Here is a 244,434-nt window from a genome sequence, read left to right as displayed (position 1 = left end):
AGTGCTCGTGAGACACGCTATTGTGCTGCACAAAGCTTTTTCAGTTACATTGCTTCAATTACAAATGCATGTTATTACAAGATGACAACATTCTGTTTTTTCTTTGTAAATGTATTAAAACAGTACTGCACCTGTTGTTGTTTTTACTATTTCACTTCAGCAGGACAAGCCTCAAGCCATTAAGTGCAAATCATTTATTGACAAAAACTTTTAGAAAGTGCATTAGCAAGCAACAGTTCTGAAGGGAAGTCAATTTCTTAGTCAGTTAAACAAACTTTTAAAGTTGAGTATACTCTTAATTCACCAGCAGTTCTCATTTCAAAAGAACAATTTCACCAAAGTCGGTAACTGAGTGGTGTATGGGTTTGGATGTAAGGCATCCTCCATCTGCATTTGACCATTTGTTCCTTGCCACAGTGGGCATCGATAATGAGAAATCTGATGGTTTACAAAGATCCTTCCCAGAGACTGCCTTAGCCACATAGTGTCGGTCCAGCTACCTTCATCTGGTGGTGATGCCAGAGGTGCCGGTATAGGCTACTGTGCCACAAGAGGTACTTTTCAGCTGGGAAACCATTGGAAAGCACAGATCTCCTCTGTGAACTTGGATCAGTAACTTAATTTCTCTAATGTATCAGCTGTGAAAGGAAAACAATACTGACCTTGCAGGTATTTTGTGAGGTCAAATACACTGAAGGCTATAAAATACTCAGTTACTCCAATGGAGACTGTGTAAGAAGCTAAAGGAGTATAAGGGACTGCAGAGAAAGGAGTTGCTGAAGCCAACTGGAAGACATACGTTCGAGTCTTACCTCAGCAGACAGGGTCCAACAAGAGGAGCTGGAGGGCAGGAGAAATGCAGCTTACAAAAGCAGAGGCGTATTTGGGAAAAGGGCATTTTAGGCTGTGAGTTCCCTCACCTCACTGTCCAGGTGTGTCTCCCAAGTGTCCATAGCAGTGGAATCCATGTGCATTGCTTATTTGGATCCTGGGTGGCCATTCCTGTTCTTGAAGGGCAGCTCCTACTTCTAATGGACATATTGCAAATTACATCCTTCCCTTAGAAATCAAAATGTACATACAATTCTGAGGTGTGTTTTTCAAATACCAGCTTTGCCTTACCCCAACAGAAACGACAGAAGTTACCTTTTCTGTTTCTCTAAAACTCCTCCACACAGCCCGAGAGGTCTGCTGACCACTCGCCCCAAGCATGTACTCCTCTGCAGACTTCAGAAAGTTTTAGATCTGAGCCGATTTAGATTTTACTTTTACCTCTCTGTGATACTAACAGCTTTGTAGCTCCTAATCTCACAGCAGACAACAGCTATGTCATGGGCCAAACACCTGATCGCTGGGACTATGTTAAATGGAGGTGGAAGCTACCTCTGAAAGAACAACAAATAAGCATTATGTTAGAGAAAGCCTGGTCAATGAGCATGACAAGGTAAACCTGAAGACAAATTTACAAATAACTGGCCTAGGCAGGCAAAACACAAGTTGTTTTTTTTTAAATAGAAAAATGTTTAGTTCTGTTTAAAGACTCTTCCTTCTGAGATCCAGGATCCATGCTGTGAGAAGTAATACCTGAGTTTTTGTCATCTGGATTGAGCAGACGAAGAAGGAGAAAATACTGGCTGTATACTGTTTACAAACTCTGTTCAGGTAGCAAGGCTGCGGTATGCCACTGCCACTTCCAAGAGAGTCTCTTTCTTTCCTTCACAGAAGCCAATCAAAGAAGGAAAAAGAAATCGGTACAAACTTTTTTTCTGAAGCAACAGAATAGAAATAAATCTAGGGAATAGCACAGCATGCTAATTTTTCAGAGCCAGTATCCTCTGGAACGCAAGTAGTGTGATGGTACAGCCATTCTGTTGCTTGCTAAAAGAGTATGTGACAAAGAAACAGAGATCTTGCTATAGTGCAATGATAGTAACAGACCATGTGGGAAGAAAATCCCTACTGCACTGAGAAACTCTATGTTGGTGAGGCAGGTTGGTTAAAATTCAAATTTTCCTGGCTGTTATGGGTTAAAGCTGGATCTTTAACAATGTTTAAATGAACAGGCATTCACGGTATAAATTCATTTCTGTATGTTTTTAATAAACATGGGAAGCCTGTCATTGTGGGTAACAAGTTGTGGCTAAATGATAAAGAGGAAAGGCTGCAGAAAACAGTCTGTCTTCCTGCTCTATTGAAAACCATGCTATTTACAATACCCAGCGGGGGGAAAATAGCAGAGAGTCAGACACAAGCTTTGCAGTCTTTCCTTAAAGACCATTTACAGGTTATAGACTCTGCTGCCTTGAAGCAACACGTCTGCTCCACTGAGCAGCCTTGCCTTAACAGCTGGCAAGCCCACCCGGTGAGCATCTCCAAACCACCACCCTCTTCATGTGGTTGAGCCTTCAATAGTAATAATGCTGGTTATAACCATGGTAATAGTCAAACGGTGGCCTTCCTGACCGATTCAAAAGCGATTGCCCTACTCTTCCTCAGGACTTCTTCTATTTTCATAGTTTGCAAGAGCAGCAATAACCCGCAGTACCTTACCAGCCATGTGAGGATGAGGAGGTAAGAGGAGGAGCCCTCTGTGGGGTCTCCAGTTGTTAACTCCTGCAGGAATACATGACGGGGGTCGCGAGCACCGAGGCAGGTGTCGAAATGTCTGACGTACCAGCAGTAATGGCAGTTCACCGGGCCGTGGCACCTTCCCACCGGGCCCACCAGCGTCTGGAGGTGGGAATGTGCCTTCCCTGGGCCCATCTGCTGGGCTGTCAAGTTGGTGACAACACGAGCGAGAAAGACTTCAAGAAAGAGAAAGAAAAAAAAAAAACCCCAACCAGTTTAAATCTGGCCCAGATTATAAATATTTCAGCGGCGACGCGCGGGCCCAAACCCACCAGCGGCCGCGGCACAGGCTCTTGGCGGCCCCGCCACCGTGGCGGCGGACGCCCGGCCTCGGGACGGCCTCGGCGGTGCCGGGGCAGGATCCGCGGGGCGGTGGGAGAGGGGGCAGCGGGGCGGTAAGGAACGGGCCGCGGCCCCCGCAGCCCCCCGTCCTCTCCCCGCTGGGGGGACGCGTTTGCTCGGCGGCGCCTCCGCGAACGCGCCGCGGCACCCTCCCCTCAGCGCGGCGGGCTCCTTCCCGCCTCCCCGCAGCCCCGGCGCGGCCCTCGCCAGCGGAGGCGATCCCGCCTCAGCCCCGGGCGTTGGGGCGGGACCGGCCCGCCCCAGCCCGGTAGGGCAGCGGAGAGGCCGGGAGGGGCCGGCCCGAGCCGGCGCTGCCTCTCCGTCCCCGGGCGAGCCTCGTCTCGACCGCTGCCCTCCTCGCTGGCGGCGCCATGGAGCGGCGGGGGGCGGCAGGCGGCGATGTCCGCATGTGCCAGGCCGTGCTGCCGGCCCACGCCAGCCACCGCGGGGAGCTGAGCGCCGGGCAGCTCCTCAAGTGGATGGACGCCGCCGCCTGCCTGGCAGGTAGAGGGGCGGCAGCGGCGGGGCAGGGAGGGCGGGCGGGCGGGCGAGGGTCGCCTCAGGGCGGGCGTCGCCTCAGGGCGGCGGGGAGAGGCGGCCCCGCCGCCGTTCGACCCGGGGGCCGCCCCTGGGCAACCTCCCTCACCTCAGAAACGCGCCTTAAACTCGCAGGCTGTGCGGGGACAGGGTCTCCTTGGCTGAAAACTGGTAGCCCCCTCCCGGTGTTTGGCGATGACAGGCGAGGAGGAGGAGGAGGAGGAGGAGAAACTTTGCCCCTGGGGAGCTGGCGGGGGAGTGGGGGGCTTGAGGGAAGGTTTCAGCCGGGGGGAGTGTGTGAGACTTGGGGGTTCAGATTAGGAACAGGCGTCAAGGGAGTGAGGAAGCTTGTGGGGCTGGAGAGGAGCGTCAGATCTCAGGGGAGAGTGAAGACGGGGCAGTTGGGGTGAGGAGAATTGAAAAAGAGCCGCGGAAGGGAAAAAGAGAAACACGAGAAGGAGGAAAAGTGCTAATTTAAGAATACTGGCGCATGGGTGGAAAAGAATAAAACAACCGCAAATCCAACCAGCGTGCAGAGGACTCTGTGTCTGGCGTAACTCAGCTTCGAAAACTTTTAAAATCTCCTCAGCTAACTTCAGGAAGTGAAAGACACATCTAAAGCACCAAGAAAACCCAAGGCTCTGCCATCTCTGCTGACAGTGAACTCCGTTTCCAAGCACGGCTGCATACATTAGCAGTCCATAATGAGCCTTGCGGAGAATAGCGGGTATATTTGGGGAGCTCATGTCTGGATGGCGTCTCCACGCGACGCAGTGACCGTGGTGCGCTCGCAGTGTAGGTGTGTGCCATGCTCGGTGCAGCTTTACATAACCCACTCTTCTTATATAGAAAGAGTTGGGATCCTGGAGAACTTGTCCCACACAATAACCCAGAAACTACCTAGCATGTAGCAACTTCCCAATACGATCACACCTTTTTTTTTGAGACTTATTCTAGCACGAAGGAGTCATTTGATTTCAGCCCTTCAGTGATTCACCCCTTAACAGTGCTCTTTGTGGAGGGACTCTGAACTGATCTCAGCAACCCCTGAACTCAAGTCCCTGCTCTGAGGTGGTAGAGCCCCAGCTGTTAAAACCGGTTGTCCTTTCTCCCTGGACTTTAGTTAAACTGTGATGATCTTCATCAGCTGCAAATCTGCTCCTTTTCATAATTGCTTTTACTTGGTTAGGCTTAGGGCAGCAGCAGTAATTCACACCACAGGGCTAATCCTACCACCCACAAAGAATTTTTAACATCTTTCCTCGCTTTATTTTTTGTGACCAGCAGGTCAAGGGACCAGCAGGTCAAGGGAGGTGATTCTGCCCCTCAACTCCACTCTCATGAGACCCCACCTGCAGTACTGTGTTCAGCTCTGGGACCCCGAACATAAGAAGGACATGGACCTGTTGGAGCAGATCCAGAGGAGGGCCACAAGAATGGTCAGAGGGCTGGAGCACCTCTCCTGTGAGGAAAGGCTGAGAGAGTTGGGGTTGTTCAGCCTGGAGAAGAGAAGGCTTCGGGGACACCTTATAGCAGCCTTCCAGTACTTGAAGGGGGTCTGCAAGGAAGCTGGAGAAGGACTTTTTACAAGGGCATGTAGTGATAGAACAAGGAGTAATGGCTTTAAACTGAAAGAATGTAGATTTAGATGAGATGTAAGGAAGAAGTTCTTCACTGTGAGGGTGGTGAGGCACTGGACCTGGTTGCCAAGAGAGATTGTGGATGCCCCATCCCTGGAAATGTTCGAGGCCAGGTTGGATGGAGCCTTGAGCAACCTGGTCCAGTGGAAGGTGTCCCTGCCGATGGCAGGGGTGAAACTAGACAATCTTTAAGGTCCCTTCCAACCAAAACCGTTCTATGATCCTATGATAAACTCAACATTCCAGGCAGGGATTTGTTTGGCTTTACCATCTTTCCCCTGCATTAGTGCCAGCTGGTGCAGTTGCAAGTGCCTGGGCTTTGCACCTTCCTCATTTCATATCCTGCTGCTTTAGATGTGATCCACCTGGCTGTCTGCTTCCTCACTTTTGAGACTATTTATGACTATCACCCTCTTACTCATCACCTTGCATTACCTATCACTGTGGTGACTCCAGGCTCTTAGGTGTCAATGACCTCTTCCCTTTCATCACAGTTTGCTGTGTTTCTGATAAGTGTCTTCATGTGTGTTACCCTCATATTTTCAAAAGGAACTCCTCAGATACTCACAATTCCTGCACCATCCTCTAATTTCTCCAAGCTTTTTCTTGCGATGCTCACTGAAAACATTGGGCTGCTTGGGAGTAAGAACTTCTGCCTGTTGTGCAGCATGATTTTCTAGGTTTCCTGTTAGTCCTCTCTTTTGCTTCTGACATTCAGGAAACTTTTTGGAGTAGGGGTTCCCTGTGTTTATACAGCTCTTGATGTGGTGGAGATTTAGCCTCTGACTTGGAACTCTAAGTGCTATGGTCAAATAAATAGTAAATCACAATAACTTGCTGTGAAAAGATAACTATTGGGCTATTAAATATTAACAGTAAAGAAGAGGTTTACCTTTTCCAGATTAACTTGCATAATTAATACAAATAGGGTGCATTATTTTTCATAGCCAAATGCATCTTGGGGAGATGAAGAACACAGTTCTAATTTTGGTAAAAATATTGTACAATAAGTAAATACTTGGTTTTGATTTTTTAAAATCTTGTTTGTTTTTTTTTTTTTTAATTCCTGCATTTTTAGTCCAGCACTGAGGACATGTACTTAACTGCTTTCCACTGCTGTGACCACACTAATAAGCCAGCAGCTCTTTCTCCTGTGTCTGAGAATCCTCAAATGACGTAAAACTTCCACACTGGTCTAACATAGCCAATATTCATGACATCCTCTTTTGAAGGAGATTGCTGAGATTTCCATAGGCTTTTTAATGCTTTGTGACTCTTTTTGTCCTGCAACATGCTTGTTAGTGCTCTCTTCCTAGAATGTTCATTTTTAGAGAAAGGCCTTAAATAGAGCTTTTCAAACTGAGTAGGATCATTATCATGATATACTCTCGTCTCCTGATGTTAACCTTATTTCATAGTAAATATTAACTTTAATCTTATTTAGCTTCTTTTTTTCTAAGGTGTCCACTGCAGATTTGCATTAGGGTGATCACAAAAAACTGGCATCTACTGTGTTTCATCTCTTTCTCTCATGCACAAGTATATAGGTGAATAGCTTGCTGCAAATGCAATGTAGTAACTGTGTGTCCATATGTCTCTTTTGAAGCTGAGAAACATGCTGGTGTGTCTTGCGTGACAGCATCTATGGATGACATACAGTTTGAAGAGGCTGCCAGGTACAAAACCAGCTAACAACAGTCAAATGTTTTCATTCTAGAGATTCTTATTTGGCAGAGTTAAACTGAGGCATTACAAAATCTGAGATAGCAGGCCAATGAACTCCGCAGAGTCACAGGGTTAAGTCTCAAAATTGTTCTTTTCTATCTGTGATAGCCTGACCCACCTATTAAAAAGATCAATTTCACAGGTGCAAAATAAACTGTAGTTACTTTGACTTGGCAACCTAGATGCCAGGTGAGAAACTGGTGGCCCAGTGATCTTTGGCTCTAGTTAAAGTGAGTGCTGCAGGCCATTACTTATCTCTGTTAAATAAGAAATACATACCTATAACAGTTATTGTATGAATTTTTTATTGTTGCAAGTGCTCTTTCAGTTTATTTCTTGCCACCTCTTTCTTTCAGCTCTTTTAAAAAAATGCGTTCATGTAACAAAACAGAAATGTTTTGCATTTGTGATCACCAAATATTGAATGAGTCTACAAGATTATACAGGACTTAATTTTTGTTTTACCAATTTTTCATGATTTTCCAAGGGATAAAAGACACTGTAAGAGGAAATAGCGCATTTATTCCTAAACCATATCTTTACAGAAATGTAACGACATGACTTTTTAGTTTTTGTGTGTTTTTACACCTTGCAATCTGGAAATTAATGAGTGTTTAGATGGGATGGACCTGGTTACACAGACCAATGCATGTGCAGTTGTCCTGACTATGAACCAAGCGACATTGCCTGTCAGATGTACAGATGATGTCAGTTTAAAACTGTTTGCAGTACATAAGTGTAAAATAAGCATCCACTCACACTTCTGAACAGCAATTTTTTAGAGTGGTGGCCACAGGGATGAGAACTAGAACCAGTAACAAAGAAGTGAACATGGTCATACTGAATCTAGAACTCAAGAAAATTTCTTTGTCTGTTTTACAAAATTAGTTTTAAAGTGTTTGTCCTGCCTGTAATTGTTTTGTTTTTAATTTTGTCCTTAGGAAAAAAAACAGTCTGTGAAAACTCTAAACAAAGAGTCCTATAAATTAAGTCAGGGTAATGTTTTCCTTTCAGGCATAGTATTTCGGACTTAAGTAGCTTCAGAACAATTTTCTCTCTTGTTTCTGAGAGCAGAACAGAGCTGCTAAAATATAATGAAAATACTTTTCCTTCCAAATTTGTTTCTGTTTCTAGTTCTCCTTCCACTTGTGGTGCCAATGTTTCATTTTTAAAAAGAATATAGAGTACAAGCATAGTAACTGTGAAGTGGTTTCAGTAATTATTTTTCAGCCTCAGGTCATCCCTAACATCCTGTTTGTAGCTTACTGTGTAATTTCCTAAATTTTGCCAGAACTTGTTGATTATACAAATATCTTGCATAAATAAGAGAGCTCTTGTATCTCACTCTAGTAAATTAAAAAGGTGTTTTGTAAGTTACCTGCTGTAAGGTTTCATTTACCTAACTCAGGTTCCCAAATGTTCTGTAAGGATTAAGTCTTCTGTGCATATTTCTTTTCAGTTGACATGGAAACAGAGATTTAAAAAAATCTATATATTGCAAAACTCAGTTTTGTGCTATGATAACAAATAAATCCTCCTTCTTTGTCTTTTAATATGCAGCAGTTCAGTGGTAGTAAGAACATCCGATTTTAAATTACATTTATTTCAATTTTGTTAGTGCTCCATATGTGAATCATATTCAGTTCATTCTGATATATTTCAAAAGCTTTCTGCCAGTTACAAGTGAAAGTGTGGTGTTCTGTGACTTCTGCTCTTACCTATCTATCTAAATGCCCAAGCTGATCAGCTCTCTTGGCTTAAATAAATCAGTTTGACCAAAGTCAGAATACGTGATACAATGTAAAACATTTCATTTTGAAACTGGAAGTATATGAAAAGACTTTTCCCTATCATACCGTCTGACCGTCTCAGTCTGACATCTTTGTTTTCTGATATGGCTGTGGACCCCAGGGGACTAGGCTTTTCTGCAATGAAATGTGAGTCCAGCTGCATAGACTGCTTGGAGGACCAGTGGAGATGTCAGTTAGGGAATCTAATGTCTGTGAAGTCCAAACCTGCCTTACTGCAGGACTGGCTTCTCAGGCTGAGTGAGATCATGTCCAGCTGTGTTGTGTTGTTCCCATCCTGCAGTTTCCTCAAAGGCAGACAGACCCAGACTTACCTCTCTCAATCTCTCTTATGCAATGTTTTCATGCAGAGGAAGAGAGGTGACCGGGGAGGTGTCACTGACAAAGGTGAAATAAACTATCTTTGTACAGAAGAATAGCACCCTGCCAGTAAGCCTGAGATTGAGACCTCTGCAGTCTCTGCTGGGACCTCATGGACAATCCAGCATCATGATGTTCTTGGCAGGGACCATGATGTCCTCTACAAGCATCTGTAGAGACTCTGAACTCTCCCTCTTTTAAGGAAAGCCTCACACTCACTGTCAGCATGTGTCATGTTCAACCATAGAGTTTATCTAATGAATGTATTCTGTCTTTTTTCACCTTGTACTTGTCATTACCTCTACTGCTGTGTTATTGTAATCCTCTTGGGAGTGTTATGACAGAGTCATAGATACAGAAATACAAAGTCTTCAGAAGTGTTTCAAGGTACTTGACTGAGTTCTGTCTCTAAGCTTTCTAAAGCCTTTTCACAAGACTGTAATGTTAACTTCTTTTCCAAGCTTAAACATAAATATTGTGTTATTGTTCTGAACACATTCTCATTTTTGTAAATGAGCTGGTGGTTCCCTTTTAGCTGTGCAGTTTAGAGCTATTGCATTAATGATTGTGCTTTTTCTTTGCAATGAATGATGGAAAAACTGCTTCTGAATATGTTCTTCAAAGGCTAATGAGCACTGTGTATCTGCAGATGGTCTTAATTCTTTCCTCTAACCATTTCTCCCCCATCTGCTCAATGGCTTCCACTTGTGTTCTTGAATGTGAACAAGAAAGAGAAGGTTTCTGTGTAGTTGGTTGTTCCTTTCTGATACTGTAAAGGAGGAGGTTTCCTGTTCCCAATTCTAGTGTTTGGTAACAATTCATTTGAAGTTCTGGCATTGAGAAAAGCAATTAAAGAAAAGCCTTACCTTTAAATGTCAAAACCCTATTCATTAAATAATGAAGAAATGATAAAGGAATTTTTTTTTGTAAACTGGGGTCATAACTGTGCCAAATCCTTAGATCTAAATGCCTATTTCATAGGTACTCAAGTGGTCTGAGTTATATTTTGCAGTCTCAGATGTAGCTAGCTGCACTTTGCCTGCTTTGAGACTGATCTTTAGCAGTTGTAGGTTAGTCTAAATTCCCTGAAGGCAGTGGCCTGATGCCCAGTTATTTTGGCTGTGGTTCTGACTTACCATGCACATCATGTCCTTTTACTGCTCTGCTCAGTAAGACGATTTTAGGTAAAACTGCCTTCTTTCCACCCTTTCAGCATTGCCTTGTGTTAGGGTATTAGGGGTCTGAAAAGAAGGGTTACTCTTGTTATCAACATGTAACAGGTACTTTAGAAATTCCAGAAGGAAAGAAATTATTTTCTTATTTAAATTTTATTCTATGTAGGTAAAAATGTATAATCCTGTTTAGGTATTCTATGCAGGTAAATGGGGAAGAGCAGTTGTTCAGAGATATGCTGTTAGGACAGAAGCAGCATGCTGCAGCCCTGTTCTTGGCCAAAACTTGGAAAGTGAACTCTTTCCCCATCCTTCAAGGATGTCAAAGAGCACTTTTTGTCCTGGGATTATTTCCTCACATGCATGTTTCTGTATGCTAGAGAAATCACATGGAGTATATCTTGTGTGGTTTTGCAGCTAGGTGTACTCAGTGATTTGGTGTAACTCATAGCAAGATGTGCCTTTGAACAAAAGCAGAACCTAGGCCAAAATTTCTTGGGGGACCTGGGGCCTGGAGCACACCTGACGTCATACAGACATCAGCAAGGAGAAGGAATGCTAGTATTAAGCTTATGCAGTTTTCTGAGTGACTAAAATAGTTATTGCACATGAATGAAGTCTGACTGATGCATAACAGTGATAAACCTTTTTCAGTGCGTTTTCAGTAAAGCATGGAAGATACAGACTGATTAATGAGATTTACTTCACTACTGTTAAGAATACCTAGAGAGGCAGGTTCAAGCCCTTATTAAGCTGCATGATTACATACCATAAGATGTTATTCTTCTTAACAGGGTTGGACAAATTATTAGCATCAAAGCAAAGGTGAACAGAGCATTCAAAACCAGTATGGAGGTAAGAGATCATCAGTCTTATTCCTAATGCTATTTAAAGAGGAGAGGTGGGAGGAGTAGAGGAATGCAACATGGGTCCAGTCTTACTTGTTTCAGAAGGAGCTTTGTGCAGATATCTAAACAGTAACACTGCCTAATGGAATTGTGGTTTCCTAATGACTATTATATTTGCATGTTTCCTGTAAAATAATCCATGTCAAAGTAGAAACTGGACCCTGAAGCCTTAAAATCTTTGACAGGTGTAATGGACAGGATGGGATAGGTGGTGTTGGTCCAGTCCAAAGCTATTGACCTCTAAGCAGTCTTTGGATCAGAGCTAGGATCCACTGAATAGGTAGAGTTCTAAGTATTTTTGAAACTTCTGTATTTTGAAATACAAAAATATTTATCTCAGGTGTATGCATGTTCTTACTCTTCATATTGTAACAAGTATGCAATGGATTGCCCAATCACTTACTTGAAATAAGAATTGAACCTTAAGGGTACTTTTCTCTGCATTGTGGCCAAGTCCAATTCTCATTAATATTAATGAAAGTGATGCATCTCATGGACAATGTATTCCAAAAGGTCCTAAAAATGAGAAAGAAATCAGAAACTTTGATGTATGTCAGGCCTGTCTTACAGGATCAAATACAGTGTTTCACCTTCAAGTGTTTCATTGTGGTTTATACATTCATACAGACTTTTTTGCTCATACAGATCTTCAGAAAGATTCAGATGGGGACTCCACATGGCACAAAAGTAAATGCAAAGAGATAGCCATAAAACTAAATCTAAGTGTCTTTCCTATTTTTTATTTTACCCTCCAAATGATGCTAAACATACATACACAGTTGTTGTACTAGAAAGATTTTCAGAGCTCAGCAAATATTGTGATGTTCTTATGTGTTCAGAGATGTATCAGTGATAGCAAGAGCAGTTTTTTTACCTTTTTTCTTTTAGGTTTAAGAGACTGGGCGTGATTAATTTGATAAACACTGCACCATTTTGTCTCAACTCAACTGACAATGATGTAAATACCTTTTTTGTCTCCTTCCTCCACTACCTCCTTCCTTGTAGGTTGGCATCAAGGTTACAGTACAGGATGTTTTGACTAATGTTGAAAAAATTGTGAGTGTGGCATATGCAACATATGTAGCCAAACCAGTTGTTGGTGGAAAGGTATTCTTTCTTTTTTCTTTTATGCTTGAAGTTACTGGGACTGAGTTTCTGTGAAATAACCCGACTTTTCTGGTTGTGAAACACAGGAAAATGCTCATACCTCTTTATTCTGATCAATAATAGGAAAACAGCATGAAGTCCAGATGTTAGGAAGATACTTCTTTTTTCCACACCTCTGCTCTGAAATTGTTAGGCTGTTTTATTGTTTCCACTTCCTCTTGCACATTTGCTAGGAATAGAACTTGTGTCTTTGTAAGGGCTGCAATTTTGACAGAGGCAAGCACTGGAAGAGAGATCCCTGTGAGTCTGCATCTTCTTTCTCCTTTTCAGAAACTGACCCATATACATCTTGAAATCTGCAAGGGTGTCGGGCGTGGGGTTTCTTTATCCTTCACTCCCCCCTTTTGAGGAGATTGTTCAGACATCACTGTTCAGATAGAAGACTTTATTTTTAAGCTAGCTTCCAATCTAAATTAATTCTTTGCTGTTCATGTTAATAAGTTTTCATGCCAATGTTTCTTCTCCCCAGTGTTTGGCTCCCCAGAGGTATTAGAAATCAGTCACATTACTGTTTGGCCTTCACATTTTTAAAGTTTTAAAGTTTTCATATGAGAAAGGCCAAATATTCCTCAGATCCTCTTAATAAATTCTCTTTATATGTAGTATTTGACTTTCTTGAACATAAGTGACTAGAATCATATATCTGACTTACCTGTCTCATTGAATGTGTTATAACAGTGCATCTGCCTTTTTAACATCCACCGCAGCTTGGCAGAGAGCAGTCATCCCATGAGCAATTAATGTATCCAATCATTTCTGGTTTCCCTTTTGCAATGATATATTACAGTTTGCAGAAGAAACGGATTGGAACAGTTTTACCAAAACTAAAGCCCAGCTGAAAGCCCTATCTCTGAAAGGTTATTGGCTGAATTGATTACCCTGAAAGCACTAAAGAATTGGAGAAATTAAAGAACATTTTTTCAAATCCACTCTTCTGAACAACTGTTGCTAAAGTTGTGCAGAGAACAACAGTATGCACTTACTGTCTTAATCTTTCAGCTGGGCCATCTCCAAAAAGCTAGGAAGCTCTTGAGGAGGGCCAGAAAAGAGGCAAGGAAACTGCAAGAGGATTTGAGTGAAGACTCAAAGACTGAGAAATACTAGCAGCACCACTGCAGGACACAAAATGTTGAATTTGTCTGTGTTGCAGTGCTTGTGCATTATTTTAAGGTTTCTGAGGGTAGACCTGGTAGACAAATCACACAAGTGACTGTTCAGTGGCACCTCTGCAGTATTTATCTAAATGTAATAATTTTCTTACGCCACTACAGGTTTGGATTCAGTTTATCATTGAACTGACATACATAGGAATTTGCACTTGAGGGGGAAGAATGTCTGATCTTGGCAAGAGAAGCATGTGTGTCTGGGCACAAGTAGCATTTTGGGCATAAATGTATAGGGTCTGAAGCTGCACCAAGTGCTGAGTGTTCACGTGTTTCTCCAGCTCAGAAGACCAGGGCTTCTTAGCAAATGGGTCCTCAGATAGATGGAATAGGATATGTGAGTATGGAGTGAATTGTGAAAGAGGGAGCGAGCTATTTGTGTAGTTAGTGGGAGTGGGCTCTGGGGTACACTTTCCCATAGACTACACCACTGATCAGTGTGGCTGGATTATTTTTCTGATACAAAAATTCAATACTCAAACCTTCATATTAAGATCTTATTTCTTCTTTTTTTTTCTTTTTTCTATTTTTCTTTCTTCTTTTTTCTTTTTTAAATGAGAACTCTTAAACTGAGCGTGATCTCACGGACGTTTGTATTTAAAAGCTAAAAGCACTTTGTCATTGAGTTTTAACAAATGATTCTGAAAGGATAATGAAGAATCTCTTGAACTTTAATGCTGCACTTGTTTGTATTAATAGAACTTGTCATCTTGGACAGTTGATAGCAAAAGGTTGTAGAAAATGCTGATGCCGTTTTAAGTTCAAAGTGCACTTTGTTATGGTTGTGGCATTCAGAACATTTTTTTTTTTTCTTCATTTGCATAGATTGAACTAGAACCTGTAAACCTTCTGTCTACAGAAGAGCACCTGGAGCACACCCTGGCTATTGAGAGAAGGAGAATTCGACTTGGCTATGAACAGGTCTTTCAGAACCTAATGCAGGAGAGTAATAAGGAAGGTGATTATTGTGGTCAGCGTAGAAGACAAAACAAACGACTTACGGGCAGCTGGAAGGGAGGAAAATAGCAGACAAAATATCTGAGTAGAGCTCCTTGAGGTGGTGGTATGATGGAGAAAAGCATGTGCCAGATTTGTGAGGGTGTGTAAGACAGTTATTCTAATAGAGTGGTATTTCTTTGTCTTCCAGAAATTCCAGATTTAAAAATGCAGGATTGAAGGCGAAGCATGCATTAAATAGATGTGAAATGCAGATCTTCATGTAGGTTATATGTAAGGTTTAAGTGTTCACACAGGACTTTACAATATGGTAATAAAGTCCTGTGACACTAGCTGTAGTGTAGATAGAAGGATAAAATTCAATCAGGCTTATGACTGTGTCTTTGCAAGAAAGCACTAAGAACTATTTATGTCATAAGATCATTCTCAACGAGCAGGAAAACTTCATTACATGGAGGTCAAAACAGGTAAAAAAAAAATTTAAACTCCTCATGACCAAATTGGAAAAATTGAGCCAAGAAACAGGTTCGTCTTTATTTCTGATAGTAATGTCTATTCTCAAAGACAGTTGTGCTCAAAAGTTGCTTTGTTGCCCTGCAAAAGAAATTATTCACAACAGTTAAGAAATATGCTGATATTTGGAAAATCTGAGCTGTAACTCTGTATAAACAACAAACATTATGTGGTTTTACTGAGGAAAGATGAAACCTGTTGTAAATATAAATTCTAGTCTTAATAATTTAATAAGACTGTGTAGAACTGAAGGGACTCGTTTGCTACAAGCAAACAAGTTATATGTCTTCATGGTAACTGTCTCATGGGAGACAGCTTAATATCATGAAAGACAAATCAGAGGTTGATGATTTTGGTTTCCACTTCCTTGCCTGGAAATTTCCTCGAAGGATCTTATCATTGTTAGCACCAATTCATGTCCTTAAGGAGACAGAACAAGCAAAACAGGGGAAGAGAGAAGAACATACTGCATGTAAAGGTAGCAAAATAGGTATAAGTCATATCCAGAAAGTGAAGTTTGTCTTCTGAGTGGTTCTTATGCAACAACTTAAGTAGGTCCGAAGTGCAAGTTAGTCAAATGTGTCCACACATTTATATTATCATAAAGTTAGTTAATTATGGCAAAAGTCAAAAGTACAATTCAGGTCAAGTAGCTTCTAGCACAGATAAGTACTTTTAAAATTACTGACATCATCTCAAGCCTGAATCTGTTCTTGCAAAATATAACTGAAAAAACCAAAGATTAGAGTGAGGATGTGTGGCTAAACATTTGAAACTGGAATTGGAAATGCTCAGATAATGGAGGTTGGTTACTGATTCAGATCCATATTTCTGATTTTTGTGTTCTATATTGTCTCTGGTAATCACAAGATTTGTAACAGGTTATGAAATAATCATGTCATACTCTAACCTTAATTAGACACATTTGCACAGGTGCCCATCATACATGGTACTCAAAGTCTATGAAAGGCATTTGAATAAGTGATAGACTGCTCTGACAACATCCGTTAGAGGTCATGCATAGCAACCATGAATAATTGCAAGCACATGCTGAGGCTGTTGGCGGCCTGCATTCACAGCTAGCCAAGTTTCACAGTAACTGCTTCTGACACAGCTTCTTTAAGGGATATAGCGAGGGCTGAGAAGAATCACTGTGCTGTGATAGACTATAGGGTGCACCATCCCCCACCTCTTATGTCTCTTGGAAGAACAGAGCAAATCTTCAGACTCTTGCTTCCCTTGCAAATAACAGAGGTCTTCTGTGTCTTTCTTATTTTTTCTTCTTTTCATTTTGTCTGAAGCAAATTGCATGCTTCAGTAACTGGGGGTATTTTCTTCTTGGCTGTCAGTTACTAGCTGAAATAATTCATTAATACATTGCTGCCATATTTTAGATACTTTTGAAGAGGAAGATGCAGTTTCAACTGACCTTACTCATGTACAGAGTATTGAGCTTGTCCAGCCTCCTCACGCAAACCATCATGGAAACACTTTTGGTGGCCAGATCATGGCTTGGATGGAGACAGTGGCAAGTATTTCAGCAAGGTACTTCTCTGCCTCATAGTCTTTGCATATGGTTCTAAATGGCTGTGATTTTAATATTAAGGGTTTCACAGGGATTTATTTTATGAAAAATACAGACCTAACCCTTTGTGACTTTTCTTCTGCCTCAGATTGAAGGAGGCCTTTGAACTATTTATGTGGTATAGTTCCCACAGCATGCCACACCACTGTGGGAGTCAAATATTATTCTTCTGTTACACATACAGACCCTAAGGCAAAAGAGGCTATGTTATCTTCCTGAGAATCTCTGCAGAAAGTCATCATTGGACATAGAAATAGAAACTTGGTCTCCTTGTGGTTGGTGCAGCGTTTTAAAAGAAGAGTTACTTGTGAAGTTGGGATAAAACCAGTACTGACCCTGTATCAACTGATATCCAAAAATGAACAGCCTTCTAAATGTTAGTCTGCAGATCCTTATGCCAGAAGAAAGACTAAGTCAGAGAAGAAGAATCAAAAGAAACAGGTTCTGTTTTGTTGGTGAGCACACAGAACAGATGCATAACCTTCAGCAAGTCACTTAACCTTTCAGTCTCTCTGAGTCCTACGTCCTATAGGTTGTAATATTTTTAGCAGTATAAAGGGCTCTGACATCTTCAGGTAGTGAGTGCAAAGTATTTTTGTGACACTGCTTAGTGTTGCTTGTTGGTATGGCCTAGACATATAATCATTTAATTTCTCTTCCCCTGAAATCAAACCGTTGTTTTTCTCCCTCCTTGTTCTTGGACACTGCACAAAGCTTCTTTGTAAGCAGCTCTTGAGTTTCAGTTTGAATTCTCCTTGCATACCAAGTGACCTAATTCACTGCAGGGATATTAGATATGTTTTTGCTTTTTAACTTTAATAATTAAATGACTTCCCCATTCATTATTCATATAGTTTTGATTTGTAGCCAGTAGTTGTACTGATAACAACAGATTTTCTGTAGTGGTTGTAGAAACAGCTTGTTTTAGTAACATTAGAACGCACTGACCTTACCCCAGTGTGTAATTTCATTGGCTCTAAAGGGACTGTTTCAGATTTTGCTATAATATTTACGTGTTTTCATTTGATATATTTTACCTAGTGAGAGTCACATTTAGCTTTAAAAAAAAAGAGAAGGAAGACATCAGCCAACCAAGTACTGAAAAAATTTTCTTTGCACTAATGAATGTCAAACGTGATTTGTCATGTTGAAATTTTCAGGAATAATAGCTGGTGACAGAGGCTTGTTGAAAACAGAGATTTTGTAGTTTATGCTTGAGAAATAGCAAGTCTCGCTACAAACCTTTCATGAGGCCACTCACAATTAGTCCTGACCTTTGAAGGTGCCAGTTAAGAGTTGCTATGGCCACAAACTCTGATGGAGGAACAGATGAGGAGGGCTAAACCTTGACAAATAAATTTCTAAGGGCATTTTAAAGGTTATTCACGCCGCTTCTCCCCTCTCCCGTCTCCCCCACTTTTTTGGCTGGACAGTAAATGAAAATCTTGCAGATAGCAATATAGCCATTTGAACATTAGTAATATTAGTTTGAACTGGATCTGAACATTCTTATTTCTTACACTTGCAGTAAAAGAATTCAGGGCTTAGTTTTCCAGGAAAAATTGAATATTTAGGCCAAATTTCTGGTTTGTTCCATCTCTTATTTTCAATAATATTGTGTTTGCATCTTTATAGTGAACATTGTAAATAAGATCACCATTTAGCATTTTAAATCAGAAGAGCAAATTATTCTTAATGAAATTACAAAGTCATTTGAATGTATTAGTCTATTAAAAAGATGTCCTAGTCAATTAATTACCTACAGATAATTGTGTGCGTTTAACAATACTGATAACATTAGTTTGCAGAGTGCAGTCGAGTCAGCTAGGAATGCTACAAAATTGTATTTTCAAGTTTAAAAACTGCGCAATGAAAAATCTATTCTCAGATGTGCATATGGGATTCTTATTGAGGAGTTTTGCATACATGCATGAGGATAGAGCATGTTTTTTCAAAGTCTAAAAATAAATGGCATTATTATATATTGTTCCCTATTCATGTGGTGCACAGAGATCCCAGTAAAGAGTGGGGCTTTCACTACATTTAGAACTGCTGAAGAAACCTAATTTTTGCCCACTCTGGAAGGCTTGCAAACTAGATCCCAATTCCGCAAAGCCTTAAGCTGTATCTGTACAGCAGATTTTTTTCTGGAACATCTGTGAGGGTCAGAGAAGTGACTAGAATTCCCTAGTGTAGATAACACATTATTGCAAAACTTTTACTTTAGCAGTGTAGCTGGGTTTGATCAGGTGCATATCTGTTTGTCCACTGTACTGGTCCAAAGAGCAGCTTCGCTAGTCTGCTCATGGAAAGCATACTTGGCTGGCACAGACCATATTCTGTACTAGACCAGCAAAGTTTTACCAGGGTGGCTACAGGCTATTTCACAAGCAGTTCAAAGAGATCCAGTAGGACAACCCAGCTGAACCTAACTACGTGTAATTGAGCACAGTACAGGATCAGATCTGAGATAAGAAAAGACAGGTAAGTGGATGCACTATGCAATTGGAAGGACAAAGGGAACAGAGTTCCTAAGCTTTGTGTGTTTGTAACATACTTTTGGGCCCTCCATTCTTGAAATTTAGCCAACAGTTCTGTGTTTCTGAATTGATGAGTGATCAGTTCAACATCTTTCTATCCCTTTGTATGTGCAAAGATGAGTTTCCCAGCTCAGCACCAGTAACGAACTGCACCTAATATAGTAAACAATACCAAATTAAAAAAAAACACAAAACCAACTATGCATTTGACAGTTATATGAGTAGTTTTTTATTCTTATTTCATATAATACTAGCAGAAAACATCTGACAAACAAGCAAAAAAAGTACCAATACTAAAAAGAATAGATAGATGACATTGCTCTGCTTGAACGCTGTTTCTGGTCCTCAACTTTTCTGCTCAGGTTTCTTTTAATTGTTTAAAGGCTTTATGATCTGGCATTTTTACGTGCTGAGCAATATCCTACTCCCCATGCAGTCATATAGAAATTAATGAAACTCTGTGAAGTAAGTGTTTACTCTGTAGGTAAGGGATTCGTGGTCTGGCTCCAAAAGAAGGTAATATCAAGCAGTGAGAATTAATTAGTCCATGTTTGTAAAGTGTGTTGAAAATGAAACAGCATGACATAAGTGGTATTATTATGTTTGAAGCTCAAATTATATGCTCCTGTAGCTGAACATGTTAACTGTATTTCAGTGGGTTATGGAATAAATTAGTGTAATATAGTTATCTTCTAGGTTGTGCAAGCCTTGTTGCTCTAATCACTACCCACTTCAAACCTAACAAAGGAGGTTCTTTAACTCAACTGTATGTTTCGCTCTGTGTCTCTTGCTTTCTTTTTCAGCCGCCTTTGTCATTCATATCCCGTCTTGAAGTCAGTCAATATGTTTAAATTCTGGGGACCATCCGTCGTGGGTGACCGCCTTGTCTTCAATGCAATTGTGAACAATACATTTCAGACTAGGTAAAGCTCCTCATCTGCTTGTCTTCCTTGACTTCTCCAGCAACAGCCTAGCTGCATGTTTCAGGTTTCAGCTATCAGTAGGATTTGCATTATTGAATGAATTATTTTTCAGCTGGAGCTTTGAGGGATATACCTGTATCTGTAACTATCTGTCTATATATGCTTTTTTTTTTTCTTTTTCTCAGTGAAAGTTTTTGAAAATTTATTCTCTGACTTTCACTCTCAATTTAAAGATAGTTTGTAACCAAATCCCAATCCTGCAAACTCAGACCATAAATATCACTTGGAAATTCAGGGATTTTCAAGGGATGAGTTGGTCCCACAGCTTTGATTCTTCAGAATAATCCAGCTTGCTGCCAGGATCTTCCTGTCTTGGCATCCATTGACAGATCTGGGTTCTATTTATTCCTGGTTAATGGCAAAATTCATATTTTGTTTTGTTTATTTCTTCCCAGTGTTGGTTTCGGTGTATGCAGAGGTGAAGCTTTGCCAGTTGCAGTTTGGAATAAATGGCTACAGCCCAGGCTGAAATTTTATCTTTAGTTGAGTATATGGTCACCGTAAGCATGAAACATAGATTTTGGCACACTGAATGCCTGGTCCTGGAATTTAGTGGTGTGGCTGTTGTCCAATCTTACACAGATCCTGCTTGCTAATGGTTACTCTCTCTTTCTCTCTGCTATGCATGCGCTATCTCCTCTGCAGTTTTAGGGCTACTATTGTGTTTGCCTCAGAGAGAACAACTCTCCTGTGACCTTTAGCAAAGGGATAGCACCTCTCTGCTAGACTGTTTTGCCATCTACAGGAATAGCTCTTTGGGCCAACAGATGCTCTGGTTATGCCAGGGATGTGACACAATTTATGTGGAGCCCTGCTCCAACAGGAGAACGTGTCCAGAAGTTTCAAGAGGTGTAGCAAGACAAGCCACGAGAAAGCAGAAGCTAAAGTAATTCCTCCTCCAAATTCTGTACATGTGACAGATGTTATCCTGGCATTGCTGTTCTATGGCTGTTTTCTCTGTAGGTATATTTGATCCCTGCAGAATGCTAGCAGGGCATGAATTACCTTCATACTATGCTTCTGCTGAATGTCAAAACAGTATCATCTTGTTCACTTTTGCTGTCTGTTCTCACAGTATGCTTACTGGTGTTCATATTTCGCTATTTAGCTCAATTTCAGCTCTTTTTATTAATGTTATTTAGCTAGTGCCACCCTCTATTTTATTTCTGAAATGTGTCTGTTCAGACTGAGTAATTTATTTTGTATGCTACAGAAGGTATTTCAGTCAGGCTTCCTGCACACAGGAAGGTGTACAGCTGCCCTTTTTAGAATGTCTCAGGGCTGCTCCTGCATCACTTGTAGTAGTTCAATAATTAATTTAAACTTCTATTTCAGTGTGGAGGTTGGTGTCCGTGTTGAGGCTTATAACTGTGAAGAATGGATCAAGGACCAAGCACGGCATATTAACAGCGCGTTTCTCATTTTTAACACTGTAAATGACAAAGGAGAGCTGCTCACCTTCCCCAGAATCAAACCTACTACAAAGGTCAGCTCTCATCCTCAGGAGTAGGATGAATGCATACATGAGATTATGTGGTCCAACCCAGCACACTGCGTGTCACACAGCCAGCCACTATAACCTTGCTGGGAAAGCAAGGACTGAACAGGGCACTGAAATGCATCTTCTTGCAGAAGAGAAAATCTCTGAATGAGATGTTTGCCTTTGAGTGAGAGATTTGCCATTGTTAACTTCAGTCACCCAAAACTGAGAGGTGTAGTAGAGGTAGTCATCATTAGAAATTCTGTAATTAGTTGATGGACAGGGAAGAAGAATCTGCTTTTTGCAGATTTTTGCACCTGTCTATATCTGTCTTGTGCAATCTCCACTATAGATGAAATTCCTAAGTGTTCAGTAAATAAAGTTATTTTTATGAACCCTTAATGAAGATGAGAAATAGAGTTAATAGAGAAGTCTGTAGGAATCAAATCCCATGAAACAGGTGGGCTTTCCTTTCCCTTTCCTTTTCCTTTGACATGGAGATCTCAGCATGTGTTTCCCTGAAAGCAGTTCATGAAGCACTTGGAGCAGTTTGAATACTGTTGAATTATTTGCTGTGATGTCACTTGTCATTAACCTTACTGCTCCAATTATGAGATTCTTAGAGAGCCAGCGCAGTCAGAAGTGAAATGATTATTTAACATCAGTGAACTTATATTTTGTAGGATGGCAACTGGACAAATAAATCAAGGTGTCCTATGTACTGGCTGAGGCAGTAAGGTTCACTACTGCCCATTACAGGCTGTTCCAAGAGGAAAAACTGACTCTTCCTCTAAAAAAAAAAAAAAAAAAAAAAAAAAGCCACAGCAGGTTAGCTTGTGTCAGAAAAACAGTACTTCCCTTAAAGACCTGCTTAGAGGGGCATCCACAAGTTGTGTCACGATAAGAACCTGTACACCCATTCCTTCAGAGTTAAGGAAACTGGGAAAATTAGTATATGTTCAAAGTACTTTAAACTTTCAGTGGTCATTTGACTGAAAGTGACAGCTGGTATGGTAGTGCTCTATAAAACAGACAAGAGATGTCTTCAAAAAATTTTATGTAGAACTTGGTTTAAAGAAGGCTGAGATGCACTAATCTGGAGATTCTTCTTGTTCCAGAAGCTACATGTCAGTTCTTAAAAGCTGAGGAAAAGAAGCTTTTCCAAAGTGGCATATCCTTCAAGATAACAAGTCCTCTTGACCTTTAATGCAGTTTGGTGTGGTGTATGCTATTCGGTCACTTTGTGCTTCAAAAAAAATCCACTCTGGCAAAGTAATAATAAGGGAAGCGAAAGACTTGCCACCTTGGAGGGCAGATTGCATCTTTTTGCACAGTGCTTGCTCTGTGTCCCAGATCTGTGTGCACTAAAATATGAATTCTTACATGCTTCCTTTGTGCTTTGAACATCAGATGATGATGAATTGGATTAATAGTTTATTTGGTGGGTGGCATATTTAGAAAGAGTAGAATGTGTGTGATGCACTGCCCAGCTGCCATGGGTTTAGGACCAAAAAGTGCTAGAAGTATGCTACTGTGATACAACTTTTTATTGGATTGCTTTTGCAAATTTAAGGGAACATTGTTAACTCAAAAGTAAGCCACTGGCTCAGGTTAATCTTGGGAAAGGCCGATGTACAGAGTACAATTCTTTATTTATTAATAGTACATCTCTGGCATTTGTCCATCTGTAAGAAATAATTTTTAGTTGTCTTTTTTTAGACTGTGTCCTAAAATAATCAGATGTGTTACTGTCTGGTTTACTTTTTATAAAGGATGGTATGAGGCGATACCATGGAGCTATTGCCCGAAGGAGAATTCGACTAGCCAGGTATAGTTGGGTTACAAGGAGAACTTGATTTTGAAAACTTAATTTTTTAATTTATCCTGTAAAAAAGTAATCATTTGTTAAGTAGTCAAAGTCTCCTCAAATGTAACTGTTACGTTGTTTAACTTTCTGAATAATTTTGCCTGAGTTGTATTGAAATTATTAGAGGCTACTTGTCTCAAAAATACTTTGCTCTACAGGTTATTTTGTTTCCCCATCTTTCTTGGGAAGTAAAAGGCCTGTCTTGCAACCGGAAATTTATAAAATGCCTGTAAAGTGTTTAAAAGACACTTAAGCCTATGAAATTTATTGTTTCTAGTATATATAGAAGAAAGTGTAAAGAACCAATTCATGCTATTTTTTTCTTTTGAATTTTGTTTTAGAAAATGCATACTGTCTGCTAATGAAGACAAACCTTCTGATCCCTGGGAGACAAGCAACCAGGTAATCTGTAGATCGTGCCCTATTGTCTACTTGCTTAAAATGTGTGTATTTATACACTTTTTGGGTGTGTAAAACAGTTGTACAGGCTGTATCTGTTTCCAAAGTGGACCTTCTGTATTAAGCATTATGATAGTCATTGAAGAATGGATAAATGTTTAATAAGATGAACCTTTTTTTTGTTCTGAAAAAAAGAGAGTAGCTGCTTCACTATGGATTTAAGAGTAAGTTTCGTACAAAACATAAAAAATGTCTTTAAGATAGACACCTTTAAGAAGTGGTTCCTTAAGCAGCGAAGCAGTAACGTCTTCTGCAGATTTACATCCCAGTGTCTCCAGGTTTTAAAAAGCTGAATTCTCCTGTAGGAGAATTAGTTTGGGTTTTGGGTTGGGTTTTTTTTTCCTTTATCCAGCCACTGACTTTCTCAAAAATTGCTGTGAGGAGACCATTTATTAAATGCTAATAGGCATTGCAATACCAACAGACAGATGAACGGTGAAATAGCGTAAACTTTGTTCCTACAGGAAAGAGAGGTGAAAACATATGTCCATTCCTAGATACTCTGCATCAAGGGGTACGTGTTTCTGGCTTGGACATGCTAGGCCATAGAATGTAATGTGCCTGTGTCATGAAATGAATAGTGATGAACTTGAGTTTAGGTGGACTTATAGACACCCTAAATATTGTGTCAGTGTCAAATTTTTGTAGTTAAATTTTCATTGCATTTAAGATCCCAGTGGCTCCCAGAAATTTTACCGAGTCTTCTTCCATTACATGAAAAAATAAATAATTGAGAATTATAATGCAGGAAGTTATTTGCTGTTAACAGTGGCATCTCACTGTTTGAAGCAGGATTTCTTTTCTGCAAAACAATAAATATGCACACAGTGATAAAAATGGCGTACTTACTTAAGATTTATTTAATATTAAATTAAAACCTGTCAGTAAGACTCTCAGGCTGTATTCTCTTTATACAATGGTTAAATGAGAACTCCATCCACTGTAGTCAAGCATAAATAATGGATATATTTTTACTTTCTCTGCTCTGAGCCTGCTGTGTAAAGCAATTGCCAAGACAGACTGCAGCCTGATAGAAATGAAGAGGTTAATTTCCTTATAGGTTTTAATTACTTAGGAGGAAGATGGACAAAACCATTAATTTAGTGGTCTGAGAGGTTACCCCTATTATCTCTCTGGTGGTCACAGTTTTTCTGCACTGCTTTATAATTGGAGAAGCCGAAAGTAGTATTTTGTTGTTGTTTAATTAGGGTTGTTTTGCCAACAGCCATGTGAGTACATAATCTAGCTATTGAAAGCATTTAATTCAGAAACTATTGGACTGTTTTCTGGAAGGAAAACACTTATGGGAAAAACAATGGCATTTGTTTGCAATTGAGGGGTAATGATAGAAAAAGACCATCTCATTTCTGCAATGTTCAGTGAAATGTACCTTTACCCCTTCATTTTCAGAAATGTATCTTGCATTTCAGGCATATGTGAGTTACAGCAATATAGCTGCACTGACACACCTAGCAGCGAAACCAGGATGGGAAATAACCAGTACACTGGATGATGTAAGTGCATAATTGTGGCATAGCTGCATGGCCACTTTAGTTATGTTTCTCCCTAAGAGTTGGACGGAGAAAAGCAATGTTTTACATTTGTAAATAAATATACTGGCTTGGCAGTGTTTGCTTTTACTGTGGCTAAGGCCGAAAACCAAAACTCCCAGAGTTTCCGTGAAGTGTTGCAAAGCAACCTCTGATTGTCCAGAGTGCTGTGCAACCTGGAAGTGCCATGGAGTTCTTCCTAAGATGGTCTGAATGGCTGGCGAACATGGGACTTGGGATCCCAGAAGGGCGGGCTTGCCACCAGTTGATCAGTTGGGCTTGTTGAGCAGCACACAGGAGATTGTAGAAACACAGACAAATCCATATCTCATTTCTGTGAGGTGTTTTCTTTGCCACAACTGACTTGCTTCTGTGGTTTTGCCATATTGTTTGATTGCAGCAAAACACCAAACTTGGACTTCTTTGTTTAGGCAGTGCTGTTGACAATCTGTGGGGCTTTTCATGTCACTGTGATAAGCAAAATGTGTGCCACAGTCTGTAATATATTGCCTTTACCAGCTTTGCAGCATGGAAGATGTTTCTAAGTAGCAGGCGTTATCTTGTGATAGTTCCAAGTGGACACTGCCAATTGGCAGGTCGCAGCAATTTGTATACCATATTTTTCAGTCTCTGTCTTCTCAGAAGACCACTTGACTCTTTTTCTATGCACGTTTTTCCTTTCAGATGTTTTTCTTTCTGCCCTTTTTCTATTAGAAAATTACAAAAGCCTGAAAGCAAAGCACCTCTCTGTTTATCAGTCAGTGTTATAAGCTCAAAATCAATAAGGAATCTTGTGTAAGCCAGTTTCAAGATAGGAAGATGCTATTAAGAAAACCAGTAGCAAGATAATTTAGCTGGGAAAACTGAGTTTTAACCTAGTTGCAGAGCATGTTTTCCAAACTGTTGAGAGAGATCTGTTAAGGTTTGGTTTCTGAAATATGGTTAGTGACTGGCAGATTACTTTAAGATCATGTAGATTCAGAGATATTTTGGGACAAGAAAAGATTGTTACAATCTTTTAGTCTGATCTCCTGCATGTCACAGGCTATGAAACTTCACTTACTGATTCTTGCATCTAGTGAATAAGCTACTTGAGTAAGACGATATATCAATTATAAGGAATTCCAGTGATGGCATATCTTCCAGTTCCATGTGTAGGTTGTTCCAGTGGTTAATAAATTACAGTAAACATTGCTGTGCCAAATACATGACAGACAGCACTTATGCTGGAAAAAGCAAGCTTGAACAATCAGACTGAAACGTCAAGTGTTATTTTCAAGCCTCTGCTAAAACTGTATTATTATCCATGTGAAACTTCCTTTCTGCATCTACTGGGACTGCCACAATCTCAGTTTCTTTCTTAACCCTAAATCATAGAATCATAGAATCATAGAATCATTTAGGTTGGAAAAGACCTTCAAGATCATCGAGTCCAACCATTAACCATGCCCACTAAACCATGTCCTGAAGTACCCTGTCCACTCGCTTTTTGAATACTTCCAGGGATGGTGACTCAACCACTTCCCTGGGCAGCACATTCCAATGTTTGACAACCCTCTCAGTAACAAAATTTTTCCTAATATCTAACCTAAATCTCCCTTACCTCAACTTTAGGCCATTTCCTCTTGTCCTATCTCCAGCCACCTGACAGAAGAGACCAACACCCACCTCACTACAACCCCCCTTCAGGTAGTTGTAGAGAGTGATCAGGTCTCCCCTCAGCCTCCTCCAGACTAAACAACCCCAGTTCCCTCAGCCGCTCCTCATAGGACTTGTGCTCCAGGCCCCTCACCAACTTGGTTGCCCTCCTCTGAACACACTCCAGCACCTCCATGTCTTCCCTGTAGTGAGGGGCCCAAAACTGAACACAGGACTCAAGGTGCGGCCTCAGCAGTGCCGAGTACAGGGGAACAATCACCTCCCTGCTTGAAACCTGTAATAGAACCAGCACCAAATGTTGTGAAGAAATTACTTCATAAAAAGAAACAAAACCCATGCACTTTCTGGACGCCATTTTAAACCAGCATGATGTTATTTCTCTCCCTCAGCAAGCCACCAGGTACCTTCCAGTATTACTGGAGTCTGGAACTTTTTCCCCTTTTTGGATATCTTGAAATAGTCTTGATAGTAAGATCTGCCTCTAAGCCATTGAGGCCTTATCTGGTAGATAATATTGAGTAGCTTTTTCTAGCTGTTCTTTCACCTAATTGAAGCAGGTATCTGAAATCCAGCAAAATCTCAGGCAGGATGTAGGATGCAAATCACACTGATGCTGTCAATGGGTGGAGAGTAGCCATTGTTCTGGACATTTGTGCATTATCTGGCATTGTTAATCATTAGATATTCCTTAAAGAAGTGGCAGGGATCCAGGGTAGCGCACTACCTTCTTTTTTCTGGAAGGATGTATGCAGTGAACAGTGATAGCAAACCATACTTACGATTGTAGGCTGCTTCAGTTGTTGTGTCCCACTTATTCCATTAGGAAGTCTTCTTGCTTATATAGTATTTACTTGCAGGCACAAAGTAGACTGCTGACAAAGTGTGGATGTCAGCAGTAGGCAGAGGGTACATTTGTCGCCATGTGTGACTGTATGCTTACCTCTAAATTAATGCACTAGGTGGATCAGATTTGCTCTTTGGTAAAGAAAGTGAGAATGAAACCTATCTTGGACTTTACCCATACAGGTCCTCCTGTCAAATTTAGATGTGTGCTCAAGTCCCTAAATGCTGGTATAGATGCAGCTCCAAGGAACTCTTTCTGCCAGCTCCAGTTCCTGAAACTTAGTGTCTTGGCAAATGTTAGTTTGGTTCACTTGTCACTGTTACATGCTCACTTTTGTCAGTTTTACAAATGTGAGCAAAAGGGAGTATCCCTTAAGAAACTGTATCTAGCTCAGAACATGACATCATCTTTCTCTAAGCACTGCAGGCCAGCACATGCACATCATACTGGTCTTAATGTTTTCTGCACTCATGCACAAGGTCTTGATCCTTGTACTTAGGGTATACAGTGGCATAGACACAGAACAACTACTTAGCCTTCTCTGATAGACAATGATAGCAGCATCTCCAGTCAAACAGATCTCTTCAGTGTCCACGAAATGGTTTCTTGGGGAGAGGCTGAAAGAACAAATAGGAATCACGTAGTAGTGCTGATCGGTGCTCTGCCTGAAAGCAGTCATACTATAGGAAAGGAGACTGTCAAAAACATTAGACTGAACTGTATTTTGGGATGAAATATTCTAGTAAGTAGGTTTTGCAAAGCAGCATGTGCTTCTCTGTATGCACAGGATTTGTTCCCTTTTCCCTGGAACTAGAATGACCCCAAGCTGATTGACAGTTTTTGAAGGTAGAAAGTGGCACTGTGAGCTCTTTGACATAGAGCCACAAGACTTGTAGGCTTATAGTAACAATCTAGCCTTGCCAATGTTCACTTAGCAGAGACATGTTTTAACAGCTGCACCTCCTACCTTGTTTTGTGATTTTTCAAGTCTCGAAGACTCCTAAGACAACATGATTTCTTTTCTATGCCTTAGAACAATATTGATCCATGCATCCTGTAGCTGGTTTCTAAAGCTCTTAGGCCTTTTGTTTTATGCCAAACTTTACTTCAGCAAGATGCCTGCTGGATTATGTTGGGGTTTTTTTCCTATTTCAAAACATGAAAATACAAAAACGTACAAAATCTGTGTTGTTGTACAAATGCTTCGTTAACTAAAATATTGTTAATTATTGATATAGAAGAAAAAACCAACAGAGATGATGAAGCTTATGAATTTTGTATCACTTAGAAATGAAAATCTGTTAAACCTTTCTAGGATTTGAGAAGCAATTTAGCACATCAGATTAAAATTTGGGAATAAAGTCCACTAATTCTAAGCACTCTCTTCTACCCATCTTCTTCCATTATACAAGGTTTATGGAACATGCAAGCCCTTCTTTTGCAAGCATTGTATATACATTGTTATGTGCAGGTTATTAGTTTTGAATTCTCTATGTTAGAATTTAGGCCTATGACTAGAAATAGACCCAAAATAATCAAGACAATATACTGCAAATGTGGGACAAGAGAGTCAAAACTATGTTTTGAAATAGTTTTTCAATATATCATTAACTCCAGGTGCTCTGCTTCACAGTAAAGAATAGAGGAGGAAAAAAAAGGTATTTTGGAAAAAGAAATGTTGAGTCATTTTAGGGGAAGGGGGTATGGGCCAATGTGTGACTGATTTGCATGGAGGAAGGGAGCTGAAGTAGTTGAACTCTACTAATAAAAGACAAGCTACTGGACTGCATGGATTGGAGAGGTGTATCAAGGATCCCTCTTAAAGCTTGGAAAGTGCTTTTGTAAAAATCTGGTCTCCTTTGGATGTCTCCAGATAAGCTCCCCAAAGCTGCAATTTGCAGGATTGCTGGATATATTCCAAAATCCAGATGGCAGGGAGGGCAGTTGCTTGGTTTGTCTTATTTCGATGAAGTCTCACACATACTGCAGGGATGCTTGTCTCATCTAGTGTGGCCTCACTCCAGCTTACTTCTGCTCACCAGTGCCACATCCAATGGATTCTACTCTGTAGTTTCAAATTTCTGGAAATATTTAGGTAACCATGACCTTTAGATACTTTACCTAAACCTACCTTAATAAAGTTTCTTCCTTTCCTTCCTAATAAATTGTATGTTACCTTTCCTTGCTCTCCCATATTTATGCTGTATTTCTGTAACTTGACCTGGCTCAAGGGCCAGGTAATGAAAATGGCAGAATTCTGGACTGGTACCAACATGCCCAGGTCTAAAAAGTCCAGTCTCCTGTCAACAATCACTATGCCAAATTCACAAAAAGAATTGCTTGAGGTCCTCACGTTGCCCCATTAGCTTTTGGAGTTAGTGAACTGAGCCCTGTAGGAGAAGACTTTCAATAGAAAGGCTGAGAAGAGGCTTTTACCTTCATTCCTAAGTGGATCTGCTGTTGTTTATGAAAGTGATGACATCTACATGGTCCTGACAGAAGAAAATACAGTAAAATAACTCAGTTTTTTTCCAAGGCACCTGTAGAGTGAAGGCTATTTAGAGACTATGTACGCATAGTGTGAGAAAGAGGTCATAGTGGCCTGTAGCTCATTCAGTTCCACTTGCAAGCTAATTCAGCTATCCCCAACCAGATGTAATTAAAACTGTGTGATGTCACTGTGCTATCAGTGTACTTTATTTTACATTGTGCTGCATTTTAATGTAAAACTAATCTTGAATACTTATCTGCCTTTCATCTGTCAGATATAGTTTCATAGGTACTCCTGAGAAAATCTGCTTAAGTCCTAAACATGTAACATTTATAAGTGTTAAAATATTTATAGTAATCATTCTTTGTTTTTAATATGTTGTTCACTTTTTGCAGATAAAAATATGGACTCATGAGGAGGGTGATGTGTTGTCACTCAAAGTTGAAATGCAAGTGCAGATACCATCACATCTAGCTTTCTCCCTTTTGTCTGACTTCACATTCCGCCAACAATGGGACAAACATTTCTTGTAAGAACTTACCTTTCGTTAAGACTGTTTGAATCCACTGACAACTAACCTTTTCTGATACAAATATTTTTTGAGATGTTGACACTTTTCTACCTAATTAAGAAGAAATTGCTGTAAGAAGTTGACATTAAAGATTCATTAGTCAAAGTATGGATTGAGTTTTTTACCTTAAAAAGAAAATTTAATTTCTCCTTAGTCTGATTTTAAAATACAGTTGCCCTTGACTGTCAGAAGAGAGACCTGGGACAGAGGTTACCCTTTTCTAAAATGAACACAATTCCATGCCTAGACGTGTGTATGTTAAAAGGTTTAACTTCAGTAAGTGGCATATAAGCTGAGGTGGGTATATTGTGCATGCTCTCTGTAAGAAGTAAGGCAAAGCTGTGGACTCCTTCATGTCTCTGTTTTTTAGGACACTGGTGCTCAGCTTCATCATACAGTCAAAGTGAGAAATCAGGAAATGGCATTCTTCAAAATGCATATTTTAAGAAAAATAACTCTTACAGAGTGTATCTGAATTGGAATGGGTTTCAGAATTGCTGTAAAAGGTGTTTGAGGGTTTTTTTATTTACCTTGTGTAGAATAATGATTAGAGACAATTGAGTTGATATGATACTAATTTGATTTGGTGAATATTCTCTTAAAGGAGAAGCTTTTTTCAATTAGTCATTCTATCCTGAAAGATTTTTATCAGAGGGTGAAAGGGAAAGCTTAGGGATATTTGAAAATTTACACTCTCTGCTGAATTTATGGCTTGTAAGAAATGAAATCTGAAGAAATACTATGTTGATTTTCTATTTCTACAGCCCAAAATCTCAGCTTTCTTATGACTACCATGAAGCCTGATGGACTGGTCAAAATGGAATACCGGCTTAGCAGTGCTTATTGCTAAGGCAGTAGAAACTGAAATTAAATAAATCAGTTACTGCTAGTGTATAGGAAAATTCTGACTTTTTTTTGTAGTGAAAACTCAGATATAGTGATCGGTACTTCCAAGACAGTTAAAGAGTGTGTCCTATCCAGGTGGTCCCATCTGAACAGAGTAGAACACAACTTGAATAAAATTTTACAAATGTTTCCTGAGTGTCTTTCCTGTGATGTGTCAGATGGACAATGTTTGGTCATTCAGCAAGTATTACAGCTTGCAAGCTAATGTCATTCCAAACAGGAATTGACAGTACGCAAAAGATATGCTTTTAAGACATTGCTCCAGCACCTTGCAGGACTTTTTAAAAATTTTGTGGGACAAAGAGGTAGTGTCAGATGAGGTGTTGCAGAAAACCTTGATTTTTCACTCTGTGTTCCTCTCTCTTCCTTGCTGCCTGAACCTGAAAATTGTAGGCTTAATGTTAGGATGGAATATATGTTTGTACTGTGTTTTTCATAAAAGTTGCTGTTGCATACATCAGGGTCTGCATATGTGTGTTAAATGTATTTGCAGAACTTGTGAGGTCCTACAGGCTGTGAATGAAGATGATAAAATATATTATGTTACATCTCCACCCATGACTGACCATAAACCCAGAGACTTTGTGATTCTTGTGTCTCAAAGGCAACCCTGTAAGCCAAGGTGAGTATGCAATTTCAAGTTTAACTGTGACCACTTTGGAGCTGCAGTTTTGATTACTGTTGACTTTTATCTGGGCCTGTCATTGGGTGACAGAGATGATATTCTATTTTTTAAGAAATTAGATTAGTACCCGATTTAAAATACAGGTGTTGATGCCTGAGTTTGCACAACCAGATTTGTTTTGCAATGTGAAGGTGCAATTAAGTAAATTCAGAGCATGAAGAATTTGTAGCGTAGTCCAGTATTGCTTCTTTGATAGTGACTCTTCAGGAGTGGTCTGTCGTGAGGGAATATAGGCCAGAGTTCCAAACAGGCAATTTGGAAAAAAATATGTCCCAGAGGGCCTGTCAATATGCTGAAGCATATAACTGGGAGTTGTCTGTTTGTTGGTTTTAAGTGACTTTTTGTAATCCCATTTAATGTAAATCTGGACATAGTCTTATTGAAGGGAGTGCTTGGCCTTTCTTGAAACCTCAGTGTGACAGATTTATTCTATCTGTAAATTTTGCTGCTGAATTTGGTTTAAAAAGTCCCTTGATCAGTTTAACATACATTGATTTTTTTTTCATTAGATTTCCTTTTGTTCTTGCATAATGAAACATGGATAAATGGGACCATTTGGCATATCTAATCATTCTTTATTCTCAGTTTCTTTTCTTATATTTGGTAATTCTTCATGTTAACAGAACATTGCTTCTAAAAGGCAGCATTCTGTACTGTGCTCGCTTTTTTCTCCCCACATCTGGGAACTGAATCATGTCTACCTTTGCTGGGGCACACTGTAAAACCTCTTAGTAAGGGTTGCTCCTGGGCCCTATTTCTGTAAACATGGGTCATGGAGAGCAGGATAAATAAAAAGGGAGGCGGTGTATGTGGGTGATTGTTCTGTGGCTTTCCACAGAAGTCTTCTTGAGTGGAGTCTGTGACAAAGCCTTAATGAGACTCAATAGAGCTAAATCTTTTAACATGTATCTTTAAACATACAGGAGCTTGTTTGCCTTCATATGAAAATGACATCTTTGGTATTGCTGTGTATACTCTGTAGTCATTTACATGTATCTTTTTTAACATCTTGTTGAAGAAATGTTTGATTCTTCCCCTTGCCCTGCAGTGAACCCTACATAGTAGCTGTAAAGTCAGTTACCCTCATGTCTATGCCACCTTCTTCAGAATACTGCAGAAGTGAAATCCTTTGTGCCGGATTCCAGATCTATGGTGACAGCAACAGCTCCTGTACAGTGAGTAGTTCTGCAGACCTCAGCTGTGTCTCCTTTCCTGTAGTATTACATGTGCCTGTAATCTCATTTGAGCTGACACTCTAGAACAGTAACAGCAATACAACAAAAAAAGTCAGTTTCCCCAGAGTTCAGTGTGGTTATTAGGACATTCTTTACTCCACAAAGTGGAATCTGTCTTGCCCAAGTTTGGCCAATCTGAATGTTAGGAATGAAATCTAAACTAAGCACTGGAGATGGCCAGGCACCTCCAGACAGTCATTCATTCAATTCTGAAATACACTTCTAGAAGGTGTACATTAAACTGGTCTCTGGTGGTGTCCATCTCCCTTCACTGACTACAGAGGAAGTCCAAGGAATTAGTTCAGATTAAAAGCTTAACTTTAACTTTCATATGTCAGAAATTATGCAATCTGAATCACATCTCTGGACCAATGACAATGTTCCTCTTTTGTTCTTTTCCATGGGAAGGATATAATTAAGAAAATACATTTCTGAAAACATTCAGCAAGTCTTGGTGGCTGGGATTCTTTTTTCAGGCAACAGCTTTGTTCATAAAGCACATATATTTAACAGGTTACACGTGATGTTTCTTGCTGCACTGCTGTGTACATTTACGTACAGCTGCTTGATGACCTGGCAGTAGTGAGGACACTGAGATCACTAAAGTACTGTAAAAAAGGCATGCTCTTTTTGCTAATTATTGCCTTCAGTTTCAGAAACACTATGTGTTTCCATTTGCATCCATGAAAACTTTGATACTCATCTAGGCTCTGCAAAAAATAGCTAACTATTGCAATCTGTAAGCTTTTTTGTTTCATTTGTTTTTGTTTAAACAGGTGTGTTACTTCAATCAAGTGACATCAGGTGTTATGCCTTACTTAGCTGCAAATCTTACTGGCTCATCAAAATCCATTGAAGACACTGCTTTGGAATGTATAAAGTTCTTGGAGCTGGAAGGCAGCAAGTACTGAAGTTAAAAATGGATTTCTGAAGAGACCTCTAAAGGTTATCAAGCAGTACTGGTTTAAATTCCTGCATGTGTTGTTGATCATTTTTCTACAGGTTAGTTACTTTGGATCATGTAGCCAATATTGGGCTTGAGCTTGAGAATATATAGTACAAGCATTTTCTATCAAATTTAGATTAGGCCTCAGGCTCTAAATTCAATTTTTAATTTTAAAAAGATGAAGGGACAGATTCTGCTCTTGATTGCATTACTGAATTTTGTATAAATGGGGGCAGAACTTGGCCCAGTAAAACTGTAGCTCATGAGACTATTTCACTATTTTAATGTTACATTGAATGTAATGGCATCCAGTCAGTTTTAAATCACTAAATACCACCCTGTGTAATTTGCAGAGAAGTGGTGCTACTAAGTAGTTTATCCAGTGCTCTGACCTGGTTGTGCAGGTATGCACACCCATTATAAATTGATTACACCCCATGTAAGTTAGTGTTTGTTAATGTTTGTATTTTACCTGTTAATACTTGTAGTTTATCTGTGACTTCCTATAAATTATTGTTTCTGAGGTTACAAATCCATTGTAAATTTTATTACGGTATCCCTGGAATGGCTTCAGATGTTGTTCCAGAAAGACTGCTTTGTAGTGGTGGGGGGGGCTGTTGGCCTCTTACAGAAGCGCCATGAACTCCTGCTGGTGAGTTCTATGCAAGACTGTTCTGCTAGCATTGAATAAATGCAGAACAGTAAGACTCTTGGATCCACTCCCTCACAGATGAAAAGGGAGAATGGTTTCAGAGGTTTTATTGTGGTGTGTCTACTTTGTTTTCTGCTCTTATGTTTGCTCAAAAGAGCCTTGTTCAGAAAAACGAGTATGATCATCAGCAGTTAGATTGTAACATGAATGCAGGGGTGTTAAGAGGATCAAAGCATCTGAACTGTAGCAGTGCCATTTTATCTTACTGCAGTCTCATAATTGGTAGAGCGAGAGCTCTAGGGGTCTGGTCCAGTTCTCACTTAAACACATCTTCATTTTAACCTATAACCAGATCAAAGCTTTCATCAGTGATTTATAGGTTACAGCATGCCTGCACATTTTGCATATGGCATCTCTACCAAGCACAGCAGAAGAGACACCAGCTGGAGCCCTGCTCTCTGGGTATACTAGCACTGCAAATCACCTGCCCTCTCAACAAGACTAGTTTGGCTTGGGTACAACCTCAAACCAAAGCATTAGTGACATCAGCTGCTGTCTTCTATGTCTAGCAAAGGCTGGCCACTGTATGCCATACAACACAGGCATACCTTTGCCCTAGTAATGAAAAAAGTAAAGCAGGTCCTGGTCTGTGGCTGTGGAGGAGAGACTAGATCCAGATCGTGATTTTGGATCATCATTTTTATCATGTGAAGGCGCAATACCTCAGTCTAGGGAGTGAGGATGGCAGTTTCAGGGCAGCCCCCTCCAGTGTGTGAAAACTGCTGAGGCCCTGCTTGTCTCCTCCTGGCTCAGCAGGCAACGGAAGGGTCTGGGCCCCCTCCACGGGCCAGGAGCTCAGCTCTCTGACTCCTGCCCACACTTGCTGTGTGCAGATGATGGCAGACAAGCTCTTGAGTGGGCAGGTATGTCTCTGTGGTCCCAATTTTTAGTGAACAGAGACACCTAATGTTCAGCTCTGAATACATGCGTGACACATCAAGGAGAAAGAGACCAAATGCTGCCCGCACCAAGCATTTTTTACCAGCTATTCGGGAGGCTTCCGGTAGAGCATCGTTTATAACCTGACTTTAGAGCCACAGATACACTGAGCTCAGCTGTGGGGCTACTGCAAGGGCTATCTGGAGAGCATGCTTTGGCATTTTTGAAATATTAGCATTCTGCCAAGCTCATGCCTACACGAGAGGTTGTGCCTTCTGCCCCCAACACTAAGACCTTGGCCTTTGTAGCGCAAAGCACTGCAAAGCCAGGCCACATTCTGGATGCAGCCACCACACACTGTTGGGGGTATAGAGGGAGAGAGTCTTTTTGACATAGACAGAGGACTGCATTTTACCACCCTCTGTGCAACTTCTAAGACAAGGAGATTCAGGTTTCTGGCACACAAACTTTGCTTAAAGTCTAATTATTTGCCTAACTTTAAAATTTATTTGTGGGCATGATGCATCTTTACATGAAGTACCTTTTACAGCTGCTTTTCAAATCACCTTCTTCAACTACACATACCTTTGTGAAATCATCTAAGAGATTAGTGGGTGCATTTAACAAGTAGTTTTGTCCAACAGTTACTGAAGATGCTAACCTGTGCAGCTGTTTTAGAATGTAGTGCAAGTATTTCAGTGCCTCATTTTCCTCAGCAGTCACTGAAGCAGAGGACAAGAGGGAGAGGTACATGCTTCTAGCTCATGTACGATTACCTGAAAACAGCTGCTGCCTTTATACTGAAATTCTCACAGAGACCATACCCTGCAATTTTCTAAGTCTGAAGAAGTCCATTATTTCTTCTCAGAGGACAAGAGCAGTAGTCAGGTGTAGGAACCCAAGAAGTATTCTTATAGTGCAACATGGATCAAAGCAACAGGTATGAAACTCAAGTGATCCAGGGATGGTTGTTAGGCGCACTGACCTCCAGAGGAACACTACAAGGAGGACTGCATCACTGTGCTGAAGAGAAGGCTGGGCTCAGAAGGTGGGCAAGCTGGATACTAGCATACCCTGCTTTGTGCTCCATCATTCTGAGAACAAAGGTTAGTCCACCACTTCTTGTGGGATTTCTTTTGCCACAACTGCCTTCTCAGTCATCCTTGTTTTAGCAGTCCCTTGTGCCAAGCAGAAGTGACATGATCAGCTGTGGGAAGGGAACAGTGAATTTTCTCTTCCTCCAACTTACATGTCGTACACTATTTAACTAAGCAGTCTGTCAAAGGGATGCTTCTGCCTCAAGATTGCAGTAGCACAGCTGAGTGACCACGTCTTACTCAGAGCCTGAGATCCACAGCAGCCATTTCCTCAGGAGGAGAGGCTGCACTCTGAAACCACAACTGACGCACACACACACACACTGTCTACACCAACCCTATGTTCCTATGGGTAAAAGAACATGTTACAATCTTTAAAGACAGGAAACGATCTAAAAAGATGCTTTCTAAACAATATACTTATTCACGTAACAGAAAGGGGAACACGTTCTAAGCTAGGATAAATGTCTGTTGCAAAATGTCCACATTAAAGTGATACTGCTTTGAGCTTTAATCCAATCGTTAATTAAAACTCTGTAGTTAATCCTTGATTTCATCCACATCCATTCCTCTTCCCCATTTAAATGTGTGCTCACATTATTTTAAATGGAATATACATGCCCTATCGTAGTCAACCTAATGTGCCTTTCTATCCAGAGTAGAACAAGGAAACCTAAAATAAGAGCTCTAACTACTCTGTTCTTTAGCAGTGTTTTATTAAAGAGAATTAACATATACAAATATAAAATATATCCACACAGTTAAATTCCTGTATTTGTTTTTTTGCTGTAAGAAAAGTACATTCCAAGGCTATGGTTTCTGTGGCTGGTCCTAAGCACCTCAAAACCCGGTTCTGAGCTCAAGTTTGCTCTCTGGTGTTCCTTCTGTGTTCTCACCAAGGTGACATATGGACCATTAGGACACTTTTACTGGAAGGGTAAACTAATTCTTCAGAAGCAGTAGCTTTACCACTGTGTAGCTTTACCACTGTGTAGCTTTCCCTTAAGGACTGCTGCTTATTACTGTATAACGCATGCTAAGTTTTTAGAAGGCACATTTAAGACTTCTGGGACACTGAAGTACCATATTTGTCTGATGGCAACCACAGCTGCAGTAGAGGACTGAGAAGCCCGATGGTGCAGGGACACAGGCTCACATCTACACAGCACAGCGGAGCGCTGCGCAGACACCCTGCACAGCACCTGCCCACATGGCCCAGAACCGTGTCAAGACGACGGTTCAGAACGAAGCACTGTGTGTGAGATGAGCTCAAGGTGCACTCCTCCAGTAACATCGCGCTTCCTTGTTCATCTTAGGTGAGATGATCAGATGCAAGTGAAAGCCTACCACCGTTGGCTGCATAAACTGAATTACTACAGTATTGGGAGAGCTGTTGCAGGAGCTCCATTTTGAGTAGGTTTTCTAACTTTTTTTAATACATATCAGTTTTTCTATGGCTGCAGTTTTCAGGCTGCAGTCTACATTAAAAATAAATAAACCTGCCATTAAGCAGGCATGTGTAATACAAAGCACAGTTTATTCCCAACTCACCAAGGGATACAAACACTGAAGATTTTTGAGCACTTTCCTTGAAAAAAGTAAAGAAACTCACTTGCTCACTTGCTCTGCAACTCTTTTCAGGAGTATTCTGTTAGTGAACAAATATTCAATCCAACATGCATAAACAATCATGTTAATGCATGTACATATTTTACCTGACCTACCATGAGCTGTGGGAATTGCACCCCCCAGCTCTACAGGCTGCAGAGTTTACCTGATTACTCGGCCACAGGACTGCTCAACCTGGCACATACAGAGCAAGAAAACAATTATTTCTAAAAGGAGAAGGCAAAAACAAACCAGAACCCAAAAAGACTCTTTAGAAAATACCCATAATCCCTTTCATAGAAATAGAGAAATACTCTTAGTAATATCAGCATGATCATGTTCATCTCTGATAAGTACAAGCAGCACTTTTAAGGTAACAATACTGACCACTGAAATTCAGTGGTCATAAACCTCCATGATAAAACGCACATACCCTGTTTGGTTACTGGAACCAGATCCCTGTTACGAGAAGAAGCCAGTTTCCCTCTTCAGAGGAGGGAGTGCTGTATTTTGGCAGAGATACATAAAAATTAGAGATACACGTGCTGTGTTTCTGGTGTTCCCAACTTTTCAGTAAGCTCAGTAAGTTTGGGAGGCAAACTGGAAAAATGAGGGGGAATGAAAAAAAAAAATTATTTAGCAGCAGCAGTCTCCTTGATTTTCTGGAACCAGCAATCCACTCTGTAGTCACTACTACAGAGTGAAGCAGTGCAGGCTAACTGTGGTTTAGAGCCAAGAGGCCTTCAAAAAGTAACAACTTTGGGTACTTTCACTTCTGTTTTTTGCAGCTTCGGTGTTTCTGTAATTTCTTCATAATCTGCGCTCATTCCAATGGCCCATCGCCCAACGGTAACCTGATCTGCAGAGCAAGAGTCAAGAGATTATGGAAAGGCTAAGCATTACCATTATATCAAACTTTTGCATTTGAGGAAGATTTGGCCCGCAAGGGCCTGTCATTAATTCACCAAAGACCTGTCTGTTTAGTTCTAGCTCTGAAGCCCCCTCTCCTTACACAACTTTAATTCTTTATTTTTTTTTCAAATTGTGTTTTGTAAACCCCTTTTCTTCCCCCATGCAGATTGTCAGGATTCAGAAGTCATTAGCACATGTTTTTTCCTATTTGACTGTCCAAAGAAATATTCAAGGAGTATGCAGATGATATATTAGCTCTCACTTAAGTCCAAATAACTCTTACGATGAAGATTACAGAGTATGTCAGGCATCTCTGGATATAAAGGAAAGACCTTCTCTATTATACAGATGAAAAAACTAAGCCTGAGGAGGCACAACAGAGCAAAATTTACATTTCTCAACTCGCATCCCTGCATATAATCAACATCATCCCTTTGCTGTTTAAATGCTATTTAGGCCAATTCACACCCCCTTCCTAGAGAAAACACTGTGAACCAACTGTATTTCTTTTCTGAATGACAATCTAATTTTGAGAGCAACAAATCAAATCATACCAAGACTATCACATGGATAAATCAATGTTTATTTGGATTAACTTCTGCACAGTAAAGCAGGCCAAATAACTCCCCCTGATGAAATTATAAGCTGTAGTGCCTAAACTTCTTTGCCAGCTATAGCTACCTTCCTGTGGTTTCATAGTACTTTGCATGATGCAGACTGATTTCAAAGAATACTACAATTCTTACCAATGGTGTCACAGTTCCAATTAATTCAACTATTTTTAACCAGCAATACTAGTTTTGAAACATCAGTGTAAAGACTAAGATGTCCCTTGGGAAATTAAACAGCAGTTGTCAGTCTTCATTATGGACACAGAACTTCTCAAAAAAAGGTAGAAAAAAATTCCAGTTTTGCTTCACATGTAATTTAGAGCCCTACTGCCAGTGAGCAAAAAGACTTGCATTGGACTGCACTAACAACTGAAGACTGCCATTTCCTGATAACAGCTGGCCCAGTTTGAGCAATGCCGTTCCCTACAAATGTTTCTTGTCTCCTACTGCATCTGTACAGGTTTTTGATTTACAAAAAGTGTTAACCACACAAAGGCAGTTTACCATAGATACGGTGTGCAGAAATCCAACACGGGCTGCGTTAACGTTACAGGATTTCAATGACGACTCGGCAGTCATCTGAGTGAGCACTGCCCAAAAATTTGCTATGGCTGATGAGTTTGGGGAAATTTTGCAGTCTTTTAGTATCGGAAACTTCTGTCATACCAGTTAAGACTCAATCTCACTTGGTCTAAACTAGCAAAGCAGCATACATCTAGAATGTTACATATGGTCTCGGATGCAACAATATCGTATATGTAAGATCAGATACAGAAAAAGGCTAAAGTTTAGGCCTGTACTGCCTGCATTAATATTTCTTACATAAGTTCCACAAAAGTGGCATATTACCAACCCAAAAGTTCTGTAACCCATACAAACGAAGCAGAATAATGCACAAATGCATCACCACTTCAGCATCAGAATAATTCTTCGTATCTTGTTTGATGCTTTTGCCTTCCTTAGCACAGCTTTTTTTGTATATCATGTAATTTTTCCACCCACACAGATAACTGAAGAACATGTAAGCAAGCAGCTTATTAGCTGGTGAATCCAGCTGGACAGATCTCCTGTCTCCTCTTCCTCTCCTGTCTTGAATAACTTGAACACTTGCCTGCACATGCAGCTTTTACAAGCTGCCAGTACCACAACCCTGCAACTGACACTATATTCAGTTCCACCACTTCACACAGAAATCAAAAAGAAGAAACCAGTTTTGTTCACAGCTGCTAAGTTGTGAACAGCAGCATAAATAGTGGCTAACAAATACACATTAGCTCATGTAATCTTCAGAAACCCAAAAGCCAGCTTTTTTTTTTAATGGAAAGTTCAAGTTTTGCATTGCAACTTAATGCCTCCTCCACATACCCCTCAATATAAGCACTCGTTCCCAAAGGAAGATCACCTTTGCTGTTTGCATGTTCTCTTCTCAAACCCTTTTTTCCTGACCAAAGTCAGGCGAAGCAGTAAATAAAGACTACTCAACTGTGCACTCAAACTCCACTCCGTACACTCCCCTGCATCTCACCTGCATTCTGTTTTTCTGGACAGTCTTTTTTGAAGTGCTCCACAGAGCCACAAAGCCTGCAGCCGCCACCTGTTAAGAAAGCAAGCTGTTACTCATCTGGGGAAAAATAAAACAAACCAAAACCCCAAACACAAACAACCCTCCTACACTGTTTTGCTCTTATATGTGTATTAAAAAAATCTCGTTCTACTTATCTGTAGTGAGAACCTGTAAATAAGATAAGGAAATGTCCCTATGGACAGGTCTGCACTCCTTGGCACAGTCCTGTAACATTGTGGAGCAGATAAGCAGCCAGCTTTGGAAGCCTGCAAAGACATCTTCCTCTGTCTCTGATGGACAGACAGAGCTGTTGGTAATCACATTGCTCTGTAAAGCATCACATACCACAAATTCCCGTCACCACATGCTGAATATTTCTGATTTGTTGGAAGCTCTCTTTTTGAGAAACAAGCTGAATTCTGCTGAAATTCATACACAAAGGAACTTCTGAAATTAATAGGCACTCTTGAGAGGCAGGCAATCCAACTGCAGGTACTGAGATGTGAACTATAAATTCTACTCATCATCCAAACATTGAAAGGAAAGTGATTTTTCTTCCACTTTAACTGTGCTGTAAGATCATCCTTTTGAGTTGGCCAGACCTCAGGTTTGTACTGGGAGACAGAATGCTACTTGTTAGTGCCAACAGAGGTATCAGGCAGAGCAGAATCTGAGTGAAATCTTCAAACTTAGATCACATTTCTCGCTGAAGTCACTTAAACTGAAAATGTCCTCTTTCCAGTGAAAGCCCTTGTTTTGTGGGAACACCTCCCAAAGTCTTAAGTTACAGCATGAGAGTATGTTTTTACCAAATACTTTGGTACATGTATATTTAAACGCACACTGACTACATACATGCAGCCTATTATGATTTTGTATCATTTTGTATGCCTCTTGATGCTGCAAGCACAAGCAAGTTCTCATACTTCGCATCTCATCTCGTTGTTTAACACTGAGTTTACAATTAAAACAGAAATCCCTAGGTAATCAATATTAACACTGAATTCCCCAGAATTAGTCTGCTTTTACCAAGAGTAAAAGATGTTCAGACATTCCTTTCAGCCAGATGTTTATTTGCTTGCAATGTTACTCTGTTCTCTATCAGGTAAGTATGAAAAATGTGTTTTGGTTTTAGTACACTCACCTTCAGCATACAATCCCTTGGGATTATCGGGACATGACCTTGACAGATGCCCCATCTCACCACAGATGAAACATTTTGCATATGGAAATGCCCCTGCAAAATCCCACACAGTTTATGATTCACATTAAAAACTTCGTAAAGTCACAGACAACTGTGAATACACTATAATGACAATATTTTACTATACTATTATACTATAATCACTATACTGTCTCTTACACTGTTAGGTTCTTTATTAAAATATTATATTCCTTTAAATTTATCAACCTTACCTCCTCAGAACAGTTAAATTACTAAAACACAAATCTTGTATTTCAGTAGTCAGAAAACTCATAGACCAAAGCATCTCGAAAAATACAAATTTCTGAGACATACCAACTGCTGGATCTATTTTTGATTTGCATTTGCTGATGTCATGTTCTGTGGATCCGCACCGGTAGCAGATTCCTGTACCCATATCTTGACTTTCCAGTACGGCAGGACAATCAGCAACACCGTGGCCAGGTTCTCTACAGTGGAAACACACCTTTGAAAATAAAAATTAAGTTATATGCATTTTCAAAGACAGTTCACATGGAAAAAACAGCACTTACAGGTGATGTTACTAAAGAGTTCACTTACTCCTACTATCTGATTATCACCTATAGCCAGTAGACTTTTACTAGACCACTATTTCTCTTGGCTGAAACCTGGAGGGTACTATCAGATACGTATCTCTAGTGTTGAGATTTGAGGTTACTCTAACATAAAAAGACAAGCATCTGTGAATGGCACTCGAAGACCTGAAAATCACAGTCTAATAAGGCCTTCTGGCTTTTTAGAAGGCAAACATATCAAGGGATTTTCTCCTCGGGGCAAAAGAGCTTGACAGAAGAGACATTGTAGCCTCTCACAAAATAACTGTCAGTGCTCTATGCCATTCAACCATATTATTATCGGTACTTTTCTCCTTTTACCAACAACGGACCGCACAGGGTATTTGGTCATTGACAACTCAGTGCCCTGGATGAATGGTGATACTTGATTTTGATTACAGCACAGTTCCCCAAGCTCTTTAAGTACTACTGCAGTAAGTGGTTAGGTAAATACAGGCAACGTTACTCTAATCCTGTAATTTACTCATGAAGAATCTCTCTCAGATTAATCAGCAGTAACTCTCTTTGCTATGTTCCCAGATTACATTCAGCGTAAATTCACGGTGAGTGCCTAAGTTTGTGCTGAGATAACTGCTTTTAGACAGTCTTGGAGTCTGCTGGAGATCACACTCCAATTCTCAAGCAGAAGACGCTGCAGAAAGAGGCAAAAAACAGCAGGAACATTGTACTGATGAATTACACCTAGAAATGCACTGAAATAGTTTCAGCAGGAGACAAGAGGGGCTGGGAATTCATCAAAGGGTAGCAAGACCAGTGCTGAACCGGAAGAGCCATGCTAAAGGCTAAGATTTTAGCTGAAATTCATCGTTTGTGTCAAAGTTGAGGTACTCAAGTCCACTTTATGAACTCGAAGCGTCACTTCGCACATGCTACGCTTCTAGTGGTTCAGGCGCTCGGCCTCCTCACCGAACCACCTCGGCAGCACCGGCAGAGAACGAGGAACCGGCGTTTTCCGCACAGAGCTCTTCCCAAGTTTCTAACAAGCTGCCACGGAGAGCCCAACACCCGCGACTCAAGGCGAAACTCACCATGGCATTCTTCTTCATTTCTTGCCTCTTCAGCCTCCTCCCCTCCCGCCGCTTGTCCTTCTTCAAGGCCACCGCTACCTGCTTCTGCAGCTCGGCGCCGGCCGCCTCGGCCGCCTCGCCACCCCGCGAGCTCCGCTTCAGGTACGCAGCAAACCCGTTCACGTCTTCGTTCGGATACTCCTTTTTCCTCCTGTTCTTCTTCTTCTTCCCCTTCCCCGGCTCCGTCCTCGGGGAGAGCGGGCCCGGGCGGCCCTCCCGCCCCTCGGGGCCGCTCACCATCTCCTCCCAGGGGGTCGCATCCAGCGCCTTTTCGCCGGGAGGGCCGGTTCGGCGAGCCCACCGGGTCATGGCAGGGCGGCCAGCGCCCGGGGCACCTCCCGAGCACGGGCGCGCAACGCAGACCCCGCTCCCTCAGCGAGCCGCGACCCGCCCCGACGCCGTTCGCACCTCTGAGGCGCCCCCGGCCCTCACCGCCCGCCTGCCCGGGGCTGGCCCAGCCGAACCCCCGCGGCCCGTCCCGGGAGTGCGGCCGGGATGGGGGGGTACCGGCGGGGATGGGGGGGGGTACCGGCGTCGGCGGCGGAGGGGCCCGGCCTGAGGCGGGCCCGAGTCCGCCGCGGCAGAAGAGACTCTCTGACAGAGCGGCCCTCCCCGCCCGACGGCTCTCCTGCCCCGCGCCGGAAGTGGAGCGGAGTCCCCCTGGCCGCCGGTGGGGCGGGCGTCCGGCGGCGACCCGAGTGACGCCACTTCCGCCCGCGCCCTGCCGCCATCTTGAGGAAGGGCAGGGGCGGCCGGTCCTGCGGCTAGGGCTGAGGGCGGCGCGGCGGAGTACCCCACCACCACCTCCTCCTCCTCCTCCTCCCTCTCTGAGGAGCGAGGTGGAGGTGCCGCCGCCGGCGGGCGGGGCCGGTCCGACCGCGATCGCGGGGGAGAGGCCACAAGGGCCTCCCGTAGGGGGGCAGCCCGCCGGCACCGCGCCGTCCGAGTCACGACGTTCCCCTCCTTTGTGACTGCGCCGCCGAAGTGCGGTGCTGCCGTGGTGTTCTCGCCTGCTCGTTGGTGATAGGACGAGAGGAAATGGCCTCAAGTTGCGGCAGGGGAGGTGTAGATTGGAGATTAGGGAAGACTTCTCCACCGAAAGGGTTGTCAGGCATTGGAACAGGCTGCCCAGGGAAGTGGTGCAGTCACCATCCCTGGAGGTATCCAAAAAGCGTGTAGGCAAGGCACCTCAGGACGTGGTTTAGTGGGCATGCTTGACGGTTGGACTAGATGATCTTAAAGGTCTTTTCCAGCCTAAACGGTTCTATGATTCTCACAGAGAAACGTGTGTTATGGTTGTTTTCTGTATGGTCTCATTGGAACCGATGTGTCTTTAGAGTGAGCATCCATCTGCAGTTTGTGAAGGCACTTCAGAAAGACTAACCCTCTTCTATTGCAGGGGTAAAAGGATTGCGGGGCATAGCCCTTTGCAGGCACTTGTGCCTCCCGCGGAGCAGCCGGAGTGGCAGGGAGGATCACAAGGGGTGCCAGGAGCCGCTGTCGGTATGCAAAGGACCTTTCTCCTTGCACAGCCTTGCTGCCAACAGCCCATCGGCTCCTGGAAGTGGAATGGGTGAGTTGGCACTGCAGTGAATGCCAGTGGTGTCATGGTGATGCCCTGTATCCTGGTGTGTAGGGGAGTGCTGTGCCGTACCCCAGTAGCAGTGCAGGGTTGCCTGCCACAGAGCTACCAAGGAAAGGGGGATTGCAGAGGCTGGGGCACGGCCACTGATGGGCCTGCATGGCTGCTTGCCAAGTGTGTGTGGGACAGTCCTAACCTTGGGGCTGTGGCCTGTGCCGACTCCTCTCTGGATGCAGCTGCACTCTCACGGTTTTGACGCTAGCATACTTCACGGTTTTATACACTCTCCTTGCAGAGGAGGAGCCCTGCTGGTGCAGTTGCACCAGTTTAAATGCTCATATTGTTCAGTCAAGTCAGTCTTGTTTAGATGGGGTTTATCTTTCACCAAGAGCAATGCTGGGGCACTGAAATAGTCCCTGCTTCTATTGTGCAGCAGTGAAGCTGATTCAAACCTTCAGCTGAAAAATTTACAGTGGGCTTTCTCAAGGAGGGTAGCTTTTTGAAACATATTTTATGACACATGTTACTCTCTCCAAACCACTCCCTTAAGGTTCACAAAATAAATCTCTAGGACTATGTTGTTAGAGGCCTCTGCTTAGCAATGAAATAAATGTTCAGAAATCCAGTAAGATTTTTTTTCTCAAGTTAGTTTCCTGTCTCTTGTATTCTTAGCATTTCACTAGATCACCATTGCCTTTCCTGGTAATCTTGAGCTAATGTTATAAGGACAGCTGGGCACCATTCCTTCTTTATTAGTTATCCTTAATATTTGTCTTCCTGGAGAAATTGCCTTGCTGTACTTTGCTGATTTTCTGGGGCTCTGCGTCCACTGGAGGGAGGTGTGCACAAAGCATGCATTGATCTTGCTGTTAAACTGGCATTGCTGCTGGTAAGAACGAGGACAGATTTAAGAATAATTAGAGTGCCTTTACTACAGGTAAAAATAATTGATGAACGCCATTTAAGAGCCATTGTTAATAAGCTAGGAAATGAAATCAGAAAGAATCAGGTTTTCATTTCAAAATTAACTAATTTGCTGATGTAGTTACAGCTCAACCACAGCATGAGGTCCCAGTTGTTCTAGCAATGTGCTGCCAGCAAGCCTGTAGCTTAGAAGTTATGGCCAAAGCTGATTCATACAGCCAGGAAGGGCTACTAGAAACAGACGACACTAGCCCAAGGGTAGGGAAGATAAAAGCAATCAAGGATCCCATAGGCATCACACATCACACCCATTTCGGGCATACGTATGTTACGTATTTATTAGACTGTGCTTTATGAATAGTTGTATATTGATGTGTTAGGTTTTTAAATGGTTGTTAGGCATTTTTTTGAAGTGCTGAGGTGAAGTACCTTCTAATCTGTACGTAGCATACATGGCGAGATTAATTTTATGTATTACAGTGGGTGAGGATTGATTTACTTGTCAAGTGAAAAGAAAATACATGCACACATACATTTAGTTACATCCATCTATGTATGTCCATCTGTCTTATCAGCTTATTTTCATGAAGTGGACGCAGCAGTGTGCCTCCTGGTGCATGCAGGCTGCTCACTGGTTTCGCTTCAGTGCACGTTTCTGTTTGGCTGCAGCTTCCTCTTTCCTCCTTACTGAGCTCACAACAGACAGGTTGCCTTGCTGTACTGGACAGAGAAATAGACGTAGAGAAAAGCTGAATAACAGCATAAGCAAGACCAATGAAAAGGGACTTGCTTTACTTTCCTTTCTTCTGAAGTGTTAAATGTGTTGCCTTTCAGTCTAAAGTTTTATGTATGTGTGTCTGGGCAGGATCAGTGGACCTTAGGATCCACGACCAGGTTTGCAGGCAGTGGAAGAGGCTGTTTAATACCTTTCTACTACATAGGTCAGACAGTATTTCTCCCACAAATATTGCTTCTTTGATAGTGATCACACCTGTTTAAATTTGCGCTGGTTTAGGTTTGTTCCAGTTTGACATTAGTCGACCGGCAGCTCTGCTGTAAACAGGCAGCAGGTGAAAAATGAGCAAGACAGCAGTCATGCAAATCATTGTAAAATTTTGTTGCCTTTTTTTTCATATTTTACTAAGACACAGCAAACTGCCCATCTACAGAACAGTGTTTGTAGCAGCACGGTCTAATGCCTGTCTTGGGAGACTTTCTTCATAGTTCATCACAAACATAAAATGCTTCGGAGATTTGAGACAACAGAATTTAAAATCTGGACCAGTGGATCTTGTAGCATTTTTGGCAACTTGGGATGGAATCTACTGGAATATTGTGGTTTGAATCATTTGATCTTAGTAACCAGAGAAAGGAGCATGTGTGAATCCTCTCTCCTTTAAAGAAGCTTTTCTTTTTTCTTTTGGTTCACCCCTTATTGTATCAAATAGCATAATTCAGGGCCTGATTCAGTGTTCCTCAGCCCATGTCCGTGGGACTTATCCTCTTAGATCGTGACAGTACATCTGAAAGAAGCACATCTTGGAAGATGGCAATCTAGGACGGCCAGCACAAAAAAATGGCAGTGGTTAAATGCCAGACAAGGCCTGTGATGTAGGTTCAGGAGAGTAAAAAATGCGAAAGGGCAAGAAGGATGCGGTAGTAGGAAATCATGAAGGAATACCAAGGCAAAAATGTTCTGCCTGAGAACCCTGGGATTCACAGCTATGCTGCAGCTCCTTTACAAAACAGAGATGATGCAGGTGCATTTTGGGGGCCCAAAGAAAGACTATAGTAAGTTGGAAAAGGAATGTAAAGATGTCCCCTGTAGTCTGGTATTTGATACAGGTGCAACTGTGAAGCTGAATGCATCACAGCATCAAGGTCTTTATGAAGCTTAACAAGTGACTTTGGTTTTGTTCTGGCTGATAATGTTCATAATCCTCAAACCCCAATCCTCAAACCCCAAAAAGAGAAGTTTTGTCTGCTGAAGACATGCCAGGGGCATTAGTTTTATGTATGTATGACTGATGGTATCTTTGTTCACTCTTTTTTTGCTCGTGTTGTTTAGATAGTTACTACTACTTGCCAGAGTGTCAGGGTGACATTTTCCTGGTTGTTATAATTTTGATTTAAACCTGGGGAGAGAAAAGAAAAAGTAAGGCCTGTTTCTGCTTAAATTCTTTTATATCTGCAGTATTCTGTGTGCTCCTGTACAGGCGTTTGCTTTGGTTTGTTCACTATAAGATGAACGGATTTCTGATCCATCCTTTTGGCTTTCCTGTCTGTGTTAAATGATCACATATACTGTATTTAATCTTAAATATTTATGGATTTTAATTGCTACAACCAGGGCTGCATCACTTTCACTAAGCCTGCTCAGCTGACCATTGCTCTGTATTACTTCCATCAGGCTATGTTGCATGTGGCTCTAATTCTTTCAGGATATTTATTAAGTGCTTAAATGTGTTGCTCAGTCAACTCACATACGTTGCTGGATCAACTTGCATATTTAAAGGTTTATATTTAGGCATGTGCTTAAGTGTCTGGTTGAACTGAAGCCTTTAAAGGTTAGCCTGTGGTCAGCTATTTTGTTTAGTTACTTTACACTGCAAAGAAACACTGCTCTTTACTATTTCTATATCAGAATGATAATATGGAAGGCATGACTCAAGTGAAGTAGGATTGTTAGACACACACTGTCATGATAGAACAAGAATTTTCTCTGTTGTTAGTTTTGATGGCTGCCTGTTAAGGAAACATTATTTTCTTACAGGAGAACATAATTTTCGCTTTTTCAGAAACACACAGGGAGGAACTATATGACTTTAAACTTACATTGCACAGCACTACACTTTCGCTAGTATGCTAATATCACAGAGTAAGTTTTAATTTCTAGGGTTGAAGATGGAAAAGCACTGGCATACATTTGGATGCAGTGGCCTCTTCCTTCTACAATATTGGCTTTATTTTGCATAAAGCTGCCGTGTTTCACAGAATAAAGGAAAAACAACGGTCTAGAACTGCAAGCAGAAGAAACATAGAGGTACAGATTGCTTAGGCATGCTAAACAGCGAGGGAGGGTGCTCCATGCTGCTTCTAATCTTTTCAGTCTTACTGATTTCTGGTATTCCTGTCCATCAAAAAAAATACAAATCCCTCGTTTCTACAGAAGAAGGTCCATGTACCAGTAGTCTCCACAGTTACTTGCCAAGTGCCAGCCAAATGATCAATGGCTTTTAAGCCTGAAGGCATTTGCATAACTAGCTCTTTAAGTTCTGTTGGAGCTAGGCACCTAGACACATTTTCAAGATTTGCCACTAACTTTTCTTATGAGTAATTTATCTTTGCTTTCTTGAATGGTTTGTGTTTGAGAATGTGTTCTGGCTTGAAGGAGGGAAGTGCGCCTCCAAATGTGTGTGTGTGTGTGTGTGTACATATATATGTAAGTATCTTCATATTTGGTGATACAGATTTAGCTAGCTAGGTAGTGTCATCAGCATGTGGGCCTTTTTAGACTTTAAAAATACATATATTAATTATTTTTAGTGTGGTTGTCATTGGTGTTCATGAGATGCATACATTTTCCTCGTAATTCTTGTCTTGCCCCTGTTGCCAAATGACTGTCAATGTAAGTGAGAAGAAACCCTGCTTCAGAAAGCAGAGCTACAAAACTGGAATGAGAGCTAAGACAGGTACTTTGGTAAAGGCATAGACAGAAAACTTACAGAAAACATTTTCATTTCAGACAAGAAGACACGTGCACAAACTGAACTCATGTTAACTGACATCATTAATCAACTTTTTTTCCCTTTGTGTGGGAAATTCTTGGATCCGAGTTCCCAGAAAAATGGGTAGATGAACAAGATATATTCATTACCCTTCTATACTGATAAACTTAGTATTGTAATATAGCTGGTATTTTCTCATTAGGAGCCCAGCCTTCTATAATGATTTATGCTGAGTGAATTAAAAATGTGATATCAATCTGCAACAACATGCTGTGCAGTAGATGACTGTATGTTTGTGCCTTCTTGGATGACTTGACTTGGTAGGACTTCTGTACTATACGTAGTGCACTTCAGTGTATGCCATGTCTCCAGGCATCTTTGCAGGCAAAAGAACTGGCTGTTTAAAGTCTTCAATCTTTTAATTAAACCTTAAGCTGAAAGTAAAGTGTAAAAGGCATTACAGTAGAAAGATGAACATTAATTATTTCAGCAGGTCTTAAATTACATTCCAACAAATCTTATTAGTAAAGTAATTCTGCATATAAATATTAGCTGTAATTCATTCCCCATGTTATCTCCTGCCTTTTTTGATATTTCCAGAGAAAAATTACATCAGGTGTGTTCAGGTGTGCATTAGTCTTGTAAGAGTGACAGTTTAATGGACTTCTGAAGTCTTGTCTAGTCAGTTTTTGTTAGGATAGCGAATGATTTTAGGGGTAAGATGTCATGACTGAAATAAATTACAGCTGTCATAGCTACAGGCTTGGGTCTTAAGCTTTCAAATCAGGCTTCAGAAAATAAATCAGTTCCGTACATGTAGTCCCACCTACCAAAGTCTTCAGTACAGGGAACCCTCCTACTGAGGTATGAATTTGTTTGCTCTTTCCATGAGTTGTGTGAACACCAGTGCATGGAATAAAGCCAAAATTGGAAGATAACCACAGTAGCTGAGTCTTCAACCACCCTGATGCTGCTATTATGCATGTTGTGTTATATTTCTTGGGAAAAATGTGTTACACTAAATTCTCCACTGTCTTGCTGGTTTTCTGTACTAACAGCTCATATTCAGCCCTCTAGTGATGGATAGACCTTCTGACTTACCAGAAAACTGAAGAGCTCCAGGCAGTATGTGTTTGTTCAATACCTTACTCAGTCATATGAGACCTGTCTGTTAATATATGGAAATCTGTCTTTTGCATATGTCGTAGGAGCCCATTTACCAAGTACAGGAAAGGTTTAGTCCTCTTTGTGAAGCTATATGTGTGTGATTCTCTTTCTTTGGATCTGCTGTCCTGAACCATCCCCTTGCCTCCTCCTGAGGCAGCCCCACAAGTGCTACTTTGTGCCCTGGGCTCATGTTTCCTGCCTCCCTCACCTTGGTGCAGTCTCCAACCCTGCTCCTGGCTTGACTTTTACATCTGAGCCACCCCTTGACTTTCCAGTTTACTGACAATGTTGCTTATCCAGACCATGGGTTTGTTGCAAGAGCTGGCTTTTCTCAGGGTCAGTCACTGTGTGCACTAACTTCAACACAGCTCCAAACCCAGTTCAGGCTTGGCACAAATAATTTGGCTTATGTGTCCATGCTTGAACCTTCCAATATATGTAATTATGCTCCTGTCAGGCTGAGAATTACCTAACTTCTGTTTTCCTTGGTTCTTCCCTTCTTCTGTGCTTTCAGCCTGTGCTTCTCTCATCCACTGTTTTGTCTCTTCCTTTACCCTGTACATGCCTTGAAAAAGTAGGTCCTTACACTAACTTTTTGGTAGTGCACAGGTCAAAGGATCTGTGGCTTCCTGAGGGCCTTTGGTCCCCCTCTGGTACAAGTGCAAATCAACAGTTTATTCCCATCACCCCAGCCATTTAGACAAGGTATGTATTGTTAAAGAAATATTTGTATGGCAGTTTCAACACAGAAGAATGTGTTCACTGTTGTACAGAGGCATCTCTTGCAAAGTCATTGTCCATTTCCTGGTAGAGCTGAGAGTACAGTGCCTACTTTTCCCTTGTCCTCTAATGGCAAATTCCTCTCCAGTTCTCACCCTGCATGAGCTGCCTGATGGACCACAGGTGAGCTTTGATGGGGCATGACCTGAGAGTTTACTTTTGCTGATCCCTGGTCACTCATTTGTTCATCAAGAAGATTATAAAAGAATTTGAGGCATGGCATATAGCTCTTCTTGGACTATTCAATCAAATAAATTTCAAAGATTTATAGAGAATCAGTGTCTGAATTTATCAGGAAAGAGTTTTATTGGCAGAAAAGGATCTTGGCAGTGCAAAATTGCTGGCATGGGAAAACTAAATATGAGAAGGCAAGAAGTAACACCATATGTCTGGGGTTAGTGCACCAACCCAGCTTTTTAACCTTTAATATTTTCTTATTGAATCATAATCTGTATGATTCTGTTTCTTTGTTTGATAACCTTTCAGGTTGTTTATTTCCTGCTGCAGCCATTCATTGGAGCATGTCCTCTGGAAACAGTGCCCGTGCAGTGTTTCTGCCTTTAAACTGTCATTGAAGGCTTACAGGAACAGAGCCCCCCACCTTCCCACACACTCCAGCTCCAGGATGTACGCAACTTGGAGATAAATGTGGTCCAAGCAGACTGCAAACTGGTCTGAGGACTGTAATGATGGACTAGGACTGAGTAAAGATGTCCAGCATAATGTTAATAGATATGTGACTGTCCAAGTTTCATTTAAATTACTAAATTAAATTAAATTATCTAAAATGAAGAATGAAAATACATCATTCATATTAACCAGCTGAGTTACTCTTGCTGACAGTGTAAAGGTCATGGAGGGTGAGAAAGATCACAGAAGCGGAAAATGTAGATGACAAATAACAAGCCTTTACAAAATAATCCATACGAGAAAGAGTATTTTGATTGTGAAGGACACACTTGGAAGCCAACAATACAGAGAAAGCCAGTTTGTTCGTAGCAGAGGGTAAATTGTATCAGGGTATCCATATTTTGTGCAGACTTACAGTTCCACGTGTGGTCAGAGCACAGGATGGCCAGGGCATTTCTCTGGCTTATTTACTCATCTGCAGGCATTTTGCAATATTTAATTCAGTCACAGGATCACAGAATTATGTAGGCTGGAGGTCTGGAGGTGATCTGGTCCAGCACACGCCACCCCAACCCCAAAGCAGGGCCAACTTAGATCAGATTGCTTGTGACCTTGTTCCTTGAGTTTTGAGTATCCCCAAGGCTGTTCCCATGTTTGACCACTCTTGTGGTGCAAAAGGTCTTCCTAATACCTAACTGGAATTTCCAGTGTCCCAGCTTGTGTCTGTTGCCTCTTGTCCTATCACTGTGCACCTCCAAGAAGTCTTCAGCTTGTCATCTCTGCATCTTCTGTTGCAGATAGCAGTTGTGCATATCAGTAAGATCTGCCCTTAGCCTTCTTTTCTCCAGACTGAACAAACCCAGCTCCCTCAGCTTCACATCATACAGCATACTCCAGCCTCCCCCCCACCCCACCCCCCCCCGACCCTCTTTTGGCCCTGTCCTGGACTTGCTGCAGTTTGTCACTGTCTTTTCTGTACTGGGGAAGCCCAAAACTGGACATGGTATTCCAGATGTAGTCACACAAGTACGAAACAGAGGGAAAATAATCATGTCGCTCAAGCTGTTGGCTGCAGTCATGTACAGTCATGTAATACAGCCCAGTATGGGCATACCGCTGACTCATGTTCAACTTGCTGTCCGCTGGGACCCTAAGTCATTGCAAAGGTGCTTTCCACCCAGTTGTCCCCCAACTTGTGCTGTTGCATGGGAGTTGCTCCATCCCAGGTGCAGGGCTTTGCCTCTGCCTCTGTTGAACTTCATGAGATTTCTGTCAGCCCGTTTCTACAGTCAAATGCCCTCCAAGAGCAGCCCTGCTCTCCATTGTACCAGCTGCTGCCTTTCATTTAGCACCAGCAGTGGACTGGCTGACTGTGTAATGCATCTCATCATCCAGGTCATTATTAAAGGTATTAAAACAGTATCGTCAGCTCCCATACCAACCCCTCAGGAATGCTGCTAGTAAATGGCTGCCAGCTGGACTTAGTACCACTGCCTGTCGGCAGTTTGCGAGTCAGCCAGAAAAAAGCAAGTGGAGGCTATAATCTGAGCACATTTGGTCTACAGTCAAATTTTGTGTTGATCTGAGTGTTTTGGAGAGCTAACAGTAAAGTCTTTGCAGTTTTACTTATTTGCCTTCTATGTAAAATCAGCAGAAGTCTCTTTCCCTCCCCCAGAATTACTATTATTAAGCACCATTTAGAAAGCCGGTAGCAGAATGTTAGGGAACGTACCCAGCATGGATGAGGAAGAAACAGCAATCATATGGAAGCTCCAACCTACTTTATACACAACAGCTCTTCTTGTGAGCAAGAACGAAGGGCAAACCATGCTGCTGATTTCCAAGAGCTGCTAATTCACCATCTAGCTCCCAATTAGCTTCCAGTTGTGATTTTTAAAGTCTGTGACTGGTAATGACCTAGCTATCCAGTCACAGCTCTTCAGATATGACTCACTGAAAAAGCTTCCCAAGGGGCTTTGCACCAGTCTGGCATTGTACAGTAGATGTCAGCTGAGGGGTTTCTGATGAAGGATGCTTTGTTAGGGGAGTTGCGACCACGTGAGAATTAAACTAGGACTAACACATGTTTTCTCAATGTTTTCTCAGGGCTTACACTGCATGAGTTTTATAAACTAAACTAGCATTGCTCAAGGTGCTGCAATGGTCTCCAAAGCACCAGTTTGGACTGCACATCCTGGATGTACCCATACCTACAGTAGCAATGGGCAGCTCAGCAGTGTCATTTTGCTGTCTACACAGACCTGAAACATTTTCTGCTGATACTACTAGCCACTCAACAGCAACAGAGGCAGCGCATTCACCAGAGCATGTTTTGACTTTTTTTTTTCCTGAGAACTGTTGTTTTGAATGTGGTTACTGTGGAACACTGAGTATGTTTCAATGTGCAAAAAAAAGGCAATCAATGGGACTGTTAGTGTCTGCTATTTTTTCTTTCCACCAAGCTGCTCACCACATGGAATAGCAGCGAGCACAGAAATCTTGCTCAGAGTGGCAGTACATCCTAAGGCACTTTGATGAGTGATGGCTAGCTGAGCCTGGTCCCCATTACCTGGAATCTGAAAGCTGCAGGAGAAGACCAGGACAAGCCATGCTAGACAGGTTTGTGTTGGATGCAGAATATCAGCAAATTGATTTGCCTGCAGATTTTGGGGCCAGCTTGCTGCAGCCGGAGGCCACAGGCCAGAAATAATGCCTGAGGGAAACAGCTTAGCAGTGACCTGATAAGTTCTCCAACGAGTGAAAAAGTCTGAGAGTTCGGGGTACCATGGTAAAAGAATTTTGTGTGTAGTCCCGGACAGAGAAGAGACAGCTCCCGTGCAGAGACACCATTGAGTTCCTGATGACAGGTCAAGTGGTGGACTTCAGAGACTGAAGGCACGTGCAGCTGCCTACCCCAGTTAACTGCTGAACCCACCATGGCGTACAATGGTTGCTGAAAAAGCAATGACCACTTCACAGCACCTGCCCCTCAGGCTGACAGATTTCGGCTGCCTGAACAGTCACTGGAGAGAAGTGTGTCTGTGAATGGAAATAGGGTGCTCGTAGGAGACGTTGTAAGTATGGCCATAAGTGCAAATGCAGGATAGAATTAGAGATTTGTGCTTTTTGCATTACTGAGGTAGTACTTTTCTTATTGTCAACCAAGAAACAAAGGGAAGCACACAAGAGTGTACCAAGGTGGTTGTATTGGGTGCGCCCTAGTAAAGCTGCACAAAGACTAGTTTCTGCCAGTGCAGCCAGGCATCTAAGGAGACGTCAGGTATCAGGTAGTGTTTTATTACACCAGGTATTTATACACAGATATACAGAGGTGCCTTTCTGTCAGAATGGCAGCCATATTTACCATCAGTTGCCACTATCGGCAGCAAGATCACTTCCTGCCAAACTGAGGCAATGGCGGTGGCACTTTGATGTCTTGACCTTTTTCCAGTTTCTTCTCACAGTCAACTAGATAATTGACCCCATCAATGACAATCTGGACTAGCTCCACCTACAACAAGAAGAAGAAAATAGTAGTAATAGAAGCTTTAGCTAATGCTGTTAATTGAGGAGGGGACAATAAGCTTGTACTGCAATGACAGCTGGTAAAGCTATAAGTAAGGAGGATCATGGCATAGAGATCACACACCCTGTGTGTGGATGATGCTGGTCCAGTGGAAACCCATAGTAATTCCCTTCTCCTGTTTGCTGTGAGTTTGGACTGCCAGCAACAGAAATTTTCAAATAGGTCCCTGAAGTTACTTCCACCAAATTCTGCTCCTACTCATATTTCTATAGGAGCAAAGCAAACAAACAAAAGTCCTTATATGAAATGTTTAGGCATGAGTTGAGAGACCTATTTCAAATGTGACCACTGTGAGGGTGCAGGATCCTCCCCAGATGCTTGCTGGGAAGTAATGCCTGGCACAGCCAGGGGTGCCTGTCCATTGTGTTCCCCACACTCGACGTATGAGGATGAAGAAACCAAAACAGCAGTGCTGTGAGTGCTTAGCATTACCAGGCAGTTCTCGCTGAAGCAGCAAATGCCCTTGCTGTGTCTTCCCAGCTCCCAAGCCCTCACTGCTCCTGTGCTTTCAGAAACATTTATGTGAGCATGGAGTCAGACGGTAACTAACTGGGATGGTGGTGCAAGGAGAGGAAGACAGAGGCTCATTGCCCTGATTCACCCTGGCCCTGAATACTGCTGGAGGTACAGCGCAGGAGTCCTTCACATGGCTGGGACTGGGAGGATAGCAGGGCTACCTGTTCGGCCGCAGCCATTGAGACTGCCTGAGAAGGCTCGTCAAACCAGCCTTGCACTTCTTCACAGGCACAGCTTGGGACTGTAAGTTCCGCTGCAGATGACCACGAACGCTGCTGCAATGATTCATCAGCTGTGGGCAAAGATGGCTTACTCATTCTGCCAGGTGTGCTGGCTTTCCTGAGGTGGTTTTGCCAAGCCCAGGGCCCACATCTCTGAAGCAGAGGCACTCATCCTAAAATCATGCTGGCTCCACATCATCCATCACTCCTTTGTTTTCAGCTCTTGATTTACACTGGCAGTGGTGGGATTAGCTCCAGGCCCAGAGCAGCACCAAAACTTGCAATTCTATATGGCAGGGGGTAGCGGTGTCTTTGTAAGATTTTTCAGAATTGCTGAAGAATACAAGGTACCTGGTCCCCACCAGACTTTCTCCACTGGCAGTGACTTGTGAGGACCACAGGCCCTGTGGTACTATTAGCCAGCAAGCTATAGCTCTGATTTTTCTTAATCTTCATGAAATGGTTCATTAGCAACCTTTAATGACTGGCTTGTTAAAACCAAATGTGAAGACTAAATCCCGTTGTCTCTCTGTTGTGACAGTTGCTGATTTTCAAGGGATTTGTTTTTACTATAAAGCATTTCAGTGGCTTAGCAATTTATTTTATTGTCTTTTACAGACCAGCTGTGTTGGGAAATCAGAGGTCTGAATTTGCAGCCTCCAGGAGAAAAGGAATTTCATATTAAGTTTGCATTGACCAGTAACTGAAACAAAGCAAAAATACAAACAATTTTGTCTTGCACCTTCGGGAACGTAATTCAGTTCTGCAAACACATTTACCACATAATGGAATTTACTTTATTATGTACTGAAAAAAAAAAGTCTTATAATAAAACATTTCTATCCCCTTGAGTTTGTCTTGTTTTACTTAGATTTCAAAATCTTCAAGGTAGGGATTCTGTCTTATCTATTGGCTTAATCCTTTGAATCCTTGCTGTATGAGGCATCACTGACTTCAGTGGAAGTCTTCATATAAGCAAAAATTTTTAGGCTTAGGCCATCTGTCAGTAGAACTCATTAATTAATCATGCCATGTAATCCTTTTCTATCTTTACTGTTATTTTAGAACCACACATGATGATATTTCCAGTATTAATAAATGTCTTTGTCACATACTGGTTTTGCAAATAATACAGCTTAATAATTTTTCAGTCTTATTTTTTTTGGTCTAGATCCAAAGGAACATAGCTGCCTACATCAAACTCCAAAATTTAAAATTTCCAAACCCGTGTCCGAATGTCCCTTGGCTGTGAAGACATTCAGGGGCACATCTCAATAAGAAAGCACAGAAGACCTGACTTGGCTCTGTCCCAGTGGCAGAAAACCTGAGGTGAGCAAGGAAGGGAAGCCAGCTAGCTGGCTGGGGACCAGTTTGAATCCAGTTGTAACCCATGTGCGGGTTATATTCGTGTTACAGAGACCTACCAAGAATCAGGCTGAACTCAGGTGTTGGGCTGCAACACCAAGACCAAACCGCATCCGTATCTAAGCTGCCAAAGCCTCTCGAGTGCTGTGCTGTTCTGGCTAAACACACCTTGACAGCATGCTTTTCTTTGCAATCAAGTTTTAACTTGCAGCAAAGCTCCCTAGGTAATTAAAATTTTGCTGCTGAGCAAGCAGGCAGCCCTTCAAATCCTGACATGTACAAGCAGATTGGCATCTGAGCCCAAATCGTGTATTGCATTGCTAGTGGAGAAGAAGGGTCCTCAGGAGACATCAGTCCCACCGGGGCCTGCCCTGTTGACCATAGCTGAGAGGTTACAGCACACACCTGGGGGTGAAAGACATACTTGACAGAAGGTTTGAACTTCTGCTTCCGATCTACGAGCAGAGTGCTCAAGTCACTGGACTTACAGGGTCTTGCATGGTAAATTTTTGTCTCGGTTGTTCCTAACCTGGCCAGGGGTGAACACAGCCCTGGTCTCAGTGAGGAAAGGGAAGCTGTGGCGGTGGCACAGGACTTACAGCCCAGGACCTGGAGTAAGGGTTTGGCTCAGGCAGAGCTAGTGGGAGGAGGCTGCAACTCTTTGGCATGGCTGTTTCTCCCCCAGCCTCCAGTAGATCTGCTCTTGGGAGCTGTTCTTCGTTATAAAATACTTAAATATGAAACTGGAAGGAGTCCTGGGACCCAAGTCTCTCGGGAGAGCAGCAGCACCACCAGGCTGTAGGGTCATTTCCACTCTCTGGCACAAAAAGTACTCATTCAGACTGAAATAGCTTCAAAACAGACGTCTGAGATGAACCTGTCTCATCGTAGCCTACAGCCAAATGGGGAGGGCTCAGAGCTCACAATTAAGTTTTTACCCTGATTTAAACCTAGCTCTCCTGCGTCCTCTCCTCAGTGCCACACAGGACACATGAAGATGGCACCAACTCCTCCTCAGTTATTCTGGAGTGAAAGGACTGGCCTTGTCCTGCTGTCTAACTGTGGAGAAAGCGCATGACGGAATGCTAAAAGGAGCACACCACCTTAAACCAGTCTTGCTTTCAGTGCCTGATTACCTGAGTGGATTAGGACTCGATCCCTGCTTCTTTCCCCAACATTTTGCAGCGCATACAGGAGCTACTGCCCCGTGTGTGGGAGCTAGCTCAGTGCCCACTGTACAACTTACAAACATGTCTTGTGTCCAGCACTGCAGAGACTGCCAGACACCGATCTCATAGCTGGGCACTCCAGCAGGCAGGCAGGTCTAAGAGTTTGTGCTGTGATGCTGAGAAACATCATCCTGGGGGATGTCTGTTAACAAAGCCAAACCTTTCCAGCACCTATGTGCTCTCAACGGAGATACTTAGCACATGGTGCAAGCAAGTCACATTTGTGCAACTTGCTCAGGGTTGGGTTTTTTCATTGCCATAACAGGAATATTTGTCAAGCACTTCATGCACGTTAATAATTTTTCTTTGAGTAAGCCTTTCCATTGGACCAGATTCATCAGGAGTAAAAACCACCATGGCTCCACTGAGGTCAGTGGAGTGAACCTAACCAGAGGGAAACTGACTCATATCAGTACAGATCTGAGCTAAAAAGCAAGTAAAAAAGAAAAAAAAAAAGAACAGGTTACCTCTGAGCGACCCATGCGGTCCAGGTTGGAGATATCATACACATCTGCTACAGCTGCTGTGTCCACTCCACCAGTGCCACGCTTTTGCAGACGCAGGTTCTCCAGGATTTTTGGAAACCTGGGATCCTATCAGAAGAAACAGGTTTGAGCTTTTACCCTGCATATTGTGCTGAATTGTTGCAATGCTATTATCCATGTCTTAATAGCATTTCCAGAAAGACAGGCAGAGGTGGATAGTTTTCTCAGTCCTTGGATTACAGCCTGTCTTCTCAGCTGTCTACTGATTAGATTAATTTCCATAACAAATACAACAATTTGCAGAATAAAAGTGTGCTCCATTAATCGTACGTTATCCCTGGGACCTTGTTACACATCATGTTAACGTGCAGTCACTGTAAGCTGTCATTTTTCATTTGTTCCTTTATAAATCAGAAGAGCTGACTTGTGTCACTGGCCTTTTTACATGACTTATGTACCTTGCTAAGCTTGGGCAGCTTAACATGGACTCCAGCACGTAAGCCAGTTCCCAAGTTGGAAGGACAGGTCAGAACATATCCGAGACGCTCGTTCCACATGAACTCCCAGCCCCGTTCTTTAATTAATCTTTCCACCTAAGATGGCAAAAAAAAAAAAAAAAAAAAAGAAAGCAAAAGGAAAAGAGCAGCATACAAATGTCTTATTTTAAGATGTCTGCTTATAGCTGAGATTCTTTTAACCATGTATCTGTGTTGATGACGAAATTCACTAACACCAGTGGAGTTGCATAAATTTACACCCAAGTACAGCCTGGTTTGGATCTGATGCAAATGTTCGCACTCATCAGGTACCAAGATCCCCTGTGCATATTACAGGGATTTGTTCATCATTTTCTCATGACCACTAGCTTGCAGACTCTTTGTCACTTTATCACAGAGCTCCCTGTCATGGTGGTTTGGTATAACATTAGGCCATGAAAGCCATATCTTCACATAAGAATTATGGCTTTTGCCATGCATTTCTAGCCTTTGTATTTTTGGAGCCAGATTGCAACAGAAAAGCCCAAAGGACTCAAACGCTATGAAGCAAACAAAAGGAGCTGAAGCTGAGTTTTGTGTAATTTTCAAGGTGATGCCATGACTCTCAGGGGAGGACACTTGACTTCAAAATAACTAGTATTAACAGCCACATTTCCATTATAAGGAGACAACATAGCTTGTATGTAATGCTTTTCATTAGTAGAACTCTGACCGGATAATAAAGGAAAGTGAATCAATTATCCGTGGAAAAATCACAAGGGTCTCTTGACCTTCCAATAGGCTGGTGTTCTGTTCGCTCATCTGCATTTCCTGGACTTACTTCTGCCATCCAAATACAATTTCAGTTCAGTTCTCTTCTCCTTCAGAGGAGAATCAGATACATAAACCAGCTCATGCTCACAAGATCTCTGCAAATATAGGTGGATATTTCCATTCTACAGAAGGATATAGAATAGAGGACTCTCCTAACATCATTCCTATATAGTGTGAGGACACCAGAATTGATGGTGGGAAACTAGACCTGATTTCCTGCCTCAGACACCTGCTCTGATTGCAGTTCCAAAACTGTCTGAGTATTTCCCATGGCCACGTCCATAGGTCCACCTCTGTTGAACATGAGCTAAGCGCGGTAGCAGAGGCAAAGCTGGGAACAGCATCCGCAAGCCGTGTCACCTGGGCCACCACCCTGTACACTGGTCAGTCTCAAGGGTTTACCTTGGAAACCTAAAAGGTCCCCATTAACCACCCCAATGCCAAAGAAGCATCCATTAGGTGCTTTTGTTTCTATGTGTTCCCAAACACACTACATACTCAAACTTCCCTATGGATGCTCTGAACTTACCTTCCCCTGCTTCTCAGAGACCACTTCCACAATCGGAGGTTGTAGTTCCCTGCTGCCCCTACTTGGCCTTGCTTTTTTTTGGCTGGGGGCTCTGAAGTGATATGGAAGGGGTGCACAGCTGTATTAGCTCTACAGTTGCTGGGGGAGTTCTGAGACAGGGGTGTCTCTAGAAAGTCAGAGAAGCTGTTTTGCCAAGGTGAGAGGAATGAAACACACCACCCAAGGCTGGCCCAGTATGCATTTCCATACCCAGGAAGAAAAGCAGTGTGATGGAGACAGATGGTTCTCCACAGTTCAGATGAAGTAAGCGTGCCAAGGACCCCAATGAGGAGAAATACTTGTTTTATGCAGCCTGAATATTCTTACAGTCTTGAAGACAATTTCAAGCCCATTTCAACCTTCCATAGCTTAACCTCTAGGCTTTCCAGTACTATGGCAATCCATCCAGGAATGATGTGGACAAGAGTAGTGGAGAACAGTGTTTGGCCACGTCACCTGTTCCACTGCACCTTGTTATATCGCCTGTGGGGTGCAGCAAGGTCCTCTTTCTCTCTTAAAGCAACTTTTTCTGTGCCAGAGCAGTACACAGGGCTGCACTGGGCCCAGAGCCAACTTGAGCCATACCTGGATTGTCTAGACAAAACTGTTTTAACACACATGCCATCTCATGAAGGCTTTCTCCTTTCTGAATAGCTAGACCAGAATAAAATCGTGGAGCCCTGGCTATCAGTTCTTTGTATTTTAATCACAATCCCCCATATCTCCCCCAAAGTGGCAGTGAGCCAAAGCGTCCTAAGCCCTGAGTCCTGTGCATAACTTCAGCAGCATCCACTCCGCTCCCAGCATCAGGGATGAGAACGAGGAGGCTGGGCCAAATAAATTCTTCATTCAAGCAAATCAAGCAATCCAAATAAAGTGCTTGATTATGAATTCCTACAGCCTGCAGGCACGAAATGGCAAAAAAACATTATTTCTTTAGCCAGCCTATGCTTAAGATTTTAATGGAAAAGCTACAAAGATGTTTTATTTATTTTTCCCTATAACTCAGCTAGCAACTTGCCCATGTTTCCTTCTTTAAGTGCATTAGTGTGGGTTGCTATGTGGACTGGTGTTACTTCATTGTGTTGCTCCCAGAGATGTCAGTTCAGTATGAACCACAGTGAGCAGTGCTGACAACAGACCAGCAATAAACGAACGGGAATAACAAACTCATTGAGATACTACCTCTTTTAAGCCACGGCAAAACCTTTCAAACACCCGTTTCATGTTGCCACCCTTCTCCATGGAGATCACCCTAGTGTGGTCCTCTTCATTAATCCAGATGAGAAATGTCTTGTCATTGTTATGCCTGGTTAAGAAGGGAAAACCAGAGTATCTTTAAGAAGACAGACCCTGAAAAATAATTCTCAGTATCCTTAGTTTTATCACAGTCTTTCAGGGCTGTGGAGAGGTTAAGCACGGCATAATAACATTGTTCTGCAGAGTTAGGGATTTGAGCTGCTTTCACAGTTGGATCCCCCATGCCAATGGTGTTATGCAGGTTTCTCGGGCACAGCAAGAAGAGCAGTTTTTCTGATCACATCATGCTGCCACGGTACTGAGCAAGAAAAACGTGTTGTTCTCTAGCATGAGTGCAGCTGGGAGGTGCAGCAAAGGGAGAAGCCAAGCTCTGCATCCTGTGTCAGCAGGGATGGGTTTTATAGTTCTTAGAAAACCGTGCATCTAAGGAAAAACCCTAACATTTACATGCTGCTGGGGGCCAAGCGATATGTCCTTACTTAATTGCATTCTCCCCTAAATCAAATCCCCAGTGTCCTCTGTATCACTTGGTAGTACTGGATTGCCACATCAGTCAAGTTACGTGTCCGAGGAGAGCAGCTGCACTTTGCTTCCGGACAGCGCATTAGTGATGCTGGCTTGTCAGTCAAGATAAAAATGCCTGAAGATACCCACTCTTGCTTCAAACAGATCAGTTGTGGCTAGGTTTATGAAGTGCTGGGTCAAACCTGAGGTCACTTTTTCTGGCTTTTTCTCCACTTTCTCTGGCTTTTACTACAGCCTTTCTACAGCATGTAGAAGGTGTTTCATGGGATCAGACCCATTCGTACAAACAGTGGAATATTACCAGATTTGAAACACATGATATTTGAAATTTCAAGTTCACAAAGAGCCTGCCTTTATGCTGGTCTTTTACTGCACCTCCTTTTTTTTTTTTTTTTGCACTTGGAGATTGCCAATGCAACACTAAGCAGGTGTAAATATCCTGTGCCATAACTTTATGGTCACCCGAGCTCTGGTTACTTCATCTTCAGTCACATACAAATGTTCAGGGGTAGGGTTCCAAATAGTCTGAGGTTGGCCTGACTCAGCTCCCCCTTTAATTGAGTCTCCCCATTACTTTAAGGAATGCAGAGGGAAGCCATGCTGAGTGCATTTAAACTGTGCCATCGCCACCAGTGAGGTCGGTTATAAGCAAAATAATTTCCAGAACATGTACTCTTTTTGACAACAATTTCTTGCAAAAGAAAGGCAGGTTTTCCAAATGTGGCTTACTGAAATACGTTCCAATCATACTTTTTTTTTTTTTCCCCAGTCTGCCTGATATTTCACATGTAAACCAAGCCAAAACCTAGGTCTGTTTTATTCAGGAGATCCCTGGATAGTAATTATATTATTGGTACTTCTCCTGTTTGTTTGTGGAAGCAATGAATGGGATGCCTCAGCTTTATCCTTTTCCTCTTCCTCAGATTTAGATGGGGACTGGGGAACTAATCTGAAGCTTGTTGAAATAAAAAAAAATCCTCACAGATTTCCAGCAGGTCATCAGGTTTCATGGGTGATCAAGTTTCACAGTGCCTGCTCCCTGACAGAAATCAGGTTTAGCTCATCGCAGTAATACTGGCTGTGCTTCTGAACAGGACCCAGTATTGTCAGACACTGCTTGGACAACAGTTGAGGGTTTTTTCCACATAAAGTCCCATCCTTTCTGAAAGTCCTGAACCAGCCTAGGGCAAGGAGATAGGCTAGGTGATTCCTCAGAATCCTTTTTAGCCTAATTTTTCAGAATTAAAGCATCTGGTAATAGAATTATGCCATGATGGATGCAGATGCTATGCACTGCACAGCTGCCCCCATCCTCTGCTAGCAGGTGTGTGCACTGATCGTGGAGCTATTATCCCTTTCTCTCCACGGAAAATATTGTATTTGGGCACAAAATATGTCAAGTGTGCTGTGAAAGTAGAAACAGACCTAGAACAAAATAGGAAATTCAAATTCTGTATCTGCTTTTTGTCCAGTTCATTTGGAAAGAAAGGGTTACTTTCAGCTGTGGGAATTAAAATAACTCTCTGTGTCTTGACAGTGAGGAGGGTGACAGGACTTTGCAATGTGGTGTCCTGCAGCTGTACGGCCAGTGGTTTCTAGCTGACAGCATGGCTACAATCTGGTGTTAGAGCTGCTTTTCTAACCTCAGCTCTGCTGACTGCATGGTGACTCACGGGCTCTTTCCCAAATCAAATTTTTATCTAGAAGTAGAAAAAATGGAGATAAAAACACAAGGAAGGAGCCATGCCTATGCTGCTGTGTTGTGTGGATGATATTAGTGATGGCCTCTTGAATATAAAGGTTTTACATAAAGGTTTTACCTATTCTGTGGTTCATTACCGGATTTTGTTTGGGCTATTTTTTTTAAATTAAGCAAGAAAACATTTTCTTTAAAAGCAAACTGAACATGCTGTGAGTATGGGGACAGAGTGGCTGCAAGGTTAGGACAAGCAAGGAGATTTGTAACACAACCTTTAAAACATGACACAAGCTTCTGCACGTCACACAACATACCAGATTCCTCTGGCATCTGGCCAGTCACGTGCCATCCCAGCACATGTTAGCAAAGGGGACACTGGCTTATCAAAGAGAAAATGATCCTGGACACCAAAATGGGGCCAAAGGGAGAGAGAAAGAGAGAGAGAAAACAAAACAAAACTCAAGTTTGTTCAAGGAAGCAGTATAACGCTGTCTAATACATTTTATGTGAAGGCAATCAATGCTCAAGTGGATCACATAGTACAGCTTGTGAATCTGGTTCCTTCTTCTGAAAACTAAAAGCACTTTACCCAGGTGATTTTCTTGAATCTTTCAGATTCTCGCTAACATTGGTATTGTGACCATGCTATGCCAAATACGTTTTTCAAATGTAGGAAGGAATGGGAGGTGGGGACCTAATACCACATACACACACCAAAGGGTACTCTGGAGGGACCTGACTGCTAGCACCAGTGATGTTTTCTGCATACGGACATATTTCAGGGTAGGAGAAGGCAATGAGTTCTTAAAGATTGAAAAGAAAAGAAAAAAAAAAAAAAAAAAGCTAGTTCTGAAAAGATATTTCTCCAGCACAGAGATTTAGCAATTTATTCTGAGCATGAAGTCAAGGTAGGAATTAAATCAGTGCTAAGCTTGACCTTTTGGTACTTGCTGTACCTCTGACTTGTCACATTCCAGATCATTTAGATTTTTTTTTTTAACTCAGCTGTTATTTTTCTAAAGCAAATGAGTATTTGATTTTCATGTGTGTGCTGAAAAACTATTAGTTCTTAATTCCTCAAACACTGCCATATCAAATGTTGTGTGGGGGTTGGGGGAGGTGGATTGGTGGTTGCTTTTTTTTTTTTTTTTTTAAATCTAAGGTTTAATTAAGAATGGTGAGGCAAGCTATCCAGATTAAATATGACATGGTAGACAAGTTGATATGCTTTACTTCTTTTTGCCCTTAGTGGAGAATTTCAGGATTTCATCTTTGAGTACCCTGTGATGGACATGATGCAGCCAGAACCCCAACCATGCAGAAGGGAAAGGTGTAAAGTTCTCTTTGCTCATCACAGTGACACAACATTTCCTTCCTCAGCTTGCTCCACTCAACACTCTTGCTTGAAAGAAAATTTCCCCTTTTTGCAAGAAAACAGCTGAGCACTGTTAGTTTTCTTTATGTCCATATGGCCCAAATCTGCAAAGTACCAAATGTTTTCTGTGCTGAATGCCATTCAGCTAGCACTGATTTGATCTTACCGAGATCAAATGGTGCTTATTAAAGGCTGGCAGAAAGCCTGATACCTTAGAGGTTCAAGGTCCTAAAGTACTGGAGAAGGTAAGCAATGGTATGAGTTAAAGATGGAATCTAAGGTTACAACATTCAGTGCCTTGATTTCTATAAATCTGCATTACCATAAAAACAAACAAAACAAGGTAAGATGCTGAATCAGTGAAGCCTATTACACTTCCCAAAGGATGTAGCCTTAAACCATGAAGGAATTATATTCTCCACACTCCTGTTTCAGCCTCTGCTTTCTGAGGAGCTCTCTACTGCTGAAAAAGGCAGTGAAATAAAACCTACAATAGGTCATCAACATCTTGTCAATAAACAAATTACCAAGGACATTCAATTTAAAAAGTTACTGACCTTACATAAATTCTTAACTCCTGGTTAATCCAGTTTGTGACACCTAGTTCCAGGGTTATAAATAGTTATGTTACTTCATCAGCTCCCTTTTGGTTGATGTTATGGATTAATGTGCCATGAATATAGCTAACAGGGTACAGCCATTCCTTTGGATAATTAAAATGCACATTCAAGGTTTGTTTGACATGTCACATGCTGTGACAAAATCCATGATGAAAATCCTTGTGTTTCCATCTGTGTGACAATGAAAACTCTTGTTATGGGCCTGATCCTTCAAGTCCCTAAACACAGTTACAGGACTGGGAAAAGGTCACCTGGGTGCAGTTGGCTACATTTTGGGGAAATCAGAATTAGTGTAGTTTTGACATAAAGAAATTACAGCCAAACCCCCCCACCCCGACAGTCTAGAATACAGGTAATATGTAACGCTTATCTTAATGTAATATTTTTAGTTAGAACAGTTGTTAAGATAGAGTATACCAATTTTTTCTCAAGGAAATGACCAAAAAAAGGTCCTTAACTTACTTCGTTATTTGTCCAAAGAGGTGGCAGCAACCATGTATACTTGATTTGACACAGACCTTGCTGTCTGGAATATAACTCCATGTTTCAGACCTGCACAGTTATGTACTTAGCCAAAATGTAAACCCTGGATGGTTTGCCATTGCATTAAAAATATTGACAGTCCATTAACTACTGGGTTAGTGCTGTGATTATCCTCCTTAGCTACACAGGAAAGCAGGTACCCCAAAGAAAGACGAAGATTAAGATAAATGAGCAAATGCAGGTGCCGCCAGCACTGGAGCTATACTTACATCAATAAGCTGCTGCTGATCCCTCTCGGTCATACTGGTCAAGCTGTAGTACTTTCCAGAGAGGTCTCCTTTCAGCCCGGAGAGCGCGGTGACCACGACGTTCTCCACCTCTCTCCGCTCTGCCCTGCTGCAGGCAGGGGGAAGGCTGAGGCCCCGGATGCTGCGGCCCGTCCGCACCCGTGATGAGAGGACGTAGCGCTCATCAAATTGACCATGGGTGATCTGAAGGAAGAAGTGGTTTATTGGTTCACACACATCCCGCCATCTCGTAGTCCACCATTAAAAAAAATAAACAAATCCCATCGTACAAAAAGAGGGGCATCTTTCTGCCGGGGCATGACGACCTCTCCATGAGATCACAAATACTCAAGATACCAGGAGCCCCTCAGAGTTTGAGACACCAGGAGGTTTTTTTAGGAACAGCGTGTTTCTTTGACTGAATGAATGTGGCAGAGTAACCAGCTCGTCCTTCATGATCCCAAAATATGAAGGGATCTGCGTGGCTTTTGGAAACGCGGGTATGGGCAGAGGCAGGGGACCAGGTAAGGAAGATTCTTCGAAAGAGGAAAGCCCAAAAAGATGCTAAACCACAGTGTATTCGAACTATGAAGGAAATATTAAGCAGCGGGTAAGGTTTGTTCACGTGTGTGGGGGTGTATTGGAGTCAACTCCTGCTTTCATTCCAGCCCTTAGACACATGTTTATCTGTAAGCTCATGAACAGACCCACAGTGCCAAGTGAGACTGTGGCCCCAATGTTTAGTACAGTTGGGACTGATCCCCCTGCTAGGAACAAAGCAGGGGTACAGCTGTCTTGCTGATATGACCATGAGTGGCATCTCACCTTCCTTAACCCTAAAATTAGTGTCTTTGGAGTTGGACCAGCAGAAAAAAGTACTATTGCATGCAATATCATCCTAGTAAGAATCAGCCCTAAGCCTTTATTGTCTCATTATTTTATTTTGATCCTACCTTGGATGCATCCAGGTCCGTGTGATGCTTCATTGTTCGTGGATCATAGCCATTATGTCTCACTTTAATGACAGGGTCAAAAATGTCAGCAAACACCTATAGAGTCAAGAGAATCTAGAAAGAGTCTGCAGCGTCAGAGAAACGCTTCAATGCACCAGCTTCAGCCACAGGAGAAGTGCCCTGGCACAGGCTCCTGGCTGACAGATGTAAAGGGGGCTTTGCAAATGCAGACAGGGGTAAATACAAAAGGAGAGGGTGCTTTTGACCTAGGCAATGCTCTGTGGTAGTTGCTTGTCTTCACAACAGAAAGAAGGTGCAATTGCCGCTTACTTCAGTTATGAGCTTACTCCAGTTACCACAGACACGTACTGGATGTGTTGGCAACCAGATTAGGTTTCAGGATGTATTACCAACCAGAGCACACATTCTGAGTCCCCCAGCAGCTTGTGTCTTGGTTTTAGGTCATGCAGGAATACCCTACATCTTCACTGCCACGGGATACTAGTCCTGGTTAGAGCCGCTTGGCTCCGGTGTGTCAACACCGATCACAACCGCAGCCTCATGCAGATGAGGAGCAGTGGCAGTGGCACATCTAAATGAGTAAACCGAACCACAGAAGTTGATAGTCCAGAATGCCAGATGTCCCACTCCATCCTCAGCAGCCCAGTGTTTGGGATACTCTTAGGAGACTGTATAATAACAGGTACCATTGTAAGTAGACTGAAGGAAGCAGACCACAGAGATCAATAAAAATAAGGATTTTCTTCTCTTTTCCTCTTCTTATTCCAGAGTTAAATAAACCTGTCCACCCTAATGCTGTCTGTCTTCTGTTTTCATCATGATCCAACAGCTGTGGCTTAATGATGTCTGGCACTTCCCAGAAGACATTTTTGTTTCACTTCTGCCTCTGCTGTTCCACGATGTAATTTCCACATTACCTTTATTTTGTGTGTCTCAGGGTTGCATTGGTTTGCCATAAACTAGGTTTAGTCTTAGGAAGGAGGGCAGCTGCTGGAGGCAGCTGTTCCCAAGCAGGTACATTTTATTTACTTCAATTGCAGCGGAGAGGGCACGTGTGGTAAGGCCTCATGTTCATGTATTTCCTAATGTGGAGGAGCAGGGAAAACACCGTCTTTATGCACATGGCCTTCCCTTAGTGTACTCTCTGGGATACAGTTTATCTTAGGAGCACATACCCTACTGGGAATCTGTCTTCATCTAGCGAGCTCTTGTGAGCTATACCGTGAAAATGGAACGAAATATGACAGGACTGTGGAAACGTCTTACCTCATAGGATTCTTCATCACCTGCGACCATGCCCACAGTTTTAATGAAAGGGTGGCCAGGATTGTCAACCCCGGTTTGGATGCACTGATCCAGAGTGTAGCCATTGGGAGTCATCTTGTCCCGTAGACGAGCGTAAATGGCCGGCGTAAGGCACTCAGCCATGCAGTTGTTATGTTTGCGGAGATCAGGATAGTCTGCGCTGAAGAGAAGAAGAACCCCAAGAAATTAATGTGGCACCTCTGAAGAATAATCCTTGTTAGTTTATGAAGCTATTAAAGCGATCATGAGAAACAGAGTACACAGCGTGGTTTAAAAGTATAATTAGTTCTTGGTTTATAAGTTGCATTGAATTTTAGGAACGGACGAGGATTCAGGTCACTGAAGGTACTCCACGTTGCACACCGGTGGACCACCACACCGGCAGGCAGTTCCATCTTTCTGCTACTCAGGGCTATCAGGAAAATGAATCCTAGTGAGCTCTGAAAGTGTACTAAGCCCCATTAAATCCCTGCTGAGACACTCAGAAATAAAAGTGCTCTAACGTTGTTTTGTTCAAGTAGGAAGGAAATTAAGTTTAGCTGAAGAAGTTCTCTGTAATTCAGGGCCTGGGTGCCCTCACAGCTTTGTGGACCATCAGTGGGACTGTCTGATCTATGTCAGCTGGGAAGCTCATTCTTCTATAATACCTGGGTTTGCTTTAATGGTATTATTATTTACAGAAAGCTGCATGTTGCACTAAGCCAGGGAAAATAAAGATGTAACCCTTAACAAGGCATTTTTTGCAACTGAGTCAGACCACACCTACCTTGTACTGGTAATGATTTGCCTTATGCACAACTCCATTATTTCTGTAAAAATATGTTTTAACTAGGATAGTATTCACTATTACAAAAAAAAAAAAAAGAAAAAGAAAAAAAAAGGTCTGTCAGAGCCTGATCCATATTGTTTTTCACAAGTATGGCCAGCAAAGTCAACCTACAGGGAAGAAGGTCTGTAATTAGTTTCTAATCATCAGCCAGCCAGTTTGTAACAGAATTAGGAATTATTTCAAAGTACAGCAGTTATATGGGAGATTTCTTTGCTACTTGCATAATGAAAATTTTTTCACATTTCCTGACAGTAGAGTCTGTACAAGCCAGTCCAATAGGTTGAGCTGCAAAGTGCTTAATAGCTGATGAGATAAAATAAGGACTAATAGAATGCTCCGCCTAAAATTTGAAACATTTCTTAGGCTTGTCATTATTCGGCAATAGGGTTTGTTTGAGCGCTGGTACTACCGCACATCCCTGCTTTCTGGTCTTGAAGGCCACTATTGGTGCTCCCTAAAACTGGGGTTATTAATAAAGGGTGCTGTTTTTCAGGTCACACAGCCCACGGACAGACACACCGATGGCGTGGCCACAATGAGGACTCTGCAGCTTTAGGGATCTTCTTCCTCCGAAGAGCTGGACGTCGCTCGTAGCCCAGCTAACCAGGCGCTGTGCTCAGCTGGCTGCCTGACCCACGTCCTCACCTCGGAGGGAAGAGTTTCCGTTTTTCCTGAACAGCAGCCTTCACGTTTTGCTGGTTGAGGAGGTACCCTGTGGTTAGCACCCCGGTGCCTGCGGCCGCAAAGAGTGCAGTGGTTGCACGGCCAGCCAGGAGACGACAGAAAGTGCTAGCCATTCCTCTCCAAGGATACGGTGTCTGGAAGAGAAGACAGCCCAACGTCAACCCGTAAGTCCTCATGCAGTGCAAATGACAAGTAAACCCTCACTTTAAGTGGTAGCCCCGTAAGAGAAGAAATGTATTTTTATTATTGATTTGCATTTGCGTAGTATGTTCGGAAAAATGGTTAGTATTTACATGTATTATTTCTATACATGTATTTTTTTCTATTTAATTCTACTGGGATTATGTCTGGAGTACAGGGGACCTCTAAGTCTAGCAGAGAAAATGGCAAGTTCTGTGAAAGTCTGAAGAAGACAGTGCACATTTTTCTGCCAAGAATCAGAATTTGACTGGTATTGCCGGTGACTGTGAGTACCTCAGGAAGATATAACTCCTAATTAAATAAAGGACACAATTCTGTCATTGACAGAAGCTTGTTCTTAAAACTGGACTCTGGTAAATCTTCTTTGGGAAATGGGCACAGAAGATTTACAAGAAAACATGGCCTTTCCCCCAGGATATACTGTTCAATTGTTTTTTCAAAGTTTAAAAAATGTAATTGTTTATGTAACATTTTCACCATTCTTTCGGAGGTTAAACTAAACCCCTCAAAGCATTTGGTTTTATTTTCAGTGAACAAAGTGTACTAATTTCCAATAATTTTCATGTAGATCTGGGTTAGTTAGCCCCAAACCTTGTACTTCTTTGCCTTTTCCCCTCCTGTCTAAAGACACATGCAATATTGCATCTATATATTCTCACTTCATGAAAGATCTTCTCATCTGCTTGCATGGTTTTCTGCTGAAAAGCAGTATCTTCTTTGTACTTTAGTCACATATGTGAGATGAGAAACTGTCATGGTTTAACCCGGCAGGCAGCTGACCACCACACATCTGCTTGTTCAGTCCCCCCACCCAGGGGGATGGGGGAGAGAATTGGAAGAAAAAAGTAAAATTCGTAGGTTGAGATAAAGACAGTTTAATAAGACAGAAAAGGAAGGGGTAGTAATAATAATAATAAAGGTAAAAGAATTAGAATATACAAAACAAGTGATGCACAATGCAATTGCTCACCACCTGCTGACTGATACCCAGCCAGTTCCCAGGCAGTGGCCCCCAGCCAGCTGTCCCTCAGTTCATATACTGGGCATGACATCCCACGGTATGGAATACCCCTTTGGCCATTTTGGGTCAGTTCCTGGCTGTGTCCTCTCCCAACTCCTTGTGCCCCTCCAGCCTTCTTGCTGCTGGTGCAGTGTGAGAAGCTGAAAAGTCTTTGACTTGGAGTGAGCACTGCTCAGCAACAACTAAAACATCAGTGTGTTGGCAACATTATTCTCATCCTAAATCTGAAACACAGCACTATACCAGCTACTAGGAAGAAAATTAACTCTATCCCAGCCAAAACCAGGATAGAAACACAAAAGTGTTTCAAGTTTGAGTAATTTCTTTCATGTCATGTATCTTATCAAAACAATTTTATACCTGAATTTTGTTATTCTGTCTCCTCCATGCCTTTCAGATGCAATATATATTTATCTAACTTTCCTTCCAGAGAGAGGTACTGACTAACTGACAGAAATTTCAGTATTTTTTCACTGAAAGAATTTCTGTAAAACAGAAATGGGGAGAGACCACACAGGGAGGGCATTTTTTTTTTTTACCCATTAAGAATACATTGTGATTTCCTCAGCTATTCTGAGTCCTCAAGAATTAGTTGCACAGCACTAGAGTATAATGAAATACATGCTGACACCAGGCTGGGACAGGAGGCAGATCATCGACTGTAGCCTTATCTTATCTCTGGGAGTGGCTCCCCTCCATCTATGAATTCATTTAGGTGAGAGGTACAGGACAGGCTGTCTTGACTGCAACAGGATTTCTGCCTCTCAAAATGCAGTAGGAGAATGTTTGACTGTAAATCAAAATCAAATATGAGGTTTGTTATGGAGGTCTTTGTGTTGCTTTCTTTTCTGTGCATTTAGCAGATGGTTCTTATGCCTTTTCACAGAATAGCATCCCCATCCTACACTCTGGAAATATTGGCTTATGACTAATCTGCACAGAACTATTATTGTTGTACCTAAGTGTCTGAGGAACAATACATGTATTGTCACAGCAACTATATGTATTTATAGTTCTGTTTCACAGATGCCATCTTTACTGCAAGGAATTGGCTGGCAGTCAAAATCCCGTCCTGAAAACTAGAAGCCTTATCAAAATCCCCTTGCAGACAATGACATTATGACTTCAGTGACCCCAGGCACTTATCAGCATCTCCACCAGCCTGGATTCTTTGGGAACTTCTAAATCCTGTGTCATTTTAAGGGACAAATCTGGTCGATACATCTGATTAAATTAGAGGAATCATGTGCAGTATGTATTTAGAAAGAAGCATGAGGCACAACAGTATAATTAAGCTTCAGCAATAACCAGAGCAGTGCACCTATTGACTGCAGCGTGTACCACAGCCTAACAGGTAAAGCTAACAGGCTCAGACAGGTCATTACATTTAGTCATGTCCCATATCTGCTGGCAAGGCTGCACTGTGGTGTTTGCTGTTTTCACATAACCTCCATTCCTGGTACTAGTGCAAGTGATGAGAAAGTCCCATCCTTCGTAACAGCAGCTATCGATTGAGTGGCTGCATATTTTTTTTACCTTCAAGCCTTTTCTAATGATCAAGGATGCACAACGGATAGAAGCAATGTCCCAACCAGAAAGATACTCTCTGGATCAGCACAATGTTGTGGTCTGGGACTGGAAGTTAAGCACGGTGTGCTCTTCGCTAGGCATTTGACATTAATTTGCTCTGGAGGAGCTGAGAAGTACATGGGAGCTCTGCGAGGTTGAAGGATGACAGAAGCTGGTCTCTGATTTCTTTGGGAGACAAACCATGCTCGCTGAAGCTGTTAAAAGCTAAAGGTTGTTTAGCTGCTGATTCAGTGCTTCTTGCATCCTTTGCTTTGCCCTTGCAACAGCTATTGGATAAGAGAGTGCCCGATCCTGAGAGCAGCTGAGCAGAGCAAACCTTCTGCAGAATGTGGTGTGCGGACAATACCCTGGGTGGCTGCAGGTAGCTTGACATCCTTGACTTTCAGGCTGAACTACACTGTGTGCCTGAGGCATAGGGTTGTAACAGAAATCAAAGCCTCTGAATAGAAAGAGAAATAAACTACCTGGAAAAAGAAATGGATGAACCTTGGGGGAAACAAACCAGTTTGAAAAGGCAGAGACTTCCTCGGTAACTCAAACGGTGAAGGCTTTGTGCGACGGCTGATCTGGGAAATACAGGGACGTTATTCTGCTGAATCAGTATGAGTAACTCCTCCTCACTCTTATTTATGCCTGTCTTTGGATGTGCAATGCCAAGCTTTAATCCCTAAAGCAGACCCTCTCTCCCAGCATGGGCAGTTTCATTGTCCCCTCTTCCCTTGTTCAGGCAGCGTCAGCAGTTTTCTCACCATTTCAGGATCTGATACATTGAACAGGTCTGTACCTTTGGGACAGCAGGACTGACTTTTGGACACCTGATCAAAGGCAGATTTTATGCTCATAAAATTGTTTTCCTTTTGGAGTTTTAATAAAGTCCCATAACGCAAGTATTTTTCTTGTTGGCAATGTTATCTTCCATTGTGGCTGCATGCCTTGTCCCCCAGGACACTCTTGCATTGTTGGATTATAGAAAAGGTTTCCCTTACCCTGAGGCAGGCTCTACTTTACCTGACAGATGCTTCTGTAACAGCTCTTAAAAGCCTCCAACACTGGTGATGCCACAGCCTGTGCAGGTTAACTACCAAAAAAAAAAAAAAAAAAGAAAAAAAAAAGATCAGATTAAGGCAGGCTTTGTTTTCTTTTTTTTAAAAACTAATGTTTAACAACACATCTCTTCTTACAATTGAAGCCCAGCACTCCTCATTCTAAGATTTTCTTCACCAAACTTTGCAGTTCTGTGAGCAGAAGTTCAGTTTCTGTCTTTACCGGTAAGTGCCTCAGCTTTTTAAACCCAGTCACTCCTGCAGAAAAGGTGACTTTGCTGAGAAGGTGACCTGACAAGCATCAATCATAGCATCATGCGGCTGCTGCCTGCAGGAACCGGGAGATGACAGCTGGCCTGATCTTCTGCTCCTTAGGCTGGACCTTCTGACTGCGGCGTGGCATTGCCATCGCGGGGACCGTCATTTGTGACTGTCAAATGCAAAGGGTCTAGGGGAACACGAAAGTTAGAATTTCTTATGAGAAGAAAAACATCATCTGGACTGCTATGGAAAGGGGACTGTAATTTTTTTGTCAAAATGGTGTAACTCCTAACTTAATAAACACCTCTTGCCACAAGGGTGGGCTATAGTTCTGAATATAAATGCATATAATACTGCAGCACAAACTGAAACCATGTTATGCCTTGCACAGGTAGTCCACTTACAATCAAAATAGCACACAGAGTTGCACAAAAACCTGATGTACAAGTTCAGCAAACAAAGTTTTTACATAATGAGGGTGCATAATGAAAAAGACAACTTTTCTGACAGGGAACAAGACTGTTTTGCTTTATTTTTCTTTCCTCCCTCCCTTCCCCCGCCCCCCCCAAATAGGAAGATTTCTGAGTAATGCATTGCTTCAAAACAAATATCTCAAAAAGATCTATTTTAAAAGAGTCTGAACAGAATGGTTTCAACCTAAACAAAAATTCTCATCAAAGCTATTTGTCAAATCTGACCTCAGATCATTAGCAGATTCAGCTGGTTTTTTCCCCACAGAAAATGTCAACCTGCCCTAGCAATAAGTTTGCACCATTACCACCTCTGTGGATTCAGAGAAACATAATTATTACAGCCAAAGGTGTCATTAAAGGTGTAAGGTTCTTCTAAGAACACTTTACCAGAAATACCATGCTGTGATTCAGGTTTCACTGCAGACTATCATTAGGCCTCCACTGTAAGGATTTCACTTTCATCAGGGAAATTTAACCACTGCACAGGCTAAAAAATAAAAGTGTGCATTTTTCTTCTGTAGATGTTCTAAAGGTCTTCCCTTGTGCTCATGATGATAGAAAATCCATTTTCTTGTAGATGCCTATAGTGCTACCATAGTGCAGCTGGGAAGAGGAAAGATTAATTTCTCAACATCAGAAGAACTTTAGTGATTATCAGTTTTAACCTTTGAAAAGGAATCAAGCACTTGTCTGTGCTGATAGGGTGTGCTGGAAGGAAAACACCTGCATTAGGAAAGCATCCATCTTCCATTTAAAACTGTCTAGAGAGAGTATGGTCTGGATGAAGATAAAGGAGTTCCAAGGGTTAATCAACCTGAGTTAGAAAATTAAATAAAACTCTTATCTTATTTTTGGCCTGCATTTGTTTGTCTTCAGTTTGAATCACTGGCCTTTGTTATTAGTCCTGTTGTAGAAATTTCTACTCACTATTTGTTCCACATGTAGCTACTTAATGACTAGCACTTTTTAAGTCTCCCCATCAGTTTTTTATCATATTTTTGAATTTGTTAATCACTCCTTAGCTCTTCCCTGAACACTTTCCATTTTGTTTCATCCCCAACATCCTCCTCATACCGGAATGGTCCTGTCAGTCCAGTAATGATTGTACCAGGTCTCCAAATGGAAGCAGCAGAGCTTCTCTGTGTTGACTAAACAGCTTTTGCGTATGGAAATCGTATTAGCCCCTTGGGACCGCAGCAGTTCGCTAGGAGTGCACGCCACGGTCACTGCCTGCCAAGTGCTGGCCCCTTTTGGGAGTCACACGATTCCCTGAACCATGGGTAAGGCGTGATGGCTGCAGTGCTCAGCATGGCCTGGGGAGCATCCTGATCAGAGCAGTCGGGGAACTCTTTCTGCTATGGACATAGATACACTTCCAAGTAAGATTATGTGATGGGGTTGTCTGCAATAGCAGGAACCTGGTTACCTTCAGTCTCTATCAGTTCCATCAGCTTTTTTGCTATTATTATCACTTCCCCTTTAAACTGGAATGCTTCCTAATAAGCAGAGAAGTTTTCTCGTCTGTTGTGGGATTCTGAATGTACTGACAAAATATTCTTAAATGGTTCCCAATTATCATGTATGGTTTTCTAATTAAAAATTGTTTCTCTGCTAAAAGTTTTATAACTGCACCAATCTTGCAGGAGCTTCAAGTTCTTTCAATGCACCACAAGCTACATGCGAATGTGGACTTCATTTTGGTAACACGTAGAACAGAATTAGCTGCATCTATACCTGCACTGACTTTTAGTTCTGTGAACGTCTCTTCTTCAGTTGTCCAAATGAGGTCTAATTTCTATGGTATTGGACAAAACACTCTTTTTGACATATAAAGCTTAGTAATTTTACTTTATAGATTTTGACGAGGTTCTTAGGATTCATGACATGACACCTCAACCATGTGCCACTCAGATAATACTCTGATAGTAAAAAGACTGTCTTTCCAAAATGTAACGGATAGGCACATTAAGACACAGCTTCTTCCTCACTAATTTGATGATGTAGGGATTTCAGCACATTGTGTACAAAATATTCAGAGTTGCATTCTAAACTGAACTATTCAGTGTAAGGCTTTGACAAAGCTGGAGCACCATATATATTCTGTATGCAGAGCAGCAGAAGCTGCCACATCAGGAGACAGCAGTTCAAAGTGAATTAATGAGAACTAGTATTTTGCAGTGGGGAAGTATACACTGGAGTGCTAGCTCGAGTCCACAGGTTAGGACAGCACTGACCTTGTTGCAGGCTGATGGAAAGAAGAGCAGGCAGGAAATACCAGGGAGATACCCTGAGCTTCTCAAATCCCTTAGCAGACGGCAGAAATACAAAAAATGAGCCTCATGAGCAGTGCGGTGCCAGCCTGTGCTGTAACTGGGAGGGTGCACCTGCTTCTGCTGCATGTGGCATCACTTGGGTTTGGCTCACCAGCTCTCTGATGTAAGTGTCCAGGTTGCTGGCTCTCATGCAATGGTCCTATTCAAGTCACTTATCTCCTGCTTTTCCTTGCCACATTCAGGGCTGATACGCTCTACTGTCACCCAGCTCTTACAACACATCTGTCTTCTTCCTTTCCTTTGCAGATAGCACGGTCGTCAGCAGTGCCCACAACTGGACATCCTTTAACTGCTGGAGGTGGAAGGTAAGATATACATCTCAGACAGCATCCAGCATCAAGTGGATTTTCTATAGGTAAAGTGGCAGGGAAGGGTTTTTTGCTTTTTCTTCTTAGTCAAGTGTGCAGCAAAACACTTTGATGGCTCCTGGTATTTGAATCCGACAGCTTTACAAAATGCTTGGACATCTTGCCTTGCACATTTTCCCCTTATTATGTCATTCTGCTCATACTTTGGATACTGGCTTTGCTTCATGATAACTAGTTAAGATGTCTTTTGTACCCCTCCAGGATGCGTGCCTTTGTCCCAAGGGCAGGGCATGGAGCACAGCTCAGGGGCTCTGAGAGTGGAATTTGTCACTGGCAACAAGTCCTTTAAATTTTTATTTCCAAGGTCACTTGTGTTTGTGTTATTGCTTGGAGAAAGCAAAAATGCTGTTGTACAAGAGAGAAGAAACACAGAACCATTGGCTCAAAAACAGTTGCTGTGTATCTTCCATGCATGAGGAACAGTTTTGATTAATTCCTTGCAAGTCATCTTGTGGAGCAATGTCTGCAGTGGTTAATTGTGAGGGAAGTAAATGCAACACTGACTTAAAGTAACAGCCACTAAGCTGTACAGCATGTAGTGTTAAGTATCTGCAAGAACAAGGTTTCTTCATAGCAGAGCAAAATCATTCCTTTTCTTTCACCACATCGGCACCATAAAGGGTAAACAAATTCAGAGTCAAATTGGCATTGCCTTTTCCAAAGCAATATTCCCATACACCGTGATGACTTAGAGCCAGTGAATCAGCAAAACCTGTCTGAAAGGTCATGATTCTAGAGGTCATAGCCTTTACCTCTCTGGTATCCCCCAAGACACACTCAGCTACCTGTAACCAGCCTTCAGGGCATTAACGGCCTGTCAGGAGTGTGTTTTGATTTTAAAACCGTATTTTAATGTATGTATCACCTAGCATGCACAGAAGGCGGAGAGAAAAGCAAGCAGCAAGATTTAGCAGAAGTGACTACTGCACATCTGGTGCTGGCTGAGAAACAGCCCAAAGGATTGCAAGTATCATTTAAGGTGGAAGGGCTGTTTGTAACCACAGTTTGAACCCCAGGATGAAAAAAATTGGAGAATGCTTATTTCAGGACCTTAGACCAGTTTTCCCTCTTATTCACGATACACCTAGATTAAAGCCTCTGTTAAAGGTGAAGGTGCTCTCCAGAAGAAACATGGCTTTTGTACAGCAAGTTCCTCACCAACACTAAAGAAGTCCTTTTAAATCAACCACTTAAGAAAACTCTGACAGAGCAAAACTCCCCTTGCTGCACTGGCCAGAGGCTGCAGAGGATCTCCAGGGCATTTGATTCACAGCTACCACCGTGCTCGGACTGTCTCAGCCGAGTGCCATTGCACATGGATGTCCTGTGATCTGCACCTAGGTGAAGCTGTTGCATCCCAATCTGGGAACTTCAGAGGCAAATGAATCATCAGAAATGCACAAACCACCTCTTTATCCTTTAAGGAACTTGCAAACTGTACTGATAGTTTTAATATTTTAAAAATCATGCTTTTGCTGTTACTTCTTTACTTTCTTGAACTTCTTCTAAAGAAGAAGATGTCAGCTCTGTTTTTCTCTTAATGTATTTGAACAGAGGTATTGGTTATCCTATATTTCACACTAGGCAGCACATGTGCTTTTTAGCCAAGGAGGGAAGGAAGGTACAAGGGTTACAATGACATTTCTAGAAATAGAACTAGATTAAATATTTGAACCATGTCATGGGTGGTATTAATTGCCACACCATGTGATCCTGAGTGACATTTTAGAGGAATGGCAGAGTCATAGCTAAAGTTCACACAGGCTCATGATCACAGATGATGTATATGCATGGCTTAAACTGTTAACGCATTTAGCTAACGGTATCACTGCAGTGATGGAGGAAGAAGGAGGCTGGTCTTTTATATTTGAGAAGTAATTCCTTTGAGTCATCCTTAGCTTGACCTAAAGCCTACAGATGCCAGTGGAAAGTTTTCTCTGCCCATCTATGGAAGTTGCTGGCACCTTAGAAACATCTGCAATAAATGTCACAAGTGACTACATGCATGAGAGATCATTTTTAGATGCCCAGAAAACAGTTTACATTGCTCTTGGTTTGGCGTATCACTCTAGAGGTTCAGAGGATAAGATATAAATTAAAACATTAAATCTCATAAAGCAATATTGGTGGGTTTTTTCAGTTTCTCATAGCTCACCTTGAGCAAGATTCGAACCTTTTTGACTAGTCTGGGTTTAAGATAGTCTCTGGAGTGCAGAAACAATGCCAGTGCAGACACTGTTCTAACTGTGCCTTAATCACAGCGTGGAATATCTCTATGAAAAATCAACCAAATTTCAGTTTCCTTCTCCTTGTAATGCCAGAGGTCAGTGAATGGTTATAAAAATCTAATAATCTGGGAAAAAAAATAATCCAAACTATGAATGTATGAATAGATCAAAAAAAAAATCCATACTATGAACCTATGTATAGATTCATATGAATAGAGAAGATGTGGAAAAGTCTATGACTCTTCATAGACCAGGCAACAACCTCTTAGTAACTACCCTCGGTAACAACACGATTTTTGATTCCTGGCAGCTGAAGGTCTGGCTGGTCAGACCTGACCTGGTAAGACTCAGAAGCCCAAATTCTCCTACCAAAGCCCGACCAAGGTGCAGGGACTGCTTGCCCTTCTGAATCAATCCAACACTATTTTACAGTATAAAACCCTCAACTCTGCACCGCAGGGAGCTACAATCAAAATCACAAAAAACTTATTGAATTAGAGATGTTTCCTCTGAACTTGTTACACATCTGCAAAGGGACTTATTTTTCCCTTACTTAAACTGTTACTTAAGGGTCAGCATTTGAAGCAGCTGCACAGTGGCCTGACACATTTTTTCCTGCACCAAGCAGTTATGCAAATCAATAAATTATAAACAAATTACACCACATCCTGTGGCGCTTTGAATTCATTTTTAATAACGCTTGTATGTGAAATGCTACCATTTGAGGCTAGGAAAGCAATACAGGTAGTTAAACTGACCTTGAAGCTGAAGGTAGAGACGTCCTGCTGTCCGCAGAGAGCCCAGAGTGTAAAGGGAATTACAAGCTGGTGCGCTGACAGGAGTCCACGTAATATGAGAGCGGGAAAAGGAGGTGACGGCAACGAAAATAATTGCTTCAGTGGCCAATCCTCTTTCACTGGGTTACACGAATGACATTTGCTCGCACAAGGGTGCCCTTGAGGATGTAAGAGGAATGTGGCAGGAGGGGGCCGTGTAGCGTTGGGTGATAGCAACATCATCTTTCAAACACTTCTCAAGGAGAAAGAGTTCACATCAGCAAATGGTTGGCCAGATGCTTAACTGCAATGAGATGCACCTCCGCCGATGCACCCCCAAGGGCCCATTTAGTAACAGCCAAAAGAGAAAGGTCAAGAGGAGCTTCTGTGCTGGATTGCCTTGCCTGCCTGAACAACTCCTGAGAGACACAAGAGCAGGATAAATCCACCTGCACGCATCCCAGATGGAAATGGGTCAGACGAGGGAACGGGATCCAGAATGAGCTGAGATCACAGTGGGCATTCCCCCCATCCCCTTTACTTTTAAATTCATGACATCAGTTCTTGACTCTTTGTAAGACAGAGGGTCCAGAAACCTGAAATGTAAAACAAGGATATCTGAAGCCTCCCATTTAGAATTACTATAGCTACATAGTGGTAAAGTACTGAAAGAAATAACACTCAGTGGTTCCGAAAGCAAAAAAGAATAATGAATTTCTTTCACCCAGCTCTGCTCCCACTGAAGCAGAACATTTATCGAGACTGACAGAGGAACACAGAGGCCAGTACTGTGCAGGTTTTAAAAATCCAAGACTTTAAAATGTTTTTCCCTTTGTAAATTTAATAATCCTTGAATTTTACATAGTAATTTCCTAAACCCCAATCTCAGATTTTTGAAACTTTACAAAACATAGACATCTCTCCCCCAAAATGTTGTGACTTGTTTGGATTAATGAGAGCCATGCATGCCCACCATAATTAAAACCAAAACAGCCACTCCAGATCAATGCATCTGGACTACCAAGTATTTGAAACACCCCGTTTTTACCACACCTGCTTTATATCAACCCAACATTATGTTTCTGGTATTGATAGAAAAAAAAAAATCCAACTGAGGATCCCTTGAGGTAACATGAGTACAGAAACATGAGCACAACAAATCTGCCCCTGTGCAGGAACTAGCAAAGAAAACAGAAACCAGCTTTTCCTTTCGTACTCGGTGAGAGCTCCTTTGTGGCTGTGTCACATCTTTTGCTCCTGCTGTAAGCCCCCCAGCCTGTCTTTAATGCAGAGCTTTGCACGTCTGTGGCAGCCGCTCTCATCTCTTTGTCAGCAATGCAGCTCTCACACTCCAGTTCAGCAGCTCACGGCTGAGGCGTGTACTTCGTTTTAAATCTTTGACTAAAGGCAGCCTTTTTCATAAAGCCCTTGAATAGACAAAGACCTTCACCTTGAAGTAGGTGATACCATGAACTGAAGTGCCTTGCTAGCTCATGCAGATGTTTAAGCTATTTGCCACCTCAGAGCCTGGAAAAATAGAAGATGCAAACAAAACTCAGCCTGCTAGCTAACATCACAAACACCTGGCAAACAGTGTTACCAAGTTCCCTTAGGATTTCTGAAGAATATATTGTTAATACTTAAAAAATAGCTTGCTCTTACTACTGTTCTTTGATCTATTTTGTGAGGAACGCAGTTACAGAAACAGTTGGGATGTTAACAACCGTCCATAAATAATGCCCTATTTTCATCTCTATCTAACCTAAATATTTATGTGAAATCTCCCAATTAAAATGCTGGCTTGGTTTCATTGCTTGTGCTGGGGAGGTAGCAGTAGCTGAGTGTTAATTCAATTGCTATTCATATTAATGCCATCTGTCCCTGCACAGGGAGTTCAGCTGGAATTCAGCAACCATTTGTGCCCCATCGGAGTTTGTTGTGGAAGCTGCTGAACAGAGAAATAACCTATACGGAGCAGACGAAGGTAATTTTCTTTAATGGGAAGGCCTTTCTGATTAGCACATTTCTTTCAAAGAAAATGTCTATAAAGTCAGATTTCCATATATGGGAAATAATTTATTAGTAATCAAATGAATCAGGACAGAAGTTATAAGCCTAGTTATTCTTACTTAGTATATGTATCAAATTAGGAATTAGAGGATGCCGTCTTTGTTCTGAAGAGCTTGCAAGGACACTAATCACTAGCTCTCCTGCTGTTGGAGTCAGAGCTCTGCTATTGTACAGCTGCAAAGAGCCACTATGCACAATATCCTTATAAGCTAGCAGTTGGCTTGCCCCCAGTGCAATGGCAATCACTGGTTTTCAAGTTCGATGGGTCTTTAATTCCTGAGATTCCTAAAGACAGACTTAGAAGAATGCAGTGAAGCATACCGTCTTGGAAGTAAATATAATGGTTTACGAAATAGTTACCAAACATTTTACTGAGATTTCCCTGTGACTGTGGATGTTCAATATCCACTTACATAGAGTATATGCAGTCATTGAGATCTCAAACTGGAAAAACATTCGGTTTTGAGGTGGTATTCAACCACCTACATCCCACTGAATTTGATGGAATTTAAGCACTTTGTGCTACTTGGTGCTAAGCATGGGCACAAATTCACCATGACCAAGTGCGTAAGCAGACACAGAACAGTCCTCCTACAGTTAGGATTACTCCAAAGAAAGACACTTTAAGGTGCTAATACATGTCTACTAAATAAAGAGCTCAACTAGATCCAACCAAGCTGTTAAAAATAACCCCAGTTATTTTAAGTTATTGAAGTTGCTTTTCCCAGGACATCCACCACATGCCATAGGAAAGGTTCTCTATAATTGGCAGTGCGTTTTCTGGCCAAAGGGACGAGAAAAGGTTTTCCTAAAAATGGACCTGACCCTTTGGAAAAGCAGGAATATCCAAAATCCTTAAAACAGAACCATATGGTTTTCAGCACCACACCAGTTTTGCCAGCTATGTTTGCACAGTATCACAATACATATGTTTTTAATTAGAGTGGCATGACTGAAGGTAGGAATTGTCTAGTGTAGATCATGCATGTGAAAAAGGCAACAATTCTGTTTCAGACAATTTCAGCCCTTTGAAAAGTCGCTCTAGTGTCACATTTCGGCAAAGCTTTTGTCTCATTTAAAAAATGAAAAAAGTGTATTTGTATGTCACTGAAATACTGTTTTCTCTCAAGGGTATACATTGAGAACATGATTACAAACAAACATCGCTGCTTTACAAGAGGAGACTTTGACGTCCTCTGCTCTCCGACCCAGTGGAAGATACCAATTCTGTTCTGCTGTTGTGTACTGGCTTTGTGTGGCAAGGTTTTGGGGCGGGGGGGGGGTGGGGTGTTACAGGGGTGGCTTCTGTAAGAAGCTGCTGGAAGCTTCCCCTGTGTCCGACAGAGCCAACGCCAGCCGGCTCTAAGACGGACCCGCCACCGGCCAAGGCTGAGCGTAACACCTCTGTGATAACATATTTAAGAAGGGGAAAAAAGTTGCTGGGACAGACAGAAATGGCAGCTGGAGAGAGGAGTGAGAACATGTGAGAGCACCAGCCCTGCAGCCCCCCAGGTCAGTGCAGAAGGAGGGGAGGAGATGCTCCAGGCGCCTGAGCAAAGATTCCCCTGCAGCCCGTGGTGAAGACCCTGGTGAGGCAGGCTGTGTCCCTGCAGCCCAGGGAGGTCCACGGGGGAGCAGATCTCCACCTGCAGCCCAGGGAGGACCCCACGCCGGAGCAGGTGGGTGCCCAAAGGAGGCTGTGACCCTGTGGGAACCCCGCGTTGGAGCAGGCTCCTGGCAGGACCTGCAGACCCCTGGAGAGAGGAACCCACGCTGGAGCAGGTTTTCTGGCAGGACTTGTGACCCTGCAGGAGACCCATGCTGGAGCAGTCTGTGCCTGAAGGACTGCAGCCCGTGGGAAGGACCCATGCTGGAGCAGTTTGTGAAGAACTGCAGCCCATGGGAAGGACCCACGTTGGAGAAGTTCGTGGAGGACTGTCTCCCGCGGGAGGGACCCCACGCTGGAGCAGGGGAAGAGTGTGATGAGTCCTGCCCCTGAGGAGGATGAAGCGGCAGAAAATAATGTGTGACGAACTGACCGTAAACCCCATTCCCCGTCCCCCTGCGCCACTGGGGTGGGTGGGGGTGGTAGAGAATCCAGGAATGAAGCTGTGCCCGGGATGAAGGGAGGGGTGGAGGAAAAGTGTTTTTAAGATTTGGTTTTATTTCTCATTACCCTACTCTGGTTGATTTGTAATAAATTGAGTTAATTTTCCCCAAGCTGAGTCTGTTTTGCCCGTGACGGTAATTGGTGAGTGATCTCTCCTGTCCTTATCTTGACCCACGAGCCCTTTGTTATATTTTCTCTCCCCTGTCCAGCTGAGGAGGGGGAGTGATAGAACGGCTTTGGTGGGCACCTGGCATCCAGCCAGGGTCAACCCACCACATGCTGCTGGCGCAGGGCCAGCCACTGAAGCTGATGGAGGCTCACAGTCCAGCAGGCCATTGCTTTCTTCTCAAAACATGCCCCAACTACAGATCTGGATCTCTTAACACGAGCCTTTCCACAGGTGGATTCTTATGCCCCTCATAAAACAGTACTGAAAATGCAGCAGTTAATTTAAAATTACCAAAATGGTGAAATGAATCAGTTCTGAGATTGTGACTGTCAGGGAATTCAAAAGAGTAATGGCTAGAGGAACACAGCCAACAAACATATTTGCATATGTTGAACTCTGGACACCTTTCCTCTTTCCACCATGCTGATCCAGCCTTTGTTGTCGTGCAAGCTCCAGCAGGCATGGTTAGAGAAGGAAAAAGGTGCTCTTTTTCAGATGGCTCTCCCATTGGAGATGAAATTTTAACAGTAAACAAAATGAAATATATATAAAATAATTAGATTTAGAGCAGAAAAGAAAGCATGGATAGGCCTTTGTGTCTTCTCTGGCTGGAAGAGTTACTACTTTTGATTTATGTGAAACATATGTAGGATCTTGACATGATTTATATGTATTGTCCCCAATCTGTACAAATGAAGAACTTCCAGGAAGAGTAGCAGGAGAGAACTCTAGTCTTTAATAATAATTATTGCTCTGTTTCTGATACATCCATCTAGGCATGTGTACACCATGAGCATTAGTACAGTAGGGTGGTGTCTGATTCAAAGAAGCTTACACAGTGGAGTTGCTACCTCTAGGAAAACAAATTTGAAATGGCTTCTGCTACTGCACTTACCAAACCACGTACAGGTTTGGCTCCGGCAGTCGGGGAATTGGAACAACCACCGGGGATTGTTTCAGTCCACTTTGAAACTGGACATTTCAGGCAAAAATCTGCTCTTCTCAAATTTTACTTCTTCTAGGCTATACACAGATAGGGCCAGAACATTAGAATATAACTTTCAAGGCATAGTTCAGTCTTCACAATTCTGATTCATTATCTTTGCACAATCAGTCAAGACCAACTTCATTTTTTTCTTCACAGAGCTAGGATTTTGAGCAGGCTGTACCAGCTAGCTTCCCCCTCTTTCTTCATGGTCAAGATTAAAAAGGGTTGTGTCCTGTCAGATTTCCTTGGAGGTTTGACCATTTCAGTAAGTCTATCATTTTACAGAGTATTTAGTTTTTTTCTTGCAACATACTAAAAACTAGAAAACAGCCACCCCCTGCTAAATACTTCTTAAACAACAATCCATGATCTTACTGTGCCTGGTAAGATCATGTAGAAGATCCTCCTGGAAGACATGTCAAAACACACAGAACACAGGATGCTGAGGAGAGACAACACACATGGCAAATCATGGCTGACTAATCTAGTAGTCTTCTACAATGGAGTGACTGCATCTGTGGACAAGGGAAGAGGTACAGATGTCATCTATCTGGATTTTGTAAGGCCTTTGACACAGTCTTCCACATGGATTCTATGGACAGACTGTTAGATGGATAAAGAACTGGCTGGATGGTGGCACCTGAAGAGTTACATTCAATGGCTCAATGTCCAAGTGGAAACCCATAACCACTGGTGTCCCTCAAGGGTCCATACTGGGACCAATCCTATTTAACACCTTCATCAATGACACAGACAGTGGGATTGAGTGCACCCTCAGCAAGTTTGCAGCTGACACCAAGCCAAGCAGTGCAGTTGATTCACTAGAGGGAAGGGATGCCATCCAGAGCGACCTTGAAGTTCAGCAAGGCCAAGTGCAAGGTCCTGCACCTGGGTTGGGGCAATCTCTGATATCAATACAGACTGGGGGATGAATGGATTGAGAGCAGCCCTGCAGAGAAAGGCTTTGGGATACTGGTGGACACAAAATTGGACATGAGCCAGCAATGTGCGCTTGCAGCCCAGAAAGCCAGCCGTATCCTGGGCTGCATCACAAGGAGTGTGACCAACAGGTCAAGGGAAGTGATTCTGCCCCTCAGCTCTGCTCTGGTGAGACCCCACATGCAGTACTGCCTTCAGCTCCGGGGTCCTCAGCACAAGAAAGACACGGACCTGTTAGAGCAGGTCCAGAGGAGGGCCACAAAAATGGTAAGAGGAATGGAACCCCTCTCCTATGAAGAAAGGCTGAGTGAGTTGGGGTTGCTCACCCTGGAGAAGAGAAGGCTCTGGGGAGACCTTATTGCAGCCTTTCAATATATAAAGGAGGCTTATAAGACAAAGAGAGACTTTTTACCTGGGCCTGTAGTGACAGGATAAGGGGCAATGGTTTTCAAGTGAAAGCAGGTAGATTTAGACCAGACATAAGGAAGAAATTTTGATGACGGTGGTGAGGCACTGGAACAGGTTGCCCAGAAAAGTTGTGGATGGTCCATCACTGGCAGTGTTCAAGGTCAGGTTTGGTGGGACTTTGAGCAACCTGGTCTAGTGAAAGGTGTCCCTGCCCATGGCAGGAGGTTGGACTAGAGGATTTTAAAGGTCCCTTCCAACCCAAACCATTCTGTGTTTCTATGATCCTGTGATGACAGCCTTAGGAGAAAGATGTAAAACCAGCCAACTTTTTGGCATAAGGTTAATGAAATGGTTTAAAGTGTGGGCAAAATAACTTGAAATTAAAATTATCCTACAGTACTTTTAAACAGAGCTGCTTGGCAAGTAGTTTGATTTTTTTCTTGCACTGAAAATATCTGACAACTTCAAGAGTAAGTTGCTCTCTCAGTCAATTTCAGTTTTTATATGAAACACCAAAAATGTAAAAAGATTGCAGAAACTGTGACTGCAAGGTCACAGAGTACTGAATAGATGCTGATTTTAATACATCACTTGCTTTATCTCTATCTTACACAAAGCTGATGTGCCTTTACTGTTTTACTTAAAATATGTTAATTCTGGGAACAAATTTAATCAGCATCTTTCTATCTTAAAGAAATTACCTAGTTCAACAAAGGAAAGCAGTAAACACTGATGTGTAAGGAAAGCCTCTCCCGTTCCACACTTCTATTCCCTTTTTAGGAAGTTAAAAGTGACTAGAGTTTAAATATAATTTCAGAAGGTGTTTAAGGACTTCCTGTTTCAACAGAATATTTCTTCTTACATGTGACAGCATGCAAGAGAAGCTGGAGACCTGTTTTTGTAGTCTTAAACTCTATTAACTACTTTGCTTCAATTTGCAAGTCATTTTATCTCTGTGTGACTTGATTTCCTATTGCAAGAGGAGGGACATATCACAACTTGCAAACCTAAAATGTTTTCTGTGCTTATGAGGGTATAAAATGTGGATATACTATTTCTTTAAATCCAGGGCAGGACACCAAGCCAAGAGAATGGGTGTTCAGACAAAACTCCAAACCCAAACCAACACGATAAAGAAGTCAGGGACAATGTCATTTACCCTCTATTTATAGAATTCATTGCCTATTGCCTAAAGAAATATTCTGTTGAAACAGGAAGTCCTTAAACACCTTCTGAAATTATATTTAAACTCTACTTACTTTTAACTTCCTAAAAAGGGAATAGAAGTGTGGAATGGGAGAGGCTTTCCTCAGCTGAAAAAGAATGAGCCGTGCAGCTTAATTTCAGCTCAATCTGTAACATGTCTTATTTAGCTATTTGTGCTGTACACTTCACAGTGGATCAACATTTCTAGTTGTCTATGAATTAGGCTTCATTCTCTGTTCCACGTTAAAATCAGCATTATTCCCAGTGATGCCCCCACAGCAGCTGCAATGCAGCACGAGTGAAAAAAGAATAAAATACAGTAAATCAAACCACTCTTCCCCAGTAGAGACACTGAATTTTCTCTGATTGTTGCCCTTCTTATTAATGGCTTGTCCCTTCCCCTCCCATATTTCTCTAAAAGACTCAGTAATTCAGAAGGAGTAGATTTAATTATTCACCACTGGGGTGGGGGGGAATATAAACAGATACCAGTAAGGACTCTTGAAACTCAGGACAAAAAAGAATGTTTAATTAGCATATAGGCACAACACCCTGCCTGATATGCCTTACTAACAATACAAAGCAATAACTTCGGGTCCAAAGATAAGTTACAACACATGCAAAAACATCTGGATTGTGCACTAAGTAACATGTTAGATATAGGTACATCTGTCAAATAAACATACATCTATTCTCCTAAAGAACAAAACTTCAGAGACTATTTCAAAAGTAAAGGTACAACAAAACAACCACAGTTGAGCAGCGTATTGGACACAAAGCATCCTACACAGAGACATTTGACCTTTGGAGGCAAAAACTGTAACAGGCAAATAGCTGAGAGCCAGATCCCCAAATACTTACTTATGAAAAGCTCTCAGTGAAGCCTAAGGTATTATCAGAATGAGGTCTGAAGGATTTTGCCCTTAATGAATAACAATTATGAGTGGGTAAAAATGTCTCTAATGGTGAGAATTTTAAATCATATATCTAAGTTTAATGTTGCTGATAAAGAGTGAAAGGAGGAAAGACTGAATATTGATACAAATAAAACTGTTTTTGTAAAACCCTTAAAATAAATAATGGTTATGAAGGGAAATTTGGGGTAATGAACATGACCTGAAATCAAAATCAACATGGTTAAAGTTAATAAATACTTTAAATAGTTAAGTTCCTTTTTATCCTACCGAACAATAATCAGTGTTAAGAACCTGGAAAGCAGAAAGAGGATGGAGACCTCTTCCTTACTTTTAAATGAGGGTGATCAGTCCCAGTATCATCTTCTGCTATTAAGCTATGCGTTTGTGTGTTACAGGACTAGCCGAAAAAACGGGACAGAATACACACTTGCTGCCACTGTTAAATTCAATGGATCTATGTTTTCTTCCACGTGACAACTAATCGCAGGCTTAGTCCACTAACAATACTGGTGAATTTAGTGGGGGGAGGAGAGGGACGGGGAGGGGGGTGAAGGCTGGGGTGAAGGCAACTCTAACCCCATATCAGCGTGTGACAAGTACCCTCTGTCACATGGAAGGGGACGTGTCTGTGCTGCTGCCCAGGTTCCCAGATAACTACGGGCTGAATCCGGGCTGCTACTTATGCAATAAAAAATACTGCAAAACTCCCCTCGGACTTTGCTGGCAAATGTTCCCACTGCTGAACCAGTGGGTGAAATATGCTATCCCCATTGCAGCTAGCCAGCCCGTACACCCTGAGGCGTTTTTGTCCGGAGAGTGCCGAAGGGAGCAGCCCCTCCAAAGTGAGAACTGCTGTTGCATCTGACCGGCGCAGCAGGGCTGAGGAGCTAAGAAAGGCAAGTAGATAGGCGCTTCAGCCCTCCTCTTTCTTATGAATCCTGAATCAGCTGGGCTTTTTCAGCTCCAATTGCAGAAAAGCTAGTCTGCTCTGCTTCCACAACGTAAAAGCTATAATGGACAAGATCCTGAAAGACAGCAAGATCCACATGACAAAGTCCTCACTTGGAGACATCCTCCCTAAAACACCGGAGGCAAACAGTGGGTGTTTTATGACTGGGATTTCTATCTCTGTATATTATATGGCTGTGGTGGAGTGGCACAGAGAAGCTGGTAGCAAGGAACTCCACAATCCCTGTGTGCTGTACAGGGAGATCACTGCACTAGCTGGTTATATAGATGTACTAGGCAAAGCCTTACATAAAGCAGGTTGCTGCTGCCTACTAACTATTGCCATAGCTCAAAACACCGCAGCAGTACTGTAGCAGAGGCACTCGGGCCACTTACATGTGAAGTACACAACCCGACCATGGGGCACAGACACCGCTCTACACTTGCTGTGTAGGATTTCTGCAGAACAGCTGTTTCCAGCTTTGGTTAGGTTTGCAACACTGGCGAGGGTTGTGGATAACAAGACGCATACTGACTCCTTTGAGCAGTCACCTCCTGTATTTTAATAAATGCATTGTATCCCCAACCAAAAAGATTAATATTAGTCATCAGCAAATCAAACATTACTGTGACCATAACCTTGTTTGTTTGTTTGTTGTTTTATTTTTGGTTTACTGTTGCTCTGAACACAAATCAGGTATCTAGTTACTCTAGTGATTCTCATCTATATTGTGCCACTGACCCAGGAGGTAACTTTTGGCATATAAATAGTATACGCTCTTCCAGAGGGGCTGAGCTACCACATTGTCTAGTGATTTTAAAATACGGATGCTCAGTACCTTTGAAAAAACCCATGTCTAATCCTTTATCTTCCTCTCTGTCTATTTGTAATACTGTAGCATGAGCACGAGCACAGAAGGAGTGGCCCTGCATATTGCAAGCATTAAAATTCACTGAATGTTCTGAAACTCTGAAGAACCAATACACACACATAAAGTACACAACAACAAACTGTGAAAAGAGTAAGATGAAGAATTGTACCCTGTAACCATAAGAACATCAAGGAAGTTTGGTAAAATGGGGTACAGGCAGATAAAGCAGCAGTTAATAGCATACAACAGAGATGCCAATTGACATTGACAGTTGTTACATATTTTCTTTGTTAACAGAGAAACAATAAAACCAAGTTAAGAAATCACTTTTTGGACCACTTTTTCCCTGTTTCTTCATTACTTCAAGGTGTTTTATGAAACCACCATATGGTAACTGCTTTTGTACAGGAAATACACAGTAAGTTGGTTTTGTGGTCCAAATAAACCATGCTTTCTTTTTGTTTTCATATCATGCATTGGATGTAATCAGCTTCTTGTCAGTCATCAGTGAAAAGAACAAGCACACTTTTGACAATAAAAAGCTTCTATAAGTACTATTTTCGATGTTCATTTCTACAGCAATCATTAGCCAGAACTGTTTAAATTGTTTCTGGAATTTCCTTTTCTGCTGCTCTCTACTTTTCAAATTGAGGAATTTTCCAGTATTTGTGATGTTTCCTCATGCAGTTATTTACAAAGAGATGGTCCTTGTGGTGAAGAACCTTAATGAAATTTACAGTTGCTAAGGTACATTTATAAATGCTAGCAGTTACACGCAGACAGAACAAATGGAATTTATTGTGCAGCTCTGGGCTGGGCCAGCGATATAATTAAAGTGCAAATAAAGACAAAAAACACAAGCCAGTCAGATCTGTTTTTCATTGCCAGCATTAAGAACCATCATGACTGTGGTAAGAAATGTCAGATCAAATAGGCCTAGGTCACAATCTATTTTAAACATCTATCTCCCTGAGAGGATTTAAGGGAGGTATACAGTGATATAGCCCTATTTCTTCAACTGGCTGAATATCATTGGAAAAGTAAGGACACTTTTCCAGCCAATTTTCTTCAGCAGTGCTAATACTTTCGCATTATACTATGATGCACTTTGCAGCATGCATTTGAGCTCACTTTCCATGCAGCTACAGGCCACTCTTGACCAGGAAAATTTAGGAAGTACCAACTAGCTGTAGAAATGACATCTATCTACCTGGTACGTCACAAAAGCATAGGCTTTGAAAACATTTACAAATAGCACATTTTCTTAAACATATGCCCATATGCAGTCGATAATTACTAGCTCAGATAAAAATATATAGATTGTGTTTTCAAAGTTTACCACTCATGAACAAATTTAGACCTAAGTCAGTGCCAAATGGCTGAACAAAAAATAGACATTTTTCAAACCACCGAACTGTCACTCCAACTCCTAATGTTCATTTGCTGATCACTACCCATTGCCAGACCAGACATGTATTTCTCTCCACAGTGTGTCCAGAAAGTGCTCTGTAGCCTGACTTGTCAGAGAAGCTGCAGGAGTTGCAGAAAAATAAAGTGCCTTTTTCAGGGCTGTGTGCAACATGACTAACCATCCCATTCATTGCATGTCCAGATTTCTCGAGTCTCAGGTGTAGCTCCTAACCTTGTATTTCCCAGATGAAGCTTGCAAGGCTGGCAACTATTTACAGCTATTCAATTAGTTCATTTGCTTTCCATGCTGTAAATACGCTCATTGTGTATTAATGAAAAAATATTTACAATTAATATATAGGTAAAATCAGTCACCTTAGAAAAGGCTAACAAGACATTTAAACACGGTAACATTATATATTGGGTAGCATTAATGTATAGCAAGCATTTTGAACAACTGCAGATCTGAAGATACTAGATGCTACCTTAATGTCACTCCAAGATAGTAGACGACCATTAAGATCCTGTTTTTAAAATGAAGTTAACACGATATGAGGGCACCACTACCAGTACTGCCTCAGTGAACACATAGTTAACCATCAACCCAGAACACATCACAGCCATCTCATTTTGCTCATTTATCTTAATATACCTGAGTATATTACCACCATTTACATCTGTCCCCTTAATTTGACACATAAGATGGCTACAATGAGTACCCATTCACAGGAAAGTCTCCTATTTTCCATGAAATGTATGGTGCCTACTGCAAAACATTATCTTTGCAAAGCAGCAATCACTTAATCCAAGTGGGAAGCACCTTTGTCTTCCACTTCCAATGCTCATTTTCTTTGCCTGAGAGGGAAATGCTGTGAGGCTCTGTATCTCTTATTGGAAAAGAGAGCTTGCATTCTTCTCAATATTTCCCTTGCTGTCTTTAGGACTTGGCATGCATGATTTTGTTCATTGTACTAAAGCTTTCTGTAGACTCTGAGGCAAAGCTGGCTCTTCAGGCGGGGAGTCTGGGCTCAATCTTTAGGGAAAGCTCATACAAGGTGTCTTCATCTATAATGAGTGTCTTGTCAAGTAAATAGTGAGTGACCTGGAATGGAGAAAACACAGATGAACAGACTGTATGTTACTTCCACAAAAATTTCTCTGCTTTCCTTTTCCACTTCAGCCCATTTTGGATCCTCACACTGTCTTCTGGAGAAACACAACAGCTCGTTTGAATGGTGTAAAACTGCACCAGCAGTGCTCAAGCAACAAAGTATGGCCTCTTAGTAACGGGCAAATCCTTAGCCAGGTTACCTAAGTCCACGTTGCACTTCTGGGGTCTGAGATGAAATCTTCTCTGAAGGCACATACTGGCTTTGGGCAAATTTTCATCACTCCCGTGAGGGACAAGGGGAAAAGAACTGCAGGATGCACACAACATCAGCAGATGCTTGGACCATCTCCTGTCCCCTAATCCTGGAATTCTGGGATTCCCTGGGGAATTATGCTTCTAATTGGGCAGGGAGAATGTATTTCCCTTTGAACCCGTTCCCTCGTACCCCAGACCCATGAAGGCTGCAATCCCAAGAGAGCTTCCAGAGAAGGAGGGAAAAACTTGCTTCTATATAGTGTCAAATAAAGAGTTTCTTCCAGGGCAAGGGTGTTACAGAGTACCTGTCCATATTTCTGTCTGTCCTCTCCTCTCTTGTGTGGGAGCAGAATACATTGATTTTAGCTTTCAACAACAGCTGTATTTTAAAACTAATTGCTACCACAGCTTTGATTTCATTATTAGATAACAGTGCCTAAGAAGAGCCTTACCTTCTGCTGATGTTCTATGCGGTAGGAGGTCTGCTGGAACTGGCGTATTTCCCTGATAATATGTGAGATCTTTCAAAAAGAATATATGTGTATGAGTAAGTACAACTGCATTTTGATTTCATCTAAGCCACAAAAGGCAAGAATTTTGCATCAAATTATGCAATTTATTCTTGAAGGAGGGAGGGGAAGGGCACAGATCATCTCCTAATGGCTTCCAAGGATTTCACTTTCCTAAATTAACCATTTATTAGTTCATTCACCCTCAAGTGAACCACCTTCTCTCTCCTCTCCCCATACTGGTAACCTCTCTTCTCTGCCTCGAGTGACTGCTGCAATGTGTAGCCATAAGAAGGGCATTAAACTCAGATTAGAAGAGAAACTTTCATGCTTCTCTCTGAAGAGTTGCTACAAAACAACATTACATGGTAGTTGGAGTGAAATCCACTTAAAAATGCTTTTTTACATAGAGCCTAGCACACCTGAAAAGAAGATTGTGATTACTGCTTTTTGGTGAATCACTACATTCCTTTAATGTTGGTTATTTTGGAAATCCTTTTGTTGCTCCGTCATCAGCTTTGGACAGCTGCCTTTTCTGTCTGTCATTTCGCAGAGAACAAATTGGAGGCAAATTCTCTGTGTAAAAATACTCAATTTACCAGAAGGTGGTGACAGAAGACTGCATCAAGTAATTGCTTTCAAATAGCTACCTATCTTGCATGATGCCAATATACTTGTACATCTTACAAGTTAAATTCAAAGGAATTATAATTAAATCAATAATTAACTCACATAATTAAACACCTGGTGGGAAAGCATATAAGGAAATTAAGATTACCATTCTCATTTTGGAAAAATTCACAAGGCCTTCCTCAGTGAAGTTTGGTGTTCCTTCTTCAATAAATGCCAGGTCTGTCAGGTACATTCCAAGGTAGGGAACGGCAGGTGGGTTACAACTGTGAAACAAGAAGTCAGCCTGTAGCTAAATTTGCAAACTGATTTTTTTTATAACTCACACAAACTCTTTATTACTTAACATACTTCTAATCAATGGGTACATTCATACATTCATAAACAGCTTCTCTGACTTAACTTGAGTTGTATTTGCTCTGCCTGTGACAAATTGAATGTATTCTGTCCTATACCTAATATTAATGGCAAACAACCCTTAGTAAAAGGTAGAACGGTAACGTGATAAGAGTGAGAGGAAGGACAGGTAAACTCTGGAATCAGAGAACACATTCAAGCGTATTTCAATCCTGGTTGACAGACAAACTTGGAAAGCTCAAAATGCACATGGACATGCTTCTGAGTGGTTGATGTTCTGCAGTTGTATAAGCATCCTAGTATAGCAAGGGTACATGTGTGCGTGCCCGTGTGTGTGTGTGTGAGCACATGTGTGCATGTGTGGAGATATATATACACACATATGTATATACATGCATATATATATACACATACATGCATACACATATGTATGCATATATATACATATGTATCTGTATACATATGCATGTATATACCATTCTGTCAAAGTCAAAGTCTATTCAGGACTTCTCAACGGTGAACACAAAGAAGAAAGAGAGAGATAGAGAGGTAGCAAAGATGATCTGGAAAACTGGGAATAGAGACCCTAGAGAACAAGGATTTTCTCTTATTGGAGGTACAGGAGGAATGAGATAATGATTGTTGCTTCTCTAATGCAATAATCACTGCTCCACACTCACTGATTCTCGCCTCAGCAGAAATAGTAGCAAACTTGGTTTTCTGAGGCTCTGGCATAAGAAGAATGCAGGGTGACAGCTGTACTGTTAACTTAGGCAGACTGCTGACATTGCTTAGCAGTGCACTTCATTCAGGGTATTTTTTATAAGGATGATTGTTGTACACAGGCAAGCAATATATTAACTGAAAGTTGTATTAAAGTACCTTTTCATATATTTTAAGTCAAAACATTTTTTAAAAAATTACTAGATCCCCAACAATACTTTTTAAGTAAACTTTTACTAACTTGGACTATATGTATTTTTAAACATTCCAGTAACTATTCCAGTAGTTTATTCTTTCTCCTCTCAAGATCATTCAACGTAGTTGTACCACTCAATCCTGGAAAGCCTACTTCTAATTACACAACTTGCAAAAATACAGGTTTTGTATGCATGCAGGTGGAGTTCATAAATAAATTGTGGAACACTTGCCACAGGATATTTTGGATACCAGAATTACATAAGGTCAAATAAAACCTGGCAAATCAATTAAAGAAAAAAATATTCAAGGATTACTGTACAAAAAAAGCAGGCTGTTTTCCAGGGTGCCAGTCTACAGGGAGCTGGGAGGCTATAGGAGAGGAAATATCACTGTGCATTTGTCCTGTTCCTATGTTCCCCCCATCAGCTACTGGTCACTGTCAGAAACAAGATAAAGGAGTGAATGGATCTTTGATCTGACTCAGGCTTAGTCCTAAGTCCTAAACTTCTTAGCTGGAACAAGGACTCCTTGGAATCCTGTTTTTGAATAAGAACTTTTATTTATAAATCTGGCTTTACACTTATTGAAAAAGTTTATCAGTGTAAGTAAAACCCCAACAGGGAATATTCACACAGAATAATAGTTTAATTTCTTTCAGTGATTCTCTGGAGATACTATATTTATCTACAAGGGGTACTAAATCACAGGATATTCAGCAAAACAATAATGCCAAATAGAATAAAACTAGAATTTTTAAAAAATATTATTAGGTAAAAATATTATCCAATATCATATTAATTATTAAAGCTTAATTAAAGCCAATTAATCTTTAATATGTACTATCCACTGCTTATTACAAAACACAATTGTATATTGTAGGGAAGCATACTTTTTGAGCGTTTCTCTAAGATTTTTAAATCTTCCTTCAGATGATACAGTCTTCTGAAGCTTGTCCATAAGAGCTTTTGTCTAGAAAAAAAATTCATTACAAATGTCATTGCTGTTGCACATAAATGACCGGGATTAGATTTTAGAAAAGGTGTAATTCACTTAGCATCATCACGCCATTTTCAAAAGTAATAACATAAGCATTAGGAATTTAGCTTTATTGTTCCTAGTCTATTTCTGAAAATGGAGATTAGGCAGCATTAAAGATCTTCCTTTGACTGATACACAGAACCTGTATCTATGCTAATATTATTAGCCTGCAAATTCAGGAAAAACACAAATTCATTAAATTAATGGTCAGCAATTCAGTTTACTGTGTATACAAGAATATTAGGGACTTGATCTTGTATGTTGCCAAGGATCTTCAGCTGCATTTAATGAAATTAGTGCCAGTAAAGGATGTTAACTGTCTTGCAGTTTGCACTACATTGGTTTTGCGTCCAAGTTTCTGATAAAAGCTGAATATGTATTTGAAAACATATTACTGTCTTACACAAATTACTTTCAGTGGGCTTCATTAGAGCCTGGTTACTTCATAAGTTAAATAAATTTGGTTTTCAGTGTATTTATGCTATAGACTTGAGACAGTATAGAGAATCCTGAGAAATTTGTCCTTTTTGAAACTGAATTTCCATTAAAAGAAAGCTGTAGGCAGAAACAGACACTTTTGTTTTCTTCTAAATAGCAGGTTGATGAAACACTCAGATTATGTTTCCAGTAACTACTGGTGAACTGTGCAACAGCATTAATCTGTTGTGTGGGGTTTTTAAATTGAGAAGTTTAAAAATCAAACAAATTCTAAACATAAAAATTTTTGGAGGTAAACTCTTACATAACAATTTGTATTGGAAGGATTTTTAACATGTTTTTAAATAAAAGAATGTAGCACCAGCTACAAAGCAGCTGAGAAAAAGCTTACTGGAGAAGGCAGTACAGTCAGAATGTATTTTAAGGGGGTTTCATTGGTTGGGCTGTTTTAGTGCTTTGCAAAACCTACAGAAACATATGGAGGAAGAAACGCAATGATAGAAGCCCACCTTTTGCATGCCAATTAGCCAGATCTAAAATGGCCAACTTGAAATCTTCCCATTAGCTGGAGTAAACTCTATATCCAAATACTGCCTAACTTACAAGTGATTGGCTCTGTCCTACTGACCTCCTTGCTCTGTTATTCCACCATACTAAAATATTCACTTTTTTTGAAATAGCAGAAAGCTGAGATTTAAATCATTCAACCAGTTTCTCCAAACCATTTAAAACAGAGAACATAAAAGACCGGATACTATTCATCCTGGCTAGCCTTTTTTCTTGTGTCTTATTTTTGTTACGGGCAGTCATTCTCACAGCCTTAGCCATGCTGCTGACAGTCTCAGCAGCAAGGTAAGGGTTAAAGAGAGGCATTCACTGCATCTAAACTGCCCCTAAATGAGAAAGAAGACTGGTTGTCTACAGTCTCTTACTGCATAGCAAAAACCTCATCACCTTGAGAAGAAGTGCTGACCTTTTTACAGACTTTCTGCACAGACAGAGAAATATGGGTCCTACTTTAGGCACCTGAGATAGTAACCACCTAGATGTGGGTATCTGAAAATATCTAAATTTAGATTTCTCACACATTTCAGTACTTTAGGCTCAAGTCATAGTCTTAGGCACCTGCTAATTCTGTAGAAATCAGTTTGTCCCACAGATATTTAATTAATGATATCCAAAAAAAAGGATAAATTAAATACAAAAGACCTTGACATTAAATACTAGTACCAACTGGCGCTTCCAGCAAATAGTCAAAAGTATTGTAGAAGTAGAACTATTTATGGGAGGAATCCTATCTCAACATGTTGTTCTCTGAACAATAGACTGACCAATGAAATCTAGAAACCCTACTTGTAATCGTATCTTTCTTACCTGTTTGGATACTTTACCCCAAGTTTTCTTAAGTCTGTAGATTGCACTTCTGTTCAAGGCTGACGTGATTTCTAACACACCATTGTAATTGTGCATACATCGACAAATATCAGCCACTGCTACCCACTTTTCAATTGAGTTAGCCCGGGAGCTGACATCAGCATAATTCATGATTTGGGAGGCAACAAGGTTACTCATCTGATCAAACAAAGAAGAAGAAATTTAGGACATTTAAATATAAATCCCTTTCAACATATAATTACTTAATGAACAAGACAGAAAAAACTAATGCACAACAACTTATGGCTCTTAATAAAAACAAAGAAAGTGTTATTGACAACAGTGTTGTAGGGAAGCGGGGGGGATGACGATATTAAAGAAGGGTAAGAGATGCAATGGGGAGTATCTCCAAGCCAACAGCAATAAAACTGATTGGGAAGTCTCTCAGTAAAATTCAAGGAAAATGGTAAAGAGCAAAGGTATGGCTGGGGATACAAAGGGCATTCATTAAATAGAATCAGTGTTGTATTTTCACTCTGGAGAAAATTTAGTTTCTTCTGGAAGCCACAAGGCATTGTAGTACCATTTAAAATGTTCTACTCTATTAATTGAAATGCTGAACACCAATTCTTGAAAATTAGAATCTTCATGTGCTTTGATTTAAAAGGTTAATCACAAAACCACTGTAACATTCAGTCACTACTAGATAAGAAGTTACATCACACTGTGAAAAAAAAAATTTTGTTCCAGAGGTCACAGACCACATCAACAGAGTTCCTAGAAAGCAATCTATACTTAAGAGTACTTACATCATTAAAATGTTGACTTGTTTTCATAATATAGGGTGTTCTCTCATTTTTATCCACTTTCATCCAGCCCTGCCCAAGAAACTCTCTAGACATTGAGGGGAGAGAAAAAAACAAACAAAAATGGCTTTAATAAGGACAGTACAGAGTCTCTGTCTGTAACCATAGCCTAAGTGGACTTCAAGTATACCTCATTTTTTTAGAAGCTAATAACACAGCTTTACACTAATTCCAGCATTTCACTATATACCATTTTTAATGCCGTCTGAAGCAGTAGATATTATAAAGATTTATTTGTCTTTTAATCCCCTCCCCCAATCCTCCCATCCTCATTTTCAGCATTGTGATGCTATTTGAGATTGGTCTTGTCAGCTTACATGGTTATATCCATGTTAAACTGTTGTGTGAATGAAGCTGATTTGACACTCCCTCCCTAGAGACTCAGTACTTCCATACTATATTCACCCTTCACTAGCCCAGAGCCTTAGACCACAGATTTTTTTCTTAGCAAAGAACTCAGTCTTTCAAAACATGATCAAACTATAGGGGAGTCAGACGCAATGATAGAAACAGCTGAAGGACATTATTCTGTTATGTACGCAACCCTTTTTGTCAGTACAATGAACTAGTGTAGTGCCTAACACTACCAGTCAGTAACTCATCCACCGTACTCACTTCAGTCATTCATAGGACAACACTTACTCATAGGGTATGCTTCGGAAAACTACGTGGTCTAAAAGAGTTATTTGCTCTGCAAGCTCCATGGCTGACAAAGTCTCAAAGCACTCCGGTTTTGGACAATCTGACTGCAAAAATAAGGAGAATGCTTAATGATCTCTTTTTGCATCTAAGGTCATTTCAAAGCACAGGGTATGTTTCATTCATATGAACTTTCAGCACAGAGTTGTAATTAATTCTTTGCTACAAAGAAATATGAATTAAGAAAAATTGCTAACAACATAAGGGCAAATGTCAGGCTGGAAACTCACAGGAACAGGCACATACCAAGTCATGAGTAAGCATACAGGTTAATTGAAGTCTGTGCATTCTGTGTTACTTTCCACATAATCACCCTGCACCTAGTTCACTGCCCACACTCTTCTTTGGATTAATGCAATGAACTTATGAGATGGTGGTGACTACAGTTTGGAGGATGGGCATTGTCAGTCAAGGTCAGCTACGGTTCTGATGGCAGCTGAGATGGCAGACACTTATCATTTCTTATATATTAATAACTTCCCCCTTTTTTTCCATCATGTGATTTAAATCCAAATCTTAAAGTTTTGACCTGTTCATCTTTGATAGGGGCTCCAAATTCTTACTTTCTCTAAACTGAAATGTACATTCCTGATACAAAAGAACAGTATTTCTGTCCAGAGTTGTAAAGCTGCAGTTGCACTACATTTTATTCACTTAAAACCATGACATTTTATATAGTAGTATTTATGTTTAAATTTCAAGATGAACTTACCATCTGAATGATATCCTCTATTTTTAAATGGCTATCATCTTGATCATCCTGAGAAAGAGCCCTGAAAAATTAAGTAGTAGAGCATCCTATATAAATAAAATTGTCTATGGCTATGAGAAAACCTTATCACAGATAGGCAGTCATGTTTATCTAAAATGAATCTTAAGACTGCAATTGAAGAGGTAAGTTAAAAAAAACCCTGGTACCTAAAATCTCATATCTTGTTTTATGTAAAAGTGTACAAGATGGTATGACATCATAGTCACGTAAGGTAAAATGATGGTCATGGAGGCTTAAAAATCTCTAAGAACAGCATACATTGTAGAATGGTCAATGACAATAACTACTGCACTTATCTGCTGATTATAGTTATAAGGTTTCTGCATCTATCCCACTTTAACTTTAGTGCAAAGAAATTTGGTGAATGAAGAAAAATTCCCTTTTCAAGAACTGGACTGGCAATGCAAAACCACAATACAGTAACAACAATATTTCATCAGAAGCCCTCTATCCTGAATAATCCTAGGAAACATAAAAGTAGAAAATTACATCTCAAGCCTCTTCTCTCTTTTTTAAAAATCAGACTACTGTGCTAAATGATATTTTCGGGAAATGTCTGAAAAATCAACATTTGAGAAGTGAATCAAAGACAGCAAAATATGCATGCATAAAAGAGTGATTCACTGAGAAGTGTTCTTGTTTATTGGCCCTACACTGTCCTATTCAGTGTCCCACACAAAGAGGTGTGAGTGTGGAGACAGACAAGAAACTGCTATCAGATTTTACTTGTAGCAAGTATATGATTTGCTTTCAGTAATACAAGTGTTAACCCATGCTTCCAATTCTGCTATAGAAAACCTGTGATTATTAGGGTTATTTCAGAGTAATGGGTCAAAAATGAGTACAGCAGAAGTAATAGGTATTCATCAAACCCCATCTACCCTGATGTAGTATCTTGGCACATGATTCTAAGATGCCACCCCTTAATTTGGAAAACATAGACTCAGAGAAACCTTGAATAGACCGGATTTATATAATAGGAAAGAAAAGACTTAGGGAGAAAGAACAGTATGTCAGCATGTACAATACTGCCTATAAAGACATCAACGACATGGCAAGAAGTCACCGGACTGATTTGCATCAGGGGAGATTTAGTTTCAGCATTAAGTTCCATTTTCCAACTGCAAGTATAGGTGAGCACTGAAACAGGCTTTCTGCAGAAGCTGTAGAGTACTCATCAGCTGAATTTTCAAGGAAAGTTTAGATGACCATTTTCAAACAAGATCCAGTTCTACTGATCATTCCAGAAAGCACAGCAACTGGACCAGATATTTTCTCGTGGTCCCTCCAATTCTTTATTTTTGCACTCTGTAGTAGCAGACTTTCCATGCATCAGCTGGGGAAAGGGTTAAAAGAAAAGCATTCTATTGCCTGGAGACTTTAGCTATGAGTGTAAGATATGGAATTTGTACTATGTGGGTGGGGAGGAAGTGTTAATACTTAGTACACTAGGTTCTTCTGTTGTGGGTTGCCGTTGTTTCCTTTTGGTTTGCCAAATTGGAGGACAATGTTAAAATCAAATGCAAATACACAGAGAAAGGATCTAAGAAACTTTGCCTTCATTGTCAGCCTATAAAATCCACAGAAAATGCCCCATTCTTCATATGAGTTGGAAACACCTTGTGTCTGATGGGCAAGATGTGCAAGGTCTTGAATGTCTACTTCTTTGGGAGAACCCTAAGCTTCTTCACCAGATAATAACAGTGTGCAGCCTCAGTAACTGTAATTATACAGGCACGCTGTCTTTCCTGAGCAGCTTATTTTGTGATCATGACTGATTGCCTGCAGAAAGGTATTGTTCATTGTATGACACTTCCTGGTAATAAAAAAAAAAGAGAGGGCTTGCCCTGCTGCCCCAAGTATTCTCAGTAATCTTGTAAACTCATCATTTGAGTTCCTTACATATAACTTTATATTGGCTGGAGTTCTCATATTTGATACAGAAATGATTGTATGTGCTTAAAATAGTTAACATGAGATTCTTAGAAGCTTGAAAATACTTAACTTTTCCCCATCTTTGTTTCCTGATACCCTCTAACATGATGTCTCACACTTTATGTAGACTTCCAATCCCTCATTCTAAAGAGATGACTGGTGCTTTTTCTCTAACAGTGGTCTCACAAAAAAAATTCTCCTTTTATCCATAAATGCTCTACGTTTAAATCTGCAGAGAACAACACATCTCTAGACTGGATAAAGCTTCTTTTTGATAGCATCAATAGTAGTTTCCACTTCAGTCTGCACTGTTGTCAGCTTTGGGATACCTAGTTTCAACAGAGGTCTAGGAGGATGTGTTGAGCTGATCCGTTCTGCTTGGGCAGTTCCCATTGCACTCCTTGGAGAGCCTCCTAGAAGCTGGGTAGGAAGCACAGGTCCATGTGAAAAGAGTTATCAGAGAAAGCAAAGCTAAGGACAGATTCTGCCAGACTGTTTAACAGTATCCCTCTCAGTGAGGACTGAGTGGGGTGATACCTCCATTGTTATACTTACAAATGAAGGAAGTAAATATATAAGAAATAACTTTCTAATTCTTAAGAGTCAGTAGCTAAGATTAGACCTGTCTCTCACTTAAACCATTCTTCATGCCTGACCAGTCCAAATATGAAAATAATTTTCTAGAGGAAAATATTAACATCTGTCTCCTCATTCCTTTATGGTACATAAAATATTTTAAAAATATTTTAAAAGCTGGTGTAAGTTACAGAGCCTGAAATGTATTGTCTGGTGAGATCATACAGGGCAGGAATTGGTCATTCATCAAATTTTGACCTCTACATATCCCTGGATTTCATTTACATTTATACTGAGGAAGAAGAAAGAGGAACTGTTTCTTGAACCACCTTTTTTTTTCTCCAGTTAGGACTATTTATCAAAGTTATTTACTGTTGTTCAGTCTGAAATTTGTACCTTCCTCCTTCACCATCAACTAAATTTTACCTAGATTTCAGGGGTTAGTAAATAAGGCTGATAAAATGTCAAGCAAAACATACTTCAGTAGGTTTGCCTAGCTTTCAGAACAGATATTGAATAAAAAGAAGATTTTTTACCCTGCAGAGAAACCCTGTCAGTCCATTCAACAAAAATCTCTTCATGCAAGAAATACCAGCTGTTCTGTCTGATGACTCAAGAAGGCATGAAGCAGCTCAGTATCTCTCATAAACACTTTCCTTGCCATTCATATACTGTACAGAGTCTTTCCCAGAGCTGACCATAATATCTTCGGAATACCAACCAACCTTTCCTCCTCCTCTAATCTTTGCTAACAAAGGGACTGATTTTCCAAGAAATTTATACGCACATATGCACGCATACACTCAAAGGCTGGGTCTGTTTGTAAAAAGAGACATTTGTACCCAATATCCTTCAAGGAGACCATCCATGGAATATATCCATACGTAGGCTCAGAAAGCATGAACTTTCTTTCACAAGTGTTTGAACATTGAATTTATGATAAGAGATGCTTTTCCTAACCTCACCCTGAAGTCCTCTGCTTTTCAGAGTTGAGAGTAGACTACGAAAACTGAAATGTGGGTAAGCCAAGACCTACAGTGAGAGCTGACTGGCAAACCAGAACTCTGACAGACTACACATTTTGATATGCCAAGGCCTTTTAGCTATAAACGCCTACAGCAAGCACCTCTTCAGAACAACTAAAAAGCCTATTTTATAACACTCACCTAGAAATTGGGTGAATAACTATTTTCATGAGGGGCATGTCAACTGACTCACCCCTGCTTCCCATTTTCATCCTGTCCTACAGAAACCTTTTGAATCAAAGTTTCATCAAAACTTCCAGTTATGACAAATCTATGCTTTCACATAAAAAATATGCTGTCAAAAATCTTCAAACAAATTCATTTCTAATAACAGTAAAAAAGCCCTTCAGTTCTAGGGGGGTAATTTATATTCCTCCTCTAAGTAGTATTAGATGAAAGCCCTCCATCTAGAAGAAAACCAGAAAGATAACATCTTTCCAAGGAGGTGGGTATGTGGTGGTGATTGACTGAGGAGCATTTCTCCAAACCAGACATTGGTACGTGAACCAAAAGAGGAACACAATACCTGGGAGCACCACTACACATTTCTACAACAAGAAAGACTCTAGATACCTTTAGGACATCCAGGGTGGGATTCACATCCTCTGCAAGTCACTGCCTCTGTTCTGTAATTGTCTGAGAAAGGAAGGTGTCTTCTATGATCTCTGGAAGAACAGTCAGGGTGCCTAACTTTAGCCAGTTTTGGTGGACAGAATCTCCTTTGTGATAGGCAGTTACCTTGGAAGGAGTGCTTCATTAGCTGTCTACAGTTTGTTTCATGGTTACGTGCTTTAGTTAGACACAGTGGGTCCCACCAAAGAATTTTTTGTAAGTCACTGCAGAGAACAAATCCCTTTCCCCTCACCCTGTCATTATAACCTATGGATGGTTCAAGGAACTCAAGAAATAATTTTATTCCATTACAGGCCTTCTCCTAACATTCAGAACATTGACTGTAATCTGCCATGTTGGCAAATGATAGAAAATATGTAATCTGATGCAGAAAAAAAGAAAACAATGATACGAAAGATACACTGGTGTAGAACCTGGTGCCTCTTCACAACGTCTTGGTGCAGTATGGAAGCATTGCTTAAAGATTAGCAGTTCTTGGTCAAGAGGAAGATAGTTGTGGTTGTCTCTACTACAATAAATAGTAATCTTCAGAGACAAGTAATAGAAGTCTCTCAGCTTAGGGAAGAGCATGTTCAATGTTTGCTTTGACCTACTTCCACAACCAGACACGGCACCATGGGAGGCATCAGGCAAGAATGTCAGCGAAAGAACCATTTCTGTGTCACCATGTCCTCTTTTTGCACCAGAAGCAGTATATTTGGTTTTGGTGCGAATATAAAAAAAACTTTGTTCTTCTGGCACTAGAAACCTGGTTGCCAACTGGGATCATACAATTGTATTGTCAGACAGGATGTAGGCACATGGATATTGTCTCTTCTGCTTCTCTCTCTTCTCCTTCCAGAATTGAGCAAGGACCTTCTCAACCTGCCAGAAAAGCTAAACCCTCCTGATAGAAACTATTGCTTGGTTTTATATTTTTGATTATTAAAAAGTTAAGTTTTCAAAAAGCAGTCTGGAGTTGGTTCCACCTCTCAATCCACTAACAATCTGAGAAGCTGGAGGGCCAGAGGGACTCCTGCTTGATGCCCCAGTAGCTGAGACGGTTCCTGAGGCAGCCAGAAGTGTGTGTTCACAATCTCCACGGGACAGCAGGTCACTGCTCAGGACTAGCAAGTTGATGAGGTTTTTTTAAAGCTTATAAATATTCCTATTCTAATAATGTGCAATAAAAATGAAGGCTTGTGAAAGAGTAAAGGAACATGCACCCCTGTGTCACTACCACAAGTATACAGTTACACACAAACAACTACATTCAACTGCAAATTAGTCCTTAAATCCTGTAGTTTCCTCTTCTCAGTTAACTATATAGCCTTGCTGAGAGTGTGTATGTCCAGGAGTAACTACAGTGCTTTTTTTAAAGCTTGGAACCCACTCTTAATTACCAGACAACCCATCTTCCTAAGGTGATTTAGGAACATAAGGTCCTCCTTTCAGTGAAAGGGTGAGATGTACAACACCTTTGTGTATTTCACCCCAGCTGAATGATTTTTTGTCCAAAATCAGAATTGCTCCAATACACTCTTTCTCACAAGGTTACTAAAGCAGTTCCCATTCCTGGGAAATTAATTTCTCCTTACTAGCTGACTGTTAACAAATTTGACATGCCTGGCAAATAACTGCCTCCTGTGTGGCTGGAGAATGAGCCCAAGCACTTCAGATTACAGTTTTGCTCAGCAGTTTCACTCAGCATAAGACTTTGGGACAGTTTGTTTTATGCGACAACGTTTTTAACTTGGAGACAATGTCCTGATATCCTGCTGACTGCAGCTTAACAACAGTTTAAATTATGAAAGTTGTATTTATGCAACAGCTTCTATCTGAAAGTTTATGGGCAGTTTGTGTATGTAATAAACAAACGGATAAGACATAGGAGTAATTCAGCTGCTACTGAAATATGATTGCTACTGAAAATGGAACGTAGTAGTTTTTTAAACCCTTGGGACAGCAATACTGTGTCACTGATGCTTACTGGACTCAGTGTTGAAATAGTTTTGAAACTGTATTGAAATTTAATTGAAACTGAAATAGTATTGAAATAGTCCACATACAAATTGTCCAGCATGCATATATGCTAACAGCATGGCCAGTCTTGAAAAGCAGTAAGAAATTTCTGATAACCAATGTTAGCCAAGGCTTAAAGTTCATGCCTCATTTTGAAGAAAAGTAGGACATCCATGCACCATTCAGTCAAAAGGCTAGTTCTGCACACCGAGCCACCAACGGCTCTTTTTCCAGTGCTTGTTTGTGGGATGTAACCAAGTACTTATGACTCTCTATGACCAAATCTACAATCAGACTATGTTGTTTGAAAAATCTGGCAGGATTAGGGCATACAGCTGCAAACCCTGATGAAAGATGGCTTGGCTGAGGACCATATCTCAGGAAATCCTCATTCTCTACCTGTTTCCAACAGAAACTCCCACTGAGAACTTGGACAGGTCATTTTATTCGTGCTTTACTTGCCTGCTTGTAAAGTAAAGTGCCATAATCCTTTCCAGAAATACTGTCAGGATAATGACTATGAAAGACAGGTTTTTAAAAATGCAATCTGTTTCTACAAAATATTTCAAATGAGTTAATTTTGATTAACTTTTAGTTCAACTTCTGTGCATTTGTATTTACATTTTTACTAAAATTTATTTTCAAGTATTGTTTTATTTCACTACTCCTTCCTTTTGCTTTTTCTTTTCCCCATTTGTCAGTTGTTAAAAATTTAACTTCTGCAGAATTTTCACTTCTTACAGAATTTAACTTTTTTCCCTTTTTTTTTCCAAACAAAATACAGTGTGAAAATTCACAGAATGGTCAAAAATTCAGTCTGAATTTTTTAAAAATTCTGGAAAATGTTTAGTGAAAATATCTGATTAACCGTATTCACTAGTATATACAGTGTGCTCAAATACTACGGTAATAAGTGATAGAAGGGAAAAGAGGGCAAACAATTACCTACCATTTCATAGAACAGCAGTAAAAGGATGCAAATGGGGGGCAACTCAGTTTACACATAATTACCAAGGTCCCATTTTTGGATGCAACAGCTAATGGAAATTGGCTAATTGGAAACTGTATACAGGAAATTGCTAACAAACTTGTATGTTAAATTCCTATAAATCTATTCCATTACTCTTCCATGAAACGGCAATCCAGGTTTATTTTCTCATATTTTCTTAAGAAGCTGAAGGTCTTAAGGTAATTTTTCCCAGTGTGAGCATCTGACAGAACCATTGCTGTCACACATATTAATAAAAACAATTATCCTAATCCTTTTTGCTCTCCTTGCTTGCTGTTTCTTCCAAGGAAATACATGAAACAAACTTATTATTTTTACTTGAAGTAATAGCACGTGCAGTATTATTAGGAAGGAGGTTTATTTTTATTTATGTAAAAATTAAGTAGGATCCCATTGACATGAAGTGCTTTTATTAAGAACTTACCTTTGTTTCTTATCCTTTGTTTGACTTTTTTCCCCCCAAGTGAACAACTTTCCCCTCGTTGTTTTTCACGTAAGTATCTGATGGGGAAACCTGTCAAGTGGTCTTAGAAAATTCAGACACACTGCCTTTATTGCACCCTTACTGGCTTTCCTGCAGAATACTTACAAAAATACTAACAAAGCACATCATAGATTTATCTGTGTTTTTTCATCTTATCTTATTTTAACCACTGCCTATTGAAATATTTACTGCTCCTTAGTAATGTAGAACAATTTACATGAAAATCAGTGGTTATAAAATATTCACACTTAGTAGATGGAATTATTTTCACTGATAAATGCTTATGAAGATTTGTCTTTTGGCATGTCTAGACACTCAACTCTGTAATACCAACCCTAAGTAACAAAATAAGGTGTTATAAGCCTAATTTAAATAGTTCTGGTTATGCAGAAGCTTAAATGTCTTCTATTTCTTGGCATTAATTAAGAAAGAATTCCTCTCTGTAAGCTACCAAAAGAACTTTGGACACAGTGTCAACACAAAGGAAGGTACAAGCATGCTCTTTTTAGGATGTCATAACATGTTAGGCTATCATCAGCCTCTTACAAGCGTAGCAGAGTGGATGGCTCATTACCGAGACAGAAGTTCCTCAAGCTATCAAACCGAGTGGTCTTGTTGCTTTACCGGTCAGCATTTTTCCCTGCTCCATAAAGACTGAACCCATGGCTGCCAGCTGTTCTGCTGCAAAATTTTCTAATACAGGTATTTTTATGAATGAAACTTAGAAACACACTCTGTTTTATAACTAATAAAACACTACATAATCCTTCAAAATTAAATACTCTGGAGAAAACCCAAACCCTGTGAATTCTATGATACATGATTCCCTTACTATTTCACATGCTATATTTAACATACTAAATTATTAGAAGTGTATTTACCTCAGTATATTTGCAGTAGCTTTCCTTTCTTGTGGCAGAAGGTCAGGGTCTCTCAAAACTTCTTCCAGCAAATTTAACACGTTCATTTTCAGCTCATTGTTCAGCTCAAAATCCTACAAAGGAAAACACTTCCTTTTGTCTTAACAATGTTGATCAAATAACTGAAAGGATATATTTTTGTGAGTTTTGCCTTTTTTTTTTTTGCCATTAGGTTTGCAAATATTTAGAGAAACTTGAAAAGCTGTTGTGAACAGGCCATAAAAGTAGGAGCCCCAAAAGGCTGTAATTTATCTCCTTTTCTGACCTTTATCTCCTGTGTGGAAATGGGCAAATCACTTACTTAACGTCTCTCTTCTGAAGTAAGAACCGCATCTCGGCAATACCCACAAAATGCCTGACTCCCTCTTCTCCTGTGATGACCACAAAAGCAGAAAAAAAGTTTAATCACAATACTGAGACCACTGCCTAGCAAGGCCGGACACTGGTTTTTTTTTCACTTTTTTTCTTGAGTTTCTCTGTTTATCTGCCTCCCACTCTGGTATTTCTTATCTCATACTCACTCTTTCAGAAAGGTCTGCTTTTTGTTCCACGTAGTGGAGTACTCAACCTAATAAGCTCAATAAATCAGACTAGTGCTCTCTGGCACTGCACTTAAGAGCTTCAGCATTTTAATTACTTCTGAAGCAGACTGATATCTGACACAGGACTGCAATTCAAGAACAGGAACACACAACAACCAGTTCTGTTTATCTCTGATATTGGAGAAAACCAAAGAATAGAAAAATGTATGAGCTTTAAGGTCAGAGCTTACAGGCAAGTCTTGGAGTAGACTCCAAAAATGCTTGTATTTAGCTTAAAGCTAGCATTTTGATAAGAAAACTAAATCTGAAACCTTCAGTGCATCGTAGATCTTCCTTGATAACCTAGAGTTACTTGCAAGCAGGACCATGTTTGTGGCAAGCCCCTGCTTGTTTCCATGGGAACAGAAGCCACAAAGTTACTGAAAATGGGAAATATTTGGCACCTCTGTGCAAGAGCCGTGCATTTCATTTTCCCAAACAACCAGCTACAACCCCTTCTGTTGCGAAAAGCTCCTAAGTTGACAGGATTTCTGGAGATGGGTGCCTCTGGGGAGAACCACTCGTGGTGAAAACACACATCTTCACACCATGGGTTTCACTTGAGGGGATGCAAGAGCATCAGAGCACACCCAAAGTCAGAAAGGAAAGTGATGCTTAATTCAGAAAGGGGATGAAATACTTAAGATGAGGAGGAAAATGAATGTTCATTAAAGAAGGTGGTGTCACAGCCATGCTTATAGCACTTTTTGAGAAAGCTTATTGTTCAAAATGTCAGTGCTCAGAAACACACTGCTGTTGCCTGCCAGCAATGCCCTGGGCATTTCCCTCCTGCTCCAAGCATTCCCTTTTCATTCTTCAAAAGTCTTCTCACCTTGGCCACAGCTAATTCGTATTTTGAAACCTATTAGTATCTGTCTCTTAGGTTTTTGTGACATTTGTCCATATTAGAGGATGTTGGAGAACAGGAAGCCATGCAGTATTAGGCTTTGGATGGGGTATCAGACATATACCTCAAAGCCAAACAAAGAATAGTTCTGGGTACTGCATTGTGTTTGTTTTATAAAATACATTTTCTACCGCCATTGTCCAAAATGCCTCCTTTAGGAACTGTTTTAGCCTGTTTGCAAAAGAAGACAAGAGATTTTGATTTATTTATTTAGGGTATGGAAATGGGACTAATTAGTGAAAGCACAAGGAATGTAACTAAACTACATGAGAGCACTGTTTGCTCCAGTGATTTAAAAACACCCAACAATTGGAATAGGAAACTATCAAAATTTAGCTAAAGGAGAAACCTTGAGTCTGCACAAGCTTAAGCAACCAGTGTGATTAATATTAGTACTGCCTGTTCTATAGTTTGATGGTGGACACTGTATAAAAGAAGCTGGGCATCTTTGCTAGTTGTGCTACAAAAATATAAATTAACAGAAAAGGTATCCAAGAGCTGACAAATCTAACATCCCCATTTAGCATTTTGGGTACAATTCTCCACCTGCCACTGTAAATGGGCAGATCACAACAACATGATCAGGATTTTATCTCCTACTATGTTTTTTAAACCATAATTGGTTAATTATTTAATTACGCTGTATTTTTTCTCAAGAAGTCTTGCAACTATATGTATGACCAAGAAAGTCCATATTTTCAAAAGTTATTTCATTTGTGAATAGGATGGGGAAGCCTTACCTGTGAATATCAGACTCAGCAAAAACAAAGCATTTTCAGTTTTTGCAGGCTTACAAGCTAATTCTTATAAGTAATGAGACTTAATACATTGTACATTAACAGCAAAACACATTTGCTAAGTAATCTCCACAAGACAGTAGTCCTGGAATTGCTGGGCAAAGTCATATTGTTGGCAAGCTATCTAAGTACTAAGTTCCTAGGGTTAGGGCTATCTTCTACTTCAATTACAGTGGCTTTGGAAGAAACTTCACAGCAGAAAAATCCAGTTCTCTAATCTCAGAAAAACAAGAAGTCTTTATCAGCATAGCCAGCCCAAACTACTGTGGATGACAGGGACTGATTAGGGATTATAGACAGAGGATGCATTGGTTTGTGTGACTCCTTCAGTCCCGTCTGCTGTCACACCTCCACGCCAGCCTGACCACTGCAAGGATGCTTCTCAGTACAGCCTTCCCACAGGCAGACCTGGCCCTATGTCCATGCAATTTCTGCAGCTGTTGTCTTACTGCCGCAAATCTCTTTCTTGTGCCTGGAGGCGGTCTTTTTTTTTTTTTACAGCAATGTGCCAGCTGCTTCTTATAATGTGGGGAGAAAAAAAAATGAAAAAAGTTGGGATTGAGAAGAAAACTGGAGTGCTAATCTGTTTTTCTGTTGAAGTTCATGATCTAGGGGGTACTGAGATTATAGTGTGATGAGCAATATACAAAAAAACCTAGGGAAATCATTGCACTTAAACATGTACATACACTTAACTCTAGAAAGGTTAACATGAGAATTATACAAACACCAAAATATTTAGCAACCAATTCCAAATATAATTTATAGATAAATAACTACAAATACATGCAGATTATATATATATATGTATTATGGGTGTTATATACGATTATATATTAATATATTATGTATGTATATTATATCTATTTATAGTACAGGCACACATGGATCTATATGTAGCTATATATAGTTCTAGATATATTATATACATGTATATCACATCTCTAGATATAATTTTATACCACTTTTGTAACATTTTTGTCTGTTGTATCACCTGTTAATATGTTTCACTATTTCTTCCAGCCATTGGAAGGACTGGCAACGAGACCCTGCCACCATCCTCAGCAGTGAAGGCTGGCAAGCTTGAGTAAACCCACTATACTGGGTTACATTTAAATTGCTGCGTGTGTTAGACTACCCCAATGTTCAAAGAGACTTTTAGTTGAAATTTACGTGTCACAGGAGGAATACAGTTGGTCAGACAAGAACCGCTCAATTTTCCAGCAGGCACATTTCAATGTGACAGTGGGCACATACCTCTAATATATTGTAGAGTCCATAGTAGCCTGAAGATTTGTGGGTCATATTCAGATTTTTATTTGACTTAAGCAGAGAAATTAAGTAAGATTTCCAAGCAAAATTTAAAATTTTAAGTCCATTACTGTCACTAATGGGAAAAGATATTTCTTCCCCATTTATTCAATATTTATACTGCAAAGCCACTTATGAAATGTGCAGATACAGAAAAAATGACATCTGATGAGTTAAGTAGGAGGTCTGCCCTGGAGTCACCTCGGGTAAGAACAGGATGTATGAAGTTCCCAACCCATCAAAAGCACTGTGCACCATGTTCAGCACCCCTTAATGAAGTTTCTAGCAGTAGAAGACTGCAGCAACAGAGAGAAGTGTATTAATTTTGCTGTCACTCACCTGCACTATGAAAGCAAAAGCCTCCTTTATAACTACAGAGCACCAACATCAGCATGATTACATTTTAAGTAGACTCATAATCAGCCTGTTGATCTCTGCCATGCACAGAATTAGACAGCAACATTCTCTCTATAAAGTGCAAGCACATTCCCTTGCCAGGAGGAGCTAGGAAAACTGTGCTGCAGTATAAGTGCTTCAGAAGCAACCTATTCCAGCTGATTTAAAAAAAAAAGGGGGGGGGGGATGGGGGGGAGGAGATGATGGATTTGGAATCACGGGCCAGAAGAAAGGAAACTGCAGCAGAGGCAGTGGAAAGCAAGAAAAAGAAAATTTAGCTGTGCTGGTGAGGTACAACTAGAAATATGTAGATTTACTATCAGTGGTTTATACAGTGAAGATAACTTTCAAGTTTTGACATGGGCTCAGTGAAACCCCAAAATCTTTTCCTCCCCTCTTTCTATAAATCTTCCTAAGTGAGAGGAAACATTCTTCATTTAAACAATGTGAAGAAACATTGAATAACCCAGACAAATAAAAGGGAGCTAAAACCTGAGAACCTAATTTATATTTGAGTACATCAGTGATAAGGACTAGAGAAAACACGGAAGGAAGGAAGGAAGGAAGGAAGGAAGGAAGGAAGGAAGGAAGGAAGGAAGGAAGGAAGGAAGGAAGGAAGGAAGGAAGGAAGGAAGGGAGGGAGGGGAGAGAGATCTATTAAAAGATTGTTTACAAGGAATTTTGAAATATGTTTCAATAGATGGGTCTGCTCTCATGCCAAAGTGTAAACAGATAATTATTTCAGTGTCATCAGTGGACTGACTCTTAATCTTGTACACAGCAGATCACACTCTATCAGAGTTAACTGAACTTACTCCAGTGTTGCAGTCCTCTACAACAATATTTAATTTTCCAGTATAAAAGCACGCTTCAACTATCATATACAATTGTGTGTGAATAAATTCACCTGCAACAAAACATTTATGCATGTGGAAGGCAGAAATAAAAGATATTATAACTGGCTATCAGGAAAATTCATCCCTGAACTTGAAGTGAATTCTGGCTTACTTCAAGAAGCAAGCAAAGGACAACAGCTTTATCTTCTACTTAGTTTCAAGTGCAAAGAGACAGTCATCGTTTGTGGGAAGACTGCCAGTCCCGATTCTACAGTATCAGCATTAGCCTGTCACTCCTGATGGAATACAATCAGGTTAAAAGTACAAGCTATGTTAATAGCATGACTGAGTAATTCTCAGCACATACAATACAAACCTCTCCTTATCTAAGCACTGTGTAACCCCCGTAGTACAAAGAAACCTTGGAAGAAGAATCTAGCCATTATGTATTGTCAGATTAAAGCGGTCAGGACAGATAAGAAATGTGACATCCCTGCCTCCAAGTCCTGGGATGTAGTACATTCAAGAGCTTTGCAGAAAGACCTCAGTGAAGAAGGACCTGTCATGCTCCAACAGAAGTGGGTGCAGAGTACCACTAATTAGTTTGACTGACTGCAAGCTTGGCTGCTGTTCTGGGGGTGACTCACATTCCCTGAAGGGTCATGGTACAGCAAGCATTTAGGCTTCTGCGATGGTTGGACAGAGCATAGCACCAATTAAGTGCATTACTATTCAAGGCATAACTGTATTCTGCAAAGGGCCAAAGTTTATGCAAACTGGATTTCTTCACTAAGTGACCAACAGCATGCTGGAAGGCTCACTCAGGGTTCCCTTGCTCTGCCTCTCTCTCAGGCAGCCTCTCTGTTTCTTCAGTTCACAATTTGTTATCATGACGTTTGTTTATTTCAGAAAGAACCCCAGAAATTTCTTTGCTGTTTGAAGGCAGAGGCCACAGATCCTAGGGGTTTATTTGAAGTGTAGTTAAAATACAGCACATCTTGATATCATACAGTAAGTGTGGAGTAAGTGTAATTTGTTCATATTTCTACAATAAACTTGCCATAACTTTGCCAGGCATCATATTCCTTATTTATGCCTTTAAACACGAGCCAAGCGGGGCTCATATAAAGGAATTTTTATCTTATTTTTTATTCCAATGTAAAAAAATGGAATTGGCCAATTCATGTGCACTAAAACTATTTTTAACTAACTGAAATCATCTTTGCTTGGACAATTCTCTATATACAGGTGTCCTCCATAATCCCTAAGTGCTATCAGTGACTACATATGCAAAACCTTCTGTTGAAAACACAACACAGCTTTGTCAGTATGAGTGAGAAAATTACTTGCAGTAGATTATTTCACAGCTGGAGCAAGACTGACATCAGGCACGTAATCATGACCTATACTCTCAAAATTCAAGCCATGGTCTGCTCCCCAGGTCTTGTGGTAACTTCATAACTCACTGACACTGTCTGGCAGCCACCTAATTTGTAAGAGAGTTAAGATTTGCCAATTCATTGCAGCTGAGATCTTCAAAGAAGCCAACAGGAACAAGCACCCAGCTGTCATTCAGAACTGGGAAGTCTGGAGAAGCCAGCCTCTCTTTCTTCATCAACAGATGCAAAGCTTTCTCCTTGGACAAGTTCCATTTCAATCTGCTTGCCACAGAAGCAGAATAGGCTTGATTTTGTAACATGAAGTGTTTAGATAAAAGACAGAGAAGTATTGTTAAAGAAAATGAGGCAAGACCTCACTAGGATAAAGAAAATCATACCAAGAGTTTCTCCTCTTGGCCTCCTTTTCCCTTCCTATTTTTCCACCTCTGCAGGATTCAGTGGGAGTTTTATCCTCGTGAGCCCTCTCTGTTCCCATCAACACTCTTGTCTTCGCAATGACTGTCTGCCTTGTCATTTGTGTTTTCATTGTTTACAACGGGACAATCCTACGCTGTTCCTCTCAATTACAGTTTAAAAATGAAATGTAAACATGAACATTCCGGTGTTATTTTGGGCAAAAAGAAAGCTTTGTTGGCTTGTAGGTGGCTGAATGAAAAAGAGACAGAAGAGTAGGGGAAAAAAGATGAGGGATAGGGAATGAAAAGAACAAAAATGTAAATAAAGAAACCTGGATAAAGCTAAATGAGCCACCTTTCACGGTGTGCTAGTTTTGGCTGATGAGCAATACAGGTATGATTCCTCTTGCTCAGTGTGGTAAAAACAAAAAATATGTGTCACATTATGTGAGGATGTTTTTTTCCAAATTTTTATCTGTGCCTTGGGAGCTCCTGGAGACATTGATTAGTTCATTCTGCCCTCCTGAAAGGGCTGCAGATCTGGCATTATGGCTATATATTTACTTGGAATTTAAGTAAGGCTCCTACAGTGTATGACCCAAGTTTTAAAAATAATGAATCCTTTTTCTAAGCATTGTTTAGTATGATTTCAAGATAACAAAACTGCTTTATGAAAGCACATCCTCACTGAATAGGCTGAATTGTTAATTTTAATGATTCTGTTTTCTCACCACAGATAAGTTTACATATTAAATACTGTCTACACTCAGATAAATTTAAAAAACCACATGCTTTAAGAAACAACCCTAAACCATCCACAACTGTGATTTTGACACAGTTGCAAGATACTGTAGGAAGCTAATTCATTCCATAGCCCAGCAGAGGAAAGACCCTGGCCAAGGATTTGCTAGAGAAAAGTGAGGAAACACAAGGCTCTGAACCATTTGTTTGGATAATTCGTCCGTCCCTTGGTTCATGCACTAACCATGACCCATGCTGCTATACACTTGAGAGCAGCACACTGAAGCAACCCAAAGGGATCCAGAGGGAGGCATGGAGTATAGGGAATAACTAAGTGGGATGATATATGTAAGAGCATTTTTAACAGATGGTTGTACATTAGTCTCTTTATGTTGCACACATTTCTGAACACAGCACACTCTCATAGGGCTGTGCAGTACCTCATGTGCTCTGGGCACTAGAGTGAAATAAATCAGCACAATAATTTAGGCAGACAAATAACTTGCAGAGAATTGACTGTCACTGGTGGATCAGAGAGCACCAAGACAGAGTTATTATGCTGCAAAGTTATTCACATGCTGCAACACTAAGCATGTCTGTAGTAGCATCTTGCACCCTAAAAAGGGAACTAAAGAAAGCCCCACAGTTTACCCATCTAATGTCTTTACTTCTCTTTGCATCTAGTAATAAGGAAATGGCATTCTGGCAGAAAAAATGTGCATGGTAGGTCACCTTTTATAGTGGTGCAGGCTAGCAATGACCACAAGGATCTCAGGCACATCACAAGGAGAACACCAGTAGACACCAGACAGTGGGAGAAGCTTCTCCCACAGAGGACGGAAATTGCCTATTTGGTGCTGGGAGTTTTTGCAGCAAAAGAAAATTCAAAGCCAAATGGAGAGAAAACAGTACAAGCAAAGTATACTGAATTTCACATTTATCTTTGCAAATATCAACTTATTTTGTTAACTTTTTTTTTTTTTAAGAGAACAAAACCTGCCCTTGGCTGATGATGAAGGTGAAGGATGTCTCAAATGTACTAAGTGGCCAGAGAATGATGCAAATACCTTACAATGTAATAAAGTTTTTGGCAGGTCTGATGATCCCGTAGAATTTTAATGCTTATATTGTTTTATCATTTTGGAAATCTAATAAGCATTTCTTCACCAGACACTGGTGGCTAAGGGTTCTCTGGCTTGCAGTTTGTGTTGTTATTGTAAAACGAGGCTCTGAGCTACTGCTCTCCCAGGAGACATACATCTTTACTGCCAACATTTCATACTATTTGGCCAGATAGTAATTCTTCACTTGTCTTCCTCAAATCCTGTCCCATTTTTTTTTTGGCAGAAACTAGTCAGTCATTTCTGGTTAGCTTAGGTCTTCTGTCCTTTCTGTCTCCCTAGTATCACAAGTAAACAACACAAAAAGCTGATTACATGCTCTATTGCAGTAGCGTTCGTTACTTTCTGTGCCAAAGCCCCTGCATTTTAAAATATTTGCTATATTGGAACACTGGATTAAGAGAGCTAGAGAATTAAAATCTGCCACCCTTGCCATGGAAAAAAATAAAAGGCAGTGGAGTCCAGGTAATAGCTTCCACTTCAAAAATGCACCATGTTGAACTATTACTCATTATCTTTGTCCTCTTAATATTTTTCAAAGAATACTAACTGTAAACATTGTGCAAAAGTAGGTGCAAAAGTATTCAGGACAATATTACATTTTTGCATATCATGGGTACTTCTGAAATGGAAACAGAACACTTGTATTTTTAAGGAGAGAAGTATATTTTTCGTAAATTGCTACAATGACAGAGTATGCTTGTGCTCTTCACGGTTACTTTGTGTTTATGATAGAGAATCATCACAACTCAGGATCAGTTCTGAAACATAAACTTCAGTCTAACTAGTTATAGAAGTTTGCTTAATGTAGACAAAAGTCTGATGACTCCTAACATTTTCACAATCACATTAATTAACCATCTTTTAATTAGTATAGAAGGTCAACTCAACTCATAGCAGTTAGTTAATATGGACTGTGGCAGGGACACAGTAAGCAAGTACACTACTGTAACAGAGAACAATAGTAACAGACTTCTGCTGTTCCCGTTACAGCTCAAGATTTTGCCATGCAATGATTTTCATTTAACAAGTAGTCAAAGAAAAATTGGTGTACATAGGTTGTTTCCAATAACTCAAAATGTTTCATCATTCCCATGATACCAAGAGAGGTTTTATTAATCTTCTCTGGGCTGTTCAGCTTTTCAAACACAACCGATTTTCCCACTTACAGATTTCTTACTGACTTCATTCTCTAGCAAACTTAACCTCTATGAAAATTAAACCCACTACATGGAAAAAAAGGGAATTGAGTTTGACATAGGACAGTTTGACATTGCTGCAGTTACCTGTGCAAGAAACCCTTTTTAGATCAAGTGTTCTTGATTATTAGCACATAGTGACAAAGCAGTCTATAACTGCCATGAAGTACCATCTATCCAAGGTGTATAAAACCCTTTCATTTGCTTCCAAAGTGCTCTCACTCCTTCTCTTTCCCTCCTTTCTTCTTTCTTTCCTTCCTTCCCTCTTTCTCTCCATCCCTCTTTCTGTCCTTCCCTCCTTTGTTTCTTTTAAAAATTTTCCTGGTAGTCTTCTATATGCATGCCAAAACCTTCCAACATTTGTCTCACCTGGCAACTTAAAGCATATTTCTATCTTGGAAATTCTACTAGCTACTCAGATTTCTTTTTTTCCCTCCTCTGCCAGCACAGTTTTATGATTACATATCAGACCCACAATCCTGTCATGGTGGTAGAGGGACCAAGATGAAGGAATGGTGACTCTTTCCTTATGTGATTTACAACAAATAAATAAATATCTCTATGCAAACACAAGTATTTTAACACAGTCAAAGTAACTGAACCAAGCTGCCTGTAGCATGAACGGTGACAATGTGAAAGATTAATCCAAACTTCTCATTGTGTATTTCAACACACATTACAACAATAAAGCACTCACACACAATCTTACCAGGAGCAATGTTGTAACTGGATATTTTGAGGACAGCTTTGCAAGGCTAGATGAAGGATTCTTCACATGCTTAACAGTGTGGTTTTACAAGCTAATTTTCCATGTTATCTTTACAGCACTGACTTTACAGGCTGTTTGACCTCTGCAACACTATACAGCAGCACTGCTGAAATAGGGAGAATGTAGACATATTACAGATGGAGAGACCAGTGCAACAGGAGAATACCTGAGAATGCTTGGAGACCCAGTGGCGCAAAACATTTAGGACACGATTCGTGGCCGCTCTGCGTATTATGAACTCTTTGTCGCACATGCGTTCAGAATTGGTAAATCCTGTGTGGAAAAAACACATGTTAAAGTTAATGGAGGTAGTAAAAATTCAAATAGGGTATGAATAACTTTGGTAAACCGAAAGCTTATGGAACAGTTATGTGTAATAAAAGGAAAGCTGCCTATATAGCCTTTCAAATACCACTATTTAGACTGGTGAAATTCTTCAAGATCACTAGTACACAGCCTTGCCCATCATAACTAATACAGACACCTTCTTGGGTCAGCACTCAGTTTTAGAAAGATAAAGAATATTTGCCTCCATCATTAACATCAAGGTCTCCCTTCAGTATGGAAGAAAATAACATTAAAGAACAGGACCAGACCAAAAATGTACAGGGCCTGTAATCAAGCAGATTACAGGAGGGATGTGAGTATCATTTAGAAAGGGGAAAGAGGTAAATTTCAGAAGTGGTAAAGAAATAGGGAAGGATAATAGTTTAAACACAGAGAAGAAGAAGGTCAACACAAGAAATGTTCCTTTGTAAGAGCAGTATTGTACAGGCTCTACTAGTCAACAGAGACTATTCAAATAAGCTATTTGTTTTTTTACCACTGGGGTGACAAGAAAGTGGGAAAGTATACAGAAAACACATAACACATAATTACATTATTTTAATAATAATAATACAATTATATTAAAACTCCAATTTTTTAAAAACAATTGATAACTCTGAAGATACACTTGACAAGTTTATATTTTTCTAGTTTGTTAGATTTGATCTTACACTCTGCTGCTTTCCATTTCACTTGGTGCAGAGTCCAGGGAAATCTGGAAACACCCTTCCATATGACCAGTACTTCAATATTTTTTTGCATAAGAGCTGTTCTAAAGCCCATGCATTATTATAAATAGCAAAGGCAGATGAAATGTCTATTTATTCTGTGAGAAACCTTTTGGAGGTATTCTGAGAGTTTGTATTAATTTTGCTCTATTTTTATTAAAGACAATCCAAAAACTCCAAATTGCAGCTCTATATACCCCAAATATATTTTCTGTGGTTATGTTTCATGGAATTTTTTTTTTAAATTGTGTCATATTACACTGTAGTTGACATCTAAGATTCACTATCAAAGGAATTTTCATATTAAAACATCTTCAGGAGCTTCATTGCCTGTAAACATCAAAGCAAACAAAATCTCTGAGGCTTTACTCAGTAAAAGGTAACACAGGCAACATTTTGTGTGTTAATTTTCTATGCCTTTCACAGTTAACCTCTTGCAGAAGCAATTAGGCATACACATAATAAACTGTTCAATTAGCCACTTAATTGCAGCAATGAAAGTCACAATGAAAATTATATATTAAAGCAGTGGAGTCTTTATCAAAGTAACTTTAAGGAAAAGAAGTTTCAGTAAGCTGGAAGGAAAACAGAAAGAAGCCTACAGAGATAGTTCTCAGCTGCAAAAAGAATTAAAAAAGCAAGAAAGGAAAAAGGAAAACCTCTAGAGATCACTTCAGCAAACTTCTATGATCCTCATATTTTCACCAATTTTTAAGCAGTAATTAGCTTGTTGCAGCGGTTAAGCAGCATGTTCACTCAGATCCACACTGTCAGTATTTAACATTGATCTCTTGAAGCTATAAATGGAGATCTCCTGTTTTGTAAGAAAATAACTTAGCTGAGCATAGATGCACATGTGAATTTAACTCCAAGTGGCTGATTCATTGTACATCTTCAGGTACAAGACTTCGAAGACATAACTAAATCAAAGAAATTCTTTTTTTCTTTTCAAAATATAACTAGAAATCTATTAACTCCATTCTGACCTTGTTTTTAAATACCAAACAACTCAGAAAGCCAGGATGTGTTTCCTTCTTTCTTCACAAAACATCTATAATTTATTGTTCTTTATAGAAACAAAAAAGAATCTGAAAGTCCTCAAGCAACTCTCACTGTCCAAGACTTAAATCTGCAGACTGATTTTGAAGAAAATCATGTTTACGACATTTTCTTGTGGAAATCGAATGGAGTGGAATACCCACTATTCTCTGTACACTGGCTTAGCGTCCTTCCATTTGGATGTCTGGCTTTACCTCAAGGTTTTCCCTCAGGACTTAGTTTTGAGTGACAGTAGACCTCAGGTAGGCTCCAGATTCAGCAGCTGTCAGAACAGCTCAGCAGAGTTAGGCCCTAAGCCAGAGCCAGTTATGCTGGAGAATAATACATGGAGTCCTTGGACCTTCCTGAGGCAATTGAGCTGGATCAGGTCAAAGCTACTGGGACTTGCAGTGTTCAGAAAAAGAAGCCTCTGACTCTGTTCCTCTTCTACAATCTACCATGCTATTTCCAAGCAAATGCTTCTGCATAGACATGGAAGGAACACAGAGCAGTTTTAAGGACAAAGGGATTGATTATACTCCCGCTTCAAAAACTGGTGGCAATGTTCTGAGCAATGCTGGAGACTTGCACTACAACAGAGATGAAGATGAAGAACTGCCCCTCATGAAGACGGAGATGTGCAAGTCATCATTGACCCATGTGGAGAGATCTGCAGAAGCAAAGCATATGATCTTCTCGAGGTCTAGCACCAGAAGAAGTTGCAAAGTGTAAACCTGTTGAATGGTGGTGTTTAGCATACTGGTGGCTCCTAGTGTTTCAATCCTGAACTGACTTGTAACTGAAGTGGGAGCCAGGACTGTCAGCATGCGGTAGAGATGGTTACCATCCACATCATTAAAATGCCCATTGGGCACAGATCAATTAGCTTAGTCTCAAATCAGAAGTTATTTAATAACTGCTGCTATTCACTAGGTAAGCTTAAGTGGATTTATATACCTGATTTTTTCATTAAAATTATAGACAGTAGCCACCATTTTTTGATCTATTCACCTATATATCAGAAGACTATATAAGTGTAAATTTATACATAGATAGGTACCAGCAAATCTATTCAAAACTAAAGTGTCAGCTCCCTTCCAGTCAGTATAGAAACAGCTAAAAAACCCATTATTTAAAGCACTGGATTGTACCATTCCTGATACTAAGGAAATTATGTCATATTGTTAACCTAAAGAAAAGCTGGGGAATATTGAAGATGAAAGCAAAAGAAATCTCAGTAGTTCTTAAAGTGACTGAACAGATCTTTTCGTTAACCAAAAGGTGGAAACACGTAAGAGAAAAGGTACTCAGGAACATTCAAATTGCAGACAAGAGTGGTGTAAATTTCAGGATCTTACAAAACTCAGGAAAAACAGAAAAAATGTCAGCTGCAAACAAGTAAGATCAGTCACCATTGTTACTTTTTGGTCTTCTAACTTTTACAGAAAAGGTCTAAAAAACCCACTAAAAAAAAACAATAAAAACTTATTGCCACAGCTGCATTAATATGGAAGTAGAAATATGCAAAACAAGTCTTTGGCTAGCATTGGTTTTGCTCCTTGTAACACTCAAAGCCACGTGGACTTTAAGACAGAAACTGCAAAGGGGAGATGACCATAGACTAAGGTCTGATCAAGCCGCTACAGAAGCTATCCAAGCAGACATCAGTGAACTTTGATGGCGCCATCAGTGTTTCCTGCACTTTTCACAGTGCAAATTCCTTCTACTACATCAGCTTTACTGCTGCTCCTTACTTCCTCCTCTTTCTGCCCACCTAATCCTCTCCTAATATAACTCCAAACAAAACTGAGCCACCATGACGACTATTCCATATGCACAGCCTACTTTTTTAATGCATGTTTCAAGAGCCCAGTATACAACTTTATCTGGTTCTGCACATTCATGTCACCACTTATGGATAACCCATATGTCTGCTGCTGTCTATGCTGCAAAACGTAACCCAAATCCTCCAATCCTGCCTACTTTTGCAACAGGTGACAGTGGTGCTAATCTAGCAGAACTCCAAGCTATCTTGCCTACTGCAAAAAAACAGGAGACAGCCAGAACCTTGCTGGGCCACACATCACCTGCTCCACATGTCCATATGTAAGTGTGAAACTGGACCTGCACTAAGTTACTATGCAAAGTATGCAATATGAAATTTTGCTGTCGTTTCATGTTGCCAAAAGAAAGGGTGCTGACCCACAGACTAGAATTGGGAGGCAAGGCTTCAGGTCAGATGTTGATCTGCAGGAAACACGGGTTTCATCACACCTCTGGGGGATATTTCAGAAAGCATCCTACCAAACAATTTCCAGTTAACCTTTCAGCATTGCTGCATCCACTCTATTTTGGGGCTAGGAACAGTTTTTAACTCTGATTATGCAGTCCCTAGCATAATATCATTCCTGTCCACGACTTGTACTTGGAGGCACCCTTAGCCATGTAGGCTATAAATCTAGGTCGGTTGAAAGATTAACAAAATAGAATCATAGAATCATTTAGGTTGTAAAAAACCTTTAAGATCATTGAGTCCAACCATTAACCTAGCACTGCCAAGTCCACCACTAAATCATGTCCCTCAGTGTCACATCTACACAGCATTTAAATACCTTCAGGGATGGTGATTCAACCACTTCCCTGAGCAGCCTGTTCAAATGCCTGACAACCCCTTCGGTGAAGAAGTTTTTCCTAATATCCAATCTAAACTTCCCCTGGTGCAACTTGAGGCCATTTCCTCTCGTCCTATCACTAGTTACTTGATAGAAGAGACCAGTACCCACCTCACTACAACCCCCCTTCAGGTAGTTGTAGAGAGTGATCAGGTCTCCCCTCAGCCTCCTCTTCTCGAGACTAAACAGCCCCAGTTCCCTCAGCCGCTCCTCGTAAGACTTGTGCTCCAGGCCCCTCACCAGCTTGGTTGCCCTTCTCTGGACATGCTCCAGCACCTCCATGTCTTTCCTGCAGTGAGGGGCCCAAAACTGAACACAGGACTCGAGGTGCAGCCTCACCAGTGCCGAATACAGGAGAACAATCACCTCCCTGTTCCTGCTGGCCACGCTATTTCTGATACAGGCCAGGATACCGTTGGCCTTCTTGGCCACCTGGGCACACTGCTGGCTCATATTCAGCCGGCTGTCAACCAGCACCCCCAGGTCTTTTTCTGCCGGGCAGCTTTCCAGCCACTCTTCCCCAGGCTTAGATGGAATTTCATCTAGTCTGGTATCCGGAAACAAATGCTTGCAGAAAGAATCTTTAAAAAAAGGCAATTCTAAAGCCATCCTTCCCATAATGTGTTACCCTTGGCATTGAGCAGTTTGGGGGCTAACTACACACATTACACATAAATCAGTGGGAAAGTAGGCATGATTTCTTCCAAGTTCATCTTCACTGTGGTTCCAGGAGAGGAGGGAGGTGAAGGGTCCAATGTAGCAGGATGCCAAACTTTGCAACATTTTAATCAGGATTCTGGATGCAACTGCCCAAATCCAGACCCTGTGGTGAAATAACCAGGAACACTCCATGGTGAATATCTGTGTCTCTCCTGAAGGAAGCAGTCTTTCCACATTAGAAATATACAGCACTATTTCTAATCATTAATCATCTTAGTGGGCAGCTGCTTCAGTGAGTGCTATTTTCAAGGAATGTTTTTCCCCAGTATCTGTTGAGATTAATATATACTGCTTCCACAAATAGTTTCTTCAAATAATAGTGATGCAGAACTTTTACCACAGGCTGTCAAACACAATGTTAACCTGCCAGCATTGCTAGTTTCAGTGAATTACTTCTTTCAATATAATTTAATCACTCTGTTCATGTACTCATCTTCAGATTATGTTATGCAAAATCCAGTTTCACCTTCAGATGTTTTTCATGTGTGCACTATAATCAAAACTAGCTTCCACTATCACCAAAGATTAAAAAAAAAGGTGCTGAATAGACATAAATCTCAACACCCGCAGACAAAAATATATTACATTATGACAACACCTTGTACATAGATAGCTCTCCTTATGTGAAAGTCTAAAGCACTTTTCAGTGGTAGATGTCATTATCTCTCCCATTCAAAAAGCAAAAAACCCACAGCCAATCAATGCCTGCAGGTAGCATGTGTCAGTGTTTCCACCTTTGGAATTACTGCACTCAGGACCAGATCCAAAGATCTCATCACATGTCAGTGTGAGACAGAGAACAGACCCCCTCCTCAAAAGCTACTAAGAAGTCCCTATAGCAAAATCCTGTCTCACTTTTTCCTGTTCTACTGAACAAACCTGACTCTATCAGCAATCTACATTATTTCCTCTTTAAAATCCACCTCAACCAAAAGGAACATTTGTATTGTTAAATTCTGCAATGTATATGTTAAATAAATTAAATTATACACATTTGCTTTTCTATTTCACTTAAGATGTCAAAAACTCTCAGTCTAGTTACAGTAACTGTATTCTCTGCATTTTGTTTTTCTGCATTAATACAGCAGCACATGATTCTTGACCACAGTAATTAATTTGTCAAAAGTTTTGATGATATATCTATTTTTAAGGGTTTATCTATACAAAAAATAATTTCTGTTCACAAGATTTAGGGGTAAGTTGTTTGAAGTTATGAAGAGTGACTTCAAGTTTCTAGTGTCTTTTTTAGCAAAAAACTTCATTTCAGAAAAAGACTTTATGTGTCAGTTTCACTGAAATACTCTGGAATCATGCACTGAAGCTGCATCAGCACCTAACACAGAAGTTTGCACTCCAGCCTTTAACAAGGTCATGGCAGAGTCTCAGGAAGGTGGAAGGGGAACATTCATGGTTCACGAGACAGATGACAAATAATCAAAAAAAGTGTTACATGTAGTCCTCTGTCTTGTGGGGTTTTTTTCTTTCTTCTGATAAATACGCTCATAAGTTGTAGGCCAGTTTCATGGTTCAGCCTGGCTGAAATCCTGAAAGCCTAGGCTTGGCAAACATCAGAGTTACTTTCTGACCTGGATAAAGAATAAATACAAACCCCAGGCTTGGAGCAGAGCAGTTTTCATCCACAGATTAAAACTGAAAAAGCCTCTCCAATACATGCAGCACAGAAGAAAAGCCTTCCCAATATATATGCAGCACAAAAAACCTAATTATAAAAGTTTTCTTTGACATACCTAAAAAATTCTGGATGACTGTTTAAAGATACCCATATTTATTGGTCATACAGTCTCAAGCAAGTAATTAGGTTTCACACATTTTCACAGAAATGTGTCAGAGAGCGAGCAGCCTAATATTCATAAGAAATCTAAACTGGCAATGATTCTGCTCTCCTTTTTATTCCTTTAATTATGATATCAGGTTGCCATACACCAGCCAGCTGAAGAATGGCAGAGCTGGAAAAGAAGACCATATTAACTGAGATGAAAAGAAGCATAAATATGATGAACTCCCACTCACTGCATACAGAATAGCATATTTGATCAATAATATAGTTCTTCCCTTTTTGTTTAGTAATTATCAAATGTGCACATTCAGGTTTATAATGGAGCAGGTCATATGAGCAGTCTGAGGCTTGAAAGTAGGAACTATCAAATCTAGCCATGACCTTTGGGCTACCTCAGTTTAAGAAAGAGGCATATTTAATTGTTCACTATGTCAGGATTTGAGTTTGTTTCACAAAGGGTTATAAAGTCATACAGCATCAGAAGACGCGACTATTAAAAAGCAGAAGAAATCAAGTGTCCACTGCATTCCAGGCTTTTAATTTCACTTTCACTGGTCCTTGGGACATACGAAATAATTTTGTTCTAAGAAATATGCCACTGAAAATCCTGTTGTAACCACCCACGTCAGAAATAATTCCAAGTATGTATTTGATTCTTCTGCCTAAAGCCTCTGCCACAAATACAATCTAACTATCAAATCAAGTCAAGGGATTATAGTCTTAGTAAGGTAAATCCCATGGATTCACATGCACCAGCTGATGTACAATAGTGTAAAATAGATAGAGCTATAGAGTCTGTGTTTGATTTTTGTAAAATATTTAAGGGGAAGGTGGGTAAACTATTTTTAAATGACTCCTGCTTCAGAAAGGCTTTTTCTGTTCAGAGAAATTTAAAGAACACAACATTGACATAAAGCAGTTATGTCATGACTGTTCTGTAAACTTGAACTAATTCCAGAAGTCTAAAAATGTATCAGTCCAGAGAAATAATTTTAGTTTAATGGATGGGAGAAAAAGGTAAGTGGCTAAAGAAATATGCTTAAGGTCAAGATACTGTTCTAACTCCTAATAATAACATAAAGGTTGCTCTGAGAGTTATAATAATCTGTGAGATTATATGGTTAAAACATGAGCACCACAAAGAATGAAATTACTCCTTTAAAGTCAAAGAGCTGTTCAAATTTGAGAATTTGTCCTTTAAAAATTCTTAGATATAACTGGCACAAGCTCTTGGAATTTCTGGGTTTTTAACAGAGATATTCTCTCAGGATACCATATCAGACTCTTATACTTGGAAGAAAACCTTTAAAAATTGCTAAACACTGAAAATATACTTGTAATTACAAGTTACACAACTTGTTATTAAAAATCTGTAGCTCATCTTAGAAGTAAAAAACACCAAAGAGTCTGCTTTTTTTTTTAAAATAAAATTCAGCAGCAATACAAGATTGATTTTTTTTTTGCATTTTGAGATAAATACATGGGTTCAGAGAAAATAGCCTTGTTCACTTCTCTACTAAAGTGAGAAAAACCCAACATGTGCATGCATTAGCATTTACATATGTTGCAACAACACAGGGAATTGAGCATCCGGAGTTTGGACTACTGCACTTTGTAGGAGGCATTTTCCACAACTGTAAGTAACAGTAACTCCATTACCACTGGACAACATGCTAATCTTTTCTTCTTTCAGCAAAGAGAGACAACAAGGAGTTACTGTCATCACCAAAACCTAATGCTAGATTTTGGTGTACCTGCATACATCTTTGTTTGCACACAAGAAGTGTATGTGTCTGCATGCATGTGTAAACTCCTAGTCCAATTTTTCTAGTGAAGTCTTGGGCAAAACCATCCAAATCATGTGCATTTATTTATAGTTCTATCTCTAGAAAAGAACAGATACTGAATTTCAAAGGCTGTTGTTGCCAATTGTGTTTACAGATTGCAGAATATCATGACAAATGTGCAATGTGACATCAGAATTTTTCTCTATGACTTATTTATATAAAAGAACTATAGGGAACAATTGACAAAGAAGAAAAGCCTTTTTCAACAGCCTACTTTAACAATTATATTTGTGACTGTTTTAGTACATATTAGACACTTTTTTTTAACTGCAGTAATGTTTGAATTATTTTCCATGAATAATGACAAGAATGGCAACATTGCAGTTGATATTTCTTTCAATTTGTGTGCCAGCCAAGTGCATTTGCCTGTGTTCCTGATATGTCTCTTAGTCTTCAGGGAATACATAAGTAATTTTTACCTGTTGATGTATTTCTGCATTTCAAGTAATCTCTGCCTCTTGATTTCTTTAATTGCACATTGTCTATACTCTCAACCTGCTCTACCAGCAACATGAAGAGTATAGCAGATCTTTTTTGCATAATGCTCACAGTCTTTTCAAGAACTATTCAAAGTAAGCTTTCAGACCTTTCAAATGCTCAATGTGCCCTGCCACAAAGAAGAGGTTAAAATAAAGGCTATGACAATGTACAGGTAGAAACAGAAAACCACAAAAAATGCTTTTGGAATTTTTCCTTTAGTTTCCTTTTTACATAAGCTAAAGGAAGTAGTCTGCAAAATTATTCAGATTTTTTCATGACAATAGGAGTAAACCTTAAATGGAAAGAAGGCGATAATTGCAAAGAGCCAAATGTATCATTTTTCAGACCATCTGTGAATGGATAGTTGACTGTCACGCAAAACAAAAATTGGCAGGGTGCATACCAGTCCACAAAAAATCTCTGAACAAAACGTCCATCTCATAAGCAGCTTCCAGACCATTTATGTTTGGGGCACAAATCAAGCAACTCAATAGTAGCATAAACAAATATTAATTATGCAAGCAACACGTAAGCTCAGGGAAAAAAGAAGAAGGAAAAAAAAAAAACCAAAATCCTCCCCAAACTTCCTCCCCACCCCATGCACACCATTGGGTGCACCAAATTTGAGGAAGATAATAGGGAATCTAAACAAACTTGCCCTCATTATGAACCCAGACCTTTTGGTCAAAGCCCTTACTTGCAATGTCAACGTACTAGGGCTCGTTTCATGCACACAGTGGTCATAGCTTCATTCCAGCTTCTCTCCTCAGCTTAGGAGAGCAGAGGGAAATACCACCTAAGAGCTGGCCAGAGACACTCATCTAAACCACCAGAAAATACATATTCAGCACATCCCATCCAATCAATTGCAGTAGGATTGTGGTGACCCATCTGGGGGGATGGGGAGGGGAGGATGGGGCAGCAGGAATAAGGACTGTACTAGTTTCCTTTCTTAGAAGAAGAAGGAATTTTTCTCTCAGTGACGGTTTGCTTCCACATGTCTATGAAACAGAGAGCTTTCGCTACAGCTGCTCAGGACTTAGTGCAATAGGTCGGGGAACAGATGGTTCACAGTGTCATAACTCAGGAAATGTCCAGTACAAATACTTTTTTTCCTGAGCAGTCAGCTCCTCTAATAAACTAGAATAAGAAATTAACAGAAGAGAAAGGAACACTGTCCTGGTTTCAGCTGGGATAGAGTTAACTGTCTTCCTAGTAGCTGGTACAGTGCTATGTTTTGAGTTCAGTATGTGAAGAATGTTGATAACACTGATGTTTTCATTTGTTGCTAAGTAGTGTTTAGTCTAAAGTCAAGGATTTTTCAGCTTCTCGTGCCCAGCCAGTGAGGAAGCTGGAGGGGCACAAGAAGCTGGCACAGGACACAGCCAGGGCACCTGACCCAAAGTGGCCAACGGTGTATTCCATACCATGGGACGTCCCATCTAGTATAGGAACTGGGAAGTGGGGGCAGGGAATCGCTGCTGGGGGACTGGCTGGGTGTTGGTCGGTGGGTGGTGAGCAATTGCCCTGAGCATCATTTGTACATTCCAATCCTTTTATTACTACTGTTGTCATTTTATTAGTGTTATCATTATCATTATTAGTTTCTTCCTTTCTGTTCTATTAAACCGTTCTTATCTCAACCCATGAGTTTTACTTCTTCTTCCCGATTTTCTCCCCCATCCCACTGGAGGTGGGGGAGTGAGTGAGTGGCTGCGTGGTGCTTAGTTGCTGGCTGGGGTTAAACCACGACAAACATATAAAAAAAGGGGATCCTAAATTTCTGCCAATGTGAAAAAAAGAAAAAAAAAATCATCATTTTCCCCTGGCTCTGAACTCCCAAGAGCAGGGTTCACTTGAGACAAAACTAACCTCAATTTTTAAGTCACTGTTTTAATTCAAATTTATTGCTCTACGAAAACTGCAAGGGGAGATTCAACTCAATTTGAACATGAATGTTTAGCCAGCTATCTAAAATTGCTAAGCAACAATTTTGTTAAATTCAAAAGGCTCCTAATTCAGGAACAGAAATATAAGTCTACTCAAATGCACTACAGAGTACGTGAATATTCAGAGGAAAGGAATAACATTCAGGGTTATTGAATTAGAAGGCAGATTCCAATCTCTATTTTCATTTCGCTACCGATTTCCCAGTAAAATATCCTCTGGCAGGAGAAGACATACACAAATGTCTCATAAAAGCAGCCTGGTGAACGAGTGTAAAAAACACAGCCCAGAACAGAAAGCAAGTTTTCCTCTACGCTGGGCCATCGTCATCAGCCCCTGTTGACCCCACACACCACACATCACAATGGGACCCCCAGCCAGCCCGGCAGGTCGTTCACAACATTAGCACTGGCCACCTCTACTGGCCACCGTGAGGCGCCCAGTGTGGCGACGCAACCGATCCTGGAGAAGCCAGCAGGAGCCCCGGGGAGAGTTCTCTTTTCTTTGTGAAGGGCCAGGTGCCCTGGAATGGGTTCACCCCGAGAGAGGGGCCCGTGTTGCTCATCGTTTTGTTGTTAGGTCTAGAGACTTTCTCTTCCCCTTGAGGGTACAGAGTGGGCACCTCCAGTGTTTTGGAAATTCACCCCTGAACAAGTGCAGGATCCAGAAGAACTAGTAAAATATTTGGAAAAGGTATGCTGTCACCCCGGCAGCTCCAAATCACTGCAACATGCTGGGGCCTGGCCCATGTCTATCAAGCCCTGTTCAACACCACTCTGTACCCTCAAGGGAAATGCCAGGCTCCCCGTCCCGCAGGTTGATGGTCAGGTGCATGAGGGGCTTGTTGACCTCCCGCAGCTTGCTGGTAACAACATCTGGGTGACTCCCGACAATCCTCCAGCCACCAGGAAGGAAAGATGGTTAGGTCTATGCCAGCGGTTATTTGTCACACAACTGTTTTTAATGGAGAACAGTGTCAGCTGTAGAGTAAGTCAATGAGTATTTCCCACCTGGAGTTTTTTAATCTAAATGGGAAACTCCAAGAAAGTTCAGTGTTCAGGTCCCAGTGCTTCTCAAATCTCCCTGAATCTGCATAAATTGGTCTGGAAATTCCCCAGAGGGAACTAGTGCTCACTTTTCCCAGTTCCTGGCTAGAGCCATTAGTCAAACAAAACCAACAAGTAAAAAAAAATTGACTGTCCTGCATAAAGGATGAGGGGAGGATAACAAATCCTACACCAACTCTTTTCTTTCTGGGAACTAAGCATCTTAGATCCCTGACAGAGTGAGGAGACTGCGGAGGGTCACAATGCAACCAGGATTGATAGGCATGTCTGAAACAACAATTTCAGGCATGATTTGGTGGTATCCCATATCTCTGACAGGAAGCTAGATGCCCTCAAATTCATTCTTGAAGTTCCATGTAGGAACCCATGACTTGAAGAAGCACAGTTAAAATTCAGGTCTGCTTCCAACTGCTTAGAAACAGTCTCTGTGATACTTGTGACCCAGTTGTGCCAATTTACTCCTGTGAAGAGTAGTCCTGCTGGGATAAGCTGCAGATTCCAAAGGATGAAATCCTTTTTAACTTGATTATTGATTGAGATATCACCATCACAATTTTTTTCTTTCAGGTCTGGATTCATAAGGAAAAAGTTCCACAGAGCTTTTCCATTACAGGGAATGAGATGTTATAACCCAGAAAACTACTGGAGTGCAAAACTACCGTAACTTACAAATAGCAATGTTTATGGCATCATACTGAATATCAACTAGAAAAAGACATACATTTTCTGGGTTTGCTTTAGACGTGGATACTTAAAGCCAGAAAGAAATATATACTTTCCAAAGGTTAGCTTATAACCACTGATATAATTTGAAGTATTTAGTACAGCACAACACAGAAGTGCATTACCCAGCTACCCACACAATGTAGAATCCATCTCAATGTCACCATCAGATACCGCTTGCCTTCCACATAACATTCATCATAGCAAGGAAATCTCCGACTGCCCTCTTACAATGGAAAAAAGAAAGTAATACTTTCTCTCACAAACCTTGCTTAATTCTATCTTTACCAAATTCCATACTAACTCAGCTGCCTACTCCAGAATTTCTGTCTCAGGAAATGTAATGCCACAAGTGTAATGCCACATTATTATTCCTTTGTTCAGAATTAGGGAAGTACTCCCTGAACAGTACAGCTGATATCCTTGAATGCGGAACTATATACTCACATCAACCTGTGTGCAACACGGTAACAACTCAAGAAGTACTGTATGTTTCTATGTGCTTTTCCATTTCAGGGATCAACGGGATCCCACTTGGGAGCGTATGCCTTCATTATTTTGCATGGTACAACTCCAAATCACATTATTCAGCTTAAGTGCTGAATGCACCTGGCAGCAGTATGTACAGCTACAGTGCCTCCTCTTGGCACAGCCATACATACAACTACAGACACATGGACACATGAACGTGCACACAGGATCTGATCTCCCTTGTATCATTTGGCACAAGCTGTGTCATTCCATTACTCCAATTAGTGCTTATGCCAGAACAAACAAAACAAAAATATTATCACACTGGGAGCTGGCAAGTGGTTTGAATGACGGCAGAATAGCACTACCGGTCACAACCTAAAATAAGCTACACAGCTCTCACTAAAAACTTTTGTGAAACTTTCTGATGCTAGTTTTGACCTTCTAAAATAAGCTGTCAGCCTTACTCAATCTGTGCCTGATTTATCAGAATGGAAAGGCCTACACATGACCCACTCTGTAATCTGGATCTCTATGAAACATGAATTACTACTTTTAGCTAATTTTTATCAACTAATATTGTGACAGTAATCAAACAGGGATAAAGTGTGGATAAAGTGTGTCATACTGAGAGCTCACAGGACTCACCTGGCTCAACTTCAGTACTTATGCAGCTTTCAAGATATATGCCATTCTAGAAACTATAGCTGTAATTTACAAAAGTCCATTTATATTTGTTATTGCGGTTACAGTTGGGGTGTGTTATGGCAGATGAACTCCTACAGCACCTCTGAGGAGATAAGGACTTTCCATATTAATTTCAGTGGCTCCTGAAGTTGACACTTTCACATCAATTACTGGCTCTTAAAGTTGACACTTTTGCATAAGTATTTCCACAGTTTATCCTCAGCCATGTTCAATTGCTCTAAAACCAAAGTTTGGCAGCTTTACATGAGAAGTGGTCAAACAAGTACAGAAAGGGCCTACAATGTTTTATCCCAGGCAGTGATCAAGAATACAAAAATAGCCAAGTCAAAATAAATCAGATATTTATACTGTAAAAGGATTACACACTTCCCTCTGTACAGCTTTTCCATCACTAATGCATAACTCATGTATATAATTAATGCACTAATGCATAACTGATTATCAGCAGAAAGTAGCATATAACTAACTTTGTATAGATTAAGAAAGGAACTTGATCCCTCCACAGACAGTGATGTGATCACAGGACCGTTGATCCGGAACTCACAGACTGTTTTAGATGCATTGTCAACAGTGGAAACTACTCAGTGGCGGTGTGCGGAAGTGGCACCAGGAGGTACTTTTGAATGCCAAGGCATAGTGAATTGCTTTGAAGGAAGATACTGCTTGTATTTAGCAGCTGCAGCCAGCAGATTCATGGAGCAGGCTTTGTGCTTGCTTTTTTGAGAATCTGCTGCAGCTGCAAAGGACTGTCTGATCACTTCTGCAAACAGATTGTAAGAACTATTGAAAAGCAGATGATACTAGAAAATGATCTGGTAAACAGGCTGATCAGTTTTGCTAGCCTAAAACCAAGGGCAATTTAGATTAAGATTGCTTCTCCAAACTACCAGAATGGACTTGTGAAAAGAGAAGGAGCTGGTTGAACTTTCTTTGCATAAGAAAGGATTTACAGGCTGATTGTTTGAGAGATTTTTAAGATGTTCTTTGATAGGGTGCAAGTTGCTAAATGCAGAAACTTCAGGAAAAATTCTCTCTCCTGAACCATACTCAGGCAAGTAAGTCAAAGGTAATTTAGCACCAGAGATATGTGCAGGCAATTAATTGAAAGGGATAGTATATAAGCAATTCATTTTTGTGTATATGCTTCAAAGCTTCAAGCTGTTATTTTAATTGCTCTTTTAAATCACTAAAATCAGAGAGATTAAAACCATCTTTCCTCCTTGCTAGCATGGGGCAGATTTTTCTATGTGCAAATCCTATTTGTCAGAGATACTCCCCCAAAGACTCTTTTTTCCCTACTTTCTCACTCTCTCCTCTCCCTTTCACATGTGTTTTAAAAAACAAATGCTTATACTAAAGAAGCCAGGCCCTCCTGCCAACCACAAGCTCCCATCCCACTCCCATCCCCTTCCATAATATGTCACCTTGTTCTTGTGAAAAATGGTACATTCTCTACAGCGCCGACTGGCATGCTGTAGGAGGAGGAAGGCAGCTTTGAAGCGTGCGGCACGCTGGAAATACTGACGTACCCAGCTCAAAATCAGATGACAGAACTGTTGAAATAAAGCTGCTATGTTCATTAGGGAACAACCCATTTGTTTGGGTTCAAGTATTTGCTTCTTGTCTAACATTTATTTTCCATGTTGGGAAAATTTTGGTCTCTAGCTTCAGTTGAGGAAGCAATAAGCTTCTCAAAGTTCTTTGATTCTACCTGCTACAGGTATAAAATATATTAAAAGTATGTAAGATCAGTTTAGATCTTGAATTTAAGCTTTTGTCAAAACAATCTTCTTGAAGCCCATGTTCAGTAGAACTGTTTCAAAATAAAATGATCAATTTAACTATTTTTCTTCAAGTTGTGTGAGACATTCTTAGCAGAGAAGACATTTGTACATTTCCTAAGCTTATATAAGTACTTTTTACTTTATTCATTGTTTACAAAAAACAACGTAGGATTATTTTGCTAACTTGGCTTCATCCCTACAACTATTCAGAGATTTTAAGTAAAGCTCAAATCTCTTCTAGTCACACAGAGCACCTTCATAGTTTATGAGGATTAACAACTATGAGGACTTGCACACAGAGCAAGCAGTTTCAGTAAATGAATACCAAAAGATGTTTTTCCTTTAAAAATCAGTGCCTGGTATCTTACTGAACCTGACATAGTGCTCTGATTCTGTGCGTGACATAAAAAGTGAAGGAGAAAAAAACCCAATAACGTGTTTGAAAGAATTGTACAAAGATAAGCCAGGGAAATTTACAAGTTCTACAACCCACAGATGAAAGATGCTTTTCCATATAAATTGTTTTTATCTAGTGCTAGGGTTTGTGTGGGTGCTATACAGATTATACTGCTGTTACTTAATTCCTGTAACATCTGTAGGATTTTTGCAGCAAAACTACAAATGATTGGTGAGAATTTTGGCAGGAGGTTCCTCTCCCACATTACCAGTCTCACTCCTTTTTTTGACACTGGCTGTGTGACAGACTCTCAGAGAAGAGAAGCAAATCACTCCTGAAGAGATGGGGCTCACTGCAGCTCCCTGGAGCTCTGCTTAAGGACTACCTAACTCTCACTGCAAAGCTAAAAGAAGAGATTAGCAGGGCATTCATTAGGATGAGAATGTTAGTATTATTATAAGACAGACATCACAGCAGAGATGCTAGGTAACTTCTGTGTCGATTATGGAAGCTGTCACTGATCCAAGCAGAAATCAAGAACGAATTTTCTCAAGGTATATGAACAGAGGGGAAAGAAACAGCCCAAGTAACTGATGCCTCTGAGCAGGCGTATGTTTGTGATTACTCAGGGCTTATCTACCACTCTGAGAAGCATGTAGGTGAGCAGAAGTGCTAGGAGCAATGATAGAGTCATGAGAAGGGAGATAGTAATTCAGAATAAGTAAAGAATATGTGTCCCTGTATCAACAATTTGAGTTTATATTAGTTTACACCCAGTCACGAAAACAGGGTATCTTTCACTGTTCTGGAGAATGATGCTTGCATAACTTTGTCCTCTTCCCTTGCTGAAGAATGAGCTTTATTGCCATGAAAGAAAGCTGTAGAAGACTGGAGAATAATGATGCTTTGACCTGTCCATTTCTATTTTAGAATGTGTTAGTATTATTATCCTATTCTTACAAATTGGGAAAAGAATGAAAGTGTGCAGCAATCTGTTAACGCTGACAGAGCACTACAACTACAGCAAGCCATGAGCCATCCAGCCATCCTTCACATCCCTCAAAAGAGAAAGGACATGTAAAAGACACAACATGCTCTATTTATCCCTACTGTGCATATTATCATTCATGCAGGCACCAAGCTGTGCACCTGGGGTGTCTTATTTAACTTTCTGTGCTTTCACTTTGTATTTCTATTTATCTTTATCATGCTGTTAAAATAAATAAGTAATAGGCAAATTTTCTGGAAGAGAACAGACAAAAACATATTTAAGATATGTAAAGATTAATATTTAACTAGACAGATGCACTAAACAATAGGACAAGTAGTACAGCTTGGCATCATAAAAGCAGCTACCTTGTAAAATAACTGAAATTAATGGCAACAAAATCATTAAGTTTAAAAAAACTGCTGAAGGGCATAAGAACCTGAATCATCCTAGTTCAGAGAAAGGTTCCATATATTGCAGGAAGCTCTGCATGCTGCAGACCAATGCTGTGGTGCCCAGCACCTCCTTTTCAGCAGCTCATAAGTGAATGCAGCATATGGTGTGGTGGGGCAACCCAAGCATGAGCTGTTCTTAGGGCCCTACACATGTACCTGCTGTGCACCCAGATAACAAATGAACCCACACTGATCCCCACAGAGTGGGGATGGAGCAGACTGAGAACACTGCCAACATGCACTGCGCTCAGGCTGCATCCAAAGGGGGAAGTGTACCAATACCTAAAGCAGACCAAAATACTCAAAAGTCTTTCAGCTTTGGCTTCCCATCAAGCCACTTGCTGTCATGCAGCCTGCAGACAGCACCAACATAGGCAGTGTTGCCCTAGGTGCTTATCTGAAGATACACAAAGCCATCATATGCCCTGGGAGAGCTGTTCAGAGCTTTGCATACTTATCAGTATATAAACTTATCATTGCATGGTGACAGTAATTATAAAATGTTATGGCCAGCACTCTCCACAGGAGATGATTAAATACTTTTCATGTTTGGCTCTGGTAGAGTGTGTGACTACAGGACTTTCCGATGAGTCTGTTAACCTGCTTGCCTCAATGCATCCTTGAACAGTCAGAACTTGAAGATGGAAAGTTGAGAAGAGCTAAGGGATCATACCCTGGGAAAACAAAGCAAACAAAACAAAATGGCTAGAAGCCAGATGGCTTCAGGGAACACTGAGAACAGAAGACACACAGATGACTCTTACCTCCTAATACTCTCCCACAACCTCCAACTGATTTCAGCTCCTGATCCGTTCTAGTTTCCAGCGTAGAAACTACTACTCTCACTTGCAGGCAGCTGTCCACTTTTTGAACCTGGGTCTCTTAATTTTACCCAATGTCACTCAGCAGAATCTCAAAGGCCTTATATTCATTGCACAAAGAACCAGAAACTCATGTTTGCTTTGAACCTTGGCCTCATGAAATTAATCTGTTGCCTCCTACCTCTTGCATCAGAAAAAGCAACAAATGCCTACTTACCCTCCCTGTGACACGCATGATTTTGCAGAACTTCCTCATCAACCCTCCAAGTAATCTCTTTTCTAAACTCCAAATGCACAGAAGCCATTTTATACTTCCACTCATCCTTGATTGCAAACTCTCAGCCTCCTCTAGTTTTCATGCCCTCCTCTCAAACAGGACATACCGCAACTCTACATAGTCTTCAATATACAGGCAAATTCTGGATTTATACTGGTCTTCTCTGCTTTGTCTTTTATTCCTCTGCTAATAATTCCTGATGTTTCCTTTACCTTTTTGGGTCCTGCTGAGCACTAAGATCGTTTAAGGAAACTATCTATTGTAATCCTCAGATCTTGTTCCTGAGCGATAATGTCCAGCACAGAGACCAGCCTTTCAAGTGTAGAGCTGAGACTGGTTTTCCTCATGTGCATCACTTAGTATTTATCAACACTGAATGTCACCTGCCATTCTATTTATGTTCCATGTACAAGTATATTAAATGGCACACATCAAAATGTCTGCGGCAGTGAGGCCAAGGACCAACTGAAAAAAGAAAAAAAGCCATAAATCTCATTCACTACCCAAACCTGATTCACTGAGGGATCATGTCCATCCTATGCAGTGAATGAGACAGGAGCTAACTGGAAAAAAAGGCATTATTTTACAAACATGCATGATTATGATAACATATACATGGGGAAGAAATAAAATTATTTGAATTACCCAAATTTGAACTGCATGACTCTACAGCTTTAATACCATCTCTACCATGATGAACTGCATCAAGTTACAAAACAGGTAATTCAGCTGTTTGAGCTGTGGTTTGTAGCCTTGAATTTTCATATTGATTACATGTGGCCAGCCTTGCTCCAGCTCAGTCTCCTGAGACTCCCCACCACAGACTTTTCTTGTCAGATTTGCTGCAGACCTTCTTATTGGTTTTTTACATCACCCAGGAGAATGACCTTTTATGCAGAACTAGCTTAAACAGCAATACAAAAAAGTACTTAAGAATATTAGGGATGTTGTTTTTTCCTTTTTCAACAGCCCCATGCTTTGATATTCCTTCAATTGATTGCATACCTGCAGATTTTATTTTCTCTCATACTTCAATACTACAAATATTGAAAAGTTGTGCTTTTAGCAATATAAAAGCAGTAATTTTTAATTGAATTGGTCCTAGCAGGAAAAAACAGTATTTTTTATTCTTACTGTGTTTTTTGAACAATTTGTAAACATACTGGAATTAATTCATAAAGCAAAATGTTGCTGATTCCTTGACAGTGTCTGATTCCAAAGGCAGAGGATACTCATAACTTAAAAAAAAATTACTAAGTACATGTTTGTGACAGGTTCATAGAGTTCCTAAAACTGAACTTTACTCTCTTGTTACCATCTAAAGATCACAGGAAATACACCAGAGTAATAGGAGTGCTGATCCAGGTTTATCCAGAAATTATTTTCTCATGATGCCTACTCACTCAAGTGAATGACCACAACTTTAGACACAGTGGATACAAAATCCACTGAAATCAATAGTGATGATTTACTGACTTGCATAGAATTTCTTGAGTGATTTTGAGACTAGGGTCTTCAAAGCAGTTTCTTGACATTCCAACTGTTACAATGGAAAAGAGGCAGGTGTTAATTTACAGTTGGACTATGCTTTGTCATAAATAATCAAATGAACTGTGGGGTTTGGGTGTGTCAATGCAAAGTAAAAGTAATTTTGTGGACCTTAAAAAAGTTGCTTTTTATTTGTACCATGACCTAGGACAGTAGTCAGCGGAAAATACTAATATGTCAAAAGGTACACAGCCAGCAAGATAGCAAGTGAATTCAAAACTTAAGTATTTTAAGTTGCACTAAATACCTCCAGTCAATAGACAACATAGCTGCTTTCCAAGGAATATACAGTACACACTTGCAATAATTTAGTGAAATACAACTGCTGTTATACATACCAAGCACGGGCATAAAAAAGTTCATTTTCAAAATAAAATTTTAAGTGAATATAAAAAAATAAAACCAAGAAAGATATGATCTAGGTGTTTGGAAGATTACATATATGTAAAATATTAACCTTTCAGTAATAGGCTGGACTAGTATTAAGGACAGAATACAAGAATTCAACTGATAGATGAACTGGAAATGTGGAGTGCCAAATATAGTTCTGATTTAAGTCAGCAAGAAAAGCTATCAATGGTTTATACCACGATAGTTCAAAATCTCACTGAATACTATGGCAATCTCCTTAGAGTCCACAAAACAAAGGCACAAAGCTCTAACGAGTTTCTTGAAGGCATGTGGTATAGTATGCAGTCCTTATTTGATAGGTTTCATGTTTTGTTCTAAAAGGTATTTCTGAATACCTTCTCATCCTTTACTTCTTTCAAACAGATACAATGATGGTTGCTGGCAAGTCCCCAGGACAGGGTAGTATATAAACAGGCTAAAAGATGATTTTACTCTTTGGTGACATATATTGCTTCACCAGCCAAAATTTCCAGACTGCCACAGCAGGAAATGCAACAGGGTGGATGTACCTGAACACCCTGCCTTAAGATGTTTTAGTCATTCTTATGAGTCAATTCCACTTTCAGTTAAATGTGTTACATTACAAATGCTTTCATAATGGCCACATAACTGGAAGCCAAGGCTCCAATTATCTGTGAATCCTGTACTGCAATGTCCACACAAAGGGCAGGATTCCATACTCAAAACAACAGCAGATTCAAGTAACAAATCAGAGGCTATTTAGGATTCAGATAAGTATGTTCTTAAGAAATATTTACCTTTTGAGACCTAGGTATCTTATTATTATCTCTCTTTGGTACAACACACTTCTCTCACCTGGTGGACTCCCATGCCCTGCTGCAGCTGTAGCAATAGCAAAAGCAGAAGCAGGAGAAACCGAACAGTGGCTGTTGTCAGCAGTTTGTACTGTAAAGGAAATAGACAGAGAAAAGTATACATACTTTTCATATTTTTCAAGTTACGCAACAATAAACCTTAAAATCTTCGCTAATGTTTATACTTTGTGAACATGTTACGTTTTCATTGCCAGAGGACTTAATATTAAGGGAAATAAAAACGTCATAATCTTATTTGCAATTTAAGTTTCATATCCAGGTCAGTATAATTAATGTTGCTATGGAAAAAAGTGTCTAAGACACTGGCAACGTGAGGAACAAGCGACCAACAGAACCAACAAGTAACCAAACAGAAAAAGAAAAAAAAAAGACAAAACCAATGGTGTAGAAAATCAACCTAACTAAAGATTCATGTTAGAGAGCTAAGCATATTAACCAACTTCTGATAACTAGATTCACATATTTTCCCAGGTCACTGCCTAGGATGAGTACAGTTTTGCACAATTTATCAAACTTTATAGGGAGCGCTGTGAACCTTGCTTCTGACTAGTACTCAGATAATATGGCATTGTTCCCCAGTTTCCAACTCCCAGATCTTGCCATCTCACCATAAACATGCCCAGTAACAGGTTACTCTTGGCTTAAAATTAAAGTGTCTCAGCAATTTATTAACAGTTGAGAAGACACTGCTCTGGTTTTGTTGTTTTAATCCCAGGCATGAAATAACTGCCTAGAAATCTGGCTTACATGAGATGGCAGCATTTTAAGCGTTCATGGACGTAGTTCACAGCTCTGCTAATGATTTCAAAGAGTCATGTGAGAGCTATTTGAGGAGCTCCAGCTCTCGCTTTTCCTCTTCAATTGAGCAGTTTATTCAAATCTTGGAATGAATAATGTGACACCATCTGTAAATATTCAGTGTTACATGAAGAAACAGACACAGTCACTCCCCATTGACAGTAATGGGTGTTTTGTATTCCATGATTACATATGGTGCCCAAAGTATGTCCTCGTAGTAGCTGAAAAAAATCTGTCAAGGTCTTGAGACTTTTGTGAGAATAAGACTGATTCAATATTAGTCTTGAACTTGGGCACATCCTGCTCAAGCTATACAGAATATTTCATCCTACCAAAGTCCCAATATGCTTCCAAGTCTCTTGTTATTACTATACAAATTAACCAGCGTAATTCACATTCTAACGGCTTTTTTTTAAATACCTGAGAAATAATGAAAATACAAGCAAAACACATTATTCAAACATTATTCTTTCCTAATAACCTGCAAAGATTACAGCTCTAGTACATAAACTCTTTAAAGTGACTCACAGAGGCAAGAAACATCAGGTTCTTACCTCCTGGTTGACGATAGCGGAGATGACGTGGTGTTGAAGGGGATCTACACGGTGAAAGCTCTGTGGTATCCACTGCGGAGGTGCTTTCAGGGATTGTCCGGTCCACTGACACAGATTCTAGAACTGCTGCTTTAAAAGACAGTAAATGTTAATACTGGCATTATCACTCATAACTTGCAACTCATTATTAGAACTTTTAATATTATAATTATATTGTACTATATTATATTACATTATATTTTATTAAAATACATTTATAACAATATATATTAATGTATCATTTATTGTATTATATTATATTACACTGTATTATATTATATTATATTACATTACAATACATTACATTACATTACATTAATGTATTTATAAAGTATAAATGTTCTTTGAAAATATCCAAGAGGTCATACAGAACTACGGTATGGGGCTTTAAGATATGCTTTTTTAAAGCACAGAGTATTAGGTTAGTTTGTCTTAGATACAGAGTGCTTCTGCAGAGATTATAGAGTATGTGGGTGATTCAAGACTCAGTTTACAAACACCAAGAGACAGAAAGTCTGCAAATGATCAACTTTGAACAATATGAACTGTACTGCATGACAAAAGAGAGTATGTACATCAAAGGGGGTTTCACTGATGGTGACAGCCATTTGGTGATTACCAAAACTGGTAATGTTTTAAAAATGGCTATTAATTAACAGCATTTATTACCAGTGTTTCAATACCAACCTAATACCACTAAATACCATCTACCACAAAGTTGTTTGCATTTGATCTCTGGTTTATAGTTTTTTAAACAGTGCTGCTTCTGGAAGTTTCCATGAAACTTTTGCATTAACAAGACTCAGCGATAATTATCCTCTGGATGGAGTTAAAGGACTGGGAAAGTTTTGTACCAATGACATAGCCACACAAAAACTCATAAATAAGGAACTTGGTGAAAACCAGCAAGTTGTCAGTTTTAAAAATAGCTTGGATAAGACTGCAGTTTAAGTCAGCAGAATATGCAGTGAAATACATATGTATTAAGGATACTTGAACTCACAGGTTTTGTATGAGCTAGGGAAAATAATCCTTGGTGGATAACTATGTGTAATCAAAAACTGCCCAATAAAATGGCCAAACAGTACTGGAGAGCAGATTGCTCCATGGAGGAGTTCCTCTATAAAAGAATAAAAAAGGAATGGCAGAAATACTACTTCCAAAATGAGGGAAAAGAAGCTGATAAAATATATCTTACATTTGATATGAATGACAACTGTGCCAGCAGCATAAGCATTGTATATAGAAAAATATATATAAACAAAAACTTTGGAAAACAAAAACTTTGAAAGCAAACAACTGTGGAAGTAGGTGAAGAAGGTGGAAATTCCAGGATGTAAATGGACAACATTCAAGGAGAACAACAACCACTATAATACGTCCTGCTGAACAGAATTTGTATGGTTATATTGGATTTAGAGTTAGCCACAGCTGTTTTCTTGGAAATCTAGCAGTACCAGAGCAACAGTATTAACCATAAGGGGGTGGTGCCTCCTGATTAAGTAGAACTGGCATCCTTACCCAGAAAACTTTAAAACCAAAAAAACGCATTACGTATGACAGGAAACGTGCAGATTAGCATTTTGTAGTTTTCCTACTACCCATTTCCCTTCCCCTTGTGAGATTTTTTCTTTAAACTTACTCCTCTTCCTCAATATGCTATATGCAGCTGTGTGACAAAAGGACTTTACCCCACAGAACAGAGCTATATAGCTGCAAATTCCTCCAAACCGAGTGCAAATTGTTCAGCAGGAGATCCCCAAAGGGACTGGAGACACTGCACAGACAGCAATTTAGCATTTATATGAGGTTCTTGGCATTTCCAAATGTTCCTCATGCTGCCCAGACGACACTTCCAGCTTTGATAGACTAGAATGCAAAATCTTAATACCTCTGCAACAACGCCTAGTGCTAACACTAGGTCAGAATAACCTATTCTTTATTACTTTACTTTACAGTATATAGCAAAAAACATTACACATAAGCCTGCAGTTACCTGTGTACAATTACTTCTAATGCATGGCCTCTATTTTGGGACATGCTGTGCTATCATGTGGATTTGAATGTGGCTACACTAGTGCACAAGAAGAATCTGCCCAACTCTACATAGTAAAATACTATATTTTATATATATAAATGGTCTGTAATGCTATTCATTTAAAAACATCCAGCATACAGAAATATAATTATTAAGTATAACAGCCAACCAGCATTTTATGAAAGCATAAAGCATGGGCAAGCATAGACTCCTATAATGCTAAGGTGGGCAATTTTTTTTTAAACAAGAGACTACATTCTGTAAAAACAATCTCTCTGTATAATACAACATCAAATTTCTTATTTCAATTCATCAATAAGGAGTAGACATAATGCTGCAATCATATTTTTCTTAGTTTATGTTTGATAATCTTTTTCTTCTTCCCTCTTGGGTTGTATCAATTTTCATTGTTACAGTACTTGCAAGTAAAATTGAGCTACATTTTGCTCAGATTAACAGTTCAAATTCCTCAGACTGGAAGTCAGGCCATGCAAGACCTTTTCTAAACATGAATTTTAGGGAAAAAATAGCTTCTTTTTTTTTTTCCTTGTCTTCTGTTTAATGTAACAACAATACAAAAAATTACTGTATACTTCTATTCTAGTTCAGAAGACCACCTCTCCATCCCTGAAGAGCAATAAGAAACAGATGCACACTTATGTATCCTATTAGATTAGAGATACATTCTTGCTTTGCCATATATAAATACAATGATCCCATTGAGGTTTATATCAACTAACTTTAGGCCTCTGGAAGCAGTACCTATTCCAAGGTGCTTTACCCAACCCGTAGAGGAAAGCAGGCATTTGCCCAGGAGCAATTAATCTATATTAGACATCTACCTTCTGGATGGATAACAACCAGGTGGTATGAATCTCACCAACGTACCAAGTGTATCACATAAATTATCTGTTTGGATTAGTGATGAAATCCTCCTGGAAAGCTAGCCCTGTTATGTACATGTTAAAGCTGTTAGGTGTTTACATCCCTATTTCTTCTTAACTTAATATTTTACTTCCTGTAGTAATGGTACAACTCCAAAATCTTTCACCTCAGGAAACACAACTGGCATCAAGTATTTCCTTTGACCTTTCTCCTTCACACTCTGCTGAAGGGAAAATGCACAAGGCCATTCTGCCATACTACTATTCCTACAAGAAGCAACAAAGCGGTGGAAACAGACAACGCATCGCAGCCTCTACTAGAGATGAAAGAGAGAGCAGAGTATTTGGTTTCACAACACAACTGATGGTGATCAGGAGAAAAAAAAAAGACGTGAGAAACAACTTCTCAGCAGTAATCTGATAAAAGTCAAGCCTACCTTAGAGACTACCCTATTCATCAAAAGTAACATTCAGTATTTTGTGGGTATGTAATACCTCTTCGAATGCTTCTCCTCAGCTTGTTACAGAGGTCAACACGAGGGTTCTCCAAGCTGTCCTCAATGGAGCCAGGGCTTTGCTCAGGAGAGGAGGGCCCTTTGCTGAGGTCCAGGGGTACTTTACTACCCGTTGGTGGTGGGGAGGTGGCTGGGCTGTAGGTCGAGGTAGGACTGCTCGCCACAGATGAAGTAGAGAGGTCAAGGGCACCAATCCTTGAATTCAGTGGTGAGGTCAACGACAGTTTTCGGGTTCTGACAGGTGACGAAGTTCTGGAGAGTGACAATGGAGGAGGAGAAGAAAACTTGCGACAGAGATGTGGTGACTTCCCATCAGCCAGGTACTCTCCTCTGTTGTTTTGACTGGTAGCAAAGAATAACTCCAGAGACCTGAAAGTAAGAAACAAAAAAAAGCAACAGATCATAACAAACGTCTAGCAGATTTAAGTGAAAACACTTACGAACAAATTTTGTGCAAATATGCATGGCACTGCAAAATCTGTATGACACTTAGTCCTCAAAGCCTGGGCAGAAAGTTGAGACAGACTTACCTAAGAAGTTACGTCCTATTTACAAAGGAAGAACTTTCTTCTTAGATTATTTATATAACAGAAAATCATGGTTTCAACAATGCCAACAACAAATGCCACCATGGTAATTCTGTAAGAAACCTATGACAGATGGGAAAAAACCCAGAGCTCACCTGACGGGAATGGAAGTGAAGGGCCGCCTGTATATGTCTGAAAGTTTTTCCAGTACAACAGCTGCAGTAGTAAATATGCGGTAAGTATGAAGGAAAGTATTCAGAAAATCAATACTTAGAAATCGCAAGTCTGTTAGCCGCTCCAAAAGGCGCTCAACGCTTGCGTAACGGATTTGAGGTACTTTGCAGGAATTCAGTGTTTTGCTGAAGCAGATATCAATGTCATCTCTATGAAGACGAGCATCAGATCTATACAAAAGTTAAATTTAGAATATTTTACCAAAGAGGAAGAGTGACTATGGTACAGTAGTGATATCACTTTAGCTGCTCCTGTCAACATACAATCACCAAATATATATGCATTCTTGTATTTCATCAACACAAGAAAACTCCTATTCTGTGGCAATACCTGCTTCCATTCAGTTATATTTTATGCTGTAACTAAGGGAATTTAAATTTTATTTTTGACAAATAATTAATTTATATTTCAAATTCTAAGAAACCATTAATGATGCTTAAATTTCTGAAATGGAACAGGAGGCAGAATTGTCCCTTCTTGTCTCTTTCATACTGTTGTGACACATAGTCCAATCTTAGTAGAAGCTAACAATAGAATAATAGACTGATTGCAATTTTTTCTGCTGGGATCTAGCTCTATCTAAAATAAACTAATGGACCCTAGCAAAAGGCAGGAAAATTAACTCCTTACTAAGCTTAAGGCTCACCTGCAAGATAACACCTGCCCTCAGGCTGCAAGAATTTTATTTTTTTTTTTTAAAGGAAAAGGGAACAGCATGAAACACCTCAAATTTCAAAGCAGAAACCATGGAGAAGCTTTGTTTCAGTAAAAAAAAAAAAAAGGACGAATTTTTGTTTGGACATCAAAACAAAAATGAATCATTTACTTAACCCTACTCACAATGTTTTTTTTTCCAAACTCAGTTTTGCTTAGTTTTATCTAGTTGAAGGCTTAGTTTGTAAAAAAAGGGGATAGATACTACGTAAAGCATCTTTCAATACTGCCTGTTCTTTTCATTAAAAATGATTGGATTTTCTTAGAATACACCATCAAGATATTCCACACACTTTTACACTGCATTACATAAAAGAAACAACAAAAAAATTCTTCTTTCTTAAGTCGGGTCCTCAGAAAAGTGACCATTTTTTTTTATTTCATCCAAAGACATCTGACTCTAAAAGTCAATGTGTGCTAAAAATCAGATGAGTAAAATCTCAGAAAGAGAACAGCAAATTTGTGTCTGTTGTTAAGATCCTGTATGCTTTTTTAGAATTAAGATTTCTTTCTCTCGACATTAGGATTAAGACCTTGCTGCACTCTACAATTTGAAAACAGATGAACATATTTTTAACATTCAGCAGGTAACAGAAGTGTTTACACACTGGAGAGTTCCTGGAATAAAAGTGAAGACAATAAAATGCCTTCTTTCCTGGGATCAAAGTTATATGTCCTAACAGTGTATTCACAGATTTTATCTCTTCTGCATCTCTAAACATATACAAAGAGAGGAGAGGCAACAACTACAAAACAGGCATTTGAGAAAGCTTCATGTATGGAGTACATCAAAGAGAGAGAAATAGTCTAGTGACAGGTAACAGTAAGAAAGCAAATACTTCTGTTTCTATCCCTATATACTATTTCTTAATATTTATATTGCATAATAGTAGGTAAAACTCATGTAAATACAGATCTGTAGAGGATCTAAGAGGTAAAATTGTGTTAGAAATTTGGAATCATGTATTGAAAATTGCTGTCTACAAATAAAAGTTACTTATCACAATAAATTACTGAAAGACTCCAAGGGTGAAGGAAGCAGGTTAATGAATAATGATGTCACCTTGATGTGATCAGTTAAAACTATGAGAGAAAATAATTTTTTCTCAGAAATAAGAGCAACGAAGAGAAGAAAGATTTTGGCCAATACAATAAAATACCTTGGAAAATGATACTTGTCTGCAGTCACCTAAATTGTAAAGACATTTAAAAACACATTCAATAAAATTATGAGTGGTATGACAGAAAAAAGCTAACAGAGAATAAAATTATCCATCTGAACCATAACTGAAGGCAACTTCACAAATAATAGATAAATCTGAGCTGTGATACAGTCCAATACTGTGAATGGAGAGTTTACCATTTTGAGTCATCCCTACCATATCCAGAAAAAGATTTGAAAAGATACATTTTGGGATGTAGAATTAATTCCATTGAACAAAAACAGGGGAAAAAATTAATTTATTTTCTTTTGTTAAAACTTTTATTACAAAAAACCAAGAAGATCTTTTATTCACTGGGGAAAAAAAATGATGCACTTACTTGATCATATGCGGCACTGTGACTTTAGAGTTTTCTTCAAACACTATGGTCATTAAACCATTGCACCTTATATTATCAATGCACTGTGAAAACAAATATTGAGAACTGTTGAAATCAAAACACAGGTTAAGGAGACTTACTTTCACACTTTTCCTATCTTTGTAGGCTTAAAGCATAGATTTTACAAGGTATGGACTGATTGGTACAAGGTATTTTCCTAAATGAAGAGCAGTGATGCAACAATTATAGTGGACATGCTTCGTTAGTCTTCTGCCTTTGATTTACACATCTGCAAGTCCATGCATCTTTACCAGCACACTCAGGATATTCAGCTCAGCATCCTTCTTCCCACAGGATTAAGTATTTTGAGTTGGAAGTGAAATTTCCTTTGAAGTTCCTTTAAAACTGAATGAAATTAAATATTTCTAGCATTTCCTGAATGAGAGTTAAGTTTGAAAAATCAACACTGCAAGAAAGTTGGAATACTTTATACACAAACAGATACACTAATACCTTAACCTTTACACTGTGCAAAAACACCAAAGAGAAATATAACCAGTTGCTAGGAACACATTGGTAAAAACAAATTCAAGTGGTGCTCTTATTGTGAAACATAGCTATGAAGATGCTGTCCAAGGAGCTCCTTGCAAACTCTTATATAAATGTTTTGAGCTAGGTATTAGAAGCTGGAAAGACACTTCTGGGGCATGGTCACAGCACATACTGCTTTAGAAATTACAGGCTGTCCTGTGGCCAGTAGAAGTCTACAAACTAGGGGTGCATAAGCTGTTCTTCAAGCCTCAAAGCAGCTCAGTGCTGGCACTGCATAGGGGTAGCTCGAAGCCATTTGTACACCATTATCTTCTGGTTTGTACTTTTATGGAGTTAAGGTAACAGAGCACCACAAGCCTTGCTCTTGGAAGTCAGCACAGAATCTGCCAGTGGATCAGGATTATATGGTCTGCAACAAGTACCTGTCACTTAACACGACAGGACTCGTCTTTATAATGCTGTCTAGTTTTATGCGTCAAGTATCATACATACATATATATAAAAACATTATTTCTTTACATCAATAAAAAGGAGTTTACAAAATTATCATATACATTTACCTTGACTTAAAGAATAAAAATAGTCTGCTGGCTTTGGAAGGTCTCATAGCAAAATAATGACTGATGTCAGATTGGTCAAACAAGATAATCAGAAACTTCTTCAGGTTTAAAATATATCTAACATAGCTATACATTTAAAATATGATCTATGTAGCTGTATGAGTTTTTAAATTCAGGTATTAAGATTGTTTGAAAAGTGTAGTTGTAACAATTCACATTATGATTTTATCAAATTGTTACCTAAAAGCACTGAGAAAAAAAATCTAATAAAAATACATCATTTCCCCTGTATTAATTCTAAATGTTGCAAAGAAGCCCTTAGCACCAATTATAAAACTGCCTGAGGTAATTCAGCACTGTTATCCTCAGTCTGCATAGCCCTAGCATTTACTACCCCCCTGACAGATACTAGCATTCTAGCTAAGGAATGAGTATAAAGGGGATCTAGAGCTGAAGGACAATAAGCTCAAACTAGAAGAGGGGAGGCTTCTTCAGCATCAACAAAACCCATGCATTTTCCATAAGAAGTGTATGGTTTGCATGAAAGGAATATAAATTCAAGAAGTCTCACTAGGAACATATAGACAAATACGACTTATATGTCTTATGCATATATAATTTAATAAGATGCAGAATTCTGGGCACTAAGACTAACACTGTGAGTGAACAGCACCTACATGTATACTTTTTTTATTTGCAAACATAGGAGAAAACATATTTACTAGAAAAATGCTTTTTATAGGCCCTTTTTGTTAGCATAGTTTGTATGTTCTCCTTGAGGGTTGTGGACAGGGTTAAAAAGAAAAAAATGCTTCTGGGCAGGCGATTCAGTAATTTCTTATGGCAACATTTCTGCTGGCAATGGGCTCATTCAGAAACACAATCTGGTTTTCAAGAGACCACTGATCTCAATTGTTTAGAAGTTTTCATGCGTTATCTAAATTTTCACCCCAAATTTTCTTTCTCCAGTTATTTTCTTCTTTATTGCTCTCCAGATAGAGTATAAGTACTAAGTCAACTGACTTGATTGCCATTTGTAAACAACAGTACCAATTCATGCCCCAAATGTCTGCAGTCTGCACAGCTTCTTGTGCCCCTTCTTACTCCTTCTTCTCTTTTAAGCTGCTGCTTATCCCCTCAGCATCTCTTGCTTCCCTTCCTATGTAAGGATGGAAAAGCTTTTTCAGTCTCACAATGCTAATAGGTCTCAGTTTTCTCAGGCTTTCACTTACAAGCTTCTGTTAATTGTTGGCCCCGTCTCTCTTCAGAATACCCCTGTCTTCAAAAGCTGGGAGATCTCCCCTTCCTCAAAGAGGGATCAAGGGAGAAACCCTTCTAACTGTTTCCCTGGCAGTCTGGCCAACCCTTTCCTCTCTCAGCCATACGCAGCTACTCGTGTTTAATTCTGCGTTCCTAAGACACTTCCAAGCTTTGCAGGCATGCAGCTCAATTCAGCTGTGGTGCTTTTCAGCTCTTCCCCTAAAACCACAGTAGCATTGTTTGAGTGGTTTGGAGGAGACGACCCGACCTTTGGAGGCAGACCCAAACTCTGATCTCTAGTCTACATGGACTGCAGATGACTTTCTCATTTAAATTTATTATTATTTAGGCTAATAATTTACTTATTCCTGGGTGTCCCGTGTTCCAGGACAGTTCTTAAATGGCCTGGAAATTTCCTCTCCAGCAAATAATTGCAATACTTGTCAGTGGAACAACAGTGGAACAATTCACTGAAAATCCATTTTGTAAAAAATTCCCCAATCAGGTCTGTCTGTAAGATGTGTATGCACTGAGTTGCAGCTCATACCATATTTTGAGATTTTTATCTTCGTATTTTTGTTCCTTTAAAAAAGTTGGTCCACAAGAAAGTAACTCAGAATACTTATTTTTAAGCAATTTCTACTCATGATGACAATTAATCTGGAGATGTTGCCAGCAACGGTAGCATCTTTAGAAATCAATCAATGATGACTCAAATGCAAAGACAGAATTTTGAGGAAAACATGTAACACTAAGGGTTTTTCACATGTATCACAGCAAATCAGCCCTCAAGAAATCAATATCCCTCTCCTGGATTAGTTTTCAGAAATACAGAATAAACTAAGAGCTCAATACAAACAAGATAAAGAATGCATTAAGCTACCTGACTTATATCACTTGTCCATGCAGCTTTCTCCTGTCGTGATGGGGCTAAAAGGACAACAGTAAAAGCAGGAGCATCCGGAGGTTCAACCACAAGCTTGAAATCAAGGTGTCCAAACACTTGTCCAGTACCTTTTGCTTTACAGCCAGAGAGGGGAAAAAAAGTGAAAATGTGAGACTTCAGACTATAAGACAAAGAAAATAATGGTTTCATTTAAAATAGAAGGTACTTTAAAACATCTCTCTGACAAAGAGCAAATCTAACTCGGGATCCAAAACTCATTTTGTTTTTCACATACACCAAATAAAAAAAAAAGCTGCAAATATGCAGTAGTGGGAGTTGCTATACATTACTTTTAAAGATACCAAATAAGGCTAAAATCCTTTTAATACATCTATGCTGATATACTCTCAGCATACTAGAAGTATTACTGAAATTAATGAAACTACTTCCACAATTCAAGTGCAAAACTTGCCAAAAACTGCAGGATGGAAGCCAAAATGAGTAACAATAAAATCAGCTTGGGAATGTATTTTGTTATTTCATTTGAACAAGCTTGCAGTCAAGATCTGTAGGGAGTCCAAGACAAAAACTTTCCACTAATTCTGCCAACTCACTCAACCCCCATGTATTTAAGAAACCCAATTATCTGCTTCTTCTTTTAAGGCATATTTTCTTCTTTCTAGATCCTCCGGGTGAAGTTGTATACAAAAGTCAGCAAATAATTTGTCACATTCCTTCAGCCAGTCTACTTGAAAATCCTATGTGAGATGTCAACAGCAAGAAACAACAAAACAAACCCTTATCAAAGCCAGCATGCCCACTATTAAAACACCTCTTCTACTGAATCAGTTCAATGCTGTATTCCTCTGGCTTTATGAAAGGCGAGAACATATCAATTTGCTCTTATGAAAAATAAACAAAGGGTACCAATTTTAAGAAACTAGAAACTGTAATTACTACAAACAGCTGAATTTAACTTACAATCATCATCACTCGTGTCTGTCTCCTCGATCAATGTGCACTCTATTAAAGACAGAACACCTCCTGTCTATGAAAACAAAGCACATTTTTCACAAATTTTGACATTTGTTCCCATTTGTCATTACAGTTATTTTTAAACTTTGATATACCTTACTTTAAGGTTTTACATTACTCAGAGCTCTTAGGAAGAGACATCAATTTCATGATGCACATTTTTCCTCAAGAACTAAAGCTGCATAGATAAAATACAGCATTTTTCTTAATCCCACAAATTAATAATATACTTACATGTACAAAATCTCTTTCATTTTTACAAGATTATAATTAATCTCACATACAGACTTGTTCACAAGTTTCAAAAAAGGTAACTAGAATTTTATCTTCTCCTGAATTTAAATCAAATACATACAAGATTTTTTTTAAAGGTTCAGTTATACTCTATTTACTTTGCAAAATACTTGAACGATGTAAGGGATGAAAAGTGAGAAAGCATACAAACAGTTTCAATAACCTCTCGGAAATGTCTTTGTCAAATTAAAATTCTATTCAATATAATCCACTCTATAAACTACCAACATCTCTTTAATCACAAGCCAACAGTATGAAAGCCTGATTCGCAACAAATATAACTATAGTATTCTTAGAGGAGGTTTCAGTTTAAGAGAATGTGCTGTTCAGGAAAACAGAATTGACTTTTAAAATTAATTTTATTAGAGCTCTGGAAAATATTCTTTGGTAATTCCATGGGGTTGTACTGGCTGATTTGTGGACTGAAAACTGACTTCTATTCAGTGCTAGCTTATACAAATGGACATACCAATGTCTTGTTTTTAACTCCCAGCTTATTAGAATAACACGGTTCTAGAAAAAAAATTGTAGTTAGTAAGAACTTTGGCTGAATTGTATTATTTGCAATGAGAAGACAAAGCAGTTAACTTCTGTGCATCACCTCACTTCTGTTTATAACAACACATGCAAATCTCAGGTTAAAGCCATAAAATAATAAAAATATTGAAAATTCACTGAAGCTGTGTTTTTATTTTGTAAACTGAGTCATAATTTAAAATCTATACCTTGAGAAGATGCAGTTTTCCTCCTGAACTTCTTGTACAAATTAAAAAATGTTTTGTAAATAAGAAGCACTGCCTTTCTCCTTCTTTCTTCAAAGATAATGATCCCAGACGAACTTTACTAAGTTTCCCCCTCTCAACTGAAGGGACTTGAATAAGGGAACCTGATAATAAAGATGGAAAATTTACTGTTCTATAGTAATATTTAGTAGGCACTGTTTGGAGTGTTAATGTATTGAATATTATGATATTAATAAATACAACTTTTCATTCTAGTAAGTATCAATAAACATCAGCATCTCTTTTAAGCAGAAGTTGATCATCATTTTTTGCACAAGTTTGCTTTGTTTTTTACAATAAATAGAGTCAAGCAAGTACAGTCTAGACTAATACTTATGTACATGGCAGGATTAGATCTTGGGCAAATTCTGTTGCAATTTAAACACACTAATAGCACATTGATCAGAAAATGAAGCTGAACAGCAAACTGCACTTTTGACAGCTGCTAGACTTGGGAAAGATAATTACTTCCAAGCCAAAGAGACAGAGGATGAAAAGAACAGGTTTTGAAGGAAAAGAGTTTGTGTATGTGTGTGTGCCTGTGTGCAAGAGAGATGGAAATGAAGCACATATTGCTTCTTCTTATCTCATACTGTATAATTTTCAGTGCTCCACAGCTCATCTAAAATGTGTTACCAGTAAAACACTTCTGAACTAAATTGAACCTCATTACATAAGTCTGAATTTGTGCTCTGCAGAACTCCAGACAGGGGACAGCTTTGCTTCTGTGCTGTTTCATACCTCAAAACCAGCCTCTGACCAACTTTTCCAGATTGATATCACCATGTGTATCACTTCCAAATTTGGATCTGGAGTTAAATTTGGTAGTGAAGTGCAATTCCTCTATATATTGAAGGGAAAGAATTTATGACACAACTTGCTGTTACCAGACAGGGCAGCCAAGAGACCTCCTAATCTTATTCCCACACATCTATCCTTACTATCACCCTTAGACTGGCTCTCATCTTATTCCAACATTAGCTAGCTAATAGAGCTAAACCAGCAGGAAACTAATGCTACAAAGAAGTAGCTGACTTAGCTCCCTGATATGCCTCAATGCAAGGTCAAAAAAGCACCAGTGATGATGCAAAGGAACTAACAGCAGCAGAACAAGCATGAGAGGCTAGGTACTGGCTTGCCTCTTTCAGAGGCAACAAGATATTGGACTAGCACAGCTATATCAAAGCTCCAACTAGAGGCAGCATCTTGACACAATGCAAGCCTGAAAGAATTATCCATGAAATACTAGATTAGTATTTCTTACTCTGTATTGTCAAAAAAATTATCTTGTTCAAAGTTCACATACACAATCTTAAACTAACAAACAGAAAAATTAAGGTAACTGAGAAGGCTACTGTTTATCTACATTTTTCTACACCTAGCTCCCTCTAGATATTTAATTAATTAGCCTTAAGTTGTTAATATATTTGAAACTTATACTGTCTGGCATAGCAAAATATACACCAGTAAATCTGCAACAGAACAATGTTCTTTGACAGCCAATTCACATTTAAACTAAATGAGCACTACGTGATTTGTGTCACTGCAACAAAACAGTGAAGTTATACTCTAGAAATTTGCAAAGGTCTGGAACATTTTTTCAGTTCACTTAAATTCTGACCAAAACCCATAAATATTTATTGGTTGTACATTTCCCCTGGACAAGACAGCCTACCTGCCTCAACTGTGAAAGACAAGGAGACCATTCTTGTGTGTTGGATCGGTGACTTCCCATGTTACACTGACTGCCCTCTATGTCCCATTACAAGGCCAAGGAGTGTGTACAAAACAATTCGCAAGTAACTTCCCATCACAAAATTCTCAGGGTCATTTTTCTCCTGAAATTCCCTCTATACATTTAGGGTTACAATATTCAACCTGTACATTTTGTTTCTGCTTTGTTTCTTAGAATAACAGTATCTAAAAATATGATATCCTTACAGATACAGCTTTACAGGTAGCTTCTTCTCCCCCCCTCCCCCCCCCATTAGAATGCTTTCAGGAATACCATATTCTGTTCTGCTAAAATGGGCTGGAGATTAAATGGTCGTCTTGTATGGAGCTGAAACGTTACCGGTCAATAAGGTAAATCAAAATAAAGGACATTTTTTAAATGCAGAAAAGAGAGACTGCATTATCTCTCTTTGATATTCAATATTTACAGAGACAAACACATCTCCTATACATGCTGCATGGCTGACATCAAGCAAGGACCTCATGCATTCCCATCAAGCTTTTGTGATTAATGAAACTGGGCATTTGCCCACCATGCATTCTAGTACAGATTTCCTCTTAAGGAAAAAAATGGTCACAATTGGCCAATGTACAGTTGCAGTGAGCAAGCGAGGTTAATTTTAGAACATTCGTTAATAGTATAGTTTGGATGATAGGTGTAAACGCAGGAATTTTTATCCAGCTACAGACCTAAGAACTTTCAGTACTTCAGCACTGCCAGAAAAGCAGAATAGCACTCTATTAGCCTTTGTTCAATCCAAGAAATACAAAAGGTTGTATTTAAAAAAAAAATTTTTAGTCTACAGGTAAGTGCCTGGTTTACAAATTCAGTTTGGCTTTCTCCATTCTGGTGGTCTTTTAATTTTACTGTAAGGATGGTCAAACACTGGAACACATTGCTCATTCAGGGAGGCTGTGGAGTTTCCATCCTTGGAAACAACCAAAACCTGACTGGACGTGGTACAGGGCAACCTGCTCCAGCTGGTGCTGCTCTGAACAGGTGAGATTGGACTGGATAATTTACAGAAGTCCCTTCCAACTTCAACTATTCCATGATTTTGTAGTTGTGATATATTTATCAGTAGAGGTAAATTCATAGCAGCCGATGGCAGGAACATCAGATGGAGTGTTTGGAGGCATCTAATGGGCCTAGAGATGCGCAGTTGTCTGGGTGTCAGCCAGTGTTGGACTGCAGACTGAGATTCCCTATGCTTCCTTTAGACTCTTAAAGAAAAAGTTCCTGAATTGTCTGCCATGACTTATAGTATGCTTGACAATAAAGTCAGTATCTAAGTAAGAGACAGAGGAAAGCAGACCCCAAGAAACATGAAGGGCAATCCACAATCCAGATTGTAAAGCTCTGCCAGAGATAGTTCCCAAGGTCTCAGCTTGTATACCCCAACAGAATCACTCTCTTCTTAGAAAAGTAAAGTAATAACATATGCCAAAGTTGTAATTAATCTTCACAGAAAAAGTCTGAACAAAGGTAAAGGCACGTCACTCCTTTTTTAAGCTGAAAAGAGGTTTCCTGTGCCCTACACTAATCAACACAAAGAATAGGACCCTAACTGAAATTAGAGGAGATGGATAACACTGTCAAAGTGACCCTACTGTCAGATGTGAAAGGAAAATGGGCTCTGTGTTATTTCATTAGCTCTATACAGATCTCTGCACTTACACAAAATTACATGTAGTGGATGTTCCAAAAGTTAAACTGTGATACAGCCTTCTATAACATACAGTCTTGTCCACTGTCCTTTGACTGTATGCCCAGAAATAAATCTGAATTTAATGTACTTAAACTATGGGTTTGACCTGGGTCTAACACTCCAACAGTAATCTTTTTCAGACTGATTCCCACAGAAAAAATAATGAGTTTTTACCGATGAAACACTGGGTACACAGACAAAATAACACCAGCCAATCTTAAGGGGACAAAACCCAACAGATATATAAATACAAAATATTGTAGTCATCTTGCAAAAAAATTCTAAAATGTAATTAAATTGCATAGTCAAGTCAATCTAAGATAACCACAGACCTATAATTTTTTTGGCTGTGGATGCAACACTTCTCAAAGACATATTCATAACTCTTTAAATACCTCAGTTATAACAAATGCACATACTTAATGAAGCATCAAGTAATTTAACAGTGACTGTTGTACAAACAATCTTGGAATTTATTACAGGAAGTTTCATAGTTTGGCCAAATAACTACAGAAACACCACAGAATGGATTTCAAAATGTATACAAAGCATATTAATCACCAGCTGTGTATATGGTTCTTTTAAACAACAAATGTTCTGCTGAGGCTACCTAGAAAAGGTCTTATGAAGGGATGCACCTAAATTACATTCCTGGCCTTTCCTAAATACATTTTACGCTTTTCAGACACAAAGAAGCTTTTACCCAGACAAAACCCTACGATACAGATTTGTAGTTACTGTATACAAACCCACTAACTTGTTTTAAAAGATCCAGAAGTAAATCATCGTATAAATGGGAGAAAAATAAGCTTCAGTTATGAAGTTTTCACATTTGCTGGTTTAACATTAAAGTAAACCCCACCAAATAAGAACTGCAACCGGTTTGCAGTTCCTGGTAAAAAGTGACACTTATTTTAAATGAAAAAGTTATTTTATCACAATTTTGTAGAACTTAACAACAAATTCCACCTCTGCTATAGCTAACTTTCAATAGAAAGTTTCCAAAACCACCGAGAATAGACAGAAAAGAATACAGTAGGGGTCTTCCCCTCTTATTTTGCTATTATACTAGCAGTCCTACGTTCCTGGCAGAACAGGATGCCTTTTCTTCATGACTTCTTCTTGCAGAACTGCTTTTATATCTATGCTGAACTTCTACTAAAGCCCAAAAATGCATCTCTCAAGAGGCAAAGTGAGTATGTTCAGGTATTAAATCTGTGCTTGCACTATCAATTTGAGATGCTTCCAAAGCACCAAGAAAAATGGGAACTGACAGCTCTTTTCTTTCCTAGCAATCACTTTACCACTGACAAAGCTTCAAGTTTCTCCTACACTTTTGCCCAAATGTTGGTACCAGCTGGGACTGTCATGTTAACTGGCCAGGCAGCCCTGGTCACTGTGGAGCTGTAGGTAATTCCATCCCTTTGAAGATTACAGTCCAGGCAGAATGTACATTACTGTCCCATGAGTGCTTTAGCATTCATGAGCTGCTGTTTTTCATGATTTCTGAAGAAAACAGCATGGAAATGGGGTTCAACTACAGCCCAAAATTAGTTGTCATCAAGGCGTTTTGTGACTTACCCTCCACAGACCATAAGTTGTCTTAGGATGTTAGCTGTGTGCAGCACAGTGACCTGCCCAATGATGGCAACATGAACCCTGCTGGTTTTAATGCAATTTTTTCATGATTATACAGATAGCTTTAAAGAGGAATGCCTTACCTTGGCGTATAAAAGTTTGGCTGGTATCTAGTAATATATCACAGCCTTCTACTATCGTTCTTTCTATGGCTAGATTCTTCCGGATGTTTTCTGTGTCACTCACTTCATCATGCATCACCCTGTTAGACACAATACAAAATGCACTTTAAGTTCCCTGAAAAGTATCTTGCACCTGTTGTGTCTGTTTTCACTTGCACTTACACAGCGTAGACACAGAAGGTAGTTGATGTCCTTTGCCACCTGCTACAAAACAGATATATCCATGCAGTACATGATCACTCTAGATCTTTCTTGCCTTTTTTCTCCTCCCTTTCAAATAATTCTTGCAATCATTTAGTTTTTTCAACAGTGGAACCAATTTTGCCACACTTGTTTTTAGGCTATTCCTAAATACATCTGACATGCCACCAAGCTAAAAACCCTTCACAGCTAACAGAATAGTACTTCTTGATCCTTAATAGACCAGGCTGCCACAAACCTGGAAGTTATAACACATCGTAGAGTCCCTGCCCATGACTTTAGGTTCCCACTCTGCTCTGCTTCAGTTTACATCTCAACTGTACCATTCACTTTGCCGTTGCTTCCTGTAACAACGACAGCCTTGATGGCTCACCGCTTACTTTCTCCCACTTTTTTTCATAGGCATCCTCCCCTTACAAAGAGAAATACGGATTTTTTCAAGGCAGAAACCAACCCAGAAGTTTATATGGTGTTGTGATGTATAATATTTTCCTAAACTGGGACCAGACTGCACTATCTGAAAGCTCTTCCTCCCTCAGAATTCCATTAAAGAGATGGAAATGAGTCACAAAGTTTTATATTTATGGTCTACACTGTCTGCCTTATGAGCAGAGGAGGATCAATCAGTCTCAGCCTCCAATTCTGAATGCTGAGTGACAAATCAGTTGGATCATAAATGAACTCTGACTTATGAGATGAAGCCAAGTCAAAGCTGATTGATCTGCTTCTGCACATAACACTGGCCAGAGAAATTCTCTGCTTTGCTTGAGTGGAAAGGAGACATTACTTCTTTCTGCTTCAGATGGCCTCAGAACAGGGCAGAACTTGCTGAACACTGCAGGAGTCAAAAACACAGACATTTCTGTAAAAGATATTGCATGCCCAGCTCTTTAAGACATTAGAGCTTGAAGAGGTGGCACAGCATGACCTGACTCAGAAAGCTGCCTCTGTTAAAAACACAGTGGGACAAAAAGGAAAAAATAATAAGCTCCAAATTAATGGGCAGTCTGCACAAGGTAGCAACTTTGTCTTAACAGAAGAAGAAAACTGACCAGTCAAGAGCACACAATTAACAAAAGCTGTAAAGTGATCCCTCTGTAACAACTAAATGTTCTCCAAGTATATCTTCGGTGAATACTCCAGATACTCAAGATTTATATCCTGGAGTTCATGCAGCATTTCTTAGTTCACAGCAGAAAACTGTGTTTCCCAGAGATAACAACCAAATTTCTTACTGGACTGACAGAGGGGAACATCTGAGAATGGTCTGGGAGTTCAGGGAAGAGCTTCATTTTGCAGGTTTCTACAGGGAGCACTAGTTCTCAAAATATACCTTTAGTTCCTGTTTATCTGGTATTATTTGAAGCATATGTGAAAATCAGTTATTTCATTAATGCTCATAAACTATAACACAGACTGTGAACTCAGTACTCAGTACTTTTCAGGACCTTGATTGATTCCCGTTGTCACAGAGTAACAGAAATGCCCTCTTTCTTTAAACTGTGAAAAAAAAATCTATTTCTCTATGTAAAGAAAATTGCTTTGCTCATAACCCAGGGGTAGGTAGTTCCTATAGCAACCACTATTCTCCCCTTCCCAAAATACTAGGACACACTTGAAGATTTATGTTAGCCAAAAAACCCCAGAAGAGCCAAAATATTAAATGGTGGTATTCGGGGGTTTTATCATTAGCTTTGTTTTGGTTTGGTTTTGATCCTTCTCTTTAAAATAATTTTTTTAAAAAGCACAAAATCAAACCAAAATAAAGAAAATAGATTTTTCATTTCAAAACCTTTGATTCAAGATTATTGAACATAAGGTAGAAAAATCTTACCTTGAAAGTTCTTCCAGTTTAGACTTAGCAAATTCAAGGCTTTTTCGCTCAACATGTTCATGTGGTGTGTGAGCCAGAAGTTCATGAAGTGTTATAATATATCTAGGAATCTTAAAACAAATAAGGTATAAAATCAGTAAATCCTTAAAGGAATAAATCCAATACAGCTTTTTGTTATATATTAGCTATCACCTTGGTCAGAAAAGTTTTGCAAACATAGCCTTTTTTAAATGAATATCCACAGCTAAGTGATTATACATACATTCTAAATACAACTACTGTCAAAAATACTGAACTTTTGGGTGAGAGAGGCTACATACGCATATGTACGTTTTTAGTTTGAGGAAGCACAAGATCCATTTATTACATTTTAAGGAAAAGATCAGATCAGAGGCAGACATAAATACAACAATAAATTTCATTTTTTCATGCTGCTATCCAAGTGCCAATAGAGAACACCTTCAAAACTCCCTGGGAGATTCATACATACCTTCCCTCAATTTTAATAGGATACATGCATCTAAATTTCTCATGACTTTGAAAATCCCAGCTGACCAGTTTGCATTTATATAAAATTCACATTGCACTAATAGACATTGAAGAATACGCAGTATTTGACTATTAAAGGCCACAGGGTAGCACAAGGACCCTGATCCCTTTATTATTACTTAAAGTAGTTTCAGGGCTTTTAACCAGAACCAAGTGATACTGCAGTATAACTTGTCTTTACAGAATAAAAGTTACTTCGGAAATGGAGACATGACTTCTCATTATGCTGAAGTGAAAAGTCATCAGCAATGACATCCTCCATCACATATGAATAGGACCCTCTCTCTTCCTTCTAAGATCCCATGACCTTGTTTCAGATCAACCAAAAAATCCCAAACCTTTACAATATACAAGCTCAAAGCTAAACAAAATTTATTGTTACAGGTGCTAATGCCCCTTTAGGCTAATATGAATAACTAGCACTTACACAAGTGTCACTGATGCCCCCTTTTGACTTTACTTGCTTTGCCAGTAACTGAACAAACTGAGGAGGTTCACTATTCTCTTGATGAGTAAAATGTTAGGGTAAACATAAAAGTCACAAAATCATCAGGCCAGTGTTTCAATAGACCTCTTAAAACAGACGCAAATAATTAATCCAGACAGATCAAGACAAAATATCAGAAGGATAATAAAGTTTTGAAAACTTTTGCAATACATTTTTCATTTTCTAAAGACCAGGTCACTGGAGAACAAAGTGGGAGGAAAGTTTCAAAATGTATTCCTAGTAAAATGTTTGTAGGTGCTCTCACTTGCTATACCAGGTACATTATCCCTCTCTGGACTGCTTCATAATCCTGCAGTAGGCAGAAGTCGAGTAATTGTCTCTCAGCTTTTTTTTCTTTTGGTGCTAGTCCTAATCCCACATTCTGCTTCAACATACATAAGATTCTGAATAGAGATGAATTACTATAGTTGGGAGAAAAGATCTCTACAGGCAGAGTTTCATTATAACAACAAAACAAATTAAAACTAAATTAATTTGCATGAGTGTATTTTTAGTTAAGCAAGAAGAATCTTCAGTCAACTGTAATGTCAGTAACACAAAATGAATCAAACAAACATTAAAAACAAATAGGCACAAAAAATACACAGAGACTACCTGAAACATGGGGTAAGTAAGGAAAGTTTCCAGCATTCGCCCCTCACATGCTGGGTTGGCTTCATACTGCTTCAAGAGTTTGTCAAAATCTCTGTTTTGCTTACAGTTTGCCAGTACTTGTAGACTATATTGATGATTCCGAACAAATTCTTGATATATGTTCAGCATTGGCAGCAGAATGTCAAATAAGTCAGCTAGAAAAAGTCAAGAAATGCTTTTTTTTCCCAGCTATCCATCTCTCAAACTGTATTTTTAAAGAAACTACTATGCTCTATGGAAGGGAATTACTATAATCAGTTCTGTTTCCAATATACTGAGATTTTAGAAACATTAAACTCAGTTCTTTTCACCTGCCAAAACATGGTTGTTCTGATTAGTTAATAATCAGACAATACCACCAAAAATTCAGGGGTCTGTGTCTAATGAATGTTTAGGGCAGAGGCATTCTCATGTATGGACTGCAAGACAGTCATTACTGCCCATGTGGGACTCCCACTCCACCAGATCTCATGGTGTCAGTTCTGGAAATGTGTTCCATTCTAAAGGGACTTTTAAAAAGTTCTTTCTTTAAAAAAAAAGACCTCACTGTAATTTCAAAAATAAATATGAAAATTGTACCCCTAGAGAAAAATACAGTAACTTACCTAGGATTAAAGTAGGCCAATTAGCTATTCTTGCTTTTAAGCCTTGGTGAAATATCTCATGAAGAAACATGATTGTTTCACTGAAAAACAAGTATTTAAACATACAAAAAGAAAATTTAGGTTTTATTTTCTGCTTAAGAATTCACAGAGAAACATCTCTTCCTGGTTATTAGTGTATTAGTATATTTTCCTTTCATGGCATTGTTTAAAATTTTTGGTGTAGTATCTCTACAAAATATATAGTATTTGGTGCAAAAGGCATATTCTGTTTAATTCTTTTAAACAAAAGCATCTATTAAATAATATGTTCCAGTTTAATGAATAGGTTTTCCAAGAATATCTCTGACAAAGCATTCAGTAGCCTAAGGGGATTAAAAAGATGCAGAAAACCTCAAGCCAGTGGTAGTCATCTACATTCTCCCTTGCTGCTGTTTAAGATTTGAAACTTTCAACTCTTCTATAACATGAACCTTAATATTGTACTTTAGCTCATGAGGTCAACGGAAGAAGGCGACATCCCAGTTATAAGAGAAACCATAAAGAGTACAGTGATCATGAATGAGCTATGAAAGGGAATCCTGTCTCATAACTAAAGGACCATGTTCTATTTCTTAGAGGTTTCAGGCAGACTTAGATGCAATCCCAATCCTGGATCAAATTTTAGATGCCTGTTGGCTTATTTGTACATACTTATTATAATAGTACTTGGATGCTTAATGCAAGCTACAATTCTTTTTTGTAGGATATGAAAAGACAAGCGAGAGGGAAGGAGCTCCTTAGGCAGAACAACAGAAAATAGAAAAGTTGACATACTCATCCTCAGGGCCTTATCTGGATCATATGAGGCCACTAAGTCCAATTTTGCTCTCTTAAGACAAAAGAGAACAGGAAAGGTGACAGAAAATTATGAGAACTGCCCCAAGAGGCATGATTTGTCCTTTCCTTCCTCTAGCAGAGGCAGAAATAGAATGTGAGGAGGCAAAGAGGTCCAACTGGTTTCAAACAGCATCACTGACAGCACCTTGCCTTTTACTCCTGGAAACATGGTCTACCTCAATGACATTACTTATATCAGAGAAAAAAAAACAACTGCCAGATCTCACTACTGTAAACTGAAGCAGAATGGGAAGAAGTGGTCAGTGAAACCCCCAGAAAGCAAACAAAAAGCCCCATACCTGTTGAGGAAAATGCTACTAACATCATCGTGACTGATAGGTGGCTTCTTTGAACTTGCAGCCATCCTTAAGGGCCGCAGAAAACAGTTCACAAGAACATAAAGTTGATGCACATATTCAGATTCAGCCTCCACCATGTTAAAAACTATCTGATTCCTTTTTCTCATACTTTCTGCATGGGGAGAACAAATATAATCTTGGACAATAGTCTTCCATTTTCTTCTACATAACCAGCCCCGCATAAAGCTCTGGACCTAAAAATGGACCAGGCAGAAAGGAAGAATGAGAAAAAACATTACAAAACTTATCATGAGCACTTCACTGTAGAAATAACCTTCTAAATGAAATACCTCTGTTTAAAAAAAAAAAAAAAAGTGTTGCCCTTACTGATCTATAATTGCTCCTGATTTATATATTTTTTTAGATGTCTGCTTGTTAATGAAATTCCCACAATCACTTAGTTGTATTTGTTGCCAGAAAAGAGATCGAACAGATATCACATACATATCAAGGTACCTTTTACTGCAAGCTCAAACATTGTACCTTTGTATATGCTCTTCCTAGCAGCACAATTGTGCTACACACTCGGCAGGCTTTTAACTCTTTTTACCTTCCCTTACACATTTCTCTTATATCTCCAGAAGTACTGTGCAACACTTCCAGGTAAGACATTTCAAGAGACACTCGATATCATTAGTGACATAATTCTGAAATAGTTGTTCAACTCAGCTTTCTGGTTTTAATGGATACCACTTAGCATGTGTATTTAAAGCTAAGTATCAATATACTGCCTAGTCTCAGACACCTAGGCCAGCAATACTATTATCCAGAAAAGGCAGATTTTTGGCATTCTTAAAAAGTATCTCTGTCATGGAAAAATCTACTTAAGCATAACAATCCATTGAAGTTACAAGTGGATTAAAGATTACAGAAAAGGTCTACACCTTGTCACAGAAAATTTCAGTATGTCTTTGCCCTGATCTTAATGGGAAGAACATTCACCTTGAAAGAGAAATGCAAAATCTCACTGGTAGCAGTTTACTCTGAATAAACAACTTTAAAAAAGGGGCCCAATTGTCTAAACAATCAAGATGTAGAATGCAGTGAATTATATACAGAATCAGAGCTCTCCTTCTACTAAAAGAGACATTTCCAGCTTCTAGTACAATGTTTAATCTGCTTGAAAAGGAAAATTCACACAAGGGTATCAGGTCAGTGCTGACCCTGACTCAGACTGCATGACCCAGAAAAAGTCAGAAACTAAGTCCACATGCCATAAAGGATATTATGCAATTTAAGAGACTGACCACTGTGAGAATAAGGGTGACACATATGGGACCACATCTTCAAGCATGAATTCAACTCATGCTCATGCATTAGGATTTGTGGGAGTCAGCTATGGCCACAGTTCTGGAGGCTGGCTATATCCAGCCTTAAGCAAGATTACCAAAAGCTGCACATGTAAATGCCATACAGACTGGGACAATTCTGTCCCTGTTATTAAAACCACTGGTCATAGTACCCTGGAACAATCACCGTCAAACAGACCTGCTGACAACCTAAACCAAGACTGCTTGCTGCGTTTTCAATATTTGTATTCCAGCTGCAGTGACAGAATATAAGTCATTCTCTTATATCTTTGTAAGCATTTTTATAAGAAAGGAGTATAAAGTGCCTATACACTTGATTCCCACAGGATGTAGCCCATAACTTAATTTCAGTCTTTACAAGCAGTTGAATGCAATGTGCAAGCTTCTTTAAGAAACTCAATATATACCTTGAAAGTAAAAATGAATACTTAAGTAACAAATACACCATGGGATAAATGTGGCACTGAAACACAGGAAGCTGTTGTAACTTAAGAGGTTTAAGTAGGGACAGGGCAAAAGAATCTTGCTATTTGACTGTACTTAATGAAAATAAATCAATACAAAACTGGGCAGACTAAAATACAGAAGTACACCCCCCATCCCACGCTCCTCTTAAGCACAGAATGTTGGATGTTTACCTTTTTAATTTTTTTAATATCTGGATCCTCATCTTCCTGGTTGCCTTGATAAGGTCGCATTCTTTCTTTTGTTTTATTGAGAGCTATAATCTGACAAAAAACAACCATTCATTAAATGCTTTCTCAAGCTAATGAAAGTCTTAGAATAGAAAAATATTTTCCCCTTCTTCAAGCCTGTTAAAGCTGCACAGAATGCAAACATGTACTTGGTCACAGGCACATGAACACAGTTCTGCGAAAACCAGCAAGGCTCTTGATCTAGATGGAGGAAGGACCAGAAGAGAGCTGGTTCTCCTCTCAAAACCAAGTGTGTCTTTCAGACTTCATCAGCTCAGGACTGCAACAAAATTTTTAACATTCAATGAAATAGAGCAGTTTGGAATAGTTCTCAATACTATCACAACCAAAGACAACATGACGAGGATCAAACTCCTCATGTGAAGACAGGTAGAAAATAATGCAATCAATGGCACCCATACTGCAAAGCAATGTCTCATCTTAAAGTCTCTGCAAAGAAGTAATCCAATCAGTTTAACAGTAGCCTATATTTCTAAGAAAAATATTTAGCCAAGGGTTCATAGGGGGACTACTACAGGACTATTATACATTAACCTTACTGGGTTCTCTTATTTTCACAACATTACAGAAATACTGAATATTACTGAAATGCACACAGCAAAATGTAATTCAGTGATTGCTTGATGACTCTGGCACATACCTCAGATTTAAGTCTTTCAATTTCTGTGTCTTGATCTTCAAGCTGATGTCGAAGCTGATTGGCTGCAATCTTTTCAGTCTCTACAATCTGGACGAGATGAATGTACTTCTGCATTAACACCTCCCTTTCAATTAGAATATCTGAATAACTAAAAGGGAAAACATTTATGTTAGTAAAAATAGCAAATTATTGTCTTCCATATCCCCTTATGAGATATTGACAGAATAAACATTGCACCAATGACAAGAAACCTGCAATACCATGTTACTTTGGCTTAATGTACCATAAATAGCTTGATCATAAATCATCCAAACTTAGAGTGTTCCAATATCCTTTTTAGAAAAAGGTGCTAGCAGTACCCAGTTTCCCAGTATCCAGTTACCAAGAGCAAGATAATTGCACTGATCTTTTTATGAGCTTCTAATTCTCAGGCTAAGCCCAAGAATTCTATTAATTCAATTTATTTTATTTATTTTAAGGGCTGCTTTTTTTCCATCTTTTGGGAGGACTTGAGGGGAGCATCTGGCACTTCAACAGAACTATTTCTATTTCTCTCCATCTGTCAGATCTTTTTATGGAAGAATTCTCATCATAACTGTTATTTTAGTTTGCTAACACCTATTTTATTGTTTAGGCCAGTTTGAGATTACTCAAATGTAGTTATTCTAATTAGTAACAGGAACTATGATATCAGTCTTTCTTTCAGCTCTTGGGTGGCAAACTGCCATTGATTTGTCTTTTCTTGAAAAGGGACAGTATCCTAGTGCAATTAGATGTCACAATCAGAGCAGTGACAAGCATCGTATTGGAAGTACTGTTCCCAACTTCAGGTAAGGGACAAATCAGTTTCTTCCTATGCAACATCTTCATCAGACTGTTTGTTCACATGATGCAGTCTCTCTCACATAGATAATTCAAATGTGCAGAAAACACACAGTCCTGCAACGTAATAATTTTGTGGTTTTGATTCAGCACAATCTACAGACCCATACCACCTCTTTACCTAAGTTTCAGGAAGCTTGGTCCTCCGAGAGTTAAATAATTTTACAAGATAAAGACCAAACTGCACAAAACACAGCAGAACGAAGCCCTAAATCTTTCACAAGGGATCTCTTACTATTTTATGACCTATCGTTGAAAATGCTGACTATCGTATCTGTTTCCACTGTCAAATTAGCACAGGATTTGACAGAAGGAATTTTTGGATTGCAGATCTTTTCCTTTTAAATTTCTTTCTACTTGTTGCAGCACTCATTAAAAAAATGAACATTTGCTATTAAATACTGTGAGGCTTTTAAAAATGTAATAATGTGCATCCTCTCCAGTTATTTTTTTTTTTAATATATTTACTGCCATTTCAATCAGTATTAGTGCAGTTATATACTGGTGGGGGCCAATATTGAGTACAGCTATTAAATTCAACACCTAAACTAGAAAGCACACTTAGATTTAAAATAATGAGAATGAGTTACCACAGCTATCACAAAGCAAAAGTTTTTCATCCTTGAATAGATTATAAAAAGAATAAGAATTCAATTTAGTTCTATTGCATTTATTGTTGTATTTTAACTACTGCAATAGTAAACAAGAAATTGAAAAAAAAAAAAAAAAGCTCAGGGCATCTCTTCCAAAAAGTAAAACAACATACATAAAAAAATCTGTCATGAAGCAGTCCCTGTATCCTAACTATGCAATAAACAGTAATAAAGTATGAGATTTAATTCTTTAAAATTTTTCAATAATATTTTCTGTTTTGCAAGAATCCCTTTTTTTTTCAGAAACCGTATTACTTAATCTCTGCACCCTAAAAGGCATTTGCACATGATAAAAAGTGTCTGAGCTAGAAACACAGTTAGCACTAGTTGTTTTACAATGATAAGATGTTATGAAGATAAAAATACATATAACATATTTGAGAAAATGCATTCCTTAGTGCCTGCAGCACCACCTTGATTTACATTTAATATAAAGAGTAGTCTTTTCTACCTAAAACCAGATCCACATAGGTGACAAGACCTTTTCTTCTATTTAACCTTTTCAAAATGTTCTTAAACTTTTGCTACCAAATGTTTCCAATACAGAATTTGACAGATTTTGCTTTGCTTTTATTCAAGACGGAGGAAAATAGCAGGACACAGAATCACAAAGGGTGAACAGCAGCTGCAGTCAGAGCTGATGTAAGACTCAAAATACTGTTTTATACGATGTTTTTTTCCCACTTTTTTTTATTTTCCTCCTTTAGGGGAAGAAGCTTCATCTAGATTTTTCAGATTCTTTAAATGCATTAAGCCAGACTTCCAGAGTCTTACTTTGCTATGGAAGATTGAAAAGTTTTTGTTCTTTTGAGACATACTTAGAGTATTTTGCCTAGTTAGTGGCTTTGGCTGTCTAAAATGTCAGTCTCAGCCTGGAAACTAAACAACATTTCCTTCACTCCCATAATTAGCAGTATGAAGAGGAGTTAATTAAAAAATCCTATGTACACCTACGCTAACTTAGAATAGGCTATCCATTTTCCTTCTGAAAACTGCTACTTGTTCTGGGAAAGGAAAATCATAGGATTTTGGAATAAACTTCACGTACTTCTAACAGACCTTTTCATCCATCTCTCTGTATGTATGAGTCAAAGAACATCATGCCTAAAGTGCTAACCTGTATATCCAGCATAATGCCAGGAGCCTTCCAAGAGGGCAGGGTTTCAACACTGACTTGATTACACATGTATACAAAGTCCTTTGTTAAAGAAAATTGTACCAAAGTGTTCTAATGTCAAAGGAAGATGAGAAATTCATAAAACAACTTCTAACCAGCCAGCCTAAATCTAGTTCTCTGGCTTGGGTATCATTTAATAGGAAGAAGCAACTGCTGTGAACCATGGCTTTCTATGAATTAGTATTAATATTTTATTGAGAGAAGCAATTCTATAAATTTATAATAATATGTACTAAGACTTATAGACAGAGCATTCTTAAAGCTGAGGCCATACCTATTTCCTACTACCATCTGTAGAGACAGGACTCAAAACAGGTATTTCAAGAACTTTAAGCTCTGACTGACCACTGCCTACCACATGGAGATAGGAAGCAGTGAAGAAAGTCCTGAGAAAAATGATGCATCATTTAGGCCCTGTGAGAGCTGACATGCTCAGAAAATGCAGGAAAACTGGAGAAAGTTTAACCAATGCCTCATTATTAGGGTCTCCTTGTTGTGGCAGCAGACCAAAATAAAGGCTCCAGTAGTGCTACCAGCAAATATAATTGATTTTTGTATTGAATTCAGACCAGAGTTATGGTTCATTGGATCACTCTACACTAGTTGTACTAAAGCTACTCAGGCAGCTGAAAGAACCAGGCATTGGACCTGGCCAGAACTATTTATGGTCATATCAAATCACCCTTTTGAAATGCAAAATGCACAACCTAATCAACTCTTTATAAAAACCAGGCAATATGGCTCTGGGGGTCTGGAAGGCTGTCCTGGTTTCAGCTGGGATAGAGTTAACTGTCTTCCTAGTAGCTGGTACAGTGCTATGTTTTGAGTTCCGTATGTGAAGAATGTTGATAACACTCATGTTTTCAGTTGTTGCTCAGTAGTGTTTAGACTATAGTCAAGGATTTTTCAGCTTCTCATGCCCAGCCAGGGCACCTGACCCAAACTGGCCAACAGTGTATTCCATACCATGGGACGTCCCATCTAGTTTAGGAACTGGGAAAGGGGGGGGCAGGGATTCGCTGCTCGGGGACTGGCTGGGTGTCGGTCAGCGGGTGGTGAGCAATTGCCCTGCGCATCATTTGTACATTTCAATCCTTTTATTACTACTGTTGTCATTTTATTAGTGTTATCATTATCATTATTAGTTTCTTCTTTTCTGTTCTATTAAACCGTTCTTATCTCAACCCACGAGTTTTACTTCTTTTTCCCGATTTTCTCCCCCATCCCACTGGATGGGGGGGGAGTGAGTGAGCGGCTGCGTGGTGCTTAGTTGCTGGCTGGGGTTAAACCACGACAAAGGCAAAAGAATTGTCTACATCTGCCCATACTAACCACCTTCAAGCAGCTATAGGACTCCTTAACAGAGGAGTAGCCTCCAGATAGGTTTTGAAGTCTAATGGCACATCAGCAGCCACACTAGGGATGGAAACAGCAGAAGCTGCAATAGAACTTATACAATCCATCCTTACTACTCTAACCAAGGTGACTTGGGACACCACCTGTACACAAGTACCATCAACATTTAATGAACTCCTGTATGATATGGGATATCAAAGGACATCTATGGCTGCAAGGGTTACAGGGCTGAGGCTTATCAGAAGATACAAAATTAAGATCGGCTTTCGGACACACATGGACAACTGTTTAGAAAGGCTGTAAAAGAGGTGTCTGCTTATTTCCAGTCAAACAGGTGGGAAATGGCACTTGGGCTGGTGAACAACCGCAGCAACCAGGACTGGAGGATGGGTGGGTGGGTGGGTGTAGGACTGTGTGATACATGGGGAAGCATGATCAGTCCACACCCCAAATGATTTTTACCACAAGATCCTTTTAATTGAGATGGGGAAATACAAACTGGAACAGAGAGTCTTTTGGAAGGGTGGCCCCAACAATCACAGGAAGTTTTGTGCACCCAAACCACGTCAGTTACGGAATGGCTTACTCTAGCAGCATGGGTAAATGGCGAGGGGAATGCTACCGTCTTGTGCGAGAATGAGACGATGCTGAAAATACATCTCATCAGACTCACAACTCATACTAAAACCAGCTGTTCCAACTGTCTTAGCACTCCTTTATCCAGGAAAATCTGACTGTAGGAATTCATCTACAAACAAACTGGAGCAGAAAGGCACCTTACCCCATTATGCAAAACTGAGACAGAATTCAATAGCAGCCATGAAGTCCAGACCAAATACAATAGAAGGGACACTCCTTGCTGAGCAAGCTGAGGCTTCACAGAGCTGTTATGATGTTATAGCTGCTACCTCCAGAGAGTGTGATTGGTGGGATTTCAAATGTTCCCTTAGAAAACAACTACCACACCAATCTCCTGTACAGCCATCATTACCAGTATAACCATCATTGCTTTTGAAGTTTGTGTCTAAGCCATCTAAAGTGCTGTCTGCCAAGAACTACAAGCCCCCTTGCAGGGCTTAAGGAGCCCTTTGCAGCAGCACTGAGATGTCTGCTCTGGTAACATAGCCCTTCTAAGCAATAAAACAGATTTCTGTGAAGTGCTGTGCAAGGAGGACAGGAGGTACAGTCACCTCTGTTACGCAGCGACAGGCTGTGTGATAAAAGGCTGATCTTGACCAATATAAGGGAGCACAGAGGAACAATAGCAGCTGCTGTAACCTAAATAACCTGACCGAGAGAAACCAGCCCCCTGACCTGGCTGCTGCCAAGGCTATCACAAGATCAGCCCAGGAAAGGCCCATCTCCACAAACAGAAAGGACCACAATGCCAGGCAGGGAACCCCAATAACCTAGTCAGAGTAACAAGTCCCCCAACCCATCCCAGCTCCTCCCAGGGCTGTGACAGGAGAGCCACCAGCCTCATCAGCTGGCAGGTGAAACCCACCAAGATGAGTCAGTGGAAAGGCTCTCCAGATCACCTTTCAGGCTGTGAAGGGTTACCAGCTATAGAGGGGTGAGACTTATTATGAGATACAGGGAACACCATTTGGGGATTGTACAAGGCTTGTTATGGGATGTTTAAGGGAGGAACCAAAGGCAGGAAAAGGGAGGGTTCAAGGAGGTTGAGGAGGAGCACGCTTGGGAAAATGCAGAGATAAGGGGATAAAAGGGGATAAAGGGTCACATGTAACCAGGTTGATCAGTACACTTGTCTGGCCATACTCTGCACCTGATCAGCATGGTCCATCCTGTCTTCTCATTAAACTCCTTTCTAACTACTTTCCTAGGTGAGGGGACTCTGTATATGCATCCACAGAGCTCTAAGTGCCAGCTACTGGAGTTGGGACCCAAGGGCCATAGGTCCTTGTGTGTCTGCAGTGCCAGTAACTCACTGGAGAGGTGGGAGTGTGCACGCATCATCTGGATGTGTGTATCAGTGCGTGATCACCAGCCTGGCTAGCTGGTGAGTAGGATTAGTCACTGGGAAGCCAGGTGTGGAGGATGCAGTAAGTCTAGGTTGGATCATCACAGACTCTGTGATTTGGCTACTGGAGGGCACACGAGATCCAACCCAGCTACCAGGAAGACCATGAGGTTGTAGACTGAGAAACTCATTTGCAGATGTGCATGTGTGCCTGTGACAGCTGGAGACGAGAACATCCAAGGGCTAGTTACCAGCTAGACTGAGTGTGCAAGGCAACTACAGGAGAGATCCATAGTGTTTGGGTCTCTACGTGTGTTCATGTGTACAGGGTTGGCAGGACCCAGGCACCAATTAATGAGGGATCCACAGTGCATGCGTGTTATGTGTGGTGTGAGTGTGTGAGGTAACTGGAAGTACATTGGGTCCAGGGCCAGTTACTGGGGTAGACTAAGTGTCTTAGACCAGTTACTGGGGGATCCATAGCGTGCTGGGAAGGCAGGGAATGCATACTTATCTGTGGGTGATGGGGACTGAGTACTAGCAACTGGAAAGGGTCTGCAGGAACTTGGGGCTTGTACTTCCAGGTGCCAGCAACTGGGGAGATGGAGAACCCAGGACCTGCTCCTGGACAGACTGTACGGTTAGGCTGTTTATTGGAGGGACCCATACTGTATATATGTATTGTATGCATTTTTCCACTAACGTAACTTCACCCTGATCAGTCAGAGACGGGAACAGAAAGAGGCTGCTGGTGTTTGTGCCGACGTGAGTTCTGAATGTTTTTGTCTCTGCTGATCTGTGCGGCCAGCTGCGTTTGTACGTACATTTGTATGGTTGTCTGCATTGGAACTACATGCCTAGGCCCACTTCTGGTTCAACCTGGATATAGGGAGCAGCAGCAGCCTTACTTCTATCAAGCTGCCAGCTCTGGCAACCCCCACCACTTTGTTCTGTGGATCTAGCTACACATTATTTGGAAGGCAGATATGAGATTGTTTTGCCCATGTTTTGAGCATTACTCAAATTCTCTCTGCCTCATTCTCAGCCAAGTGGAAACTACAAAACTGTGGTTATTACAGCAGCAAGCTTCAGCTAATACAGTTTCTCTAACAGCAAGGCATTAGTAGCAAGACATGCAAGACATTTGCTCTGAGGTTCCAGGCAGCTCTGAGCTACCATAGAGAGCTTACAAGTGCCTGCAAAATACTATGTGAAATACACCCTGCATTAGCAAGTGAAGTGTGCCAACAAATCTGAGACCAAGCTTTTTTTTTTTTTAATTGCCTATTGGAGGGCAGTAGTTCCTCATATGCTTTAGACAGCAATGTAGCTGAAAGAAGCACTCCCACTTCCCCCCCTCCGCATAGCACTCCTGCTCTCTCACATCCCACCCATGCACCTCCTTCTCCTTTGTGCAGTGAACACAGGTGTGTTGCATAGATGTGCAGTGAACAGACCTGGAGGAATGAGACAAAATAAAACTAAGCTGGCAAAAAATAAACAAAACATTATTCCTTTTAGCGCAGATCAGTTTCCCAATTAAGTTCACACTTCTGCCTGCATAAGAGAAGGGTTGGTAAAGGTGTGGGAATGAACGGCTGACTTATGAGAATGACAGCTGCTTCCTTCAGCAGCAATGTGGGCTTATGCAGGACTAAAGCATACATGAAACTACAGCCTGAAGCACTTAATGTAAGACATTCCAATAAGCTAACATAGAAAAGGCCGAGAAATTTAACAAGTACTGCATCCACATAAAAAAGAAGCATAAAAGTTTTTGAGTTAAATGCAAAAAAAAAAAGAAAAAATTAAAACCATAGAATTTGTGAGAGAGGGTGGAAAGTCCACCTCAGTGTATTGAGGGTGAAACAGATTTTTTCATAAGAGACCAAGTTCTGGAACGAAGCCCAAAACAGGACTTCCACATGCAGTCACTGACAGAGGAATTAGGATTTGCCAGGAATAAATCCTCCAGCACAGAAATGTAACTCAGAAGCAGCAAACCTTACTCTGCCACCCTGGATACTACTGAGAACTCTAAACACTGAGAATTCAAATAAAATGAAAAGATACAAAAAGTAGGAACGCATGTAGAGCTCATGATGGAGTCCCACCAAAATATACTGATTTGCATGTCCCACTGCAAGCCCACAAGCCAAACAATGTCTCTCAAATGAAGAGAGGGCACTACAGACAGGAGCATAAGCAATGCAGCATGTAGGTGCAGCATGCAAGAGCCGGTCAGCTCTCGCAGTGTGTGTGCTGCACCCCAAATCATAAGCAGTAGCATCCCACCCACAATGAAATCTTCCAAGAAACAGTGGACAATGTCACAGCAGAAAATCCTTTAATTATGAATTTGCATGCAAATAAAATACCTATTTATCCAGAGTGGGACACGGGGTGCAGTAAGATCATGTTATTTTTCCAACAGTCTGTTTATAACTTGCAAAATAAATAAAACATGGAGGAGATTTTGATGGCTGCAAACATGTATTTGGCAAAAAGTCATGAAAAGCAATGCAAAATTAGATTTTGTATACGTCAATCTAAGAAAAGAAAGAAGAAAAAAAAAAAAGAAAAAGACTCAACTACTTTGTCTCAGCTAAAACATGGATTACCATAACTATTCATGAGGATGAGACCCTCTGGAAAGCAATTAAATATTTCCATTTCACAAAAATGCCAACCACTTCACACAAAACACGATGTTCCCAGGCCTGTTTTCAATTTAAGGGTAGAGGGAATGTTCTCAATACCTCCTAAAATTTTTATCTAAGACACCTGAGATACTACAAAAAAGTATCTTCAAAGGGCTACACAAAATGTCATTTAGGAATTCAAAACAAAAACCTGAGAGAAGGGTCAGAAATGTATTAAGCTAGCCTCAAATGAAAAGTGACACCAAAGAAGTTGCCAAAGCTTGTCCCATTTGTCAAAAACACAGACGAACTCAAGGAAAAAAGTCTAAATCATGATACTGGCAAAATTTAAACCCTGAAGCAAATCTGTTCTATTTTGTTTAATTAAGTTGGCAAGAAAAATCTTATGCAATAATTTCACGGTTTAAGCCCAGCTGGCAACAAAGCACCACGAAGCCGCTTGCTCGTTCCTCCCCACAGTGGGACGGCAAGGGAAAACACAAAGAAACGCTCGTGGCTCGTGGCTCGAGACGAGGGCAGGCAGGGACCACTCCCCGCTGAGGGTCACGGGCAGAAGACAGGCTCAACCTGGGGGAGAAACACGATCCGCTCGCCTTACTACCAGTCAGATCAAAAGAAGGCTCCTGAGAAGTAAAACCAAACCTGGGGACACCTTCCCCCCACCCCTCCCTCCTTCCCGCCTCAACCCCACTCCCGCTTCTCTCTACCTCCTCCCGCCGGCGGCGCAGGGCAACGGCGGTTGACAGTCTGACAGGCGGCTCGCCAGCCGTTGTCTCTGCCGCTCCTTCCTCCTCCTCCTCGCTCTGCTCTTCCCCTGCTCCAGCGTGGGGTTCTTCCCACAGGACACAGTTCTCCCTCAGCTTCTGCGGCACAGAAGAGTCCTTTCCGCGGGCCGCAGTTCCTCACAAACTTCCCTGGCGGGGGTCCTTGCCGCCGACCCATCTTCAGTCCCAGGCTTCCCTCTGGAGCCGCCGCCATCTTGGGGGCATCCGTCCCCCTGCGCCGGCTTTCCTCTGGAGCCGCCGCCATCTTGGGGGCATCCGTCCCTCTCTCCCCGGGCTGCGGGCGGGCATCTGCTGCCCCGCTCCCCTCCGTGGGCTGGGGGGGGACAGCCTGCCGCCTCACCACGGGCTGCGGGGGCATCCACCTCCTCCGGCGCACCTCCTCCCCTCCCCTCCTTCCTTGCTGACCGTGCTGCCTGCACAGGGCTTTCTCTCACATCCCGCTCTCCTCCCCCGCTGCAGGTTCCCCTTCTTCAACCTGTTCTCCCAGAGGGCTCCCGCCATCGCTGACGGGCTCGGCCTTGGCCAGCGGCGGGCCCGACTCGGAGCCGGGGAGGCTTCTGGCAGCTTCTCTCAGGAGCCGGCCCTGCGGCCCCCTCCCCCACTACTGAAAAAACCTGCTCCACACAAACCCAATACAAATAGTCTAAAACTGTTATTTTCACTTCTTTGTTATGTATCTTTGGTAAAAGACCCAATGGTTAAGTAACTAACTATGCAACTAGACACAATGTAAAGCAAATAAAAGCCACTTCCAGTGAAGTAGAAAAGTATCAGAACGAGGTAACAGCAGCAGAGTGGGATGTTTAGCAACTAAATTTCAGAAACTTTGTCACTTGTTGATATTTTGTTCAAGAAAAGAATACTAGAACAAGAAAAGCCACGTCCATGTTCCTGTAAAATTTTCCCAAGAAATTTAGAGACCTATGCAGAAAAGTAGATTAAGAAAATCCCCCAAATTTCATAGGGCCCTGAGAATATCCCTCACAGTGGTGTCCATAGTTTCATATTATTAGGATTGTCATTTCAGATAGGCACAAATAAAGGGAAAACATTCAAATAGCAAAAGGGACGGAGATCAAAAGACTGATCTTGCTTACAACAGAGACCCAGTTGTCTTCTGAAGGCTGCAGTGATAACTTTTTGGTGGAGGCAAAATTCAACCACCCCAACCTTGAACTTCACAACTAACTTCTTAGCAAGTTTAAGTTCTCAATATTTTAAACTGTGTGTTTAACATTCACTTAATTTTCTGCTAAGTTCTGTCTTGAATATTCATGCTTGATCTATTTATGGACCGAACTACCCAGAGACAAATTTTAACTCAGTGTTGTGAAGCTCTTCTTGCTTATGTGCCTTTTACACCAGGCAATGGACAAGAAGAAAATTATCCTGAAAACAGGGAACTGTAGGATCCTGCTTCCCCTGAATGCCCTTACCAGAAGGCAAAAAGTCACTCTCCTTTCTTCACTTGCTTTCAGTTGTACTCCACAAAGAAACTGACCCAGATCCAGAGACAAGGTGAAGATCTCCCTCACCTCCTCCTCCCTCAGCAATACAGGACTGCCTGCTGGTGGACATGCTCTCCTGGGGTGGGCTGAGAGTTCAAAGCCTCATAGCTTCTCAACACCTGAACTAATGTGTTCACCCAGAGGGCTACCACGCAAAATGTGGTTCACCTAATACCACAACCCAGGAGGTGCTTTCCAACAAAGGATGAGACCCCGTTCAGTTAGGTACCAATGCTAAGAAGAGGATGCAGATCCAAAGACCAGATGCCCAGGTAACACAAGACCTGCAGCTTCAGGGCCTCATTTCACAAGTTCTACATTAAGAACTACTAGCTGGTGGTGTTCATTTTTAGTTATAAAGCAAAATCACTTCTGTTTACATGGCTCATGTCCTAAGCAACTCAGAAATTGCCTGGTTCCTTGTGCGTTACCATGGCACTGCAGATAAGCTGAGGTGAGTCTCTATGAGAGGAGGCTGAAGAAAGTGCATTTCAGCAAAGACATTTGCCTCCGCAAACCATTTCACAAAACTTCAGTTAAACGATTTTCATTTAGATTATACTGTAAATCTTGCCCATTCACCGTGCAGACCTTTTCTCAGGGAAAGATCACTGGATGGCTGGAAGTCCTACCACATTCCTTTTCACAAGACTGATCGTTGTTCAGGACTTCAGATTTGAAGACAAAATTTTATTTGTTGCACTTTATCATCATAATGGTTTGACCTCCTCTTTCTTACTTTTAGTACTACATAAGAGCTTTTTAAGAAACACTCATTTATTCATTTAGCATACCAATTATTTCTTCATTCATATAACAAACATTGCCTCTAAGAGAGGACTAATCCTAGGGCTTGTTTCCAATAAAAGAGTATTCTACTTGAACTAATTTCAAATAGAACACAATCACTTGTGCATGATAAAGTACAGTGATATAAGCATGAATGATAAAGGCATTTTTTCCTATAACATACCCATGCGTCACAAGCAATACATGATCAATGCACTGTAATGTTTATTTCTGTTTAGAGAGTGAATTTAGATTTTCAAATTATTACCAATTTATTTACAGTAAAATGGAGCTAAGTATTAAAAATCAGGCTTCATACCTAGCTTGGTGAATTGCTTCTACCCATTCGTCCCCATCAACTTCATCCTCACAACGGAGCTCCAGTGGCTTCTGCCCTTCATGGCCAAAAAGAACAGTAAAGTAATGCTGCAAATTAGAACAAGACAAAAAATGTTCAGCAACTCTTTTAAATAAAAAAAGATATATAAAATAAAAAAAAATTAAAAATCTAACTTTTTAAACACAGCCCAAAGCATTGCCAGCCTAGGAAGATGCGTTGTAAGCTATTAAGTCATGAAACATGGATTGAAGTTGAAACTGGATCCTTAACAGATTCCCCTGTGTATTAAGGCAATAGCTTTCATGGTACTTATTTTAAGTTATTGTTCTTAAGCTCCCACATACAAGACAACATAATATAATTACCTAAACAGCTTCTACAGTTGAATACAGTAGTGTGACTGTACTGGGGTGTTTGTAGTTCTTTTTCCCTTGCATTTTTTCACCTAAAATTTTTCTTAGATGGCTGGCACAGGACACCAAATGCAGAACTGTCCCTGCTTCCTCACAAGAATGTGGACTGTGCACTGGCTCTAGCTTATTTCCTCACCTTTCCAAACAAGGAAAGTGTCCCTCCTCATTCATCACACTCCCAAAACATTTTTGGCCTTCTTTCAAGAAGCCTCACCCATAATTGTCATTGCAACAACTTTTTGTTTTCACAAGAAAATGCTATTCACACAAGAAGTGTCATATTCTTTGATGGCGTTTCTTACGTGAAAGATGTTGGGCATGGTATGTTTCATAGAACACAGAAATTCAGGAAAGTTTTCATTACTTTCAGAATGCAGTAATAATAGTAATTATCTAGTGGGGAGAGGAGAACCCCCAGTCATCTATGTTAAAACCCATTCATGAGGTTGGTCATTTACAACCTTATTTTGCATAGCTTCCATACTAACAGCCAGGCAGCAAACAGAATTCTTCCAACTTAGATGAAAATAGGTGAGAAAACTCTACCTAAACACACACCTGTAATTTCTATAGGTGCCTTAAATGCACCAGTTAGTAAGCCAGCTGTTTCACAGGCAGAGGGACCAGTGAGGGATCTGTCCATACATAAAACCATCTGGTTATTAGGTCTAATGTGATGCAGGAGCTCTTACAGCTAAACACCTCTGCACCGGATAACTCAGGTCCCTTCGTTACCTAGAACTTCTCAATCCCTCTTCCACCTTCGCCCCAGTTAACAAGGAACTGAGCATAACCACGTGTGGCAGCAATTACTTTCTGGGGTCTAACAGCAAATTCCAAACTCACTCCAGTCAGCAAGTGAGGTATGTAATTTGTGTTCTCCCACGCCATTAGCCATTGTTTACAGCAGTAAGAAATGTGAAGTGATCTCAACAAACATTCTGCTTTCGTTGTCAAACCCACAGCTCAGCTGAAAAAGGCCCTCTGAGCCAAACACCATGCTGGAGATCAAGCAAATATAAAACACCTCAGAATTAAAAGCCATTTCAAGGCAGGAGGAACACAAGCATAAACAGAAACAGAACAGAAGGGATGAAATTTTACCTACGGAGAATTGGCTGCAGATATTGTCAACACTGATACTGAATTTTGCCAATACAAAAAAGAGATTATTTCAGCCATCTATTGGCCCCTTCTGAAACATCTGGCAGCCTGCTGTGCACATACAATACACAAGTCAGCTGTGCAGTGTGCACAGGGCGGGTTCAATACACCCCAGATACACCCCAGATACACTGGATTCACTACACTGGCTCCAGCACTGTCTGTGCACCTGTATTTGCATCAAGGTTCATGCCTGGGGACCTCACATTTACAAAACCCAGCTGCCTCTGTGCATCTGAGTACACTTACATGTTTGGTTTCTTTTTGGGTAACATAAGTACATATGATGGCATTCCGTATAGAGAAAACTATTCATTTGTGCATTATATTAATTTACTAAACATTGTTACATGTATACAAAACCCTTTTCATACAGCAGACCACAAGCACTGCAGGATTAGCAACAGACCAACAAAACAGAAACACAGCAATATAAGAAGCAGCATTCACATTTAACAGGCTGTACAAAGAAAGTCCAGGCTCTGATCTGTTGAGTTTCAGAAACAAAACAACTCCAGAGCACAGATGAGGATCAATAAATCATTAAAAGGACAATCCTGTAATACTGTGGTTTTTCAATAGTGCATATCACTTAAACCTGAATGCCATGAATAGAAAGAAACATTTAATCAGTGATAGATCAACTCAGTGATAGATAAAAACTTTTATAACAATACAGTGCAGTTGAAAACAACCTACAGGACAGTAAAAAGTGCAGCAAGATTACACACACAAATGTGCTCTGTTTATAGACTGGAATAGTCTATTTTAAAAAGTATATTTAAAGATAAATCACACTGTTCGGAGCTGCATTTTATGTAACAAGTTATTTGTGTTTCATAAAGCTGCTACATATAAAATTAGAATAAAGAAGACACAAGTGTAGACAAGCACTGGATTTAATCCCATTGTGTAGGGATTCACATTAAAGGGAAGACACTATTACAGTCCTCCCTACTTTTTCTTTTAAAGTGAGGTAACTCAGACCTCTTTTAGGAAGACTTGCAGTGATCTCATGTCGCAGAATTTAGACTTAAAGGTGTGGAGTTACTATGCTGATAGGCATGATCTAAATGCTTAGTTAGACCAACAAAAAGCACAGATTAAAACTTTAAAAAACATCTACATCCTCCACCCCTCTCAAACACACATATTGCACTCAAGCATCAGCATCAACTGTCACATCATTTACCCAGAAGTAGCCAACTCTAAAGTAAGCAAAGTGCAAACAAAATATCATAACATGCCTCTAAAAAGAATCTCTAAGTCATCCTTGAATTCTGTTTTTAAAATAAATGTTGCTAATTTACAAAACTAATTTACTACAAGAAAATAAGATGGTACGTGCGATGCATCCACCCCTCTGCATACACACTATTATGAAGTGATGACAGTAAATGTTTAAGAACTATAGGACACATTTACATCAACTACCGTCATCGTCATTCACCACGTCCATTGGACTAGCAGGCAGGCACTCGCGTTTCAAGTTAAGCCCATGGTTCAGTTGGACAGGTTTTTTATTATTGTTTATTCTGAAAATTGTCAGGCTCATAGAAGATAAAATGAGCATTCTGTATTTTGATATAAAACAAATCCAGTGATTTCATTTTAAGGTGTCTTTTCAGTATTCAGGTATGCACAAGCAAAATGGTAACTCTTCATTTTAATAAAAATATCTTTGGCAGAGTTCTCCAAAGTAAAGCTTAGAAAAAAAGGCAGGGAAAGATTCATATACCTTGCATAGGTATGAAGGCACTATCTTGACTAACAGTCAAGGAAAGAACAATGGGATTTAGATGCATCAAGAATATTGTTATGTATCACTTCTCTGACTTATATCTAGTGCTAGAGTTTCTTCCTTCAGTGAAAAGGAAAGACTAAGGAATGAGCTGACAGGGACCTCTGCTTCAGAGACAAGACTGAAACAAGATTAAGACCCTGAGTGAAAGAAGTCCCATACTGGAGTATACTGATTATTGTGCTGGGCTCCCCATTGACAGCAGTTCACACCATAACTTTGTCCTTATAAAACTGCCCAAATAATGGCTGTATTCAAAATAAGACAGCAAAAGCTCTGAAGTTGCCATGCTTTCCAAGGGGAAAAACAAGCATCATTCTGGTAAAAAAAAAACCAAAACAAAACAAAACCCAAACCAACCAAACAAAAAAACCCCTCCCAAACCCAAAAAACCAACCCAAATGATATATGCCCTGCAACAGAAAGACTACTTCTAAGGCATACTGAGGTAGAGCTTCCACCAATACAGACACCCCTGAGACTAAATTTCCCAAGAGCAGAATGCTGATCTCCTTGTGACTGACAAGAGCTTTTGCTGTTTATGAAGTGAGAGTCACACCAACACAGGTACCGCACTCTCCAATGCCCAAGGACAGTCCCACAACTCATTCTCTTTCCTCCACCTCACATGGAAACTTCAAAGGACATCTCCTATCCTATCTCTTATCTCTCATCCCCTGATAACTTACCACTACGTCTGTTTCGTTGGTTACTCCTTTTCATCCCCTGATAGCTGCAGTAACATGACGTGTCTTTTCCATTTGTAAATTAGTGGTGATGCTTGCAACAGTTCAGTTACTGAAACACTGAAGGACCAAGAAGAATGAGCACTCATCTTCCCATGGTGGTACCACTACCTGTCACAGGCAGAAAAGCTGCTACCCTAGATAATAACACTGCTTGACAATTCCTACTGCAAGCTCCTGCCTTCAGCTCCTCATAAATTTGGTCAGCTTTGAATGTCTGGGTGGAAAAACTCATACTGGAGAAATGAAGCATGCGTCAACAGTGTTTGTTATCTTATCCTTCCATAAGCACAGCATATAAATATTTAAATTATGCTTCAAAGGACTCCAAGGTGACTACGAAATTCTGTTGTATTGTGGGCTTGTAAATTATTATAGTGCAGTAATAGCTACTGGCCTATGAACTGCTTTTCCCTAAACTTTTCTTACTAAACATAAACCAAATTTAATTCTCTTCATAATATACTATAAAAATACCATTTTTAAAGCTTAAATGTGGTGTGACCTTGTTAGATGCTATTTCCTGATCTTTCAGTGACTTATTGTACAGTCGTAGTTTAATCATTCAAGCCAGGACTTCGAGAGTAATTTAAAAAGAAAACTCCAGCTGTCAATATTGATAAGAATGAAGAGTATAAATGCGAAACAACTATGAAAAGTTAGTTTGTGTACCAAGACTGCTACCAAAAATTAAAAGCCTTAACAAGAGTCTGTCTTCAATGTGAGGCATGAGGAAGCTTAATCATTTGCTGCATCTTTAAGGCTTATATTCACTACCTAATGTTTGTAATGGCATGTTAAAAAAACTCTGAGGCGAAAAAAGGTGGGAGAGGCAATTAATTAAAACTTAAGATAACAAGCTAAAAATATTTCTCGTTCTTGACTTCTAAAGACATTTTCATTTCAGAATCTGGAAATCTATATGCAGTCTCAAGCACCAGTACATTATTGGGCAGAAGAGGACAATCACTGTAGCAACTGAAGACTCATCAATAATCCTTGAAAGAAAAGCAGCAAACTGCAGTCTGAATCCAAGCAGCTTGTACTATTCAAGGACATGTTAACTCATGAAGTTTTCAGATGTGTTCTACTGACAGTATTTTTCCCAGCTTCTCAAATACAAAACATTACGTATATTCTGTATTTCTTACATCCCAGGGAAACAAGGAAAAGAAAGGAATATGTTTGGAAGAAGGCAGCATCCCTAGAAAGAAACAAGTGCAAAAGTACGAGTGTATGGAGGTGAGAGAAATGTTTGGGGGAGAAGACAACAATCCCTCCGCATCACTGGATCAGCAGCATGTTAGTCGGAAGGATAGTATTGTGCTTTGAGTCAAGGGAAGACAAATGCCAGGGTTAAGTTATGCCACATCTTGAGACTTGCTGTGCTGCTAGCGCTGGCAGGAAATTCATAGCCCATTGTTGTTAAATTAGCATGAGAGTGGAATAATGACAGGAGGGTGAAAACCATGGCAATTTTTTTACAAGTTTCCAGGGAGATCTACAAAGCCAAAACACTTCATGTTTGTATCACACCAATTAGTAAAAGCTATAATGAGAACAGGATTAGTGGACATCAGAATTAATATGATGTACTTGGGAAGAGTCAGTATGGCTTTTGTAAAAGGCTGTCAACTCCTCTAAAGTCACTGGAGTTTGCTGAAGGGGTCAACAAGCATTTGGATTATGATGATATGGTTTTCAAAATACTTTTGACAGTTTTTTAGGGAAACACTTAAGCATCTAGGACTTAGAAGAAAAATGTCCCTCCATGGATAAAAAGAAAAAAAAATCTGATCAAAAGCTAGGAAACAAAGCTGGAATATTGGACCATCTGTCAGTTCATATAATGGAACAAAGTCATCAAAGGACTTCCTCAGGGAATTGTGTTGAAGACTGGGACAGGCATTACAAAGGATGACAAGGTTTGTTAATTATTCAATATAGTAATGATGAGAACCTATTACAAAGAACTGCAGACTCAACACGCCTGAGTTACTGGAAAGTAAAATGGCAGGTGAAATTCATTGTACACAAATGTAAAGTGACATATGTGAGGAAAAACATTCCAAGGTTCACATGTGAAAAGATGGGCTCTGTCCTTGGTACTACCACTCAGGAGTAAGATCCTGGAATAAGTTTCACAAAAACACCAGCCCAATGCTCAACAGCTGCCAAAAAAGCAAACCAGAGTGCTGGGGATGATTGGGAAAGAAACAGAACAAAGTAGACAAGGCTATTACGATGAGAAACATCTTGAATACTGTGAGTAGCTTTGGACCTCCCATCACAGAAGGGGCAACATAAAATGGGAAAGGTTCAGAAAAAGATAAAAGTGGTATGCAAAGGCTTGCGTATGTCCAAATCAGATACCCATATAAGTAAAAACTTAAGCTGAGACTCTTCAATGCAAAGAAAGGAACAACTCTGGGAGCACAACATGGATCTGCAAAATCACACGAGATATGGAATGGATGGAAAAGGATCCACTGCTCTATTTCTCTTTCAATAAAAAAAAATCTGTTAAATGAATGTCATAGAAACCAGCTTCAAAACAAACAGAAGAAAGTGGTTCTTCATGCAACTGGTAGCAAACTGGTGTTGCTTCTTGACAAAGGAAGTAGAAAATGCAGTAAGCGTTGATAAGTTGCAGGGAGACTAGAGAGTTCACTGTACAGAAATTGTGGGCTACTAAGCACAGAGAATTCACATATTCAGAATTCAAACAGTCCTGAAGCTGAAAATAACTAGCAGCTTGAAGTCATGTCAGAGGAGAGGGAAAGGAAAAGTAAAATATGTGCCTAAGTTGATGCCTTTCCTGGCATGTCCTCATGGCCACAATGTGAGACAGGATATCAGACTAGTTGGACCTTTTGTCCACTCAAATAAAGTCTTTCTCATAGTCTTACAGGAGCTAATTAAAACTTCATTTGATGGTATGTGAGTCTTCTAAATCCTTCAAGATATACTGGCATTTTCATAAAGTGCTGGCTCTTACTAATTGTCTGGTTTTTTCTTACATATTTTGGTCTTGATTTTGATTCTTTAAAAAAATAAAGAGGTAATTTGCAAAACAGGTAGAGACCCACTGCAGTCTTTCAGCTGCTTCAGTGTTTCTTTGTGGAGGCACCCAGGGATTAAGGGGTTTTTTTATCATGTTAATGTTGCTTCATCGTTCCTGGTAGATAGAAATCTGGTATTGAACAGAACTACAGAGAAAAAACTTCTAGAGGTAAATGAAAATAGGGCTTTTATCTGCCAAGCCACTGGCTCAAGAACACATTAGAAGGCATTGTTTGGGATCTCCATCTCCAACACTGAGGAGATTCAGAGATGGGCTGTAGTATCTGTTCTGGGTTTGGTTTAACACTGGCTAAATATATACTACATACACACCCTATATTGTATGGTAGATAAGATAGCTTGATGTCTTCTCTCTTCAACCAATATTAGATTAATCAAGTTACAAACTGCTCCACAAAATCTGTTCTGGCATCTGACAGTGAATCACCTTCCTGAGCCATTCTGCAAATATTGTTTGGGCCAAGAGCAACAGCATTCTGGGGTCATTATATTTAAATATACAATCAATAGTTCTGGAATTAGGGAGACTGTACATAAATGTACCCTGTTTTATAAACTCTTACTATATTGATAAAAAAATACCATACCCAGCTTGCATGCAAAACATAAATCAAGGAATACACAAAGGTCACTGCAGACCTTAATTCTCCTGCAACTCTGTTGGCTTGCATTAAAATTAGGTCAAATTACAACAGTTATAGCATTTGTTTCAGGGATGAGACAACCAGACTAATACGGCCCCATTTGCTGTATTTTCAATGCAGACCATTTGTACTTCAGCAGCAGTTTATCAACAGGGAAAAAATCTGCCACACAAAAGGAAATGTCACAAGTAAAGCCTACTGGAACTGATACAACACAGTAAGCGCAGCTAAATTATTCACTAGTAATAAACTGAACATGGGTACCATTGTCTCAAAATGCATTTGACACTGTCCAGTGGGAATTTCCAGCCAGAAACCACAAGCTGCTTGCCTAGAAGGCTGTGCATTACCTAGCTGCAGAACATTTTCCCTCTTCTCACAGCATTCATTACTGCTGCTCTCTCCAGTGCCCTGCACAGAAATAAGGCCTATAATGAAGGTATGGGACTGGCATTCAGGACAGTCAGGTTAGAAGTGTCTCATTTTGTTGGGAACTCTGTATATGAGACAGGTTTCCTAAAGGCTTTTTGGCAACCAGCCTGGGACGTGCAGACTCACCATGCTTGAGTCTGGAAGAACAATCCATAAAGCCCCTCATTTAACATTTAGCTACCTGAAAGGCTGCATCCCGATGCCAGTATATTCACTAGTAAACATTCACAGCATTCCCAGAACTGCTGCCTTCCTGCATATCCTTAGCCTCTCCTCCCACATGTAAGGTCTTCTGGGACTGACACTGATACATCTCTACATCTAACTACCTTAGGTGACTGATGGAGTAGCTGTGCCGTGAAGATATTTTCTATAGACGAAAATTCTATAAAATGAAAAGTATTTTCTATAAACCACAGCCGAATCAAACCTGCCTAAACCAAGAGACAGACAAAATTTCTCCCAATACCTAATGGTGTAGGTATCCTTCTGCTCACCACTGTATGCTCTCAATCCCATTCCTAGCATTCTCACCTTCCCAAGCACTGGAAAAAGGACATGGCACTCAGGTCTGCATATCGCACTTATCCCAATAAAACCTCTAATTTTAGAAACCACTTGTTGCCTCAGATCCCTTCCAGTCTTCAGTTTCTTTATAATATATTCCTTATGCTTGCAAAAGGAAAATTACTTCCTTTGAAAGAGTTACAGATTAAATCATAGTTTGAGACATTTTCAGGACACACACATTCAACCTGTATGTGGAGAGTTCAACAAATGGTCAGGTACCTGTTTGGACCATGATCTCCTGTAGTGAAATGTCTGCAGTGCAAACGATGGAAAAGGAGCATGGAAATCCCATTATTCTTACTGATGACCTATTCCAGCATGAAGGCTGGGGACACAGCTCCTCACTTCTTGTCTATACCTGCACTTCTCCTGTGTCTCATTAGCTGCCTTTCCAATCGGGGCCACAGAGGAGGGAATGAACTGTCAAGTTAATCCAAGTTCGGGTCCCTCCTCAAGCATGTCACAGATAAAGGGAATAAAGATTACAGTCCTACCACTTAAGTAAGCACAATACAGCTGTATTAGTACAAAACTGTGCTATTCAAAGTGACAAAGAAAGGACAGATGGGGGAAACAGAAAGAGACAACAGGGAATACTGTAATCAGTGGCGGGTTTATGTATTTTTCAGGAATTAGACTTTTTGTGTTTTGTTCTTTTTTCACCCTGTCTCATTCTGCCACCATTCTTAGCAACCCTAACCTTTCTCCATGTATTGACAGCCTTTCCCTCCTTGTTCAAACAACCACTAGAGCACCTGTTATCTAACTTTCTTGTCTGAAATCTGATAATGATGCAGAGCTCCTCCACATGAATTGAGCTAGAATCTTAGTATTTGTTTTGCCCCGGAAAAGACATCCCTGTATTTTAATTAAAAGATTGGACTTTAAAGGCCAGAAGGGACATTTATAACATTCTAGTCTGATGACTTGTGTAATATAGGCCAGAAAAATCTCACTAGACAGCTCCTGCATCAAACATATAGGATCAAGGTGAGACACGGAGCCTCCTTAATCAATCCTAACATAAAAAGTAATGAAAAACCCATCTGAGCCCATGTTCAGTTGTTCTAGGTATTAACTTACCCTCACTACTAAAAACATGCACCTTCATTTTAAAAAATGAGTAAACAAGTAAAAAATGAAATTATATAATGGGCCTTAGTTTTGAAGATTGCATCCACACAGTGTGTACTGCAAGAGTGGAGCCTGGGTTTCTCAGTAAACACCATCACATATGCAAAAAAAAAAAAAAAAAGAAAAAAGGTATACCTGCCCCAAATCATGCACATAAACAATTTTACAGAGCAAGTAATTTTGAAGTATTAATTTCTAGGAAGCAGATTAATTGGCTGGCTTCTTAATTATTCTGAAGATATGCAAACACAGGATTTGTCATTTTTAAAGCTCTTTACAGACAGTAACCAATCTTCTAACTCCTCTACAAGGTAAGAATTATGGTGCCCATTTTAGACACAAGGATATGTGCAAAGATGCCCAAATATAGATCTGCTGTAAACGAGTTCAACTCAAGATTGCTATAAACAGAGCTTTTCTCCCTGAAGTGAGCCAACATATGACAGGGAAGCAAGAATAAGAAGTCAGCACATCCTAGACCTTGATACATCTCTGTTATATATAATCATTTCTATCTATAAACAGTTTCAAAAAAAAACAAACACTCAAAATTTCAAGTAACTACAGTATTCTGTGAGATGAGGGACAAGGCTGGTACAGTCCACCTGCCAGCACCAGAGATTGCCAGGGCTCTGATGGAAAATAAAAGACCACTGCAAAGAGCCACATGCAATGTTTTCAAAACTACCTATCAAAGCTGAATGATTTTATGACATGAAAAAGTGTCTGTTTGTTGCCACCACACTCACTGACAGCCCTACTCTGTGGTTAACTAGCCCTAGGGGTTGGAGCCGGGATATAATCTAGTAAAAAACTTGGGAAGAAAAGTGACAGAATGTAGTTTTAAGCAAGAGAAAGTTATTCCAACACTAGAAGCATGTTCTCCTGCCTAGACCTCCACCTTCTATTTACTCAATATTCCATCAAAAGGAGTGCTCATCGGCCTATCCAACCAAACTAAACTCAGGAAGAGAATTCAAGTACATGAATTCCAGAGAGCTGAAAACAGTGCTTCTCTAACCATAACTCACATAGAAACAAGTTCTTCATTAACTTATCTCGTCCCTAAAGACTGTAAGTAGAAAAGTAGTGCTTACCCATCTGGAGGGAACTATAAGTAAGCCTATTAGTGCACCTGGACATTCAAGGACCAGGCAACGGTTTGGATTGCTCCATCTTAAAATCACCTGAGCATATGGGGTACACAGAGCAGGAAAACATTTACCTCGTCTCAGGACATCAAAGATCCAGTGGTTGAGTCCTGTCGTATCTCACCTACTAAGAAACATTTGGATCAAATTTCTCTGACATTTTCATACATGTTCTTGTAACTGCTATTCTGTTAAGTTCTCATCAATGACCAAAAAAAAAGAAAAATCCAATGCACCTCACCCTGCCAAGCAACAATTAGGATGATTCAGTCTGTAAGAATCCTTCCCTAATCCTCAGTAGTATTATTTCAACTTCTGACTACCCATTGTCAACCCCTGGTTTTATACAAGGATTCACTGAAATTTCCTTAACTGATGAAGCTGTTTAGACATGCTGTACCAGTAAACCAAAACTAATCCAATCAACTAAGCCACCTTGCATATATAAACAAACACCTCACACTGATAAAGAGTGTCACATGCACTAACATTTTATATGAAGGTTGAGAACTGAATTGTACTATAGAAGTCGTGAGCCAAAAATTGGTTTTCAAAATTTGTCTGGACATAGCTGAAATGTGTTCATGGCTTGTCTAAAATAAAATTATTTTCAGGCTGTAAAACCAATAGCATTAGAGATGGAATCCACATTTTATAATATTTACTGTCAAAGACACACTTTAGCATACAGGCAGTTTTCAACAATTTACCCAACTGCAACTATAGTACATGTTTTCTTTTCAGGTTTTTATTAATATCTCTCAAATCACATTAGCTGTTATACATTCAATAGATTGCTAGTAACAAAGATTTTGCAGTTTATGCAATGTAAAGTACTTTAAACACTCAGACATTATATGTGATTTTTCACCCAAATGAGTGTCGTGCATATAGCAAAGGACATGTTGACATTTCCTTTTTAAATAATTCAACAATTATTCACATTCTCTGGTAACAGGATAGAAACATTTCACATCTTTTACAGAAAGCCTGGGTTTTGGTTCCCCTGAAATTTGGTTGTGAATGCTCTGGTTTTAACCACACTTGGCATTCCACCACTATTAGTCAAACAACAAGGTGTGTACAAAGAGAGCAACAGGAAGTTACTTAGGTTTGTAACCATAACCTATTTCTTACTCTTTAAACTGTACTGGCAGGGGCAGGGAACCCAAATTTCTATTCACACATGGCCACAGATTTTGCTGGACCACTGTTAACATGCACTGGCAAGACCTCCTACCTATTCAAACACCAAGAACACCTTAACTGAACCTCTTAGTGTCAGAAAGTGTTTCCCTCACTCCAAAGTCAAGTGTTTCAAAGACACCACCATAAAGGACTGCCTTAACAAGGGAAGCAAACACTTTCACAACTGATCCCTAGCTGTTCTCCCTCTTTGGAGCAATGGGTTTCCTCCAACAAGGCAGTTCACACCCAAACCTCACTAGGTTTATTAACGCAGGGGTCATATTACCTGCAGTTTGCTTTGAGGAGAGCTTGCATGGAGAAGAAAGGCTCACCAAAATCTTTTGAGAGAGAAAGATGCTAGAGTTGTCATGTCCTTAACTGTATAAAAGCCTGTTAAGATACATGTATCCTGGCCAAACCCCTTCAAGAGGCACAAACATTTTTCCCACTGCCCCTCTTTGGCTACAGATACCATTTTTTATCATTTCATTACCAATGCCACCTCTTCGGGAAAACAGAGCTTGTACAACTTACCCTAATAAATGCTGTCCTTATCCAGCTGTGTAATATGATGGCAAGCATCTCCTCCCTTCATAGATGACATGAACAAAGCTCTAAGTGTGAACCAAAACTATCTCTTGTGTGCTAATTTTTAGCTTGTGTAGAATAAAATGGGCTTAAAGCAAATACACCAAAAGGAGTTACACAACTACTTTCAAAAATCCATTTACTGATAATTCACTTTCATCAACTCTTTTTTCCCCTGGAGCGATTACAATTCTGGGTGTCAGGCAAACAGGTGTGATGCTTTTATTTCACGGTGTGTTTACCAAAGAATTTATGACAAAAAAGTTGAAAAACTGTTTTATTCACACTAGGTATGAGTTTCCTTTCCACCTGATGAGAGTAATCTGTGTTGGTTAATACTGACCTTTGGAAGCACCTTTCTGATAACTGAGACATTTCCATACGTTCCACAACTCCTGGATCGCATCAGCATTTGAGCAGTGTCACCACTACCTCTTCTGAGATCATGCTCTGTTTTATTACTCAGGATAAGGCGCATGCAGCATGGTTTCATGCTCTAAACAACGCAGTTTGTTAAGGCATTTTGTATTACATAAATTTAAATTAATACCATTTTCTCTTACAGACTTTCTGAAATACTTTCTGCAGGAAGTCAGTAACTACCAGTGCAGACTCGTAACAAAACTGCCAAGGGCAAAGCAGAACTCTGTTTCAGAGTCACAGGTGCTGCTCAGGCTCAGTGACCATGGCCATGCCACCTCAGTCCAGCCACTTTGCTATCAGGCTGTCCTGCACACCCTCTGGGTAGCAGAAAAGCCTGATCCTGCTGTCCACAGACATGGGATTTGAAAATTTTAAAGCATACACAGGACTGCTGATCAAACATCACTTCCCTGCAAGGAGCAGGCGACAATGAGAACCAAGAGCAATTCTAAGATGGCATCATTGTTTTGGAGAAGAGAGAGTCACAAAACGGTTGAGAAAGAGGGGGCAGAAAAGTACAGGCATCACTTTCACTCTCCCAGAAAAGAATAAATTGTATGCAGAACAAGAGGATTTTCTGTTCATTTTCCACAAAGAGAATATTTTATGTTCCTCCTTCTTATGCAACCTCAAATTTTGCTTCGTATGTCAAGCCACATCCCCAGCAGCAATAGCTTTCTCAAGCTAACCTGAATAAACAAAGAGATTTTGAGTTCCTGAGGGAAATCATCTTTGAACAGGAAAACCTTCCCATGATGGTAGCGTTGTTGCTATTCCACAACAAATCCTATGAAGCCTTGGCTTGAGAAGTGCAAAACAGGATCCTGATCTTTCCTTTGCAGCAGGCTAATGGCCAAATGTTATTGATTTCTTGGCAGTTTGACAGAAGTGTGCAGTTGATTAGGTCTTGAACTTGCCATACAATCAAAGAAACTTTTCTGTTAAGTGAAGCTCTGCTTTCTACCATGTTTGTTTCACAACACTTTTCATAACAAATTGCTGAAAAATCTAGGATGGCAAATAAAGAAGAGCAACCAAGCTTCAGCTTGAATATAAACAGAATCATTTCAAAGGATGTTACTGCACTTTCTTTTAGTGCTGGCAATATCAGGTTTTATAATTTATCATCTCTGTTATTCTACCGGAGTTTCTCAAAATTATATTCATGATTCACATTTTTTATGTAATGTAATAGTAAAGCCTGAATAATCAAAGAAGTATTCACATGGCTAATGCTGAAATTCAATTTGCTTTACATTTCTTTTTTCCATTTGCACATAGATGTCTCGTTTTTAACAGGAATTCTTTTTCCTCTCAAATAAAATAGAAATTTCCTCTTTTTTAATTTTAATCAAAATTGATCCTTTCTAAAATAAGATACACACAGAAAAACACCACCACATCTTTAAGCCATCAGTTTCAACCAAAACATGTGAGAAGCAGTTGAGCACCAATAGCTGCATATAAATACAAACAGTTTCCGTTGTTTTGTGTTTTTAACTCACTGGAATGCATTGTGGGAAGACTATGCCAGAAATTCAATTTCTCTTCTCACAATTCTCTCATGTTTGGAGCTTTGTAGCCCACATGAATATTATTCTTTTCAAAGGCACAGAAACATACAGCAGCATGTAAGGACTGAAAAGCTATCCAGTTTTGTCACCAATAACAAGAAAATAGGCAATGCCTGTACTAAGGAAACTATAAAAGAACATAATTTTCTGCACTAACAGGCATATAAGGCATGTCAAAATACAGTAGGAAATCAGCTACAACTTTCAGGTCATTTAAAAGCCTCACCCACCTTCTTACTGAAAACACATTTTTTCTGCAGCAACAGACAAAATATTCCTTAGGTCATCTTTTCTTGACGAATATTTCTAATAAGAGGAAAAATACTGCTTACATCTTCTGCTTCCATTTACACCAGGGTTGGGCAAGGGATGCATGGGGGGTAGTAACAGGGCAAAAAACCCACCCTTCTATCCTACAGGAAATTCTAATGTTTTATCATTTCAAGAATTACTTAGAAACATAAAATCAAAACAAACCAAAGGCTTTTAGCACTTTGAGTTGAATCAACCAATTGTGATGGACTAACCAAAAAACACTTGGTTTGAAGCCTGTTCCACATCAACCTATATGTGCCTAAAGGGAACCGTAATGCAGCTCCTGCCCCATACAGGTGTACTCCTTATCCAAGCTATACTTCCATAATGGGTCTCTTGTCTCTTCCAGGACATATGGCGCTCAGCTGCAGTGGAAGCAGTGGGGAGTCAAGATATACAAGAAAAGGAGAGAGGCACCACACCCAGCTTCTCTGAGATAGCATAGCACTACAGACAAATGAAGTTTAATGCAACTCAGTTCAAAGCCAAATATTTCACTGGGGGTCAGCAGATAATCTGATTTACAAAATCAAACCAGCCAAAAACTACTCAATCACATGGGGGGAAAAATGCAGTAAATTGAATGAGGGTTTTTCAGGTTTTTTGAAACTACTTTTTCCACGCAAAATAATTCTAACAAAAAGTTGAAGACCAGCATCCACAGAAACCCTCCCTGGATTTCCATCCTCCTTGTTTTCATTCTTACACTTCTATTTCTGACACCTCCTCCCTAACTTTTGTAATGTAAAAACTTAAGAACCTTCTTTGTTCTACCAGTTGCATAAAAATGGGATACTACTTCTACTGCAGAAGTTGTAGTAATTATGAAGATTGCCATCCTACTGCCTGACATGGTGTCAGAAAGATAACCTCATTCAGGTTTCTTAAAGAGAAGAAAGAAACCCACAAAACAATCCCTGTCAAGCCCTTAAAATTATCATTTCCAAAGATAAAACAATGCAAAAGTAGCTACAGTGCTTTTGATAACTAAAGCTAGAAGTTTCAAAGTTCACATTTTGAACACAACTGTGGAAACATTTGTTTTTATACAGATGTTTACAGTGCATTCTTGTATATTCTGTCTTGTAGCATTAAAATTCTGTACTCCCATGTAAAAAAAGATGTGGCATAAAAATCGTGCGAATTTACTTGCCTCCTGCAGAAACATGAATGATGTAGCCAGCTGCACTAAGGGAGAAAAATGAGAAGAGGGAGAATACTGTTCAACAAAATTCTAGCTTCAAAGTGACATTCCTATCACTATCATCATATAGAGACAAATTTCCATCAAGAATTTTGTGAGGAGGTTCTGTGGGATCCAACCATAGGGAACGGACCTGGAACAACACTGCTGTCCTGGTTTCAGCTGGGATAGAGTTAGTTTTCTTCCTAGTAGCTGGCAGAGTGTTATGCTTTGGATTTAGTATGAGAAGAATGTTGATCAACACACTGACGACTTCAGTTGTTGCTAAGTAATGTTTAGTCTAAGTCAAGGGTTTTTCAGCTTCTGATGCCCAGCCAGCAAGAAGGCTGGAGGGGCACAAGAAGTTGGGAGGGGACACAGCCAGGGCAGCTGACCCCAACTGGCCAAAGGGGTATTCCACACCGTGTGATGTCATGCCCAGTATATAAACTGGGGGGAGTGGGTCTGGAGGGATTGCTGCTCGGGAACTAACTGGGCATCATTTGGTGGGTGGTGAGCAATTCCATTGTGCATCACTTGTATATTCCAATCCTTTTATTATTATTATTGTCATTTTATTATTACTACTATTACCATTATTAGTTTCTTCCTTTCTGTTCTATTAAACTGTTCTTATCTTAACCCACGAGTTTTACCTTTTTCCTTCCAATTCTCTCCCCCATCCCACTGCGGGGGCGGGGGGGGGGGGAAGTGAGTGGGCGGCTGCATGGTGCTTAGTTACGGGGTGGGGTTAAACCATGACAACTACCCGAAGCAAAGGCATAACAGCACTATAAAATAAGTTCTGCATAAACAGAATACAGCAAGTGAGCACGGCAGGCAGTCACATGTTGTGGTTATAGGTTTTGCCATCCTGGCTCAAATTAGCCACCTATCTATCATCCTATCTGTGACCATAGCCTCTTGTTAGTTCTTAAATGATTTGGAGAAAGGGGGAAGAACAAACTGCTCCTGAAAACGCGCAATAAAATTGCCAAAAAACAACTCTCAGTGGCTGCCATTAGTGGCTGCTGTCAGTGGCTACTCTGTGACTGAGATGCAAGAGTCACTTTCCTTCTAATAATTTTAAAAGAAAAGCATGTGCTATTACAAAACACAGTATGTAAATGTTTTATTTGCACCACCAGTGCTGCAAGGAGATGATTCTTTTCCTAAGAGGTATGTACCTAATTTTTTCTTGCAGCACAACTAATCATGTTTACTTCTCAATCATTAAAAAGGCAATGTTTTTCTATTACAACAGCAGCTTGAATTGCTGAACAAATGTTAACATTAAAAGCAGTGTCATAGCTCTCTACATTTTAAAGGTTTGCATTTTAGATATTTCAAGTTACCACTGACACCTATCTCTTGACATTATTTATATCAAATCATTTTTTAAACTTCCAGAACATAGGTACCAATCTATACCACTGCTCCAGCTAAATGACTGCCATTTAGATTTGAAACACAAAGAGCAATTTATTCCTGTTCTTCTACAGTACACAGCAAAGTAATCATAATGTCATTAATCTAAAGTAGTTATAAAGCAGAGTTCTAACCAAACAAGCTGAAGGCTAGTTTGCAATATAACGAGGTGACAGATGTCCCAGCATAATTTGGGACTTGCATATAAGAAAACACCATGTCCTGCTAAGGACGTCAGTAATATAAATACAACTATTTACATAGCTAGACGGAGAGTTGGGATGAAGATACTCAAATGCCTCTGTAAAACATGGATCATACAGAACTATTGGCTCTACTAGAAATTAAGAATAGTGGGTGTTTAGCTCCTAACAACTTGTCCTCTAATTTAGCTGGCTAAATTATGACTGCTGCGCTAAATTCTTATCATCACTGAAATAAATGGCAAAACTTCAACTAAATGCAGAGGAATTTGGGGTCTTTAGATCTGACCTTGATTTCACTTATGCTGAGGTTAAAATGATGCAATTCCAATTAGCATCACCCATTATTTCTTCTGCCTTCTTATTTCCTGCACTACCTCTCAAACAAGTTTCTAGGCACTGAAAATCCATCGCATGTTAAAGGTCCCAGCACATAAAATAATTGTTCTCTTTACTCAACCCCTTCTATGTACCACCTCCACTCTACATTGTCCTCATCTCAAAGGTTTTAAAATGACCTGCATGCAGATTTGAGGAGCAGGCCTAGAGCTAGTGCTTCACATCGCATGCTCAACTGCAAAAACTAAAAAGAAATTGCCCAAACTTGGCATTCATTATTTATTCAGTGACAGAAGAAAAAACCCATTATTCAAAGGTACTGAAGATTTTATTTATTAACCCTGGAAAAAAGAAACCACAAAACATAAAACAAGTGCAAACACTGATCAATAGACATGTTTTATAATTATGATGCAATATATGTATGCCTTAAAGAAACTTTGTATCTTACACCTGCTATAATGATTTTTTCCATCCTTGAAAATTAGAGAAAATAAATACTATATGCTGCATATTAGGCTGACTCATAAAACAGATTAAAGAAATTTTTTTAAAAACTCATTTGCTATCAGTTTATGAAGCTTTTTATAGACACAAAAAATATTAGATTTTTTTAATATAATAGGGGAACTTCCTAAGAGTCAACAAAGTGCCAGTCAATTTAGTAATTAAATGACCATACTGGCACAAAGCAAGCATTCATCTAGCTTACTAACCCACCTCCAGCACTGGCTAATAGGTGATACATAAGCCAGAACATCTGAAGAGGATATGCATCAGACATTTGATGCCCAACTGGGATGCACAACTGGTTTCACCATAGATGCCAAGTCATAAAGCAGTGGTCTCGGCAACTTCTGCAACTTCATCTCCTTCTATCGCTTAGGGGCCATACTACTCATCACTTCCCAGACCAACAGGGCTTTGCTATTCATGCAGCCCAGCCTCTGCTGGACAACTTATGGGCAGCTTGTGGAGCCAGAAGCTGCTAGCATCTTGCTTGGCCACTCCTAGCCCATTACAGCCTACACAGGTCAGTATTGCTAAAGCATGGGAGGAATACCAAATGCACTAGCTGAACAGGTACTGGGCATAATTAAGACAAGAGCAGAAGAAAACACTTCTGCACACCCTCACGCAGAAGGGCACACCATTCCACTCTGATGTGCAGAACACCAGAAGTTGGAAAAACCAACAACTGTTTATGGGGCATAGGAACGGTTTATAACACGCTGGTATAGCAAAAACTTCTCCTTCACTGACACAGCCTTGACCCCAAAGGCATTGTGAAAAAAAGCTCACTTCGGGTTAGCAGAGCATAAAATTCTTACAGCAGGTAATTGAAACAACAACAACAAGAATCTGGTCCTGAGAAGGCTACTTAACTGTCTTACACTTTCAACTAGCATTGGTCCAAATTTCCCATGTTCCTTGCTATTCCCCTTGAAAAAAAGCACTTTGCTGCTCATGTATTTAGATACACACTAATGACGACCTGAGGCTCTGGGCTCATGTTGCTAAAATTATGTTATATCATTTGTCAGACTAGTAATGATTACAATTAAGACTTAGCACTGAAGCTAATGAACTATTTTTGACACAGGATCACCATCACTTCAATGTTTGTTTGCACACATAGGACTGTTATTCAGAACTGCAATGACACACAAAAGATTTTTCCAGTCAATTATGTGAATCACATGCATGGCATAAAATTGAAATATGTCAGTTCTACAAACAATTATTTTCCCCCACTATGACTTAAACATACAAAATAGTTTCATAACAAAAGGGGGCATTAATTTTCAAAATAAATACATTTTCCTGTGTGTGCATAAGATGCATTTAACCTTTCTTTTATTTAAAAACACAAAGAAAACTACATACTAGAAGCTTTTTCCATTTAGCAGTGAGATTTTTATTTTGTGGTTCAAGAAATTTTCACAGTGGATTTCTGCCAAATTTTGTTATATACTTCAAAAAATAGAAAATACTCAGAATAGCCATCTACGATAAAGGTAAATAAGCATATACTGACAATGACTGAATGCCCAGGCAGCTAGTCACACAAAATCTAGCAATTTTATGACTAGACTGCTACCTGGCCTAGAATTACTTTAAGACCAATTTGACATACTGAACTTCAGTTGTAAGCGTGACTGAAATGTAGAAGTATCATAAGTTATGTTAGTGGCAGGCATATCTATAGTAAAAATAATTACTGCATTTTAATTACACTGCAACATTTTTTCTTAACATCTAAGTCACCTTTCCTCTACCAAAAAAAAAAAAAAAAAAAAAAAGCACCTGATGTCCAAAACAAAGTTTTCTTGCCAGAGTAAATTATTCAAGGTAGCATAGAACAAGACTATCTCTGAATAGCTATTGCAAAGCTTTACAGTATCAACCAATTGAGTGTTAAAACTGCAGCTGAAATTCAACGTAAATAAATAGGAAAAGAAGTATATGGTGAAAGACAATCTGTACTCTACATGCATGATAATAAGCCCTGAGCTGACTACGCACTAATCAGGCCTTGGGACTGTAACGGAAAACCTCAAGGCTGTGGCTTGGTACTGATCAGAAAGACGTTCTAGAGACAGCATGGGAGCAAAACAGAAAATGGCCCCTGCCATAATGTATATAAATGGCCAACCTACATTTTCAGTGCTAGGTACATTCTGGCTTGATGCCAGCAAGCCGAGTGGTGCAGTTGATTTTCTAGAGGGAAGGGATGCCATCCAGAGGGACCCTGACAGGCTGGAGGAGCTTCATGAAGTTCAACAAGGCCAAGTGCAAGGTCCTACACATGGGCTGGGGCAACCCCCAATATCAACACAGGCTGGGGGATGAATGGATGGAGAGCAGCCCTACGGAGAAGGACTTGGGGGTACTGGTGGATGAAAACCTGGACATAAGCTGGCAATGTGTGCTTGCCATGCAGAAAGCCAACCGCATCCTGGACTGCATCAAAAGAAGCGTGGCCAGCACGTCAAGGGATGGGATTCTGCCCTTGTACCCCGCTCTGGTGAGACCCCACCTGCAGTACCACATCCAGCTCTGGAGTCCCCAACATAAGAAGAACATGGACCTGTTGGAGCGGGTCACAAAAATGATCAGTGATGGAACACCGCTCTTATGAGGAAAGGCTGAGAGAGCTAGGGTTGTTCAGCCTCAAGAAGAGAAGTCTCTGGGGAGACCTTATTGTGGCCTTCCAATATATAAAGGGGGCTTAAAAGAAAGATGGAGAAAGACTTTTTACCAAGGCCTGTAGTGACAGGACAAGGAGCAACAACTTTAAACTGAAAGAGGGTAGATTTAGATTGGACATGAGGAAGAAATTTTTTACAATGAGGGTGGTGACACACTGGAACAGGTTGCCCAGAGAGGCTGTGGATACCCATCATTTGAAGTGTTCAAGGTCAGGTTGGACGGGGCTTTGAGCGACCTGACCTAGTGAAAGATGTCCCTGCAAGGAGTTTGGACTAGATGATCTTCAAAGGTCCCTTCCAACCCAAACCGTTCTGTGATTGTATCATTCTCATCTCAGAAAGGACAGGGCAGAGCTTTAAGTTACAGAGAACGGCAATGAAACAAACTGAAAGGTGTAGAATGGTTCCTGTGTATGATTATGGTTATACATGCTGGGATTCTTCAGTCTGGCAGAAAGTGGAGGGGGAAAAGATGAGAGAGCCTACTGTGAGAAACCCATGCAGACAAGTCAGTGGAAAGGCTCTCCAGATCACCTTTCAGGCTGAGAATAGTGGCTAGAGGAGTAGGACACTTGTTATAGGGAGCAGGGAAGAGCATTTTCAGATTATACAAGACTTGTTACAGGATGACTACAGGAGGAAGCAAAAGCAGGGAAAAGTATGAGTAAGCATGGGAAAATAAAGGAATAAGCTGATAAAAGGGGCCAGTCTGGCCAGCACATCTGCTTGTCCATGCCCTGTGCTTGATCACCACAGTGTCTCCTGCTTTCACCTTAAACTCCATTTCTAACTATTTTCCTGGATGAGGGTACTCTGTATCTGTGTGCATGTGTGTATATGGACCTCTAAGGGCCATCAACTGGATGGCAGACCACAGGTCACAGAGGCCCATGCGTCTGTGGTGCCAGCAACCAGATTGAATGCAACTGCTAGTGAATATCAAGTCACACCAGCCAGTGAGCAGGAGAAGCCACCTGGCAGGCAGCTATCAATACAGAAGGAAGTCTGGGCTGGATAGGTGAGTCTTTGTGAGACAACTGGAGGAGTTCAGGTACTGAAGGGGCCAGAAGGTCCAGGCCAACTACTGGTGGGGCCATAAAGTCTGGGGGTCTGTGGAGAGACCCGTTCCGGTGTTGTCTGTGTTTCTGTGCATGAGCTGACTGGAGGGAAGGGGATCCAAGAGCCAGCTGCTGGATGAACTGTGTCTAGGCCATTTTCTGGAGGGAACCATATTGTAAAGATGCATAATTTCCCACTAACAGACCTTCATCTTGATCAGCCAGAGCGGGAAACAGGATGAGGCCATCGGTGCTGTCTGTGTTCGCACCAGTGTTGAGCGTTTCTGGTTGTGCTGATCTGTGTGTACTGAACACCCAAGTTTCATGCATGTGCTGCTGCATGAGGCTGCATACCTCGATGCTGGTCAGACATGTCAGCATGAAGCTGCAGGAGATTGATCAGCTCTGAACACTACAACGTTAAGGTCTTGATTAAAAATCAAAAGGTATTTCGTTATGATAACATGTAGCGAGGCCTCAAACTACTTGCAACAGCCATGGAGACTTTAGAAGTAAGTATGCAGGGGTTCAAAAAGGCATTTGGCAAAGTCTGAGAAGAAAAATGGCTATTAACTGCAAAGGCATGAACTTCAGCTCAGGGTATCAGGACTGCAAGACGCTAGAGCCTAAGCCAGCATTTGCGGAAAGCATCACGGACGCTCTGTTACGATACACTTACCCAGCCATCAGCTGCTGACATAGGAGAGAGTGAAGATTGGGCTCAGTGAACTCTTGATCTATGGTGGTCAAGCTTATGCTGACATAATCAATACTCAACTCTTGCTACTGTTACAAGAATGAAGGTAGCATTCTGTAAAATGAATTATGTCCCAACTGTGCATGGCATGTAATTAAGTCTGATTTATAGCAAAGGGCTGATAGCTTTAAGCGTGTGCCATCTCTTCAGAAGTTGTCTAGTGCTTTCAGGTCCTAAACATTTTTAAAAAGGTACTCTATGCACCATAATGATAAATCTCCTTGTCCACATAGCTAAATCAAACACACAGTGTTTTGCTTTGAGCCATGTAAACACAACCAAGTTGTATAGCTTAGTTGGTATTTTTGACCTCACTCACGTTTCAGGCTAGGAAGTCAGGATGTAAACATTATCTGGTAACAACAAATTGCACTACATGACGTCGCTACAGAAACATGGCAACCCCTTTTGTTTCTCACAATAAAAAGTACTCTAAAATGAAAGGTCTCTAGCCATATGCAACCCTCAGCATTTAAAGGGTCTCAAATAAATAGTAGGTCAGCACCTTAATGGCCCAGATATCAACACTGTCTCAAAGAAACAGTGAACATTCACACCGAACTAAGAGAAAGCAGCAGCGTTTCTCCATATCAAGACAAGGATACATCAGTAGAATACAGGAAATCAGAAGGGAGACCTCAAAGATTTATTATTTATTGTGAAATGTTTAGCTAGGTAAGAGTGCCATAATTGTCAGTTATCTAATGTTCTGCAACCATCAGAACATCTCAGGCAAGCCACCAGACATCAGTTTCCAGATCTGAGTGTAGGTGTGTGACTAGGAAACCAAATTTAATGCAAGTTTTCAAGATTTCCTTTTTTTTTTTTTGTAATACATTAGATGATTGTATATACTTAAAGCAATCATATTCTTGCTGGCTGTCAACTGATCCTGGAAAACCTAGTTTGCTTGCTAGTAATGTGGCTAACCATAAAGGACATGTGCAAGCATTATTTTTAAAACATGACCTGTGTTACAGATAGAAAAGTTACATATTAATTTAAAAAACACTATGCAACTTTGAATGTGTGATGAGTGCCAAGTACAACAAGTAGAATTATTACTACCACATTTGCAAGTCCCTGATGATAGGAGTTACGTAGGCAAAACTTATAAAATACATTTAATGAAGTACGTTTAATGGAGTACATTTCAGGATTGCAAGGAGGAGCTTTTCTAGATGATGAGAGAGGGTTTACTTTGGCAATAAAACAGGAATTTTCCAAAACTTTGGGGTTTACTGCCATGCTCTAACTATTAATATATTTAATATTTAATAACACTAAATTTATTAAATTTTATGTAATATTTAATAATATGCAAAATAAGATGTTTTTAAAACACTTGAATTCACCCACAGACCCCAGTATGTTCCAGCTCCAGAAACAACTTAAAGCGAGTATCAGAAAATGTTTCCAAAAATTAAGCTGATGTTGCTTAATGAATACATAAGAACAATTAATTCGGTGTAAGTTTTTAAAACAAGTATTCCAAGTGCTAAGTTTAAGGACATCCTCAGAGCAGTTTTCAGTAACAACATCAACAACAAAAAAAGTGCATCTCTGCATGGTTCTAAGTCCATATTGCATATTTTGTTTTACTGATCACAAGGACTTTTGCTGTCTACTCTGTGTTTATTACGCTAACAGGTGCCAACACTTCCATTTAATCCAATCTGGAATGTCTGCTGTATCTTACTGTGCCTTCCTGTGTCTATGTATGGTAAGCTAAGCATGCCTAGTTCTAAGACGCCTACAGTTATACAGCTTTGGCTCCTCCATGTACAAGCGGTATCTTCTAATTTAGCTTCTCTGAGTATTTAACAGAGGGCACTGAAATTGAGTAAGGCTTTCCGTATACCCAAATGGCTGCTACAGGCTCAAATGCATCAAACCTGCTAAATAAATCTGCTATTACTATCTAACAGGAAGTGGTTACTTGCTTTGGATATTTTTTATGACATACATGCAAACAACGCTGTCCCCACACCCACCCAGCCCAGGAACAGGAATGAACTCACAGGTTGCCCACCAGAACAATAACATCAAAGGAGCACAGGGGGAGGAAGGCTCTGACCAGCACATGAATCCATTCATCACAGAACAGTTTACAATACCGCATATTTTCTCAGTTACTTGGAGGAGATATCTTTAGGAACAGCTAATGTCATCTGCATAATAAAAACCCGCAGTTACTCTTGCCTGTCAAAGAGGACTTTATCAAGGCAGTGGGAGATCACAGATTCCCAGTACAGCTACCTGACAGAGGAAAAGGGGCAGACAAGGAAAAAGAGGAATTCAGACTTTTTAGTGGCAGTCTTGATTTCCTAGTAGAAAGGGTTTTTATAGGCTACTGACAGCTATAGCCATAAAAATTTGTTCTATGAGACAGTTTTTGTTCAACATAAACACTCTAGACAGATATGCCCACCCTCAGTAACAAAATGGGTTTTAAGTATCTCACTGAACTAGTTGCTTCCTTTTAAGTCCTTAATTTTAAAAAAACACCCAAGAAACAATGTTATGTCATTCTCTGTTGTGCCACATTATAATCCCAAAGTCAGAAACAAGAGAGGGCGCCAAAAATTCTAGGCTGAAACTTTCCATATTTTTACCTTAGTAGCCTCATGTTTTTCTCAAACAGTTCATGGAAAACTGCTGGTGTTTTAAGCATATTTGACATACTCCAGTATCCCAAATAACAACTAAAAATTAACATACACTACTAACATTCTCACTACATGAGTAACCCGTAATAAAAGCTGCAGGTTATATATACAATACATGTAGAACTGGATACTCTTAGTGATATAAGTATTACTCAGTGGTAATTAAATAATTTGCTGTAGCTACATTCAGGGGTTTTTAAAAGGGTAAGGGGGGCAGCCTGATTCTGATAAGCATTTTTAATCAAATTAGTCAATTACTTTTGTATACACTTCTTTGGAAGCTCCTAAAACTCTCTTCCAAATAGGTTTTCCATTAATTGTCTACATTTCCCATAGCACTCCACCCCATTCATATCCTTCCTGACCTGGGTTACCTAAAAATAACCTTGAATCAAGAAAGAACATCAGGAAATATAAATGGAAATGGCAGCTGATCAATCCCTAATAAAAGGTACATGGTATTAAAGCAGATCAGGCACCTGGTCCCACTTGATATATTTAGAAGAGCCTAAACTCTGAAGTCACTTAGTTTAAATAAGCCACTCCAGTGAAATTATATCAGATATACACACAGTAAAGGAGAGATGCTTATTTCTATGCTTTTGATGTAAGAATCACCATTCATGCATTTTTATAGAAGTGGAGTAGGAATAAACCCTTACAATGCTTAGCTTTGCTTGGGGGTGTTCCAGTTTTATACATCATGCAGCTTCACTACTGCATAGGTATTTCCCAAATATATCCGGGGGGGGGGGGGGGGGTGTGTGTGAAGATTAAAAAAAAAAAAAGGCGCCACCTGAATAAACAGTACAGACAAGTAAAGGATAAGGGGAAACTTGGGAAGAAGAAGGGTAACAAAGTGATACACACTAGAGCCAACACTACCCCTTCCTACAGTTTCTTGAATATACTAAAGCTTATCAACCACTTTCCTCTCTTTCCTTCTGTCTCTAAATAAACACAGCCTGAAGAAGCTCCAAAGTCCCAGGGTAGCAAAACTAAGTATTTTGTAAATATTATTACTGCTCAGCACAATGGGAAAACAAAAGCAGAAAAATGCTGAGCTATGGATATATTCCAAGTACCTCAAGAGAAGGAAAAAAGGCTTCAGCTTTAGTTAGCAACAGTTATATCACATTCTGCTTATTAGCACAAAAAGTTTAAAGTTAAGTTTATTCTAGTTGCACAATTTTTTCCTGCTACAATTTAAATGTTTGCCAAACCAGAATGACTACTTCAAATTTAAATCAGATGGGAAATTATTAAAAAGAAAACAACATCTCTCACTCCCCCTGAAAACAGAAAAGAACTGAAGTAGAAAATACATGCTACATACATGCTGCAGTAATGTATGCAAATAGAAAAAAAAGCACATCACAAGCACAAAAAGCCAGAAAGAGTTTTAATCTTTTTACTTTTCAGAACTCTCAGAAATTCTGAATTCAGATTTTTATTATGGTTCTCAGTAACACATCACGTAAGATGCCGAGCCAATAGTAAATTTCTTCCAGAGAAAGGAAAGTAAGACTGATCACTGTACAGCAACTTAAAACAATGTCCTGGCATATCTATTTCTTTTCACATGTGATTTTACTTCCTGACAACAAGCAGAGAGGAAAATGTAAGAAAGTGAAGTGGGAAGCCTTGCAGTTTTCCCTTACAGAAAAAATTCCTACTATTTGGGCCAACAGTTCTGTCTTAGAACTAAATGTCCTGGGTGAAGGTTCGACATCATCTTTATCTTGTCCTCTGGGCCTGGTCATTCAGCCAGTTTTCAGTCCACATCACTGTCCACATATCTAACCCGTATTTTGTCAGCTGTCTACGATGATGACGTTATGGGAGAGAGCATCAAAGACTTTATTAAAAAGACTTGGTTGCTTACACTTCTCCACCCACCTTGAAAACAACAGTAGAAAGTGAGGATCTCTCAACAGACAAAGAAATAAGATGTTGTTGCCCTGGAAGCTACTGAAGCAGTTGCACAAAAGTAGGACACAATGCATTTGAGAAGACATGAGAAAGGACACAAATGATGAAATAATTCTTAAACAAGTACTTAGTTTTGTTCACGTGTTCCCTCTTGCTGGCACATTGAGTCATTTTCTAGTATGATCTGAATGACAGGAGCACAGACACTAAGCAAATTCATACAGGGTTCCCAGCACTGCACACATGAGGCAGCTCAGAATCACTGCATTAATATTTGTGGGGCAGAAACCAGACCAGGAAGACAAAACAACAGTAGTTTGAAATTTACACAAGGCAAAGCAAACACTGAAGGGAACGGCTCAGAGGACATGAGAAAGATGAAGCAAACATGTGTACAACCTATAATATGAGCCTAGCAATGAATTTCAGTGATTACGGAAATCGTAAGTCATGACAGAGAAGAAACACTCTTCTAGCATAAGCAGTATTAAGAGGATCTGCTATAATTACAAATAACTTCTTAAAAAAAAAAAAAAGATAAATTTCCAATTTCAGCTAAGTGCATCAAAACCAAACTCCCTGAAACAGTCAAGTTGTACAACCGAGGTCAACGGGACTAGCAAGAGCATTTTGCCCGGAAGGATAAATCTGCAAGGTGTACCCAACAGATCCCAGTGGCAGAGGGAAATAAAGTCATGAATTACAAGAGCAATACCCCAGTTGTAGGTTTCAGGATTAGGCACTTCTCAGGTCTTACCACGTGCTTTTCCTGTGTGCAGAAACATCCACATGATACCTTATGACTAACTCGGTAACCACTTCTGCATTCACCCATTAAGCCGCAGATGAACACCCTAAAATACTGCAAGGATAAACAAATATCCCCATGCAGATGGTGCTACCCATATGCTCACATATGGGAAGCACTATTAGGTCTGTTTTACTACTGCAGAAGTAAGGCAGTCAAGAAACTGATTCACCAAGAGTCCACAGGGAGTGAGGGCCTCAGCAAGCAAATGCACCCAGGACATAACCCAAATAACCATCCTTCTACTCCATGACCCAGCCTATGAACACACATAAGACAAACGCACATTCAGATGTCTTCAAAAAAGTAAAAATAAAATAAAAAATCAAAGAGGTATCTGCAGAAAGTCAATGATCTTTAAGAAAGCCTATTTAAAATCAGAGCTGCGAAGATACCTCCTTTTTTTCTTCCCCTCCCTCCCCCTCCTTCTATGAAAGGTAAATCTATATATTTATTTATTTCACGTGGAACCACTTGGCATTACTCTAAATTGCCAAGTACATCTGAGTGGCTGCCTTTACTTTGTTCACTTCACTGGCATGTAGCCAAGTTATCTGCTGCTAAGCTACAAGAATGCAGTGCAGCAATCAGGGAAGAGTATCTCTCCTTAAAGCACTGTAATATTAGTGTATGTGGTGCAGACATGACTTCTCTGTAGGTCTGCAGCAATTTTTGTACTGCTGATGACGGCACTCTCTCAGGTCGCTGCACATTTCGGACCATATAATACTGGACACCAGCTAGCTAGACTTTCCCTCAGGCTGCCAAGTAATGCACTTATGAAACTTCCATCTGCAGTAGGCAGCAAAAATATGAGAAAAACCTTAGTCCAGGCCCTGCAAGCTTACACCTGTTACAATAACAAATCTGCACCAAAATGAACCGTCTCTACCTGGTTGTTTCCATAGCATAAATCATGTGGGTCAAAAAGCTTCATTTTTTTACATGCATGTGTTCCTCAATTTCATGTTGGTTTTTATTTTCTGGTTTTGATGGGGTTTTTTTGGTTTGGGGTGGTTTTTTTTTGGTTTTTGGCATTAGATTACAAAGCCAGGTACACAGGGCTTAGGAGAAGCACCATGTTTGAGGCTGCCTTATGCATTGTTAATTTAGTCCCATATGTGCAAGCATAATGATTGCAGTCCTTTATTACACAATTCTTCTTTCAGGACATCCTACTTCAGCTACCACATATAAGTGAGACATGATTTCATATTTTGCTTTATTTTGATTCTTGAATGCATGTCTCCCTGCTTTATCTATTTCACACTAATCAGCAGAGTTCAGAAACTTCTTACCTGATGTCCTATGACACTTCTCATGATGTCATTCAGATGCTTCATTAGAAATAATGCAATTATTTTCAAAACAGCCAGTGAGGTAAGAAGGAATTACTGCATATATGGCCCACACAAAACCCAGCCATTTCAGGTGCAACTCAGTTTGGATGCCTGATCTGAAACACCACTGGCCTTTGGTATTTAAATGACATTTTTATTTGTTTTAACCACTACTTCCACAGAGATCAGCTCTACCTCTGCATGCCTAGCTCTTGTGCCAAGCCAGGTCCCCCAAATGAGGAATGATTAATTACTGTGAAACAGCTCATGGATGTGATGTGTGCAATTTTTCACAGAGATCCTAGGCAAAAGACAGAACCCGGTCCCACCACACAGGTGGTATTCTGATTTTACCATGAAGTCATCCTTCTCCTCCTGCAGCTTCATGCCTCACGTACTACAAATGCGCAGAGAAGAAGGGGGAGAAAACAGACAAGCCCTATAGAAAATGAACACCTTCAGGATATTAATCCTAATTCTTCTTTTGAATACTTTAGGAGAAAGGAGTCCCAAGAAAGAAACAGATCTCCTTAAACTGCAGAGCACAGCACAGCACAGACAGAAGGGTGACTGCTGGGCTCCTCAAGAAGCCTTGGCTCTGTCCTTCTCCGACTGCTGGGCGCTCGTTCCTGCATCCCTACAGCCTGTTCATATACTCTGTGCACACGACTCCTTGGACTTGACAGAAAAAAGCAAAAGAGACTGAAAACACACACAAACATGCACTAATACGTGTAAGGAGCAGCTGCAGGACCAGAGGCTCTGCTCCAGCCCCTGGACCTCACACTGAGCTGACGCTGCGACAGCTGTAGCTGTCCAGCACCCTGCTGTGGGATAACCACCGGAGGGAGAAGGCACGCACTGCCCCAGCGGGCCTTACACTTCGCATCTGCTGCCACCAAAACACTGAGATGCCTGGGTTGTGGAAGTCTGGAAGATTCCAGACTCTGGAAGCACCAATGCATCTGGATCTTCTCTCTGACACTGTCCTCAGCTCACCTGGTATTCCCTTCAGTCATCATACACTTCTTGGGGAAAGCAAGCTACAACCAGAAGACCTCACAGTCACAAAACCAACAAATATACCCCGCAAATTATACATACAAGGCTGAGTGCCATCCAGGAGCCCTCTTTTGCATGGTCAAGCCCTAGGAATAGGTAAAAATACTTCAGATGTCAAATGCAATAGCAGTATTATCCTCAGTGCCATTTAGTACTGTTCTTCCCTTCACCTGTACACACAAATATCTGCATGACTACACTGCACAGGTGTCAATGTTGGATCCCTTCACTCTTCTGTCAGTTTTTCCTCCATCTTTCTCTTAAGGAGGCTTTGCAGGTGGCCCATAAATTTTAAGTTCTCCGCAACAGATTTATTAGGAGGAAGTGTTTTTAATATTTCTCTAAAATTGTTCTGTGAGTGCCAAATGGAAGAGAATATGACTACTGCAAAAGAAGGTTGCAATTTTCTTGTCATGCCTGAGCACCCATGAATGCATGGGGTTAAAAATAAATTCCGGATTTCACTCTGGAGGACATCAGAGAGACTCTGTCACAGTCGTTGAACACGATCTCCACAATTCCAGAGAATAGAAAATCGTTGGCATTTGCTGAAACAGGAGAAACAACTTCTGTAAGGGAGAGGAAGTGAACAGAAAGGAGAAAGACAAAGAACCAGCAGTCACCTGCAATCATCCTAAACTTCTGTACGTGAGGATCCAGCATATACCTAAAATATCAAACAGAAAACAGCAATAACATGGTATGTTTTAGGATCCAGCACAGGAAATTTCAGAACTTTGTCTACAGCAACAAACACTCAAATCTCGCAGCTGACTAGGTGAAAAACCAATAGATGTTCCCTGTGAGAGCAGCAGAACACCTTATCTGAGGTGCCTGGGACGCAGGTGTCCACACGTGAGCCAGGCGACTCAGTTCACGTGACAGTCAACCGAGATTATTCACTACAGTCAGTGGGGTCTGTTCAGTTTAACAAACACAAACACCTAATTTAGGATGGGGTGATTAGTTCTCTAGACTGCACTGATGGTACTGGCTAGGACTTCACTGTCTGCAATGCAATCCAGTTGTTGTGGGGCACCTAAAGCTGCATGAGCAGCAACCTACCCTACATTCCACTACTGCAAGTACATAGACATTTACACAGGGTTTAAAATTTATTCAAGGAATGCTAAATAAAGGCACAGCATTTTAAAAAAAGCAATATAGTGAGCTTGCCGAGTTCAAAAGATTGCAAAGGACACACTGTAGTGCAATGGAAATCTTGCAGTCATCTAGGAACTTGAACCACACTAAGTCAGAACTGCAGAACTACTAAGCAGCAGATAATTTCTGTTACTCAGCCATTATACCGCAGTCAAAAACTCAGCAGGCAAAAAACGGACAAAAGTCACTGTTCCACAATGCCATGAGAAAAAAGGGGAGAATATAATCCCAGATTATTTTCAATAGACACAGCACTTAACTCTTAAAACACCACCCATTTTTTTCAAAAGAAGTAGTGGAACTGATTACATCTGCCACAATAAAATGCTTCCACTGTGAAACAGTGGAAGTAAAACCACTTATGACAATATAGCTCAGTTCAGAATTGGAAATTTATAAACATTTCTTAATAAAACTCAGTTCTGAGCTCATGGAAAATACAACAGAGATATTGAAATGGATGGATTGAACTGGGGAAGCCTCTGCTTCTATATATACTGATTCTGTACCTCAAACAGAAAACCTTATGGGATTGGTAAGTCAAAAAAACATTGGAAGCTAGATTGTAAGCATATGCTCCCAGACATCTAGTGCAGAGGCACAGTGTTAAAAAAAAACCTGTCCCTCAATCAATCTTCAGCATCAGTAATGGCTGGTAGGCAGAAAAAACTGAAAAGAGGTACCGTGTGGAATCTCATTTTCCTTCAAGTATATGAACAGGCGGATGACACCGTCTTTCTGAATTGCTGTGGCTGATCAACAATCAGGCAACAAACAAACATCAACATTGTTTTCAATACAGACAAAATCTACCCACTCCCCTCCCCTGCCAGGAGATCTATGAAAGAGTACCTAAATTTGGCCAGTCTATCACCACTTTAGGAAGCACAAAGTGAGAACGCTTAGAACATTCACGCTGAAAAATGGGTTCGTGTTGCCTCAGACTCCGCAGCAACCGTGGTACAAAAGTTGCTTTGAAGCGGTGGATCTAGAGAGGAGTGCTACCGCTAGCAGCAAAAATCTGTCGCTAAGAATGGCCAAAAGCGGTGCATTAGTATTTTCAGACCTCGCGACCTTCACCAGCTGCCTAAGGTCTATGTTAATGATTTACTGCACTGAAGGTGTGCTTTTTGGTGTGAATCTGCTCCACTGAAGTCACACAGTGGGCCACTACCTAGCGTGTCCCGTTTGCGATGCGGGCAGAGGGTCCTGCAGCAATCAGCTCTCTACGTCGGCATTATGCACTGCCAAGGGGGTCGGATGTCGTTGTTCCTCAAGATGGACAGACACACCAGGAACCGTAACAGGCTGCACCAAAATGTGCCCTGTCCCTTCCCTCTTTCCACAAACTACTCAGTAATGCAGACGTATTACAAGTGGCAAAACAAGATTGGTAATTATAATATATGTGGCCAAACTGAGCAACCGTGACAACTTTTATTGTACATGCAGATCCTTAGGATGGTAAATCGTCAGCAAGTGGATCAAAAAAATGCTGCTGTATTACTAATGATGACATTGTAATACATAATATATGAATATATAAAGACTACTACAATGTTGTACAGGGATAGAAGCAGCTCTGCCTGGATCTTCAATTACACAGTGAGAAATTAAAATGGGTAGGATGCAACCAGAAAACAGGGTACATGCCTTACCAATCTGCTTAGATGATGATGAAGAAGAAAAAAACCCAAATATATTTTAAAAGTTGAATAAAGGCAAATTAAGATAAATGGAGTATAATTATTTGGTAGATTAGGGAGTGACTTGCTATTTTTGTGCTAGGAATTTTTTTGTTTTCTACAAATTTCTTCTTACATTTGAGGAACTAAACAGATCCAAGCCAAGTCGATGCAACTCTGCCAACAAAAGAGACAAAATGAAAAAAGTAGGAGCACTGACTATAAGATGGGTGGAAGAATTAAAGTCGTGTTAAACTGCTTTGTAACTTTATTTTAAATGTAATTTGAGTACTCACATTATCAGTGTGAGCTACACTGCCGTATGTAGGTTCTGGTCACTTTGTGCAGCCTTCGTGTGATGTCTGAGGTTGAGAAGGTGGAACACATTATTCTTACATGGTAAGTGTTTGTGTGACATCTTTGATCTTATGCTTTAGGATGCATTTCTAATTTACTTCTAACCTGCTTCCAGTCTTTCACTCGCTGACATTTCACCTGTTAGCTAAAGGGATTTTCCAGCAACTCCACAAATAAGCCTTTGCCAAATGTCATTTGCCTTGGGATCTAATTATTTTTCCAATAACTTAATTAAGGAGTATGCACTTCTGTTAAAGCATACTGCAATATTTCAGGATCTTACGATATCTCGCAGAGAAATGTTAAGAACTTCACCCTGTGGTTTCTCTTCAATAATACTTTGCCTCACCAAAATCTGGTCTTATTACCATCAGTCCCAATGTTCTTTTAATTACTCCTTAGTCTAAGATATTCAGGTGGTGTCATTTGTTGCCTTTTGCCCTGAAGTGTGACAGACACTCAAGAACAGAAAACAACAGATCAGTCTCCAGTTCCTGACCAAGTCACTTGACATGGATTAAGGTAGCCAAAGGTTTAATATTAAACTACTCAATGGCATCGATATTCTCCAAGTTACACCTGTGTGGATTTAACTGACCTTTCGAGAGGAAGGCATGTCAAAAATAAACTACATCTACATGTAACTCACTGTAACTCACTTCTCAGCTGGGTACATTCCCCACGTTCGCATAGTTACAAATAGCCCATTTTGGAACTTTACAGCAGAAACATACATTTGCAAGAGCTAGAATGAAATGCTTAAATTTTGGCAAAATAGCAATATATATGGCCATGAGATTTTCTGTTCTTCTCTTTATCCCCAAAATATGCTCATTACTAAGCAAACAGGTAAACACAAAACATTTATCAAATAGCAAAGTTCAGTCCCTGGAGAGTTCACAAGGGCTATGCTTTTCTATTTATTTACTGCTTGTTGCCTTAGGCCAGAAAGCACACTGTAAATTCACTTTACAGTTCTGCATGAAGAGCCAGAGGCAACCACTTCGATGCAGCTTGCCTTAAGCGCAATGTCAGTGACTCATTTTTCAGTTACTCCTTAAATGCATATCAAAACAGTTTGAACCAATGTATTTGTTGAATATGCTCACAAACTGTATCATCTCATGACAGTGACTGAACAACGGCAGAGAGACAGGGATTACCTGGGAAAGTAAACAAGAGCTACTTACCCCAAAGTTGTCTTCATGCAAGAACCATTTAGAGACTCTTTCATGAGAAGGTCTTACAAAAACACAAACCCCAACAGCACTAATCTTAAAACCTTCCCACTGGCCACCTTTTTTAACTAATTCTTTCCGTTGAAGTTAGCCCCTCCAAAAAAAAGAAAGTTTGGATGAAAAAAAAAATCCCAGAAATTTTTTTCTTCTCAGATGCTGAGGAGACAAATTCATCTATTATTTTTTAAATGCTGCAGGAAATTTCTAAAACAAGGGCATCTCTGGTGGACCTTTGCACTGGAAGATCCCAGGGAGTTACTTGCCCAGAGGCAAGCAGTAAGATTTATGGACAGTATTACACCTGAAGGTGGCAAGCTATCTTGACAAAAAGGTAACAGCACTCCTCAGCCATCTACTACATAAAACAGACGTAGGATGCTGAACAACACTGGGGTTTTTTTGCTCAATAAAAGTGAAGAGATTAACTTTTAATTCATTATATCTTCAGAAAAAAATGACCTTTAAGCGCTGTTGCTAGGTTTTATATACACTAAATTAGCAGAGAGGTACAGCAAAAGCTGTTGGTGGCATATGCCTGCCTTATCACTTCAAGGAATGTATGTAAAATAGAGAGGTTTCAAACACTGCAAAATCACCATGTCCTTTATAAAATGAATACAGAGCTACAGTAAGCAGAAAAAATTCAAATAATTGGATTCTGTTAATCTGTGGGGACATGGACTTAATACTGCATTTAATTTTGGTAAGTGGGAGGAAGATTATTGCAGGCAAGATACAAAGAATAGTCTCTGCTCAAATCGTATAACATTTACAAGCTTAAATACACTAAGACAGTTATTAATAACTGTATCAGAACATTTCCATGTATCCAATCCACAAGAAACTAAACACATAGGCCTCCTCCCAATGCAGACAATAATAGTAATATTTACATTCCTCTATTCACTTGCTTCCAACAGTCTTAAAAAAAAAATAATCTGTGAACTTGCTGGATAACAAGTGCCAGTCTCCTATGAAACACTGCAGAAAGCATAATTTTTAGGCATTTTACTTTACTTTTGAAAGAGACTAGCCACTCACTGAGACAAAGCCATTCTCTTTCCAGAGTTTTTGAAACAAAAGCTGGAATTCATTCTCATCAGGTCTGCCGCTGTCACAGTGGAGGACTTCTTGGGAGCTGCACTTGTTTACAGCCTACAGTTCCTGGGGGAAGAAGCAGTTTAACTAACACCAGGATTTAAGCTTTTCACCTGTAATATTTTCATGTCCTAATTTGCTGTTTTGAAACTCGGCTTCTTCCACTTGTTGCTCTTTCAATAAATCTGTTGTTTTTCTGAAATGTGAAATCAGAGAGGATAGCAACACCTGTTTGGCATTTACAAAAACTCTTCTAAAATCTGAGGGAGATCAAAACACTTTTCTTTAAAAATAAAAACTACAAATAAAAATAAAAACTACAGAACATTTAATATCTGCAACATACTCGATTTGATCCCATGTTCCCAGAATATCAACCAAGTCATGCGTTATGCAGTTTGTTAATATTCAGAAAGGTACTGTACTTTTAAAAGAATTTATTTTGAAGCAATTATCCTTCTGAAGGAAAAAAATATAATAATTATCTTAATGGAAAAGACCAAAAAAAAGCACATTCTGTCATTGCAAATTTTTTTCAAGCTCTTAATACTTTAATATTACAGCAAATCTTATGAAGGCATTTGGCATCTTCCACAAAGCGGTGGTATGGTTCCTGTAATACTTTAATGTCCCCTCATGATGGACTGCTGAAAGGGCATAAAAGCACCAGTAGTGGTTAAATGTGAAATCATGCAGCTGCTGGGCTTGTTGGGAGATAAGATACCCAAACCTAAACACATCTGTTGACTGAAATACAGTCTCCTGTATAGGGAAGTACAGCTGCCACACTCTCCCCCCCCCCCCGCATTGAACTCTGACAACTTCTCAGCACAGTTCTTACCTGGCGTATGACTTGACAAGCAATCCTTAAACTACTCAAACTAAAATTAAAAGGATCTGCAAACTAAGGAGAACAAGATCTATTTGTTCTGCATACATTTTCCATAATCTTCAGTTACATAACTTAAGGAAAATGCATTGCTTTTTCAAATATCCACTCAAAGGATGCTGATGAAGCTCTCTCATGTGATTAATTCTTCTTCCTCTCTCTCCCTCATTTGTGTAATTCTATAGCACATATCACTCTAATGCCTAAATTACCTAGGTAAACAAAACCCAAACTAAAAGAGATTATTTTTTTCTTCTCTCTCCTTTGAAGAAGAGATATCTGATTCTTCAAAAACAGGCAGAGAGCTTCTCATGCCATTAATACATTTGTGTGGTTAAATCAAAGCAAATTAAATCTAGGCAGTATTTTTACAATGCCAGTAGTTAACATGTACAACACTGAGTTTTTTCATCATCATCTGATTAAAATAACTTTGTCTTCCTCTGTTAACAGACTGAAGATTCGCAGTTTATTACTTCACACCTGTAATAATATGAGCACATTTTCTGAATAAAAAGGGCCGTTTAATTTTCAAATATTTCTCTGTTTTCTTGTGATTGATCAGTTTTAGTTGCTGAGGGAGCTTCCTGTACACCTTAGCAAAGGTTTGTGTCTATATGAATATACAAATGAGGGCGCGCTTTAATGAGTAAACATCTGTAAAAACTACTAACACTCAAAAGCTTTATTCTGCATCAAGCGAAAGGTGAACAGGAAAAAGATATTTTCTGATGGTCTGCCTTTTCGAACTAGTACCCCATGAAAAAAAATGAACTGTTCTTCTGCCTCTTTAACAGCAGTCTGCTGTTGTTAAAACCATGTAAGTAGTTGATGTTTAAAGCAATGAAAAATTCAGTTTCATCCCCTGTAATTATTTTGTCTCTGCACCACTAAATGTAATTACAAACAGCCCAGACATTCATCACCGTAAAAGCACAACTTAAGATTCCCAGCGAACAGATACGGAAAGGCATTGTTTTCACACAGTTCTCTTAGTCAAGCGGTAGTTTAACAACACTACCGATAAACAAGTGTGCTAAGCCAATGTAAAGCAGACAGGGAAATTTCCATGTTTAATTTCTTCTAGGGAATCCTCCAGTATTTCATTTATCAGTGCTTATAAAAACATGACTCAAAGCAACAAGCAAGAATGTGACAGACAAATACGACATAACTACGACCATCCCAACTTCCGAAAGTTCCCGTGCCTAACCACGTACCACCTTAAAGGCTGCTTAAGCAGACAAGGATTTGTTCTAAATGGGCAAAAAAAGCACAAACTTGAGACAAGGTTCTGAGCTCTCCTCGCAAAGTTATCACGCCAGCGCAGCACGCAGATGTGCTGGTCTTCGGGAGCTGACTTAGGTCTGTGTCCTAAAGGCAATGCCTGCAGCCAGCCGCAAAACCACCCTCCTTGCAGTTACCCAAACTTTTCCAAACCAGTTTGACACCTGTTTGGTTTCTCCTATTCAGGGGGAAAGGGACTAGGGCGTGCCAGATGCAGATTCAAACAAATTTCAACCAGGCAGAAAACTAGATCAAGAATTTACATGAGGCAATAGGAGGCGTGTGGTGTGGTTAAGATACCCGATCCCTATCTACGCTGAACAACTACAGTGTCCTTTTCTTCACGGTTATGTAATGCACAGATAGTATTTAACCACTCGCTTGTTCGACACACACACGCGTGTCAAACCGATCAGCTTTCGGGGGCAGCAGGGGGTCGGGGGAGGGGGGGTGGGATTTGGCAGTTCACGCGTTATGAACCGTCACCCCTCCCGGGGACGAACCCCACCAAAGCCGTCAGCGCCCTTGGCCGGGTGAGAGCCACGCAAGACCTGGCTGGAGCTCTGCGCCATCGTGTCTATCGCGACCACCATCGGCCTCACGACACCTGCCCGGCCAAGAACCCGCCGGCTTCTGCCGAGCGGCGCAAGGCGCGGGGCTGCGAACCGGGGCGCACGCTCGCTCTTGCCTCCCAGCCACCGGCCCGGCTCTCGCAGGGGTCCCCCGGGGAGAGCCGAGACCCCCGCTGCCCCCCACGGCATCGCTGAGGGAGGCAGCGGCCCCACCGCTGCCCCGCGGGCCGGCTCAGCCGCCCCTTAGAGTCCTCCTGCGCCGCTGGGGTACGCCGGACCCTCGCACAGCCCCACCCCCCCCCCCGTTTGCCGAGTCTGGTGGGAAACGTGTGGCTGTGCGGCACAAGCGTCGGCATCGAGGTGAATACACGCCCGGTGTGCGAGACGCTGCTCTCCGCGCACCCTACTGAGATAAAGGGGCGCAGGCACGGGGGGAGGAAAAAGAGGGCCGGGGCGGAAGGAAGACGAGACATTAGACGGGACGGGAAAGCCGCGGGCCTTGCCACTTTCCGAGCGGCTGCTGCTGCTCCCTTCGAGCGCTGCGGGAGCGGCGTGGACCTCCCCGCCGGGGGACCGGGGGCGGGCGGCCACCGCCACCCTCCCGGGGGGACGCGAGGGGAGGCGGCCACAGCGCCCCGACGGCCGGGGCGCTGCTCCTGCCCGGCCTCCTCGCCCTCCTCCCTCCCGCCCCGCTGCCGAGGCCGGGGCGGCCGCTCCCCCCCCGCTGCCCGAAGGCGCGGCGGTACCTGCTTGTCCAGCGCAGCATCCTTGGCGCTGCCGGCCGCGGAGCTTTTGGGGGCCGGCACCCTCTCGCAGTTGCAACCCTCCAGCATGTACATGCCGGCGGGCCGGGCGCTCTGCTCGCCTTCGAAGTAGAAGAGCACGTTTTGGTAGAGGGCGAACCACTTCTCGTGCCAGCGGCTGGTCTCCGCCGTCTTCTTGCTCAGGTAGCCCCGCTTGGTGCCCTCCTTGCGGGCCAGCAGCGCCAGGTACAGGGCATGACCCTCGTTATACCGCACGCTCTTCTGCATGGTGGCCGGCAGCTCGCAGCCCCCCCACCCCCCCGGCGGCAGGGCAGCCTCACCGCGCCGGCACCGGTTCTGCCGTGCCGCGGCAGCGCTTCATGGGCGCCGGCACGCACCGACGGGCGGCACCCGCCCCCCAGCTCCGCCCGCCCCGGGGGCGGCTGCCGCTAAGCCCGCCGCGGCATTGCCCACCCCCCCCCGCCCGCCCACCACCACCACCACCACCACCGCCGCCCGCCCTCCCCGCGTCCGTCCGTCCGTCCGTCCGTCCCCGCCTCCCCGACGCCCCGCGGGAGGAGAGCGGGCAGCGGCGAGCTGCCCCCCGCCTTCCACCCACACCCCCCCCCCCCCCGGGCAACTCCGGCGTGACGTGGAGGGATCAGCCGTAATCCGCTTTGGAGAGCGATTTAAAGAGCAAAGTCGCCGCCGCACCGCCCCGGGTCCCTCCCTCCGCCCGGCGGCGGGGCCGCCTCCCGCCCGACGCGGGGGGGGGGGGGAGTGGGGACCCGGAGGGGGACCGGGGGGGGGCACCGCACGGCCCCGGGGATGGGGACGGGGGTGGTCGGATGGGGCACCTGCGGGCAGGCGTGGGCTCGGGACGGGGCGGGAGGCGCTGAGTGTTTGGGGGCTTGCGGTTGGTTTCCCGATAGTTTTCGCCTTTTCGGGTCTTCGGGCGAACACCGTGGAAAGCGGCAGGGCGAGAGTCGGCAACTTCGCGTTCGAGCTGCGTGGCGGAATGAAAGCGAAAAGCGAGCGGCGAGCGCCAGGTGAAAAGAGCCGAAACCCCGCTACTTTTCACCCGGCGTCCCCACGGATGAATGGGCACGGGGGGGGGGGGGGGGCGAGCCTTGCAGGAGGTCTCGCCGCGGGGAGCGGCATCCCCGCACCTTCCCGGGCACCCGCCTTGCGAACACACAAGCCGGCGGGGGCTGCAGAAAAGCCGGGGGGGCTGGAGAAAGCCGGGGGGGGCTGGAGAAAGCCGGGGGGGGCTCGCTTTGCCGCACGCAGGGGCCATCCGCAGGGGCCGCTTAAAGGCTCTGCCGTGGCGGAGGAGAAGCTGCGGCTCCCGTGAGTGCGGGAGGAGCAGTGAGTGGGGACAGCGGAGGGAGGAGGGCGGCTCGTCCCGTCGTGTCCTCCCCCCCGAAAAGCGAGCCTGAGCGCGGTGTGCTGGGAGAGGCGTTAACTCTTCCCGCTGGGCTCAGGCTGGCAGCAGGCACGGTTTTGTTTCTGCAGTCAGGACGGTGGAACGAGGTACGAGCACACCTTTATTGTAAAAAAAAATGAGCTAAGTGGCGAAGGAGCTGGCAGTCAAGGATTGTTCTGCATAAACCACAAGCGACGCGGAAACTGCTACCAAGTAGAGGACCCTGCACCTTTAATTTACCAAATTATTTAAACTTGCTTTTAAGGTTCCCTCACGAAAAGGCATTGAAACTCTTTCATTTGAAAACGTGCTTTGCATATGTAGCTTTCTGTCTCCTTTGCTTTACCGAGTCTTACGGGTAAGAAAGGAAACAGATTCTTTCACTCGCTGTCCGAACAAAAATGTGAAAATTACAACGCTCGGTATGCTGTATAATGCACAGAACGAGTTAGAAAATATTCCCTGTGTGATCTCTGTCAGCAGTTATGATTTTGAGAGTTATTTACAGGAACTGTGGACCCGTGTGGAGTTTTAAGGCGCTCATTCTGTCCGCAGACAACTTTGTATGAGAAGAAACAAACAGATGCACAAATCCTGCTGCAACTGACTAGCTCTCCTTGTGGCTTCTTCACATGGTGAAATTTGAGCTTAAGACATAATGTCCGGGTAAGTCCAGGTTTTGGACAGGGATCGGAGATCATTTGGGTGATTTGCATGTATGAAATAATAACTCATATTCATGCATCTCAATGACTGGGCTCTTACTTGCCTCTTACAATGCATCTTTAATTCAGTTTCACTCAGCTAGTGGTACCCAAGCCAGGATTAATTCGGTGTGCGAAATTTCATAGGATATCGTATCTCTTGATCTAAGTAAATGGCAAGGCAGTAAAACTAGAGGGAAAGAAGCAGACTGCAACTCAAAAGAGTTTTCAGATACTTGACACTAAGTGAACAGTTAGTGCTTTCCAAAACAAGCACATCGTATATCACAGCCAAATGTTATAGTAAGAACCCATCTTTGCCAAGATAAGGTTGCAAGTTTTTGTCCCAACTTACGTAATTTGTACATTAGTAAAGCTTTTGCATGAATTGGAAATGATTACGCACCATCTAGCCTACCACAACACCTGAGACATACAGTAAAAATAAATGACAGGAGTTAAATTTTAACTACAAAATAAGGAAAGAGAGGGTTTCCTTTACTACATCATTTTCTCCTAGACACGCAGGCATTTTTCCTGAGCTGAAAATGTTGAATATGTCGTTGCACAGCAATCCATAGGAATTAGGAGGCATCTAATGTTCCTGTTTGCTACAGTGAATGCTGTGTTCCTAACCATCAGCTTGTCATGAATTCCTGTGCTTTGTTGTTCAAAATACAATTTAGTTCTCTCAATATTTTCTTTATTACCTCATCATTCTTATAAAAGCACAACCTAGTTTTTATTGCTTTAAATATCTACTGCATATCTATGTATCCAAGTACTACTACCTAATAGATCTAAACACATGTAAGTAAGTATGATTTTTTTCTTAAATTTCTTCATTACCAACAATAAAGCAGAGGTTGTTTCTGGTTTTCAGCAAAGAAATTCTAGGCCAAATTCATATGTATGGACATGATCGAGTTTTACGTGCAAACAGATGTAAAGGAATCTGTTGATGTAATTTGTTCCATAGGGCTCTGAAGAAAAGAACATACAGATAAGTACACTGATTTACTTTATTTTATATCCTCCTTAACTAACCCTTCCTTTCTGTGTATTTTCATTCCAGGGGATTCATTTATAAAACCACATTCCCGAGTGTTGTGTCATTATAGGCCCCAAGGAACTTTCTGTAAAGCTGTGGTGGAAAGTTGTGGTCACATATCAGCTGAGATACTTTAACACATTTAGCCTACATTTACCTTGAAATTTCCATTGGGAACTAATTCACTGCATGTTGTTCAAAGCTGTCATAAATAGCGAAATACATAGCACCGTATGACAGTGCAATTGTTGATTCTGATGCCCAGAAGTGACCATGAGAGCTTGTGGGGCAAGCCAGTGAGTTGTCAGTCTTCTGAGTGACGGGTGACAGGAAAATCTATTTCAGAAAGTATGTAACATTTAGGCCTCTATTCTGAAAAACACCTTGGAAAAAATACTATTAATATAATGGTAATAAAAATTGATTAAAGCAATGGAAAAAAGTTGTTACGTTATCATTTTTATGTCTGGGTTTGTATGTATTTGCTCTATGCTGTTAGACATTTGGAATGCTGATTTGTCACTAAATTGCAATAGTAAATCATTATTTACCTTTTCCTGTCAAGGTAATATATATTCATATTACACAATAATTTTGTAAAGCTTTTGAACAGCTGCTACAATATCTTATGGGGAAGAAACTAGGTTTTACTAAGAATATACCTATATATCTCCTCTTATATATTGTCTGAAAAGTAGAACTGAACAAATACCTTCTTTGTAATTTTACCTACACAGTTTTGCGGACATGATGGTTTACTCTTCAGGGCACAGAGCATGATTTGGCCGTTTGAAAGGTATTCATAATATTCAGCTAAGGTTTAGTTATCTGATAAGGCAGGAAAATTTTCAAACACATATTATACATCAGTGGTACAGTAAATCCTGAATATCTTGAAAATAATGGGATATTCTTGTGTATGGAAATGTCATTTGCCTTTTATCATTCTCCTTTTAAATGACTCCAAACAATTTTGTGCTTGCTTAATCTAGCTTTTGATTTCATTTGAGAAGATTTACTTTTCTGTTTTATCTAGACATTTTGGGTGGGGGAATTGTCTTGGCTAACCAATTTTAAATCATTGTGTATACCAGCTCATGGTAATTCATTCCTCATGGTTACTTATTTGTTTAGCAACTGGAAGCAAATGTTGGGGTCAGCCTTTCTGTGGAAGGGATGTGCCTACACATACCCAACAGTCGTATGAGAAAGGTGGTGGAACAAGTGTTCATAAGATTCCCACCTTCAGGAATCTCAGGCCAATACCCCCCCAGGTCTTCCGCAAAGCGGCGGTGAGGATAATTTCAGGGTGACTCTACTCAAAGCGTGAGCCGTGCCTCTGCTGCTGCTTGCATGTCTTTCCAAGGAAGGGCATTTGCACTCATTTTAAGAAAAATGAGCATGGTAGTTCTGTACATAGCAGAAACACCTTGTTACAACATACGTAAGTGCCGTCTAGCTGTTTTGCAGCTCCACACGTGCTGATTCACATGATTTGGAAGCTCTGAGGAAAGGATTTTTACTGCCATACTGAAGGATAACAAAGGGACCATTCTTTCAGTGGGAGATTTCAGCAGAAAGCAGATAAATGCAGATCATTTTACCTATTATGCAGGTGAGGATGTTGTCATCACGGTTTAAAGCCTTGCCCTCTTTGTGCTAAATGCTGCATAAACACAAGAAAAGGATCCATGCCAGGAACAACTTAGTCTAAGCATAGGATTAGATCGCTAGAGTCAGTCAAAAGGAGCAGTACAAGGACTAGTAAATGCACTGCTTGTCGTGATAGGCATCATCCTCGGTACACAACTGGTGTATTTGTTGCTGAGGTTTTGGGAGAAGAATATCAAAAGGTTTGGGGGGAACTTTTGAAAGAAACAGTTTGGTGTGTCTGTAAAGGTGATCGGGGAGTGCTTGGCTGTGGTCAGGGACAGCATGGAAAATCACGAAGGACGATTGAAAAAAAAAAGAAGAAAAAAAAAGCATGGCAGAAGCTGTCTCATTATTAGGCTGGAGAAAATCAAAAGCAGAAAAAAAAAAAAAGAAAAACTGGAATCAAGGGACTCAATTAAATTGAAGAAATAGCACTATTTAGGCAGGAGGCAAAAGCAAGTGGGTTGTGGAAGAATTCAGCCTGGTTGGCAGACTGATGGTAATGAGGGCATGGTAGGTAAAGAGCAGACGAAGCCAGTGTGAGTAAGCGAGGGCTAAGAATGGCTGGGGAATTGGAGAAGATGGCATGAGGATCCTAACAGCAAGGAACAGAGGAGGGAGTTACTGGGAGGTGGTGATGGAGAGAGAATCATGGAGAAGACAAAGTTGGGAGTGACAGAGCATGAGAGTCGCGAATGCTGGGTAAGGCTGGAAAACCAGGTGATTGGTAAAGAGGTGGAAATCACCCACAGAGATCCTGGGGTAAGAATGGGACTCTGAAATAGGAAGAAAAGAGACCAATACACCAATGCAGATTGAGGAGGCTGGTAGGCAATTATGTGGGAGAGGAAAAGGAGAGTCCGGTAGGATCAGTTCAATACAGCACACGAAGCGAAAGTATTAGATCAAGGGTAATGCTAAAAAGAAAGCGACATTTTGAATATGGAAATGCTGATAGTCCAAATCAGTGCTAAAATCACACAGGGAAGAAAAGACAGGCAGCTTTGCTCCTTAAGCCCGTTTTCAGATGGTTCCTTTGCTCCAGACACTAGCTGGAATTAAAATGGAAGAGCCACTATTCAGCTTGTTGACCAAAGGTTTAAAGATACGCAGACATACTCAGTTAATTAAAAGCTCCAGAAGTACTTTATATAATACAGATACAGCAGACATAAACTAAGCTCCAGCTCTATGATGCAAAGCATAGTGAAAATAATACTTTAAAACCTTCTTCACACAGCTAAAATGTTCATATTGAGATGCACACTCACTTAGTGGGAATATGGCTGTCAGAGCTGAGCCCTGATTTTTAAAGTTAGTAGAGATTACTCCCTTTTTCCCTATTCTGAGAGCTGTGTAATAAGAATTTCACAGACCCTGTGATTAGTGCAGTATCCTTAAGAAGAGTATTGTCCTGCAGCTCACAAATAGCCAAAGCATGAAACTGTGTCGACATTCTTGGGAGATAGCTTAAATTAGTACTTTAAATGTTCCAAAGACATTGGCATGTCATAACACAGATTTCATAATGTTCTCCAAATGTGAGTCAAGAGAGACAGCCTGATGGCTGAGCTCTTGCAAGTAAAGGGTTCAGCAGACACTAGGCTATGATTACTCTTAAGTTTCAGAAAGCACTCGGTAACTGGGAAAATGACTTTAGAATTAAAAAGACATAGTAGGATAAAATTTCCTTTTTTTCTCATTCAATGTGAACTGAGTATAAATGCAAATCACTTTTTGCTTATTCTGTCAAGATACTCTCACGTATTGGCATAAAAATAGGAAAAATGTGTAAAATATTAAAGCATTCTCATTTCTTGGGAAAAAGTAAGCCCCACAGATTGGAAGAAAGATACAGAGAGCGCAGCGGGTGCCATCTGGAATAAGTAAGTAACCCTGGGAAGAATTTGTGATGTTTACAAGGCTCGATACTGATACAGAGAATTCTATCCATCTGGCATAAAGCCTGCAAATAATCTGCCACAAGGGTGCATAATTCAATAGAAACAGGTTTGATAAACTAGAAGTAACATTCCCCATAGTCACCTTGAAAGAGACATTTAATGTATTATGCAGCTGAGCAGCTTTCAGAAGTACAGCACCTTACTTTGTAGGTAGGCAGATCCATATACCATAAAAATCAGTTTTATGGGAAATGGAATCCACTGTTCTCTTAACAGAAATCAAACGTTGCAGGGTATGCACATCATCTGAAGTTCATGTGAAATTTCTGAGACAATGCCTTTTTATGAGAACATTGGATTTATATTTGATACAGATGCAATATATTGAAAACCATTTTAATGAATCCATTCAGATGCAGCTGGGACTGTACAAACGCCTGGAGAAAATGTGTGTAACAGCAGGAAAAAAAAAAATCTTAAAAGGCTGTAGGCAGAGCAGCCCTGACAACAGTGATCTGAGCCAGTGTTATCACCCCACACATGCAAGCAAGAAGATACCAAACAGTCTTGCTTAACAAGAGTAAAGAAATTAAGCTTAACATCAGTGACTGTTTGTTTTGGGGATTTCTGGTCAGGTGGGAAGTGGATAGCAGGTATCTGTTTGTAATTGCTGACCCACTGTTGCTAAGGCACATTCCTCCTGGACCAGATTTATGTTGTTCAGATTCTCAGCTGATAACCTTTGCAGCTGCTTGAGAGCAGTGGAGTATAGTTTTTGGGCGGGGGGGGGAGAAAAAAGGAGAAAAAATAGCTCAGATAAACATAATAAAAATTTTAAAAAATCAAAACAATATTCAGCTATAATTATATTCAACATCACACAGAAAATTTGTTACTTCATCTTTTATAGTAGAATGCTTTCCAAGGTAGAAGTATATTAATTGCACTTCATATTAATGCATATACTTTTTAAACAGTATAAGAAAATGACATTTATTGTACTTGTCACAAAGCCACTACAGTTACATGCTAAAGTGAATAAAGGCCTGAATCCATGCAAAAATACACTTGGTCTTTTTTAATGCAGAAATACGTTGTGACTTATTTCATGAGCAGGTTCCTCTTGAATACATAGTAAGAAAATAAAAGAAAAATAATTTTACCATTTAAAAAAATAAACTTTATGGCCACCCATTTGTGTTACTGCTATTGTTATGTTTGTTTGTCTTATTAGGTCAGTTATATTGTGTTGAGTATTAACACAACTTTTTTGTTAAATACTAGTGGTAGCGTGGGGAGCTGAAAGGTGTATTTATTCCAATTTGACATCCTATTTTCTTGTATCAATAATACAGTTAGATTTACAATATTAGAGACTTTTGAGTGAGATTATTTCTTGTTTGAGTGGTGCTTTTTTTACCAAAGAAAGAGGCGACATGAAAATACTTCTCTTGTTGATTTATACTGTTTCTATGTTTTGCTGTGGTATATAATTGCTTTGGGGAAATAACTCTAAATTTCTGACATGTGTAGATATATTGATCAGATATAGCTATCACATGTAGTTTTGTCAGATATTACAAAAGGCTAATTAGATAATGCCTTAGAGTCTTCTTCAGGAAGAGAAACAAAGACCTGAAATTAACACATCCTACAGGTACATGAGCAAGCGGTATAGGTAATGTAAGGATATGAAACCTACAGTGTAAGACTCTGTGAGAAACATTTTCCCAGTTTTAAGACTTTAAAAAAAATTATCCAGCATCAGTTGTGGTCAGTGCAGAAATCTCTAAAAGGGTTATTCTCCAAGTCTCTGGGGAAGAAGTGGATTAGGGAAATTGTATTGTTAAACTGTTTAAACAGCCAGGAAAGTTCAGGCTTTTTTGGTTTGGTTTTGCAAAAGTCAAAGGGTCTTACATATTTGAAAATTATTCCAAAAAGTCTGAGGTCAAACGTGTCAAATACTACCTTTTCCTCAAAATGTTTACTGCTAGTCAAACAGATTTTTATTTTTTTTTTATGAACCACACCTTTAGAAAAATCACCAGCAGTTCCAGCATAAAGAACTCAAGACACCTTGGTTCTTCCCCACAATGAAAGCCACTGGCCTTAGAGATGTTACAGAGATGTTTCCTTGCACCTTAGTTTCAATCCAGTGGGAATAAATACATGAACTTATTTATAAAGCACTTTGAGGTACCTCAGTGAGAATTCCCTGGAAGAGATTCAGACGAGAGGTTGTCCCATACTGCTGGACTGTGGAAGGAAAATACATCCCGTGTACTTCTCCATGGCATCTACAGTGTTCTCACTTCTGATAAAGTTTAACTTGTATCCCAGAGGATCAGCTTCTGAGGTTTTGGACAGAAAGCTTTCTGCTACATGTGTGTATTATATAAACTTTCTTAATATGGATTGTAGTTATCTTTATTAATTACTTATGTATATATTTCTCTTTTAAATGTTACTTCCATTGGATTTAAGGAACATTCTAGGATACTATAGTTGTTAACACTTACTGATGTAATTACTATGTATGATTAAGCTTGTTCATCCTGCAAAACTGATTTTTTTTCTGCTGGAGGGTATGTCTTTATGTTTCTGTGTTACTCATCTGTAATGCAAGTTGACAAGCAGTGTAATCAAAAGAACGGAAAATGAGAGGTCTAGAGTATAGGATGCTTTCTTGGCAGACACAGGATGTATTGAAATTGTTTTGATAAGAGTTTTGTCATGTGTTTCTCAGGTAGCATCAAGGGAAGGCAGCCAGCTTGGCTGCACGGAGTTTGGGGTCTGTGCAGGAGGGGAGAATTGCTCCAAGTTATTCCTCTCAGTCCCTCCAATAGCCCCGTACTAAAAGTTTTTTGCAGTCGTTTTTCTGAAAAGCTTTTAAAATGCTCTAAGTGAGGTAAGTGAATGGCTCGTTAAATTAGTAATGGGATACAGAGATTTATGCCCTCAGGTCACTGGTTCATATTCAGTAAAAGACAGTAATTATGACAAATCCTGCTCTAAGTTATAAAATTTCCAGTAGAGTAAATGCTTGCTCATTTATCTCTGAATTGTTTGTGGTATCTGGGCAGTAGTTAATGTAAACGAGTCAATGCAGCTTGTCAGGTTTTAGTAAGTTGGGTAACACATACGGCTATGGGAAGGGGGAAGAGAAATAAGAGGAAAGAGGTCAGCATGCCCAATACATCTGTTGAGCCACATTACCTCTCGTTTACAGCCGTCTTCCTCTGTTGTAAAGCTCAAAAAAAAAAAAAAAAAAAAAGGGGGGGAGAAACTCCCCCCCTGGGGAATCCTCCCAGTGGGAACAGGCTTAGGCTTGTGCATTTAGCCACTCATTGTCCCTATTCTAGCCCATCTATGGTATTAGTGACGGTACTCGAAGGATCAGAAGATAGCATTTTTAAAAGCAAAATGAGCTAAGCGTTTTCCTGCTGATTTTTGCTCCTTACTCTGTAGGTAGGAATGAAATGAATCCTACACGATTAATCCTACCTACATGCTTGCAGGAGCTTTAGGCAACCATCACAGTTGGACTCATTTTATCATGTTGCAATTGCCTGTTCATCTGTGGCTGTGAGAATACTTTCTAGCTGTGGTAAATGATTGACTCACATTTGGATATGTCACATATATACACAGATAGTTATATATAAAGATGCTTTTATTGTTCTATGCCACTCTGTCTTTTTCATCAAAATTCCCTTCTTCCATAACAGTTAGAAGATATTAATTGCCTAAAATTAGAGCCATCAGATAGGACTAGAATTGAGCTATTACATAAAAATGGATATGAAATATAAATGAAATGTATATAATTTATATGAAAAGTATTGTTCTGATTTCATTTCTCTGCACACCATTTTTATGCTGTGCTTTCTTGAATTATTGCTGTAGCTTGAATTGAGCTGTGAGCTGTACATTGTCAGCCTTACTGCAATGTAATGTATAAATTATATAAGTCTATTAACATATATGCATCAGAATAGCTGTTAAAATTAGAAGTACCAGCATAACTGAGGAATAGACAAGAAAAGGGGTTAGGTAAAGGAGTTTGGTAGGCAAGGACGAAATAAAATTGTCAACTAACAGCATGCTGGTTTCATTCGGACTTCTTAGTAATATTCACTGCTGTCATACTCTCTGCTCTTTTCTTCCCAGATACAGCAAAACACTTCAACATTCAGGAAGGATAATAAAGTCTCAAAGTGCCCATTTATTCTGCTGCCTCTAAAAAACCCTTTTCTGAGCTAATCTTCTTAATTAATCAAACAAAAATACAGCTATGCACAGATTTCCTGCAGTGCTTATCTACCCAGAAAAATTGAGCAGAAATATGAATCTACTTGCATTAGGTACAAGAGTTTATTCCCCAAACCCATTTTTCATAATAATCAATTACATTGAAAGTTTTGGCTAAACACAGTTTGTGGTAAAGACAAACATATACTCAAAAGAAAAACGATTTAAAAAAAAAAAATTAAGCCAGTGGAGATGTAGTGTCATAATGCAGCAAAGCATGTCACATATGCACAGAAGACTTACAACTGCTTCCTCCCCCCCCAAATGAATCAGTTGGTATATAGTAGCATTTAGGCACATGTTCACAAAACACGTGTACAAACTTGATAACTCATTTTCCTCTACCTTGAGAGCTTTTTTTTTTTTTTTAAAAAAAAATGAGACCATAAAGACTCAAAGGGCCTGGAAAACAAAATCCTCTTTTTGATACAGCCTATTTACAGGGTTGCATAGGAAAGCCAGACCGTACTCATCCTTGGGGTGGAAGGCAGTGCTGTTTCCTCATCCGTGTCTGAGGAGGTAACCCAGCTGGCAAAGGCACTCACTGCAAGTGGCAGCTCTGCCAGCCCTCTTTTACAAAAACAGCATCTTCAGCGGCATCTCCTTCCGTTCTGCACGTTACAAACTTGCACGAGTTCTGCAAGCATGACCCTGCCATGGCTTATGCTCCTTGGCCGTAAATACTCTGTACGCACAGCCCGAAACAGACCTATTCACCGACCTTGCGAAAAGGGTTAGCTGATGCTGTGTCTGTTCTGAACTGTATTTGCCGAGCCCCTTCGATGAGGACTTGCTATTGCTGTAGCGCTCACAGGCTGAGTGCGTATTAATGATGTGATGCTCTCTGTGACTAACTGCTAGTCCTGACTTAAAGCACTCAGTTTTCAGTGCTGTCCTCATCTTCCTCTCTTTGCTATCTTTCAAAAAAGCATAAAATCCATTGGAAAAAATAGAGCATACGGCTCTCCCCTCAACCTCACTGCTTCAAATTCTTGAAGGGGGGTGAAGCTTGTGCTGAAAAGACTCAGGTAACTGTTAGTTCAGAAGACAGTTTTATCCTTTAGCTAATGTTGTAAGAGACAGAAAAGGTATGCATCATCAAATTCATGTCCTACAAGCATGAACACCCTCTGATCTTTTTGTCCTTAAGCAGTTCAAAAAATTTTTTCCTATTGTGACAAAAAAAAATAATAATTGCTTATACTCTCTAGCCTTTGAGAAAGGTTTTTGCAGGAAGCCAACCTTCCCTGACTACTGAAATCATAGAGCTTGTTACAATAATTGCAAAACCACAAAGATACTAGTACATGATGTAGGAATACATTATTCATTCATGTGTGTATAAAAATCCACATGTACACACTAACTAGGATACCATTAACTCATAGAGCTTGGAAGGACTTAAAAAGCTAATCCCCTGCCTTCCTTGGGCAGACTCAGCAAAGCCAGCATCATCCCTGACTGATGTTTATCTCCCCAGCTGCAGATGTCTCCACGACTTTGGATTTTTTCCCAGATGCTCCACACCATCTATTCAAGCGATTAGCTAACCTTACCTGTAGGAGTTCTCCCTTAGCGTACAATTTAAATCTTCTTTCCTGCAATGTTAAGTCTCTGTTCCTCCACACCCCCACAGGCCATGGAGAACAGGCTGGTCTTTGTCTGCAGCTGCCTTTCACCTTTCAGAAGACTGTTGCCATCTCTTCCTCCCTGCAGGTTAAATCACTCCGCAGCCTTTCCACGGCCCTGTTTCCAGATAACTCATCGCTACCACGCCCCTTTGCTGGTCTCACTCTGGTAGGTCCACGTCTCTCTGGATATGGTGGTGCCCACGGCTGGACAAGGCGTTCGCTCTGAGGAGAGCAGGAGGGTGACGTCGCCTGTCTTGCAGGATACACTCCTGCTTACAGAGCTTCATCTAACGTCTGCCTCTTTCACAACAGCATGGTACTGTTGACTCATATCCAGTTTATGATTGATGACTAGCTCTACATCTTTTTTTCTGCAAACTGCCACCTAAACCAGATTATAGGATAAACTGTTGCTGTAACGTTAGAAGGGGAAAAAAAAAAACCCCAACACCCAACTTCCAAACTGTTCAGTTTTGGGGACATGCAATTCATGTCCCCAGAATTCAAACAAATGTTTGGCCATTGCAAGGGAGGGAACAACACAGAGGAGAGTAGGATCAGATTTCTTGGCAGCACAGATCTTTTTCTGGCAAAACATGCTTGTGGAACTGGAGCCTGAGGCCACCTGGGTTTGCAGATCACTTAAGATGCAAAATTTCATTCAGCATAACTTGATATAATAGTGCATCACTTTTTAAGAGTTGTTTTACCCTCATTTTAGCCCATTTCCTTTCCCCTACCCCAGCTACACATTTTTATAAATTGTTTTATTTGGGCAATAGCAGTCCCATGGTCGTATGGTAAATTGGTCAGGTTTGCTCATTTGCCCAAAAATTAAACAAGCAATAAAACTATTAGTAGTTCTTGCCTTGCAGTCACTCAACTGCTCACACTGATGCAAAAAAGACGTAGCCCAGGGCTTGGCATGGGAAGGTGACACCACCTTCTATCAGCACCAACCTGTCTTAGAGCACTTTAAGCCAACTGTGAAACTGCACCTTTTCTGAGGTGAGAGCAGTAGGTTTCTGGAGGGGACACAATTGCATTTAATGAAATGAAACCCTTACCTGCATAAATTCCCAACAAAACCCCACTGCCAAACTTAAACTTTAAAAACATCGGAAGACTCGGCACTCTCTGGCTGAAGAGCACGTACAGGACTGAGTGACTTCTGCAGTTCCAGAGCTGACCTTATTGTCTCTCTTCCTTCTTGTCTTAATGGTGTTTGAACGTGATTAGCTGCACCGCCTTAATCTTCAAATGTATGCTTTTGTTCTGAAACCTCAGTGAATTCAGCTCACAAGACATATCTTAGACTTAATAATAACTCTTATCCGGAAGAAAGTTGGTGTAAGTTTCTGTAACATCACTTTAGTGCTTACTTCTCATGTAGACCTGAGAGCATGAAACAGTCAAATTACAACTGGAGCGAGAGGGTGTTGCCAATAACTCTAAGGGTTAAGCCAGAAGAGCAAGAATAATCTGTGCATAGGTGTTTTAGATAATAACTATTACTTCAGGAAATATATTTATTTATTAACTGATTAAAATGCCTTCTTGGAACTACAGGGCAATGGCTAATGACCAGCTAGTGCTACATACAATTCTACAGAAACTTTGGTAAATATTTGCAGGAGAAGACATTGCACTTACTAATTTTTGTTCAGCTAGTTACCCACCCGAGAAGATGAAAAAGACCTCAGGCATCTGAAGAATTGGAGGATGACAGTAGAGTGACTTGTGCCATCTTTTCTCCACTGTGTTTCTGGCAGTTGATGGGAGATGGACACACAGAAGGTGTAGACAAAATAATCTCCAAAAACCAATTTGAGGAACCTGAGTAATGGTGTCCGTCTCCTCCTTGCAGCTTGGCAGCAGTGCTGAGACATTCCGACACTCATGCCAGCTGGAGACCTGATGGCAAGAGGCAACAGGCAGAAGCAGCCACCCTCTCCAACAGTTTCCCTTCCTCTTCCTTGTTCCCTGTGGGAGATTCCCTAAACGCACCAGCGGGTTTTGAATAACTGATCTAGAAAACTAGACAGTCCCTCGTGGCTGGACTCTTCCTACAGTCATATCCCTCCAGCTGACCAACTGACAGTTTTGCATGTTCATTAGAAATTGCGTTTTACCCCGTCTGTGCAAAACCTCTTTCTGCTGTTACTCTTGCTGTACTGGCTTAGCCGTATGGAGAGAAAGGAAAATCTAATTACTGATATGCTTTATTAATGAAATAAGAAAAGTCTTGTGCTACTGTGCTAATTATTTGTTTTTGTAACAGTAAATGCAGAGAAGAGGTTTGGAGAGTCTAGAGTTACTGTCAGTCAGAGGGTCCCTCACCACATGGAAACCAGAAGGTGATGCAACTGGAGAGCACAGTGCTGCTAGTTTATGCTTTATGCTCTTAGTCAAAACAGCCTGATCAGAAGACGTTTTTCTTTGTGCAGCTGACAGTAGTTCCATGGCTGTTTCTGTGCTGAGGACCACACACAAAAAAAGACCCAAGTCCTTCGTGCTCTTGAAGTGAAGCTAATACGTGCTCTGTCAGGACTTTGGTGGGCGTAGTCCCCCTCTCAGGAGCTCTGCAGCTAGGAGACAGTGTAGAGGAGATGATTTTGTGTAACCAATGCTATAATTGCTACTGTGCAGACACCTTGTCTGAAGAACAGCAAAGTACTGTGGGTAGCATCACTAAAAACAATGACTGATTTCCTGCAGGACTGGCTCAGGACAAAAGGGAGCAGGAACATTTGTGGGCTTGGTCTGCTGAGGGCAATTTCACACCCTTTGAGACCCCAAGGAAGTGAGCCAGAACTGAATCTCCCATGGCTTTGAGAGCTCAGGGTACACTTTGTCCCCAGGCCACAATCTGCAATTTCAATTTGGGAAAGTCTAAGGGAGGAAGTGTTGTTTGTACAACTTATCTGAACCTATTTCCCCACAATAACTATTGTTCACTCTAGCAACTTGACATAATATAATCTATTTTGTGAAAAATAAATTTAATTTGCAGCCCTTAACTGTAGTGAGATATACTGTGGTTTTATTAGCAAGAGTAGATGGATTGAAAGAAATCAACATGATTCTATTTGCAGAATGCATTAAAAACTCATCTTGAAACCCTTGAGATGGTATCACATTGGTTGATTTCAGTTCTTAACAACTTTAGCTGAGTTATAAGATGCTGTGGCTTCCATATGCTGAAAAAAAAGTTAATATCAATTTATTTGTTGTGAAAATTCCCTCCGTGATTCAGTAATATCAAGTAATCTTGACGTGCCCTGCTTACACTTTGCTAACTGAGGTGGTAAGATTCTGCTTTGAAACCAGGAGAAACAGTGAGTAATTTTTTTCATTTATGACCTTTATAATGAATCTCTTTATTGTGTCTTTTGTTGAAATAATCCATCTGTACATCTTCTGAGCAAGTTAAACAAGCTGATTTGTTAATTGGGGGAATGTGGTTTTGGTGTCTGACAATCTGAGAACTAAAGCTGTGCAAAAGGAAAAATCCAGAAAAGTGAAAAAACAAAAATGTCAGCATGTATTCTTGCAGCAGAGCTTACACTGTATTGTTAAAGTTTATTTTCATTTTCCAATTGCTACAGAAATTTTCCTCCATGAGGGCTGTGAACTATTTAAACTAAACTTAATCTCACCTACTTTTGCCCATATGTATCTTCCAGCCCACCCCTTCTTTATTAATTGTACGTTTCCGTTATCACTGATTTTATCTGTATTTTTGAATCACAATTACAGTTCTGCAGAAAAAGCAGTATGCTTTTTAAAATATCACAATCCAGAACACTACCTTGACTCAATTTCTATCTCTTCTACATAAGCATCCACTCACGTGTAAAAAATACGCAGCAACGGAGAATCCCCCAGGACTGTTAACAACTCCTGTTGCTTCTCATCCTCGTTGTTTGGGAAAACGCAGCTGGTATCAGCCCAAATCGTTTAACTTCCAGTGACTGGTTTTACCTTTGTCTCTTACCCAAGCCTAGGCATGTATTGGCGATTTCTGGTCTGCAGCTGGCATGTGTAAGCACAGTATAAGCAGTACAAGTCTTGAAGGAGATAGGACTGCACGAGAAAGTCAGATCTCCTGAACCTATCAGCAAAGACAATACTTGCTCCTCTAAATGCATGACAAGTGGAGACAGAAGCACAAAGGAAATAAATGTTTCAAGTTTCCTTTTCAAGCACTGCTTTGATACCATGGTTTAACATTAGTGCTGGGAAGAAGGGGACTGTACTACCTAGCTCATCCCGGACAAATCCTTCCTGTTGCACTCCTTAGTGGTTGTCCTGAGCGCTAGAGAAAGCTGATTGCCCTCTCATGAATGCCATTTCTTTCCTTGGAAGTTTTGTCACATAGGACTTCCTGAAACAGCTCGTTTAGAAACGGTGTTTTCCACTGTGGGCTCAGGCTAGCTCAGCCTGCAGTTATTTCCTCTCCATGATAGCAGCTGTCTATTTCCTGATTTACACAGCACTTACCACAATTCATGATTGAGGGGCAGGGAGAAGCGAGGTGTTATTATTAGCTATTGCCTTGAAAAGCTGCTGCTTTATGTCATGACTGCTCCACAAATCCAGAGAAGTGACTTCATTCCAAAGATGCAAAAATGACATTTTTTTTTTAATGTGTGAGAGCAGAAACAGGCTTTCTTTCATTCATACATATAACAGTATAAATAAGAGAAAGGCTCTCAATATTACTGAGAGCAAAACAGATCATACCTCTAATGCAAATTAGAAACCTAGCAAAGTATCCCTTATTCTTATCTGTAAACAATGGGACTTTTTTCCTCATGTAAAGAAATGAGATCATGAGGTTAACATTAACTTCTCTCCAGCAGTACAGAGCTGCTGTACAGCAAACATGGATGTCAGCAGGACCCTTTAAGCAGTACTCTGAATTCCTTGTTTCCCCATCACTGCATGATTTGGGGCTGCCCTGAACCACCTCCCAGAGCAACCAGGACTTTGCCTTGGGTCCTTCTTAAGCACCAGCTCTCCAGATGTGACATAAGCAAAGCACCCACAGTGTCACTTAGGAGCTCTTGGATATGAATGATGATTAAATCTTGACTTTCATTGCAAGTAAATAGGCTAGAACACGGCTTAGCAGGAAAGGAAACAAGCTGTGCTCAGGTGGGCAACACACCAGGTGATACCAGGGAAGATGCTTCAGCAAGAATAGTGAGATCAACCAGTCCCACCTCACCTTCTCAGTGGGATCACATCAAGCCCATGACTGTGTTACAACAGGACAATTGGTTTCAAGTCTCACCCAGTCCAGGTTTTCCTCCTACATTCCTTTGTCTATGTTGACGCATTTCTACTGGCACAAAAACTACTCAGCACAAAAGTTACTTGCTGCGTAATATCGACTCTTGTCAAAAGCACTGCACCATGGGGAGAATCCTGACCCATCAGCAGAACCAGCCTGAAGGAAGAATTTGGGACTTGCCTGCGCCATTCATGGCTAGTCACACACCCCGAGTGGCCCCCTTTTTTATAGTCCTTGGTATTCACTTTAAATAAGTTCAAAGAGAGACAGAAATTAAAGGCAGGGAATATGACCTGAAGTTTCTTCTAACACGCCACATATCTTGCTCCCAACCTGTGACTGGTTTTGGAGAAGAACAATCTTTTGGTGAAGACTGTTGGTCCTCTTGATGGTTAGACTGGGCAAAGCACACTATGCTGTTGCACTTGCTGGTAGAGGAAAGAAGTTATACTGGAGAAGGTAACTTACATGCAGGAAAGAGCAGACACCGAAGGAGCATGTTTGGACATTTTCTTCTCCCACATTCTACTGCCCTTCATGCAAAGGGGGCCTCTCTGGCCTAAACCATGCTTTGGCATGGGAATCTCATCCCAGTTTTTTATCACTCAGTAGATGAAAAGTGATGTGGAAACATTAGACGAGAGATAAAGTTGCAAATTATTCTGTGGTATAACATGTTTTTATGTAAGCTAGCTCTGAGCTGAAAATAATTACCTGGTTAACCTCTATCCATGCACACTATTGTCTTTACAAGCTGCTTCTTTCCACTTCACAATGCATGTCACAAGAAAGCATATACTAAACATTCATTGCATTGCCACCCTGAATTAGACTTGCACTATCTCCCTTTCTGTAGATGGAGAAGATGAAGCCAAGAGGAATGAGCAGTGAAGAGCAATCCTGAGAAGAGAATCTAGATTTCTGATGGCAAACTTCAGTTCTGGGCTCTAAACAGTCGATAATGCTGTTGCTTACATGAACGTTTGAAATACTTACTCTGTGCACCTTGGTGAGACTTACCCTGACAAGTTTGCACAAATATGAAATCGCTGCCAATGCTGTCCAAACAATATCTACTCTTAAAGTAGATGATTCACAGACTGTTACCTACTATTTATGTGCGAGGTGAAGGCTTCTGCCAACAGTTAACTGCTGTAGTACGTAAACAATCCTCAGATGAGAGTTTGATACATTAGTTTTGTATTTTCTGTGAAGGTCATAATAAAGTGCCCTCTTAAAAGCTTTCACTTTGTACATAGGAAGACTGCTTACCATTCAGAAGTAAAAAAAAAATCCTTGAACTATGTTTTGTTTATAGTGCAATATGAATTCCTGGTGAATGGGGTGCAGGGGGGGAGCAGCCTTGGTAACAATCAAAATAGACAAGCCACCTCTCAGTGGGAATTGTTGCTGGTCTTGTTCAAGAAGCAGTAGGGATCTTGGGCCTCGGAAGCCAAGGAGTGGATCCATGACACAGCTTAAAGCATGCAGAAGCACTCAAAAAATGTTATACACCGATGTGCCACGCACTGAAGCTACTTAGCAGCTTAGAGAGGCAAGGACAAACTTAATGCGATAGAAAGTTTGTATACATGGAGGTCTGTTGACGGTAAAAGGACCCTTCAGCCTTGCGCTCTTCCTGGAATGGACTTGTGAAGCACGAATGACTAAACCCTCGCCACCTCTGGCTGCTGTGATGTCACATCACTGAAACAAAACTTGCAGGTCTTGGGGACTGAGTGTGAATTTTACTGCATAAATAAATCCATTAGTACAGTATAATCTAGTTCAATGCTTTTTCACACAAACATCTACTTTTTGAAACACAAGTGAACCACAGGTAGTGAAGGCATTAGAAGTTAATCTTAAAAAAACTTTTTGAGAGTGGTCCTTTGCCTGTGAATGGTTGTGATCCAATGTACCAACATTCTGGTAC

General features: G+C 40.4%; 4 protein-coding genes and 3 long non-coding RNA genes across 11 annotated transcripts; 4 read left to right on the top strand and 3 right to left on the bottom strand.

Moving 5' to 3' along the window:
• The first annotated feature begins 3,267 nt into the window (after nucleotides 1–3,267).
• ACOT12 (acyl-CoA thioesterase 12) lies at nucleotides 3,268–35,791 on the top strand. 2 transcript variants are annotated; one of them, XM_075020635.1, is made up of 16 exons: nucleotides 3,268–3,474; nucleotides 6,754–6,823; nucleotides 11,007–11,067; nucleotides 12,126–12,227; nucleotides 14,276–14,408; nucleotides 16,315–16,465; nucleotides 19,849–19,968; nucleotides 20,424–20,510; nucleotides 21,364–21,514; nucleotides 23,281–23,336; nucleotides 23,717–23,777; nucleotides 25,265–25,348; nucleotides 30,774–30,907; nucleotides 32,349–32,477; nucleotides 33,589–33,715; nucleotides 34,552–35,791. In XM_075020635.1, exons 1-16 carry the CDS (start codon nucleotides 3,342–3,344, stop codon nucleotides 34,684–34,686), a joined length of 1,734 nt encoding a protein of 577 aa, XP_074876736.1. In that variant the 5' UTR covers nucleotides 3,268–3,341; the 3' UTR covers nucleotides 34,687–35,791. The 2 variants fall into 2 exon arrangements, with proteins under 2 accessions (XP_074876736.1, XP_074876737.1); XM_075020636.1 differs by lacking the exon at nucleotides 20,424–20,510.
• A 2,299-nt stretch (nucleotides 35,792–38,090) lies between these two features.
• Nucleotides 38,091–45,610, bottom strand: ZCCHC9 (zinc finger CCHC-type containing 9). The gene is made up of 5 exons (XM_075020982.1): nucleotides 44,933–45,610; nucleotides 43,624–43,774; nucleotides 43,249–43,341; nucleotides 42,066–42,134; nucleotides 38,091–39,876 (listed from the first exon to the last, which is right to left on the bottom strand). Exons 1-5 carry the CDS (start codon nucleotides 45,278–45,280, stop codon nucleotides 39,761–39,763), a joined length of 777 nt encoding a protein of 258 aa, XP_074877083.1. The 5' UTR covers nucleotides 45,281–45,610; the 3' UTR covers nucleotides 38,091–39,760.
• Nucleotides 45,611–46,384: 774 nt separating this feature from the next.
• LOC142027233 (uncharacterized) lies at nucleotides 46,385–61,159 on the top strand. Its single transcript, XR_012649058.1, has 3 exons — nucleotides 46,385–46,544; nucleotides 50,374–50,520; nucleotides 58,724–61,159. It is a non-coding gene; the product is annotated as an uncharacterized LOC142027233 (long non-coding RNA).
• On the bottom strand, nucleotides 57,064–83,515 carry CKMT2 (creatine kinase, mitochondrial 2). Of its 3 annotated transcripts, none has more exons than XM_075020978.1 (11): nucleotides 83,380–83,513; nucleotides 76,924–76,993; nucleotides 73,065–73,237; nucleotides 71,552–71,750; nucleotides 70,265–70,360; nucleotides 69,294–69,515; nucleotides 66,861–66,946; nucleotides 64,248–64,371; nucleotides 61,643–61,777; nucleotides 61,167–61,292; nucleotides 57,064–57,293 (listed from the first exon to the last, which is right to left on the bottom strand). In XM_075020978.1, the coding sequence occupies exons 3-11, from the start codon at nucleotides 73,214–73,216 to the stop codon at nucleotides 57,174–57,176; spliced, it is 1,260 nt and encodes a 419-aa protein (XP_074877079.1). In that variant the 5' UTR covers nucleotides 73,217–73,237; nucleotides 76,924–76,993; nucleotides 83,380–83,513; the 3' UTR covers nucleotides 57,064–57,173. The 3 variants fall into 3 exon arrangements, with proteins under 3 accessions (XP_074877079.1, XP_074877081.1, XP_074877082.1); XM_075020980.1 differs by lacking the exon at nucleotides 83,380–83,513 and adding an exon at nucleotides 77,097–77,250; XM_075020981.1 differs by lacking the exon at nucleotides 70,265–70,360 and having other exon boundaries at nucleotides 83,380–83,515.
• LOC142027234 (uncharacterized) lies at nucleotides 80,119–86,728 on the top strand. The gene is made up of 3 exons (XR_012649059.1): nucleotides 80,119–80,330; nucleotides 85,287–85,381; nucleotides 86,598–86,728. It is a non-coding gene; the product is annotated as an uncharacterized LOC142027234 (long non-coding RNA).
• Nucleotides 86,729–91,795: 5,067 nt separating this feature from the next.
• Nucleotides 91,796–224,919, bottom strand: RASGRF2 (Ras protein specific guanine nucleotide releasing factor 2). 2 transcript variants are annotated; one of them, XM_075020263.1, is made up of 27 exons: nucleotides 224,523–224,919; nucleotides 184,248–184,354; nucleotides 172,132–172,279; nucleotides 171,414–171,503; nucleotides 169,406–169,659; nucleotides 168,231–168,310; nucleotides 167,587–167,780; nucleotides 165,936–166,045; nucleotides 163,862–163,980; nucleotides 158,641–158,801; nucleotides 157,568–157,634; nucleotides 156,584–156,720; nucleotides 153,329–153,411; nucleotides 150,994–151,242; nucleotides 150,292–150,680; nucleotides 146,836–146,964; nucleotides 145,464–145,553; nucleotides 123,607–123,713; nucleotides 112,949–113,061; nucleotides 104,345–104,405; nucleotides 103,576–103,679; nucleotides 102,877–102,961; nucleotides 102,068–102,265; nucleotides 100,107–100,186; nucleotides 98,088–98,205; nucleotides 97,253–97,321; nucleotides 91,796–96,536 (listed from the first exon to the last, which is right to left on the bottom strand). In XM_075020263.1, exons 1-27 carry the CDS (start codon nucleotides 224,805–224,807, stop codon nucleotides 96,444–96,446), a joined length of 3,720 nt encoding a protein of 1,239 aa, XP_074876364.1. In that variant the 5' UTR covers nucleotides 224,808–224,919; the 3' UTR covers nucleotides 91,796–96,443. The 2 variants fall into 2 exon arrangements, with proteins under 2 accessions (XP_074876364.1, XP_074876365.1); XM_075020264.1 differs by having other exon boundaries at nucleotides 146,836–146,961.
• A 483-nt stretch (nucleotides 224,920–225,402) lies between these two features.
• LOC142026946 (uncharacterized) lies at nucleotides 225,403–228,128 on the top strand. Its single transcript, XR_012648954.1, has 3 exons — nucleotides 225,403–225,568; nucleotides 226,454–226,611; nucleotides 227,725–228,128. It is a non-coding gene; the product is annotated as an uncharacterized LOC142026946 (long non-coding RNA).
• Nucleotides 228,129–244,434: the final 16,306 nt, after the last annotated feature.

Source organism: Buteo buteo, chromosome Z, assembly GCF_964188355.1.
Source record: "Buteo buteo chromosome Z, bButBut1.hap1.1, whole genome shotgun sequence".
Taxonomy (NCBI): domain Eukaryota; kingdom Metazoa; phylum Chordata; class Aves; order Accipitriformes; family Accipitridae; genus Buteo; species Buteo buteo.
Note: the sequence above shows the minus strand (reverse complement) of the source record. Positions and strands in the feature narration are given on the sequence as shown.

Coding starts and splice junctions, on each gene's coding strand:
- ACOT12 (XM_075020635.1), top strand. CDS start 3,342: ATGGAGCGGCGGGGGGCGGCAGGCGGCGATGTCCGCATGTGCCAGGCC. Junction 19,969..20,423: donor AACAATACATTTCAGACTAG/GTAAAGCTCCTC, acceptor ATTTCTTCCCAG/TGTTGGTTTCGGTGTATGCA. Junction 30,908..32,348: donor CAATGGGACAAACATTTCTT/GTAAGAACTTAC, acceptor ATGTATTTGCAG/AACTTGTGAGGTCCTACAGG.
- ZCCHC9 (XM_075020982.1), bottom strand. CDS start 45,280: ATGACCCGGTGGGCTCGCCGAACCGGCCCTCCCGGCGAAAAGGCGCTG. Junction 43,342..43,623: donor AAAAATAGATCCAGCAGTTG/GTATGTCTCAGA, acceptor GGGATTTTGCAG/GGGCATTTCCATATGCAAAA. Junction 39,877..42,065: donor TCCAGAAAAACAGAATGCAG/GTGAGATGCAGG, acceptor CTTGCTCTGCAG/ATCAGGTTACCGTTGGGCGA.
- CKMT2 (XM_075020978.1), bottom strand. CDS start 73,216: ATGGCTAGCACTTTCTGTCGTCTCCTGGCTGGCCGTGCAACCACTGCA. Junction 64,372..66,860: donor CCAGATGCCAGAGGAATCTG/GTATGTTGTGTG, acceptor CTTCTTAACCAG/GCATAACAATGACAAGACAT. Junction 61,778..64,247: donor TTTGCCGTGGCTTAAAAGAG/GTAGTATCTCAA, acceptor TTGCCATCTTAG/GTGGAAAGATTAATTAAAGA.
- RASGRF2 (XM_075020263.1), bottom strand. CDS start 224,807: ATGCAGAAGAGCGTGCGGTATAACGAGGGTCATGCCCTGTACCTGGCG. Junction 150,681..150,993: donor TTCACTTCCATTCCCGTCAG/GTGAGCTCTGGG, acceptor TCTTACTTTCAG/GTCTCTGGAGTTATTCTTTG. Junction 146,965..150,291: donor GAGGAGAAGCATTCGAAGAG/GTATTACATACC, acceptor TGTCTTTTAAAG/CAGCAGTTCTAGAATCTGTG.